Raw genomic sequence first — 242838 nt, 5'->3', positions numbered from 1 at the left:
ACGTTCACTTCGTTATATACATACATGTATACTGTAATATTATTTGGATAAAAAGAGAAGAAAAGTTGAAGTGATAATAAAACAAGGAAATAATCGCGTAGACTATAAAAGTATCTCGATTATGGTATAATAGTTATACATATACTGATTCACAGACGCACGTAGGCACTCACCCTTTTTCTTTCCGCCCTTTATCCCTTTAATCAGTCGGCTTTTTCACGATCTCGAATATACCACGGTTTATTTTAAAGACCTCCGCGCAAGTGGCATATAATCCTCGAGCAAGATAATTACACGTATACTGTGCGGTAAGAAATTATTCGCACGATCCCGTAATGCCAGCTTATAAACAAGAGCGGCTCGCGAGCGCGTGGTACTTCATATTTTGATGCGTCAACGAAAGATAATATGATTTTACGTCTGTCAGTAGGAGCCTTCGAAATGAGTGGATTAACGCCGGGTGAAGGTGAAGAACGACGATGAGAGAACGTGGAAGAGACGGAAATAGAGAGAGAGAGAGAGAGAAAGAGAAAGAAAGAAAAAAAGAGAGAAAAAGAGAGATAGATAGAGAGGGTGGTGGGAGGACGAGGAGAGAAAGCAAAGCCTTTTACGATACGAATATAAAGAGGCGAGGCAACGCAGGAATTGAATTGAAAACAAAATAGGAATACGATGAGGTTTGGATTTTCAATTCAACACGCAAGAAAAAGTGTCGAGATTCTACAAAGGTGTTTACGAGAGAAGAGGGGCACCCTTTCGTAGCCTTTTCCTCCCTTGTTTTTCCTTTATCCCGCAAAAGGGGCTCTTCGCCCCGAGTAGTGGTCGATTCGCGCGACGTAATGCGATGCGTGCGTGCATTAGCGAACGCGCTCCCGCGAACACGCGTTTATATCTTAGCTCTCGCCAGTCACGCCCTTTAATTATCGCGTCCACCATCGCGCCATTACACTTCCGCATACAATTACTTAGCCATATTTCGCGAGTGAGCTCCTTTTTTGCCGCGACCTTGTATATGCGTAGGTATATACTTATGCGTACGGATATATGGATATATGTATGTATTATAAGCTCGTAACCGTTTACTATGTGTCTTATCGCTTTCCTTTCTCCCTTTTACTTCTATTCCATTTTGTTTCGTTCTTCGAAAAAGATGAGTCTAATAATCTCGTTCGGTGTTAAAGCGGGTATCGTGGGAAGTAATCAATTGCTAATTGTTTTTCATTTTCTCTTTTCACAATATATATTTTATTTCATTTTGTAATGAGTAAAAGTGATCACGTTATACGGTTCATTCTCTGTGGTGAAAAACAATAATGGGTTCTAATAAAATAAATATATACGATACATATATACGCGTATACAAATGAATTTGTAAAATCAAACGTTCTCTTTCGCGTTCGATTGCTTTTCACTTTCATGACGTTCAAAGTCTACTCGTAATTCCGCCTACATATGTATATGTAATATACGTACATACATATATTTACGTACACGTGTGAACAGTCGCGTGTAGCGGCGCATAATGAGGGAGTGACTCGTTGGAACTGCTCTCGCGGTCTCCCTCGAAATGTATAGATAAAAACGGGACAACAACAAGCCGATACTTTTCCGTGGATATCGATTACATTATAAATCCCATACGCGGGCTCGCGTTGCACACCTATTACCATAAATAATTATCGCATAACCGTTCAAGCGAGTGAGCGAGCGAGAAAGCTAGCAAGTTGAAAATGTTGTTCAGATAATGTTTAAACTGTGCGCTTTAATTACATCGCTGCCTACTACCTGTTGCTGCTTGATCGCAAAATAAATATTTATTTCTCTGAATATTAATCTCACATCGATACGCACGCTTCATTATAGCCGGAGAAGGAAAAATTATCTTTAGTGCCGACGGCACGTTTCTTTTTAGCCAAATTGCATGAATATTGACGAACATCTCAGTTAAAAAAGGAAGAAAACCATTACCAAGTTCGACGATTGATATAAAAAGAGAGAGAGAGAAGACAAATCGATATCGTGTATTTCAGTTCGACCTAATTTTTTGCTTCTTAATGAAGCAATTATAAGATATTCCTTAAACACTCCAATCGAATAATGTACGAGTTATTTCAAAAGAATTAAATTTCAACGGAACATCCATATGCGTCCGTTAAAAAGTTCGTTGGAAAGAAAGTTGAACACGACAGTTGTAATGTCCTGAAAGATAAAGAACTCGCGTGGAGGCGAAAGAGAATCGGTTAAGAAAGAGCAGCGATGTGTTAAAGGCGAGCCACAAGGGGCGAAACACAGGATGCGTATAAGTTAGCCTTGCCGATCCGTTGGCTCGCACCTGTAGGGGGCCAAACTTGAGACAACGAGCTAAGGGAGCATGGTTACGCATCGGAACGCGACGTAATCTTCGAAGACGCCCAACATCGTGAAGAAAATAAGTTCGTTCGTTTAAAAGGCCGGATGTCCTTTCGTGTTGTTCGTAATTGCTAGCCCATTAAGAAATGTCCAACCGACACTCATATCATTCTCGTTGCGTATTCATTAATCTCATTTTCTTCCGAGTACGTCTTGAAAAGGCATACCTTGCACCTTTCTTGTTCGAGATTGTTTTATACCGAAGGAAGTCCTTTAGAAACTTATTGGTGGCTAAGTCAACGGGTGGTCCTCTCTTAGTGGTTTTTCAGACAATAGCTTCCTGTTCTCTTTTGTTCATCACTTTAATTGAAAAGACAGTACTCTGGCACCTTTTTCTTTTACACCTAATGAATAGAAATAAATACCGATTAAAAGTATTAAATGAGCATGTATAAACGTGTACGTAGGTATGAACATATTTACGTTCTCTCAATGTACGTGCTCATGCCTGGTGGAACGTGTTGCAGATCCGCATCACAGAATCATTCGGAGAATGTGTTTACCTACGATTTGATAGGAGAATAGGAGATAACTATACCAAATTCTATTTGAAAGAAATTACATATATGAATCTTATTTCTAATATATTCATTCTTAAGATAAAATATTAACAAAATGGTGTGCTTTTAAATAGTATTATTTACAAATTACGAAAAAAATGTTTAAGTAAACGGTTTCTACAAAGTTCTTCAAATAAAAAAAGGAAAGGCGATCGAGCGTATAGAATAAGGGACACAGGACATGGTTCCACCTAAAATGCACGGTCGGAGCAGGCATGGAAAACAATTTCGCGGGATAAAATGAGCCATCAAAAACAATACGACAGTTAAAAGCTTTAATTCGGCCCGGTCAAAGGTTGAGCGGATTCCGTTTGACTGCAGTCTGAGTAGAAGAGGAGAGAAAGAGAGAGAAAGAAAGAAAAGAGAAAGATATGAATAGGAAGAAAGAGAGAAAAGGAGAAAAGTAGGGAGAACGAGAGAAGGCATAAAGGAAAGAGATGAAAGGAGAAAAAGAGAGAGTGAGAGAGAGAGAGAGAGTGTGGGAGTGGGGTTTACGGGAGGAGGGTAAATGAGGTAGTAGAGAGAAACGAAGTTGAACTGGTAGCTTTAGACCGATGTAGCTGGACCTTCTCACAAATGTGTGTGTGCACGCGTGTGCGTCATTCTACGTTGAGGGATTATTATGGGAAACGAGTACGAAAGCACCCCCGATAACCCACCGTGGAGACGTTCTTCGCTGTGTGACTATATGGGTGAATGTATTCGTCTCACGAACACGAGTTACAAGTGATATTCGCATAAGGGTTATCGTGTCTGTATTCTTGAGTCTCTATAAACACGCGTATATGTGCATATTTGTGGCACATCATCGAGCTCGAAGTTTCTGTTCAGAATAGGAATGTTAATACCGTGGCTGTCACCAGCAGCTAACGACCCAACCGTTCTGTTCATTTTCACATTGGTCCACAACTTTTCGGACCCATAGACCGAAACATTTCGTTACAGCTCGAAGGAATCCCTTGCGCGATGCTTATCTTGCAAGATCTTATCGTAGGTACTGATATATCGAAATCCCTGTGGTCTGATAAGAAAACAACTGTGAACAATGTGTCCGATAATCGATCCGATCTCGAATTTCATAATTATCTATGTAGAATGACAAATAATATAGCATTTAGTATCAACATTTAAAGAGTCTGGTATATCTTTAATTAGAAATCTTAGTGTATTTAATAATGTGTAGAAATAAATTAGCGAATATAACTGAGCGAATGCTTATTCATTATCGTTAAGAGAATTTTAATCATTACTTATCTAACAGAAATGGAAAAACTATAGAGGATCGACAAGAAAATGTCTTGTAATAGAATGAGCAATCACGCAAATGGTAGCAAAGATTCGAGATATGAGTGGAAACATAGCTATTGCTAAGTATGTATCCCAGATGAAGCTGATACAAGTGCGTCCAATTATCGTTCTCTCTTATCGTCGCGGAGAAATCAACGAGCATTGCCGTACTTCCTATTGATCGTCGATGCATAACGCTCGACCTCGAGATTGCCAGATTTACACGTTTATGAAACTCGGTCATCATAACTTCTATATTAGAAAATATATGTAAATATGTGTACAAAATATTATCGCAAGATTTTTAAATAAACTTTTATCTTCCAAAATTTATCGTTTGACTATAAATAGAAAAATGTTGATATAAGTAACGTAATAATAATAAGAAGAAAGTCAATTTCCTCAGGGAAAAAGTTATTGTATCTTCAACTCAAAACTTTCAACATCGATTGCTAAAGTGATATTTTAAAAGTTTAAAAAAGGCCATGTGTTTCCGACGAGCCTCGGGATCGAGATCAGCACGTAGGTTTGGGTCACATAGCGCGTACAGATCACATACATTCCAACTTGATTGAGTAGGAAGGCGGAAAAGACTGACTCTAGGGAGTCGACGATATCGATCTACTCGATCTATGGAACTGGACGCTCGCAAATCAAGCGTCCCGCAAGTGTGCGACCATACTCGGTTCTGCCGGTGTATCTATGTTACTATATCTATCGATGTTTCCTTCTCGTTACTTAAACACGTCTATTTGCCCAAATACGAACGAGAATGTTGGAAATCAACATACCAAGGAAAGAAAATTTACGCGTTTCTCATTACATTCGTCCAATTCCTATTGTTTTGCTTTATAAAATTATTGAATTTATTAGAACGATCGTTTTAATTGCTAATTACACTTGTTGAAGTAAACATTATTTTTGAAATTAATTAGAGAATAACAAAGAGAGTTAATTGATGCTTGAATATTTTCTAGAGAACGTCTAATTACGATGAGTGTCCTTGACGGATAACGGAAGATCCGGTGCAACATTCGTAACAAACGTATCCGATTCGCTTTCGAACACGTAAAGAGAAGTTCGCGGTAAAGTGTGAAAAAGGAGTAAAAAGAATGGAGAAAAGAAAGAAAATCGGTGTAGGCGCGTGCGAACATCGAGAAGGAAAGTCGAATACGTGGATAGATAGTAAAAGAAGCAAGGATATAGTGAAGAGAATCCCGGAGTAGCGAAAGCTGACCGAAAAAAACCACAACGAGAAACACGAACACCCTTGGATAAAAGGAATAAAAAAACCGGAAAAAACAGTGGAACGTTCCACTCCCCTCTCTTTTTCCCTACTCTTCTGTGGGTCGTTTCGGAGGGAGGAAATGAAATCGACAGGCCGTCCACCTATCGGTTCGATGCCACATCTATATACGTATGCAAGTAGGTGTGTGAACGCGTGCGCGCGTGTACCTACTCTCGATGCACCACACACATCTTCGCAACTCGCTTTGTCCCCACGTGTACGGCATGCACGTTACGAGAGTGAGGAAGCGAGAGAGGGAGAGAGAGAAAGAGATTCAGAGGGAGCATCCCGGCGCACCGCTCGCGCCCACGTATCTACCAATACCGTGGTGGGGCCAGCAGCGTGTATACGATCCGACATAACTAAACAAGCAACAAGTGACCTTAAAATCTGCGAATAAAAATACTGGCCACTGATCGGGTATCGCGCGCAGCTGCGTCCAAACGTTAGGGAGCGAGGACGCTGCACTTCTCTCTGTATGCCAAGGAACGACCACCTTACACCAGTAGACCGGATGCCCTTACTGCCTCCAATGTAAACACTTTGATTAGTCTCAAAAAGAGGAAGGACAGATAATTGATTTGTACGTGACAGCGAATGATCATTAAGGATAATCTCAAATTGATCAAGTTTAAATTGGCAATAATCACTATCGATATTTGTAAAAGATTTTTAATCGGAACTATACGTACTGTCAGTTAAACAGCATTAGTATAGCGTGCAATATTCTATGTCGAATATATATAGATACGTGTACGAAAAAACGATCGATACTTGAAGAAGGATATGATTCTAAAGCATCAGAGAACTAGGAGGAGATGAGAATAAGAGGAAAAGAGAAGACAGAGCCCAAGCAGCTTAGTTCCAATAGCGACCACCTAAGCAAGAGCTCGCCACTGTCCAGTAACCCTTTCTCACCAACATATAAACGAATTTGTAAACCTTAGGACGCAAAGACGTATTACTACAGATGAATGAATTTTTCTTTGCAATACATCTATACACGATCTCGTAGAGAGACTCACTACTTTACCATCGAGGCGATAGATTCGTCTGTCAGCTTCAATAGTAAGAAGCATTGGTAGGGATTGCGTATGTCCTCTTTTTGTGCATTTCTTTTTCTCTGTTTTGTTTTCCCCCTCTGTTTTCGACTATCGCGCATGACCGTGAAGTTATTTTTTCTACTTATTTCGGAAAACAAAATATATGAAACATTTTAACGAAGATATTCGAATTTATTAATATTTTGTGAGACGATAATTGGATAGATCAGTGATGTTCCTATTTGAATTATGACACGATTTATTTCTTCATTGCCATGATCTCTTATAAATTCTCTTAATTACAATTAAGCCGATTGTGAAGGAGAAAGGTTAAATTCATTCATCGATAAGAAATAGTAGTATTTCCTTGAAAAAAAGAAGAAAAATAAAAGATTTCCCATGAACGTTTTCTCGGGGAAAATAGTAAAAAAGGAAGGGGAAGACCTTGCCGAAGAAAAAGTGGCGGCAAGGTGGTAGGGGAAAAAAGGCGCGAAAGAAGTTTAAGTCGATGTGTCTCTATCTCTGTCATTGTCGTTCCTTCGGAACGATTTCATCTCGTAGCAGGTTCAACTACGTAGCGGCGTGGAGTCGCGAAGAGGAAGAAGAAGAGTTGAGAAAGGTTTGCGGAACGTACGTCGAAGGCGCCACCGTCCGGGCTATCGGAGATGTTGGAGCTTTGAGGGGTGGTGAGGAGTCAGGAGGAGGAGGAGGGAACGGTGGCGGTGGCGGCGACGGTCTGCGCGGCGCGTGCTTCTCTCCCTTTGGCTTACAGCATCCGCCGACGGAGAGAGCTTCTCTCCTCTCTCCGCCTACGCCGCGGCCGGCTCGTGTGCGCGAGAGAGCGGTGCGAGAGAGTGGTGAGCGCCGTGTGTGCGCCAGTGCGCCCGCAAGCCCGCAAGTTCGCGCTCTGCCACGCAGCCCAAGCTCTCTCTAGCCGCGCGCTCGCTCATCGGCCACGTTCATCAGCCGGGCCCCACGCGAAAAGAGACGAGCACCCCGGGGGCCGCCCTCGTTGTTCCTTCTTATCCTTGTCCACCAACGTCGTTTATCGTAATCGTACACGTCGCGCGGAATAAGAAATTTTTAAATTATACAAAAAAAGAAAAAAAAACAACAACAAAAATTCTATTTGTACATATTGTTTCGGGGAAAAATTATTCAAAGCAAAATTAATATACAACAACAACGGAAAGCAACGACGACTTCGTAAAAGGAAGAAAGTCTTTAATAAAAGAAGAAGAAGAAGAAGAAGTTTAAATACGATTATATGCATACGATTAGTTGTCAACGGGAAAATTTAATATAGAAGAAATTGGAAAAAAAGAAAGAAGAAGGGGAAAAGAAGTCAAAACAAAATAACGTATCGATGTACACAAGTTTAGGCCCTAAATTGTTAAAAAAAGAATATTTATATTAAAGAGATAACTCATTTAGAAAAGAAGGATAAAAGGAAAATAGCGACGAACGGATAGCGGTAACACTTCTTTTTACGGACGAGAAAGAAAAACGAGATATAGGGGTGATTCTTTGGAAAAAGACGTCGTCTCCGGGGGAGAAATACTCGACCAACAAGCGCGCGCGCGCCACTTATACGAAATACTTTTTTCTTTGGCCGTCTATCGGAAGCGGACAAGAATTGCTTCCGCTGCATCTCTTCTAATACGCCTAACCTGTTCTCATTATCTTTGGCGTACTGAAAGACGACTATACTTCCCGATGAAAGAGGATAGAGAGAGAGGAAATCCCGACACGTTGTGCACCGATCTGTGATTTTCATATATTCGTGACAGCCTCGATACCAGCTCGTCTTCTTTGGTTCGACGCGAAAGACAGGTGAGTTCTTGAGGGATATAAAGTTTCAATTTTATGGATTATCTCCTACTTCACTATTTTATTTTATATCTTTTATTATGTTCCACGTGAAGGTTTGATCTCAGAACGAGCTTTCGAGGATATTTTTCGATCAATGAATAGTCGAAAATTGAAAAAGTTTTTGCGAACATTTCTAAAACTTTTTTTTTTCTTGAAAGTAGTGTAGTCCGTCAATATTTAAATGAACGATATCGTCGAAATATTTCGAATCCACGTTCTGAGACAATAGCACGAAGGTTCAGCATAGAAGTAGCTTATTTTCTCTTGTGATTTTTCCTTCATTTTTTTAAGCTTTTTTTATTTTGTCATTTAATTTACCTTACAGAAGAAAAAGTGTAACGATTCATTAAACCGCCGTCACGATGATATTTATTTCAATCATCCCTTCCTTGCACGATATATTGCTTCCAATGATTATAGCTAATAATACTTTTCTTGTGAAAAAGTATCTATATTATTGGTTTACATTTTATATTAGTAAAAGAAAAAGGAAGTGATATATAAATTCGTCGATGATCAAGGGATCGCTTTATTGCGTTCTCCTTTGTCGGCCCATTGCGGATATTTTCTCCTTAAAAGGGCTACTCCTTGAACGAAGGGAAAAGTCTCTAGAGGTGATGGTGATGGTGAAGTGTGTGTATAGTGATGATTAAAATAACGGTTTTCATATGCGTTAAACGGATCTGTATAAAAATATCGTAAGAAAAGCGGGTCGTCGTGTGTGGCAGTGTGATCTTCATAAATCTGATATTTAACACTATCGTAAATATCATATATCGTTAAATACTCGTCTGAGTACGTTAAGTGAATAGATCGGTGCAGTAGAAATTAGAAAACAGTCTAATGTCAAAATTATGATCGTCAGAAATTTTGTGAATGAGTTTAAGTTATTCTAAATTTACATGGATATTAATAAATAAATATTGGTAGACAATTTACGATAGATATTCGTATTAACTGTTAGTTAAAAATGTTTGTTCAAAGAATGGTTAAATTCATTACATATGAAATAACAAATACGTTGATTAATTTATCAAATAAATCTGATTTTAATGGTGTATATATTACAGTAATTGACAATTAGCCGTGTGTGATAATAACATATGTAAAAACGTGTATTATTCTAATTTTATTGAAGCTTAAATTTTAATAACAATTCAAAAGATATTAGTTAAACGTCTTAATCGGTTAAATTCTTAAATATGAGCTTCTAAGTAGATACGGGTAAGTTTTAGTCAGACGAAGAAGCAGTCGCGTCACGCACTGTGCCGACGGTACCGAACTATAGACCCGAAGAGTTCGAAATAAATCACAATATTTATCGTGCCAATATTCGTGTACAAAAAATTATTCTCTACATTAATAATTAAAATTTTATCCATATAATGATTCATCCTCAGAAACGGAAAATCAAGAATACGAGATATTAGGAAACATCAAGTGCGCGTTATCGCACTGCACTAAGTTATTTCCGCACTATAACTGCGGCATTCTGTTGACAAATGTAATTACGATATATTGTTATTTAGTATTTATACGCATGTAGAAAGAAATATGTTACATGAATTTTGATATTGGAAATGCTGAGAATGATATTTAAATGAATCGAAAAAAAAATAATAATGTCTTATTTCGAAGCAAGAAAAACGTATTTTTATCAAAATAAGTGTTTCTTTAAAGCAAATTATAAAGCTAACAGTACGAATAAGAAGTTTGTAGTAAGAACATTCAAAGAGAACTGAAAGAGTTCAGCGAATCGTACAAGTTCGTAGAGAAGATCCGGTAAAACCAGTCTTACGAGATACGCAAAAGAAGGGTTGGAAAAGGGTAGAAGCGTATGTTCGTGGAAGAGGCTTTATCAAAATGCAAACCGGTACTGTTTTGTTGGCGCAATGTCGCATGGCAGTTAGCGGTTCGATCGATGGTCGAGTATAAACAGCTAATAATCAAACGAATCGTGTCATAAACAATCCCCACGATGGGCCGGAGGGAACGGAGAGGTGGTAAAAGTATAAATGAGTGTCGATCGGTAGTGGGGTATGGTGCTGTATGGGTGGGGACGGAGGATGGGGGAGTTGCCTACTTCGAAAAGCGCAGACAAGCTTGACCCACGTAAAAATTTGTTTCGATACATACCCCACCACAATAGTATAATATCTATACTCACTCGTATGAAAATGATTTTCTCTTATGGACCGATAGGCGAGATCGACCTTATTTCGTTTAGTTTTTCTTTTTTTATCGTACATTAACACATTTCCTATATAACGATAACGAGAATTCAGAGAAAGTTAATTTTATATCGAGAATAATTCATCAATTTCGATTTCATTCGAAAATATTTGGAATATAATTAAACGAACGAGCGATAGCTTTGCCGAGAGGTGTTTGACAGGTTTAGACTTTGCACGAGCCTCGGTTTATCGCGTCATTTATTTTAATGCTCATTTCGTGTATTGCCGTTTATCCGCGTTGGAATTTTTTATTGGAATTTGAATTAACGTATGTTTTTCGAATTCATCTAATTTATACGTTGATAATATATAAAAAATATTTCGATAAAGATATTTTTGATAATAAATTTTACATATTTCATAATTAAATTCAAAATAATATTATTACAAGATCATTAAAAGACTAGTCTTCGAACGTTTACGTATTTGTAAAAACAGTTCGGTGCTACTTCGTCGTCTTGTTTCAGTAATTTCCGCTTTGCCATTAATATATTATATTAAATCATTGATTCTATTTTATGCTGTAACGTGGCAACTTGGAGAAATCTATTGTCGTGAAAATAATCGTTTCGATTGAAACGTTTAACTCATTAACGACCGATATATTCCGAGCATTCTGATACTGTGGATCGGGCTTATGCCAGTAAACTGGTACATCTATACGTGCGAAATATGAAGATTTCCCTATAAATATATTCGTAATCATTGGTGTGAAAGCTGCTATTCATTAATAACATAAAACTCTTGGAAATATAAAATAGAAATTTAGTGTCTTCGATAAAAATAAATATAATAATGATTCGTAGTTTTATATATCGTACGCGTTAAACATTTACGTATACAGTATAAAGATTTGAAATAATCTTCTACAGAGTCATGAAAATATTATTATTATTAAGATTCGATCCTTTAAAAAACGTTCGACGTGTAGAAAAGACGCGCGGTTGTCCGGCGAGAGCGTACAAGGTCGCATCCGTTGTTATCCTTCACAGCGGGAGTTCAGTACGGTGAAGGGTGAAGTTGTTGTTGGTGAGTTAGCCTATAGGAACGAGAACGCGTATTCGTGTAGGTTCGAGGGGTGAACGGTACGATAAAGACGACGAACGAGTCGGCATGCGACTACTCGTCGTATCGATGCTCGAAGAGAGGAAAAAATATGCGGGAGGACGGGTGAAACTTGCATCCGCTCTCCTATCTCCCCCGATAGAATCGAAAGTCTCGACGAGCTGACGAGAGAGAAAACGAAGGGGGTGGGAAAGCTGGAAGTTGGAAGAGAGACGAAAGAAGAGAATAGAGAAAGAGAAAGATGTTCGGGGTGAGCCGAGGTTGGCTGCTTGCAAGGGACAACTGGACGAAGAAGTGGGGGGTTGGTGTGTAGATCAGGATAGGTAGACGAGATAGAACGAGAAGGAGAGTGGGATGAAAAGGAACGCAGGCCGCGATGAGAGAAAGGGGTATGGGGGGTGTGACGAGTAGCGAGGGTGAGTGAGTTAACTGCAAAACCCGATCGTCCGTGTTTTTATCTTAAGACGACTCTGCGCGTCGGCTAGAGGACCGAGAGGGAGATAGAGAGAAATGGATGGAGGAAGAATGAGAAAACGAGGAGAAACGCGAGAAACGAAGAAAGATATATGTCTATAGATATATATCTGTATATACATATATACATAGAGAAAGAGAGAAAGAGATAGAGATGCAGAGAAGAAGGGGTTGGAAACGAAACTGGAAGGGGTTTCCTCGTCGACGTTAGAGTCGAGACTAGTAGAGGGGTGGTAGTGACGGCGGCGGTGGCGATGTCGGTGGTATGCGGAGGGGTAGTCCGACCGGAGGTGGACGAGGGGGTGGCAGTTTCGCTCTCCTACGGAAGAATTGGTGGGGATAAGACTACCCTCGGAGGCAGGAGTGCGTTTGCGCCGCCGCCGTGGAGGTGGCATCGGGTGCTAAGGGTTGCTTATTCGCTCCGGTCCCTGTACACGGGAGGAGGAGGGTGATATCGTCTCTTCTCTCTCTTTCTCTATCTCTATCTATCTATCTCTCTCTCTCTCTCTTTCTCTTTCTCTCTCTTTCTCTCTCTTTCGCTCTCTAACTCTATCGTGCGCTTGCTCACCCTCACTGGAATACACATTCTCTTTCCATCTCCCTTGCTCTTACTCTTTCACCCTCACGGCGCGGGATACCTCTCTCTTGCTCTTTCTCTTTCTCACTCACACGAGTTATCGCTATATCGTTCTCGCTCCCTCTCTTTCTCATTCTCTTTCTTTCTCGCTTTCTCCTATCTCGCTCGCGACTGCTTCTCTCCGACACGCTTACACACGAACGTACATATACAGGGACACATACATAGACACGGACGAACGAAGAGACAGTGTGAGAAGGAGAAAGAGAGGGAGAGAGAGAGAAGAGTACACGTAGACACACGTATATAGAAAGTACGGGGGTGGGGAACCCCTCATCGTCCCCGACTGCAGGGTAAGGGTGGTCTTTAGGTCTGTCAGTAGCAAAGCGGCGGCCTCATCATACGGAGCTGCCGGGCTGACCAGCCAGGCCGAAATCACTTAAGACGCGTACACCTTGTAATAGAAGGACCGGCACGGGGGCGCGCGCGCGTCCACCGCATATCCACATACATACAAACACACGTCCACACACTAACGCGTCATATACTTACAAAAGCATGAATACATTTATAGATACAAAAGTACATATATACACAAGCATACACGCATACATATATATATATACAGATTCAAAAACATGTACTCGTGTATGAAAGGACATGCATAGTACAAACGATCGGACACGGGGTGCAGATTATTAAGGGATCTTATCACGAAGGGATCAAGCGATTGGGAAGGAAGCGAATTAACGACAGTCGCAGCGGCAGCAGTAAAACACGCGTATCTATCACCGCGAATCGTCGTTTTCGCAAAAGGCAATAACATCTAAGATTTCGAGCGTCATTACGCACGCATACACAAAGAAGAAGAAACGTCGACATTATGAAGGAGAGAAATCGTCGAATGTGGACGTACTATTCGCGAGAAGGTGTCTAGTTATCCGAAGGAAGCGGGACCAAGTCGTTTGAGACGTTTAGACGTACGGTGTTGCGACGGGAAGACGTTCATTGCCGGTGGTGTTGGTAGTGGTGGTGGTTCTGGTGGTGGTGCTGCTGGTGGTGGTGGTAGTGCTGCTGCTCGTGGAGGTGGTGGTAGTGGTGGTGCTCCTGGTGATAGTAGTCGCTGGCCGCCCTTACAGAAAGACGCTGCTAGCTGCGGCTCGGAAGAGGGCTCCTTAGACCTTCTCGGACATGATGCCGAGCAAAATGATAAGATTCTCGCGAAGGACAATATGACGATACGGGATAGCATCGTGTTTTATACCGCGTTGACTGATCGTAGACATTTAACTTAATCAATTTATCTTACGCGAGTGATTATACGGGACAAGTTAATGAAACGAAACGATTAAAAGACAGAAGAGTTAAAACAAAAAATTAATTGGACTCGGCCAAAGCTGCGAGAAACTTAAGAAAATTTTACGATTACGGGTATACCAATAGGGACATCCTTTCCCAGTGTGATATTCGTGACATTCGTCTTTTGTTCGTGTCTTCGATGCCTCTAAGATCACAACGTTTAAAACGACACTTTTTCTCTTTTTTAATATTTCAAGTTGAAAGATTTTGTGCGCGTTATCGTACGCTCGCGTGTCAGTGTGCACGTGTGTCGTTCCATCGAGATAACGCGGCTAATTGCGAAAACAAGGTAAAGTTTCGTGCCGCGTACACTTCTGGAGCTACTTCTCTGCGAAAGTGATCTTACACATTTTGGGAAGCTTGTTAAGTTATCTGCCAAATCTACGAAATATTAACCGATCGTAATTCAACAGAGTCTTCGAAACTTGGTCGCGTTTGTGATCGAAGATGATTTGTTCTAAAAGTTTTTAAATTTTTCATGTGATTTCAATCAGTGGATGATTATTTTCTATTAAAAAGAATTTATGGCGTCGCCAAGTTTTGTCGTCTCTAATGACTTACAATAAAAAAGATGCGTAAATATTTGTTATTTATGAAAAAAAAGCAGTAACATTAAATTATTTGCAAAACATAATTTAAATTAATCGAAATGATTCAACGATTCTTTGTCTTTCAAGTGATGAACGTATATAAATTCAAGGAAAGACCGACGGTTTGGTTGTCGAATTCAGTGAAACGTGATCGCAATGATAAAAGAAAAAAAAGAGAGAAGGGAAAAAAGCGATTTGATGGTAAAGCGAGAGCGACATCGAAAAGAGCCGCGCTTCGTATTATTCGGTGGTGTTTAATTGAGATTTAATTGACCCCTCCATTATTCATCGCGATTGTCAATGCGCAGCTAATACGGTCTATACGTGTATCTCTCTTCTCTCTCTCTCTCTCTCTCTCTCTCTCTCTCTTTCTCTCTCTATCTCTGCGTGCGCCTGTGTGCTATTTGTGTACGTGAGCAGTGTTGTTTCACTTTCGTTATCTCACATCCTTGTTACGAAATATAGTTTATATTTTTTTCTGCCTTGTGTTGTGGTATTATTTTTTTCTCTCCCACATTCCTGACATTCCTATCTTGCGATGCGTTCGCGATTACAAGTTTTTATCAGCTTCTCGTAACTGGCTGTGCAATATTACAGAATTATTGTTCCTTATTGTTTTATATTCACGGAATAATAAATTTTTGTAATTCTTGTGCCAGTAAAACAATGATAAAAACTTGTGCGACGCTCGCATCTTGATTTTCTCACATTGGTTTGTATTATTTTATTATTATATTATTTTATTATTCTTTTTTTTAATTCGATGTTCTCGTAACAAAAAAAAAAGTCGCTAGATCCGCGACAGTTCATCGTCTTGAGACATAGACGATATAACGTGGATGATTTCATAATAGAGAAAGAAAGTTTCGATTTGGATTACTCCGACTTGTGCTTTTATCTGCCGAGAATACAGCTATCAAAATGCGAACTCGCTTATTGATATTGCATTTACTTTACTTACTCGGTTTTAGTCCGTCGCGATGTGATGTCTTTTCAGCCAACGATAATATTACGAAATTCCATTTAACTAATACGAAATAGTTATTTTCTGCATTTTTATTTTTAGTTTTCAAAATTTTCCTTAAACCTAATCCTTACTATGTATTTCTTTTAAAACAATTATTTTGCAATTAAATGAAGATAATATTTGTTAGGTGTTAAAATTTGTGAACCTATTATGTGTAGAAAAGTTTTCAATTCGTTTATGCAAAATTCATCCTTGAAATCGCTTTTCGTATTACAATCGGCTTACCGCAAAGTCTGACAGCTAAGTCAGTAGTAAGAGCCCTTGGTGGTTAGACAGCAAGTCTTTACCTACTGACTGTAATACACTGATAATAAGTGTAGTACAAATATAAACAGTGAACGTCGAAATATTGCATATGTATTTATCTTTACTCTAACGATATCTATATCTTGTTATGAGTAGAAATCAACATAAAACGATCATTTAGCTGAATGATCTATAAAAGTTACCGAAAAACTGTTTCGCAAGGAAATGAGAAGAAATATTAAAAATCATTAGTGTTAGTTTATAATAATTACAAAATTATTTAAAAGACCAGGTTTCCGTCGATTCCTTATTTCGGTAGGACGAACAAATTCAATAAAAACAAAGATCTGATTATCTATCGACGATTCTTTAAACATCATAAAAGGCCTTTGACCCATAATCAGGAAATGCGTCGAACAATACGGGGCAGCTGTCACTGTCCCTAAGTTTGTCGTTGCTGTGGCCCCTTATCAACATCTGCCTCGTAAAGCGTATTGTTCGATGTACATATATATATTAATATATACAATTATACATATATTTGATATTATATAAACAGTCAATAAAACCAGCCACATATTCGCAGACGCGTATAATATACGACAGTTTCAAGTTTAGAGTTCCTCCCTTATCATTAACTTTTTCGTTTTATTTTTGTTCGCGCACAAAAGAAAAATGATAACTCTATGATTTTAATCCAGAATTGGTCCTTTCTATGTTAAAAAAGAATACCAACTTTGTAATAAGTTTCGCGAAGCGCGATAGATTCGTTCAACATCAGATTTCGTAGAGAAAAAGATATTTCGAATTCCTAACCCTAATTCGGTCTTATATTGCGGTTAGGGATTTTAAAGCACAAACAAGGTGGAAAGGGAAGTAGGGATTTGACGAAGGGTCGATCGACCGGAATTAAACTTTCTGTCTCCGTTAAGCGCGATCTTAGCTTCCATGCTCCGCGTAACATTCCGGTTCTTAATTAATTTTCTCAAACCTAATTTGCCGTAAGGATAAAGTCAAATCTCGGAAAGCGTCGCTGCCATTCCTGTGCAGAGACTAAAGTTTTTCCGAAACTGAAGACATGCAGAAAGCGAGCTTTTCGCTCATGACGAGATAACTCATGGATATTTGGCTTAATGTAATCACGAGTAGTATCTTGGTGTTAGTCATCGCGACGACGAATTCTGTGCTGTCCCGACGGATCAGCGAAGTTCTCTTTTCGTATATATTCTCCGTCTTCCTTCCGAACTTCCACGAACATCTCATTTCTCCAGACAATCTTCTAATTCGAATCTACAAACGTCGTAAGTGAATTTCTAACGAAATAAGTGTAAAGAGACTATGACAAGTATTAATGCATATTTAAATAGATTGATTGATAACGCGTATAAAAGGTTTAAACTTTCGATAAATAATAAATAAAATGGTAAGATATATTGCAACAAAAATGTATCATACAAAACAATTGTATAATATGATCATTTCATTGGGCGATTTCATTTATATTTTTCGTAAACGTTGATAGTAATTTGAATAGTTCTCTAACCAACGCGATATCGGTTTACCCTAAGAGAAATAGGCATGCCAACGTGAGTCTCTCACCCTCATTCGCGGGCGATAAAAGCGAGAAAAAGCTGGCGACAGCAATTTTTCCAACTACCACCTCGACTACCATCACATGCGTTCTCTCTCTCTCTCTCTTTCTCTTTTCTCGTAGTATATTTCACAAGAGGAGAGGAGAAAGCAGAGAAAAAATGCTACTCACTTTTCCAGTGAACCTTGATTGTCATTGTAGAGGCTTAATCGTTTGGGTCGTTAGCAAAGTTCGCGTGTACACTCACTCGCGTACCGCGCTCTGATTACGCAGCGATTCTCATCGGAATTTCAGGGACAACGAGTGCGAGTAGATAGAATACGATACATAGACGTGTGGGAGGGAGAGAGAGATTGGACCTGGGAAATTAAGTGCAAATCGTTTTTTCCTTCGTCGTATATGAAAGCTATGGTTTAAACGGGAAAAAAAAATTCTTTTGATTATCGGAAATTATTGTAAAATGTGTGAAAAGTCGGTTAAAAATGTTTATCAAATTAATGTGAATTGCTTGGGTACAAGTGTGTTCATTTTCTGAAGGATGCTGATTAAACATCACTTACGGAGTTTAATGAGTAGGTAGTACCGAAGTACCGACGACCGAAATATGAATCATTTCTTTTAACACCCTTTATAAGTAGACATAGATGGGAAAGGTCTGGGCTGTAGTCCAAACGAGCGCATCCGAAAATGTCTTTTCCAAGAGGCCTTTCTCGCTAACATCCAAGCTCGTTATATGCCAGGAGTATCGCGTAATATCTTGGCAAAGTGTCGAGGGTGAATCGCGAATCTACTCTCCCAAATGGCCACTGTTGTGCGTTAGAGAATCCTCTGGGAAGTTTTCGACGGCCCCGTCGTCGTGACGCGTCTTATCCTCCTTCACATCGCCACCTTCACGTCGTCGTCGTCGTCGTCGTCGTCGTCTAGAAACGCACGAAGAACTTTCCCGTCACGATCCTCGAGCATAATCTCATGGGACAGCCTTGCGATTTCGAAGGTACCGCGAAAATTTTGCGAAAATTTCGAGTCCGCGAATTGTGTCAAAACAGTTCACGTTCAAACTTAGACTTTCAAATGTTCCTTCCTACGTCGTAGTTTCAACGTGCATTGGAAAAAGTAAAAGAGAGTGCAAAAGAAAGAGAGAGAAAGAAAGAAAGAAAGAAAAATCCAAACGTTCTCTCTCATTTTTTTTACTGCACGGTTGGGCAAAATGCTCGTCAATGTTTGCCCGGTATTTCTAAAAATAAATATATTGTTTTGTACCGAGCGAACTATAAATGTACGTTAAGAATAAATCCAGAAAAAAAGTCTTCTCTACTAAATATAATATCGATTTTATGATCATTTCGTATAAAAAAAAAAAGGAAATAGGAAAATTCGACGCTGTTAACTCGTCGGTTTCTAGTTGAAATTGGATAGTTAGCTGTATTATGCGTCTCTTTTTTTTTAATCGAGAAAAATTCGACACACCCATACACGTTAACGATCGATCCGCGCAATAAATTTCCAACGTTTCCCATCGTGGCGAAGAGAAAAGAAACGGAGATTCACAGTTGACGGAGGAGTTGTGGTGGTACTTTAAAGAACGATTCTATGGTTGCCGTGAAAATGAATATGGGGTAATAAAAGAGGGTAAAGGGCGCGGCCTTCCCTTGTTTTTGAAAGATTTGGGAGTAACGCGGTATACTTTTATGACCCTTGTCAAGAAGCAACTTCTTCGTCGAAAAAGAGAAAAAGAGAAAAAGAGAACGAAAGAGAGAGAGAGAGAGAGAGAGAGAGAGAGAGAAAGAGAAGAACGCGTACTCCTAAACTCACCGAAACAAATGTAGTCGAATGTCTGCCTATTTGCATACTCATTGTACCGTAAGTGCTTCACCCTAACGGCGTGCGGTCGCGCGCTCATAACAGGATACGTTTCGATGACGTAGACAAAAGTGGAGTGAAAATCGGGAACAAGTAGACTGTCGCAAATATTTCTGAAATCGTTAGCTACTTTCCTGCTTTTGTAGTAATAATAGTAGTAGTAGTAGTAGTAGTAGTAGTAGTAGTAGTAGTAGTAGTAGTAGTAGTAGTAGTAGTAGTAATTGTAGTAGTAGTAGTAATTGTAGTAGTAGTAGTAGTAGTAGTAATTGTAGTAATAGTAGTAGTAGTAGTAGTAGTAGCAGTAACAATAATAATAGTATTAATAAAAATACGATTATTTTAGACTCGCTACTAATGATCCCGTTAAATTTAATTTCTTTTATTATTCATTTTTAAATATCCCTAATTTTACCCTCACTTACAGTATCCTTCGAATCTTTACTCGTTTAATTATTTGAAAAAACTCTTTCATGTAACAAAATTTTTGACATGTAACTGACACGTCTATAGAAACGCGAAGATAAAAGTTTCAAAAATAGGAAAATTAAATTTTAAGTCACTTCTTCCAATTCTTGATCAATAGTATTTTAAGGTAAAATACGTAAAACTCGAAAGCTAGAAAAAAAAAGAAATACCAGTTATGTTTTCCGTTTTAGTTTGCATATACTTATTTAATTTGTCCTCGATGTACGATATGTCGCATGACAAACGAGAAGATATTTTTACAATCCCCTCTCTTATTGCGTTTCCGCATTCGAGTTTATCGAGAGTTAAACGAGAAAGTAATTCCCGGTAGACCAACTTTTCTTGCATCATCGGATAAAACCTTCACCGCAAAATATATAATATCTCTGCGGTAAGATAAGTTTTTAGTAAATTTTTCTTATTTCGTTGAAACGTCTTCTCTTAGATCACTGATAATATAGAACAAGAATTATATTGAATCGCAAATAAATATTAATATTTGATTCGATGGAATAAAAAAAGATCGAAAGGGAAAAAATTTGAAAAAATAATTTAATGAATTCTTCGAGGTGAAAAGTAGTAGTTACATTGTAAGAAGATAGAAAGGGAAAAACGTAAAAGGAAGCTTGACGAACAAAAACGTGGTAGGTGCGTCGCAAATGGCGAATTCGAAAATGGGGAACTCGTTGCAATTAATAATATCGGTAATTGGTGTACGCACGGCGCGTGATGCTGAACTTCAAAGGTCATTGCCTGGTAGCGAGTTTAATTAACGCAATCGAATGAAAATATTCGTGCCGGTACGAGGGTGTGCGCAAAATATGCACACGAACAAAAGTATCTGTGTATATTACGGCCGATAATCTGCGTTAGTACGCGCGGTGTCTACGAGTGTGTTGGTTTACGTGTCTGCGCGGAGAAGAACGGGGAGAGGTGTGCGATCGCGGCTAGTCGCCAACTCATTATGCAAAAGTTCGTTGCATTCCCGCAATTTCAATATTCGTTCAATCCCCGAAAGGTTCGAAGCGTTAAATCGTGGCATTGACCCAGATGCACTTTTCGTTTGCAAATGTATAAATCGCGATCTCGTTGTTTAAATTCACGGCTGGTTGTTAAACGAATAAAGGAGAGGGAGAAAAAGATAGAAAAAGATAGAGAGAGAGAGAGAGAGTGATAAAGAGAACTTTTGTGATAAATATTGCGATTAAGAATATACGTATCTATATATGTAAAATATCGATTATCATTTCCTTTTTCTCGTCATCTCCAGTATCATCGCACTATATAGCATAACACTTTCGAAGCGATTGAAATAGAAAAGGAAATAATAAAAGTTGCCTATTCTCTTAATCAATTCGTCAATAATGTCTCTTTTCCTGTTACCGAGCTCGTTACAAAACACGCAAACCTCTCCTGTTATATATTTCCTTCTTTTTTTTTCCTTCCTTTTACCTCTCATTACGTTGCGATACAACCCCGCCTTCGTTTGTTCCGTCCCTTACATAAATGGTCAGGATCATTTGATTTCGATGGAAAGCAAATCCGTCTTTTTCTCTTAGTCGGCATTTATTATTATCAGAGAAGGACGGGTCCGAATACGAAACTAACGTCGTCCCGGAAGTCAGTGATGCTTTCTGTCAGCGACTGCGAATCGTGATTACCAGCGATACCTATTTTCCTCCATAACCCCTTCCCTCTTCCTCCTTCTCTTGTCCAATAGTAATCTCTCTCTCTCTCTCTCTCTCTCTCATCTCTATCTCTTACCCTACAATTGTCTCCTCGAGGATAGCAGTGGATGCTCGCACGGTAATTGCGAATCGAGGTAGAGTCGTTAATGCGTCATAGCGTGCGCGTGCGATCTCCAACTCGCTGACGTCTGACGATAAAGCGCAGTCACTACTAAGGCGTGGGAACGAGATGAAGTTATGCGCGCGAGTTTATTTAACCTTCTCCTTCTAACTTTGACGTTTCAGTACTTACAATTAGAAATGATTTTTGACGATATAATATTTTGAATGACGAAGAGAAAAGTAAGCGTTATCGTATTAATTATAAATTCTATATTTCATTCTAAAAAATAAATAATCTTAATTAGGTGTCAACATCAAGAAAAACCATTTATCGGCTTATCGACGCGTCACTAATCGCAAAAGGAATGCGGAACAACGAAGATCGGCAATGATGCGTAAGGGACGCGCTTAACTGTAGAATTTCTAACGGTCATGCTTCGGTAAAAAGGCAGTAAACGCTGAGTGTTACGAGAGCATAGACGAAGATAGGTGCGAATTCATGCGTGTCACTCACATCGATAGGTATAACGCTTCTCGTGCGTTGCGAGAGTCTTCGAACGTGGTGCGTTAACAACGACGTCGCATAAGCCTTGCGTATCGAAGTGAGTCAATGAGCCATAGAAAGATAGAGAAAAAGATAAAAAAATTGAAGATGAAAATGAGAATGATACAAAGAACGAGAGAAATCTACATAGAAATACATATCTATATGTAAATATGTTATATGCGGAGATATAGAGAGCAAAAAACAGAATGAAAAATAGACGGTAAGACAAGGAAAATAGAAAGAGAAGGAATGGGGAGAAACGTTCCTAACACGCAAAGATGCTTCGTGTACGAGACACGTGGACTACATATCCCTACCTATTGGAGATAGGAGGATGAGGAAAGGATAAAAGGATGACATGTGACTTGTCATCGACGTCACGAACGTCGTCATCGAGTCGAATGGAAGGAAGCAAGCAGTCTTCTCGTTCCCACAGAGAAATGTATACTAATTAAGGCATGCATTGTCAGGATCAATGTGCAAAGAAGACATGCTAATTACATCTCGAAGATGTCTTTTTTTAAGCCGCGTCCCTTCTTTTCGACAGGGTAGCCCGTTCCACCTTTCCTCTTCTTTTCTCCTTCCTCAACACTCGCCTCCACAGACTTCGAGGTGAATGAAGCGCGAATCTCGCGCCCGCTTTCTTTTCCGCGTATGAAAGGGAGTCGTCTCTTTCTTTCTCTTTCTACGTTCCTATCTTTCTGTCTCTCCCTTTCGTACGCACGACACACGGTTGCTGTCTCACACGTGTGTATCTTATGCGAATCGACGTCGACTCGTTGCACATACTCTCAGACCTTCCACGCTACATTCTCGGCATTGTGCGCGTCACACACGTGATGCTACGACGTTTCACTCCGTCGCTTTATTCAATCCTTTATATCTGCGAGTGACTTTAATAGTCCTTCTATTACGTCGCCAACTTTTTTACCCCTTTTTTCTTTTATTTTCTTTTTTCCTTCTTTTCTTCTTTTTTTTTTATTATTCCTTCTTCTTCTCTTTCCTTGAAAAGGGCGGAGTTGTTTCACATTAACATCACGCTTTTCTGCGTAATAAAGAGCCTCACTTTTATTCCATTCGAATTGATCGTAAGCGTACGCGGAAACGTTTAGAATCGCCGTCTCGACACATTAAATCAAAGTCGTTCGCAAGAAATAAATATTAAGGTCGGAAGAGTTTGTTGCTTCCATCGCGAACGTAGATCACGTTGTGTTTATCGGCGAATATGAATCATCTACGTTTACCTTGGAGCATGCGTACCGTCAGAGATCGTTGTTTCAGTTAAATCAAACCATATAACTAAACGCTCTTGCGGCATAGGTCGTAGAAAGTTCTACGACGTTACCCGTATCTTATCTTGACTTGATTGTTTCTTGTAACTACGTATGTATGTACAACGATATTATGAATAATAAAACGCACAATTACAGCTTGGGTTACTTCGAAAGAATAAAAATTCTCATAGGTATTAATTGGGGACCGTTCACCAATGTGAAATTTGTGTTATAGATTGACGAATGACGCCGTAACCGTGGGCTGGTTGGTGCTCGGATATCAAAACACGGAAGGTAAGTCGAGAAAATCCTAATTTTCGAGATTTTAACGCAGTAATAATAATCGCATTATGAAATTAATAAGTTTGATCGATTGTAAGGGTAGTACTTGTTATAATTTATCTAATAAAAAGGTATTATTTAGAAATATTATTTTTCAAAAGTTTTTGAAGTAAATAATTTTGAAAACATCGCTCCAAAATACATTAAAAGAATTTGTATTTATTCTTTCCTTTATTCGGCATGCACAAACACGAGCGTTCGTGCGCACACACATCCAAGATCATAGTTACTAAAGGAAAAAAGTAATAGGAAAGATGTAAGACGACAGACACGATCAAAAGACCGGGTCAAGTTGCATATCTACACCTTCACGCTTCGTTAGGCATTCCTTTGAGGCAAATACATTTCCTCCGTACGTCCGCAAAAAAAGGAAATAAGAAGAGTGCGAGAAAGGGTGAAGGGAAAGAGTCGACGATCTCATAGACAAAAAACTAAGCGACCGCGTAACGTCGCACTTTGATTCCATCCCTTTTCTTTCGTCTTCTTTTAAAAAGTTTTGTACGCCGTCCTCCCTATATGATTGCTCGGGCAAAGAGCTGAGGTCTTTCGACTCGGCTATATCGTGTAGAGTAAGAGGAGTTGGAATGTGGAGGAGACGTAGAAGGACGAATAGAAGGAGGAAGGGGTGAATGCTTAGAATTTAAAATGCATTTCATATCGTTACGTAGTACCGACTTGCTCGTCGTTCTTCTCTCTTTCTATCTCTCTCTCTCTCTTTCTACCATTTCGAAGATTCTCGTTTCTCTTGGCCTCTCTGCTCGAACAGACGGCATATATATCTTTATGAACGCATCTGGAGTAGACAAGTGCATTAAAACCTCGGGCGTTAGTTCAAGCTTGAAGAGGGAGGAGGAGAAGGAGGAGGAGGTGGAGGAGGAGGAGGGTTGGGTTGGGTTGTAGGAGGGTAGATGGAGGGCCAGGAGGACACACAAAGGAATGCAAAGTAAGAACCACCGGGATCCCTTCCTCTCTTTCTCTTTCTCTTCTCTCTCTTCTCAACGTCGCTCCCTTCGTCCCTCCACACCAACTCGTCTCCATCCGAGCTGGTATCACCGTCGCCTCTTCCTCCAACTCCATCCATCTCCACCTCCTCCGCAGAACGCGCCGGCTCCTCTTCCTTTACCGTATCGTTTCTCCCGTGGCGGAGGTTACAACGCATTATCATACAAGGCAGCCCTTTCCTCCCCTTCCCTTAATTGTTTTCCGCCAAGCTACGTCGCGAGCGAATTCTACCACCACCATCACTACCAACCTTCCCGCTACTACTACCATCTTCTCCTTTTTCTCTTCTCCAAACCCTCTCCTGACCTCTTCTTCTTCATCATCATCTTCTTCTTCTTCTTCTTCTTCTTCTTTTCCTTCTTCTTCTAACACCACCGTGATCACCTGCTGAGAGAATCAAACAACGCGACAAATATATTTTTGTTCCCTTTGCGAGCAAATGTTACTCTGCCTCACAACCATCTTCTCTCCCCACCTCATCCCTTTCTTCCTTGTTTTAAAACAAAAGGTAAGGCAACGAGCGTGGGTGGTCACTCTCGGAGGGTGCCGAATTTCGCTCTTTCAACACCAATCGACGGTTCCGTAATAGTCGACATCAAAGGATCGCGAAGCTTTGTGCATTGATAATGGCGAGACTTTTCTCTCGAATCGGTGCGAGAGACGTCTACTCTTTTTCTTTCTCATTCTATATATATATCTTTCTGTCTTCTTCTCTCTCGAGAACGTTCTCTCGTATTCCTTTCGATATTTCGACCACAAGTCTACTCCGTTTCTTACTTAATTTATTCTCCGCAAGTTTTCGCGCCTTTTACTGATCGCACCGGCACACTCTTCCGTGATAATTCCTTCCTTTGGGTGGCTGAGGGTTCTTCAACATTACGAATATTTCTTTCCCCCTTCTTTCTCCCTACCTCTCCCTCTCCCTCTCCCTCTCCCTCTCTCTCTCTCTCTGTTTCTTTTTCTTTTTTTTTCTCTTTCGATCATTCTCATACCCTTCTTCACCCTCTCATCTTTCTCTCACCTCGTAATAACGATCGTACTTTATCTCGGCGCAAAACACTCTCGATATCTTTTATACTACTTCTCCCATTTCTCACGTTTTTTTTTCCACCGCTATGGGAAGCTTTCGAATATCGCTGATAAGAAAATCGATCGAGAGCCAATGATAATGGCGATAAGGCTACAAAGAGGAAACCTTATCGCCTGTGAAATTACTGAACGCAAGCGCGACGTTCCGCGCAACTAATGTTCGTTTTCCTTCAAGTTCCATATCGACATATGTTTAAGATGGTACCAATTCAAGCGCGATTAACCCCAGGAGAAACGTTGTAACATTTCTCAAACTCTCGTTAAGGGACTTCGATTAGACTGGATTTTAGTCCGCCCTATTTTCGGACACTTCAATAGGCCAATTTACAAAACCTATTCTTCCTACACAAACATGAGAATTTCGACTAATTATCCCGTTAATCGGCTAATCTTTCGATTTTTATCAACGTAATTTATTTGCTGTTAAATATTATAGATAAATTAATTAATCGTTGAAACTGAAATAATTGTAAAAACTAACGTTGTAGTTTCGTCACGAAAGAGAAAAAATATCGTTTTCATTAATCAGTTCACTGATATTATTCGGGTCTCATTCGAAAGCCGACAGAATCGGGATATGTCAGTGTTAAATTGTATTCTTCAGTTAAGTCGTAGAAATCTTAAGTCTTATACATAATAATTAGGTGTTTTTAAGAAAGTATATAAAAAAAATTTGATTATCTATCAAAACTAATTGTTTGAGGAAATAATGATGTTATACAGTGAGTGTCCTTTAAAATGGTATATATTGGTATATTATAACAGATAAAAACAGGAGGAATATCCAATTTTTTCATGTTTACTAATTGATCTTTCTTTGTTTTTATAGTTAATTCAAAATTAGCTTAATACTAATTAAAGTAAAAATAATACGCACAAAGTACATTTGTTTAAAAATTATGTATCTATTAATATACTTTGAATATCATACAATTTCAATCTGATATTTTATAAGATGAAAATTTTCAACCCAAAGTTATCACTGATCGGGAACGTTAAAACAAATGTAATTTAGTTTAAATAATTACATTAAAATTTCACGAATTAACGGATATGACAAAGTAATTTCAACAGATACATTATTTCCTGTTTTGTCGTTCAACGTTTCTTCTGTATTTTACGTACCGTGTCGAAACATTATACAGCCTGCATGTACTGTACACAACATTGTACAGTAAAAAATTAATTAATTCTCTCTATCGCTTCGTAAGTTCTTAGGCCCTGTTATTTAATTAATAAACTTAAATATATTAATAACCGTAATATCAGAATTACGCATCATTCGTTACGATTTATCCAAATGTCGTGCTAATCGCTAATAGATTGTTTTTAAATCTTTTTTCTTTTTATTCGAGTACAACACGTTGAAAAAGTACCAGACTGATTACAACTGAGTACAACTTGATTAGCTTAAACACATTTCATAGATCATTTATTTTACGAACGATATAAAGATATACCTAAGCAGATCTGTACAGATGTAAATTTGTTGTCAATTGTCAAGCGTAATTAACTCGATCGAATATTCTCGTCGTAGCAAAAGGAACGAATAATTGAGATAAAATTATAAGAGGTGCGCCGCTTATGTCACGATTTCGAAGAGAGGAGGAAACAAGTAAGTCTCGAGCGAAAAGAGGCGCATAAGTGCGCGAACGCGTGACCAGCTTTTGTCGAATGCGAGACGAGGCGAATCGAGGAGAATAAAAGAGGAAAAAGAGAGAGAGAGAGAGAGAGAAAGAGAGAGATCGAATAGTCGGCAAGCAAGAGGAGAATAGTGAAGGACAATGCATCACATCGGCACGTTCTTCCGGAACGATCCTTCTTTTTTTTCCACCTACGCTTACATTTTACGTGCAGACACAAAGTATACACATATATAGACACATATTTTATAATGCTATGCAAGTACCTCACCCACGAGATTAGTTAAGTGAATGGGGCTGGATCTTCGCTGGCTGGGCCTCTCCTAACGTGATTGGACCCCGACCGATTAGTTAGCATGGCCAATCGTATACGAGATAACCTCTCCGCAAGTTAAAAAAAAAAAGGAAATAAAGGACTCGCTCGCTGAAGTTGCGCATTGGATACGTTGCGACACGATTCGCACGCGATCCGTGCGATAAATCATAGGACGGAAGTCTTTCGAAACGGGAAATGTTGTTCGGTCGACGCGCGATATTGTCTTTTTCTCGTTTCTCTTTTGTTTCTTTTTGATTTTTTTCTTTTGTTTTCGTTTCTCTCTCTTTTTTTTGTCATTCGGTGGCGGGGGAGGGAGGTTAGAGGATTAAGGACAAAGTTTGTCGTAGAGTCGCTCGATATCGCGTTTATTTTCTCTTTTTAGTATGGATGCCTCGCTAGGATTTGACAAATCGTTGCAGTCCGTGTGAGCGGACGTAAGTGATTTCTATCGGTAGGTTTTCTAAGAAAAAAAAAATCCACCAAAGAAAGGAAGATAAAAAGAGATATTAATCGTTAAAGCTTAGACGGCTTCGCGTGTTAATCGTTCCAATACTACGTTATTTTTCTGATCGCGAGGTTGTTTACGTAAAAAGTGCAAACTGTTTCCGCCGCGAATAGATTTCCACCGTCCTTGGTCGTGTTCTCCCGCTAAAGGAAAATAAATACTGTACGGAGTAAATGGAGTTTCCATGCGACTTTGCACGCGATTTCCAACCGATAATTAACGCAAAGTAGGACTCACTTTCTCTCTATATCTCTACGTTGCGAACAACGTTTGAAAATCATCGTATGGCGATGGTCATTTTCCTAATCGCGGAAAACTACGTGTTGGGAATGATAGGGGAGGATCTTTCGGTCATAGTAGGATAAAAAAGAACGAGTGTAGCGGTAATGAAAATTAAACAAAAGAAATACAAATGAACGTATGAAAGAAACACGCAAACAATTCTTCGAGCGGATAATGCAACACGTTAAACGAGTATATATCGATTTGTAAAAACTTAAAAAGTATTATAAAGATTTCATTATTCAATTGAATTGAGAAGAAAAACTTTACTCGTGAAAATGAAAAACTACAAAAAATTATCTTTTATTACAAAAGATTCTACTTCAAAAAAAGATCGAAATACTCATAGGTTAATGATATGGTGTGTGTTTATGTGTGCATGTGTATGAAGAGACACAGGATTATCCTTGCACATGCGTAAAGACGCGTATGTACATGTGTACGTGAAATTACGTGATGTGCGTGCCTCGTGAGAGAATGCTTGCTAGACCCGATCAACCCCTCGACATGTGAGAGAAAGAAAGAGAAAGAAAGAAAGATAGTCCTTAAATCCGCTCATTTTGCGGACTCATTCAAAATCAAGTTGATCATAATCAAGAATTGACTATATCTAATGGAAATACATAGTAATGTTAGTAGATGAACAAATATCTTGCTTTTATAAAGATCATTAGTTTTCGTAATATACGCGTTACTGTTCTAGTTATTAATAATATTTAATAAGAAGAGAGATGACTCACAAGAGAGATAAATATTCCGACTTGGCGATCTAGGAAAGAATACCGAAGTCCGAAAAGAATAATAAAGGCACGAAGAATGCGACGGTTCTTTCGAGATATCGACATTATCGTCCGGGCAATATTTCCGGTTCCTGCCTAAGAAGCGTGCTTTCGAAGATAATTTCGTTATCGCACTGCACCGCTAGACCCCGTCTGTCCGTTATATGCTCCATCTTTCTCACTTTTTTCTCTTATTCTCTTTTTCTCTCGAAAAGAGAGAAGACGATGATGACGTCGACGACGTCGACGACTGCTAAACGAAGGGCTGAAGAGAAGGACGGAGAGAGAAAGAGGCAGGATAATTAAAGAGGGAGAGTAATCCTGAATCAGCGTCATCGAGCGAGCGAAACGTATCCTCCCCCTCCAACTTCTATCTCTTGCTCACTCTTCTCTTTTCCTCTCCTTCGTCACTACCAACCTCCCCCTCATCCTACCCCTCATCCTCCCCCTTATCCTCGTCCTCTTCGTCATCCTTGTCCTCCTCTTTCTCCTCTTTCTCCTCTTACTCCACCACCATCGTCGACATCCTCCTCCTCCTCCTCGTTGGGCGAACCAAGCGGATGCACATTGTGCGTCGTTCTTGCGCGTCCTCTTGTCATCGTGCAAAGAAAATCTTGCCTCTCAACCGGGAGCGTCGACGCAGAAAACTCGGTGTTAGTTATTACCTCTCCGTCTTCTCTCGGTTCTATCTTCTAGGGAATAATGAATAAACGTCGCAGAGAGACAGTAGATTTCTTAAAGTGACGACGTCCTCAATATTTCCTCTATGTAAATAGTTCCAGTTAATTCTTATTCTAATAATAAGTCAGTATTTAAAAGGATTTGATCAGATAATTTAGTTGAAATGGTTAAAAAATAATTGAAAATTGAATAAATTTATGAATAAGATAATCGAACTTAAGGATATGTTCTCAAGCCTAATAAGAAAATATAAAAAGAAATAAAAAGAAATTCAGAGAGCGGGGAGAAAAAGAAAACAATAAATGATCAAAAGCATTGGATTCTTGAGCAAGGAAAAATAAGGAGGAGAGACGTAGTAGAAGGAGAGGTAGCAAAAAGGAAAGAATTTAAGCCGGAGGCGATCGGAGATGAGGAAGATGGAAAGGTAGAAAGGAAAGAGTGCAACGGCTGCTGCAACAGCGGTTGCAAGCGAGCCGAGCATCGAGCGGTTGAAGCCATCGGGCCGGCTCGTCTCACGACTCGCGGTATAAAACAATATTGATTGGTCGTACAATGCGGGTGGAGATCGTGGGGTGGGTCGCTCCGCTGTTGGGCTAGCTGGAGGGAGGATACGAGGGGCCGAGAGGGGGTGAGAGAAAGGCGAGGAGGGTGGACCGCGATGCATTGTGCTCGCTGCGTCCGGTCAAACTTTTCATCGTCCCTCGTACCCTCTCCGTCGGCTGGTGCTCTGGCGGTTGGAGGGACGCCATCTCTCCTACCATCCTACCATCCCTCCATCCCTCCGTCCCTCCTTTCCTCTGCCCCCGCCGTTCCTCATCCTTGCCACCCTCCTTCCGTCTCTCTCCTTTTTCCTCCTCCTATTCGCCGATAATTATTGCAGTCCGTCTCTCTGTTACCAGCTTTCCCGATTCTTTCCAACGGCCATGTCAAGCTTAAAAGCCGCGAACTGCGAGCAACTTCCATGAACCTTCTGTTTTTCGCACAAAATGACGTTTCTCCGTCGATGCGTTCTGTGCGTTTCTATCATCTTTATCCCTCATTCTATTTCTCTTCCTCTTTTGCATTCATAGGGTCACATTCAAGAGATTCTTTTATCTATGAATATTATTTCATTTTTTGTTAATATTAAATCAGTTATTTATTTCTTTATCCACCTACCGATAGAACCTTCCATTTTCTCTTTCAATAGATGCGTTTCTCTCCTTTTCTTGCTCTTTATACTCGATGCTTTTTCGCGTACCGAAGAGTCTTTATTAAACGACGTTGGCCGTCGATGCGATCGAGCTTGCCTAGACGAGACTCCTGAGTCTCTCTCCTTCTACCTTTCTCTCTTTTCCTCACTAATGAACACGGTATGCTAGCGCTGATGCATCCCGATGCATCCGATGGACGATGTGTGTGCTCCGAAGTGAGCAGAGAGAAAGAGGAAGAAGTCTGGAAGAGAAAGAGTAAGAGAAACTAGACAGAGATAGATAGAACTCACTTTGAAAAGCTACGATACAAGCTGCTCTCTTGCAACGCGCGAGGCCAGGCTTGTCTACCTACTACTTTTCAGCATCCTCTGGAAGCTACTGTAAGCTTCGCTTTCCAGACTGAGAACGTCCGAAGTATCGTGTAGTTACGCGATAACTTTCCCGCCACCGACTCGGCCTCGCCAAAACAGCGATACTTTTTCACGATACACACGTTAGTTCGATGTTACCGACTCACGTTTTCCATCTTCATCCTAGATACACACCCGAGCGTTCGACCGAGTGAGCTCTTCACGACTTCGCGATTGCTTCGACCGTACTCAGCCGAAAAAAGTCCCTCTGATTTACATCGCGCGAAACGCCAACTTGGCCTGAAAACCATGCCGCGTTTCTGACCCACCCCCGTCAGACGAAAATAAATATCTTCGATAATCCGAAATATCTTCTTCCTCTATCTTTTTTTCCTTTTTTGTTCCTCTCTTTCTATGAAAGAAAACAGACTGCCAATCGTCTACCTAGTTTCTATTAGTCATATTCGAATTAAATCTACTAGAGTGATTATTTTCAACAAATTCGTATAATCTCGATCGATTATTTATTGAAATTATTAGGTAAGTTAAATGATTTCTATTTAGATGTAGAAATTTGGTTGTTTCTTTATGCGATAAAGAAGAAAGAAAAATTAATTGTTATAAATTTATTAGATATATGTAACCAACTTCGATACTTCGTTTACATATTTCTGACACTTAACAACAACACACGAGGTTTGATTAAAACCGATATACCTTACATTATTTGAAGAGAAAGGGATGACATTTCTCAAGGTTTTTTTTCTTGTGTCTACTCGATGCTTGGAATTCCGAGAGTAGGAAGAACGAGGACGAAAGCGAGGATCGAAGTTCGTTCTTAGGTTCGTCCCTAAATCGAAAGACCGACGGAAACGAGGGAAAGAAAGAGGGGATGGGTGGAGAGAAAGACGTGTTCGATTTGTTTCGAGATTGTTTCGCGAACGATTTCGTCGGGTAAGCTTTTGGGGGATGAGAAAGAACGATGGGAAGAAGGGTGGACATTCTTCGAGCTTGGAGAAGAGCCTCGGTGTAATTTATTTCTTGTCGGATCTGTTCGATGGCCGGTGACCACAGGATGCCTGACGAGGGTTACGTTAGTCTTCGAGAGTATCATTTTATACTCTTACATTTCGCGAGAACAACTATTTCGGAATCAATTAAACTATCGGCTGGCGAGCGTAGTAAGCGATTGAATCGTTAATTAGCTGCTGTTTCGTCTTCTCCCACTTTCTCCACTACATATACTCGAGTCTTGTCTTTAGGTATCTTCACAAAAATGTATTATTTTACGTAAAACATCATAAAAACGATAACTTCTCACGATATTAGAAACGAAACACAAAGGTCGACGGTAACCCATGAAGAAGAGAGGTTAAATCGACTAACCGTGCAAATCTTTCTCTATAGTTTATATATTTCTATTTCTCTCTCTCTCTTTCTCTCTTTCTCTTATTTCTCCCGTTTTTCTCTTTGATTCTACGTAAAATTGTGGAAAGTTAATCTCTCGCCGTCTGACGTATTTTCAATACGCGCGTCACACGAGGGAAGATCGTTGTCCTATGGCAATAAAGTGGAGATATCTGTGACCGGGGAAAAAATAATAGTCGTCGAAGTAAAATACCTATCGTATGGAAACGTGTAACGAAAATTACGTGAAAGATTAAAATACTTTAAATCTTTCGAATAATTTCGCTTAATCCGAAATAGATAAATCTTTTTTTCCGATCTTGTTTTTTTTTAAACCAATAAAGGGAAAGAGAAAACAGCTCGATATTAGAAAGATTACTCTTTTGTTTCAAATCGACGCGATAGTACTTCAATAATATCTCGATATCGTCACTCACAGCCGTTTTTTCCCTTAGGACGTGATCTAATCTTGTCCACCTTTGAGTAAAACTTACGTGTAAAATGAACGCACCTTTCGACGTTTCGCACTCAGGATACGCTGTCGACGTTGTTGTTCGTGGTTTCAAATAAAATACAAAAATACAAAAAAAAGAGAGAGAGGAATGGAAAGAAAACAACGGTGACGATTCCACGAATTTTCCAAAAAGAGTGAGAGAGAGTTTCAGAGGGAAAGAAAAAATAAACAAAAAATGGTCGGTGAAAGAGGATGAAAATAGGGGAAAAAGGGAGGGAAGGAGAGGGGGAAACAAAAATCGCTGGAGACTCATGGAACGAGTGCGGTCCGTCAAACGAACTGCTTCATAAAAAATAATTGTGCCCTTGCCATTCGTACGCGCGTCAGTACGCGATGACGGAAACAAGAGAGCAGATTAAAACAAAAAATTCATCGGCGTATGTTTTCTAAGCTGCGGGCCTCGATCAAGCCCTTCGGAGGGTCATGAATAAAGCATGAGTGTCTTTCTTTCTCTCTCTTTCTCACATATATTCTCTCTATTTCTCACTCTCTCTTTCCTATACGCGCGCGCGCGCACATGTGTATTACGACGGGATACACAACTTGGTAGAAACCATAACAGCGCGGGCGCAAGGAAGTTTCAAGCTCGATTTTATGCGACCAGTTAAACGAATAAATGTGCAAATTTGACGAGGCGTAACTGCCATTTGAGACACACGTTTATATACACCTATATACGTATAAACGAGCGCTTATGTACAAACGTGTGTGTTAGATGCCAACTCTGTTAGGGATGTGTTGTTTGCGCGCAAGCGCGCCATTGTATGTACTTTTTGCGCCTAAGTAATAAAATCACTGTGACGAAGAGCAGAACTAGGTGTGTTTTTCTGCGCGCAGGACCGTGAATAAAAAAAATAATTAATTGCCGGAATATAGAAATCTATATATATATATATATATACCGATCATCATACATATATCATATACCGATTCATATATATCCGTTCACGCATACGTTTATATTCATATATATATGTATATGCAAATTTTGAAGCGTCGATTGATTTACGAAAGTGCGCAAATCTCCGAGGTAGGAGTCGTAATTTCATGAATAGAAGAATAAAAAACATAAAAAAATAGATATAAAAAATGCGTTTATCGACGGACTCGATTTTTGTTTTTACCTACAAGCCAACGGCTGATCGGAATGCGCGCGTGCACGGCCGTACTTTTACGCGTCTGTGGGGCATTGTATTTTTTTTTGTTTTTTTATTCACATTTTTTATTGTTGTTCTCTCTCTCTCTCTTTCTCTCATTCTCTCTCATTCGTTTTCTTTCTCAAACCGTTACCAATTCGATGGTCCATTATATCCGGTTACAACGGATATTACGGATAATTAAGCACTGGATGTTGGCGTTTAATCAAGTGCATACGTTGTATGTGTGTACGTACGATATATTTACTTTGTTGGAACAGCGAGATGCGTTCGTTTAACGATCTCGTCATAGTATCTAGATCTAGAATAGTTGTACTCACTGTATTTTTGTTAAGAATTTGTTGGGATGAAGATGAAGATTATGGTTTTCTCTGTTACATTGAATTATAAGGATGAACAAATCTATAGGATATATAAAATATAGATCGAAGCTCTTTCTTTTGGACCATCTAAATGATTTTTAAACAATAGAACATTTATTTGATTTATATCAATCGTTCGATCATACAGCTTATTATTAGGTATAATTCAACGAGGAATGAATATTCTCTCGAGAACTCGAATTTATAAAACCTTAAAAGCCACGAGCATCGAATTATCCCACTCGGAATGTCTTTATCGGCGAGTCTATTAAGAAAAGCCTAAATTCTAAAGCTATTAATGATGAGTAAAGTTGAAAGTACAATTTGATCTTGACGATATTTAAAAACGAAAATAATGTTCTGAGCTGTAAATAATATAAAATAGAATATTACAAAAATAAAAGAGAGATCCTTTTCGATAAAAATCTAGGATTTTTATCGAAAAAAAGGATGCTAAGAGATTTGTCTCATGCGAGAATAAAAGAGAGAAAGCACGTAGAAATATAGACTATGGACCAAGAATTGAAGAAAAGTACAAGAGAATAAGAGTGAGAGAGAGAGAGAGAGAGAAAGAAAGAAAAAGAGAAAGAGAGTGACAAAGAGAGTGACAGAGAGTGAGCTTTTTCTGTACTCGAAAGTAAGTGGCTGCCGGAGCATCGTATGTGGCTCACAAGTCCACAGGTGTCCGTGGACAATAGCTCGTGTGTCCCCCTTCTCAACACACTTACGTACAAGCTCTTGGTAATGTGCGCGCTCGCGCACGCCAAAGCTCGTCTCCAACAGCAGCAGCAGCAGCAGCAGCTCTTCCTCTCATTTCTTCTACTACTCTTACATATGCGTGTGTGTACTTCGAAAAGGGTGGACGAGAAAAGTCTCTTAATTTCCGTGGCTGCGTGACAAAGGGAGGAAAAAACGAGCGCTCGAGGAAAGAAGCAAAGGTAGAAGAAAAGGACGATGTCTCACCCTCTCTTTCTCCCTTACATTTTTTTCTTTCTCTTGTATCTTCTATCGCGAACTCACGGGAGGTAAACAGAAAGAAATAACCGACGACAAGCGGAGGGTGCACAGTCTCTACCTCTTCGATATAAACTTACACATACGTACACTTACAGATGTGTTGTTCATGTATCGGACAACTATGATTCTTTTTTTTTCGTCTTTCTCTCTCAACGTGACTTTAGCCCTCAAACGAATACACAATCTCCTTACATGACGACGATGATTATGTAAAGTTCTTCATACTGTAATACGTTTCTTTTCTAAAAGCAGGGATAATTTCTTCTTTCTTTTTTTATTATAATGGTTGACATTGAATATGTAGTTAAGTTGAAATTATAATTAGTTTTTCATGAGTTAATGCGCATGGTAGTATATTCTTTTTGTTTACAATTGCTAAATGAATATTTTGTTCTAAAATCGGAGATGATAAAAAAATTAAAAAAATTATGAAAGGGGAAATATAATAGAACGATAATCGAAAAATTAGTTCAGAACGTTAAAAGAATAAAAAGCAAAAAAAGAAGTAGGATGGATTCAAAAAAGTAAAGAAATGGTATCTAAGGAAATCTGGGCCATTCTCAATCGTTTCTTCTATTAAATCCATTATCCGTCGTAGTACGTCCATTATCTCTGTGGGCGCATCGATTTCGGCATCTGCCAAACGAATGACTGGCAAGCGAACATTGGTTATGTCGAGCTGCAGCTGAAGAATAGGAAGAGGTCAAAAAGAAGATGAAGAAACGTCTCGAATTACTTCATCCCAACGCGAAACGTTGTTCCGAACCAAACACTCGCCATAATCCGTGGAATCCTAAAGAAAAAGGTTCATCATCTGCTTGTCTCCTTCTCGTTATGAATATCCGTTTACGAAAATCGTATAATAGTGTTTTGGGTTCGTTTCTTCAAGCCTCGTGTTTTCGCCGTTTTGTGGTAGAAAACAGAATCGACGAGTCGATCTCTTTCCTCGAAAAGACCCTTTATCTCGAGAAACTCCTTTGTCGGTGCTCGGCCGTGCGTCGCGACTCTGCATATATTTTGAATCTCGTAAAGGATCGGTCGTATATGAATATGAGTCTGTATGCGTGAGCGTGTATATGCATCTATGTATATACGTACGAACGCAGTCTCCCGTTTGTGAGATATGATCGAGAGCATCCTGCACTCGCCGGAAGAACAAGAGCGTTTCTCGTCTACTCCACCTCCTCCTCGATGCTGACGGATGTTGACGGATGTCGACATAACAGTCTCTTCCTACCTTCCACCCGTTAAATATTTATCCCGACAACGCGACAGCCCATTTAGGAAGAAGAAGTCAAACCCACAATGGTCTACCCTTACAAAAAGCAGACTCGTGAGCAAAAAGTCACGCGTCTTGGTAAAACGGTGCTCTCCCTCACATTAGCTTTTCTAAACGTAATCGAGATTCAACTGGGACAATAATACTTCCGGAAATACCAGCTGAATATGTTGGAAGAATATCTTTTCAGTTAGTTCGTCCTTAATGCATAGAAAAATGTGCACTTTTATTCGAGGACTCCTTTAAAGGTCACTAGCTTTTCTAACAATATCATCAGAATTTTCTAAGGAAGCAAAGATTTTAAAGTCGAACGAACGTACTGATGAGCTTATGGCAACGCACTTGCACGTACGGTCTAATAGCGGAGAAGTATCGTGCGAATGCGCATCGCCGAGCTCGAGGGTTTTGTCTCCTGCTTCCGAGTAATTTCCTCGTAACGTCAATTTTCCTCGAGACTACTAACCCTTCGCGGCTCGTTCGAGCGCCCTCTGGGAAAACAAAGGTGTCACTTCTTCAAAGAGCTCTCGGCTCTACTCTCTCTCTCTCTCTCTCTCTTCCTCTCTTTCTCTCTCTCTTTTTCTCTCTTCAGGGACTCGTTCACCCGCGTCTTCTCGCCCGGAAAGATCTCGACGCGCTCTTCTTTCCCTCTCTTTCACTCTCTTTCTCTATCTCTTCTTATCTCCCTTAGTTTCCCAGAGCGAACCATCCATCCGTCTCCTTCTATAGACTTTATCCCAAGTATCCCAAGATTCTCGCCTCTTACCCTAGCAAATTTCCCCGGTCCCCATCCTCGTCTCCGGCCAAGAAAACACTTTATCTCTCTAGGGGTAGCTTCAACAGGTTAGAGAGAAGACGTTGGAGAATGAGAGGGTGTGAGTGGATCGTCTTGGAGTCATCCCTAAGGAAAACACCCTCAAACTCTAACATCCGGGAGCTTCCTCAGGCCCTAAGAAAGAAAGTCTACCAATTCTCTTCTTCCTTCTTCCCACACCATCATTTCTCTTCTTCTTCTTCTTCAAGGCAAGTTTTCTTAGCCCCTTTATGGACGAGAGAAACTTCCCTTCAAGATTTTCCAGACCAAAGCTCGCCACTCGGGTAACCTGTTGATGAAAAGAAGAAACGTTCCGAGTTGAAAGATGATAGGAAAGAAGGAGTGTTTTCTTACGATAACAACAGAAAAGACATCTCTGAGTCTCTTCCCTCTTTTCGCTAAACCCTTTTAAGGGAACAAGATATCAACTTGTTGCTGCTCAAGAGTTCTATTCTCTGAATGAGTGTTTGAACCTCCAATAATGTTTTCTCCTATTTCTCTTATTTCTCATTTTTATATAGAATATAATATATCGATAATAATTGTCCAGAAAATATGAAAAAATATTATTTACGCTATCAGTTACCAAGAATGATATTTTTTTTTCTTTATATCTAAATCGTTATCGTTCAAATTACTCGTTAATATTTATGATTAGAAATCTCGGCATGCTAAATCGTTTCTCATTTATATCTTGACTCAAAGTGCGAATCTTCTTGTAATTATTTACATATTTAATCACTTGCACCGTAATAACAGCTCTAACGAGTCTCATTAGTAGGGAACTTAATTAAAGATACCTACCTTGTTCGTGATAATCTTTTCTATCTCGCGAACTTAATTTGTAACATATCATCTATGTGATAAGTCCATACGTCATTTATTTTTCTGGGCGTTACAAACTTCTGTCACATCTTCGTCGATACCCAGGCAGAACCATTAAATTTCTAGCAATTTGCAACTTGGAATATGTTTTTTCCGCGCTACTTCGAATTAATCTGACGAAACGGTGTAATTAAAATCTGAAGGATATAAATTATGCTCAGTTGAATTTATGACGTAGTCATTAAGTGGAATAAAGACAACGTGTCACTCTTTTGAAAGATCAAAAGATATAGATAGATAGAGAGAAAAATTAAAACCATAGGTATCCTTATATGGTAGATGCGTTCAATAACATCATATTTGAGAATTCGATATTAAAAATATAAATATTCTAAAGGAAAATTATAAATATCTTTAATAGTTTAGAAAATAGTTATTGTAATATTTTTTGTTATGTCAAAAGTATAAGAAATTATGTGAAATAGTATTTCTGTTAGAAAATAAATAAGCAAACGAAGAAGAGAAGAGGATCGAGAAATATATACGACACAATGCGATAAGGAAAGTGGACGTTTCTTGATATTTCCTGTGAGAAATGTTCAAGGGTATTCATTCGGAAAACACTTGTTGAGCATCGAGCTAAGATTGTTCGAGCTAAGAAGCCACTTGTTGCTTCCTCCTTTCTGCAAGGAATCCACTGTCCCGTTCCAGAATACTTGTCTTTTCTATATATCTAATATGTATATCACATATATCAATTATTTTCGTCTAATTATTTTCAAATATAAACGAACTTAAACATGGATGAAAGCTTTTCCTTTTGCACGTCTTAAACGTAAGATAAAATCTATTTATTCTCGACATAAATAAAACACTTTGAAATATAAAATTATAATGACGATTTAACAAATGTAAATGTACAAACATATATATAGTCTGTAACAAGCAACTTTGGAAGCTAGCATTTTCCTCATTTAATTGCAATTATAAGTTCCTGGTAATTATCAGAGAATCGATAGGCATTTCCAGACTACAATTCATTATCGTTGTAGAACGCGTGCACAGAGAGTCCGTGTATACTATCCTTCCGTTTGCCGTCCGAGAATATTCCATAACTACTCTCGCGATTAGATGCAGGGGGCGTCTCCTCTGGAGCTACGGAGCCACGTGTTCCTATCTCAATTTCAGCAGCCGTTGTAACTTTTACGTACACGATATAAGCCCCCCTGCGCGATCGAATATGCAGCGAGCCGTCGAATAAACGACTTTAGACATGGAAATGCAGTTGCTAACCGTCACCGTAAAAATAGGACCGCATACGTTGAACTTTCGATCAGTGAATACTAATACCAAAGTGCGATCGTTATCTATAGGCCGAAACGGTTGAGAGTATATAGCTGGCCTCGCCGATTGTAGTTACCATGAAATCATTCTCTCTGTGCCTTGAAAGAATACTTCCTAAAGCTCTTTCTCATCGTCCACCTCGTTGAAATAGTTTGCGTTAAAGCCACTTTTCCAATACAATTAGAAAAGTTATTTATTATGTGATGAGTGCCAGCATACATAAGCCTATTCATATAAATACATGTTCTTTGATCTTCAAATGATATATGAAAGTACAATTTGATTTATAAAATAATTTGTTGTATTTTTCCAGAACTAGAAAATGTCTTTAAACGTTTGTCCGATAATATGCGTTATCGAATTCGAAGGAGATAAAAAGGAAAACGTTAGTCATGCGCTCATGGCAGTCCGCTTTTAATGAATTTCCAGTGAGTTAACTCAATGAATGGCAAAGCTTAAAGAAAAAAACAGCTCTAGCCCCGGGTTTTCTGCGATGATTAGATTCTGGCACGTGTCTATTGTATATCCGTTGACGTGCCACCCTCTCCTCTTTTGCGCACATGCGCCTATCACGCCTGCTTCTGCCTTGATCGTTCTAAGACGATGCTCCTAACTGCGTTCCAACAAATTTATTATTGCTAATTGTGAAGATATTTCGACTTATTTTCCAAATTAATCTCATGCATACAATGAAAATGTTACATACTTACAACATTAGAAGAATGTTTTATGATCAACAAGTTTTCAATAATATCATATAAACAATTAAAACTATGTATTTATTAATTAAAAAAGAAAAACAATATATGAATTCTTAATCGATATGATGTATACGATGTTAAAAGAAAAAAAAATCTTATACGCTTAAATGAAACAAGAAGATATCTTGTTGTACTGGTATTAAAGCTAATTCTATATCCAAGAGCCGGCACGAACGTGCGATTAGAGGGGAACTCTTAATCGTCTAATCATCGTGGAACACTAACCAAGTACCCTTCGATCGTGTTCGACGTGGTTTGACGTTATATCAGAGAGGGAATATTTGATTGATGATGGAAAGTTAGGAAATGGTGGGGAGACTAAAATAGAGAAGGAGGGAGAAATAAAGAAGTAGAGAGAAGATGGAGAATAAGAGAAAGAGAGAAAGAAAAAGGGAGAATAAGAGAAAGATGAGATCTTCTCCGGAGGAAGATTTCCATCGATGCGACGGGATTTGATTTTCAACCCCATCGTCCTTTTGATACCGCTGCGGGGGTGGCCCTTCTACTACGACGACATCGTCGTTCTTGTCGTAGTCGACGTCGAGTAGAAACGATTGACTCGCGTTCCTGGTTATTGAGTTACGCAACAGCACGAAAAGCAGTCGACCAAGTTCTTTGTCTACCGGTCTGCCATCTGTCACCCTGAGAAGGCTCGCGAACAAGCGAGCAAACTATGACATGGTAGAAGGGTGTGGGCGGTTACTGCAACGCTTCCTCGTATGTAAACGCTTTCTCGTTCACCAACGCTCGAGAGCGATGGAAACGTTCGCGACGCACGCCAATATGTAAGATACGATCGAGATAAAAGCGAGATAGCACGACGAGTATAAGCGGACCTTCGGGAACGCTCCTATCGGGTATTGATTTTCTTCTGGCGAACGACGTCGCGTCGTGAACTGGTCGAGCCATGAGAGAGAGCTTTATTAATTCTCAGTTGGAACGTGCTAAAAGAGAAAAAAAATAAAGGTAAATAAATAGATTAATAAATAAAGAGATATATAAGATTATTATGAAAATGTTTTATGAGTACTACTATACGCATACTATAATATATACAAGGATTGGTTGAAAAGTTTTGAGCCTAGACAAAATAAAATTCTTCTTTTTTTATTTTTAAATAAAAGTTAGCTTGACCGATAAAAATGGTTTCTATTTTGAGCTTAAAACTTTTCAACCTAGCCACGTATATAGAATGAATTTTTTAATGTTTGACTACGTGTACCTAATGACTTTCAAATTAAACATACGTTTATTTTTATTATTATATATACTTTCCTTGTTACGGGTTCAAGTCACTCTCCTTCGAATACCTTCTCACACTTACTCCACGTAACTAAAAAGGTCGTATCTTTGATCGCCTCTCTGAAGTCAACAGCTTATTTTTCTTTTTTATTCTTTTCGAACGGGTCACCTATCCATATTACTAACCGCACCCAAGTTGCTTGATTTTAGTAATCTGACGGAAACTAATATTTCAATGTGGATAGGCTTTTGATTAATTACTAAATACGTTTATTATGTGTATATATTTGTCATGTAAAATGTAATTAATAAATGAATATTTTCAAATAACTTATTTTTTCTTAATCAATCACATTTAACTGCTTATTTATTCCTTCATATACTTACATAATATTTAAAAAAGAAAAGTAGTTGTAAAGTAGTAGTATAAGTTTAAAGTATAAAATAAACTTCATTTAACAAAAAGTAGTTTAGCCTCTAATAATATATGAGATAAGTACCGCTAGAAGATCAAGAATTTCTTTCTTGGTTAAATGTCTATAACTACTAGCTATATAGTTAGCTATATAAAATTCCTGCTCACGCCACTGTACAATAATATATATATATATATATATAAACTTATTTCTTTTTAATATTTACAATAATAATTTATCTGTTAATAATTCAATATTATGAAATTAGGCAAATATAGAGCCAGGCAGTGTAACGTTGATAATTGTAGCGTATAAAGTATTGAAATCATATATTAATTAGTTAATTATTTAACACCACAAATGAATATTCCTTAATTAGAGACCTAGGAAAATTTTTGTATCCGGAAATAGTCGATTCATCCCAATACATATAAATTCCTAAACCTTTTTTTTTAAATTAAACTGGTTAATATATTACACAAAATCTGCTTGCTTAATATTATATGATAATTAAAGAGCGAATGAAAAGAATAAAGGGATGGAAAGAGAGAGAGAGAGAGAGAGGGAGAGAGAGAAAGAAAAAGAGAGAAAAAAGATTGGAAAAAAATAGAAGGTATTCTGTGAATCACTAGACACCAGCCGTAAACGTTTGATGTCCGTTACGCACGTTACGAGCTCCAAGTACTCTCTAGATCTCGTTACAGTTCTGTAACGCGCGTATTCTGTTACGTTCAGCGTGTCCGAAATTCTGTGCGTTTTTCCGACGAATAATCGAACGAACATATCCGGGGAAAACGGTTAAAGCTGAAATAATTTTTCTTGCTTGATGGTAAATCGAAATTTCGTGCGCGTTTTCACGTTTATTCGTTTTCCATGTTGACTACATTTTTTTAAAAGAAGATTGTTTCACGTGAATAACGTAATACGTGTTACCGCATTTAAACGAATCGCATAAATACCGCATTACATTTGCTATTCTTTTCAAAATTATCTTATTCCTTTAAAACGAGAAAATTGCGTTAAATGACATTAATAAGTAATATTGATGATTAAAATACATCGATTATATTTTTAATTCGTTTCAAATGTAATTTACCTCTAATAACAATTTAATGTAGTAATAAGTACATTACGACACAAATATACGTATAATATAATTGTAGATAGCCGATATACATAATTTATTCTGTATTCAAGGGACTTAACAGGATCCACTTTGCAACAGTATCTTCCCAGAACGCAAGGTCACGCTCCCCACGCTTTAATCACTCCTGTTACGAGAACGTTACGTCGTTAATTCGCTCGGATGGTCGTTGTATCTTAAAGCTACGTCGCGTATAAATTGGTCAACTCAAAAGCGCGAGACAAATGCGTTCTCTAAGATAGAAGGATAGAGAGAAAGAGAGAAAGAGAGATAGAGATAGAGAAAGAAAGAGGGAGAGAGAGGATGAAAGGGATAGAGAGAAAGGAAAAGAGAGAGAGAGAGAGACAATGCTGGATGTGAGAGACGAAGAAAGGAGGGAACGAGAGAGATGGAGCACGGCTAATACATCATAAACTTAGAAACAAAGAGGAGAGAGAGGAGAGAGAGAGAGAGAGAGAGAGAGAGGATGTCGTTGCCGCAGTAGCGGAGAATCCACTGGCTCCGGCATCCAAAACTTTGCCTATTTGTTAAGTCTTGCCGGCCAAAACTGTCTGAGATACTGGCGTCGAAGCGTAGCACCTAGCACCTCCGACCTCCTTCGCTAGCTAGCGCCGTACTGTCCCTTTCGGCAGCCCTATATCGCTACTTCGTGCATCCTTAATCGAGACAATATAGCTTCGAGTAGATTTAGAATTGTTCTTGAGACGCGTCTCACCAAATTTCCAGTTGCCAACCGTATTCCATTGTTCGATATTCCTACTATCTGATATTATCTTTTGGAATCTCCCCTTTTCTTGAGAATGAATTTGCTTCTCTATTACTAATAAATATTTCAAATATCTACTTAGATACATCTTATTTACATTTCTATAGCTATTATATATTCATAAGATGTATCGTTGATCGAAAAAGTTTTGTTTTTCTTTGAAATATTCATTTCTATAGAAACGTAAACCGCTTATAAGTGAATTTCTTTTTCGGAAAATCATATAAATTCGTGATCTTAACTCTGTTCGATAATTACGAGTTCATTAACATCAATATCGGTGCTGATTTAATTTATTAATGAGATAGTTCGTACACTAGTTCTCCAATAGAACGCGATAAAAGACGGTTTATAAAAGGATTTTAAGTAATCGATAATCGATACGGCATACGATTCTTTCTTGTTTATTTCATGAACGATTCGGTGATATCCTCCGTGATATAAATTTACGTCGTTACGTTTTTATCGGATATCGATTAATGTGAAATGAAACGAACATTAGTAATATTCGTGATATTATACAATAATTTGCACGTTTCATTGTATCCTTGTATATCGTGCATGCAATTTAATGTTAAAACATTAACGTGTATAAAATTATTTGAAAGAAAAAAAATCGTTCAAAATTTGGCAACGTTCGTTCACCTTAGGTTATTCCTCTTCGATCGTGCGAAACGAGTCTTCGGAATTCACCGTTTCTCCTCAACCGTGATGAAGAAGGAAAAGATTCTTCTTTTTTATTTTTTTATTTTTTTTTTTTTCGTTCTTTTTGTATCTCCCAATACAATTGCACGATAGATTCGCGAAGTTTTGTGCGTATCTGGTTCGAGGCGAAAGTTCGAACGCGACACGCGTCTGTTGCATGTGCGTTGTCTGAGGGAGAATGTGTCGGGGGTGGTGGAAAGCTTTGGGGGGTGGTTTCATTGTGAACGACAATATCGCCTTGAGCGGCATTGGCGAGGAAGAGATGCAAATTTCGCGGCGGACGTCTCTCTTCCACCTTCGCTTCTCATTTTCAAAATTTTTGCCCAGCGAAGACGAATTTTTCGTCGAAGAAAAGAACGTCACTTTCTATTCTACCGTTCAATCTTTACGATTACAACCATCGCTATGAGTACTTTTTTAATCTATACGACAAAAAAAATCGTATCTTGCAATCAAAACGACTCTAATAATATTCTCAAAGAAAATAAATCAACAATATTTTATTATCAAATGCCCGAAATGATAAAAATTTCATTATAATGTTTCAGGGAACATCTTTCGCACCGCCACGACAACGTTCTCCGTAAGTAATAAACCCACTTTTTAATCATGTGATTATCATTTACGAACGATCGAACTTATTTTCCATAACTTTCGACCTTCGTCGAAGTTTCGACAAAAGTAATTGTGCGCAGAAAGAACATAACTCTCGTTTAAACAAAACAAAACCAAACAACAAATTGAAGAAGTATGAAAATATCGGACTATCGAAAATCGCACGTAAGATGAAATATTTACGTAAGTAGAAATCTCGTGAGAAGGCCGCCATTATAGACAGTCGTCGATTTCTCAGGAAGCTACGCCAATGCATGCATATATGCGCGGTAAAAGGGGAAGGAAGGAGGCTGACAATGCAGCTCGAGGGGCGGGAGGAGAGTGGGTCTGAGCTTGGTAGAAGGAGGATGAGGAGGAGAATGAGAAGGATGACTGTTGCCGTCGTCGTCGTCGTCGTCGTCGTCGTCGTCGTCATCGTCGTCGTCGTCGTCATCGTCGTCGTCGTTCTCGTCAATCGTAGAGGGTAGTAGTAGTCAGTTTGCGATGGTAGTGAAGGGTGATTGGCGAGGTGGAGATGCTCTAAGGTACATAATCATGCTTGCTGATTCCTTCCCTAATAAAAGTCTCACTGTCACTCCTCGTCCCCCCACGAGACCTCGAGCGAGTCGACCTCCCTTTCTATTTATCTATCTATCTTTATCTCTCTCTCTTTTTCGCATTTATACAACTCGTCGGAAACTCCCTGTATTCCTCGTCTCGTACCTTCGATCGAGAGAAGCACCTCAACACCGAGATTCTCCTTCTCTTCTCAACGATTCTTCGTTGCTGCTGTGCTACTACTGCTATTGAATACGTGTGACGTAGGACAAAAGTGCACGTACGCATAGTAGCCGGAAAGTTTACGCGATACATACACGCTTGCTCGCTTACTTCGGTGTATTGCACTTCTTCTCGCACTCTCTCTCTCTCTCTCTCTCTCTCTGTCTTTTTTTCTTCTTTTCGTTGTGTGTAAGAAGACAAAAGTGGCGTTGAGCGGGGAGAGTCTGAGAATCGCGGGAGAAATACGGGTCAAAAATGCTTGACGCTGCACCATCCAGAGTTGCAGTTTTTTTTAATCTCTCGATATGCATTCGAAGACAGTGTTTCCTGTCCTCGTCTTTCTCCTACCGGCACTTTCTCCTACCTACTCCGATTTCTTCTCTTCTTTTCTTCCCTTCCACGTGGTACGAGTGTACGTACGAGCGGATAAAGCAGGCTTAGTATACGAATGTAGATGTGTGTGTGTGTGTGTGTGCGCTTGTTTACGTGTATGCATGTACCTAAGTACTCGTTGGGGATGTTCACGAGAAAGAGAGAGAGAGAAGATCAGTAGGAGAAGGACAGGCAAACCCTTCGAACGTCGTCGAACCGCGAACGATTTGCAAATTAATTTGGCTTTGTCGGTCGATCGTCAACAATACGTTGATCTCCCGTGCAAACACACCGGGAACGCGCTCACGTTACATTTGCCGATATAACGTTAATAGATACCCCTACGCGACGAACATGCCATTGCAACGTTAGAGAGAAAGAGAAAGACTGAGATAAGAAGTGGAAGATACTTAACAGAACCGATTTTTGTCTATTAGATTTTCTATTCTTTAAATCATTCTTCTTTCTTATTTACTACAACGATCTTGTCATAATTGAAAAGAAGCATTGCCACTTTAGCTTATAAACTTAAACTCAATTACCAAGATACAGAAAGAATACGAAAATAGAGGCATTGTTTTAAATCAGATTACTTTTTAGAAAAAAATACTTAAATGAGTCGAGATTATTAATTTCGCTATCTCTCTTTTATAAAAAGTTGTAACTATCCTGAAATTTGTATAAGTGTTTCTAGGTATATAGGTTCGAAAAATTTGTAATTAATCGATATTAACGACAGTATATAAAATATTCTTAGCAATACAAGAATGAACATAATAGTTTTAAATATAAAGGAACCGCCTTCATTGGTTATCCCCAAGGACGATAGTTAGGGCCAAGAGGGTTGTAAGGTGAGGTCCGTAGATCGTTTTCGGTGTCTTCGTTTTACAGGGTCGATTTTTAAAGGGCCCCTTAGACTTGAGGGTCCTTGGCCTAGACAGGTCTCAAGGTGCATGTCTCTGGTGGATTTAAAAGACCCTCGACCAAGAAAGAAGAACGAAAAGAGAACCAGATGGTCCGACCTACCTTACTTTTTCCTTTTCTATCTTACACCCACGTGTCTTACCTTACGAATTACTTTTCTGAAAACGAATTCCCTCTTTATCTCTTTCTCTTTATCTTTCTCTTTCTTTTTCCTTTTCTCTTTCATTCTTACTCTTTCTTACTCTTACTTTTTATCATTCTCTTTCTTTTTCTCTCTTTTTTACACTTCCTCGTCTATCTTGAAGAATTTCTCTCTCTGAAGATCCGTTAATAACGCATCACGATGCGAAGCGTCGAAATAGAGCGAATGTAGGAGGAGAGAAAGAAAGAAGAAAGAGAAAAAAAGGGAAAATAGGCGAGCACGTTCGTTCGACATATGTTTCGAAGTCATTGTACCGGATCGGTCGAAAGGCGATGTTAATGCCGCTCTTTTTCGCTCCTCAACGGTTCTTAAACTCCGACCGTTTGTTATTAATACTATTAATCTCCCGTTAGACACGAGACTCTCGAAATTGGGGCCGGATATATCATGGATAGAGAGCCGCAATCTGCTTGCTCTATTTGATCTCAAATTGGAAACTGTTGTCAGAGGAAAAGGCTCGTCTTTTTCAATTTGATCACACAAAAGAGAGAGAGAGAGGAAGAGATAAAGAATAGGATTCGAGTAAATTGCTCGATAATATTTTCCCGTTAGAAGAAGACATACACGATGAATTCTTAACATAGACCCAATTACCGGTAAAGAGGGCTCATCCAGGTGTAAAATGAAAGTTCCGCAAAAGTTCAGCTGGCTGCCAAGGAGCAATGCGAAAACAAGAATGTCTATGCATTAGAACGTAGACGTAAACTCGAGGAAAACTGGTTTTACGGTTGAGATATTGTGTTTACAACACGAAACGCCCCCGCAAACCCCTAGGCGGAAAAACCGGATGACCCATGCTGAGAATTAACAAAATAGGTTTACGAGACTCGACAAATAGCTCTTTCGAGTCGTTTACTATAGAAAAAAGACGACCGTCCACTCATTATCGGAATGCATAGAAGACGTTTACAAGGCCTTGACCACTTTGTGTCAAATAACATGTCGGACAATGTGGTCGAACCACGAGGCTCTTTTATCACCTTGTAAATCTTCAGAAAACATTTTATCCGCAATCAGACAAATCCCTCCTCTCCTGTTCAAAATTGATCATTCCTAATTTATGATCGTTATCACCATTATAACATCCGTTATTATAACGATCGAATTGCTATTTTATTGGTGCAATTTGATGCAACTTTACGATCATACAACTTTCGCACCTTGCAAATCCATCATCGTTCCTATCGATTGTAGATTAAATAAAGTTTCTCTCCATTCTTTTTTCTATTTGCTAAAAGCCGTTTTGATTGTATGATTTTTTGTGGTTTAACGTATGAAGAAAAGAAAAAACAAAGAAAACACATCAAAATAGATATTTTAGTTGAAAAAATATAAACAATTACTTTAGGTCGTTTTTTATTTATATAACCGAGAATGATATCACGATAACTTTGTTAAAAATATTTTACTGAAAAAAGTTAGAAATAAAATCGATCTAAAAGTGTAGAAGAGAGTATAATTAGTTTTGAGTTAACGCATTAATCGTCTATCGTAGATCGTGTTTGTTTATTGGAGATACAAATTTTCACCGCTCGTAACGTGAAAAAGCTAAACCCACTTTTAATATTATTACTTATAATTAACAATAGATCTACCATGATGGCTAAAATTACTAGTCTTGACATGTGTTACAATCATTACTCATACAATTTTTTATAACTTTTATTCAAAATATTTAAATTAATATTTCTAATAAATAGTTTATTTTTCTCATTGCTTGTTTTGTACAATTCGTATATAATATATCTATTTTTACCTAGATGAGTCATTTTGACCCTCTTCTTTTTTAATTTCAACAATTTTCCATACTATTTTTTATTTTTATAATTCAAATCGATTTTTAAAAAAATTGTTACAAGATCTATAATATTTCTTACGGAAGATATTCAACCTGAATCTTTTTGTAATTATAAAATATTCAATAAAAATCAATTTATTCAAACTTTTTTATTTATTCCTTTCGATAAAAGTGCATAGAATGAAATATTTTTTTTTAAATAATTCCTTTTTTTCAAAACCAAGTAATTCATGTTTCTTTGAAAGAAATATATAGTTGCATATTAATCGTCGTTAGCAACGGTGTAGCAATTAATTCAATACTTTGATAATAAATTCATTGCATCAATTTTTTTTTAGTCAAGAAATAACAGATATACGATTACTTTATGAAGAGATACTAAATTTGTTAAAAAATCATCGAATTAATTGCTACAACTAATATATATGATATAATTATTAATACTAAATATTTGCGTTTGAAACGTATAAACTATTCAAAGTTACTAGCAAACGCTATATATAAATTGAACTAAGAGAAGTGTCATTCAATTTTTGTTAACGGGGCCTTCACGAAAAGATAGTCGTCACTTAGATCTGGATGACGTATCCCTGAATGTGTTAAGGCGATATTCTTGCTCGCGTTCGTGTGCACGCACTATCGAAGGAACTCTCGAAGCGTGTTAGTCAGTCCATGTTGGTTGGATTTTCAATGGGGGCCTTCGTAGCACCCCACGATACTCTTAAACGAGTTCCATCGTCGTAAATGTGGAAGTAGCTCGTGCTACCTGAGCAGCTGCGGCTGTGTGCTAGTAAAAAGGAGAGAAAGAGAAAAAGAGAGAAGAAAAGAAAGAGAGCAAAGAAGTAGCAGAAGGAGGGGACAGGGTAATGGAGGGAAAGAAGCATATTGCTAGACGCTGCCAGGTACCCCATCGTAGGGGCCTAACGTCACGCTTGAGAGAGGGGGCCATCTGCACCCTAACTAGTATGTGACGTCAGGTGTGACGACGTGTGCTACGATGAAGAAGCGTCTGCCTCTCTTCGTTCATTCATCGTCCCTTGCTTCTCGCACACTTATCTTTCTTTCCGATATGCATATACACAGTATCGTTTTATTTTTATTTTCTTTCTTTTGTTTTCTTTTTTTTTATTTGATCGTATAATAAATTTGTAGTTGCGATAGCGTAGCAAAAATATTACTATTGTTCAAAAAATAACAATAAATATTATCTTGAATGTAAAGTTTATTATTTAATATTTCACAGGCTACATTACGTTGTCGCAAAATTGTTTCGTCAATTCTATTTTTCGTTACGATATTAAATAACACTAACAGAGTTTATTAAGTATATAAGTAGATATCTGGCAGAACGTTCTTGAATTTCGTCCGTTCAATCTTTCATCTCTAAGGCCTGGCAATGCCGCCATACTGCGCCTCACTTTTATCGCGGTAGGCGTGTTTCGTATCTTTAACAAGACCGTTAAATTATTCTTTATCATACAGCTCGGTGTTATCGTACGGGGCGGCTTCTAGAGATACATACATAGACGTGCACGTATTAACGCTCACACGGGTGTGATGTTTTACACGTCCATGCATCTTCCTTCGTTCGTTCGATGAATATGCATATAAATAATGAAATAGTATAAAATAACATATAAGAATACTCAATAATACTATAATATCAAGTAATTATCCTAATCGTAAAGAGTTTGAAGGGAAAATTGAATCTAATCAAAGAATTTGATTAAAACTCAATCGATCGAATGAAATATAATGAAATCGGAGACTCGATAGATGAAACGAGTTGCTTGTCCCGTGGTTTCTAAACGGCGCGTAACGAACGTAAGTCCAAGTATAAGTGCGTATTAGACGGAGAAGGCAAGGGGGCCGTTCGTCATGAAACATCTGCCACGGGCGCGTGGCTCTGTTTTCTACCCCCAAAGAGCACCGACCGAAGAGAAGAGAAAAGAAGAGAAAAGAAGAGAAGAGAAGAGAAGAGAAGAGAAAGAAAGAAAGAAAGAAAGAGAAAGAAGGGTCCTTTGAGACAAAGAAAAAATATGACGTACTGGCAGCTGCCAACAGACGCCAAGCCTACGGTGACGTAGGGCCCCCTTCGTTTCATTTCGTTTCGTTATCGGGGACTTACTTACTATCGAAGGTGAAAATGCTTGGCCGACCCCGCATCAAAATTCGAAGATTTATTATCCGTGATCGCGCAAAAGTTCGCGCATGTTACCAATCCTCCCTTTTTTCTTCTTTAACTAATTGACAACTATCACGTGAACGACCGTCTTTGTCACGAAGATCGATTAAAATGAATTTGATTTATTTCTTTTTTCTTTTCAAAATCGAATCAATCCTCTTTCAATAATAATCAATCTTTTTTTATTTGATTTCTCTGTAATTCACATTATTCAATTTCATTGGATATAAGAGAAAAGATACATAAGATATTTGTTTTAAGAAATGAAACAGAATAAAAGAGAAGAATTCCAATTAGTCTACAGAGACCTTTAGCATTCTCTTTTTCCATTATTACCGTTCTTATAGTCTTGGTCGTCTTTGCTTTCTTTGAATCTCTTACGTACATTTTTCGTTTTCGTCGTCTTTAATTTTTATTTTATTTGCTTCTGTATTCCTTTCGTCGAATCATTCTCCCTTATCTTTTCTCTTTATCTCCCTCGAGTCGAACTGAAATATCGCACAATTCTTACTATTATGGAGTCCAAACGATTTCAAAGTGAAAATCTGAATATTCTTAATAACGAGCACCATCATATTAGAATGTATCCGCAATCTTTGAAGTCCTATCATTGGATTAAGAATAGGGATAAAGTTTCACTATTACTTGCGTTTGACAGACTTTTTCTGATAACTTCTTTCTGTAACTTATCGAACCGTCGTTTTTCCTTCTTTTCTATCTTTATTTATCTCTCAGTTGGAATCGCAGACGGTATCTCTTTCGTCCTCAGCAAACCCGCCACAATTTATGCTTTCCATTCTCCATGAGAAAGAAATAAAACTCGGGAGTCCATCTTCAAAGCTACGCGCCGTTGGGCGCGCGTTCCTCTTCTCGAAAGAAGAGCGAAAGGAGGAGGAGAAGGAGGAGGAGGAAAAGAGAGAAATAGAAAGAGAGAAGGGAAAAAGATGCAGTAAAGCACGTTGATACCACGAACGGGACACTAATGATGAAAGTCCAGGTCTTACTGTCTTTTACAGTTTTTCTCTTTTTCCCTTTTTTTTTTCTCGTAGACTGCACTTTTCTGTCTCCATTGTTGTCGTTCGGGAAAAGTACCTACCATGGATGGCTTACGCGGATCTTTACTTTTTTCGACGAGACACCGTACCTGCTTAATCAATAATTCGAGAAAGAAAAGTAAAAGGAGCACTTCGATTCTGAAACTAAAGTCATGAATTTAAATAAGTCACCGAGTGCGAGAATTCGCGTGCGTCCTGAAGAATGGTTTTTAGAACCTCCTTATTATTACCTGATGGTTCTTCTCAGTCCCCCCTTTTACCGTAGGCACCCTACGTACCTTTACCCTTAACCTTCTCACATCTGCCACGGCACGCAATTCTTTCCTCCTTTCCCGCCCCTGCATATCTAAGGTTGACGTCCTGAAGGAAAACAAACCACGCCACACAAGCTTCGCTTTCGTTCGAAAATAATTGAATCGGAGTGTTTGGGTTAATAGAAATTTGTTGGACACTTTCAATACATTTATTTTGAAAGAGGATAAATACACAATGAATATATTTACTGATACCAAATTATTGAAATAATCAGAGTAATTATATTTAATGACTAATAAACACAAATATAATAAATTCAACCTTCCTAATGTAGGAAATCGAGAGAACACATCGTTCTTGCACGAGCTAGCGTTACAAAACTAAAATATGATGGTTGTAGGTTCAAGAGAGGAGTACGCAGCATCCGCGAGGAAGGAGATTCGGTTAGGCGTACGCGAGGGGAGAAGACAATATCGAGCGTAGGAGGAGGATTTCGGGGAAAAATGTAGGCAGGAATGACCTCGCCGAATCGCGAGTGAATTTGAGAGGAATCGTAGGATATTGTGTGCGCGGAGCAGATGCATCATACGTCAAGAGAATGCGAGGCATCCCGCTGAAAAGAGAGAACTCGCAAAAGGGTTCTGCCCGAGTAAAGCCGCGATTTCTTTTGCATTCTTGCATCCAAGGGGAACCCTTTCATTTGCATCTGTCTCCGAAATGCAAAAAGGGGTTTCCCAAAATACAGATGTTCATGTTCGTCGAGATAGAGAGAAAGAAAAAGCGAGAAAGAGAGAGAGAGAGAGAGAGAGAGAAAGAGAGAGAAAGATGGAGCATGGCCCGAGGTCGCTCGTCTGGAACGAAAAACGGGTATTGTGAGAATTTTTAACTCCTTCAAGACACTCGTCGGTTTTGCACCATTCGAAGTATCCTTGGATTTGTCGAAAACCAGTAAGGAACTACTTCCTAACCAGGTGTATCCTATCACCTGCTTCCTTCCTTTGCATCGATTTTTCCTTATAACTTTAGATATCTTTCCTTCCTTCCTTCCTTCCTTCCTTCCTTCCTATATTTTCTCCCCCGTAACTTATAGTTTCCTATTACATTTTTCGAGTTTCGAGGAATCTTCTTATTATGCCTACCTTAACAACCACAAAGAAAATTTATAAAGATATACGTTCCTATTAATAATCTTCGATTCGCACAAGATCGGTATCGGCTGGCAAATATTCTTTCTTTTTAACGCGCTTCATTACGCTTTTGTACGCTTCTAAAGTATAGCGAAAAGGTTCATCTTCCGGCGGGAGTACAGTGCATCGATTATCGAGAATCGACTGACAAGTGCCGACGAGATAAAGAAAAAGAGAAAAAGTAAAAAAGACATTATAAATTGATTTTACGTTTTTTAAACTTCGCTATTTCGTTTTGCGTTTCGATACGGATGTGAGAAAGAAAAAATATCGAAGTTAGAAGAAGTAGGAAAAGAAAACGTCGACGTACTTAGTGGACTGGAAAAAAGATCGTGCGAGTTTGACTTTGATGATTTTCTATCGTTCGTAAATTCGTCTTCTCATTTCTCTCTCTCTCTCTCTCTCTCTCCCTCTCTCTCTTTCTTGTTTTTTCTCGGTGCCTTTTCCCTTCCGTGCGCACTTTTTGCGCGGAGATTTTTCGCAACGCCCTCCGTTTCGTTCTCCTCCACCTCCCTTCCTCTTCCTCTTCCACTACTCTCCAGCGCCCTCTTCAGCGTTTTTTTTTTTTTATTTTAACCCGCGCGTCGTCGCTCGGACCGCTGGGCGATCAATGAATTGAAGCGTCTGTCCTTTTTTTTGGTCAGCCTCTGACTCTCCTCGTTCGACGCATTGCCGCCTGCATCTCGGTCTCCTTTTCACTACCCCTCGACTCTTTCCATCCCCACTATGCTCCCGTCAACTCGCCCTCTCTCCTCTCTCTCTCTTTCTCCCTACATTCACATTTCATCCTTCTCTCTTTCTCTAACGTTTTGACCACCCTCTAGCCGTCGCTCAGGCCTCTCTCTATCTGCGTACCTCATTCTACCAACCTTCTCTCTCTCTCTACCTCTCTACCTCTTCCTCCTCCATGTCCTCCTCATCCTCCTCTATCTCCGTTCAACTCGCTCTTCCACGAGAGAAACGGATTGGAAGCTGTTCTGCTCCCTCCCTACTTCTCTCTTTCTCTCTCTCTTTCTTTCTCTTACTCTCTCGGACTCCCTTTCGCGCTTGTCCTTCATTTCCCTCCTATAGCCTATCTGACCCTCCTCTTTCCTTCTCTTTCTCATTACTGGACACATAGATTCTCTCTCACTCTTTCTCTCTCCCTTTCTCTCGTTCTCTTTTTCCCTCGAACGAAACTTGCATTCGTGTATCGGAACACGCAGAATCACGTACGTGCATAGCACATGCACCTGCACTCATGCAGCCCTCGTGTTTCCCGATCTCGCATCGCCGGATAAATCTCACTGATGCTTATGTGCGCGAAAGCCGAAGAAGGAAAGTGTAAGAGAGAGAGAGAGAGAGAGAGAAAATGAAGCGCATGCGCTTTTGGTTACTACTACGGACTACTACTGTATCTATATATATATATATATATATATATATGATATGTGAATATATATACATATGTATATACGTACCTGTATCTATATATGTACATATGCATATACGCGGACACGTTCTGTCTTTTTTTAATCGCATCTGGCGCGTCGTTTTTCTTTCCTTTTCTCTCTTTCTCCCTCTTTCTCTCTCTCTTTCTATCTCTTTTTTCTTTCCTACTCGTCTTCTCTCTTCCTTTCCTCATTGCCCTTTTATTTCGACAAACGGCTTCGGGGCTAATACGAATTTTCCTGTAAAGTGACAACCACGCCTTGAAACTATATCACAGAACAATGTTACTTGAATGCACCATGTGCGAATGCATCTATGTGTGTATATATATATATATACGAATGTGTGCGTGTATTTGTTGTAACATACTTGTTGTCCCATTCGAGAACATTTTGAGATCATCGAATGACATGGCTCGCCCTTTTAGTGATTTTGACGGAATGTACTAGTTTAACAAAAAAACCGTCAGGTTATCATTGTTCTGCGAATCATGAAAGATAGTAGCAGAAAATATAAAGTTTAATATAATAATAGGATTTTTAAAAATGTTTTTTTTTTATTTTTTTTTTTTTATTTATCTTTTATTATTCGTCCGATATAATTTTTGCTGTTATCGATAAGATTCAAAGATCCGTAATGATCCCCGTTGATTGCGACATGATGTGTAAAATGATCATCTAGGAAAAAAAGTAAATTATTCTTTTCTCTCTGACCCTATCCATTCCCTTTTTTTAGAATCTGGCGACTCTTTCTCTTTCCAACATGTCGTAAGTTTATTCATTATCCCGCGTTGGACGGTGGTATCGGACAGTACCCGTGCCGGACAGTTGGACTGCAAACCCCATCAAGGACGGCTCAGAATCCCCAGCGGCAAATAAAATCGTATATCATCCCTTTGCCAGCGAAAATTTTGTCTCTTCCACTCGTTTCGTTCTACCCTCTCTCTCTTTCTATCTTCCTCTCTTCCTCTCTCTTTATCCGTCCCTCCTATTCTCTTCCACTGCCTCTTTCTCTCTTTTCGCGGCGCAAGCTCGTACATCAAAGCTCGCCTGCGTCTATCTTCTTCCTCGAATACTACAGCTCTGTGCCCTCTTCCTCCTCTCTTCTCCTCTCTTCTTCTCGCCAGTTTCCCGGGCTCTACCGTACTGCCTAGTCTCTCATTTCAATCCCCTACTCTTCTCTCTCTTTCTCCTTCATACACGTACGCCCACGCAAACGCACACGCACAAGCACACGCATACGCACTTACAAACACTGCGAACCACCACATTGCCCAACTACCCCCTTTTGCCGCTCTTCCGAGCGCCACCCATTCAACCCATCCCGTGTACAATTCATAAACTTTTGTACGGTGGCTTTAGTAGCTGCGAGCTAACTTCCGGTTTGGCGACGCACGTTTGTTTTTCTACCGGTTAGACCTACTAAAATTGTTTTTATCTTAAAACTAATCGTTCTAATCAAATAATCAATCCTTCTGATAATATCGAAGAAGTATTAGATTTTCAAAATTGCTCGTCTGAAAACGAGTGCGCGCGCATTTTGAAATTTTTACTCACGACCAGTTGAATTTTATTGCTGCGTTCACTTTTTTCCCCTACAGCAACGTTTCTGCTGCCTGGTCTGCCTGGTCTCACTCACCCCCACTTTTCCACCTGCGCCTGCCATCGCGATGAATTTTTATTATTTCATAGCGACGCACCGGAGGGGGGAGAAAACGAAAAGTCTATTGAAGCATGTGGTGAAATAGGAGTGATGTTACAAGAGCTATGATAGAGTTTATACCTGTTTCTAGGATTGTTGGGAAAACATAACGAAGCCTCTTAAGACACTAATTTAATTAGTGGGATAGAGAATGATTCGAATGCATATATGTTGTAAACGAGAATTGTATCATTTCCTGAAAATGAAGAAAAATAATAGGGAGAAACAAAAATATAGGAGAGAATTATCGCTTTAATTATGCAAAAGTTTTTATCGCGCGTTCCTCTACTCAAGAGCCAAATACGAACTTTCGTGGATATTACCAGAAGGTATTGATCGTTTTCGCTTAATCCCTTTTTCCCACTTAAAAATTACAAATGTGTTTATTCCGCACGAATTTGTCGATTTTCTTTACGAATGTGCTCCCTCGAAGATTCGAAACTCGCCCATCGATCGGTAAATGCTTTCTATCCTGGTGCATACAGAGCGAGAGAGAAAGCAAAAGAGACAGAGAGGGAGAGAGAGAAAAAGGGAGTTATTTCGAACATACTACTGCGATTTATTTCAACCCTTCCACAACACATGAGACTGGCTTTGGGATTCAGAATGCAAACCCTGGTGGTAAACTAGCTGACCGCCAGTGGTTTTCATCATATAACTCGATTAGCCCTGGATTCTCTCTTTTTTGATATAATTCACAGGCAATGCAATTTTCAGTAATTGCAACGGCGGTAGAAAACACTGAGTGGAAAGAACGATAGGAAGAGAGAGAGAGAGAGAGAGAAAGAGAAGTGGAGCGATTGCTGTTAAAATTCTGAAAATGTATGAAAATCACAAAGAAAATGGACGTAGCTTCGATTGATCGTAACGGAAGCTATTTTTATAGATTAATAAAACGATTCGTAAGGAATGATTCGATACCGAATGACTTTCTAGATGAAACGAAAAAATAAAGAGGAGGCTGATCTTTTATTTCTTATATCTTCTATCTATTTCGATCGATATTTTGGACGACGTAACATCGACGATCGTATAAATGATTTAAAAAGAGAGAAGAATTTTATTTTATTACCTTTCGATATGTGATCAAGTAAATATTAGTAGAAAATACCAGTAGAAACAAGATTTCAAGAGTCGACCACTTTTTATCTTGTTTTTCATAAGATAACGTTCTTACATTTACAAACATCATCATCGATTAAGTTTCGTTTATTTCCTAATAAAGGAAATAATTAAATTTTTGAGAGATTTCGATTGCCACCAGCTGCGTATAAAAAATATATTTATCATTTAGGAAAATTTTTTTTGAAAAGTTGGAAATCCTTCCAAACGCAGGTATAAGTCAAATAGCCACACAAGATGCATTTCGAGTTTTTATTTGGAAGAAAAAAGGAAAAAAAATAAGAAAAAATAGACGAGAACGGTTATAAGTTTTAATTGTAGAACACAACTGGCTACCAATATATTGGACCATTTGGCACGTGGCAGCCACGCGAGAATCCCCGTTAAACATCCAATATAGCCAGGAGCTTAAGGTCAAGTTAGGCTTTCCTTCTAGAACTGTAATGACAGGTGTTATGTATAATAATTAAGGAGTAGGTTTAACGTGGCTTATAGGATCGACGTCAAGAGAAGGAAAGATTATGAAAGGAAGATAACCATGCTCTTCCTCCTTCCAATAGTTTAACTTCTTCAATGATAAGACTTCACAACTTCTAGACTTTTGACGTGATATGCGAAAAGAACACTGAACAAAATTACTTTTCAAGGTAGAACGAGTAAAGAGATAAAGAAAAGCAGATGTTACTAAATCGAGTCGTTGATAAGTATGAACAAATATATATGTGTGTGTGTGCGAGTGCGTAAGCGCCAGCGTGTAAAACGTATCCCTCTCATGACTTTCTATTTAAGAGGACGGAAAAAAAGGGGTAAAGCGATAGTTAGGACGAGACGGGACGACTTATCGCGGTCATATCATAATTTCGATGAAATCATGGCGTCGGCGTAAAACGAAATCGTTTAATACCACGGCCGAGCCGGTATCCAGTTAATCCTACGCGACTAAAAGAGCTGATAATGCACTTTCCCACCCCCTCCCGTTTTCCCTCTCCTCACTGGTAGCTCCTATCTCATGGCCGCCACCTAATTTCTGTTGAATTTTTCTAGGCATCGTTCGAAAGCGTATGATGCTAGCTCGCTCAACAAATGCCTTTCCTCTTTCCTCCTCTTCTGCTACCTTCCTCACCATCCATCCTCCTGCCGTTTTCTATCGAACGGCCGATGCACGCGTCGATGCGCGTCCTTCCGAGCGGATCCGACAGCATGTCGTGAATTTTACATATCAATGGGTGTACGCCCGTCGTATCCAACGTCGCAACGATTCCCTAAAAGCGTATCCTCCTTTCTCGAAATAACGATGGCCAGAAACACTTTTCTACTGGATCGTGTTCGTGAATTACTTAAGTGAATTTTTTTTTTTTTTATTTTCACTATTACGAAATAATTATTACATTTCATAATCGATAAAGTTTATCGCATCTAAAATCTTGATAATTTGACACAAAAGTATAGTTTAGATAAAACAACTGGAACATATGTAATATTGATTTACTTCATTGCAAAATAATATCTTATCGGGACAAACTAAATTTATCTGTTTATCCTTCTTCTTGTAGTTATAACACATATATCTATAATGTTTTGCAAAGACGAGTGGAAATGATATGCATGAATATGTGAAAATTGTTTACACATGCTCACGCTCGACCGAGCATTCCGAATAAAATAATCTTTTTTAATGATCGCGGTATTCGCAAATTTTTGCCGGCCAAGTAAAAAAATATTAAACGCCACGTTTCCGTAAGTTTTCAAACTTATCACCTCACCCTTGCCTATTTTCCTTATTTCTTTTCTTATGCATCGTTCCTCTTGTTAACAGAGAAAAAAAAGAGAGAAATATATAACCAGATACAAATGAAGTTTACTCCTTCCATTATGAAAACGTATGGAACGTATACGTATGCGCGTGCATGAGAGTAGGAAAGAGAAACAGAAAAAGAAGAAGAGAGAGAAAGAGAGAGAGGAAGGGAGAGAGAGAGAGAAAAAGAAGTGAATGAAGAGGAAGAAAGATATACAGTGTGTATTACTGGGGAAATAAACAGAAAGAGGGAAAGGAAAAATTCGAAAGTAACAATGAAAAATCATTTGCAGCGTAAAACACCGAACCTTCATCAGAACGAATATTATTATATATATATATACATATAGTTATTATTATTATTATAATATTATTTTCATCATCATTATCATCATCATCATCATTATCATCATCATCATCATCATCATCATTATCATCATCATCATCATAATTATCATCATCATCATTATAGCTCATATTGTGAATTACCCTCGAATGAAAAAGAAAAAGAAATAGAATCTTTTTCTTGCATACAAAAGAACGATGAACGAAAGCAAGTGATACCTGTAACGTTTCTATAGATTTTATGCTATGCTTTCTTTGTGTTGATTTGAATTCGCTTTTGCATCGAAAATAATAATCAATTATAATTAGCTCATACGTGTTATCGTTTAAATGAAAATTCATTTTCTTTGTGGTCGGTATGTAACAAGCGTCTTTCCATAATGAATTTAACAGTAACATTGAATACTAATTTTGGAATTTAAATTGATTAAAAGCGTGATACATGGAAAAGAAATAAGATGCAACAAATTTAATTTTCTATATAGAGCATCGATAAACTAAGATTAAATTAGATGAAGATAGAAGAAAAAAAAGAAAAATCTATATGTTTTACGCGCTACGCAGAAAATAAAAAACCTGGAAAATAAAAAGAGAGAGATTTAGGGATGAGAAAAAAAGAGAAAGAGAGAGAGGGAGAAAGAGAGAGAGACTGGTAAAACAGTCACGAATATTCGCCGGTAATGAGACTGGTACGAATAGGACGCAGGACATAGGACGGGCGGCGCGGACGAGAAGAACAGGTAGATGACAGGAGACGAATTAGCCCCACGGATTAGCGTCCGCATATTTTTGCGAAAACGAGATAATGCAAAAAAGCGTGTGCTGGCCGGTCCGGGCTCGCACGGACGTCAGGCTGCCGATGGTGGTGGGTGAAAAGGAGGAGGAAGAGGAGGAGGAGGAGGAAAAGAGGGGTGGACGGTGGCCGCCGGATGAAAGAGGGAAAGGAGGTGCTACACGTTGAGGGTGGAGGGCGTGGCCAGGCGGCCTCTGCCAGCTTTCAAGCGAGAAAGAGAAAGAGGAGACGCGTTTCCGTGGTACCAGAATCCACGAGAGAACGAAGAGAAAGAGATAGAGAATGTGTGTGAGAGTACGAGAAAGAGAGAGAAAGAAAGCAGGATAGAGAAAAAGAGAAAGAGGAGGAAAGAGATAAAGGGAGAGAGAGAGAAAGCCAGAGAGAGAGAGAGAGAGAGATGCTAATATGGAGAACGAGAGAGACGGAGAGAAAAAGTTATAGATGCACGTAGGTACGTAGGTAGTTCGTCCGTACGTACTCGCATATACAGACAGGTACACGTAAGTGTAGGTGCACCGGTGTTAGCACGCGTGTGCCGACAATACATGCGCGCGCGTGTGCTCGTGTGCACGCGTACGGTGCGCGCGGCGCTTAACTATAGCTGACGGTGGCCCGTGGGGCAACTAAGGGGGGTAGGGTGGGACAAAGGGGTAAAAATCATTGCGCGGTCCAGCCTCGAGGCTGATCGATGGTTGCTGCACACTCACCCCTTCACTCACCCTTGCACTCGGCCCTGCAACCATCAGCCACCTCGCGGCCTCCTCCTCCTCCTCCTCTTGCCAACCGGCAACCTCCTCCTCCGCCTCCTCACCTCCTCCTCACCATCACCCTCTTTCACCCCCCGCGGACACAGTCACTGATCCCTGGGTCTCACTGACTGGCCAGACAAAAAATGGCCGGTTCGAAGCCCATTCGCCGCCTCTACCCAGGCTGACGTCGGGTGTTTGATGACCTCTGGGGTGGCGGCTGTGAGAGAAAGAGAGCAAGAGAGAGGTCGAAAGGGAGAGAGAGGCGGGCGAGCACCGACGTCCGGAAAACCACCCTCGCCAGCACCCACCCTACCTACCACCCTACGAAGGGTGGACCACGGGAGGGAATCGATGACGGTGGATGATTTTACGTATAACGCTCCCGCGTCGCTAGGCTCTGCCCTCTTTTCACGATTTTGGGAAAATCGTGACTCGCGTTTTTACACTCGCCTGCGTCCGACTATCTCGCGGAAATTAGATTCTAATTTAATCCCTTTTTATTATCGGAGAATATTCTTGTATAATGCGCCGTGCATTTTTTTGCGCTAACAATTTCGATCGATCCTCGGATTTAAGGAGAACGTGTTACGAGAATAATTTGCATTTCTTCTCTGTTCTACGTTGATATATATCAATTTCAAGCTTAGATCAAACAACGTCAGAGGAGGATCGATGGATGATCGACGTTCGAAGGTAAGACCGACAATCTTTCGCTGTTCGTTTATTGGTTTTAAATCAATGAATGAAAACGATCGTAAGCGAACGATGGAAACAATTTTCGTTTTTTCTCTCTTTCTATCATTCGTCGTCGAATGTTTATTTACGTTTAAATTATAATATTTTGGTGTTATAATGGACAACACGAATACAAATCGTTTCATCGTACTCAGCGATGAATTCCCAGGCAATATATCAACCACAACTGATAAATTATCGCGACAAATTATCTCTCTCTCTCTCTTTCTTTTTCTCTTTACCTCTTTCTCTTTCTCTCTCTCCCGCTCTCTCTCTCTCTCTCTCTCACACACTCTTTATCTCTCGTGTCCATTATTCGAACACAGAACGATCGCGTAATTATATAATTGTGTACTTATCGTTCATCATAGAGTTCAATGCCACAAATACATTCGATATTTTGTTATTAATCTGTATTTTGAAATTTGTTATTTTTTTAATATTAAAAAGAACTTCTCGATAGATGTATCAAATGTTATTGAATAATAATCGTGTATTAGTAAAAAATAAGGAAGTTTCAAAATCCTTGTTTAAAGATGACGAAGTAGTGATTGGGCAGCAAAAGGATTGATTCAACTGGGTAGATACCGAGCCGATCGCGAGCTTTTAAGCTCTAACGTGGTCGGTAACTCTGAGAGTAGGTGGAGGTATAAGTGTTGGTTGGAGGTGGAGGAAAAGAAGGTAGAGGAGGATGAGGACGGTTTCCATGCTCGAACCAGAGAAGTTCAACGCCAATGACACGTCGTCGTGCCGCGTTAATGATCCACCCGGCTCGGCCCCGTCGTCGCTCGAGTCGATCCTTAGATTTCACATCCCCAGGGACAAAACAGGCCATCTCCCCGCTCACCGAGGCGTCCTAAACGGATGCGTATATGATAGAATTTCTTCCGTCATTAAGAATGCTAGAACAAAGCTTATCCTTACAATGTCTAGCAATGCTCGGCAACGACGACGACGACGACGACGTCGTTCCCGAGCTATTGCTTCTTCTTCTTCTCGGGAATGTAATTTACGCCATTTTCCCTCTCTTTCTCTTTCTCTTTCTCTTCCTCCATCTCGCTTGCTCGCGGAAGAACCTTTCTCAATAGACACGAATCTCTTGCGCGTCTACGTGGACTCTCCGGATGGTAGGGAAACTCGTATACCATCGTCGTCGTTATGCACTGACTTCTATAGAGATAAAGGTAAATTTTTCGATTTTTTAGTAAAACCAGCATCTACCCTTCTACCTTCGCCTGCATTTCCTTGTTCTATGTCTTCCGTTTCTTCTTCGGAACGAATTTTCTATACTTTTCGCTTGGGTCATTCGAATAGCACTATTATTCAAAACAATTACCACATTCTCCTATCCATCTAACATTTACAACGTAACGTCTTGTCGACAAAATGAAAAAAAAAAAAAAGAAAAGAAAAATCCTCCTACGAATTCTCGCAACATGAAACTTGAAAGTGTGGAGCATCAATCTTTCTAAATGGTCGAGAATCGTTACGCTTAGGCGACGCTCATCTCGTCGACTACTCTGGATCCTACGATTTATCGTTTGAAGACCAATTTCTATCGTGGGTAGATAGTAAGAGATAAAAAGAGAACGAAAACGAGAAAGAGAGAAAAGGAGAGAAAGAGGGTGAGAGAGAGAGAAGTATAAGAGAAAAATAGGGAGGAGAAGTAGCATACCCAGGCACACTAGTACGAATACACGATAAAAGAGAACGAAAGAGATAGAAAGAGAAAAAAGAAAAAGATAGACGGAGAAAGGGAGAGATGGACGGGCAACTCCATCCCTGCCTAACCTACCCCAATCGAGGGCTTACGTTGGAAAGCTTGCACGACAACGTAGGTAGTAGCAGGAGAATCATCGAAAAGCCTGGCGCTTTGCTAGCTGCTTCTGCTGCTGCTGTTGCTGCCGTTGCCGTTGCCGTTGCCGCTGTTGCTAGCGGTGCAGGGAGAACGAGCTACTAGTGGGTGGTCATTGAATAGACGGAAAAGGGAGTAAAAATCATTGAAAAGCGATGACTGCGGCCCGACGCCGGCAGAGTGGATCATCGAATGACCAGAGCCACCCCTGTGCCTACTTCTACCGCCCGCCCTCGTGTGGACTTCGCTTTCATGATATCTACTGGAAATTAGCCAACTGGCTAACGACCAAATAGGAGTCTCGTGCCACTCCTCTACCTCCCCGGCCTTCGCCCTTTCCATCCTCACCCTTTTGCCCTCTTGTGTCTTTCTTCCTCTCTCTCTCTCTCTCTCTCTTTCTCTCTGCCATCCTCCCATCCTCTTTCTCTTCTTTTCTCTCTCTTTCTCTCACTCTATCTCCCTTTTTCACTGTCCATCTTTTGCCCTCGCTCGCTCCCAGTATATCTCTCGAAAGCTCGCTCGAGGCTACAATCGGCCGATCGTTCGTTCGCTCCTCGCTTCCACATATTTATTTCCCAGCTTTCCTCCAGCTGAGTGGTATTCGATGATTCGAGTCCTGGACGCAATGGATTTCGAGTCATCGGTTCCGAATCGGTCGTGAATGCGTTGTCCTCTCCGGAGAAGGCGATTTTAAGAGATCGATCACCGATGGATCAACAATTGTCGATTTGCCAAGAAATACGGTTTAGTTTTATTTTTCATCGTTCATTTAGAGTATACATATACGTGTAAACTCGTAAATTCGCACGAAGAACTCGACTCCTCGATGCTCGGAGGTACTCCTAATGCACAGACTACTATCTTACGAGCTCGGAAGGAAACGTCCGACGATAGAGGCCATTCCACGCAAAGCCGGAAGGTAGGACGAGACACGAGAACAAAAGTTTCGCGGTTCGTGATAGAATGATAGACGTTTGTTCGGGAAAGAAAAATGCAAGATTCGCTGCAGTCACGAAATGGCAAATTGGAGTTGAAACTTCCCTTGTACGGGTTTGGGGTAGGTTGGGTTAAGGCGGGATTGTACTAGGGAAGAGCTAAAAGAGAGAGAGAGAGAGAGGGAGAGAGAGAGAGAGAGAGTCGTATTCTCTTATGGAAAATACTATATGAGGGTGAAACCGGTGGGCAAACGGGCTTCGTCTCCACGAGAATTCCAAATAAACGCTTAATTACTTCTATCGTAGCAAGTATAGGGTACGTGTTACTAGTTTTTATTAAAAAAACTCTGAATATCTCAAGGAGCTTCTGTTTTCGATCATCCAATAAATCTATATATTATGAAGATAGAATGATTCAAATGGATTCGTGGCCCAAGTACGAACTTTCTCGCGTAACCTTAAAAATTCTTAATGCGGTTTTCGGCTTCCTGTCGGAGGCAAAGTTTAAATTACACACGGTTAAGAGGGAAAGAGGGTAGGACAAAAGTGTATATATAGTATGTGTATGTAGAGAGAGAGAGAAAGAGAGAGAGAAAGAAAGAGAGAGAGAGAGAGAGAGAGAGAGAGAGGGTAAGACCAGGGCTTTGGAAGATACACGAACCGTGGGTTCACGTGGCTCGAATAGGGTGTGGGCCGTGCGTGCGAACGCCCGAATGGAACACATGCAAGCTTTGATAAGCTTTAGGAATATGTATACGTAGTACTGAGCCATTCGAACCTCGGGCTTCACGGTTCACATAATATTACGTAACGCGCGCGATTCACTGCTTTCCTTTTCAACCGTTTTCCAGGACCCACGCAAGCCAACCTGGGAATCGAATTTTGCGTTATGGAAAAAGTAAAAATAAAAAAAAATAATATTCGGTTAGTCGTCCAAAATTATCAGATCCTGTTTGAGAAAGTATCGTGGCTCAAAACATTCGGAAGTCTCATTGTCAGATCATGTCATTTTTCCTTTCGTCTAACAAAATTTATCAAATTTATTTAATGAACATATTTATAAGTTTATTTTCTCATCGTGCAATAATATAGTTTTACGATATTGGAAAGTAAGAAACTATCGATTCGACATCAATAAGAAAAAATCTTTCCCCGTGTAGAATATCTCAGATCACCGACATCTCTCTTGAAATAAGGGTTGTACCAAGCGACTAAGGCGCACCAAAAGGGGAAGATTTAGAGAGTGAGCAAGAGACAGAAAGAGAAGATATGATTCCAAAGGCAACGAATGAAGCCTCCCTCGAAGAGATGGTCCTTAAAGAAGGGATCCCACTGCTTATTTATTTCTCTATTTGAATTTTATTATCTTGTTCCGCCGTCATGGTTCCCGGTTTACCTCCTGATTTCTTTAACGCATACGATAAGAACGCCTCCGCAACATATCATTCAAAAGAAAATCTTCTTTCCTGCCATTTTTTTCTCTTCTTCTCGTTTTATTATAATTTTGCAATAGCGAAAAAATAGAAAGAGATCATCGGTCCTTATGTTTTATTCAATAATAAAATTACGAAAAGATAATACCATTTATTTAACTCGATCAGAATAGCATGCTTCTATTATTAAAGATATTAAATGTCTGTTCTCGTATTTAATTTAATGAGATCATAAGTAAAACAGTTTATAAGAACGAAATATATATATATATATATATATATCATTCAGAAGTCAAATAAAATAAAGCGAATAGTACAGGGTTACCTGATAAAGTTACGAAGTATGGAACGTTAGCGGAGATGCGAAATCTAATAAAGATAATCTCACAATAAAAGAGTTCTATAAGAGAGACAAAGAGAAAGAGAATAGAGGGAGAGAGAGAAAGAGAGAGCGCGAGGAGAGGGGTATAGGACAGGGACACGCACGTCGTAGTTCGACGAGAGAAATAAAAGTGCGCTTGACGCAGTATGGATATAAGTTTCGAAGGTCCTCGAAAACGGCGTTCGCGCATACATGAGGTTTGCCAAATTGCCGTGTAGAAAAAGTTCTCTTTAAACGTCCCGCGCTCTCCATTCGCTACTTCCCCCTTGCCTCCTCCTTTACATTCATCTCATCCTCCCTCCTTTATCTCCTCCATCCTTTTCCTCGACGATCTACCTGCCACCGACCGACGTGTTCTCCTCGTCGTCAAGCTTTTACCGTTTTTTGAACATGGAAAACGTGTGTGGTAACGCGCATACGGTTATCAACGTACAGGTAGAATCTACCCGAAAGGTACCTCGAACACAGTCTTCTACGTGCTCGTACTCATTGACGTACGTTCGATTCATTTCACCTGACCCTTCGACCATTTTTCTTTCTCTTTCTCGCTTTATATATATATATATATGTCTTTTTATCATGGAATCGGGCTTATCGATTGCCGATTCTACTGACTCTTTCCTGCTTTTTCATCGTTGGAGAAAGGAACTTATGTTTATTGGTCAAATAATTTTTGTAAACAAATGTAAAAAAACCGCGAGATGTTTTTAAAGATTTTTATCTTTTCTCAAAGATATTTTCTTTTTCAAAGCCAGTTGGTGTACCTTACGTCTTTTTTGCTCGAGAAACAATCGTACGTAAGTTTCTCTTAGTGTACTTCTTAATTACACAGTACGACAGAATACACGAAGCTTAACCTCGTCTCAGATTTATGGGTGCTTTAACCTTCTTCGTTCGTTCAAACCGAATTTCATCCTACTTAGCCACGTCGCTGGCTCGGGCACTCGTAAAAAATGCGAGCGAAAAGAAGGGTTCCAGTCTTTTTTTCCCTCTCTCGAATCCTTCCGCTTATTCCTCTTTCTCTTTACTACCCCTCTCTCTACCTCCCTCCTTTGCCTCAGCCGCAGTCCCAACTCTCCATACTTTGCCTTCCTTGCGAACATGACTTAAAGCGTATCGTCCTTCAGTCGAATGGAGTTTCGATGGGGGTGATTTCGACGAATCGTTCGTTCGTTCGTTCGTTCGTTCGTTCGTTCGTTCGTTCGTTCGTTCGTTCGCAGACCGCTTGCGAGTCTTCGAACTTCGTCTCGATTCGATGCATGTGCTGTTCGGAAGAGAGAGAAAGAGAGAAATCTGAAAAGCGAAGATCTGTCTCTCTCTCTCTTTCTCTTTCTCTCATTCCCCCTCCTTTCCTAGTCTCTTTTTGCCGTAATCGAACCGTGCTCGTTTTATCGAATTTCATTAATACCGTTGATTCGTCCATGGTAGTGAGAGAAAAAAAAGAACTTTACAAATTAAACGTCCAGTCAAATTTGTGGTATATCGAGGAACGATTCGTTAATCAATTAATAGGGAAACAGTTCGAGACAAAGAGAATCTATATAACGATAAGACGATAAAAACATTATAATTGCATCGATAAGTGAAAGATAGAATGAAGGAGAGAAGAAGATGAAATAGGTTTTCTTCGAACGATCATAATTTCCATGTAATTGTAAGTAGAGATTGTAAATCGATATCAGGTAGAAAACGAAAAACGTCTTGTACCTACGATAAAAATAAAGCACTCAAGGAAAAACGTTAAAGCGGATCATCATCTTGGTATACTTGTTGAAAGCAAGAAACAAACGAATTCTCGATTAGAAGTAATGCAAAGAGAAGGAGAAACGATCGGAGAATAAGGGAAAAAGAAAAAGGGAAAGAAAAGAAAAATAAAGCAAAAAGAGAAAGAGATGAGAGAAAGAGAAAGAAGAGTTCTTAGGAGTCGGTTGCCGACTCGACAACCTCAGCCAGCAGCCGAGAAGCGGTATAAGAAGGACAGAGAAGGAAAGAGTTAAGAGTCGGCTTGATGACGAGCGCTGTTGCGGAGCAGGAAACGAAAAGGGAGAAGAGAGGAGTGGTGGTGAAGAAAGTGGTAGAGGTGGAGGAATAAGAGAAGGAGGAGGTGGAGGTGGAAGAAGAGGAAAAAGAGGGTGGAGGGGGTGGAGTAGACTGGATGGAGGAGCCCACGTTGCAATGATATCGATTCCAATGCTTCTTACTAGACGTGGTTGGTTAGGGTGGGCAACCCCTTACTTTTTATCCCTTTTCCTCCACCTTGCCTCCCTTCACCACCCTCCAACCGCGGTTCTCGTCTTTCTCTCCCGGCCTCGCCAACTCCTTCGATCCTCTCGCGATATTTTACTCGGTTATTTCTACTGGTCCCTTTCTCTCTCTTTTTCTCTCTTGATATATTTCTATCTTCATCCTTCCTATCCATATCTTCTTTCCTCTGCTTCGAATAGGCTCGTCATTCGAAGACGAAGGAAAATTATTCTTGTCGATCAGTCAGCCGGCTGGAACTAGTCGGAAATTGGAGCCTCGTTATACGCGGACCAAACTTCTTATCCATTGTAACAGGCATCTACTTTTAATCGACGATAATCGTGGAATTTTTATTTTAACGTAAATCTCAGTGCACTCGACGAATCACGGGCATCGAACGAAAAATGGAAAGAAATAGGGGGCAGGTAGGTAGTAAAAAGTAAGGAAGAGAAATAAGGAGAAAAATAGGATGAGTTGAGAGGAAAAAAAAAGGGGGGGGGAGGAGAAAAAAGAAGAGAAAAGAAAATTGGAAGGAGGCAAGAGAGTGCAATACATACATACACCTACACGAAAACACAGAAATGCTACACATATTCAGAAGATCCTCTGATTACTGCGAGTTCCGTCTTTCGCCGTCTGTCTTTTCGTCTTTCCCCGCTTCATCCACTTGACGAAACGGCTCTTCTCCATCCCTAACTGTCTCTTTCTTTCTCTTTTTCTTTCTTCTCGTCGTCCTCCCTCTAGAGTAGTATAGTAGTAGGAGAGAAGATAGAGGCGGAGAAAAAGGAGGAGGTTGGACCCTGAGGGAGGGAGATGCAAGATATTGCAGCCCCGCGGGACACAGGGACGTAATCTCCACGACGATGCCGGAGACGTATTACAATCTCGCGGTTCTCCAACTACGAAGTCACTCGGTTCCCGTGCATGAATGGCCCATTCTCCTTGGCCTGTCTCTAGGAAAGTCTCTATCTATTCCGATTACTGCTCCACCTCCACCTCCATCTACCTATCTCTCTCTCTTTCTTTCTTTCTTTCTTTCTTTCTTTCTCTCGTATCCTCGAAAGCTTGGAACATCAGCCGAGTTTTACCCCGCTTTTTTACCTACCAACCTACGCCGTCGTCGACTCTACAGCCGGCGGCCTCGGAGAACAAAGATTTCATTTTTCACTGGCACCAGGGACCAAGGCGAGAGCTCGGGCTCAGGACAGCGTGGTGGAGGAACTCGTCTTGCGTTGCAGATTTCTTTCATTACTACTCTTAATCACGGTAACGTTCACTAGCGGTCTCTCTGTCTTTCTTTCGCAGATTTCTTGCAATGTCTTCTTTCTCAAATTGGGCTGGATGATCTTTTGAAGGAATCCTTTCTCGGCGTTATTACTCTGCTATAATACTACTTTTGCATCGAGGTCAAAGCCGTTTGCTAGTGGAGCAAAAAAGAAAAGAAAAGAAAGAAAAAAATGGAGAAGGAAAGATAGAAAGAAAGAAAAAACGAGAGAAATAGGAAATTTATTGGAAAGAACATGATTTGGCTTGAGTCTGCGTTCGAATTACGTGATTATCGATCGAGTTTCACACTAGCTCGTAAGAGCCTTCCTTAAAAACATCCTCGCGGCACCCTTAGAGCCGAGAGACTGTTAAAAAGTCTTTCTCGTCCTCAAGGATCAACGACGACTCCCTCAGCTCATCTCTTCTTCCCTTCTTCTTGTCGCCATCGTCGCCGCCGCCGCCGTCGTCGTCGTCATCGTCGTCGTCGTCGTCGTCGTCGTCGTCGTCGTAGACGTATAGACGATGAAGGGGTGCGAAATCGTACGAGCATGTATACTGAGGAGGAATTCGAAGAGGACGAGGGCCAGGACGAGGGCCACAGCAAGCTAGAGAGAATCAGAACGAGAGAAAGAGGGTCAGGACGAGGGGGATCGGGAAAAGAGAACAAAGAGTGCAAGTATAAGGCGGACGGGGTTGGTGGAGGGGGATGTAGCCTCGGCGTTCGTTCGGGGGTGGCGTTCGGGTGGGTGGTGCATATAAGATGGACGACGTACAATGCACGCACCCTCGGCGCACTCGAGGCTCCTCAAGCAATACTCCTGAAGGGTGGAGTACGGAGGGAAGATTCCGAAAACTCGGCCGCTCAATACATGCCTGTGTCGAGCCGGCTCACCCTTCGTATTTTCTTTCCTTATCCTTCTCGTCTGCCCTCTTTCCTTATACCAACTCTCGTCATTTCCTTTTTTTCTTCTTCTCCTACTTTATTCTTTCTTTCTGTCTTTATCGGTCGTGTAGTTCCACGTTTAAACGAGTTGAAGAAACATTCTTCTTATCGATCAGAGGATCTAAGATAAGAAAGACAAGATGTAATAGTCAAGACGATCGAATGGTAGATTCTCTCTACGTGTGATTTTCTTCTTCCTCAGGGATTTGAGCACCCCTTGTAAGGTGGATACACCGGCGACACTCCAATGTTCCTTGTGCGTTCTCCGTAGCGGCTGGTTGAAGCTCAAGTAGAGTCATCGCTTGTGAGAGTGCTTACCAGCTCAACGTCGTCGAGATCGTCGTCGTTCTCCTCCTTCTTTTACTCCTCCTCTTTCTCCTCTACCTTCTTCTCTTTCTCTTCTTCTTTCTCCTCCTCCCTCCACCTTCCCGAGCTCCACATCCGTTCTTCTTTATGAAGGAGAAAACTCGAAGGTGAATCCTCGAGCAGCGAGGCATCGTCTACAACATTTGAGAGCGACATAAACCTTATTCTTACGCCACTTTACCACAAGATGCAGTCACGGGGGTAGGGTGCACCCTTGCTTCTAGCGCTGTGATAATCCCTTCGTTCTAACGACGATGCCAACGAGCTTTCAACATTACATATAGACCGGGTAGTATTCCCTATACTCTTCTTACGTTGCATTGTTTCTCACGTCTTGTCTTAAATTTACTCCATCTCTCTTCTTTTACTTTTTCTCTCTCTCTCTCTCTCTTTCTCTTTTTCTTTCTCTTACTAAAGAACATCTACGCATATAGGCGGTACTCCTCGCGAGTCGACTTTTTCAACGTCTTTGACCTACTTCCACTCTTAATCATCGCTCACCGAACAGTTCTATTCTTCTGTTCTCCGTCGAGGAAAAACGAGGAGACGTTTCCATTCCTTGCGTTATCTTCGAAAGAAACAATCGCTTCTACTCAAGAGAATTCTAAAGCAATGCAGCGGTATCTTGTCTTCTATTATTTCTAGGTATATACGTTTATCGATAATTATTTTTTTAACGAATTAAAAAATAGGTCTACCCCTAAAGGATATAAGCAAGATTCAACTTTACTCGATAACTATTTATTTAAGGAATTTAACATTTATAAACATTAAATCTCGACAAATGGAAACAAAACAATATGCATTCTCCAATCTTTTTCTTTAAGATTTGCATGCGATCAAAATTAACCTTTGCGAACGACTTAGCCCAGAAAAAGATCAAAAGAGTAGAGTAATTTGTGTATTTCGTTTGTACAGGTTTGCAAATGTTTAGTGAGTTTCTTTAACCGTAGCAAGAAAGAAATCATTCTTCTATATAGTTGTCTCTTTCATTCGCTCACGTCTTTTGTGTAATCTCAATTCGTAATGCAAGACTTGTATTACGACTGAAAGGCGAAAAGCAAACGGTTTCTTTTCCTCTCTCTCTCTCTCTCTCTCTCTTTCTTTCCATTTGTGTGTGTTTTTTTTTTCTTTTTTCCTTCTTTAGGTTCAAACAAACCGTTCGTTCCGTCGTGCTCGTCTCCAATGCAAAAAGAAATTTACTCGGTAGTAAGTACACTGTATGGAAAACGAAAAGAATAAGAAGAAGAAGAAGAAGGAGAAGAGGAGGAGGAGGAGGAGGAGGAGGAGCAAGTAGAGGAGAAATTCGTCCTCCATCGGCGGAGTGCTACTTAGAGAAATCAGAGCGACGTACCATGATAGTGGCGGTACGTTGTCGTCGTCGTCCTCGTCCTCGTAGTCGTGCTACTTACGTCGTACGTAGAAAAAGAAGAAAAGGGAAGGGAGGAAAAAGAGATGGTGAAAAGAGGTAGAAAGGAGTAAGAAGAGGGGTAATGTCGACGGTACACTCGTGCTCGTCATCAGAAGAGCTTTCCTTGTTCTTGATGCGCGTTGGACAATGGCGAGAAAACGTTCTCTCCCTCCCTTACGGTGCGCTACCTCATTCTGCGTCTTTTGCCATCCACGCCCTCCCCACCCACTGCCATCGCCATCAACCACAGCTCGAGCTACTTGCGACGATGAGAGAAAGAGAGAGAAAGAAAGAAAGAAAGATAGAAAGAGAAAACGAGTCGGAAGAGGCTCGAGGAAAGAGGATGAGACCTTTTCAATGTCCTCTTCTCCCTCGCTTCTCCTTAGACGCCTCATTCCTTCGCCTCTGCGCGATCCCTGAAGAAAAAAGCCGTGCACGGAGAAAAAGGAAAAGAAAAAACGGACAAAAGTAACCGAGCGCGCGCCGAGGCACTCGTCGGAGACGCGGATGACACGCGAGTTCCGGGTGTACTCTCTTTCGCCCTGAGAGTGAGAGGAAAGGAGTTTGACGGCGGCCGTCGTGCTTTCGGGGGTGAAACTAGGGGGTGGTAGTGGGGGGCTTGGAGCGTGCTATATGCCTTCAGGAATTCAAGAAAGCGACGGCTTTCGTTGAATGCGTCGAGAAGGCATGCATTTTACCTCTTCTTCCCTCTCTCTCTCTCTTTTGCTCTTTCTTTCTTTCTTCCTTTCTTTCTTTCTTTCTTTCTCTCTCCTTGCTTTTCTTTTTTAGCTCCTTTCCGGCCGGAGGGCCGAGTGACGACGGCCGTGCTTGAAAAGGAAGAAAGGAGAAGAGAGCGCGAAAGAAAACGACGTAATATGCTCGAGTGGTGCGAAGTGACGATTGTCCCTTTCTTCGCGCACGAGGCGCGTCTTCCGACACCCCCAACCCCTTCGCTATTCGTCTCTTTCTCCTTCTCTATTTCTTCTCTCTTTCTCACGGTTCGGCAACTTTATTAGTCACCTTCGCTTCATTCCTTCGTATCTCCTCCTTCCTTCTTTCTTTATTTCCTTTCTTTCTTTCTTTTCAATTTCCCCGAGTAGAAGCCTTCTTCCGACTTAGGTATATCGTGCCGTACTCCCGGAAAGACACGAGAAACGTTCCATCAAGTGTCTCGCGAGATCTGTTCCTTCTCGTTTTAAGTGTACTCGTCAAACCCTTTCTCCTTGTGAGACAACTTATGTTCATGTACATTTCGACTGTGCCAATTTTCTTCTATATCAATATGTTCCATTTAACTTTTTTGTCCTTAACATTTATTTATAAATTTATAATAATATATCTAAAAATTTTAAATATTATAAAAGAGTTCCTCTAAGCGTTAAAGATTTTCTTTTTATTTTAAATTTTCTGATCGAATATCAAATTTATTTATAATAATCAAAGCTCCCTCCTATGAGGTTTTATTATATAAAAATAATCCAGTATACAATATATAATACACTACTATAACTACTATGCATCGAGAAAGATAATCTGTTGATGAAACGAGGTTCGCTCACGCTTCTACGATCGCGAGGTATTCATGTTAGAATAGGAACCTCGACAGGACGACACGCTTCCTCCAAGCGAGCCTATACATCATCTTTCTCTCTCATTCCCTTTTTAGTCTCTTTAAAAACAATATAATTTCTTTTTGTGTCTCCTTTTTTGTTTTCGCGTCACGTAGGTGCTCCGAAGCGCGACAAATAGAGACAGGAAGCGCGTGTCCACTGGACCAGGTATCCTTAGTGGAGGCTTCCACTTTCACGCAGAGGAAATGAGCTCTCGCTTCTTCCGTTCCTATATCTACCTAGGGAAAAATGGTTACAAGGGTGCGTCGCACGACGACGACGCAAACGCACACGCGTGCGCGCACGTGCTACGCGCACTTATACACCTATATGGTATGGATGCACACTAACTACATACACGCATTCTCGCTCTCCCTCTTCCTTTCTCTCTCCCTTTCTCTCTTTCTCTCTCTCTCTCTTTCTTGTCGTAGACGCGAATAAAAAGCGAACGAAAATAGCCGATTCGCCCTGGTACGGCTCGAATTTTTCACTCGACCGGCCATATAAAATTACTTCGCTGCATTAAGCGAACAGACTGACTTTAAAATAACGCGAGCCTTGTATATCGTGTTTCGCGACAGAACGAAGGGAAAGAGATAAAGAATGAGATAGAAAGAGAGAGAGAGAGAGAGAGAAGATGTGGAGGAGTGGTGGCAAAATAGGTTGTTGCTAGAAAACGTAGCGTGCGTATTCAGAAATAAAAAAATCAAATAATAAAACAAAACATGCAATAATATGTTATGCGTTTCGTTCAAGCAAGGACTGTAAAAATGATATTCGCGAGAAGTAAAAACAAAAAATGTAAATAGAACTTTTAAACAACAAATCAAATGTAAAAATGATAGGATTAAAATGAAAAATAAAAATGAAAATGAAAAAATAGGATAAAATAAGACAAAATTTGAATAAAGTTTCTTCTCTTTTCGATTTTTGGTCGAGATGCGAAGATCGATAGGGCTTATCGAGACGTTTACGAAGCGTAGAAGAAAGAGAGAGTAAAAGAGAGGAAAAAAGAGTGGGGAAATGGTGAAGGGACCGAACCGGTGAGTTCGTTGGAGCGAGTAGACTTAACTGGAAGCTTCCACGTTCGCAGAGGAAACGCGTCCATCCTTCCTTCCGTTCTTCCGTATGTTGCAGAGAAAAGGGAGAAAGAGTGCGATGGATATCGAAAAGCATCGATGTGCATGCTGAAAGATCGGAAGAGAGTGGGAGAGATCGAAAGACAAAGGAGGAAGGGTCAGGTTGATGGTGGAGAAAGGGAAGAAGAAGGAAAAAAAGACTGATGGTAGGAGAAACGTGTAAGGGAGAAAGAGAGAAAGAGAGAGGGGATGAGGAACGATACCTGTGCGACTGTCTGTTGTCCGGATGTCCGTTGTTTTGTTACAATCACGTATCCGTATGGTATTACGCGGCCCTACATCGGCACGTTAGCGTCGTCGACACGTTGCTGTCGTCATCGTTATAGTCGTCTAATGTCAGGAACTGATCCAGGATGTGAGCAGTAACTGGGAGGATACCAGAAGAAGGTTGGGAAGAGAGGAGGATGGTAAAGAGGCAATAGCGCAGATCGGAGATGGAAGGACGGTGCAAGCTTGAGTGGCACCCAGGAACGTGTGTACTTTCGAAAGGTGTGGAACAACCTGTATCCGCCTTTGTCAACGCGAGCATCATTGTTTCGTTGAGAAAGGAAATGATATATTAATTGATTCGTTTCGTTTCGTTTCTATATCTCTTTTACCCTCTGCCTATCTTTTTCTCTCTCTCTCTCTCTTTTTTGATGACCACTATGATGGCAACAGGCAGTTCGGTTGGACGTCTACATATATAGGTCTAGTTTTCCCTGATTTTAGAGAACAAACGATTCACGTGGATGTTCTACAATTTGCGAGTTTAGAAACTTCTCTCTTTGTCTATCTCTCTGTCCTTGTCTTTCTTCCCTTTTTCAGTCTCTAGCCCAGCGAATTTCCACCGAAATCGAAAGAATCGAACGTTTATGAGCTTTCATCGCAATGTCCAAATTACGGACCGATGAATGTGGGGATGAATGAGCGACAACGAGAAAATGGAGAAAAACGAGAGAAAATGTTTCTGCGTTACGACAATGAAGGAGGAGGAGGAAGTGAAAGAGAAGGGGGACAACGATGATGACGACATAAGCATACTCCATGAGTGTGCGTGCTTCGGATTCCCGCGTGATTCTCTCTTCGTCTATCTTTCGGAAAATTATACCAAAGCATGCGTTTATGTATACTTTTTACTTTGTCAATATTATTATGTCACTTTCTGTTTTGAGAAAGTTGCGTGACAAAAGCATTTCTCGTACGACGATACGAAAGGAAGAACGTTTTCATAAAGAATATAGAATTTATACAATCGTCAGTCATTCGATCTTTTAATAGAGGAACGTAAGAAAATTTTTCTAACTGCGAAAGCGTGTGACAAGAGAGAGAGAGAGAGAGAGAGAGAGAGAGAGAAAATAGAAAATAAAGAAGAAAACATTTTTCATTGGAAAAAAAACAAAATAAGACATTCGGATTGGCCAAGAAGAAGTTTTACATATATATATGTATAAAAGGGTTTTGATATTTTCAAAAGGATATTATAAAGACCCTTACCTACGATGCATAATCTCGAAGATAAGCCGTTTCGATCAAACGGAAAAGACTCGTTACAATCTGAAGGAAAGATCGAGACACGAATAGACATCGATAGAGGATAAAACTCATCTTACCTTCTTACCAATGAAAAAACGAATTGTCCGCTTCGAGCAGCCTTTTTTCTTCTTTTTTTTTTCACTGCGAGAGTATAACCCGAAAGAAGACCTCCTTGCGAATGATAATCCCTTGCCGAGAGAACAAAAGTATTGACGACGACGACGACGACGACGACGACGAAAGCTACAGACACTATTTTCTCCCCTTCGCTCGACGCAAACTTCCTTCCCTGAGCTTACTTATACTTTCAGACGATTATCGTCGGCGTCTACTTTCACGTCGTCTAATTGATCCGAGAGAGAGAGAGAAAAAAAGAGAGAGAGAGAGAGAGAGAAACGCTAAAGGGGTCGTGAATTGACTCGATGAAATATTTAGTCGTTCACCGCTCGGGAGAGACTTTTTTCTTCGCATAATCGCTTATTCATGCGGTTTCCTTTAAATCTCAATAATCCATTGTTTGACCACGCTTCTCTAAATATTAATTAAAAAATTATAGGACGAAGTTGTCAGCTCATTACAGATCACAGTAAGAAATGCGCTATCTTTTACTGTTTTAAGAACGAAGAAAAGAAAAGAAAGAAAGAAATATCGAGATATTGTATAATCGATTGAAGAGAAATGAAATTTAAATATTCTTATCATTTCCTCAAGATATTATAGATAAAAGATGAGAGATAAACCAAATACAAGATAGGAAGGTTAAAAATGTGCTAAATGAAAAAATAGAATAAGAAATATGCGAGTGGGAGATAATATATTACGAGATTTAGAACGAAAAAGATAACAAAAGTATCGACTAGAGAATACTTCGTTTCCATCGTCGTAAACTGGACTAGAGACAGAACTTAAGGCAGTAAAGGGCGGTCGTAATACACGTGAGCCGGCATAACGAGCCACTGTACCACATAACAAAGTATTATAAAAGCATTTTATTGTTTGCAGGGAAAAGCGCCGCTCGCCTGCAGCTTTTGCATCCGTGAACATTTGAAACGTATTACGCGTTTATGCGTTCCTTCGCGCTTCGAACTTTGTGACGATGTGACGGCAACAATTTTTACCGAGGAGAAGATAGATAGACAGATAGATATAGTTACAGATGAATATATTTATTACTCGAGAAAGAAAGAGGGAGAAAGATAAAAAAAGTAATCGAACTTTTTTACTATTTTCTACGATTTGTTGTTATAATTTATGCATAAGTTGAATGAATTGACTTCAAATTCCTTTTCATTAGTTCACTTAATAGCTTTTAAATGAAAAGACGTAAGCGCAATATTATAGTAATGAAACGCAATCGAGTTAAAAACAACCATTCTTTGCACATCGTATGAGAAAAGGAATACGAGAATCAACTTGGACAGGATGACTACCGATAATTTTCTTCATCTGCGGGAGAGATACGTTGTTAACGGACAACGTTAATCATCATAACGAGAGTAATATCTTCTCCATAGCGTTTCCTTGTAACAATTATAAGGAGAGAGATACAGAGACAAAATGAGATTAAACTAGAATTAAACATAATTACTTCGTTTAAATTTCTTAAAAAATAAATAGTGAAAACACGAAGATTTCTTGAAATGGATCTTTCCGTAGTCGTGGCAACGAGTATATAAAAGAAACATCGGTTAATTAAAAAAGGTAACTTTTCCCTCCTTCTGTCTCTCTCTTTCTCTCTCACTCTCTCTCTTCGGTCAGGAGACGTAATATTAATTATAGCTAAACGCCGTAAAAGTTTCTCGTTGCGGCAGGCGGAAAGCAGGAGCGGCGTGCATCAAGACTTATTAAAGCGATCCTTAAAAAGAATCTCCATAAATTTCAAACGTATCGCGCATTCACGCTGGCAACTCGTCGGTTTCTTTTTAATAATACGACGACGAAGAAAAAGTAAAGTGCATGCGCGCGGGACTCGACGGGTCTCTTTCTCTCTCTCTTTCACTCTTCTTTATCTCTCTTTCTTTCTTTTTCTCTCAGTCTTTTGCTATCTCGTTCTCTCGTTCTCTCTCTCTCGAGACACCAGGAAGATAAAATCCGTATGCAGTCGGCTCACCTATGCAAAAAGCGCGGTATTTAGCGAGACTCGCAAATATATACGCGAATACTCGCTAAAGGGTAAAAGGAGTCGTATCCGCCACGGAAACGTACAATAGCCCGCGCGCGCGCAATTACGAGCGCACACACATGGGCTTGATAAGAGTATAAGTATATACTTACATGCATACGCGTGCGTTCATCCTCCCATCTCTTTCTTTCTCTCCCTCTCTCTCTCCTTCCTTCTCCCTTTCCTTCCTCTCCCTTCCTTTCCTTCGTTCGACCTTTCTCTCTTTCTCTTCGTTCCGTGAATCTGCAACAAGTTTGCCAGCTAGTGCGTATATACGTATGCGTCTATATGTATGCGTATGTGTGTGCATGTGTGCATGTGCGTGTGTGTGTATTTCTGAGTGTAAGTATTTATGCGAGTCACTATATCTATATAACCTAAGCACAGTTACGAACGCAGCTAAGAACCGCTGCGACGGCGCTACTACTAATTAGGTAAATGCTCATTATTAATCAGTCGAGCCTTCGAATACGCACAAACGTTAAAGTTTCTGGCTTGGCCATTTTTCGTGAATAAACCGTACGTATAATATAAATATTATATGTGTTAACGTTATTACTTATATCGATTTGTTCGATCGATCAAATTTAATAATAATTTTAACGAAATATTGACGATTTTATACAAATTTTTATTTACATAAAAAGTCGTCAGAAATAGCTAAGGAAAGAAACTGATCCGCGTTGATCGCTCACATGGGAAAAATCTATACTACGAATTTTGTAAAAAGACACCAAGAGATTTCTTCGTCTTCGTAGCAAGTGTCTTGACCAAGGAAGAAAAGAAAGGCCAAGGAGAAAAGTTCGACAAGTGGATTCTCCTTGAGTTAGAGAAGCGATAGGGGTGAGAGCGGAGGTTGAAAGATATATATATATATATATAGAGAGAGAGAGAGAGACAGATAGAAAGAGAAGATGCATATACTTAGGCGAATGTGTGTGGGATAAAGAGAGTGAGAGAGAGAGAGAGGGAAAAAGGGAAGGCAAGATTATGGCTGCGAGCTTGCTGATAGACGATGGCCAGGGACGAAGAGGGGTAACTCAAGACAAGTCTAAGTGAATCTTCCGGCCGACAGGCAATGATAGCCCTGAGAACTGAGTTGACCCCCGGATATGTGTTGAGCATATATGTGGGGACACAGAGACGCGTACGAGGTCTCAACGTGTCACAACATTTTCTTCGTCACTCTCTGTCTCTCTCTGTCTCTCTCTGTCTCTCTCTCTCTCTCTCTCTTTCTTTCTCCCTCGCCAATGAAATCTCTAATGGTTACTTCGTAAATCGGGGATCGGTCGCTCGTAAGATTCTTGCATATATTTAAAAAGAAATACTGTTTTTAAATCTAAAGTATGTTAATCTCGTATTAAATACTCGAGATAATAGTTTTTATATAAACAGATATTAATTTAATATTTACAATAAATAAGATACAAATCACAAATTAATAATACATACCTACTGTTAATATTTTTAATTTCACGTAGAAAGAAAAGGAACGCAATTTTTTTAACGATTTTCAATAGAATACAGATCAAATAGAAGTATTAATTGTTTAATGTGTAATCGTCACGATGTGTAATAGGATTAAACTAATTATTAAAGGATGATATAATTCTTTCTACGTGTTCTTTATACATACTATCTAATAGTTATACGACGTGCCCACGCGCTAAGACAGGAACATTATACGAGATATACTACTAAGTCACAAAAACGGAATCCTTGAGATTTTTAACTGGTGAGACGATTAAAGTAAAGATAGTCATTAGCCCGTGATTCTCTAACCTTATTTTAATCGGTCTACTTCGTAATTTTAATTTGCGACGACGAGACGTTGACGTGGTTCGTACTTATCATTAATATCCCGTCTCGTAGGTAGGTCTCAACCATTTGCCGCGTCTTACTTACATTCGACTTAAACCTTAATGAGAGTTACAGGATAAGTTTGTACACGAACTCGTTTAATGACGTCGAAGGTATCATATTAAAGAGAAAGAAAGAGGGTTAGGATAGCTTCGAAGAGAAGGTACGAGCGGGCTCTCTTCGAATTATACAGAGTACATGTACCTCAAGAATGGATAGATGGATGGATAGGTAGGTAGATGAACGAGGGTAGGGGGAGGGTGGATGAATGTGAAACGCGCTCTAAAGAAGTCATTTGTCTTCGTAGCCACTTTGCTTGTCAAATTGCCCGACCTATTATTAACAGCGTGGCGAACATTAAACGTTGTCGGCCGCGATTTAAAGGCACCTTGGCGTTTTAAGCCAATATTCTCCACGACAAAAGACATCCTCTTTTGCGGAAGAATACTTCGGTCTTTCCGGTAAACTATAGCTCCTCGTTAGATTTTTATTCTTATCTTTTGAAATATTAAAGAAGAAGTTATACACTTCGGTCGATAATCCGAAAATACGCGCAGGGTATATTAAGACATGTAATTTAAATGAATAATTTGTTCAATTATTTGTTTACAATAATTAGATAGATGAGGAAAAGGGCGTTGGCCTGTCTCTTTCTTATTTATTAATTCGGAAATACAACAAATAATCACACCATCGAGACCGGACGACGATCGTGTCACAAATAGCCCCGGTGCTTATAGTTCTTTTCAGGAGACGAGCTCCACTAACCACGTGGTGTCCCGGTAAAAGTTACGTCGTACATCGAAACGATTCGACGAGAGTTAACTCGGGCCAATAATTCTTCTGTTCCCGCGATCGTCCAGGTGTATCGCCTTCCGTACCATTGTCAACAAGTTCCGGATCTGAGATACCCGCCTATCCCGCTATCTCGGAATATTTTCACTCGTTCTCTCTGCTGACCGATCGAGACCAATTAATTACTTTTTTCCTCCCTCCTCTCTCCCCCACCTTTTTTTCATGCAGTACTAAATAATTCACGATACTCTCGACAAAGCTACTCTCTTTCGGTTTCCCCTACCTCTTCGAATCTCTATTCACGTCTTGTAATTCTTAATTTCTGTAGTCGTTTAACATTGTTCATTCGTATTCCAATCGAATTCTGTATTTTATTTTCGAGAAGAGTCAGCGTTTAATTAACGTGCGCATTCGCCTACAAAGGATTTTGTCTAACGATGAAAGCGTAGCCCGATAAGTCGTAGATAACGAATTAATGTGAGTAACGACGAGACGAAGGTCATCGAGGAATAAACAGACGGAAGGACTATCGGCTGGACCGTTGCCGATGATGCTACGTTAGTGATAGTGGAGGGTAGGTGTAGTAGTGGACGTAAGGGTAGTGGTACTAGTGGTCGTAATGGTGCTGGTAGCGGTGCTGGTAGTGGTGGTGGTGAGTACTTGAGAGAGCTCGCCGTTTCCCTTATTCCTTCAATCAACGTCAGCTGGGGAGGCAAGTCTAGTGTGTACCCTGAGCAAATACTCGTGTGCTCCGCACTAGAGCAGCATAGAGCTCAATGACTACATCATCCACGAAGGTGGTGGTTAGCTAGACGCGCCTTCACTCCGCACCAGACAGTCATTGAAATCGATTCCTCCCGCGATATAAGCGACCGGCCCGTAAACAGTCGTTAAGTCGTCATACGCTCGAATACATCCAAGCTTCCTCCAATTTCATCGTCATTTTTCTCGATGACCGGTGAGACTTCCATTCCTCTTATATCGCCGATATTATTCGATGAGCTGGATGGTACTCGAGGTTTTTTTGATAAAATCCTCGGGAGTATATATAGCAACTATATACGTCTCAATGTAAAAGAAATAAGAACTTATTTTCACGGTTAGGTCGAAATCGATTTTCTTTCTTTCTACTTTTTTCTTAACTATAAACGAAGCAGTCTATAAACTGTAAACTTTACATTTCCACGACGGTAAACATAAAATAAATCTTTTTTATAGATCAACGCGACGTCAAATTTTTCCTTCAAATATACCACGCTGTAAAATCGATCCTATGCATTTAGATATTTTTTAAATATCTATATCAATTTATTTGTATCGAATTGAAACCAAAATCGTAGAATAACTAAATCAATTGAAATGGATAAATGTTGATCAATCGTAACATTACACGTAAAACTTGAGTTCGGCCGGAAGAAGTATCGATCGAATCACTGCAGCTGGAAAGCAAAGCTCTGGACCCTTTCCCTTCTTCCCTTTCCTTCCCTCTCGAAGTTCGTCGAAGGCTCGCGCTTGGAAAGGTCTTGTTAAAGTAGGAAGGAAGAGGACCGGATACGCGGCGGTTACGCATACATCATAGGTCGTCTAAACAAGCTGTTTAGACGACTTCAAGTTAACCCAAATTGACTCAATTGGATTAACCGCTTGCCGTGGCTCACCCGACACTTGGGAACCGGCCCGTACACGCTCGCCGTGTCACCGTATCCGCGAGAGAGATAGTCTTCTGCTTCTCATGCAAATACTCGTTTCGTGCGTTATATGCTCATCTCTCTCTCTCTTGTCTCCTTCGCTACTCATGTTTTTTCTCAATGCCCTTTCCGCTATTTCGCTCTCTTTCTATCTCTCCCTATCTCTTGCTGTCTCTTTTTCTATCTCATTCGCGAATTTAGCTGGTTAGCTGAATTGACTGCGTTTGGGAAAATTGGCTCGTCGCGTTTGCGGAGAAGAGTCTTCGTCTCCCTTTCTCTTTGACGAGTACATGCATATATGTGAAGAGCTAGAGAGCAAACAGAAGAGAGAAAGAGAGAGAGACTTGTCTTTGACTGTCCCGTTACGATGTACGAAGTGAGAGCACCCTCTCTCGCGCGCGTCAATGTGGACCACGAAGAGTCTTCCGCTCCTCGAGCTCGACATACGTGACCCGTTGACGCACGTCGCGTCGTGCCTCCGTGTCCTGTCTCTCATGTCAATTTGTAGCGAGGCGAGGGCCACGGAAGGAAGAGGAGGAGGAAGAGGAGGAAGAGGAGGAGGCAAGAGCCGGAGGCTTACGTCGAAGCGTAGGACATATTGTGGGAGCAAAAGAGAGAGAGAGGGACTGGATTGGAGTGTCCGTTCCTTGGATGGATACTCGCTTGGACCCTACTATACTTGCCATACTTCTACTATACACCATCTCTAGCTCTACTACCTACCATCTCCTCTCTCTCTTTCTCTCTATCTGACTGTCTGTCTGTCTCTCTCTCTCTCTCTTTCTCTCTATTTCTCTTTCTCTTTATCTCTCTCAGTCCCTCTCGATTGGATTCTCTTTATCAGTGCATCCACGAGTAGTATCTGTCTTTCTCTCCTCGTCGCGATATATGGATCGTCGGAAGTCACCTTCCTCATTATCATACCGAGCGACCGTTCGCGTACTCGGACACAGCCTTCATCCTGTGCCCTAGTCACTTACGCCGTGTGGGTGATCAACCCAAGTGCGATTCGACTCCCGATCTAACGATGGAATCACTCAGCCGTAGATCGTTCTGGTTAAACCGAGAACCACTGACCTGGGGGACAAGACGCAAGTCCATTATACTCAATCATGGCGTGATTGGCTCAAACGATCGGACCATCGCTCGCCGCGCGTTGTTCTACGGAGGCTTAACGCGGACATTACTTTGTCCTACCGTTTGATAAGTCAAGAAAGAAGATACCTATGTTTGCCTTCTTACATTTTTCTGAGGTTAATCTTCCATTGGGTAGACTTTGAATTGTATTGGTAAAGACTTATACCATAGCTCACCAGGTGTTTCCCCTTTCCCATGAAATCATTAAAGGTGTATGAGACCTCGTGGTCTCTTTATTGCTGGACACTTCCTATCTAGAACGGCAATCCAGCTGTCTCGAAGATCGCTATCCATTTGTCTATCATGACCATTCGATCTATGTGGTCTTTTTGAGTAGTAAACTTATTGGTTTATCGTTACTGTTCGATCTATGATCTCTTCGGATAGTAAATCGGTTGGTCTATTATGACTATTCGATCTATTATCTCTTCGAGTAATAAATATTTCTCTAGTATAGCCTTGTTTCGTAAAACTGGGATCACTCTGTACGAGTTCGTCATGCCTCTCCGAAGACAGAAAAATCTGTTGGCTAACGGCGCTGAACAGAAGGCTCTCTGGCTCATTGCTCGTTTCTGTTATACTTTTCGAAATGAGAACTTTCGTTCGCTCCCACGGATAGCCTTGCGTATGTACACACAGAGAAAGAACTTTGGCAATTGAATATAATTAAGTAATCTGAGGCGCCCGACGATATCCACGACACGAAAGTCGTCGTAGTCGCAAAAACTGGAAAGCGTGTTGGCCATGTGCCACAAGAAGACTTCGCCTCGAAACGCCAACAATAATAATGCCCGTAATCCTGGACGCTTTTCCTTGCCAATATGCCGCGGACGTATCTACATAACTACCTCGAAAACTAGCCCGTGGCCAATAAATGAGAAGGAAAGCCTTTGGAAATTCGTCGTTAAGCTACCCTATGTCTCTTCTTTCTCGTTTCTACTTGCTCCACTCATCAATCTGGGATTCTTCACGATGCAATCCTTTCTCCATCTCTTTACCGATTCTTTCTTTGCTGAAGAGAAAAAAAAATATGAGTAGGTATATGAATATATATCTACGTACCGGAAAGAATTACTTAGGAGAAAAAAGAAAGAAAAAAGCACAAGAGAAATTAACAACCGTCCTATTATTCATCCTGAGAGACGAAATTCTGTTTTACGTTGCTAACCTTTAATTAAACCGTGTTTTAAAAAAAAGATTTTTTCCTTGATCGCATATCATACTATTACTCTAAGTTGAGGGACGAAGAAGGTAAGAGGAAGGAAACGACGACCGTTACGCCGAGCCAGCACGAGTCAAACAGTGGATATTGGTTGCTTGTGCGACTCTTAAGACGTTGGGTGGGGATTCCAAGTTGGTGAGCCAAGACGTTGGAGGGTACACTCAGTGGGGTTCTAACAATGGCAAGAAGAAGCCGAAACGTCGGTTACGCCTCGAAACGGCAGCTGGCACGCGCGACTTCCAAGTCGTCTAAGGAGTTCTCTAGTTCTCTCTTTACCTTCTTCTCCCTTCTTCTTAGACTCACCTCTCACCCCGAGAGCTCCTTCCAAGGGGAAAACGTAGTCTCGAGAAGTTACCTTGGTAGGAACCATCTAAGGGATACCTGGACATTTAAAGCGGGGGACGGCACCCAGCTGAACCACCTGAATACTACCAAGGGGTCCTTCTTTACTTTGCAATGGCGTCAAACTCATATTGTTACCCTTAAGATATCTATAAAACTTATTTTATACTTTCTCTTACCGCTACGTGCTCATTTCGATTTCTAATTCGATTTTTGTTTTCATTGTTGGATACTATGTTACCAACGTCGACTTATCACATTATCCGACTTATTAATTATATTATACTTCACTAAATATTTTATAAAATATATAAATATATAATTTATTGTTCTCGTTCTATAACTTCATAATAATATTTAATTAATTCACGATCAATATAACATATCCAATGAAATAATTAACTTCATAAATAAAAGATAAACTCCTTTTTTTTTTAAATCTTGAACTATTTGATATTTTTTGAGTTTATTAAAGGGCTACGCCACTGGGATCAAGGACCGTTGTTCCTACTTCCTTTCCTAAGAGAGCACGAAGGGAGTCACAAGATTTTTTGTAGCCTTCAATATTAGACGTTAGCGTTTCCCACAGAAGAAATCATGGGAACATATAGGACTGATCGTGAAAAGTCTTCGAGAAAGATTTGCAAGCTTGCCTTGGAAAGTCATCGACTTTGCCTCCTTTATTTTTTTTTTATATTCTTTTCCTTCTATTATTTTCTTCTTTTCTATTTTATTTTTGTCACGTTCATTTCGCTATGTTAACTTTAATCCGTGAACAAAATGGGAAAACTAAATTTTGATATAATGGTAAGTCTCAAAGCATTTTCTTCTTGTTGAATTCTAAAAATATTCTTAACCTTCTTTGTTTAATCTCTAAAAGAAATTTTGAACGTTTAACGATAGAACGAATTCCTAACGTAAAGCTCGTCATTAAAGTAGAGTTCGATTCGCGCTCCCAGCATACAGGTAGTCGCGTGAATGAATACTGAAATCGAAATGAAAATCGAGGAAAGGTCATGCTCGCGTGCCAGAAATAACACGGCCGTGGCGTTGACCCACATTGTTTTTGAAACGCGATTAAACTCATTGAAAACGACCGAAAGTAAATTAATGGCCATAGGCCGCGTAACCACGAAAAGCGAGGCAAAAAGCGAAACAAATTTAACGAGCTGTGAATTATGAAAATCGGTGACAGGCCGACGCTTTTAAATACTCTCTCTTTCTCTCTCTTTTCTCTCTTTCTCTCTCTCTCTCTATCTCTCTTTCCCGACCTCCTCTCCACCCCGTTCATCGGGCGCCAATCGGCACCCCATTACTCTCTTTCCCACCCTCACCTCCTCATCAGAGTTTGGTTTGGGCGCGTGCCAGTAAATCGAAACGATTCAAATGCAAAATAATAATAAAACAGTAGGTTCTGTCGATGGCCCGTAGTAGGTAGTCGTGATGCTGGTGGTGGTCGGAGGCAAGGGGAGGCGGGGTTGAGAGCGCATTAACGCAATTAACCTCCAATTAATAACACATCAATTGACACCCGGTCAACTTGTTGCATCGGAGCAGCCCGATAATATGCTGAACGCGTGTGAGAACTCAATGTGTACGTACACAAAGGGGGTGGTGTGTGAGTACGCGAACGTGTCTCTCTGCGTATAGAGAGCTGGATACGTAGGCGTTAGGCTCGTAGACACATATACACATATGTACTTATATATATGTACGACGAGTCAATGTACATATGTAAGTGGAGGCGTCGTCCTTCGTAGTCGCGAGTGCATGCCGAGAGCGAGGGTTGCGTTTACCCACATAGAGGATAATAAAGAGACGAATGTTAGAATAATTTCGTAACAAGGGGAAAGAAAAAAGCAACGAAGCATGGCGCCGTCCTATAAGGCAGAATGTGAAAGACGGAAGAGTCCACGAAGTTACCACCGACGGACATGGGCTGATGACCATTGTATAGTTCTCATGCAACCCCCTGCGAACACTCTCACCGCATGATACCAAATAGAGGGAAAGAGACGGAATGAAATTCCGATGCACATGCCGTTGGCTTGTAACCCCAACGACGACGACGACGATGACGACGACGACGACGATGACGACACCATGTGGGGTATGAACGCCATATGATGTTTCGATATGGAAAACACCACCTTGCCCGGCACTTCTGTACCTACTCATGGGAGTAAAAGGAAAGAGAAAAATCGAAAAATATAATCATCTCTTCTCTATTTAACGACGCTTCTTTCCTTCCCTTTCTCTACCCTTCGGTTACACCTACCTCATACCACCCTCTATCGTTCACAATCGCCATTTAAGGATACCGTCGCGCATCGATCGCATTATCTTAATGTCTCCTGATATTAACCGAGCAAATCGGTGATGCATCGCGATCATTAAACGTTTAACAGAAATGTTGCTGCATTCGTACGCTAGAAAGATAAAGCAACAGAGCGTGGTAACGACCGTCAGTCTCTCGCGAGACGGAATACATCAAAATCGGTGATGGAAATTACTAAGAATTTTAGTAACAACCTTTTATGAATATCACCAAATCGATCGAAATTATCGGCGTATCGTATTGTTTAGCGACTGCTAGTCGGAAATTCGCTCCTGCTTTAGCGTCCCGTTGACGGTGTGAGGCGCGTTCTGTGTACGTACCGAAGCCGGTAATGCTTCGGGCATATATAACACGCACACGATATCCGATCACTGTAAAACACGAAGAACGGATTGCATGTGAACCTGTGCTCGGTTTTAGCGATCGATGATAAAGAGATTAATGAACGCCTTCCACGAGTCGGTACTTTTGTTCGACGGGTCTCCTCCTTAATTACCTGAGGTGTTGTACCTAGAACTTATCAGGCTCGATAGTTTCGAACAATAGCTATACTCTACGGGCCAGTCCTGCGAATTTTCCTAAAGCGAATTGTAAAAGCACGTTTATATCTACTCGACACGGTTGCCTCTCACCCAACTTTTAACTTTAACTTCAATGAGCTTGCTTCGATGAATCGCCTCTACCTGCCGCCATTTCTTCCTTTCCTTTTTCCTTTTTTTTTTCGCCTACTATTTTATCGAGGAACCCTACCACCATAGTCGTCGCAATCACCCTTCGAAATCAAGTCACCTGCTTAAACGGTAAATGTCGTATGACGCACAGGAAGTGGTTGTTGGTGGCTCATCGTGTCGTCTCAACGCTGTCTAAAGTTCGTACCAACGAAGGAAATATTTTTAAATACTTAATTGTAGAGGAAATTTCTCGACATTTTGGATCAAAAATGTTTTTTATTTCAGAACATTGTCGAATTCTTAAAAACGAGAAAAACTACTTGTGCACGCCATAAACACGATTCGATTGACGTGCATGAATATCCAAACAAGGTAGACGTAGAATAAATGTAATTAACTCGGCGTATATACTTCGAAATCGACGAAATGTGGGAGAGTTCCTGAAGCCATTTCCGGCCAGGGTACCGGCACCTCTTTTTGTTCAGCTAGTCCCACGCATGGCGGCACACGGGGAAGTAGCGTTTAAAAGTAGGAAGAACAGAAGTTTCTGTGACCCCCCTCGAAGCTCTCCCTTCTTTATGCCATACGCGCCTAGGTACGAGACTCTTGTAGACGTTATCGAGCTCGAGACCATATGTTATCTTTTGAGTAAGCAATTTGCGGATGTCCCTATCTTATCCTCTTTGCATCCTTCTTCCAATAATGACAACGAAACGATCTATGTACATATGTATATACATATATAAATATGTTCCTCGCTTCTCTTCAACTTGCATGCAAAAGTACTGTAACTAGTCGTAATTGAATACTTGCGCAATACCAATTTAAGAGTCTGATGAAAAGAACGCGAAACTATTTACGATATTAAAAGCAGTTTATTTGCATTATCACCAATAATAAGATTAACAAGATTAATTTTACAAATAATTAAATTCATAGAATTGTATCTTAAACTAGAGGTTTAAAATCATTCTCGGTAGATACTTAAAAAAAAATAATGTTTTTTAAAAAAGACCTGTTTGTCTCGCGTTCCTCTATTTATGGGTGAAGAAAAATAGCTTAACCAAGGATTAAGATCTAGTATAAAAAATATAGTAGTGAATCATCTTAAAGTTTTCTATAGACAAAAATGACTCAATACAAAGATCAAAATTTGTTCACGGAGATAAAACACTCCGTTTCGCGTGCTCTGTATTAGTAGAATTTTTTTCTAAGGTTTCCCGTTTGTTGCGGTAGCAGCAATAGGCATGTGTATTATGCACACGCATTCCTATCACCACACCCTGTCGATTTATCGAGACGAGTACTCGCGCATCCTCGAACGAAGGCAGTTGGTACGTGAGCGCGAACTATGGAATATGTCGGCCTATTGAGCGTAGGTGCTTTAAGCTGCTCAGCTGTTGCTTCGAAGCTCACGTACTTGATGCACACGGAGCGCCTACGGCGTTCGTGTTAGTTTCTATACGGAGTTGTCACATTAGACCGTGTGTGTACAAGCCGCTTGCGTTTACGCACTTATACGCATCATCGATTCAACCACGAGAATGATAGAAAGAGAAAGTACTTACACGATGAAATGTTTCAACATCATCATACATGTTGAATGTTTAAAAATGGAAAGTCAAGTGATAAAGAATCATTATTACGAATACTTTCAAAAAAACTCATTCACCTTTTTTTGGGCCAAACATATTTCATAAATTATGTAAAATACCTTTATAAGAAATATATACCTACTTCTTCTTCTTGTCTGACTTATAAGACCCAAAGAAATAGAATTTATTTTTACGATTGTTTACCAACTAGTAGTAAAGACAAAAAATAGATTGTTGTACGTTCATAGAATTGCGAATAGACAAGAAGCTTATGGTCGTGAATGTTGTTGAGGAAAGTTAGAATTGTAAGAATGGGGTTATTAATATAGACACTCCTAGACCGATTCACGATGAGCGTGGCATTAATTATTTTTTTCGTGCCCCTTTCTTCGGGAGCGAGCATCGACCGACGACGACGACGACGAGGACGACGACAAAGACACACGAAGAGTCGACTCAACTAACGTAAGCTACTTATACTACGACGAATAAGATATTCAAAGCAAGCAATTTTCTTATGACCACGACTTCCAGGCGCTTTTTCTCATTATGTTCTCTTCTTCGATGTTCAGAATGTTTCTACGATGCCAAGGGTCGTCTTCTTTTTTTCTTCATTGGTCACCGTATTTTTAAACGATCACTGCCACTGGTTACTCCCTACCCCCTTTTTGTTCGCGATCGTACGTTGAACCGACATAGCATATCGATCGATGACTCGGTTGCGTGAAAAAGAAGAAATATGTTATCTTAAAGTTCGACGACCGGCCCCTTAGCTTTAAAGATTCTTACGAATTCGAAAGAGTGATTGCGAGAATTGTCTATAACTGTGTGTTACTCTTGTCAGACGATGTTTCAGCAAACGCTTTCTTCCGTTAAAAAGAAAGAAAAAGAGGGGAGAAAAAGAGAGAGAGAGAGAAAGGGAAAGAATGAGATGAAAAAAGGGACAGAAAAAGAGATAAAAAGAGAGAGAGAGGGAAGGCAAGAGATCGACCGAAATAAAGTATAGCTATATACGTTTCTATTATGGTACGGTTCGATCGTTCGTAGAAGATCGTATTCGAGTGGAATATACCTACTCTTGGATAGTACGCGTATATAAACTTTCGTACCTTTGATTTTCAGACGGATAGAGGAACCGCAGCAGCAGGGAAAATCGAGACGAGGGAGCGAGGGGCACCCAGCCCTTTGGCGAGTTCGAAGGATGCAGCTCCCAGGCGGGAGCACGAGAATTCCGCCCGCGAGAGCTCCGGCCTCCTCCGTTCGATCGGTGATCATAAACAGCAACAACATTTACAGTATTAGAAGCAGCAGCAAAAACAGCAGCAGCAGCAACAGCAGCAGCAGCATTGAAAGCTGCAACGAAAGCACGACGATACACGACAGCGAGTGCGTATGTGGTAGCATAATCGACAAGAGCAATAGCAGTGATAAAAATAGTAACAATAACGATAAGAAGATTAAGAAGAATAACAAGAAAAACGAGACGTGCAAGGGTAACAGGAAAAGCTTTAGCGATAAAAACTTTAACGGAAGAAGAAGCGGCGTTGCAGGTCATTTTTATCGTCGTACCGAAAGCTCTGATAAAGAAAGGAACGGCATCGTTGGAAACGGACGGACGAGTCGAACAGTGAAGGAAAGACATCATCTCGTGGTGGCTACTACGAGGACGAACCGTCGACATCGAGTCACGAAGCATCCCCTGGTGTTATTGGCGTCGGCCCCACGGCGGAAGGTGCGGGGCGAAGAATAGTGAAAAGAAAACCAAGGAGAATTGAAAAACGACGGAAAAGGAGGAAGACGAAGAAGAAGAGGAAGAAGGTGAAGAAGAAAGAGACGAGGAGGAAGTCAAAGTCGTCCGGCAGGAGAAAACAGAAGGGTGACGGCATCGTCGACGTTGTCGACGACGGTGGCTGTGGAGGTGGAGGAGGAAGAGAAGAAGAAGAAGAAGGAGGAGAAGGAAAAAGCGAAGGAGGAGGAAGAAGAGGCGGCGAGGAAGAGGAGGAGAAGGAGCAAGAGAAGGAGGTGGAGGAGGAGGAAGAAGAAGATAAAGAAGAGGAGGAAGGAGAAAAGGTGGCAACGAAGGCGAAGGCGAAGGTGGTGGAGAGAGAAAGCAGTCGCCGACTCAGCTAGTAGTAGTAATAGAAGCAGAAGTAGGGATCGCGCGCGTCGGAAGGAACGAGAGAAGGAGAAGGAGCAGAGTAGTCGGTGGTGGGGGAAAGCGAGAGTGCAGAGAAGCAGAGGCAGCGCGTTGAGCCACGAGGGGGCTATTCGAGCGAGAAGGGGAGGGGTGGCAAGGAGCCCTGGCGGGGAGGGGACGCGGAGGCCTTCGGGGGGCCGACCAACCAGACGGCCGATGATGTCATCGGAGGAGGAGACCGAGTGTTTCGCCCTCTACGGAGCAACCACGGAAAGCAAGCAACAGCAACTCCTGAAGAAGCAGAAGCGCACTAGGCAGCGCGTGGACGCCGGCGAGCCACGCAACAGCTACTCGAGCATACCGAACTTTAGCTCTCGACCATCCTTCCTCGGTGGTGGTCTGTACGGCTCGATCTTCAGTGGTAGCGGGCCAACGTCGCATCAACAACAACAACAACAACAGCAGCAGCAACAACAACAACAGCAGCAGCAGCAACAACAACAACAACAGCAGCAACAACAGCAACAACAACAGCAACAACAACCTCAGCAACCACAACTTCATCAACATCACCACCAGTCACAGCAGCAACAGCAGGCTGGAGCGGCTGGTAGTCAAGGTCACTTGGGTGCAGCGACGACGGGTCCTACAACCCAAAAGCATTCCGCCCACGCGGCCTTCGGCTTCTTCGGGGGAACGGGCTTCGGCCCCGCCAAGATGCTGAACGAATTACTCGGAAGGCAGGTCAAGCAGGCCAGTGATGCCGGCGGTTCGCCGCCAGAGGGCGGACATGGGATGACCGGTGCCGGCATGGATCCAAACGCGAATCTCCAACCGGGGGCAGTTGTCAATTGTGACGATCCCGCCACGGCTGAGTTAACACAACACATGCTCCGTGATATTCTCCAGGGTCGAAAGTTACCCGCCCTTTCTGTGCAAGAACAACCAAACAATAACAACAATATACATAATAACAATAACAACAACACAACCGCGGATATCCTCAAGTCCCAGCAACAGCACCAGCAAAGTCCCCAACAGCAGCAGCATCAACAAAATAGTGATAGTGCGCGCAGTGGAACAGTGCAGAGTGGCGAAGAAGAAAGTGGTGATGGAAATAACGTCCTTGTGAATAGCACGAACCATAGTGATCGTGATACGGTGATGCCTGCTGACGCGGAAGATAGCGCCGAGGACGCCGCCTCCACGGTACGTGCCATGGAGGAGGCATTCGCCGAGGTAGGAATCGAGCCTGGTACCAATCTCGATGGCTCCGATTGCGATCAGAGTTTGCCACCCAGCCCCACGGCTCCGAGATCGGCCTCGGTGTCGGTCAAGGAAGAAATTCAGGACTCTTTGAACATCAAGCGTAGTCCTAGCCATTCTCCTTGTCCGATCATACCTAAAACCGAAACCAGTTCTCCTACAACGGAATCAAAGCGCGCTCGGGTGGAAAACATTGTTAGTACGATGCGCAGTAGCCCTGCACTTCAGCCTACTCCAGTAAACGGTTGTAAGAAGCGAAAGCTTTATCAACCGCAACAACAAACCGTTCATCACGTTCTCCAACATGGTGTCAATGACACCATGATGGATTACGAAGAAGAAACTGAGGAAGAGGACGATCAATCGACGATAAAACAAAAACGAAAGCAGAAGGCATCTCTAAAGAGTCAGCTCAAGATAATGCACGAGCAGCTCGCGGAGATGCAAGCTAAATATTTGGAATTATCGAGCAAGGTGGAGCATGACACGAGTGAGAGTAGTGACGCACCCGCTAGTCCGCAGCAACTGCCTGAACCACCTCCTAGACCACCGAGACCTCACCCACCGGCGTTTAACGGCCTCCAGACCCTTCCGCCTGACCATCCACATGCCACGGCAGCCGCCATGTATCACATGGGTCACAAATTGTACCTTGGACATCAGCAGTCCGCACTCGAGAGGATGAAGCAGCATCAGGAGGCGACAGTGAGACATCAACAACAGCAACAGCAACAGGTGCAACAACAGCAACAGCAACAGCAGCAGCAACAACAGCAGCAACAGCAGCAGCAGCACCAGCGACAAAGTTCTCCGCAACCGCCTAGTCAAGCGCAGCAACCGAATCAGAGCAATACCGGACCGTCCACGCCGCAAACGCCACAACAGCCGATCAGTAGTAGCACGCCCTTGCAACAAAAGGACTTGAAAGAAAGGTTAAATGTTTGCATTGGTGCAAATGCAGCGACAGCTTCTTCGGGGCCACACATCACCGGCGCTGATCTCGAAATTTTGGCTAACATTCTCAAAACAGAAATCACTTCGTCGTTCACTACTTTAATCGACAGTATAGTCGCGAGGTTCGTTCAGCAAAGGAGGATCGTCGGTAAGCAAAGTGAAGCGGCACAGGCTGTCACTGAGCAAATGAGACAGGAACTTCTAATAGCGACTCAAATGCTCGAAAGGAAATCGCCAAGGACGAAGGTAGTCGATAGAGGAGCTCCACAACCTACCGGTGGCCCAAACGGGCCACGGGGGCCCCTAACCGGTGGGCCCCCTCCAACACAACCAACGGCTTTTTCCCAAATAGGGCCCATGGCTGGTGGGCACCATGGTCCTCACTCTGGTCCCACAGAAAATAATTTAAATCAAATGAATCAGCTACCCCCGCACGTCAGGCCCAACGTTGGAATGTTTCAGACACCGATGCCGCAAAAATTATACGGCATCGGACCGATACAGTCGCAACAGCAGCAGCAACAGCAGCAACAGCAGCAACAACGCGAACAGCAGCAGAGGGAGCAACAACAACGTGAACAATATTGCAACCTGAGGAACGACGAGAGGGAAGTCAGGGATTCGGAACAGAATGAGGCTCTCTCCCTCGTCATGACGCCGAAGAAAAGGCGGCAAAAGGTATTTTCACGCTTTCTTTGGGTTTCAAGTGTCGGTTACGTTAGTTTTGGGCTCATCTAAATCTTGATTCATATCTATCTATGTACCTACAATCTTGCAATACGATGGAATAATTCAGGTATAAATCAACGTTTGGTGGGTTTCATGAGTTAGACATAGAACCAACTATGGTTTTCGGATGTTTAACATAATAAAAGATTTCAATAGGTGTCCGGAGACCTAAAAAATGTAGCTCATTTAGAAATTTAACGTAAGGGAAGATCAATGAGCATCGTTTTTCAGGTAACCGATACGAGAATCACACCAAGGACTGTATCAAGAATTCTTGCGCAGGAGGGCAACGGATCTCAAGGAGGCAGTGAAAGTCCTCCACCAGCTCCACCACCGAGACCTTACCACGCACCACCACCAATGCTGCCAGTGTCCCTGCCAACAAGCGTAGCGATACCAAACCCGAGCCTTCACGAAAGTCAGGTCTTCTCGCCGTACTCGCCGTTCTTCCCGGGAATCAACCCCCCACGCGGGGGCCATGCAGGTCAGGTACCAGCACCGGGATCGCATCAGCTGCCTGCGAGTCCTCCAAGTGGACGCGTAGAACTCAGGGATTCTCCTCCACTCTCGCACGCCCCTGCCATGTTGCATCCTGTTCTACTTGCGGCTGCACAACACAGCAGTCCGGAATATGGTCACCTAAGGATGGACAACAACGACCGGGTCAGTGATTGCAACTCCGGAGACATCAGCTACGACGGAATTCAGCCTACAATATCCTTTTCTAATACTACATTAAAAAAAACAACTCATCTTTTCTTTGGTCTAATATCTAAGTATCAATAATGATTAGAGAATCTATTCCACGCAATCTTATACCGCGAGTATTTTTTCCGAGTAGAAACGTAGAAAACAAACGATAACTCGCGGCAAGTGCGAAGGAAAGTTAAGAATTGAAAATATACGAAATAGGACTAAAAAGCCGTACGACGCTTAGGGATATTTTTTGTGGTGGAGGTAGGAGAGAACTAAAGGGTGAGTTTCGTTGAACGCGAAAACTTTGAAACGCGGCAGCGAGTTTTTGAGAGAAAGAGCTCGTTCGCTCGCAAGAAGAGCAGTCGCCGCGATGCTGGGGTAGGTAGGATAGAGGAAGAGGGAGAGAGAGCGAGATCGGAAAGAACGCGAACTAGCTAGCTAGAAAGTAAGTGAGTGGGGAGAGAGAAAAGAAGAAGAAAAAGCAACAAGAGTGGGAGACGGAGAAGGAGAGAAAGAGAAAGAGAGGAAGAGAGAGAGAGAGATGGAGGAAAGAGGGAGGACTCGGACGAATGTTAGATTAGTTTGCCACGGAGTTAGGCTAATGTTGGATGCATCTACGAGTAGAGTTTGTCCGGCAACAACGCACCAAGCCGAAAGTTCTTTGCCTACTACTCGGTCTGCCCTCAGCCTCGAGTCTCACCCAACTTCGCAAGCCAATAATCTGTCCCGTAATTTCGGAATTCAACCACGGAAACGAGCTGAAGGTGGAAGAGGCGAAGGAGGAGGTTCTCCGCGAACTTCCCATCGCGAACGTCTCCTCAACTTATCGTAGATAATCCTCTTCTCTCTCTCTCTCTCTCTCTCTTCTTCCTTTCTCTCTTACCCTCTCTATTCCTAGAATCGAGATTATGAAAGTCGATCAACTTAGTTTCTCCACGTATCTCGTTTCTTTCGACTTCAATCGAGTTTCCTGCTTCTTCCTTGCTCAGTGTTATCACTATAACGTTCCTACCTAGTAGTCGACAACCTCCGCTCGCGCGTTGAAATCTTCGACGGAAACGTGATAGCCCGTAACAGTTTAGTAAGTATGTATACGTCTTGACTAGTGAGTCTTAGTAACTAAGGGAATATTCAACAATAACTTTGTAGAAAAGATAACTCATGATAGAGATAGAGAAGAAAATTAAAGTGCGTCTGTTTTATAATAAAACGATATAATTATATATATTATCTTTGTTCGACTTTACGCAGTCGAGGTTAGTTCTATGTATAAAAGAAGAAGGAATTTTAAAACAGGCTTCTATTAAAAACTCTATCGGCCAGCACGCATCCGTGATCCCGATGATTTTTCTCGGTGCGAGTTTTTCCGCGTCTCTCTTTCAAAGTCTCAAACGATGCACCGCGGCCACGGGCTGACCCGATGATACGCTTTAACAGCATAAAAATAGCTATCGTATCCGGCTTCGAAGAGAAAGAGAGAGAGATAAGGTATGTTCCTAGTACGATCGTCGGAAAATGATCAACCAGCGCGAAAAGTTCAGCAGCTCGATTATCGCACATGACTCACCTTGCTTGCAGCTTCGCATCGGCTTCTCAGTTTTTGAAAGAGCTTACGGATCCAGAAAGAGAAAACGAGAAGGGCTGGACGTTATAGGTGGGAGGAGGAAAGGCTTGTGTGGGAGCGCGAAAGAACATATACATGTATGTTTCCGTGTGTATGTGTGGGAGACGATGGTGCATCGTCAGAACTGCAACATCGCCGTGTCGATCCGATCGGCAACACGACGTTCTTTGCCACCTTTTTAGTCGGCCTTTGATGTAAAATCAATGGCGCATTTTTTACCTCTCTCTTTCTCTTTCTCTTCTCTACACTCCTTCTCTCTGTGGGGTAGGTCGAGCGCGTCGCATGTATCGTCGTGGCCGTAAGCTTTCTCTCCTCTCTCTCCCCTCTCTCATTTTCTCTCTCTCTCTCTCTCTCTTTCTCATTCTCTCTTTCTCTCTCTCTCAATTCACCCTCGTCTGCAGCGTTTCGCCATGGCCTTCGCGCCAAATATATTCGCGAATTCTTCCTTTCGTTTTTCTTGCGCGGAAATGTTCTCCAACGACTAAACTACCCCCGCATATTCGATATAATATAAAGATTTATGAGAAAATCGAGCTTATTGTGGTCGGGAGTTTTTCGGAGGGCCACATAGCTTTTTAAATTTTTCGTTATAATTTGTTAGTTTTATTCCTTGAATATTCATACTAGAAAATGTGGATTTTTCTTCTTAAAGAAAAGAATTTAATAAAGGATGTTACTTTCCTTCGTTTTAGTTACGACTCTTATTTAACAAATTAGTCAAAAATTTCTGAAGAAAGATATGCATCTCCTGAAAGTTCGAACATAGGAATTAACCGAATAAGAATGCGATGAAACCACACCAAGAGATCCTATTACTGGTAAGGAGTCGGTAAGGCTTCCGTTGAAGATGCGGCCAATCGTAGGTCAACCTCAGCGAGAATGTTAGAGCCCTACTACCGCCTACCATGGGGATATACCCACAGTTTGTACGATTTCTAATCCAATTTTATTCGAAGGAAACACGATTAAGTTTGAGATTTTCTCGTATACGATACAAATTTCTAGAGCTCTATGATCCTTCGACTTACGCGTCTTCGATTATTGATACTTACCTTTTATATTTATGTACACGTCTATTGTAAGAAACAATTGCATATGATATTTCCTTAACCACGGTGTACTCGTCGACGCTGACGCCGATGCATCTGAGGAAAGCGAAGCTGATGTTCTTCTGGGTAAGGTACCCATCTTCGGCCGTCCTCAAGATGTACTTCCCCGATATCAAATTTAATAAGAACAATACAGCGCAGCTGGTCAAGTGGTTCTCCAATTTCCGGTGAGTAAACTCCAATTTATGCAGATCTATAACGTTGTCATATTTTCCTGATAAATTAGAAGGGACCTAGAAACTAAATCTTACATCGATGTTGGTCCAGTTAAAGCATGTAAGACTAAGGCAAATTCAATCGGAACATTTCTCGATGTCAGAGGTCTTGATTGGATTCATCGTAAATTCTAGTTTCTTGTTCGGACGTAATCCAAATTTTCTCTTTTAATCTAGAAGATTCGTTCTTTCGAATAAAATCATGTAAGACGTCTCTCGTTGACGAAAGTTCTGTGTATGCAAACGAGAACAAGGTTTTCGAGGGCTCGACCACTCCCTTTACAGAAACGGTCAGAACCCAAGAGACGAGAGTCACGATGGGTGTGTCCGAATCTTAATTACCATCCCCTAGTAGCAGCTGGGGATAAGTAACGTATCCACACTGCGGCAGGTACGAGAAAGCGTAGGAGTTTGTGGGTACCGACACATACCGACCAGTAGGCATTAGCCTGATTATAATTAGGCTGAGTACAGTACAGATCCAAGATATAAGGCGAACGAAGGCTCACGCGTGATCTCGGTGCTACGTTATTACTATTTTCTTATCGCAAGAATACGCGCCTTTCTACCCTTAAAAAGTTCATAAGTATTCCTCAACTTGAAAATGCTAGTCGTCATGAATTGCTTGCTCACCTTACCGTCTTCTACCTTGACGATTGTCCTTCAAAAAAAAAGTAAAAGAACGAGAAAAAATATGGTACGGTACGTGCCGTAGTAAAAAGTCTAGTCAATTACTAAAATAGATATTATATATAGTAAGCTTGGTAGGCTTATCATAAATACATAAACTGAGAGAGAGAGATTGTAGTTTTTCTTAGGAAATATAAAATTAAGATAGTATACGGGATTTGCGAATAAGCTGTACACTAGAACGTAAACGTCCCGATTAATCAGTCTCATAAACTCTAGCAACGACGGATAAAAAACACAAGTATACTCGTTTTCGTCGTGGTACTATTACTATCATTTGCATTAAACTTAGCGCTGGTAGAAGCATCAAAATACGCGAACAGGATCTTGTCCATCTTGTTACTATACGCCGAGTGGCTTTCTCTTGCATACTCATTCGCTTATCTTTCGGTTCTCTGAAAACATTGTCACAGCCGACATAAAAGAGAGAGACAGAGAGAAGGCAACGGGAACGTGTTGTAGAAGTTAGAAATGCTTGGCAAAAATTGCATCACGCTCAGCTTCCGGGCAAGGAACAAAGCTAATTACTAGCTAATATATTTCAAGTTACATTTTCGTCCTGTCGTTTCGTTGCAGCCTGCGGGGTTCGTTTTTTTCTCGTCCGATTCTCTCTCTTTGCCGTTTCTATCTCCATCCCCATTCTCTCTATCTGTCTGTTTCTCTCTTTCTCTCTCTCTCTCTCTCTCTCTCTCTCTCTCTCTCTCTCTTTCTCTCTTGCACTCTTGTCCGCTTGTTCTCTCGCGTGCAATTTTTTCCTAACATGTTCTTCGTATTCCAACCTCCGAGTATCAAGGGAGACAAGGTCTCTTGGCTAGGCACGAGAAAAACCTTTAAAATTTCCTCTTTCTTTTTATTTTCCTTTTTCTTTTTTAAGAAACAAAGAAACGAATAAAAAGTCTCGATACAAGTAAATTTGTATACTTCAATAATTCACATCATACGACATTGCGTTCGTTTTCTTCTTTGCATAGTTTATTTTCTATTATATTATTGAATAAATTGTTATTAGAAGATCTTCTAAAAATCATCTTTCCAATTTTCTTTTTTTTTCAACTTGTAGAGAAAGAAAAATTACAAAATGTTTTTTTCGTGTCATCCTCAGAGACATTTTTCGAAAAGTTATTGGGCACGAAGTGTTGGGTAGGTAGCTCGTTTCCTTTTGTGGCTAATCACGTAAGAGTTTAGCTGGACTTTTTCTTGCTCGAGTTCTCCAATTGGCGCCGTCGAGCGTGCTCGATCTGATAGCCTAATGCACGGCTTCCTATGCGGAAATACCTCGGCACATTATTCTACGCTCCTACGTATACACCCTAGCCTCTATCAGCTCACCCCTCGACACCCTACCAACCATCGTTGTACTTTTGTCACGAGAACTACTCGAAAGCGGCACCAACGACGAAGACTTTACTTTACGACGCTATGTGTATCCGATTAGTTCTTCGACATTTTACCTTTTTCGTCTCTCTTTCTTTTTATCTGACCAAAACAACATTGATCCACCTTTCGATAAGATTCTCAATCGAAAGTCGATCAATTTTTCTTAATTTAACATTCATCGGTACTTCCGTCAGGTATATACGAAATATTATCGAATAAAAAGTTTCTAAATTCGGAACAAAGAATAATAAGGATCGAAAAATGATTTGATAAGAAAGAAAATGAATATTCGATTGACATTATTTCAAATTAAAAAATCACGTATTTGACAAATAGAATAAAAAACAATTTCTAGAATGATATTGTTGTAACAAAGAGAAAGAGAGAGAGAGAGAGAAAGAAGAAAAAAGAAAGAGAAAACGGAAAGAAAGCAAAAATGCGTTGAGAAGAAAGGAACGAGGCGAGACGATTACAAAGCGATCCTTCGCACCCCATTTTCTCACGCTCGTGTCGGCTCGAAAGCGTATGGATGTCTTACGGCTGGAGAGGGTGAGTCCTCGAATATCACGCGTGCATCATCAGATCTGCTTATGCCAAGGATATATTGACAGCCTTCGTTCGATGAAGCTAGCCGGGGGGTGATTGGGGTCGTGTCGGTGGCGGGGGTTGAAAGAGGGAGAGCGCAAACTCGCCTGTCTTCCTCGTGCCTCCGTCTCCCTATCTTCGGGCATCTCTCTTTGTCTGACGTATTCCTAGTATACGTGGAAAAGAGAGAGAGAAAGACAGACAGACAGACAGACAGAGATCGAGAGACAGACATAGAAAGAGACAGAGAGAATGAAAAGATAGTGAGGCGCGGACTGGGGTTAACTCGTTATCAGATCCCACGTTGGGACACGCGACACTGAGGTAGCAGATCCTATCGCCGGAATGGAAGAAATTTTATGTCGTATAATGGACAACGAACACACACTTGCACACATGCATACACAACACATAGTTCAGTTTCCCTTTAAAATCTACTTCGCACGAGAGTTCTAACGCTATCTCTCTTTCGGTTGTATCATGAAAAAAATCCTTTAACTTTGGACTTATTTCTATTTCCTAATCTAATACTTTGACTTTTTAAATCGCCAAAGTGTGAAAGTTATATATATATATATATATATATATATATATTTGTTTCGTTTTAATCTATAAACTGATAATATAATATCTTCTTTGATAATACGTTCAATTTAATGGTTGGTTGACGGAGTTGTTGTGTATTATATTCAACGAATTAAAAAAAGAATATATATCTATATACAATATTTATACGTTTCCATCTTTAGTTTTAAAGTAAAGTAAAAATAAGCACAAGAGAAAAAAGGGTTGATTACATTGGGATAAAAATAATTCGACGTAATTAATGGATATATAAATGGCACCGATCGGTTAGCGACGAGCCGCGAAAGTTTACGGTTCTTGAAGATTAATAAAAGAAAGTAAGCGCGAGAGATAAATAAAGGAATCGGAAGATCTCTTGAATCTTGTAATAATGATGTGGCCGATCAAATTTACACCGTGACTTTCTCGAGGAGGTTGTTTATCGTAACCAAATACTCGATAATTCCCTCTAAAGAGGACGACCGGTAGTCTAGAGGCCCTTTTCTCTTTTACCTTCTCCTACCTTCAGTTATTTTCTTTCCTATCCTCTTCTAACTTATTATTCGTCTTCTTCGTCATTATCAATTCTTGATCGTACTTTGTGGCTAGCACACAGAAACATCTGTCCTTTTGTAAGAAAATACTTTGAAGGCTATTTGGATAATAACAGAGTAATTTTCTAAGTAGAAATTATTCTTTTCTCTGATTCTAATCTCACTGTCTCGATCGTACAATACATATAATCGATAATCTAGAGAAACGTAGAAACACAGAACACAATATCATTTCACTAAAATTCTAGATGCTAGATATCTTACTTTATTCTACAATAATGAAAAGAAAAAGAAATGAAATAAAAAGAGGTCCCTAATAACGGTCTAATAAACGTCTTTAGCACTATCCTGAATCGCCATAAGAATTCTTTTCACGTAAAGTCTATGAGTTTCTTGATAAAAGTTGGGAGTATAGAAAGAAAACCGACCAATTAAAAAGCCAAATGAGATGTCGGTTTACCGAAATCTTGAGAACAAACGAAGAAAAAAGCACAAGAGAAAAAGAGAGAGAGAGACAGAGAAAGAGACAGAGAAAGAGAGAAAGAAAGAAAGAAAGAAAGAAAGGAAGAAAGAAGGAAAGAAAGAAAAATACAAAGACAAAAGTGGTAGGAAATCTCTCCACATACGGGACCGGGAGGTTTTCTCCGGCTCTTCTCTTCCTTCTCCAAGCTTGTGTTTTAATTCCACAAGATTGTGCATACCAGCTAAAAGTGGGGTGGAGAGAAGCGAGGTCGTCATAGTAGTAATAGTAGTGATGGTAGTAGAAGTAGTGAAAGTAGTAACAGTAGTAGTAGTAATAGGTGAGTCAGGTTAGCTTGGCAGAGGAACGGCGTGCGTGGGTAGTCAGATGGTAAACAGCATACAGACGAGGGCCATTTAGCGAAAAGGCTAGACGCGTGTGAGCGTCACGCGTGTTCTTAGGCCATGCGTGCGCTCGCGTGCACACGCGGCCACCTAGCTACCTTCGCATAGAGTAGAGCTCACAGGTTGGAAGGCTCACACGCAAGGAGGAGTAGGAGGTGAGGAGGAGGAGGAGATGGAGGAGGACGACGAGCCACGGTTTTCTCTCTTATTGTGAGAAACAAGCTGGCTGCGAGCGAGGAAAGAGAAGAAGAGGGAGGGAGGGTGGGAGGGAGGGAGGACGAGGGTTGAAACTGAGGAAAATTTCGAGGCTTGACGTAGAGACGGACTACACGCGTGTATATTACGTAGTCCCACAGGCGTTCGTTTCTCCTCTCCTTTCTCTTCTTCGTTTTTTTTTCTTTCTCTTCTTCCTCTTCCTCCTCCTACTCCTACTCCTACTCCTTTTCCTACATGAGCACGGAGACGTTTACGTAGTTCGCGCATTCTCTCGCGTATTCCGAGAGTATGTGAGATTCCGAAGTAGTGCCGGAAGGACGTAAGTGGAGGCCTTGTAATTATTATGCTCTCATAATCTTTTCTCCGCTTCTCCCTACTTCCTTTTCCCTCGTGGAATTTCTACCCTTCCGTGGCTTACTAGTTCATAATTTCTCCTTCTTTCTTCTCCCGATTTCTGCTATTTTGCGTTTCTCCTGAGAGACGGCTAGTTATTCGTTAAGTAAGTTAAAGAGAAAGATCCTCCAAGAGAGTTCATCCAAAATCGAAAGTACGCAATCGTGGAATAAGAAGAAATCAAGGAGTATCTTTCGGTTTTCTCGTTTTCGTTAGAAACCATCCTTGAAGCTCGTTTTCCATCTTCTTCGTTCTCTCTTTATTTCTCGAGTAAGCAAACGACGGTGAGGCAGCCCTCGAGAAAAAGAAGGGATCCTGGACGAAATGAGCAAGTACGGATCCTTTGAGACAAAAGCGAACGAGAGGTGGTAAGACCAGAGAAGCAGATCGAACGGAGAGGAGAACGTTGACGACTGGTAACTGTAATGAAAGGAGTGGGGGCGGACTCGGGGATAAAGGGGTAGACAGCAGGATGTATCGTAGCAGTTTCGTAGCCCTCTAATGAGAAGAAGGAAACTTTGGTCTTTGACTTTCGGGCCGCGGCCTTGCTGCTGGCTATACCTGCTCCTCCTCGAAAGGAAGAAAGAAGTGAAAAAGAAGCACGGTTGAAGAAAAAGACACGGCCGACTCGTTTGCCATGAGGACTCTCGATCCTTACAAAGAAAATCTCTTGTTTGTTTCTTCTACGTACGCAGGACTCGCTATATACAATTATTATCTATATACGTGTCTATGTATGTATATAATATATCCGTGTAGGTAAGAATGTTCCAGAGAACACTAACTTAAATATCGTCTATGTGCGAGTTACGTATACACATAGATGCGCATGCGAGATCTCGAGAAATTCGCGCCAGCTCCTTAATTAAAACTCAGTACATGGCACAATGGAGTGGCAACTCTTTGGGTACCGCTACTTACTGCCGTTTCTGCTGCTGCTACAGCTACTCCTACTACTAACGGTTGCCTCCCGGTAGGTAGAAACCTACAATACCGACCTACCCCTATCAACAACTTTTACTACCTTTTCTGCTGCGACCAGGGTGCCTCATTCAACGTTGCACCACCAGTATTGTACCTTCGAGAAGACGAAACATTTCCTAAAGCATACGGACGTATTTTAATCATTCGTAATATTTACAATTGTTACTTGATAATAGAAAACAAAATAATAATTATTATCGAAACGGAAAAACATTTTGTTATCTACGAACTTGTAATGTGATTTGTAACAATTGCATAGTATATAAGGATATACTTACATTTAAATGAACACAGTTATGAGAACCAAACGATATATATATATAATATATGTATTTATATGATGGAAAACGTGTTATCGTACACAGCAGGAAATTATAAATTCACTCGAAGGAACTCGTCGATGCATTTTATACGCCCGTGGGGACATGGCCACGATATCGACGAATTATCTGTGCGAAAACGGATTCCTCGTGAAAAGAAAAAGGAAAAAAAAAACGGAAAGAAAAAGAAAGAGAAGAGAGGAAATTCGATTTGCGTCGCGGCAAAAGGGGGATGACGCACCTTGCATCGAGCGAGGCTACTACCTTCGTCGTCCGTAGGTGGTGGTTGTGCGCGTAAACGGCAGTCACTTAATTAAAAATTACTTAATTACGTTCTTGGCACTAATTAGTGGCGCTTGGCTCTCTCTTGGCCGTGTGCCTCGGCTGCCTAGGCACCCCTTCCACCCCATCCTCGTTCGTTCTCTCTCTCTTACTCTCTCCTACTCTCTTACTCCTTCCACCTGCCCCCTCAACCCGCTTCCTACCCCTATCAGAATTTCCTCCACCACCTCTTACACCCTTCTTCGCTTCTCTACGGCTCGTTCAAAAACCCCGCGGCAGCGAAATCTCTGTCTTGGTTACATTATTCCTTTCCTTCTTTCTCTGACGTTTTTAGCCCCACCCCCCTCTTTCTCTTTCTTTTTCTTCTTCTCTCTCCATCTCTCTCTTTTCTGCTCCTTCTTTCATTCTTTTTTTTGTTAACCCTTACGTCACTCTTGCTACGCCAACGTTGCCACCACTCTTTTCTTACCTTTCTTACTTCGCCGACGCAAAACTACCAGAGAGTTGCATGAAACGTTGTGAGTTTTCCGACTGACGTTGTTTTTCTTCTTCCAGCATTTCTGTTCCTATTTACGCACCACCGTTTTCCCCGTTCTTCTCTTGTCCTGACCTAGCCTCCGTCAAGTGAAATTCTCAAGGTTCGGTATAATGCATAGGACGAGTAGTATACTAGTAGTCTAACGTAGCGCCTTCAAAATCATTTCGTACCTCTATCTCCAGGAAAATATACTTTCCTTAATGAGATTAAATTAAAAGGACGAGCGGTGTTTTGTGCATAAAGTTACTTTCCTTCCTCTTTTTACTACTTTACTCGGTCAAATGTAAGAAGAAAAATTATATTATATCAACCGTTTGTTCAATAATCAAAAATTACTGGACTTGATTAAAAAATCTTGAAAAACAATCAATGCTTAAACATATTAAAAGTTTGACGTTTATTAGCATTATCGAGACTATTATCAACATTTATTCTATCATATTAGGACGTCGTAGAGCGATTTAACGTTCGAATGATCAGAAAGAGGAAGTCTTGATCAGACGAGGGTGTACCGGGTCTACCCTCGTAGAATGTCAGTACGGTAACATAAGGGGTTCATGCTCATGGTGCAACGGGTAGGCGGGTAAGCAATGGAAAAGCAGTAGCAGCAGCAGCAGCATCGTCGTTCCTTTTCGAATTTTTTGATAATGAACACAAGTATGAGAAACACGACGGGTATTGGCTGGGCGGCAGACAATGCGGTGGCCGCAGGGCTATCGCGGGAGGAACAACGAAGGAGGCGGGGGTTGGCTGACGGGATTTCGAAGGGGGTCGAGGCGGTGGAGAGGACGGAGGTAGGCAGAGGACGATGGCAGGAGGTGCTTTATAGGGGATGTAAGCATCGCCACTGCAAGGCTAATCCGCCGCTATGAGCTGCTACTTGCAGCATGAGTACGGTACACTCTCTGCTAAAGACTCACTCCCACCACCTTCTCATCTTTCTCGGGTTTCTCCTCCCTTACAGTGAATCTCTTTTCCGCTTCTTGATGCCGGCCTGGCGAAACAGTTCGTTGACCCTACTAGAGGAGAAATATCTGCTGAAAGAACGCGTCTTGCAATCCCTCTCAACTTAATTCTATACGAAACGATCAGATTTAACGCGGTTATTTGATTTCTTTTTTTTTCACGGTAGGTGAACCCCTTCGTCTGAAAACGATTCGTATTTTTCGACAAATCTTACTACTTATATTTTTTGGGTATTTATTAGTGAATACTCTTCAAGAATAGCTAACCTTTGTTCTCTATGTTCTTTCTTGTTATTTTCTCTTCCCTGAGATACGTATTGTAAACAGCACGCCTCTCTCGTTTCCCTAAGAAATATTGGAAATAGTTCGGGTGATCCATGAAGAAAACACTTGGCTGACTGCCCAGTTCTACTTCCTGCAGCTTGTACGTTCGGTGCACTACTTAGGATGCATTACTTGGACAAGAAAAGTAGAGGGTAGGTGGGGTTGACTAGAGAAAAGACAGGACGAGTTGTCGTTTGTTTTGTTTTCACGGTTACATGCCACCCGGCATCAGAGAAAACGCGAGACAAATAAAGATTCTCGTCCTTTCGACGACGACTACGACTACAACAGACGTCTCTATCCAGCCAATATTTACGACATACAAATATTGACTTGCCTCGTCCTGCAAACTTCTTTTCTTTCTTGGACTGATGAATCGCTTGTTATTTGTACTTCTTCTTTGCAACTTGATATTTCATCGTATTCATTTTCCTTAGTAATTTCAAATTTTATCTCATCGTTTCGACGAAATTTACAATTAATTCGGGTTCATTAACTGGACAGACATTTTAAGCGACTGTCAACTTAAGATAATTTCGATATGAAATTAAAAAGAAAAAAAGAAAAATAAGAAACGGATTACGTATCAAGAATACCTAAAAAGAGTAACATGATCCATTGTAAAAACGTGTATTTCTATCAACATTTTTCATAGTTTTGACTTACAGATACGTACACACATACACACATATACACACACACACATAGCAAGGATCCCCAGTGAATTTGTCTAGCTAGGTTCCCAGTTAGAGGCTCGATTTTTCATTCTCGTTAGGAAAATCTCCGGGTGCACGCATGTTGCGCGTGAGATACTGTGCATACGTCCGTTGAGAGAAAAAAAGAGATCGATAGAGAAAGAGAAAGGGAGATAGAAGGCGGATAGGGGGTGAGGGATGCGATCTCGTCCGCTCCGCACGAAAAATGCAAAATGATAATGTTCCCAGTGTCCCATCCTAATCGGCTTTGTATACGCCGCGATGGCTCGTGGGCGAAGGGACCAAAGGGAGAGAAAGAGAAAGAGAGAAATAGGAAGGGAAAAGAGAAAAAGAGAAAGACAGCAGGTGGGTGCGGAGGAAGGACGAATTCTGGGGGCAGCAGGGAGATGTGAGCCTCCGTCGGCCTCCATGGAGGATTTAATTTACATCCACCGGTGAAAAACGCGGAAAACAGTTTATCAAAAAAGCTACCGCGCAGGCTCGGATGAGGGATAAAGGGAAATAGAGATAAAGAGAAATGAAAGTAGGATAGAGAGAGATAAAGAGAAAATGAGAAAGAGAGAAAATGAGAGAGAGAGAGAGAAAGAGAAAGAAAAAAAGAGAAATAGTGAGAGGGAGAGCAAAAGACGGGATTGTGCGGTAGAAATGAAATTGTCCGTGCATGGATTATCGCCGACTTCGTTATGCCCTCGTATTACTCGGCCCTCTACTCTCCCACCCCTTCTTTCCGAGTTCCTCTCTCTCCTTCTCTCTCTCTCTCTCTCTAACTCTCTCTCTCTATCTATCTCTCTCCATCTTTCTCTCTGTATCCTTCTTTTCTTTTCCACCTACGCGACGTTTTATCATATGTCTTGTTTCTTTCTTTATCAAAGTATAGAGAAGGAATATTCGTTCTCGTTCGATGTTTCGAAAAAAGACATCTAAAACTGGAATAATCTTTGACTGAATCGTTTACTTTGTCCTATCTTACGCTAAACAAGCTTTTAATTTCCTCCCGATAATTAGTGCTTTCTTCCAATTTCTTCGTTGCAATAATACAGGTTTTTTTTACCGAAAGCTTACTGTCATATTAGATTTATGATAATAATAATGATAATAATAACAATAATAATAATAATAATAATAATAATAATAATAATAATAATAATAATAATAATAATAATAATAATAATAATAAGTATAATTATCAACGTTACGTTGTTATTCTTGGAGATTATAGAAAGAATCAAACTATAGTCTAATAACTACCATATTTCTACAATCGTGAAAGAGAAGAAAATTGGAGATTTGAAAATGATGAAAATTTCACACGTAGGGTAACTGAACAGGCGATGCAGCGAGACGGTGTATCGTGCACTAAAGCGACAGGATCAGACGTACTGGGGACTGGGCGTGAAATTACTGTTTCGGCCAACATTTATCCCAGCGTTCGCGAGGGTAACGTTCGGCTGGACAGCGACTCTGAATTGATTTCGTTTGAAATCCCACCGCCTCCCACCCTCGTCCCAATTCGTCGTTCTTCCCGGCTCTTCCGCATGCACGATTCATCCGTTTCTCTCTTTCTTTCTCTTTCTCTCTCGGTCTCTGCCATACACCGCGTCTTCCTACTCTTCTCTGCTTTTTGCCCTCTCCACCCTTTCTTTCTTTCTTTCTCTCTTTCTGTTCCGTTTATCTGTCTATCCTTCTATCTATCTACCTATCTCATTTAGTTTTACGTGCCTCCTTCCTCCATTTGTCTCCCTTTCCATCCGTGTTCCTCTCTCTCCATCTCTTTCTCTCTTTCCTTCTCTCATTCCCTTTCCTTCTCTCGTCGTCTCTCTTTTTTTTTTAAATCAGGATCTACGACATCTCGATTCAGACTGGGTAAAATGCATTAAATTTTTGCCATTTTTCCACCGTTCCTCGCTTCTTCGGACAGGAAAAAATGTACAACTCGCGGCAGACGATGATATAAATAATGTCTCTTTTGAAGGAAGGAAGGAGAGAAAGAGAGGAAAGAGAAAAAGAGCTCATGTTAACTTTATCATTTCTCTCTTTCTCTCTCTCTCTCTTCTCCTCCCCTTCTTCCTCCTCCTCCTTCTCATGGATGCGAAGTAACGCGTCACATATTTTTGTGAAATACGTTTCAACGTGTAGGACGTTCGAGACGTTCGCGCTTTTCCGAGTTGAATTAATAAGATTATGTTTCGATAGGTTCGACGTTGAAAGTCAATGATTCACGCGTTCAAACGTGCTAGTTAATTATTATGTCTCGCATTTCAACGTATACGTACGCATAACGTCGTCTCTGCAAAATTGTGAGGAAAAAATGCAATAAATAAACGAAAACGTTAAAACGTTAAATCTTGGAACTATTTGAATTTCGATCATCTCGCAACTTTTCCAATGCGTAATTATCCTGGTCGATCGATCGGACCCTGATGCATTCAGTTGAAATTGCGAGTTTAAAGGAAATTTGGCGAGGGTTGAACGAATGAAAAACGAATTGCAAAGGATGAAAGTAGAAAAAGGGAGGAGGATAGAAAAAGGTGGGACGGTTAACAGAGATCGTCAGCGAGGACGATAGCAGCGTCGTCGGAGTTAATTGAAAAAGCTTGTAAAAAAGATTTTCCGGAAAACCCGTTGGGCCGGACGATAATATCCGTCGTGCTTCTCTCGAAGACGAGCGGAGGTGGGGGTGGGGGCTGAGGTGGAAACGGGGTGGTAGGAGTAGATAGAGGGTGGGTAGGGAGAAGGGACCGTCCGTGTCACGACTCTTGGTGGCGCCACGTCATTCGATATTTTTGTCAGTAAAACGATATCAGGCAAATTGCATCTGTCCTTTACACCATGGCGCAGAGCCAGATCAAACACTATTCGTCACTGGATATTACCCTTCTCCGAGGTATTGCCGGTCTTCTACCCACGTTTCCTCTCTTTCATTCTCTCTTTCTCTCTCTCTTTCTCTTTTTCTCTCATTTCTCTCTTCTTCTCTTCTTTCTGTGTTCGGCACTTCTCAACTGGATCGAGTTCTTTTCGGAGCAAGAGTACGCTCTCGCGTAAAGAAATACGGTAAAATCGAAAGCACTCGAAAATCGATTTAAACGCGCCGTTCCTACCTTTCTCAAACGGCCCTTCGTCAACTCCTCGAATTCTACGAACGTCACCAACAATCTCAGTAATATTACTTTCAAACGGTGCCGCCTCGTTTATCGATATTTATTTAAACGACCTAATAAATTAGTACGAGGGTATTCAAAAAGGGGAAACATAACACATACACTAACACGCGTACATGAATAAAAATACCGATGTGTTTCTACATATTGAATATTTTCACTCTCGCGGATGGAGGTTAAAAAAATACTTAGAATTCTCCTAATCTCGTTCTTTTTAGTACATCTTGTCCAAGATTATTTACGGAACGGCGAACGTAGAACCGTTTGTTCATTGACGTCGTATGCAAATCGCCCATATGCCAAGTCATCTCTTGAGTATGCTAGAAGCATGCGGGCAAACGAGCTAAGCAAAATGACTATCTTACATTATATTACATACGGGCGACAAGTAGGACGTCGAAACGTGTTGTCGTTGAAGAAGTAGTAACCTCGGTTGAATCAGTAAAAAGAAAAATGGAAACTACTTTTTGTATCGATTAGCTTCTCCTGATCGAGAGTCCGTGTTGTCGCGTCTCGTATTTTTATATTGTATTTCACTCATAAAATTAACTCGAAAGTTAAATAATATTACGATTGTACAAAATATTACAATATATTTTTACTTAATTCATTTCTATCATCGACTTAGATTCGAATAAATATCGACGGATTTATGAGATTTGCAAAATATTCCACAGACCGCACACCATTTTTGCTAATCTTTCAATCGAACATTATGCGTGATACAGTCTTAAGAATTTCATTATGGCACCCAAAAAGAGAAGGGCGTTTACCTGAGTTTGCCGAAGCAGGATCGTTTAACAGACATAAATGTAATCTTATCGAATATTTACAGTAGCCTAGGCTGCTTCCCGGTGGCCGACAGTTGTCTAGTAAATCCTATTTACTGTTACCCAACGAACTATACGCACTAGAGATGCTGGGAGGGTAGCTACCGCCCCTAGCTAACCTACTGCCCTACTGCCACGAGTTCCACCCTTAAAACCATCATCCTACCTCTCTCTCTCTCCCTCTCTCTTTCTCTCTACTCACTTTCTCCACTGTCACTTTTCTTTGCTCACCCCATCGAACGTGTAACGGTTTTCCGTAGATCACGCGATGATCTCACAACGCCTCGTACACCAACAGAAAACAAGGGAGCTTCTTTTTTCAAAGTTTTTGGGGTAAATATCGAAATCCCCTTCCTTCCTACGTACACCCCTCTCGATCTCAACATTTAATCTTTCACGATGCACGCGTACGAATAAGAATTATTGATAGGTTTCTTTTATAATAGGTACTACTATTCGAATGAAATACGACGAACACGACCAACGTGCTTGTTCCACGTAGAAAATTGTATGTTCTATTTTTTTTTTTAATATCCATCCGAAACCCTTCAAATGAAGAAATATCGTTTTCCCACTGATAAGATTATTCTTATCAACCGAAATATGTATGTATATCGATTGCCTTAGCCCTTGAAAAGATACTTGGAAGATTGAAACGCCAGGAAGAATCCTTCTAGCTTCCTCCTCTTACACCCTCTCCAACGTTGAACTCGTAATGCGGTTTAGCATGGTATGACAGGAGGTAAACTTGACAACAAAGAATTATTGATTTTTTCTCAGCGGGTTGAACGAGTTGCCGGGCGGTTGAGCGGTCCCGGTGGGGTATTCGACAAAGGATGTTTTCCGAGTCCCTAACCTAGGCAACCCTTCTCCTACGCTCGCTTTCGTATACGCGTTTCCGTGTGTTCTTTTTCTCTTTCTTTCTCTCGCTCGTTCACTCGCCCTCACTCTGGGTGTCTCTCTATTTCACTTCAACGAACGCTCCTGAACGTACGTTTCAGGGGATTGCCCTACTCCATCTCTCTCTGGTCTCTTTTCGTATTCGTACGTCTCCCTTTCCGTCTTTCTCTCTCTCTCTCTCTCTCTCTCTCTCTCTCTCTCTCCTCTCTCTTTCTCTCTCGCTTATTCTTTTACTCTATCTCAGTCTCTCCTTCTTCGTCTCTCACTGTCCGTAACGCTGTGTGTACTCAGCCGATGCGCCAAGGACTTAACTGCCTCATTGTCGTCCCAGCAGGCATTAGAGCTTCAGGACAGATGTGCAAAATGTAGGATCGAGACTCCTCCATAGCATAACTACTAGGTATTCGTGCGAAGGTGGAGAGGCTGAGTAGCTAAGTTGGAACAGTAGTCGCTCGATAAGTACAAGGTCCCAGATTTAACAATAAGTTTTAGGCCAGTCATCATAAGACCCCATATTTTTTAGCAAATGTTAGAAAGTTTTCTACTTTAAATACTGAAAAATTACCTTTCCGTAATATCGAATTCATAAATCATCTTTTTCCCCCTTGTTCTCGTCTTTGTACTGTTTACCTTTCTTCTATCGCATACGTAATAACAAGAACTATCGATCTGTAAATTTCCGTAAAATGTTTTTTGTTGACAAGTAACAGGTTGACATTTTTAAAGCGATTGCTTTGATGTTTTTGATTTGTTTATTTTTTGCTTTTAAAATTCATAGAAAATTTTCCATGTGTATGTAATCAAATATTCTTATTTTCTATATAAAATAAAAAATATCGCATGAAACGTGAATTTTCAAACTTGAACACGATTAAAGAAAAAAAGAAAAATTAAGAAAAAGAGAGAAATAGCCTTCCTACATAGTCGTTCAGGGATTTAATCGTTCGACCTTGACATTTCTTTGGAGCGTCGATGAAGTGGTCATGTTCAGGGACGATTTTCTTGGTGATGCATCGTCGACGTATCCGAATAGTTATATCGTCAACAACGCCTCCGTAACACCCTTCTAAGGCGTGTATTTACACGTATATACGTGAACATATACATAATACACGTAGGGAATGCAGCGGCGGTGTAGACGGTGGTAGTAGCTTTGGTGTTGGTGGTGGCGATGCATCGCCGGGTGGCTTGGTAGAGAAAATCGATCGAATAAAAAAATGCTTGGACGATGCCGAAGTGCGACGAGGACACGAATCGCGGACGAGATGGATGCATGGAAAGAGAGGGGAGGGAAAAGAGGGTCCGATAGGAGAAGGAGGGTTAGTCCGGGTCCATTGAAGAGTGAAACCGCTCAAAGCAGCTGCCCCCGCTCCCTCAAACACCCTCCAACCACCCTCCTACGGCACCAGCCTCTCCGATACCCCTCACCTCATCTAACTCTCTTTCTCTCTTACTCTCTTTTACTCTTCGTAGCTTTGAAAACCACCCCTCTTAGCTCGCGTGGATGGTGCACACTGCCCCTTCGTTCTCTCCGGACTCTATCTCTTTCTCTCTCTTCCTTTTCTTTACTCTCTCTCTCTCTCACTCTCTTTCTTTCTCTTTCGAAAAGGCTAAACCCCACGCCAAAGAGTTTATTCGTGATCCCAAGTGCAAGAAACGAGGTTACGTTCTTTTGATTTATCCTTCAATTCTAAAGATGCGATAGCATATCTCGTTGTTAATTTATTTTGAAGACATTCTTAATACTGTCATTTTCTTCGTTCGAAATATTATTTCTCTTTGTCATTAAAGTTCTTGAATTGTTATTATAACTATTATTAAATGTATTAATACAAAAAAATTAAGAATGTTTAATTATTAAACAATCTAATTTTACGGTCTTGAATCAGTTCGTTCGTAGATGGTAGATCAATATCGCAAGGAATCAACTCTTTTCACGACTCTAATGCTCTTTGCATAATTTCATTCGTGAAGACGATTTGCATAAGATGAATGAAAGATAGGAGGAACGTGCGGCTGGCTGACAAAATTATCTGTCTAACGGTGCTTCCCCTATCGTCCTCTAGTTTCTCGACGATGAACGAGAAAAAGGGGGTCTGTGGGGGAACTTATAGTAAAGAGAATGAAGAAAGGAAAGAACTATAGTAGGGAAAGGGGGAGAAGTAGAGGCAAAAAGAGAGAGAAACAAGCTTTAAGGCAGCCAGATGCAAAAAGAAACGGGGTAGCGAAGGGTGAGAGAAGGAGAGAGACAGAAGGAAGGAGAAAAAGAGAGAGAGAGAGAGAGAGGGTGGCCAGTGAAAAGCAAGGGGCACACGAAAAGTGTGCATTGTAAGATCGGCGCGTGCGGCATGCGGACCCTTCGTGGTCGATGTTGTAGGACCCCCGTGCTTAGTGCCCCCTTCTCTTTTTCTTCGTTAGACTCGTTCGTTCAGTCTTTCTCTTATTTTCTCTTCTTCTCTTTCTCTCGTCTAGTGCCACCGTTTCTCGACATCCCTCTCTTTTATGAAGGGCGAAGGGCCCAGGAGCTCGGTTTATTGTCGACAGCACATCTGCCATACGATCGTCGGCCGATTGTCTCACTGGCTTAGGAAACTTGCTCGTAAAGAGCAAGAGAGAAAGAAAAAGAAAGAGAAAGAAAAAAGGTGGCTTAGTAGCGGATCTACGATAGGGAGGACGATGTCGCGTGTCCTTCTTGCTTACGAGAAGGGTGGCAAGAACGAATCATGCCGCGATCTTCCGAGGACAACCTTCCCTTTGCCCTACTACTTTTTTTCCCTTTTTTTCATTCTATTTCCCAGCTGTCGTATGAGGAGGGATTAGTGTATCTCTAATATTCTTGAAAAAAAAAATATCATTCAATTGATGGTAATTTAAAACAATTTTTAAAAGAAAAAAAAAGATACAAGAAAATCTGAGTTAATCGCTTGTTCAACTCTACGTAATAATGCATTTTTCTTTCGAGACGTCTTATTCTGGAAACATAAAAGACCTTATTATAAATTCCGTTCAGTATTAACCATGCGTTCTCATAAAAGTTGTTTCGGAAAAGGCTTGTAATTCAATTTCCAATAGAACGGTGCGTCAAGCGACCCTTCTAGAATCTCTGATTCTCGATCGCGATGGTGACGGTGATAGGATTCCAACGAGTTGCATCGAACAACGGAAGTGAGGACGGTAGGTGGGTAGAGGCAATGAGTAGGGATCGTAAAGGGCACCGCCGGAGAAATGTACGTGTTTGCTATATCGTAACTGACGGTGCGCGAGGTTTGACGAAACAGAACGATGTAATCACTTGTTAACTTGTATTTTAATTACGAGATTTTCCAGAGCTCGAACGCGCTCAGAGCTCAACCACCATTACTACTACAAATGTGAAACAGTACCAACACAAGTATATCGTCATGTACATCGATATCGTCCACGTCGTCGTTAATATCGCAACGACGTCGCAAACGACAATGTCGACGACGACGGTGACGACGACGACGACGATGACGACGATGACGACGACGACAACGACGACGAAAGCCGACACACTCGGTAGTGCAGCTTGCTTGTCGCCTACGAGTCTGAGTGCAGATGGCGTTAAAGTGTTAATTACTAATTAAGAAGGGTGCACAGGGTGCAACATCAAGACCCCGCGCGACACCTTTTTGAACGCGCCCTCTGAATGGACCCTTACGCCCTGACGGGCAAATGCGCCTACCCACACATCCATCCATCCATCCGTATCCGTCATGGTACCCCCAACTCCTCCAACCAAACCTCCTCCTTCCTCACGACCACCACCCGCAGCCCTCTCCTCTTCTTTTTTCTCCTCCGCCACCTTCTCCTCCTCCTCCTGCTCCTCTCCCTATTCCTTCTCCTACTCCGTTACTTAACGTTCTCTCGTTATACGCACTTTCACGCCTTGTACGGCCGCAAAATAAAGCGGAGTAGTACGAGCAGTACACGAGAAACTTTTTTTCGGAATTTTTTTTCAAGACTCGCTGCTTCTCCGTTATTTTCCTGATCGTTTTTTTTCACAAATTTAAGGAAATAGTTAGTAAAAGAAAAAGTGTACTCTATCGCTTTGCTTCGTACTTCTTACTAATATCGATTTTCTTAAAAGTCAGCTCACCTAAGCGAAACATGATTTATGCGATCATTATTTCTATGGTATACAAATAAATTTGTTACATTGGCATAATAATGGAAATGAGTCAAACGATAAAGTTAGTCAGAATTGACTCAAAAGAAAAAAGCGACCCTATTCCCACCACGAGAGTCTGACATAGGCGAAGTCAGTAGCAAATATCTTATTCTTCAATCTCTCCTCCCCTTTGGCAAAAATTCGTGGGAAAGTTAAGGTAAGAAAGAAGGAAGTTTGGCAGGGGTTCGTTGAGACGTTCACAGGATCAGTTCTGTTCTTAGGGGCCTAGGTGCTTTCTTACTATTGTCGAAGATCAACCGCCTTGGCGTAACCGTTAAGGGGGACTGTCTTAAGAAAAATAAGACCAGGAGAGAACAAAAAAGAAAAAGAAGGAGAGAGAGAGAGAGAGAGAGAGAGAGAGAAAAGAAAGATCCACTGAATGAAAGGAACTCAAAGAAAGGAAAAGGAGGAGGACTCGGTAAGACGAGAAGACGCACTCGTTTCACCCTACCCCATCGTCCTCTCAAAGTCACTTTACGAGATTTTCAAGGCGGTACAAGACAAAACACAGTCGACGACAACGTTTGCGAAATCTTCTACACCCTTTCGTCGTACTTTACCAATGTCATTTTGGCTATCGAAATGCACGACGGCGTTGCTTATTTCGAATCGGTAGACTGTCTACAAAGTGGCAAGAGAATGAGAGAGAGAGAGAGAGAAGGAGGCAGGAAGAGAAAAAAAACAGGCGAGTGCTAGAGCCGCTCCCCCTTTTAATTGGTGCTCTCGCCTATACGGCGTACGCGCCCGCGTTACAAAAGCGGCGCGTCGAAATGGCAACTTGTAGCGATGGAGATCGCTGTTGAAGGTACCGCATCGACAGACATTACCATTAAACGCTCGGATACATCATAACGCTAACGGAAGGTCGTCTAATTAGAAAGAAATCGCGATATCAAGGAAGATTCGTGTTAAAAGATAGAAAAAGAGAGAGAGAGAGAGAGAGAGAAATAATCAAATTTGTGATCTGTTCTCATATTCTTCCTTTCTTTCTTTTTTCTACGCGCTCTCTTTTTATTTATACGTTCAACGATAAGGAAAAAACGATCGAAAGAATTAGAAGTTGTTAATTGTGCTGTTTACTTGTCAATCGCGTTCCTCGTAATTAATAATAATACGCTAAGTATAAAACTCTAATCTCGAATGACGAACATAAAAAGTATGGTCCACGTGGCAGCTTCTTAAATACACTACGCAACCCCTTAGTCAGGAGAAACACGGTGAGGGTTGAAAAAACATGACTCCGGTTTCCAGTGAGAAGACGCTCATTAGGCTCGTCCTTTGTGTCAACCCTGAAAGAATACGACATCTTGAAACGTCCAAGACTACTTCTTCTTCTTCTTCTACTTCTTCTTCTTTTACTTTCGTTGTCGTCGTCTTTTTTTATTTCTTTCGTTCGAGCTCTCTTGTTTCGGTTTAGACGGCAAAGCGTCTCGTAATTAGATGCTAATAATCATCACCCTCGCGAAGACTCCTTCTTTCCTTCCTCACTCTCTCTATCACTCTCTGTTACTCTCTCTTTCTCTTTCTCTTTCTTTTTCTCTCTCTCTTTCTCTCTCTCTCTCTCTCTCTTGTTCTCTGTCTCTTTCTTCTTTCCCATTTTTCTCCATCTATCTTTCTCTGTTTTACTCTATCTCTCTCTGCTGTTCGTTCTCTCGTCGGCGCCCCGTTGCAACGAGGCGCAAGAAAACCCGAGGCTCTGAAGAGCTTATTATTATCCTAATTATACAATACTATAATGAATGACTCCGTAGCTCACCCTCTGGTCCATATTCGCGGTCTTTCTCTCTCGCTCAAGCCACCTCGAGCCCTCCTTCTCGCTCTTTCCTCTCTCTCTCTTCTCTCTCTCTCTTTCTCTCTCTCTCTCTCTCTCTATCTTCTACCTTGCGCTCTCTCTCTCTCTCTCAGTTCGACGGTTGCTCTTCTTCTCTGCACTTGGTGGTCGAAGAGTGGCAATTCTAGCACTCGGGCTTTTTGTCAAACCGACTACGGAACTAGCGCCGTCTCCCTCACGCTCTTACACCCCATTATGCTACCAGTCTCGTCTCTCGTCTCTCGTTCCGTTTTCTCTCTATCTCCGGGTGTCTGTTTTAATTAGGCACTTCGCGGATATATGTATATATATATATATATATATATATAAATCTATATCTATATCTATATGTTCATATATATAAACATGTATTTATATATACATATATATATATATATAGATATAAATCCGAAGATGAAGCAGTGCTATACCACGTGGCACATAACTCCAGATGGATGCGATACGTTAACCAACAAAGCCAGCAAGTCGAGACTCTGCTTACTATATTTTCTACCTATACTCCGCGATACGACGAGTTTGAATGCACTTGATGGGTGGTTGAGTAAGGATTATAGACGCAGGTGACACGTACATCGCCGAGAGAGTGAAGTCGGGGGTGGCGAGCCAACCGATGACGGGTGCCGTCGTCGTTTCGAGAAGGAGAGCGTCGCCGAGAGAAAAAAAAAAGAGAAAGAGAGAAAGAAAAACTCGGTTCGTAGAGTCACGCTCCTCTCTTTCAGTTCTCCTCCTCTCGTGCGCAACCTTCTCTTGGCTGACTGCTGATAAGAGCACGCGAAATTGTCTTAATTGGCGGGAGAGCCAATCTGAAGCGATCGAAAGAAGAGTGCTTCTCGTTTATATTCACCTTTTTTCTTCATCCTGCAGATATCTCTGAGTACACGATATCTGCTGTATCTCAAGTTCCAACCGTCATTGTTCTTCTTCGATTGATACTTGCGTGTTTCATTCGATTCATTTATATAGATCTTACTCTGTTCTTTAAAGACGTTGAATTTACAAATGAAAGAAAAATATATAAAGAAAGAAAAATAAGTTTGAAAGGAATACGCTGGCCCCGATAAATTTCTTTTTTATTTATTTGTTGCCTTCGATCGTGTCTCGTCGGAAGCAATCTTAAAAATTGCTCCCAATGGCAACAACGACGAACGAACGAAGAAGACCAAGGATTCGCGAGTCGGTATCGTATTGTCGAGAGTATTTATGGAAGAGGAGATGGTAGTAGGGGTTGACTCGAATCCAGTCGTGTCGTGTCGATGGGTCGCGTTTTACAAGAACGACTCAACGGATTCTCGGTGAAGCGTGTTTCTTTGCATTCCCTCGAGAGATCCGAATTACAAGATCAACCCGACTGCTACTCTTACCGGCATCGCAACGATACTTCCCGCGAGAATACGACTTCTCTTTTATGGACTTGAGGAAAAGGTGGAGGAAGAGGAGGAAGAGCTTCACGAAAGAATGAAAATGCTCCGTACAAGTTAACGATGCCTAAGCCTAGCACGTTCTCTTACAATGCCAAGTCATTCGTACACTTTTCGCTTCCTCGCTCGACTTATTTCCAAGCAATACTGAAAATATTTGAGCGGAAAAATCACGAGAGATATCTAGAAAACGTACTATCCTTTTTCTTATACTATGATACGATTTTTCTATTGAATGACATAGTTAGACGTACGTATAGGTATGTATTAGTTGTTAATAGTATTATGTTATATAACGCGATAAAATGCATTTAATCAATTACAATGAAAAACTTGCAATAAACGAGCAATTAAACTAATCATCTTACCTAACGCTAAAGTTTGATATTCCATTTGCATAAAGCTAAAGAACAAAATGAAATTCTCTGTCACGTTCTTTTCCGTAATGTGCGAAGCAAGTCGGGCTTTTTCTCTTTGTCCGCGGAAGTAGGCCGGCCCTTAAGAAAACGTCTTTGAAACGATGAAATATTAAAAATATATTCTCGTACGGTTAAGCTTCACGTCGCCGCGGATTTTCTAAAGTGCGCATTACTACCCACGGAAATAATAATGGAGCTCTCGTAGCGCTTAATGAGAAGTACTACGTCGTCGTCGTCGTCGTCGTCGTCGTCGTCGTCGTCGTCGTCGTCATCGTCGTCGTCGTCGTCGTCGTCGTCGCCATCACCGCCACCACCGTCGTCGTTGTCCTCGTCCTCGTAGTCGTCAGAAGCAAGCAGACAAAATTTCTGATCTTTCGGACAAAGAGGAAAGCAAAGTAGGCGCGAATGAGAGAGTGCTTTCGTCGGAGCTTCAAAGATAAATTTTCCCTTAGCACCTATCGTTTTAATTTCTTTCTTTCACCACCGCGAGAGAGAGTCGACTGTGTGATTACAAAATGAGAAAGAGGAAAAGAGAAGGCACCCTTCGCATCCGGACTGTGCATCGCGAGCGAGAGAACGCTCGGGTCACTATTACTATACTAATTACCCACCAATTAGTGACTTATGTTTGTTTAACCGAGTTAATTAATGAACGTAAACATTAAACTTGCCAGCGCTTAATTTTTCTCTTCCATATAAACCCGACGAACTTGGGAAGAAAGAACGGAGAGCTACCACTGAGGAAGGAGTTTTTGAATGTATATGTCATTTGTCTTTGTATATGTGTGCGTGCATGTGTTGTGTATGTCGGTGTATATACGAGAGAGAGAGAGAGAGAGAGAGAGAGAGAGAGAAAGAGAAAGAGAGAGAGAGAGAGTGTCGTGCTTTCTTGGACGATACGCCGTAACGCGTTCTTAATAGTCTCTTTGAACCGTGTCGCTTGCCAGTCGACGAGGAGCTGCGCGCACCGCTTTGCAACTTTTTCCCCTTCTTTTTCTCCTCCTTCTCCTCCTTCTCCACCTTCTCCTCCTCCTCTTCCTCCTCCTCCTTTTCCTCCTCCTTTTCCTTCTCCTCCTTCTCCTCCTCTTCGTTTGTCAACCCATCTTCCACACTTACCTCCATAGCTTGCGTCAGACTACTTTTAGTATCGATCCTTAATTAATTATCGGCGACGTATTAGCATACTCTGTACCACGAAAGTCGAAGTTAAGCGTCGGCAAGATGATCGTCGTCGAATAGAACTCGACATAATTTCGATCCTCTTTCGCATCTCTTCTTCCTCCAATGTAGGCAGTTAATCTTCTTTGCAAATTTATTTGATATTAGCCATTTGACTAGTCAAAATATGTATAACACTTTACCGACCGCCAACGTTTCAACAGAATACGCACGGCCGACCGGCCGCTCAGCTGCAGATACTACTAACATATTACTGTTCACATAATGATAATGATTGTTCATCACCAAAAGCTAATTAATAGGCTTTTGTTCGGTAAGCGTCGGCGACAAAAAGCTTTTTAATAGACTAACGGTCGGTAAAGTGTTAACACTGAGACCAAGACTTAACAACATTCTCACGTTCCGTTCTTCATCGATGTCTTGAATTAATGAATAAGATGAAAATCTAGATCTTGTTATTAAATCGATCCCGTTTACCTTTTGATTTCAGGGAGTTCTACTATATTCAAATGGAGAAGTACGCGAGACAAGCGGTTTCGGAAGGCGTGAAAAACGCTGAAGACCTTCGAGTAGGAGGTGACTCCGAAATTTATCGGGTGCTGAACCTACACTACAACCGTAACAACCACATTGAGGTATGGGAACCCCAGGTGCGCAACACGAACACGCACACGATACATTTTCTTTTCATTTTGTTTATTTTCGAAAACGCGACAAGAAGTAAAAGAAAAATAATTGAAATAGAGGAAAACGAACAACTGATTTTGCTTCTTTTTTTGTTTCATGAAATTTATCATCATCAATGTCGCTTGTTGAAATATTATCGAAACGTATTTTCTCTAATTTAACCAAAAGTGATTTGGATTTCCTCAATTATCCTACTCTTTACTATTGGAGCTTTCTCTTTCGTCTTCGATATGATTTAATTACAATAAATAGTTAAGTTCCGTTTCCCTTTTAAGTATCATATTATAAACGCGATATTGTAATTGTAAACCGATTACATATTAGTATTTCCACGGGTGCTCTGGAACTAGCTATTTTCCGGTCCTTCGATCGCGCCCACCTATTTTACGCGAAATTACTCGCATTCGTTAATAATTGAAAGGCGCTAATTAAAATGCGAACCCTTCACGCGTCAAACAGCAGCATAGACATTCGTGAAATAACATTAACTTTCATCCTAGACTTCGATCCGATAACGCAATCGGTATTCTTTTGGCTATTAAACAAAAAATAAAAATATAATGAATTATAAATAACAAAGTAAAAGTTTTTCACCGTAGGTAATCTAATCGATTCTTCACAAATACTTCAGTATTTGATTAAAAATACAAATATCATACTTAAGATATTGATTAGAAATCGAACATGATGCAATCCCAAGCATGTATTTCTCGGCTTATTTTCAGTTATATTTTTCGATTTCATTGAATTTAACGTAAAAACTCGATTGGTTTGAAACGAAAAGAACTTACTAAGTATTTGGAACATTTTCAGGTGCCGAGCAATTTTAGGTACGTGGTCGAACAGACGTTAAAGGAATTCTTCAAAGCGATTCAGGGTGGTAAAGATTCTGAGCAAAGCTGGAAGAAATCCATTTACAAGGTAATCTCGAGGCTGGACGATCCTGTACCAGAATACTTCAAGAGTCCAAACTTCCTGGAGCAGCTTGAATGAATCAGGAGGTCGCGTGGCTCTTGCTCTTCGTGGTGCTCGGGGCCACCGACGCTAGAAGTTTCCCAGTAATCAAAAGAAGTCAAAGAAAAAGAAGAATTAAAAACGGCCGAGATGAAGAGGAAAGGTTCGCCACCATCACCACCACCAGCAACAGCGTTGTCGTCATCGTCGCCGTTCGAGGGACACTCGACTCCCTCGCACGTACACGTTCAGGTATCCTAAAATAACATATCGCAAAACGAAGCTGAAATGGCGAGGAGTTAGAACGATGCGTTGTTCTGAGAAAAGGAAAGAAGAAGATGAGCGTCGTTAAATCCGTCGAAATCAGGGGGAAAAATATAAATAAATAAAAATAAAAATAACGCGAAACACATGCGTACACGGACGAGATTCGACCGACGAAGGATCAGGCTGTGATCTAATCGCGATATATCGTAAGATCGTACGAGGGAAATTGTTAGGAGAGATTATAAACGAAAATGAACGAAAGACGTATAGAAGAAAAATAAAGAAAGAGAGTACACTAGTCGATTTACTCGACGAATGACGAGAAACCGCGAGTCAACGATCGAGCACGAATTCAATTATGAATTTTTCATCGTGCTCGAGACTTTCTTTCGTAGGGTCTGTTTATTAATGTAAAAAGGGAGATAAAAAGAAACGAATAATGCATTATTATTACCCGCCTAACTTTTAAGTCTCTGATTCATTCGAAATCGATGCGACGAATAGGAAATAAGCTTTCGAGGACGGGACTGTATTCACGGGGAATGGTGAGTTATTCTCGCCATTATTAAAAAAGAAAAATAAATAAATAAATAAAATAAAAAAAGCCAATACTATCGAGGATCGATAAATGCGCGGTGCACGTGGACGAGTATCTCTCGGTGATCTCGAATAACTCGATGGATCGTCTTCTGCTTTTCGAGAAATACCGGAAGAGGATCCTTCGACGATTCACCAGGAAACGATTCACGACAGATGGCTCCTGTTGCCCTTCGTCCTAGATCGTTTTTACGGTGTTAACTAAAAACCAAGAAGAAAAATAAAAGAAGAAGATTAATAATAAAACATTAGTAACAAAAAAAAAACTGTGGTCCAAAACATGTCGATCCACGTGATGCACGCTTTTACGCGATCCTCGGAAAAAATACCTCAAAAAATGAAAGAAAAATCTTTATCTCGATGTAATGTCGATGGACGGAGAACATTTTTGTTGTTTCGAAATTTTATGCTATCTTCGTCGTCCCCGTGAGTGCATGCCCGTTCACGATGCATTATCGAAAAGGGCTAATAAAATGGGTAAAAGATTGCTTATTTTGGGAACTAGAACGTACTTTACTTTGACGTATGTGAAGAAACGTTACGGTGAAATCTTTTTCCTAAATTAAAAAAAGAAAATAAAGAAAACCAAAGACAAAAAATATCAAAAGAAAGATGATCGCACGTGCGTGAGATCAACGACATTATCCTTTTAAGCTCGTCGTTCGCGAAGATCGCGCAAGTTCTAGTTGACCTTAAGGATCAACGACGACGATCTTTCGATGTTTCTTCGCCAACGCACAAGATCAAATTGAATTTAAGTTATCAACAATCGCCCTCTGCGGCGACAATTAAATCGACGTGAAAATGCTTGGTCAGCTGATGACAAAGTTTTCCTAAAAATAAATAAAAACAAGAAAATTCAATTTTCTAAGAAATTTACTTCTTCGTTTCTCGTGCTTCTTGCAATCGATCAAATGATGCACGATATTTTATCCCGATAATAAGTTAATACATATAAATATATGGTATATATAATAATCAGATTAGGCTAGTCGCGATAACGAGAGTACGAGTATTAAGAGCAAAAATAAAGAAAGAAAGAGAAAGAGAGGAGCTATTTAACGTGGAAGAAACGAGCGTGTGCCGGCGATGTTGTCTTAAATATAGATATGAAACTAAAGATAATTAATTAATTAATTAAATGATTTTAATAATGCCGGTGCGTGCTAAAAGTATATATAAATATAATAGTAGAGTTATATTGAACATTTATATAAGGTATATATATATATATACATATAAGAAGATAAAGATATATATGTATATGTATATTCATACACATACACATGCATATGAAGTAATAGATTTTTAATTCGAGAAAGGAATGCTGGCGTGACTGTTAGCGTTTAACAAGTGAGGAGAATGCACGACGAAAGGGTCTCAACTTGTCGCGGACCCCTCTATCTGTTCGTAGAATAGGCTGCGTTCAAAAATGCGAACAACGTCGCTTCTGCGTTCTCGTCGCTGCCTTTTTTCGCTAAAGAAAAACCTGTAGATACGGTACAACGTTAATATTAAAAATATTTCGGGTAGTAGCGAGTCCTGATATAATATAAGTACATTTCCCGCCCCTCCTCACCACTTATTCCCCTATATCTTTATTACTGTCGCTATCACGTGCACCATTATTATTATTATTATTATAATTATTATTATTATTATTATTATTATTATTATTATTATTATTATTATTATTATTATTATTATTGTCTTCATTATCATCACCCATACAAACACGCAGTGCGATTATTATTATTATTTTCCTTTATCAGTCAATGTACGTGAGGATTTTATTATAATCATAAGTATTATAATAAGTATAATATAATAATAATAATAATAATAATAATAATAATAATATTATTAAAATATTAATAAAAATATAATAATAATAATATTATTATTATTATTATTATTATTATTATTATTATTACTATTATTATTATTATTATTATTACTATTATTATTATTATTATTATTATCCTGAATATCGCGGTCGATTTAGTTAACTTAAAATTAAACCCGTTAGTTCGTCTCCACACACATGCCAACGGTTCTTAATGATTTTGTTTCTTGAACTCGATTGCTTATTCTCTCTTTATACCTCCAACGCTTCTTCAAAAAAATTGTACATCCCTAATTCCAATATTATGCTGTGTTTGTTTTTTAACTACACGTCTAGTTATTGCATTATTATTATTATTATTATTATTATTATTATTATTATTATTATTATTATTATTATTATTATATTAGTACTATTACCATTGAAAATTATACCGGTAGCATGTGACGTGCAGTACACATACACAATTTTTGCAAGCGGTGAGTCTTAACCTAGTCACATATCAATATTTTTTAATTAATCGACGATCGATTTATTAATTATTTTATTTATTATTCACGATAATAAAATGAAGAAAAAAGAAAATTGAATTTAATTGGAATTTTGTTTTGTCAATCACACAAGAATGTTATTTGTTGTATTATTTCTATTTTTGTTGCGTTTATTTCTTATGTCCCGAATCCCTTCGAAAGTGCCGGCTGAAAAAAAAAGGAAAAATGATTCCTAGTTTCCGAAAGTTCCATATAAGTTATTATCGACTGCCAACCCGGCCTACCTTTATGCGAAGTCGGCAAAAATTTGGTCCACCGAAACCGACGAAGATGTCATCGAGATTCCACCCAAAAGATTTAGAGATCACAGATCACGAACAAAAAGAAGCTTGTATTAAAGTCAAATGAAAAGAAGGAACAAAAAACTATACGTTAATGACGAAAGAGGATTTAGAAAAGATCGAATTAAAAATGGGGGTAAAAACGAAAATTTCGATTTGTAAATACTCAACTTTGGCCTAAACTAAGTGGCTACTTATTTTCTCGGCGTTGGCCTAAGATTTTGGTCTAACTATTTATGATGAATATGAAGAATAGTGAGTGGTAATATCGCTTGATTTTCAGAAATGAAAGTTGTTTGAAATCTCGATCGATTATCTATTTCGATCTCTTATAAATCAAGGGTGGCTCGATACGTTCCGTTAGTTTCAAAGAAAAAAAAATTTTAAACAAAAATAATAATAAAACATGTCCATGCTTCGCATATTATTGCGACAGCTTCCTTGTTCCTCTTTTTATTGTCCTATTTAACAGATGCTCTGCCAGCGTATTTGAGAAAACAAATTATTCGTTGTACAAGGATTACGTTTAAATGCTTCTACGTTGCACTCGTCTTTCTACGATACTCGAACCTCGTTGAAAAATCGTCCTAAAGGATATGAAAATGAAATCATCAGAACAAATTATTCGTGTGTAATAATAACATTTACCTTATATGATATATTCAATTGTTAAACATTTTTAAATTTAATAATATATTTTTCTTTTCAAGTTATTTCGTAACAATTCGAGCTGCTTTGCACTTTCACGTCGATAATCGTCCATATATGATTATCCTTGAGTATCTTATCATCGATAAGAACTTGACTTTAGAAAATTTCGGTATCAATATTTATTCTGCTAAATAGTTTTGAGGTATTTCAGGACAAAGAACACAAAAATATACTTAACCATTAACCCCTATTATAATCTTCAAATATTATTCCTAACGGCTTGTCGAATACCACGATACACGTATACACACATACACACTGACACGATCGACAGATCGCTTTTTTCATTCAACTAATATATACTTGAAGAAACCTTGACAATCATAAAATTTTCTCTTATTCATTTCTTTAACAACAATCTTTAAATGAACAATAAAAGAAAATATAATTTTTCGTGGTTCGATCTCGTTAATGAAAAGAAAAAAGAAAGAAAAAAACAAACATAAATGATAATAACATTTAACCTAAACCGAATCGTTACTTTCCTTAAACCTTTAGAGCTAAAAGAATTACAGATTAATATAAACAAAATTAAATTAAAACACAGCCATAATGGTATTAGAAAAAATTTCAATAAATAATAAAAAAAATCTCTTTGTCCTGATAATATTTAAATGACAGACCTTCAAATCGTAAGATCGGCTTGACTCGATCGAAGAAACAACAAAAAAACAAACAAATAATAATAACAATCATTCGATCTGAAAATAACGGGCTTACTCTTTTTCGCAAGATTCTTCGAGGTGGTCGTCCATCGATCGAGAATCGAGAAAAATTATTTGTGAAAAACACGAAAATTTCAAAAGTAATGAAAGAAAAAGAGAGGGAAAACTCTAAGAGACGGAAACATACAAAAAAAATGAAAATGAAGAGAGAAAGAGAGGAAGAGAAAAGGTACAAAACGAATAACAAGGAAAGAAAGAAAGACAGAAAGAAAAAGCCTTTCGCTGAGACGATATCATTCGAGTCTTCTCTTTCGAAGAGTCGTCGAAGGGAGAGAGAAAAGAGAGAAAGAGAAGGAGAGAGAGAAAGAGAGAGAGAGAGAGTGAGAGAGAGAGAGAGAGAGAGAAGGGGACCGTAAACTCTTTGTCATCCGATCGACGCTGTCAATTTTATCGACGAGTTGTCGTCCTTCGATGATCGAGAGTTACGGAAAAAGGACGTGGAAAAGTTCGCGTACTGTATACGCCACGAGAAAGGGAAAAAAAAGCGAAGGAAAATCATGGAAAAGCAACGATCGGACTCTCTCGACGATTTTACGGATGCGCGACGTCTACTACACCGACACATATAATACACAAATACATATACATGCTCATCTATGTACGAATGGACGAGAGAAAGAGACGATGAAAAAAGAAAGCGTTAGAACTAAAGAGAGATAAGAGAGAGAAAGAGAGAGAGAGAGAGACATCGAACGGCGCAAAGGAACGCTTGTATTTCCTCGGTAGGTGGCGGAAAATTCAGAGATCCCTATATGTAAATTTAATTAAGAAGAAGAATAAATTTAACTAGAGGTCGATCGAGACTCGCCGTTAATTAAAAATTTTTTGGCGCGACTGGGCCACAGCGTTGAGAACGAGCACACGAAACAAGACGAAACGCGATAATAAACATTATACTAAAAGCAAAGATAAACGAGTGATAGTGAGAGAGAGAGAGAGAGAGAGAGCGAGAGAGAGAGAGAGAGAGAGAGAAAGAAAGAAAGAAAGATACGAAAAAAGAAAATAACAAAGAATAATGTGTAAGAAGGTGAAAAGAATAATAAGCATACGTACATACATAAACACGTAAGTTTTAAGAAGGCGTAAGCAGAATTAAGTAATAGTATCTAACGTTAACACTTGTAAGCTATTAATTATTATATTATCGATAAATTAAAGATATAAAGAAAAAAAAAACAAACCGAGCGGAAGGTCGTATCACGCTGCAGATGAAGAATACCTACTTAAGATTAATAAATAAAGAAAAAAAAGACACACACACACTAATAAACTAATTATTATTGTGTACGATTATATTATATTATTATTACGAATATGACTATCGAGTTCGAGATTTAGTCGTGATAAAGAAATAAACTGAGAGAAAGGAAGTGAGAGAATAGAAAGAAAGTGATAGATCCACAAGAGAACGAACGAACGAACGAATGAACGAACGAATGTACAAAAAAGGGGAGAAAGATGGAGTGAAAGCGGGAATGAATGAAATTATTAAAGAAAAAAAAGGGAGAGAGAGAGAAAATATGTCGTGTTTTCGTATGAGTGCGAACGAAGGTGAAGAAACGAATGAAAGAGTGAGAGAATGATAGAATGATAAGACAGCGCGCGCGCGTAAATTCTTTGTAAGTTCATTGAGAATAATAATTCCTCAAACTATTAGGATCATAATTAGGGTTAACTTAATCGGTGAATGCGCGATAGCGGAAGCGACGAGGCTATATGCAAATATAAAAAGGAGGAGGATGCGGCAAAGGGATGAAACTTTTTCTCCGTAGAATTGCAACGACTCGTTAATCGCGTCTTTCGGTTTGTTCGCGTATGCGCGCGTGATACACACATTGAGAATTAAAATATAACAAAAAAAAAAGAATAAAATAAAATAAAATAAAATAAAATAAAATAAAATAAAACTAACCAATAATAATAAATAAGAAAAAGAAAAATAAAAACTTGCAAATCGAGGAGGGAAACGCGTGAATAGGACAAGGGGTGTCTGCGAGAGAAATAAAGATAGTCGAAGAATTAAAAGAGGAGGAAGAAAGAGAAAGAGAAAGAGAGTAAGGGAGAAAGGGAAATATATATAATATATATATCGCGTGCGTACGCCAAATTAAAAAAAAAGAAAAAAATTAAAAAAACGGAGAAAGGAAATAAAAACTAATTGTTAGCACCGAGTGAGCAAAACTTTTCTGTGTGATAATCTCGTAGTACACGTAGCGCGTTAAGTCTACTATACGTTTTCAGTAAGAGAACTAAGGGTGTGAATTGGAATTATTATTTCTTCGATAAATTTGGAATAGTGAAAGAAGAGCAGGGAGCTTCCGAGTATTCGTTTACCTTTTGTGGATTTTTTTTCTACTTTCTCTTTCTTTTCATTTATTTTATTCCGAGAGGCCACGAAAAAAAAGGGGAGAATAATTTTTAATTGAGATTTAAAACTCGTAAAGTCTCTTGGACGTTTTGACATAATACGACATATCATTGTTAAATATTTTTATCGCAAGCGACTGTTATCGAATATTTCGTTGCAGATAGAACGAGGAATTCGTCGACTACTCCGATTTCTCTGAAATTATATCGTCTAATTAATTAATCGTCTATTCTAATAAAAATCAGTCTTACGTTCCTTCGACCCGTTGTTCGTCTTCGACTTTGGTTTCCAAGGAAAAAAAAAAAGAATCAAGATATGATTTTCCGTGGAAAAGTTTTCCTATAAATAATATTTTACAGAATGACGAGTTGCAGTCGATACTCCTGCCTCGTCTATCCACTTTTCTTTCGCGTTAATGCCCGACGTGTTTACATGTGAACATAATTGATATGAAAATGAACGAGTAGAAAAAGACAGAATAATTGTTTCTTAGACCGACTATACGTACATTCGATCAATTCTTCAAATGCTTTGATTTGCAGGCCACCCGACGAGAGGCTGTTGATACTCCAGCTCTCGATTTACTCGCAATCATAGTATATACTATACATACTCCTATGCATAGATAATATTAACGAATAATTTATGTGCCTTGGAACCATAGTCGATGCATAGCGAACGGATCACTTTTTTCCTCTTAACTCAATATCGGAAGCCTCTCGGGATAGCGACGTACGTTGGAGAATCCACGCGAGTAAGCTGAATTGCGATATTGGACGAGTGGGTGAGAGGGAGGGTGGGATGGGTCGAAGGTTATTTAGGGAGAAAGAAAGAAAGAGAGAAAGAGAGAGAGAGAGAAAGAGAGAGAGAGAGAAAGAGAGAGAGAGAGAGAGAAAGAGAGAGAGAGAGAGAGAAAGAGAATGAGCGAGAGTGTGAAAGAGAGAGAGAGAGAGAGGAAAAGTAGGAGAATGCGTGTGTGTTGAGGATGTGAGATATATAGAAGCATAGAAGGGAGCCAAGTGTCCTTGATGCGACCGTCGTTGAAGCCACGAAATCTCGCGATCTCAACAGGTGATTTTTTTTATTCGAACGGATGATACATTTAAATGAAATGGATATTATATATATATAAAGAAGAAAAAAAAAAGGAGATGAGAAGAAAAAATGAAAAGAGATAAGTTAAGAGAGTAAAAGGGAAAAAGTCACGACTGATAAGAAATCCGTGTTAAATTGTGATTTCGGAACTGAGTTCGGAGCCACGGGCGAGACACGTTCGGCGCAAACCGATCCTATAGAATGAGAGAAAAAGGGAGAGAGAGAAAGAGAGTGAGTAAATGGATCAGAGAGAAAGAAATAATGTGAATGTATGACTACGTATGCTCGCATGGTCGAGAATAACGAGAAAAAGATGCGAAACTGTGAATGAAAGTGTACGAGTTTATAAGTGTTGTGAGATGAAATTAATGGAGAAAAAAAAAGAAAAATCGTAAAAATTATACAGAGAGAGAGCCGGTCTCCTTGACTACCGGGAGGCTCGCGATATATGTATTGTAGAGATCGTCTAGGAAAAAAATGATAAACTAGGAAGAAACTTGAAAACTAGGAGAAAATTATTAGGCCAGTTGTGTAAGTATAATAAGGTTATCGCGGAGTTCTTACTCCACCCCATCCTTTACGTGCACGATACTTTTTCGGCAATTCTTTCGGACTTGAGAGAAAGTGTATATGAGTGAGAGAGTAAAAGAGAAAAAGAGTAATGAATCGTATGTGAGCGATACAAAGAACGTACGAATGAACGAAAAGAGAGAAAGAGAAAGAAAGAGAGAGAGAAAGAGAGAGAGAGAGAGTGAGAGAGAGAGAAAGAGAGAGAAAGAGAAAAGAAAGATTGGAGAAAAGAAATTTCATTGAGAGAAGGAGACACAAGATCGAAGGATTCATCATGGTCCGTCATCCGACTCAGTGGCGCTATCAGGGATAGAAAGAAAGATGCGAATGAGTTAGAATGATAGAGTAAGAAAGAGAGAGAAAGAGGAAGAGTTGATTGCACAGAAGCAAGGAAACGCATGTGCATATACGGAATGGCAGATACATAAAGTGTCAATATATCCATCCATCTATCCAACCCTTCAATCACCTCGAGTAAAACGGCAGGAACGAAAATCATAAAGCACGCATGAGAGCAAGAATGTAGAAAATGTTATCGAAGAGATAAGCCAGGTAAATTCCGTTTCTAAACGGAATTTCTGTCATGGCTGTTACAGTCTTCCTTCACCATCATGCTCTAACGTGTTTTTTTCTCTATTTTCTTTGCGTTTTCTTTTTAATTTTATTACTCTTTCTCGACTCTAAAGTTCGATAGAAAATATTTTACAATCTTGTCCTACGTTATTATTCGAGATTTCCTGTTAACCCTTCTATGAGAGATCATTCAGAACATTTACTTTGTCAATAAATTCCTTCCGTAATTTCTAATACGATTCTATTCTACGTTATAAATAAGATGAGAAAAATAGAATATTATTTATCTATAGAAAGAACGAAAGAAAGAAAGAGTGAGAGAGAAAGAAAAAATAGAAAGCGAATGCACGCGTGTACCGAGAAGAGCACACACGAGACGAAAAATGTGAATAATGTTAAATGTCGATATTCCTGGAGTGTGTTACTCGCACATAACGTCTCAGCCAGTAGTCGTGTTAGGTTATATACGTATTATCGTTGTAGGGAATTGTAGGTCTATTTAACGAAAGAAGAAAGAACAAAAAAAAAAGAAAATTAAGAGAGAAAGAAATAAATAAGGGACAAAAATTATTAAAAAAAGAAAAAAAAAAAAAACACTTATTTAGTAAAAAAACGAAGGAAACAAGGATGAGCACTGGGGAAGTCACAGAAAAGAAAACAACAAGCAAATAACCCTACGTCGATGTGTGAGGATGTGAGCTAGATCGCCGCGTTGAGTCCAATGAAGTCCTCAGTAATATGCAATGGAGACCCTTCGGAATAAAGGAAGAAAGAGCATCCGACCGACAGTCTCGTCCACCATATTCGTCTCTTAGAGAAAATCGAACAACGTCATCGATAGATGACGCGAATAATTAACGATCGATGTGTATATATATTTATACCTATCGGAGCGATTAGTATATATGAATATATGTATAAGCTCGTATATGTATATTTATATATATACCTATATTATATTCTATAATATATTATATATCGGATGCAGAACATGCACTCGAAGCCCAATCGTTCCTGTTACATCGGCAATCGTACCGACAAACGCTAATTTTTTCCGCTCAACTTAAAAAAATTTTCATTAATGAGAAGCGTTTAGTATAACCTATCGATGGACGAATTTGACGACTTGCTCGGTCGGCTGGAACGTCTTGTGGGAATTGTTTTTCTGCGCTCCGGTTGTTGTGGTCGACTTTCGGTCCACATCTGGAGCACCATTGTGACACTAGCAAGTACATTTTACAATCCGGAGCTCTGTCTTTTAATATCTGTAAAACTCGTCTATCACAACGATTAAAACAACTCACCCTACTATATCCTGATACATTTTATCATCAATTTTCTTTTTCTTTATGATCTACGTAAAAGGAGCCAATTAGAACAATTAATATTCACATAAACGCATTTTAGTAACGATGATTCATTTTACTCTATATTTCAAAAATAAACTGTTATAATCGAAGAATAAAACCACAATTCAAGTGAGATCTGAAATATTGGCCTTTTTATCGTAAAGGAGTACATATACAAATAAATTTCTCCTTACGTAGTTCATGAATCGTGTTAAAACCGGATTGAGTTTTCGACAAAAAAAATACAGTGACGACGTTCTTGTTTTCACAATCGTCGTCGAGCAGCAGTCAAAATAACGAGACAGAGTCCCGGATAAGAAACCTATCTATTTTCATGAATGCATTACGATATTTAACGAGGAAGTATACTTACACATTTATTGGAAATACATATATGAAGTACTCATATATGTATAGCATATATTTGTGTACGTATACGAATATGTATGTATGTATGTATGGATACCACTTTCAACACGACGATTATGTTGAGATACAATTTTTCCGGCGTTTTACCCTTTTATTGGACTTTCGACAAGGGAGAAAAGTTTAACGATCTGTCGATATCTTTGGTTTGCGCGCAAGACGATACACAGTGATGTGAAGGGGGTGCGAGCCTCGCTCGTATCAAGGAATGAAAAAAAGAAAGAAAGAGAGAGAGAGAGAAAGAGAGAAAAGGAAAAAGAGAGAAAGAAAGAAAAAAAATTAAATTTTTTGGCAGACAACAAAAAGGCAGCTCTTAGAAAACGAGTTCGTACACCGAACCACACAACAAAAGGAAAGTGCTCAGCAAAAGTAATCGGCGAGCGAACGTCATCAGCCGCGAAGCAGCACACCCACACACACGCGTACATACCCACACTCGACCGAAATACACGCGCACGCACGCAAGCACGCACGCAAGCAAGAGAGTACACGGAGATACAAATGTACACGTACAGTTACACACAACACGTAGAGACACGCAGTTCTTTCGGCCAGAACCTAAAAGACACATCAAGGAAAAAAGTACAAGTTTATCACGTTGCGCCTTAACGTTAAAATTAAAAGTTGATCAAAAGAGAGGAAAAAAGTGAAAGCGTATTCTTAACCAAAATCGGCCTTAGTATATACTTTTCCAGGATACGTGAAAGATGCGAGATGGGCGGTCTTCCATATTTCCTACTTCCTATTCCCTTCTCTCCTCTCTACCTTATCACCTTTTGTGCCAACCTACATTTTCTCACCCCTCGTCTAGATAATATATAAAGAAATATATTATATAAAAATATTATATCTCCAACACTGGCGGCGGGAAGTTTCGAAACCTCGCAGCTAACTCAGCAAACCACAGAACCATCGAAAAAAATAGATTTTCCGTTCTCGCCGCGTCAGGTTGGAATTAAAATTTTTGGGATTCGCGTCCACGTTGAAAACAAAAAGAATCGCCGTGGACGCTTAACCTTCGTTATCCTGTTCGAACCTTTTCCTCTATTTCCTCGATCCCTATGCTCTAATAAATATACACTCTATCCTGCTTTTACCTCACCGAAAACCGCCCGTCGAGCTTTTCACTTTCCGACATACCCTCACAAACCCCCTTCCTATCACTCCTGCATAATATCCTTTCCAAAACAATAAAGACAAACGATGGAAAACACACGATTCACAACCCATCCGTGCGAGAGAGACGAGATACGTTCGTTTAACTCTCGCGTAAAATAAAAAATAAAAGAAAAACACTTCCTGCATGTAACTAAGTAAGCAACAACGCGAGTGGACGGGTCACCCGGAAAAAATTAAAAAAAAATAAAAATAAGAGATAGTAATTAAAGGGATAGATGCTTGTTATCAAAAAGAAAAGGTATTGAAAAGAAATGAATAGAATCGAGATAAAAATCGTAATTAAAGAACTAAAGGAGAGATATGGAGAGAGGGAGAGAAAGAGAGAGAGAAAGAGAGAGAGAGAGAGAGAGAGAGAGAAAGAGAAGGGAAAAGAAAATATTAGAATGGAAAGGATAATGCGAAAGGGCGGAAAAGGACGACTCTCGACTCGCCGTTCCCTGCGGCCGGGACAAGGAAAAAATTCGCCGAAAATCCGGGAAAATCGAAAAGAGCAAATAGCCTGCACGAAAAGACATGCACATTCTATATATATATATATATATATATATATATATACCTATACGTATTACATGTATATGTATATAAAACCAAGGAGGTTTCGACCACGTATTATCTCGTCGCGCAGATCCGCGAAATTTTTAAACATCAGTCGTATTGCGATCGCATCTTTAATGTTTAAAGGATAGAAAATAAAGGAAAAAGGAAAGGAAAAATAAATAGTGATATGTATGATTGTCGTTATTCGCGTACGTTGCACGTTTTGGGATTCAATTCTGTTTATATGTGGTCGAATAAATTCAAGAGTTAAATATAGATTATTGCATAAAAAAGAAAAAGAAAAATGGTTCGAACAACTAAAGATATTTAAAACAAAACTTTTCTTACAATTTTAACGAAAAATGCATTTCGATCGACGTGAGTTGCAAAGATAAAAAATGAAAATTAGAAAATCTAAATTGAAATCAAAATAAGAAGAAAAATAGAATCTTAATCGCATTTGTAATTTATTAAAAAAGTTTTCCAAAGCTACGAATTGAACAATATTATTTAAATAATTCAATTGAATCCTATATAGTCCTTAAATGTTAATGTTTAACTCGTCAAAGTTCAGCTATGTGATAAGAATTGATGTCCCATCGGTGACGTCCGCGCGATCGGGCCAGCTCGTCTAACTCACATAGATAGAAATCTAAGTAAATTAGATCGCGATCGTTCAGAGCAGAAATCGAGAGCAGCGTGATGTAACCATCGACGAACTACCGGATAGTATTTCGGCAGCAATCTTCAATTCGTCATCATCGTTCTTTTCATTCTTAAAGAAAACACAGATATGCATTATATTCATGCTATAGAGATACGCACAGGAATCAGTTAGATATATTCATACCGAAGAAAATCAAACGCCAAAAAAGGTAGTGTGATTATTTTCGTTTGATATATATATATATATAACGCACACGAGAACCTACCCTTAACTTTCCGAAGAACTCACGATGATCCAACCGACCCGGTCCAATCCGACAGTTAATAAAAACCGATGTTAACTATTAAAACTGGACATACGACGCAATAACGCTATACGATGCAGGGACAACAAGCAGTAAGAAATCACAATAATATGTATAATCACTACTTAGAAATAATTATTTCTTACGAACACCGTAGCACATCGCTCGTATTCTCTCGAAATCGAGATACAGAGAATTAGAGAGAAATGAATCATTTCTATCGAATCTCGATGCGATCTCATTTTAAAAGAGGAAACAACGTTGCTTTTATCGGTGCTGGATTAACATTTTCGTCTTAGATGATATAACCGAAACGACAAAAAAAATGATTGACGCTATGAACGTGTCGTTTCTTTTTGTTCGTTTTGGTAATCCAATTCACCGAGAAGAGAGCGTTTGCGAAACGACGCGATGAGCAATGCTCCTCCGATGATCGATCTGTGAAGAAGCCGAACGTATGCAAATACGAAAGGGAGTAAGGAACAATGAGATAAGATAGAAGGAGAAACTTGAATAAGGATAATAACGATGAAGAGAAGGCCACTAGCGACGAACGATAGTCGCTGGCCCATGAGCGTGGGTAGAGCCGATCGATGTAACGTCAAACCCAAAAAAACGTAACTCTAAATAAATAATAATCAATGGAAACCGAGCACGCCGCTATATATATATCTAATATATAAAAACAGAACAGTAAATAAAACCAAAAAAAAACCTACATTATTGGGATGAATAAAATATAAAAAAAAGGACAGAAAAAATGTAACCTAAGTACTAAATAAAACACAAATCGCATAAATAACAAAAAAAAAGAAATAGTTAAAAACAAAATAAATTAATAATAAATCGGAAACCTTGCCACTTGCAATTTGTTTTTAAGACGCGACGCGTTCAAAGCAATTCGCACGACGTAAATATACTGTATGTATATACGAACATTCTTTGTAGAAGAAACGAAAAAAGAGAGATAGAGAGAGAAAGAGAGAGAGCTTGAGCGAGAGAAAGTAAAATAAGGAAGGAGTATGAAGCGAGAGAAAGAGAGAGAAAGAGAGAGACAGAATGAACGAGAGAGAGCGAGCGAGGGTGAGAGAGAGAGAGAGAGAGAAAGAGAGAGAGTGAACGAGCTGGGAGTAAGAGTGCTAAAAGAGAAAAAGAGAGAATGCGTAAATCGTAATAAAAGATAAAACAAAAAGAGAGAATGAGCGAGAGAATCGGTGAAGCTGATCCGCTAATCGACATTCTGATTTTTCGCAGATTTTCGCGCGGGACAAAAGGTGCGTCCCCTCCGAGAACCTTACGACACCCGGTCCCCACTCCTGTAACTACTATTCCCCACTCCCCCTTCTCCTTAACACCCATAATCCTTTCCACGAGGTAAAAGGTTTTGCTTCCAAGATCCGTAAGAAAAAAAAAACGCGTTATCGAAACCTAATAAAACTATAAACTACCTAAACAATAATTATTAAACGATAAAGAAGGGTTAAGAGTATTTGATTAATTGAATTATACCTAACGATTAATTAAAAATAACTAATGACTAATGATACTTAACGATAATACGATTAATGATATATAGTATAAACAGTACGAAACAACCCGATATATGGCGGCTAACAAACCACCCACCGTGACCAGACGGTTCTTCCTGATCGATTCTCCGACGACGATATTATAAGAGAAGAAGTGATAAGAGATAAACTGAAAGAAATAAAATAGAGAAAGAAAGAGAGAAAGAAAGAGAAAGAATAAATAAATAAATATTAAAGGACGTCGCGCGAGGATCAGGCCGCGAGATAGCGATCGTCCTAAAAACAGAGTTCCTTCGTTTCTCCTGCGAGTGAGAGCGAAGTGTCCAATAGGAGACGCTTTTTTCCAGGATACGAATCGGTAGAAGAACTGTCGCGCGTCCGAGTGGTCGTTTCTTACCCATCATTTATACGCTAGCTTGTAACTTGAAACTTAAGTGTAATAATGATGAAAATGATAAATAGGGAAAAAAAGAAACACGTATGTACGTACACGAGTATACACAAAGTGAGAGCGCGAAAGGATACGCGAAATGTGAAAAAAAAGAGAGAGAGAAAAAGAAAATAACACTAATTACACACACAAAACGTACACGGAGAATATACATACGACACAAGCATTAATGATACCTAATAATATAATTATATTATTGATATAAACTTACGATTATGAGCTATCCTAGTGGTATTATAACGACGACATAGTTGATTGATCTGTTTAATATTGAATGTCTGTAGATCACGGAGCGTTTGGAACTCTATGCTACATCCCTTCGATCATCAATCGAATAAACCCACCCCCTATTTCCTCCTCCATTTTCCTCCCAGCCCCGGAATTTCGAACTCACCTACCCTAAAACAGCGCCCCAAATTATTCACAAGACATTATTTCTAAACGATCGTCGAACATCGATTGGTACGTAACCGTGATTGGTCAAACTTAACCCCTGTAAAAAAAAAAGAAACGTGAGTAAAAAAAAAAAGAAAAAAACCGCGAAATTCGTTAATAAATAACATGATCGACGATAACAATAATAAGCACTAAGAAATAAAGCCCTTCGTTTTTTTTTTTTTTTTAAGAAAAAGGAAAGGCTAAAGCTACCTCGAAAGTATCGCGTGAAGGATTCTTCTTCTTCTTTTGATTTTTTTGTTGGCTTTTAAATTATCTGTTATGCGTATGCACGTGCAATAAATTCGTACTACGAGCTGATTTTTACGAGACGTAACTTTTCCGACGAACTGGTTTTCCGTTCGAAATTTTCACCGTATTTGCGCGAACTATTCGCGACAATTAAACCGTTCTCAATCAACCGGTTTTAGGTTCACGTGATTACTTATGACTGACAGAAAGCTCAACTTAGCTTTCCTTCGCTACTCATATCTACTGAAACAAGCTCGTACGAATACTTGCCGAACATACATCAAACCATCGGTCATTAACTTCAAAAAATATTAGCTTGACGATAATCACGTAACATTTAAAAATTGATGCTATTCAAATAAACATGATCAAGGCCTTATAATTTAATGCCAAAATCAATGAATAATCAATGAATAATCAATGAATAAAATAATAATAAGGATTACCAATTAGTGGTGTCGAAAATAATTCAAAGAAAAGAAAACGATTAATAATGTAACAACCTTCGCGCGTGAACGAACAATAATATCTAGAGGAAGCTAAAGCATGATCGATATTAAAAGATAAAAATAATTAAAAGGTATGGAAAAAAGAGAAGCGCGAGGCCTAGAAAATGAAAATTCTGTGTGAAGAAATTCCTCCAAACCCTCTGCCTCTGTTTTTAGGCATTCGTGTCGCGTGACGTCCATCGATAAGATTTAATCAAGAAGAAAAAACTAAAAAAGCAGAGAAGGAAAGAGAAAAAGATCGATCAAACAGATCTATTGTTTATTATAATAGTATATCCAATTATTAGAGAAACAAATGTCCCGTTTGACACGGGATCAAACTTTGTTCTTCTCGATCGACGTCTCCGCCTATAGGTTCGCCTTTCTAATTGTTGAGTTTAAGTTTTATATATCAAGAACTTCATCGCACAGATCGAGGACTCGATTGTTTGATATCCTCGATTTCGCGTGTTGTATCTTTGTACATTTTCGCAGAACGTTCGTCATCTCAAGGTGAGAGAATCGAACGACACTCTGTTTTTCCGTATTAACAATAAGTTTAATCGCTAGTCAATCTTTTTAACAGAATCGTGTTCAGTGTCACTCCTTCCTCTGTCCGAGTGGCCGGAGCACGGTAATTCGTCAAGATCTGTGCGAGAAAAAGTCAAATTGTTTTTGTTTGATCTATCAGTTAGATACTTTGACTTTACCGCTGTTAACTCGTTTATCCAAGTTATGGAAACGAAAAGATAAAGAGAAAAAAAACGAGGCTGGTCCATCGTAAGTTGAACAAAATGAAACGATTGTTTACCGTTTTGTTTTTGCTTAGATTTTGCTTTTCTATTTAATTTAGCGAGGTGGAAGCGGCACTGTCACGACTCTGATTACCGTTCGGTGATGTCCACGTTAAAAAACGGTTTATCTCCGGATGGACTATTGTACAGACTTCGCCGTTATCAGAGGGTAACACGGACAGTAGGGGAAAACAGTATTAATGAATTAATTAGGGACGACCTTTAAGAGCCACGCATATTTAATAGAATGCTCGTACGAACGTTCTTTATTCATCGGAGACGGTGTATTAGTTTTTATTGAATCAAAGCAATAATAGACAATTTAAATAAAACAATATTGCGAATCGAACTATGATAAAATTTAATTAAATGTTTGTTAATTATTGTTAAACCTTTGAAAGACCAATGATTTAATGTAACGATCGTACGAGCTTCACTTCCTTCCACAACCATAAGCAATGTTTCCTCTCCGACGAAATTCTTCAAAACTCAAGAAGAAATATAAGACACGACACTTTCTAACACGCATTTTACACATGCACACACACGCACTGATACACGCAGATTCTTCGCGTTTTTGTCCTGGATTTAGTGTACGTACGAGACGGCCAATCTCTATGATCCATGACGAAGGATCGCGACAACCTCAAACCATTACTATTTCTCGTATAAATGATGCAGACAACGAGAGGCCACGTAGTGCACTCGTACAGCCTTTCTCATCATTTAAACCGGATTTATGTTTTATGTAATAAACGCAACGTCAACGAAAGCTCGTGTTTTGACCGTGTCTTGATGATGACGTAATAAAAATAATCGTACAGTATCGTGATCGCCGTTGATACTCCGGTGAATTACAAATAGTAAAAAAATAAAAAAGGACTGGTTCGCTTTTGGTCCGTACAACATACGATCTTGACCTTTATTATTATCATCATCGTTAGTCAGTCAGTCATAACGCGATTTCGTCGAAAATCCGACTATCTTTCGATTTTTCCACATTTAACAGAGATCAACGATCTAACAGATCAAACGTTTAGACCCAACCGGTTTTCATTTACCCAAATTCCAGATCGACCATGTCCGATCGAATTTATTGGATCCTGACCATCTAATACGTACATTAATATCCAATAGCTATCCTAAACCCTGAACCTGATCCCAGCAAAATGATCGTTCAGTTTGACCTGGGCAAAGTCAGGCGAGCGTCGGGCCGGCTCTCAATTTTGAAATAGCCATTTCGACTAAAAGCGAAAAAATGACAGACCCCCAAAACCCGATGCAATAGAGGAAGGCAACCGGATCAAAATAACCGCCACACGAATCAACAGTTTCTCGCGCGGGGCCCGGCCGTGGCTGCCATTAGATAACTTCGCTTAAGAAGAGGAAGAAATAAGATTATCCTTGTCCACCCTACGTCCTTTTATATCCTAAATCCTTCGACCTTGATATCTCCTGTTCCCGAAACCTCGATCTTTTCCTTCTTACCTAGCCCATCCAGGCTGTTAAAAGGCCAAAACCTCAAAGGATATCTAAATATCTTTATTAGTTGCGGAAGCCCGTTAGCGCCGGGGGTGCATAAGTCCCCCGTGGGTCCGCAAAAAAGAATGTCGTCAGGTTAGCCGCGGCCACGCAAGCTGCGTGGATTCGGGTACCGCGCCCACTCTCACTCACAGCACACACTGGGCCGACTCGTCCGATAGAATGTGCCTTCAGTGTTGATTTTATACGAAAAAAAATACTAAAATTATACAAAGGGGCCCGACATAGACCGAACGCCCACCCAAAGCCTGACTGGTGCTCGCCCGCTGCCCATTTTTTCATCCTAGACTGGTGAAACGCAAATGCACACACGTACAAAACAGGCACATGCACATAAATACACGTACATAAAGTCACTCTCTAAATTCGATGGACTTTGCTTTTTGGTATAGCTTACATTTCATGAAGATCTTAACAGTACCCATCGAAAATTACAGTGAAACCACACATCCGGATATGTAATTCGTAAGAAAATCGAAGAGATAGAAAAGCAAACAGTATCGCGTTGTCTCTACTCCTATCTTTGGATATGAAGCGAGGTAACAGGTAATCCCTTGAGAGTTTCCATCCTCGCGTTACAGGAGCTCTTAATGGGATACCCTCGGAGAGTAACAGCACGACCTATAACAACTCGTTGACTTCCACGGAATATCCGCAACTTGACATATGAAATATTCAGACTCGTACCTCGCTCGGTGCCCACTGAGTAAACACAACATTTTCCTCGAAGTGTCGGCTTTTCCGCTAAGCAAAGAGTCTATCGAGAAAAAGAGAGAGAAAATGAAGAGAGAAAAAGATAAAGATAATAAAAGTGCTTAAAATAAGACATCGAACACATTACATGAACGCACACACGCACATGCACACGCACGTACACTCATTCTCCAAACCCACCATCCCCAGCATGAAAGAAGTTTTGGTTATCGCAAGGAGTTCGGAACGCTGCTATGCACCGATAACACACACGTATATTAATTAAATGCAATTACTATGCGATAAGTATACTTACAATAATATATATGTGTACTATGGTCTCTCCCACTTCCCATCGAAAATGCCCGATCTTGCTACGATCGCGCGGCGAACTCGGTGCACCTCCAAGAGATCCATTAGAGTTTTGCCGCGATCGATCCTAACTCGACGGTGCCTCACACACAGCACACGTAACACCGATAAATCCCCATAACACCCATAACCCTTCAAACTAACCGCCCTTCCCCCCGAAAACATTCCCCACAACTATGCCCCCAAAACTACAAGCGTAGAATTAACCGCATTAACTATGAATGACAAGAGCTACGTAAGAGCTAACTAACTACAATTAAACTTACTTAATTATTAACAATTAACAAGCAGTAAAGCAGTATAAACAGTAAACGCCCAGTAATCATTGAATTGTGTGTCGACAACTACATACTAACTACCTACCGTATATCGAAGTAATAGCCGTATGTAAAACGAATGAAAAAAAAAAATAACTTGTATTCTACCAGTTGTATCAGCCAGTCCAGTTCTAATAAGCAAGCGATTAAAAATAACCCAATGCCCGATTTTAAGCCCAAACCGTTTAGTCCTTCTCCTCAGCTCCTTCTCAGCTCCACAGTCCTTCCTTCCTTATCAGATACCTGACCCGGTGGATTAACCAAATCGCGAGTGCCGCGAATGTCGTCCTTCTATTCCTTCCGAATAATCCGATATACCACTACCACTACTAAAATCTGATAAAAAAAAAAACTCCCGATCACTGAAAAAATCCACGGAACGATAAAACTCCCTTGGTATTTAAAAAATGCAATGAGTAATAATATATAAAAAAAGAAAATAAACGTTACATCCCGTTGAATAAAAATATTAAACAGTTAGTGTTTTTTCCGTAAACAGCTTTACGAAGGACGAAGCAACCAAACGAGAGCATTCAAAAAAAAAGAAGAAAAAAAAATTAACAATTGAAAAAAAAAGAATTCAAGAAACAGAAGACTTTGTATCGTATTACGATTGTATGCACATGTGTGGGGAGACCATGTAACTTTTAACTCCGCCGCTCACGATCGCCGTCTCGGCACTCGCGATCAGTGCTTCGGGGAAAATCTTTTCCCTTAAAAAAAGGGAGAAGGAGATTTTTTCGTGAGGACCGATCGCGAGTACAAACGCGCGAGATTAGCCCTCGAACCCACCTTTACCCACCCTCCACGAACCAGCTATTATTAGCAGCTACGTCCCAAAACATCCAATCTAACCCCCGAATTCCATCCACGAAAGATTAGTCACCACCACTATCGCAGCCACCACCGTCACAAACCACTACCACCATCGCCATCACCATCGTCCCATCCCAGCCCTCTCTTTATCTACCCGCAACCCTCGATTCCCTACGTGTTGTATTATCCGTTATTTTCGATATAATATTATATATAGTATACTAATTATATTTAAAGATAATACGACGACGATAAGGTATGGGAGACGTTTGGTCACACACAGATAGGACATCACACGGATTACGCCATCCTCACATGACCATTTTGATCGACACACATACATACCTACATAGTACATACTCACACACATACTACATAGTTTACACACGCGCGCAGACACTGAGGAGAGGTATATTAGTAAGGAAGAAGAAAGAGAGCGAGAAAGAGAAAGAGAGAGAGAGAGGGAGGGAGGGAGAGAGAGAGAGAGAGAGAGAGAGAGGAAGAAATAGAGGCATACATACGTACACGTACACATACACGCACAGCAACATACGCGCACGCACACGAAACAGGTACCAGCTGTAATAGACAGATGTAAAACAGGAAAAGTAAAACAAAAAACATAAAAAAAGATAAACCATGAATAACAGAACACTAGTTGCCGTGCAGTTTGTGAAGAAATAATAATACAGAAAAAAAAACATAAAATAAAATAAAACATACACGTAATGATAACCACCGACCTACCCGCGGGTCCGCTTCGTTCTTAAATAGCCCCGCGAGGCCAGTAGTCGGCACACGCCCCCTTTACTTTACCATCGAGATCGCTCGAGGAAGCACGACGAGGACGATCCGCAGGGATTCCGCAGAGGAAGATGCGATTATATATATCCCGTCCTCCTCCTCCTCCTCCTCCGCTAAACAAGCTCCTCCTCGTAGGTGCAGAATCCTCGAGCGAATCGGTTAGCGGGGCAAGTTAGTCGCCGGCACGGACTCAACGAGATCGGGGCGTGAGAATAATATCTGCCTCAGCGTAGCTAAACGTTTTTGTACAGAGGACTCTAAATGGAGATTGCATTTAACTTGATGTAAAATCTTGAGTTTACAGAGCAGCACTATACATACCACACAGATGAATGTATATATTTTTACGTTACAGAATATGCCTGAGCTTTAACAGACAGGCGCCATAAGACTGGTTCTCATTTCCCACGAAACAATGCGTATATAAATGCCACATAACTTTAAACGAAGAGATTGAGAGAGAGAGAGAGAAAGAGAGAGAGAGAGAGCGAGCGATAGAAAGGTATTGAAAAAAAAAGAGGATCCTATATTATAATGTAAAACCTAATGATATTTGTATACAGTAATGCGACCCTCCTGGTACCATCGAAACGAGACACAAGGGGGTTGGAATAAAAAAAAAAAGAAAAACAAACAAACACACACGTACACGCCAACGGTCAATGAGACTTAGGGCTGCCCGCTAGCAACACCAAGGTACCCCGAAAATCGTCCGGACGATTCGAGAGGTCGATTCGTGCGATCTGTCGATCGAGGAAAAATCAAAAAAATGATTAAAGCGCGAGAGGGTGGGATAGGGAGAGGTGGCGAAAGCAAACAATGTGACGAATCGATTCGACTCTCGAATTGATCCGAACGGATGACGGGTACTAAACTCGATATTAACCGTCGACGAATAGACCGAGGGGGTGTGAAAGAGAAAGAGACAGATGGATAGAAATTAAAATGAGAGATATAGCTGAACGGACGCTAATAATTGGCATTCGAATTCGCGACGCAACCCGTGAACGTTTTTTACACACCGTGCTAAATTAACATCCTGATTTTTACATTAGGCCGTTATCTCCGCCGAACCTTATCGAAAACTTCCAACGAAAAACTTCAAAAGAAAGAAAAAAGAAAAAAAATAATAAATAGGGCTAAAATAGCGAGATAGAGGGAAAAAGTTAGAGAATAAGTCGTCGTCGTCGAGACGGTATTGTTTGTCAAGACGGTCGAGCTATACAGAGAAAAAGAAAGATAAAAAAAAAAAGAAAGATAGGAATGAAGAAAAGAAAGATGGCGGCGCACGAAAAGAACCCAGGGTGTGTTGCCTGCGGGTACCCCGACAGAAGCATAACGCGGGTAGGAGTTTCTAAACATGAATTCCCGATGCACTCGAGTTCCCCTGCGACTCGAGTCGAGCGGGAAGGTCCTAATTTTCAAAATAAAAAAATTAATAATAATGATAATAAGAAAAAAAATAAAACACTAAATCCGTGCTCGCGGCTTCGTCAGTCGGAGCTTAACGCGATACGATCATCTCTCGATATTGACTCTTTGGAATAGATTAGTAAGCATTTTTTGATAACGAGATTCTGGCATGGTGCAAACAAGAGAGATGGATCAATGGAGACAATATCGAAGATGACTGATAGATCGCGTTAAAGCAAAGATTGACGGACCGAGAGGCTATTCATGACACACGTTTGAGTTGCAGTGCAAGCGAACATCTGTAGAGCCATATACGTATAGTATGTTATTGTATCTTTAAAGAAAGCCGAAGATTATAACAAGATAATGAAAAGAAAAGATAAACATTGTGGACAAAAAATTAACTTCAAGGCAATTAAGCGTAGTAAGTGTACATTTTTATAAAGGTCGCGATTGCATTTCGACTAAACCAAAAAAGAAACGTTCGATGCAGCAAAAACGAAATAGACAAGGAGAGAAAGAAATGGAATTAAGGGGTGACAGAATTTGAAGCGAGGAATCTTGATAATAATATTAATTCGAAACAGACGGGAGAAAGAGAACAAGAGATTCGAGCGAGATGTGAAATGAATATACGAACAAAAGGAATGTATGTGAGCGAGTAAGACATGAGTGCATGAGAAAATGAAAGGATGAGAGAGAGAGAGAGAGCGAAACAACGGAACGAATGGTACAGAGTATGGAATGATAATGAGTATGTATACGAGTGAAAGATAATAGAATAATAGAAAGCAGGAAACGATGAGAGGAAAAGATAGGAAAAGAGAAAAAGAAAAACTGGAAAGAGAAAGAATATGGGAAAACGTAAAAAAGGATCGCTAAGACCCATCATCGTGATAGCGGCTTGGTCACCGGCGGCCCCGTCCGAAACGGGTGCAAGTAACTTTAGGTGTATAAAAGAAAAAAAAGAAAAAAATTTTATCTATCCTCTCGTGGTTTTTAGACATTATTGTAAAAAAAAAAGATAGAGAGAGAAAGAAATAGAAAAGGAGAAAAAGAGAAAGAGGAAGAGAAAGAATGCAAAAAAATAAAAAAAAATAGGAAGAAATGAAAGAGCTATTACAAGAGATGACTGTTTTATTAGCCGAAAGTAAAGAAATGTATGAGAAAAAAAAGGAAGCCTCATGACAAGCGTGAATGAACGATTGAATGAGAGAGAATAAGATAAAGGGAGAGAAAGACAAAGAACTAGAGTGAATGAAACGATAAGCCGAAGAAACATTTATTGTAAATTTTTCGAGGTGATTTGGTCGCCCGGTGACTGTGCCACGATCTCGATAAGATCCTCAAAGTTTAGTGCAAAGATTCGAGCGGAGAGGAACGTAAAGATCTCGAATTGTCGACATTGTATCGATCGATCGATCATCAAGCTTCATTTTGATGACGAAGTACCGACAGTTATTGTAAGCGTTTCTCTTCGTTTGCTCGACAACGTATTTCCTTTTTCTTTCTCGCTCGTTACATGGAGAATAGGAAGAATAATATTTCGCGACTTTTTTCAAACAAAATGGAGATATTAGAAAAAAGACAAAAAAATACGAGGAGAAAATAGAAAGAGAGAAAGAGAAAAACAAGAAAAAAATGGAAACAAGATAGTCATTTCGCGATCGAAAGAGATCTGACTTGCTGAGCCGGTGCTCACTCTCGATTTGAGCACATTTGTTTCGATTTTGAAATCACGTTTCTGGGGCTTTTTATATATTTTTGGCAATGATATCTCTTGATAAACTTAAGGTATATAAGCGCAACAAAATAATACGTGACGATTTGGGGAAAGCTGACGGTAAGGGCGTGCGTTATTAGACGAAAGCACTTCGTTGTCGTCTATTGTTAAAAAGTGAGATTTCGATTGACACGAACGGATGCAAAAGAAAAAGAGAGTGCACGACGAATGATAAATTCAAAGAAAATAATAAAAATTAATCGATAGGTGAAAAGGAAGAAGATAAAATGCATAGGCGAACTTGAAAGTGAGACAAAGAGAGAAATTGAGTATATGTGAACGTTTGTAGTATGTGTGTGTGAGAGAGAAAGAAGAGGAGAAAGAGAAGAGGAAATAATGGGGAAAAGCGGTGGTAAAATAATATTTAAATATTCGTATCAAAACAAGAAAAAAAATGTGTAGGGCCTCGATATACTGGTGTACGAAAATGAGTGGAACGACATGAAAGCATTGTGAAATGATAATTGTGAGAAAGAGTGAGCAAACGAGCGAGCGAGTGAGAAAGCGAGAGAGAAAGAGAGAGAGAGCAAGAGAGAGTGATCGAGAAAGAAAGAGAGCGTGAGAGAGGGGCCGAAACTACTAAAAATATTTATAATATATGGCTACAAGTACAAATTACTTCGACTACTGAGCGTAGGTGTATTGATGTGTGAACAAAATTTGGTTGGCCGATGACCGTTTTTGAAAACCATCATACTGCGTATCAAAGTATGTAAAATTTATTGAATAAACGCTAGCGTATTATGATATAATGTAATCTAATAATGTAATATTGTAATGACGAGTCTAAATGATGATGTTAATTTGAAGTTTAGGAGCGCGCGTGAGAGTGCACATGAATGAAAAATAAGAGAGAGGACAAAAAAAGGTTATTGTGCATACGAAAACAAAAAAAATAAGAAAAAGAAGATAATGACAAATTACACCTTTATAACGATTATCAGTACGATTAACGATTATTGTATTGCGATTTAAAAGAGAAAAAAAAGAGAAGAAAGAAACGATTGTCAATCACTCGCCACATTTCGTTAATGCCGCCACGCGTTTTTAAACGATTTTTCGCTCTTTGGTATCACCCTTGGTTCTATCTGATATTTATATATGATTCTGTTCGTAACGATGTTCGTGATTATAGCGGCGATCACTGATAAAAAAAAATAATAATAATTATCATTATTATACGTGTATTGTATATGACAGCGAGAAAAAAGGTATGAGTTGTTCACAATTTCGAGACACATATATACGTTCTTGGCAAACTATACAAAAAGAAAATAAAACGAAGAGACGATCGACTCGAGCGCTTAAAAATGGGGAAAATGATTGACGAGTACGATAGAGAGAGAAAAAGGGAAAAATTGAAATAATGAGAGAGAGCGAGTGAGAGAGAGTGTATGCGTGTGATACTTACAAGTATGTATGTTAGTAGAAACGAAAGAGTGAGAGAGAAAAGGAGAGAGGAAGAGTGAGCAAGAGATAGAGAGTAAGAGAGAAAATTAGAGAACGAAAGAATGCGAAAACTAGCAAGGGAGAAAATTCACACGCTGAATTACTCGCATGGGAACAAAATGCTCGACGGCCCGCGCGACTTAGAGAAACAAGAATAGGAGAAACGCGCACAAATGATATAAAAATTTTCAGTCTCGCGAAAACTCGATCCTCGGCGACGTTCGGCATGGATCGGCCGAGGAATAAAGCGATTAAAAAAATTCAAGAGGGCAACGGCTAACTAGCCGCTTTTCGGCATAAGCTAATTCCATATCCGAGAAAAGATGGATATGAAAAACTCATGGTAAGCTTGCCCGCACCCGGCAGCGACGCACTCTCGGCGCCTCGCTAAATTCTATTTTTGTAAGCATATTTCTATAAAGGTATACTAACGATACGGCAAAATTTATTATTCCTAGTGTGGTGAAAATGAAAATTGAACGTTTAGATTTCGTTAGTATAGTGTAAAGATGATGAAATAAAAAAAATTAACGATGTCTAGGTCCTATTCGTGTACTTAAAGGTGAAGTATAAGAAAAAATAATAATAATAAAATTATATCGTCGGCGGCGTCGTAGGTTGTAAAATTGTACATAAATTATTGCAAGAGGAGGAGCAGTGGGTTGCCTCGCTGACGTTTGGGTGCGTGGCTAGCTTTCTCTATTGATCTTTCGGCCCAGAAGAATTATTATTAATGCCCTTCGTAGATGGGTTAAGCAAGCTTTTCGGCCAAGGAATCAAAATTCGTTTCCTCCGTAAGTCGTGCGAGCCGTTGATCTAACCCCGTTCCTAACAACGTGTCACAACCGCGAGAACGAATAAATTTTAATGAAAAGAAAGAAAAAATAGATAAGGGGGAAAAACAAAACACAAAAAAGAGAACAAAGACGGAATAAGTATGAGTTTCAACTGTCTCGTAGAATGAGAGATAGTCACAAAATGTATGCTTGCGTGTCTGGTGTATGCGAATGTGAGAAAACGATAGAGAGAGCGAGAGAGAGAAAGAGAGAGAGAGAGAGATGAACAAACAACACGAAGGCTCTCCCTTCTCGATGACCCAGGGTGAATTCGACGACGATGCACTGCCGTTTTTTGAAGCAAGAAAACAAAATGATATATATAAATATAAAAATATTATATTATATATATATATATAAATAAATAAATAAATAAATAAATAAATAAATAAATAAATAAATAAATAAATAAATAGATAGATAGATAGAAGCACCAAAAATGGCAGACAGATATCATGCGAAACTCTTTAGTGTGACTAGGATGAATCGATAGAGTGGCCTCCTCAAGTAACAAAATGTTTCCTTTTCTATTCTAAAGATGAAATTAGAATAACTTTTATCAAAATTGACTACATTAATAGTATTACGTAAAATTTTGACAAAAAATATAAAACCTCTATCGAGACGATTCCCTATAATGAGTGCGAATGTAAGTGCGTGTGCATGTATGTGTGACTATGATGAATTCTTGTTCTTTTTGTTTATAATGACTCGAGTCTCTACAATCACGCGGATATTTCTCAAGGAGAGGCCACCTCGTCGAGACACCAATGAAGCGTCGATACATCGGTAGAAGGGAGTGCAATAGGCACGCGAGAAAGGGCAAGAAAGGAAGGGAGAGATAGGATGAAAGGTGAGATAGTAGCGAAAGTGAGAGTGAGAGAACAAATGATAGGGAGAAAGAGAGAGTGCTAGAGTGAAACAGTGTGTGCGAGTAGAAGAGAGAGAGAGAGAGAGAGAATGAGAGAGTGAGAGTGATAGAGAGAGAGAGAGAGAGAGAGAGAGAGAGAGAGAGCAAGAAAGAGACGAGAGAGGAGATACAAGAGTATCGTAGTACACGGAGACACGAATCCCATACACGTTTACATTCACACCACACGCGCGGACTTACACGAAGGATATAACACGCAGGATACATCCACGCGAATAAAACAATACTACTGACACACAGGGACACGTAATATTATATATATACGACTCCATAGATGATGGCGCGGCACACTCACATAGTGTCTCTCGGATTGTTCCACAAAACTTTTCATTCGAGTTTGCTTCAAGAAACCTTCTGTTTTCTAATGTATGACGTGTTGTTGTCGATATATAAAATAAACTTAATAAAAAAAAATACATAAATCCTGCGTTTATACTTATTGATCTACCTTTCATTCAGACTGCCCATGTAGGTATCATATATTTCAATCTCACATCGAGCACAAAGGTAAGATTTTATAATATATACATATTTGTGAAAAGTAATAATCAAATTTATTATTAAAATTGATAAAATATTCATTTGTTTGATCTGACGGTATTGAAAATGTAAGTCGTGAATTAAAAGAATAATTTTTGTACAATCATATATTATTATACATTTTTATAAATTTCGTTAAGGATGAACATATAAAACTAAATGCTAAACCTAATATAGAGGATGCAGAAACTCTTATTAGTATATTTAAAAAAGAATGTACGCACTTACGTATGTTCTACATATAGATATATGCATACATATTAGATTCGTATAATACGGTCAGATTGAAAAGCGCAGTCGCTTAGTTTAGTAGTCTAAGTCAGCGCATTTATACGTCGAATAGGAAGGTTTCGCGTCTTAGATCGTTATTTAAAAGAAACGCTAATGACGAAGACTCGGTGAAAGGACTGAATGGAGTCTCATGGACATAGGAAAAGGCATTTTAGCTGAAAAGCTCGAGTACTGTTCCGTTCTTCTGTGCGACGAAGTATAGAAGAACCGCCCTGAAGCATGTAAATTCGCTTACGCGTCTCTAAGGGCCATCCACCCTTCGAACAAACATTCCATGTGAGAGAGACCTTACACGGCGCGCTTCATTAGACCCTTAATGAAATTTCAACACTTTAACGCCCCGATGCCCCGTGAAATACATAACCAATGAACTCGTTTTCACGCACGACTGCCCCATATCTTCAACGTGGCCTCTCGGGTTCTTCTTCCACCCTCTTCGAGATCTCGTCTCGGAAGGAAAACAAGGGTAGAAATCACCCTCTGAAGAACATTCAAGTATCCAAGACGCCAAAGTGTTGCTTTTACACTGGCGATCCTAGAGTGATGCTTTTAAAACTACTGTCTAAAGTGTGTGTAGTCGATAAAATAAATTTCTTTCTTACCGATAGATGTAGTCTTGTTTTTCTTATCTTACTCTATAGATTTATATATTTAAGGTAACTCTCGAATGAGTATACCTTATCCCTTGATTCTATTGAATGTAAGTTAAAATTGATGAATTATTAAAATTTTGTTTATTTTATTTTAAGATAATATTCCTAATATTGGTAAATGTTTTGTTAAGAGATTACTGAAGTACCGATAGAAATCTACAATAGATAATATGCTACCTCGTGTTACTGTTGAAAGATTACTAACAACTGGTCAATCAGTCAATAATGCATTAATTAACAGTACTTAAAGCTTACTAAGAAAATAATTATTAAAATTAAAAATTGATGCTATTTGAAATATTACCACTTAAAAATCTGTTTTTACTTAAATTAACCTATTTCTAACTATAGGAGTTTATAATTACCCGAAAAAATTCTACTTGAACTTAAAATTGTAGGTACAAACCTCGAGTTTAAATACAATATGGCCTCGAATAATAGATTTTCATTTATTCAATGTTTTAATTAATCTTATGTTTGGTAAAAATATTCGAAATGCACAATAGAACCTTGATTTATCTGTGTCGTTTGTCCTCCAATCACGCTGGTTAAAATCAGTCTTATTGTAAATGAATTTTAATTCTATATTAAAATCGTAAAACATATTTAAAGTATAATATTTATAAATCTGTTATAATTATATTATTATTATATTATATATTAATAAATAAAAGTAAAAAACAAAATTTTTCTAATGTACCATATCAATGAAGTCTAACGAGAAAAGATTATATTATACTGTTTTACATCATTAATAAAAAGAATTTCTGCATAAATTTAAGCTAAAAAAATGATAAACATAAATAATGTTTTATCTACGATAAAAACTGTTAATGCATAAAAAATGTCAACGACGAAACAAGATTATAAATGTTCTATCAATCAAGTTGTTTACTCAATTTTTATCGTAAATAAATTTAATTTAATTTAATCTTTGTTAAATGCATTGTGTAAATCAATATATATATATATATAGAGAGATATGTTATAAATTCGCTTTGAAATTTATTGAAACGAGAAAACCATATTAAAATTGGATAGTCTTATAATCAGCCACAGAGAAGATAATCCATTATTAAATATAACCGGTTTCTTCGGTATAAATTATAAACGTGTCATTCGTTTTGTACATGGTCGATATCGAAATCTCTTTTTGACCGATCCTTGATTTGCTTCTTATCTTTTAGCCGTGAGATGAAAAATAAGAAATAAAAAGAAAGAACAACGAACAATCAAACACCTTGCTACCATCCCAAGCAAGCACCTTGCCATCATCCCAAGCAAATTGACGATGTTCGATATCCTCAATTATGAAGTTTTTTATTCTCTCCATTGTTCTCTTCCCTTTTTATCTTCTTTTTTACAACAGGAAAAAACCCTTATTTCTATGTTTGATTTTTATATATTAACTTTTTTTTATCACACATGCTAAATATTATATTAAAATATTTTTCATTCATTGTAAGTTTAAAAATATTTAAAAGTAAATTGTAATATTTAACAAAATGAAAATATTTTTAGAACAAAGAAAATATATGTATTACTTTAGAGTATAATTCAGTTCTAATATTTTCGTGTTGCACTTTGTGGTGACTAGTCAAATAATTTCCACTGTAATCACATATACATATATCTGCGCATATATGTATATGCACGAGAACACACATAAATACATACATTGATACTTGTTGGTATGTGTTGATTAAAAAAGCAACTGAACCACGAGAAGGTAAGGTGATAGAATAAGGCTCAAAATAACTACCGGTATGTTTGTCCCTTTAATGCTGGTATAACGCATGACGAATATGAGAACTTTTGGATTATTAAAGTACTTAAAATATATTAACAGGATGCATATTTTCGAACATTGAAGGAGAAAATTTTGAGAATCGAAAATGTTGAACCATATCGTAATCTTATTATAAAACATGTTTATCTAATTTATCTAATTGAAAGAAAAAATTACGTTACTCCTACTATCGTTACAGTTGAAGTCTTAGGATTTATAACAGTTGTCATATTTGTATATTATAACGTGAACTTTTACAATATTTCGTAAGACTCGCTGTTCAATTTGCAACGCAAATTACTACTTTTGATAAATATTTAAATTTTTCTAGTTGATATATTCGACTTTAGTAAAAACTCTGAAATAAAACGAATTTATCTTATGTTAAATAAAATGAGTAGTTATTAAAATTATGTAGAATACCCATATGACTTTATAAATATGTTACTTACAATATTATTGATTGGGCACAGAAATAAGATATATAAAAATTGTAATTTTAAAAAGCAACGTAAGAAGGAGAAAAGCAAGAAAAAAAGAAAAAACATGCTTAATAACTGGTATAACGCGTCAGCTTTTACAGGAGCTCATCGTACTACGGGTGTATCGAGCTCCGAAGTTCGCGATCAAAAGATATGGATCATTCTTCTTCGTATATTATCGATGATCATTCAGCTGGCGGCAAGGCTATCGACTATCGAGCTGAATGTCGACCGTATGCACTTTCCTTTTTTTATAGTCGATCACGTCGTGTCGTGAGATATATGACACTAGTTTTCAAATCATAAAATGACAATTTTATTGCAGTTAAATAATTTTTTAGTCGTAAATGTAAAAATTATATATTCGTTGAAAATCAACATTACAATATGCAAAGGAGAGAATATATATATATATATACTTACACATAATGCAAACTTTACATTTTATGGAGACGTACCTATAGAAATATACGATCAACGTTATATATTCTATTTCATATGTGAATTTTTTTGTCCAAAAACATTTACTTATTATTATATATTCTAATAATACGACTTTCCAAATCACACGAGATCAGAATGGAAACGCTTACGAATCCACCTACAACAAACTGCTTCAAAGAAGTAGCCAGAAGACTAAAGCGAAAGCACCCATTAGACTTATTAAATTTATCAACTACAATGCAATAAATAACCTATCCATAACCCGTATATATCATAAAGATATCCTATGCATCCTAAATTAATTACCGTTAAATGTAACGGAAGACAAACGCTATTTTTTATAATAAAACTATTTGTAAATATTTGCATCAATAGGAACATATAAAACAAAATTTAATTATATCCTGAAAAAATGTTACTATTTTCACATCCAACCAATCCAATCGCGTATAATAATGTATTAGTTTTTTAATATAACTTTCTCTGGTTCCCTGTTAATTTACCGATATATTATATTATCGATCATATTTTTGTTAGTAGCAGGATGAAATTACTGCATATGCTACCTCACCCTATAATTTTCACATCGAAGATAAGTTATTAAGATCTCATAGATATAATATCGTGAGCGATTCGTCATGCTCAGCAAGCTTAATGTTAAATTTCGTATTATTAATCTTACAACTATTTTTCTTCGTATTTCCTCTCGTTACGAGTCATATAAATAAAAATATTAAATTAAATACAAAGCAGCTCTCTCTCTCTCTCTCTCTCTCTCTCTCTCTCTTTCTCTTATTTTTTTAGAAACTTACAATTTATTCTTGTTGCTAATGTCGAATACCTTTCAATTTGTTTTACATAAGAACAATATGTTGATTGACATCCAATTAACCTGCATTCATTGTATTATTGGAAAGTATGAGAGGAAATAAATGATTCTACAGATTATTTAGCAAAAAAATATGATGAAATAACTTGAGATACGAATATATATACTAATTAATAGTTTGCACTTTTATCAAAAACATGATATTTATCTCTTGATAAATTAAGAGATTAAATACTAAACAATAAGTAATTTAATAGAATTCAATAGTAATTCATGATCGATATTAAAAGTGTTATTCCACTTGTCAACTAAGATAAATGGAATAAGTGAAAATAAAAAATTCGAAATCCTTGCTCTCTACTCGATTTAATGATTATTTTTATTTATTTAACTTTATCGACGGATATGTGAAAAAGTCAGCACTGCAAGACAACAATATATCTTAATTAACAGGCAGAATTTGCAAGAAAGATATATTTGTTTGAACTTTTTCTACTTCTACCTTCAGAAATGCATTTATACATGAATTTTCAATAATAGCCATTTAAGGTATTCTAATTCAAGAAAACTGAAGATGATTAAAGTTAAATCCAACTATGATTACCTGTAACAGAAATAAAACCGTATTAATCATACAATCAATAAACACAAGCCTAAAATACAAGTCGCCAAATTAACAGATGCACTTTTATATAAATTTAATTCCGTATTAATTTTTATCAAATCTCTATTTCAAGTTGCATAAAATTAAATTTAAACTCGTGATTTTATACTATAATATATAAAAAACTGGTGAGTGTACTTATGTACGCACGTAAGAAGTTATACTTCTTTGGCGTACCAAAACGAATATAACCTCAATAACCTCAAAAATAACTTCAAAGAAAAAAAATAACCTAAAAAAAAAATTTATTATTATTATTATTATTATTCACTTTTCCTATAACTTTTTTATTTTCCTTGTTTATTTTTTAATTAATGTTATTATTATTATATTTTTATTATTATTATCATTATAAATTTTCTTTTTACATAGAATATAGTTGATAAAGAAACCTGTTCCCTCCTCCCTACTTGATGATCGATAATATTCGCTAATGTAAGCAGATTATTTTTTTTTTATTATTATATTTTTATTCATTTATTTATTTATTTAATTTTATAAATATATATAGCGTGACCAGGTAAAAAGGGGGAAGATTGGAAGTATGAGAAGATAAGCTACTAATTATTATTTATTTATTTAACAAAAAAAGAAAGGAAACATATTTTCAATCGATCGATATATTATATATATGTAAAGAAATATTCTTTAATTAATTTACCGGGTTAGTCAAAATCGTCGGTACATACAACTGACATACAAGTCAGCTGTTGTAAAAGAGAGGAGGATAGATAAGAGTTGCGAGATCAGTCGCGAGAGTTTACTTGAGCAGTAGGGACGATACGGTTTATAACGAACACTAAATGTCGTGATCGGACGAGAACTAGTACTTTCATCGCGGTATGGCCGTTGACGTGTCAACAGCACACGGTGTTTCCAAGCGGTCACCCATCCAAGTACTAACCGTGCCCAGCGATGCTTGACTTTAGTAACTTTAGTAACTCGTAACTCCGCCTGTATGATCGCTGGGCGGATCGAGATCAGCGATCATGTTGCCGGTCCTAAGCCCGGGAAAAGGAGGAAGGTTGTTGGATCAGGTTAGCTCCCTACCCAACGTAAAAAAAAAAAATTGCTCATAGAAACGATACTCTGCCTCGGAATAGGACTGATCTACAGATGACGACCCATGCAAGGAAAAGGACAACGAAAAAGACAACGAATTGGAAAAAAAAACACATAATACGTTTGGCTACCTGGAACATCAAATCATTCAATAATAAAGATCAAGAAACCCTAAAAGAACTGAAAGATAATAAAATTGATAAATGCGCCTTACAAGAAACCAAAAAGAAAGGCAAAGGTCAATTGCAATACGATGACTATTTAGTAATCTATAGTGGGGTAGAAAAAAAAGTCGGAGCAAAGGAAGGGGTAGCCATCGCAGTATCTAAGAAATACAAAAACAACATACAAGAGTGTAACTACATATCTTCACGAATATTGGTGGTAAAAATGAAAGCGGAAGACCAAAAATTAAATATAGTGTCAATTTATGCACCCGAAGATAATAAACCAAAAGAAGAAAGAGAAGCCTTCTACGACCAACTACAAAATATAGTCGGATCATTACCAAATAACCAACAAATAATAATCCTTGGAGACTTTAACGCCCGCATCGGAAATGAAATAATACCTGGAATTAAACAAAGGTTCAACGAAAATGTGTTAAATGATAATGGAGAACTTATGACACAATTGTGCACATTTAACGAGCTTAGGATTAACAATACATTTTATAACCACAAAGAGCAATACAAATTCACATACAGCAACACTAGAGGCTTCAGGTCCACAATTGATTATATTGTTACCAATAGATACGTCCAACCACACCAAATACTAGATATCAGGACGTTAAATTCCGCGAATGTAGGAAGCGATCATAGCCTGCTACTAGCAAAAATAAGAATGAAGTTTAAGCCCCAAAGCAATCTTGCCCGAGCAACCCAAGAACCGAAAATAAACATCGAGTCACTGTGGAACTTACCAACTAAACAACTATATGAGAACAGGTTGAAAGATAAAATCGAAATAAACCCAATAAAAGAAGAGGATAATATAAACACAGCCTGGAAGAAACTGAAAACTAACATTTTAGAAGCTGCATATGAAGCCCTGGGAACACGAGCTGTAAAAAACCGGGCTAGAATGATCCAAACTCCTTGGTTCCGCCCAGAGATTAAGGAAATATGCAAAAATAAGAAAATAGCATACCTTAACTATAGAACATTACGAACACCTGAATCATACGAAATGTACAGACGAATCCGGAATCAAACAGCGACATTAGTAAGGCAAACAAAACACCATCATTGGGAGATTTTTTCGAAGAGAATGGAGAGTGACTTTTATGGACTCCAAAAACAAATCTGGCGATTTATTAGAAATCAAAGAAAGGAGGTCAACGAAATGGTCGAAACAAATCAGATCACAAGAGAAACCTGGATTAGTTACTTAACAGAACTCTATAAATCAGAAGAACCTCAAGTGGAACTAAATACGCCAGAAATAGTAACTAAAAACGACATACAAATTGAGTCCAGTGATGTAGAAACAGCTATCCGAAAACTAAAAAATAGGAAGAGCCCAGGGCAAGATGGCATCCCAAACGAACTACTAAAATATGGTGGCCAACGTCTCACACAATAGTTAACATTTCTAATCCAAAAAATACTATACCAACACAGAATACCTGATGAATGGCGAACTAGTACGACTATAGTTATGTTTAAAAAAGGAGACAAAAAACTGCCTACAAACTACAGGGGAATAAATCTTTTAAACACTTCACTGAAACTAACAACAAAGGTTATAACGAATAAAATTAACAGCTTAACGAATCTAGAAGACGAACAACAGGGATTCAGATCAGGCAGATCGTGCACAGACGCGGTTTTCATCATAAGACAGATAACAGAAAAATCAATTGAATACAACAGACCAGCATACGTGTGTTTCATTGATTTGGAAAAGGCATTCGACCGTGTGCAGTTAAAGGATGTTATACACCTCCTTTATAATCGGCAAATTCCGAATAATCTTATCAAGACCATAGAGAACATCTATAGAAACAATAAGATCCAAGCAAAGATAAATGGTGCCTTGACTGAACCGATTGATGCAGGTCGTGGTATCCGACAATGGGATTCCCTAAGCCCCCTGCTTTTTAACATCATTATGGACGAAATAATAAGAAATGTAAGATTACTAAAAGGATATAAAATGGGCAACAAAGAAATAACCATCCTATGCTACGCTGATGACGCTGTATTAGTGGCCGAAAATGAGGATGATCTACAACGTCTACTACACCGATTTAACTGCATAGCCAAATCATTCAATATGAAGATATCGGCCCAGAAAACTAAATGCATGACAACGTCAAAGACACCGTTAAGGTGCAAACTGAAAATTGAAGGGAAGGTTATTCAGCAGGAAATGAGATTTAAGTACCTAGGAATAGAAATCTCAGGGTATGGTGATGTTGAAGCAGAGGTAAGAGAACAGACAATGAAGGCATCCAGAATAGCGGGTTGTTTGAATGACACAATATGGCGAAACAAAAACATTGACATAGAGACCAAAGCAAGAATTTACAAGGCAATGGTAAGACCTATTATGTCACATACCGCAGAAACTCGACCAGACACGGCGAAAACGAAACAGTTACTAGAGACAACCGAAATGAGAGTGCTTCGCAGAATAGTTGGAAAAACACTACTGGACCGAGAGAGAAGTGAAAATATAAGAAGAACATGCAAAGTGGAGAACGTTAACGAATGGATACTAAGAATGGAACGAACATATTAGCAGAATGGACAACAGAAGAATCGTCAGAATTGCACGGGATAAGTCACCGGTTGGCCGCAGAAGTACGGGGCGCCCACGAAAACGATGGTGCAAAAATTTAACAGTGCAATAGACAGAAAAACGTCGTTACGAAACAGGCAACTTGCCTAAACTAAAGAATGAAGAAGAAGAAGACTAAATGTCGTTTCTTCTCGTTACAGAAACACAATTTTGTTTTTAACTGTATTCGATCTACACCATAAATAGTTTTATAAAACGACATTTTTGTCCGTTAAAATTTAAAAAGAGAAACTGAAGAAAAATGGAGAAATTACGTTTCGAATTTATTATGTATGCAGCCACAGACAAGAAGTCGAACGCGCTATTAGTGACTTCCATTACAACACCAGACGGCGAAACTTTTGACCTGCCAGAAGAATTGCAGGATGTGAACTTACACACGGAATTAATGAAGACTGATACTTTTAGGAAAGTTAAAACATAAACTTAAAAAGGAATCAGAAGAGAAACGCGTGGATTACATTGAACTCTGAATTGCGGGCTGAATACATTGATGAAGGGGGTAATATCCAGTTCGGGGAAATTTTATTAGAAGAAAGATGGGAAGAACCGAAGGCTAATAATTCAAACGGCCTATCAAAAGAAGATCTGAAATAAACTTTAAGTAGTGGTCCCCAAACAACGACTGAACAAAAGAGGACAATTAAGTCATCTTCAGAAAGGTTCATTCTAGAAAAATTCACCAACAAAAAGAGCAATGTTACCCAATGGATAGATCTATTCGAAAGAGAATGCGAACGCCTGGATGTGCAACGAGATGAGGAAAAAATAGAAATTCTGAGATTGTTCTTAGAAGGTTCTTGCGTTGACTGGTACAGTTCGATGTTAATGAAACACTCCATAAATTCGAGTTGGGCAGATTGGAAAGAAGATTTCGTTGATATTTACTCAGATAAGGGATGGTCAACAGCAAAATATGCTATAAATTTTAAATATATAAGTGGCTCATTACTGGACTATGCATTAAAAAAAGAAAAAATACTTCTGGAAGTAGATAAAAATATGAATGCGGAAATGATGGTATTATTGATCGCCACTAGTCTGCCAGACTACATCACGGATAGAATCGACCGAAACGAAATCAAAGGAACGAAAGATCTGTTAAACAGGATCAAAAGTCTGGAATACTTGGTAGAAAAAGGAGGCTTCAGTGGAAAAAAAAATCAACCTCAAACTTACAAAAATAAAGTAGAAAAAGAAAATCCCTGTAAAGTATGCGAATTAATGGGTAAAAAAAATAGATACCACCCCGAAAGCGTTTGCTGGTTCAGAACAAAAACGGATAAAGAGGAAGAAAAAAATCCAATAAAATTAGTTAATAACTCACAACTGGAAGTTGAAGAGCCAAAAAAACTAGTATTGCTGCCATTGATAAAAGTAATGGTAAACTTGGACAATAAAATGGAGGTTAATGGAATTTATGACTCTGGTGCGAATGTTTCGTTAATCAGTTCAAAGCTGTTAAAAATCAAAAATGGAAAATCCAATGTGTTTGGGAATAAGCATTCAAATCAAACGACGCCACGTGACAGTTGTGGCGTGATGAAGACACACTTTTCCCAGCATTCTCTAGAAGAATCTTCGTAACACCGGCTTTTCCGGCAGCCATCACAGTACATTCAAAATTCTCATACGGTTACGACGTGCTCAAAAAGTCATCTCAGTTTCTCATCATCGAGCTCGTTCCGTTACTCAGAACACTCAAGAGATTAATATAATCTCTAAAAGTTTTCTCACAGGATTAATATAATCCATACGTCTCATAAGTCTTCTCAATCTACAACAGACTTCTCACAAAACTCACTACGGTAACACGTGACCATCACCTATTTTGTAACGTAATTATTTAAAATCTGACCACGGCAATTGTAAGGTGCTCGGTGTTCTTCTCATTTTATTTTTTAATTTATTTCCTCAATACAATGAGTCCAAAAAATACAAGATTAAAACGATCAATGGCATAAGAAGAGCTAGTGGTTTCATCACTTTAAGTATAAAAATTTTTAATATGGAAAAAAAAATGAAGGTTTATATAGTAGACGAAGAAAAGTTCGACAATGAATTTCTTATCGGACTCGATTGCATCAAAGAATTCCGTTTGATGCAAGATGAAAATTTAACAGTCAGTCAAGTGGAGGAAAAAAAAACCAAAAGATTAGCGAAGATATCGACATTTATGAAGACTTGCCTAGTTACAATGATGAAACAGATTTTAAAGATAATGAAAATATTTTTGAAAAATGTGAAAAATTGATAAAAGAAGTTAGCGAACTTAAATTACAACTAGAAAACGCCCAAAAAGTTAAAGGAAACTTTAGAGGTTAACTTATCTTCTCTGCTTAAAACAGCAAAGGCTGAAATTTCACGTAAAGATAGAATGATAGCCGAGCTTAGGAAGCAAGTTGATGATATGACTTTTAGGAGGGGTCATTTTAATAAAAATGTGAAAGATTGTAACAAATCAGTGCAGCAATTATCTGAAAAAAATGTACACGAATATAATCATGCAAAAACGTACACTGAGAATGAGAAAACTTTGATGCCGAAGTTAGCAAATTTTAATTCAAATAACGATAAATATGATCCGGTTGCCAGTAATTCTTCTGAAACAAATTTTCAACATTTTGAAAGCGTTAATTTTAATCAATTCAATGAGGATCAAACAGAAGATTACGAGCATTTAAATAATCAATTTTCTAATACAAAGTATCATTCTAAAAAGTTACCAGTACCTCATATTGCTAGTACTACTGTTTATACAGAACGTTGCCGTAAGAAGATAATGGAAGAAGAAGAAGAAGAAGAAGAAAAGAAACAAAATACACATATTAATATCTATAACAAAGAAAATCATTCATACCCTAGTATACTGAATTCAAATGTGGATGATACAATTTCAGAAAATAAAGAAGTTGTATGTAATTTTACTGATAAAACTAATATTTCTGATGAAGATGTATGTTTTGGATTTAAAATGGCGAGTACAAAAAATAAATTAAATAGGAATTCTTATACAGAAAGAAATGTTAGGAGTAATAAGAAGTATGATAAAGATTCAAGATCACATAGCACATCTTATAGAAAAGAAAAAGAATATTATAAAAAAATCTAGCAATGATCATAACAATTATTCCAAAGATAGTATCGAACATTATCGTGAAAAAGATAAATATAGTCATAAACGAAATAGATCGCCTGTTTTTAAACACTCTGACAGAAAATATAAACATTATGATGATCGATACAACAAGGATTACAGAAATAAATACAGAGATAAAGACAGAAGACGAAGTTCTCAGGATAAAGAAGACAATATTTCAATAATTTCCGATAGATCTTATAAAGATAAAAGTAGACCTAATGAAAAATATGGTACTACGGATTTTCATTCGTCGAAAAGTAGAGGAAACAAATATTCTAGTTTACATGACACTAAATCTGTATTACATGAAAGAAGTAGAAGTAAAATTAAGATAAGGACGAATTATAAAACTGATGATAGAAAATATTCCAAACATAAAACGTATGATAGGAACTCGGAAGATCGTGAAAGTACTCCTTGCGAAAGGAAAGGTAAAATAAACGAATTCAAAGCTATAAATGTTGTGAAAAAAACAAATGATTTTTAAATGAATCAATTAAAATACATAGTAATGATTCTTTGGAAGAAGGTGAAATTATATCTCCCATTAAATCTAATTTCAATAACGAAACAGATGATACAAAATTTATCTCGGAGAAAAATGTTAACGTAGAAACTCGTAAAGATTCTTTTAAGATTACTTTCAATCAATTCGAAGATAAGTTAAAGCACGCTAACAAAGTGGATATGCGTAGTGTTTAACAAGAAAAGATAGGGAAATGTAGGAGATAAAGAAAATATGCATCAGATTGGGAAAATTTTCGAACTCAATATTTGAAATTAATATGGGACGGAAAAGACAAAGGTTAAATTTATTCCATATATCAAAATTAATACCAGCAATAACGGGAAATCCAAAAAAAAAAAAAAAAAAAGGTAAAAAAAAGAGGGTTTGTTAATTGCTGATTTGGTTATAAAATAGTTATATTATTTGTACATTATTCATAAGAAAAATGTAAACATTTTCTCCTTCGGGAGGGAAAGGGAAGGGAAATTAATTTACCAGCAAAACGGTCCAAAAAGAAAAAAAAAAAGGTAAAAAAGAGGGTTTTGTAATTGCTGATTTGGTTATAAATAGTTATATTATTTGTACATTATCAATAAGAAAATGTAAACTTTCTCCTTCGGAGGAAGATGTAAAGAAATATTCTTTATTAATTTACCGTGTTAGTCAAAATCGTCGGTACATACAACTGACATACGTCAGCTGTTGTAAAAGAGGGGGATAGATAGAGTTGCGAGATCAGTCGCGAGCGTTTACTTGAGCAGTAGGGACGATACGGTTTATAACGAACACTAATGTCGTTTTTTCTCGTTACAGAAACACAATTTTGTTTTAACTGTATTCGACCTACACCATAAATAGTCTTATATATAGGAAGAATAAAAAAAAAAAAAGAAAATATCAAAATATAGATATTATCCACACTAAATATAAGGGAGATAGATCGAATTACTTATGCGTCAACGGCCATGGTGCAGTGATAGAACTACTTAGATAAGTACGATTAGTACTTGGATGGGTGACCCGCTTGAGAAAAAAAAGAGGAAGAAGAAGAAGAAAGACGACTTCATGCCAAAATTTGAAATCGTTTTAAACCGCGCATCGTAACCCAACACAACTTCGTCGTGTCGCTCGGAAAAAATCACTCATCACATTTTCTTCACATTTCTTGAAAAGTTCGAACTTGCTGTTAAACGTTTGAAAATAACTTAATAGTCTGTTGTAGTTGCTCTCTTCAGCCACAATTAAGTGGGGACCTCTTCGACATGGTCCACGAGCACAATTAATCAATGTCCAAGCAGATAATTATAATCGATGACCTAGTAATACGTTGCACTTTTACTATTCAGTAATAAAATTGAATTGAAACAAAAATAATACTATAAATGTAATGCATATTTTGACTTGCAATATTTTTATTCTATTTATTCTTTATGCTGAATTATATTAAATATTTCAAAAACTAAATCGCGATAGTGCGAAGTGCTAGTTATAATACTTGAAACTAAGTATCAAATTCATCAAAGAATTTGCGAATTTGTTCGACTCTATCTTGTTCGAGATAGAATCGAAATAGAAATGAATCTTTCAAATCGTTGCAAATCTCTTTGAATCATGATACATACTAAAGATTACAGAAGAATCACAAAATAAATTTACAGAGCAAGCATAATAGAATAAAATGATATAATTTTGTAACAATTCTGTATAAACCAGGAGGCTGAATTTCCACTCAGGAGTGGAAGCAAGCCTAGTACCTTTCCTGGATCCTACCTATTTAAAATTAAAGTTTTCACAATCGCTCAAAAAAGTATGCTACCTGCCTGCCAATTAACAATATTTAAAAAGAGTAAACATACATATCCACCCAATAACTCCACGGTTCTCACACATACTTAATATATTAATATTAACATAGTTAATAATTGCATTCTTAATTAAATGAATTTAACCGATGAGACAAGAAAACCTATCCTGAACTAATATAAAATATACAATACAATATACAATTTTCATGAGTAACTCCTAGAAAGGAATTACTCATGTGCTCGTCACTAATTTATTGGAATAATTACAACCAGTAACTCGTGCCGATTAGAACCTTTCATCCTCGACATGATTGAGCACTGGAAGGATTTTAAATTTTTTGACTCACTGCGTAAGAAGTTCTACAATGGCTCCAAAACACTCCTACTTCGCAGAAAGTATTGTAGTCTGACGATTGAAGAGTTCCTCGATTTGGTATTGAAGAAGATCCATCGAAGATCCACCAAAAATCCGTCGAAGATCCATCTAAAATCCATCGACGAATTCATTCCACATCTTTGAAAAGTAAGGAAATCCATCGTCTTATTTGTAATATAAAATAGAACATAACAATAAATTATCTGCAATATAATCCAAAATCATATAAAATAAAATCGAATAAAATGTAAATTAAAGTAGATACTTACAATACATTCCAATGTGATGAAACTCAATTGCACCATGGCGATGCACCTCACGTGAATCTAAAAACGTTGTATAAACGAAAATAAGAAACTATAGATGAGTTTCTTATCGCGAAACCGAAATTTTATTATACGGCGAACAACACTGACTCTAATTCGCGTATGATTTTAATTTATTATGCGCCCGATCAGTGACTCTACAATTGCTTCCAAAGACTGCTTTGCACGTAGTCAATGCAAGTACAAAAATTACACACACTTTACTTTAAATCTTCATTAATGCACTGACTCTAATACGCGAGCAGTCTATGCGACTGTTTAAAGATAAAAATACAACTTTACTTGAACAAACTCTAATGCAATTACTGCCTTGGTTGCAGTTAATTTTATATATAAATTTCAAAAATAGTTCGCAAACGCGACGAAATTGAAATGAATGAACGACGTGCTTTTATTCCGTGATTTTAATTATATTTAAACGATATAACACTCTCGTATATTGCTTCGCGCACGTTTGCAATAGTCATCTGAAACAGAAGAAAAAAACAGAACTATTAATATCGCTTTTATAACAAACAAATATTAAAAGAATTGAGAAAATGTTTAATACAAAAATATACTTACTTTGAGTCTTCATTGATGAATGCGCGATGGTTCTCCTACCCTTAGGATGACGATGATAATGCACTGACTCTAGAACTGTATTACTTGCAGTTAATTCAATTAACACTAGATTTATGGATTAAGCCAATTTGACTCATTTCAAATTTTGTAGCTATATATGCTACATATATATAAAACTTAAGTATTATTTTTTTAAAATATATGTTGATTTTTAATGCCATAATGAAATATACGTAAATATTAATTCTTCCTTTCTATCTACTTCTTCATTCAAAAAATGTTTGTAAGCTTTTAAAAAATAGTAAACAAAACAATAATGAACAAATCTAGTGTTAAACGAATTTCCAAATGAATTTAATTAATAAAATGTGAACACTGCACTATTCTAACGATGATCTGAAACAGAAATAAAAACAAGATTATATACATCATTGTTATAAAAACATGTTATAAAATGCATGATGGGTATCCTACCCTTAGGATGACGATGAGCACACGTTTAAACCGAATATAAGAAACTTACGTAGTTTGTTTATCGGAAAAAACGACACTTTTACATACGGCGTACAACACTGACTCTACTATCTGATTCTTTTGTATTTTATTTTAACGATGCAACACACGAGTACTTCATTGCCTACGCGCTCGATTGCAATGATGTTTTGAAACAGAAAAAGAAAAAGAATGATTAATATCATCGTTATAATAAAAAACCATTAAAGTTATCATAGAAATGTTTGATACAAAAATATACTTACTTCTAGTCTTCATTGATGATTGCAGAATTGGTATCTTACCCTTAGGATAACGATGAATAAAATAAAATAAAACAAAAAATCTGAAAAGTTGAAACATACTAAAGATTATATTATAATACAATATTCCCTGTGAATCATTCCTGAAGGCATAGCACACTTTAAAAAATATTCTATCATAAAGAATAGAAATTATTAAAAGTAACAGTTAAACAATATTTGTGGAATTTGTCAAAATATGCAACTATTTGTTTGATAGTGCTGGCTTTGTATTTTAATATACAAACCCAGGCAATATCAGTTGCCTAAATCTCATTACTTGTATACAATTGCATATAAAATATAAAATATTGTAAACGCTTATGCAGGTTCGTGCGCGTTGGCGCCTGCACTAGTGTGAGTGCGTGCGGATGTTTGATTAGGCATCGATATTCTTAAGATTGAATGTGAGGAGCATGGGCTGTATGCGTCACCCATGGAGGGGGGCCGATGCTCCGTTGTTCGACGGAAAAGTATAAAAGGGCAATCGGAATACGGAGTGAGTAGTAGGAAGTAGCAGTTAGTTAATCTTATGTTCTTATGTGCTGAGTAGTAGAAAGTAGCAGTTAGTTAATCTTATGTTCTTATGTGCTGAAGGAGTAGGAAGTAGCAGTTAGTTAGTCTTATGTTCTTATGTGTTGGGGAGTTTACAATATTGTTAATAATTGTTAATAAAAATCTTTAAAGAAGTCTAAAGAAGACAATAACTGTAGTAGTAAACTCAATAAAGAATAACATAATAAGTGTATCAATTGTTATACTGTCCACACACACGATACTATAGAAAACTTTTTAAACGATTAATTCAATAATGATGAGATTAGAAATAAAATTATTAAATTGTTTATATATATATATATATATATATATATATATATATATAATAAGTCACGTTCGTTAGATCTTAATTCGTCGAAGGACAGAAAGGGAATGATGATCTCACACTGCTTATCCTTTAGAGTGTCTAACATACGGTTACTTTGTTTTGACCTCGGCTCGAGGGTATTCTGAAAGTGTACGTAACTCTCGTTATTGTCTATACGCAAAATGTATTGTCATTTTTTCTGTCCCATTTTCTGACTCACTCTCTTTTTCTTGTTCTCCTTCTTCCTCTTCCTACACACATTCTCTTTCTCTCTCACTATTTCTATTATATTTCTCTATATTTTAAAAGGAAGAAGATAGCCTTACCTCGCGAATATGAAATAGATAAAAATATTTAAACAACATTGAGGTTAGGTTTTTATATTCGTGATGTATTTTCTCAATGCTTGGAAACCTGAAAAAAGTAAAAAAAAAATAAGATTACATTAGTACAGTATAAAGAAAATCAAATATATAATAATCAAAATATATAATCAAATATATAACGCGTGTCGTCGTTGTATATGTGTGTATATATGTGAGTGTGTATATTCGACGAAAATCGCATTTAATGTGAATAATGTGTTAAAAATAGGACATAGGAACATAATAATTGTCGAAATATATACTTTATTAACCCAAGCAATAAAAATTGACCATTATAAGTCGATTTCTATAGAAATTATACTGTAAAAAAAGAAAATAATTGTGTAAAAAAAGTATGCCAATGTACATGGAATTTTTTCTACGCAAATATTTTTTATCCTCGACATTACCATAATCTTATATATCTATATATCATTTGGAAATCATTTGTTAGAAGAATCGGTTAGTAAATAGGAAAATTATTTATTTTAGAAAATATTTTTTAATTACCTGAGATTAACGAGACGACAATGCTACATTGCGATCTCCACGACGGCCAAAAAGAAAAGAACGCTGATTCGCTGATCATCATTGGTCTTATATTTCGGACGTGAAGTGACCAATTAGAAATTCCCGATAACCATTTAGATTATATTGCTATATATTTCCTCGATGTTAGAATCCATAGAAATGGATTTCACGCACACAAGCTTACGTACGTACACACGTACGTAACTCAATTTTCTTCATGACCACGCTAGTCAAACGCTTGATATAATAATTTATTTATTAAATAAATCAAAAATTTTGTCTATTTTTCTATTTAAGGTACACGTATCTTGTTAATATTTAAAAAATAACGAAAAGAATAAAGACAATATACACTATAAACCTTATCACACAGAACAGAAAAACATACATAATTTATTTATTACATAAATTAAATATATATTTTATTATTAATTATAATTATCTAATTATTAATCCAATAATTAATTATCATTATCCAATCTATTTTTCTATTAGGTGTATACGTTCCTATTTAATATTTACAAAATAACGAGTAAAATAAAGACAATATAGATTAAAAGCTTAATCACGTTGCAACGTTCTGATTTAAACATTCCTTCAATTTTTATGAAATTGTTTAAACTAATATACATTTGTTTTAACGTCCCTGTGCAATGATGATTTTGGATAATATAATTTTTATCTAGAAAAATATTACATTAAAATTATTTTATATTCAAAGTATGTTAATAAGTATGCAATGTTTGAACCAGTACATATGTGCTTAAACAATCTGAAATATAAGTAGAGTGTATTAGAATATTATAATAATTGTTAATTAATCGATAGAAATATCTATTGTTGTTTAAAAGATCGGAATATATGATCTATGTACCGTCCCCTTCGAAATCCACCGTTGAAATGAGACGTTGTCCTCTATGAAAGTACTTTTATTAAATGTTGTTTATAAGACCTTCCAAACGTTGCGCATGTGTATAAAGGGTATCATACACCTAATACATAATCTTTAAGATTGTAACGCTCTCATTTTAGTAATCTTTTAATTGTTATGTAATTGTTTAAACTAATGTACATTTGTTTTAACGTTCCTGTGCAGTGGTGACTTCGGGTAATAAAATTTTCATTCAGACAAATATCCCATTAAAATTATTTTATATTCAAAGTATGTTAATAGGTATGTAATGTTTAAGCCAATGCATACGTGTTTAAAAAATCTACAATATTAATAGAGTGAATTAAAGAATTTAAATAATTATTAATTAATCGATAATTATATTTTAGATTTTTTAAACACATATGCATTGGTTTTAACATTACATACCTATTAACGTACTCTGAATATTAAATAACTTCGACCTGATGTTTTATTAGATGAAAATTTTAGCCCAGCTCCTCGAAATCATCACTGCGCAAGAACATTAAAACAAATATATCTTTGTTGAAAGAATTACATAAAAATGATAAAAATACTAAAATCAGAACGTTATATATAATCTTAAATTCTGTTAATTAGGTGGATTATTCCCTTTATACACATTCGCAATATTCGGAAAGTCATATAAATAATATTTAATAAAAGTACTTTCATAGAGGACTAAATTCATAGAGGACTTAATTTCTATTTTTGATATACGTATCTTGTTAATATTTAAAAAATAAAGAATATAATAAACACAATATACACTAAAAACTTTATCACATCGCACAGAAAAACTCGATCGATCTATTTTATTTTACAGATATGACTACAGATTGTCTTTCTTTTCAAAGACGTAGAATGAGTTCTTCGATGGATCTTCGATGGATCTCCGATGGATCTTCGATGAATCTTCGACGGATCTTCGATGGATTTTTGATGGGTCTTCTTTACTGGCAAATCGAGGAACTCTTTGGTCGTTAGACTACAATACTTGCTGCAAAGTAGGAGTGTTTTGGAGACATCGTAGAACTTTTTACGCAGTGAGTCAAAAAATTTAAAATCCTTCCAGTGCTCAATCATGTCGAGGATGAAAGGTCCTAATCGGCACGAGTTACTGGTTGTAATTATTCCAATAAATTAGTGACGAGCACATGAGTAATTCCTTTCTAGGAGTTACTCATGAAAATTGTATATTGTATTGTATATTTATATTAGTTCAGGATAGGTTTTCTTGTTTCACCGGTTAAATTCATTTAATTAATAATGCAATTAATTAATGCACTTTCTTTTTTATTACGTGTTTTGTTCGAGGTTAGTAGTGGTGAAATCGGGCATTAATTTACTCGTTTTCGTCCAGAAAAATATTTAATAAATGTCTTACATGCATTGCTTCGTACTTAGTTTATCTAATCGCGATTAATTTTGATATATCAATACTTCGATATTTTAAATAAATAAGCAAGAAGACAAACTCATTCGCGACGGATAGATTCTAGCAGTTAAGTGGTGGCTCAAAGCCCAGTTTTTTCATTAGAACAGCTAACTTATTGGAAGGAGTCGTCTGATGTTTTCTATATACACACATATATGTTTTTCTCTTTTTAAATTCTTAAACTCTTACAAACAAAAAGTGAAAACTAATCGGCTTGTAGAGTCTTTGCCCGGCTTTTAGTGAAATTTTTTATTGAATTTTCAGATCAGGATTATCATATCTTCTAATATAATAATCTCCTGTTTCTCCTTCTATGCTTTGTGTTCTCATTTATGCGGGTGCCCAGGTGTTACACGTATGAGTGAGAAACGGTTAGTATTAGTTTAGTTGTAATTGTTTCCCATATTGGCAGCTGTAATTGTATTAGTGGTTGCACGTTGTACCTTGCACCTGTGTGTACGTATTAGGTAGTGTTTATTGTACATCGTTTAGGGATAAATATTCCGCGCATTTTTAAAAGTTTTTAATTAAGAGTCATATACATAAATTTTTAATTGTAGAGTCATATATATAAATACGAAATTTTTTATATTTAATAATGTTTATTGCTAGTATGCATATATACTAGTATGTACCTGTATTTTGGAATTAGTCATTTTTGCAATAATCACTAGCCTTGGCAGCCGATTACAGCACTCTGTACGCATTCCCATTAGCATATAAGTTTAGAAAACACGCGATTGAACTAGGGTGTCGGAGGTGCACCCGAGGGTTGGTGTATGCTCTCTAGTTCAGGCTTTTGCACCCTGGTGGTATATAAGAGAATCGTGGTGTGAACGTGTTGACATGTTTGTTTGCTCTTTCTAAATATATAAGATAGACAGAAAGCATACTTTTCTGAACGAATGTGATAACTTTAATTTTAAGCAGGTAGGTCTCGGGAAAGGTACGTGATAAGCTTCCACTAAGGAGTGGAAGTTTTACTACAAGATTCATACAGAATTGCCACAAAATTATATCTTTTTATTCTATCATGCTTGGTATTTAAATTTATTCTGTGACTATTCTGTAATTTTTATTATGTATCATGAGAGAGAGAGAGAGAGAGAGATTCAATAGGAGTTGCAACCATTTAAAACATTCATTTCTGTTTCGATTAAATCTCGAATGAGATAGAAGCAAAGATCTTTGATGAATTTGATATTTTTAGTTTTAAGTATTATAAGATTAGCACTTTGCATAATCGCGATTTTGTTTTACAAGGCAAAATACCACAATCATGTGCAACTTCTAATTTTTTTCAAACTTTACACACTCGTAGTGGTACACGAGGAATATACATTGCACCCTTTAAAAATTGATTGTGGCTTACTATTTTCGAAAAAACGGGAGCAGAAATTTTATAAAAGTTCCTATATTCAATGGTTTTTTGCTTCGGTAGCGTAAAGGGTAGTGGATCTCGTGTCCCTGATGTCGTTGAATCAAATCCTCGACGAGGAGAATATTTTTTCTTTGATTCTTTTTTATTTCCTTATTGCTTATTTAATTATAAAATTTTTCTTTTCAGCTTTGTAAGGGTTGTCTTAGGTTGATTTCCTTTTATAATTTAGAATCAGAAACAATTCTAATTCTATATTATTAACTGTTGTAATATGCCAAATTCTGAGAGTACTTTTTTGAACGAATGACGTTTTTAATCGGAGACTCTTTTCATGCTCATACGTAGAAAATGTCCGAATACAGAAGATCACGAAGCAAAAAAGAGGCCCCCATTTAACTATGGCTCAAGAGAGCAACTAAAGGCTACTGACATGAGTTATTTTCTAAGATTTAACAGCATTTTCGAATTTTTTGAGAATGGCTTTTCAGTCATTTTATATTAATTTATTGTATTATTTTTTTGCTCTGCAATAATTTGTAGTACGTATTGCGAATAGAAGAGATTTATTTCTTTTCATCAATCAACTTAAATAATTGTTTCTAAAGATTTATCGAGTATTTAAAGAATTTTATTTTGCATGATATTTAATTTAAAAAAACAACAGAATACTTTAAAATTATGATACAGTACAATTTATCCCTATTTTGAATTCCCATTCTAATATCATACCATTTTATAATTTTAAATCACTCACGTGTTCATATTTTGATTCTCTATTTCATTCATAAAAACTAATAACTTTATAATGTTTTTAATAACGTTTATATTTTTACATGTCCTTTCATTTCCATATACACTTGTCAGATATGTCATAAACGGAGTCTTTCAACCTATGTTTATTAAGACTTTTTATCTCAGTATTGTGTTCTATGCACTGTATAAATATTGAATGGTTTTTTCTGAACACTCAGTATATGTTGCATATTATATTACATAATTTATAGCATATATTTATGTTGTGCTGAGATTAAAAGCAACGAGTAGGAAATTACAAAGTCATATATTCAACAAAATGAATTGTTCAAGCAAATGCGTGATTCAATTAGTATCGTTCATATCGTTTTCATTACTATATTATAGTCAATAAGGGAAATAGAGAAGCATCCTACGCCCATGGCAAATTTGGCCTCGGGAAAGATGGATGATCGAGGAAGAGGAGTCTTTACTTTGTATGAGCTCAGAGAGATGTACGACGCGCGAGATCCAGTGTCGGTGCAACGTCAGAAGACGAAATTATGCGAACGTAAAAATGTTCTCGAGAAGCCTTGCCACACCGTGCTGTGCCGAGAAACTTCCACGAGAATACGCGCACCAGAATCATTCTGCGAGTTGGTTCCATTGGCGTAACCATTTATTATGTCCATGATTATGCATTTTTATACTTTCCTTTGAAAAAGATAAAGTATATGCTATAAATATGTTTTTCTTCCGAAGGCAATGCAAGCAACAAAATCATTCTGCGAGTAGGTTCCATTTTTTCAAAATTTTCCAATATCAAACTTTCTATCTTTTTCGCATATTTACATACGTGTATAATTAAATCAGATTTTAATTATGAATAGAATGATTTATTTTACTAACGGTTTATTTTAGAATATAATAGTGTTTAAGAGATCTAGTATAGCAGGGATAAATTTTGAAACTTTGTTAACAAATGCTTACCAATTTAAAAATCAAGTTATACTGAAGAGAAAATATGTTGCAACAATTTTACAAATTATAAAACTATTATAGGAATCATTGTCTGTAACTAAAGAGAAACAATGAATAAATGATCGTAATACTATTATGCGTCAGAGAAAATAAGTCAATTTAACAAATGTAAAAGAGAATTTATTCGAATTATAAACGATACAGCATAATGATTAAGATAAATCAATATAATTTCTATTGATTTCGTTCAAATTCTTATTACGAAAAACCCGATAAGTTGCCCAAGCCTGTTTTCACAACACACACCGCGTACCTACTTAAAAAAGGTCGATCTCAAGAAGACATGGTCCACCTTAAAAGGGTTGGATCGAGTATATTTCTTTTTTTTTTCAATCTTACTCGACCGAAAAATATTCACTACTTTTTTCTTTTGTTGGGCCGGTCCTGCACACAAAATCTCTGCCCTGTGCTACTGCGTATTTGTTTTATTAAAATCTTTCTATGGAGCTTGACAAGTTGCCCTGTCGTAATGTCATTGATTATTTTCTGCATAAAGTTGACATACAGTAAAATACGTCTCTACAGACTTTGTTTTTCTCATTTCTTTTCTCTTCATTATTTAATTTCGATTAGATACCTAGATAACCAACTTTTCATACTTCTTCTTCCTTCGAGCATCTAACAATGATCATATTCGGAAAAACAAAGAAATTTTCTTCAAATTTATAAAATGCATCTTTTCGAACGTACATGTATGTTTGTATAAAAAAAAATGCGTGTGCGCTTCTTTGCATACGTCAGAAACTGACCGAGTTTTGTGAGGACTAAGAAAACTTGATGTGTATCGGTCGATGGAACGATTGAAATGGTGGGCTGCCTATGGAGAGAAGGAAAGAAAAAAAAGAAAATAAAAAGAGTGAAAGAAAGAAGAGGGAAGAGAAAGAAGGAAGAGAGTTGGTGACCGGTTAGATGTATACGTGAAAGTAAGAGAGAAAAAAATGATTGCTTTATCTGTCTCTCTCTCTCTCCCACCTCTTTCGTGTTCTTGAAAGATGAAAAAAGAAAGACAGAGACAGACAGAGAGAAAGAGAAACAATTGGTAACCTAAGATGTTGTATCGATGCATATGAAAATCCTTGTCCAGCGTTTGTTCTCCATGGAGAAGCACATGAAGTTATAAAGTATTGACTTGGTAACAGTATTTTGCTTTTGTTTCAGTGCGCAAAGCAATTTGCAGTTGACCACTCTCTCTCTCTCTCTCTCTTTCTCTTTCTTTTTCTCTCTTTCCACATTTGCAATCACGAAATCGCAAAAGTGTGGCTTCGTGGTCCCATACCAAGGAGGCGGACGTGTGTTGGCTATCCAACGGCTCCAAGAAACTCGGATAAGTGACGTCTGAACCGATCATGGTGCGTCATCGTTTTCTCATGTGTGAAACACGCATCCTGGCTAAAATACATTTAAGGTATTCTTCTTTACTTTCTTTTAAACCCAACCAACGTTTTGACGTTGCATTTTCGTTTTAAAGATGATAATAAGAGAGTCTCGACGCGAAATTGTTTCTATGTATAATATTTGTGCTGTATGTGCCCCAGAATAATTACCTGTCCTGTAAAACGTTATAGTTGGCACATTATAAGTATCGTAAAATGCTAAAATAACGTTTGACAAGGATATATTTTATATTTCTGCATATTTACCATTTTTAAATACTTCAGCAATGATTTTAAGTAATAAGTATTCGGTATTTTTCACAAATAACGTGAAGTATTTAATTGTAAAGATTTTTGGTTATTTTTGAATATCCCTATCGTAAAGGATATTTAATACAAAGTAATTTATTTAGCGGAATTATACACTTTTGTGAAATGCATATTTAATTTGCACTTAAAATATAATTATCCATTCTATAAAATTAACTATTTACAAAGATAGTGTACAAGAATTCACCAATTGTTCTTTCACACTACATAGCTCAAGATCGTGTATTTCCACGAACCGATCAGCCAAGTAATTTGTTAGCTTCCTCTTCTTCCAATAATTTCATATGGACCCTTACACGCAAACCCGCTGGGGATAGTGCATTAAGTATTTTTTACCCTTCCTTAACCGTTTCATCAATTTTCTTCGATTAGTGAGAAAAAATTAGGAAAGAAAAAGGAAAAATATTGAAGTTTGTTTTAATGATGATGTATAAAACAATGCTGAATATTAACAACAAAGCAGAAGTATTGAGTATTTTTTGATTTTTAAAATTCTATTTGATGTTAACACATTCAATGGCAATTCTACGTTATTGCAGGATACTTTTTTTACAATATGTTAGTATGTTTTAAATGTTGATATATTCTATTTGTCATTGTTTATTTTTTTCTGCGTTTGTCTAACTTCTAATAAAACATAGATAATATTCTGTGCAAAATCAGATCAACAATCACTATGTAAAAATTAATTTAAAAGTTAGTATCCGTTTCTTTATAAGATAAGCAATGTGAGCGCTGCACTGTGTTCAATGTGTTAAACAATATCTCCCTTATTGGACATTGATTAATCTCTAAGAAAATATATTCTATCAGAAATGTTATTATTTGACTTTAATAAGCAAAAAAATATAAAAAGATCTCTTTGAACAAATCATTGTTTCACCTATAAGTAAGACGCAATTTATAGATTGATTCACATCAGATCAGTATATTAATATCAATAACATTAGCTGATGGTAATTATGTAAATTATCATTTTGATTCAATACATATGTCAAACCGAGATAAAACTATGTAGATTATTAAAACGTAATTATTATATATATAATATAGCAATGTATTCTATAAAATGGTCATTGATAATTTATTATCAATATATTTAATAAGCAAAATCGAAAGTTTAATTATTATTAGTATCGATTGCATATATGTTGTATGAAATAATTAAATGAATATTAGAGAAAACTAATTCTTGTCTGCGTAGATAATCTTGAAGATTGTTAGAAATTGTGCAAAGTATCTAAATATATCTTTTACCAGGCTACCGTATAGTATATGAAGCTGGTTTTGCTACTCTTTAAGTTACATTGTGTTAGAATGCACATATTAAACGCATCGGTAAAATGAATATACGTGTGGTATAAGCTACGAGCCTCAGTGGGACGCGATCAGATACGATCCGATCAGCCACCAACTCGCTATTTCTGCCGGTACATTCTACGACAAAATTTTTCTGAGACTGTGCTAACTTCTTTAGGTAGGAGTCAGCTATAAGGCCATTCAGTAAACATTGACCAAAAAATACATTTTACTCGTCTCGATAAAACCGCCACGATTACTGCCATGATTCACTTGACTTATTGAACTTGAATTCTGCTTCTTACCACTCCCACTTTTCCCCTCTATCTTTCTCTCTTTCTCTATTTCTCTCTATCTCTGACATTTAATTAATTTTAGATTCAAGTGGTAGAAACAGTTCGATAATTACATAAAGTATTTATTATTTTTTTTTTCTACTTGATTGCATCAGTAAATTTTATACTTGTGAGTATAAATTGGAAATATAATAAAAAATGTTACTTTGCACAAGTGAAAAATGTGAAATAATACAAGTAGTTATTTTGTTTAGGTCAATGACTGAAAAGAGTTCACAAATTTACTCGTGAGTAATCAATTTTATAATGGACATGTTGATTAACTTTCTTAAATTTTTTCATCTTTTTTCCCTCTCTTCTTTCTTTCTTTCTTTCTTTTTCTGATCTTTATGCCATGGCTTTAAATATTCGAGCAAGTTTTTAAAAGTCGACGTCCATCAGAGAACATGCGTGCATAATTAATAGCGATTCAAGCGATACATTCAAATTCTCGATTTTTCCTTCAAGTAAATCAAGAGAAAAAAGAAAAGAATTTTTAATGTGATTCAAGATTTACAAGGAATTGCGCGATTGATTGTGATAAAAAGATGAAAAAATTATTAACTATAATTTTTTGTTATCTATTTCGAAAATATTATTAAATATTATCATGATTTGTTTCATGAAAATTTGATCTATGTATAATTTATCGATTTATCTCAATTTACTAAAGTCAATATTGAATCGTCTATTGTGATCCTACTGAAGAACTTGAATCATTTAATGCTTATCGTTAAAACCGTCCACAAAATGAAACGCGAAGAAGATTGAGATATACAAACTTAGAGCCATCTATCAAAACAGTATTAAGTCATTATTTTTCTGCCGAGTAGAGTAAAATTGTTGCTTTTATCATCGTTTTCACAACAAAATTCGTAAACAGAACTTCTCATCAAAGGGCTTTCACATTGGTTGAATCCTTTATTCTGAATAATCTCACTTAATATATCATGTATTTATCGTTATGATAGAATTATCGAACGGATCGGCCCGGTTCTCGTAATTCTTAAGCAGATTTTCTTGTATCTATGTACATGTCGAGAAGCAATTTAAATTCTACAAGATAGTTTCTATTTAAATATATAGAAACTTTCAAGTTTAATTTAAGAAAATTAACATTAATATTAGTCGAAGTAATACGTTGGATATAAATGATTTGTTTGTTGTTTTTGATTTCACAGCAACACGGATTTTTACAAAGAATCAAGGAAAACCAGAATATGAGTGAACCGGATACGAATAGTTTTGTTTTATTTTGAGTAATTGAGTTTTCGATCAAGATATAATACATAAGTTCATATTAAATCGACTCGCCGAATTGTTCAACTTACGTGAATTTTTTTCTTTATTAAACATAGATGAACTTAATGTATGAGAAAACGAATATATATGGGGTATTTAACTTGATTACTTTCAAGAGCAAGTTTATTCAAACGAAACGAGCATTAAAAAACACGTTTTATTATACGAAGAATCAATAAAATGTGTGTTCAATGTGGACAATAAATGTTTTATATGTTGTGGAACAGATGTATTAAATTTACGATCGGTTGAACCTCTTTATTTTTCTCTGAATATCTCTGAATTACAACCAACTTCGATTTTCGTCATTTGATGTAATTTTCATTATCGAATTAACGTACAACTAATCGTACAATTAATCAAAAACAACATTTTTTATATTTTACGATCTTCTTTTTTGAAATAATATTTTGCAATTATATCATTGTTTACGACCGATGTTATTCTATCATTGTTATTTATTTTTTTTTTTTTATTAACTCCGTACATCTTTATAATTTGTCCGTAGACATTTGGTAAATTGTTATATAAGTGAAAAAAGATAGCACGTGGACGGTTTCTCCAATGAAATAGCGTCGCTATTGTCATTTATTTCGGTTAGGTTCAATTTTTTACTAGGTCTCTTGGGTGGATTCTTTTGAGCCTTCTAGGGATATATTGGTTGTAGTTATCGTTGGTTAGCGGGTTTATGTGCGTATCAATTCTTCTTTTGTATCTGCAGGTTGTCTTGGTTATTTCTTCTTCTATCGTGGGAATATTTAAGTCCTTCCTTATTTCTTCGTTAGGGACGTACCATGGAGCATTCACGATTGTGCGTATGGTTATGGATTGTTGAGTCTCGAGCTTGGCAATGTGACTTTTACCCATAGCGGTAATCCATAGGTCCAGATTGGTTTTATTATTATTTTGTAGATTATTAGTTTGTTCTCTATGCTAAGTTTAGATTTTTTACCAGTTAGCCAAGCTATTTGTCACTTTTTTAGATGAATTTGTTCAATTTTGGCATTTATATGCTTTTTCCATGTTAGTTTGGAATCTAGATGTACTCTCAAATACTCTTGACCGCCGTTACTTGCGGAATTTCTGTGTATTATGTATATATATATATATAGGAATTTGCTTATTTTTGTTTTATCGGATTAAACAGAAAATTATTGATATTTAGATCAAAATGTGATATGAAGTAATACCAACGATGGTAATAATAATGGCTGGCTTGGGATTATCACATCACGCTGCCCATTATTTATGTTTAAAAATATGTGACACTCCAAAACGTAGGTTATTAACAGATAACTGGAATTTGCTTATTTTTGTTTTATCGGATTAAACAGAGAATTATTAATATATATATTACACTTGGTAGAGTTTACCTTGATTTTCCTATTACGTAACCATTCTTCAAGAGAGTTGATTCGTTTTTGTAAAGATTGAATTGTTTGTTGTGGATCCTCGTTTATGCTAAGCATTGCCGTGTCATCTGCAAATGTTAAGACTGTGCAGTTTGCGTTTATAATTGTATTATACGGTATGTCTGCCGTATAGAAAGTCTAGAGAATTGGTCCGAGGATACTTCTCTGCAGAACTCCAGCTTTGATTAGTTTGATGTTCGAATGAGTGTCTTTTATTTTTACGTAGAATGTTCCGTTAGAAAGGTAAGATTTTAGGAGTTTTTAATACTAGTGTTGAAAGTGTTTATTGATTGTTTGTAATAATCCGTACCTCTTAAACCAATATCATGCGATGACTTAATGTTTTTGACTAATATATTATCTCTCTATAATATTTTTTTCGTTGGCATCTACAAATGAAGTCAATTTTGTTGTTGACTACAGAAATTAAACAGAGAAAGTAGAAAAAGTAAAAGGAAAGGAGAAAGAGAAAGAAAAAGATAGTAAGAACCTCTTCAACCTGCGCATTGATCTACAAGCAAAGTAACTTCCAAAAGAAGTATCAATATTATATATGAGCCTCTATCTCGCAAATTCACTTTTATGACCATTTACGATTTTACTCTTTTCTTGACGAACCAACCCAACTTTGCGATGCTCCCTTATGAAACTCCGCTATTTTCTTGATGTGTCAGGGAAACTTAGCAATTTATGAAAAGAGTCGATATCTGATAAACATGCATAGATTTATTCACAATCAATTAGTTAAGTTTAACATAGGATATAATTATAATTATGTCTTTTTTTACTTTCTCTTTTACGGGCTCCAAGTTAATTGTCTTCGCGTCTTTTTATCGCTTTTCTGGAGTTAATAGTACACGATTTGTGTTTTTCTGAACGGGTCATTCATCTATTTTTCTAACCATTGCTCACGTTGCTTGACTGTAGTGATAAGGATTAGTATTCAAACATGACCTAGATATAGATATTATGTAAATATTGTAATATCTTATAATGATAATAGTAATAATATTTGAAAGCAGTATTCAGAATCAAATTTTGAATAAAATTGTAATAATGAATGAAGGAATCTACAATATTTGTTCTTAAATTATTATCGTTTCAATAATTTCGAATATAAGAATTGTTATTTATTGTTGGAATATTAAGAATTCTTATATGTAGTTGTTTTCAAATGACGATATTGACAGATTTTATTTGGAACAATGAAAAATGCTAAAGCGGATTAAACGCGCTTCATGAGCCCTCAGGTAGTTTTCGCATACGCAAGCACGTACGAATAGTATATATTTCTTCGTACAAGTACGAATGTAGAATATTTCTTCCCTTTATCTATACTCCGTTCTATGTTTCTCTTAACGTATCTTTCAACGTTAAGACTAACTTTAACGTACCAATCATCCTTTCGTTCGCATTCTCACGTACGATCATAAAACGACATGTCGCGACAAATGTGTCTACGTTACGCATTTGTCGCGACACAGAACACAACAACTCGGTACATTATAGAAAAGTTCTTCGAAAACGTTTAACTATTGACGTCAAAATAGTTTAAAAAACATCTTGAGAACGATTATCTTTGAATATGATAAGAACTTAAATTATTCAAGAATTCAATCATATAAATGACACGTATATGAATACATTTCAATTTATACAATAATAAGAACAAGTTTAAGTGAAATTAATCGTCTAATTGGTATCAAATATATTGCTATTACCTGTTTTTATGTTTACTACTTTGTAACAATCGTACTATTTGTTGTGTATCAAACAATTACATTGTATTACTGTCTCGTAGATTTGAAGTAAATTAATAGACTGACCATTAAATTCTTTTCAATTTATAATTTGTACTATTAAGTATGTTTACAGATATTTACATATCTATATCTATATATATCTAAATAAGCATTTTTTAGAAGTAAAAATATGATATTATTTACACGATACTGGAATTCGGCGTAAATTTTTTGATTTATTGGATCACATTGTAGAAGCAGTTACAGAAAGCTCCACCCACAAATTAATATAAAATCTCCCTTATCGAGAGAACCAATTAAAGGAACCTTTAGAACCTCAAAACCTGTTCGATCATTTGAATTCATGACATAAAGCTTTTGCAGATTACGATGGGGTTCTTTCACTTTGAATACCAAGTCATTTCTGTTCCGATCGAAAGATTTCTTAGCATTCAAGTATTCAACTGGAACGAATTATTAAGTATTTTGATAATATCTATAGCTACCCAAAAAATTATTCAAACTATTGTAGATGAAACTCGATGACGATCTTTGTTTCATTGATATTATTTATATAACACATTTTATTTAAATATTATTTTATAGAAAACAAGATATATATATACAGACATCAAAAACGAATACTTAAACTCTATTTGTCTGTTTTTCTAACAAGTCAATGCTTAAGTCTCATGGTTTCTCGGCCTATAAATATGTTCCAAGATGAGATAATGACTGGTGATTTTCAAACTTTATCTAGATGACTAGAATGTTAAGGCGGGCACTGACTCTCTAGTCTTAGTTCTTAATAGATCTCTGTCGGATATTATTCTGAATGACTAATGTTTGTAGAATGGATGTCTTATTTAGACTTATATTAATTCGAAAGCTACTCTTACGTCTCAGAATTAGAAAATAAAGTATATTGTTATTATCCTGGTAAATAGATTGTCACCCACTAAAATATGTCAATTCTAAGGAATGAATGTAAGACCTTGAGTTCAAATGAGACTTGAAACACGTAATCAATTTTCTTAAAATATGTATATGTTCCATTAAAGTGTATAATTCAGTTAATTCATGAAATAATTGGATATTACTTGAAATAACTACGCGTTTTAGGAGAAGCACATAGTTATAAAGAATTTTACTATACATTTTAACTAACAATATGTATTTTATAAAATAAATTTTAGTAATATTGTATATGAATTCACGAGAAACTGGTGATTGAAGTATGCAATTGAAATTTGATCTGTCCTTAAAGTCTGTTTTTCTTTCTACAACAATGTTCGTAGTTATCCGTTTATACCATTTCCTGCACTTTGAAAAAAAATGTTTTATTATTCGTGCTGTTTTATTGGATTAAATCTTCGGAGCAAATATGTCAATTTGATATTATAACTTATCTCTCATGAATTTATATACATATTACCTTGTTTAAAATAAATAATTCTGCAATATTTCATACTTCAATTACTCGGTATAATTATTTCATATAACAACTAGTTATTTTATGAATTAATAGTTTCACACTTGTAACATGTTCATTAGATCTTCTATCTAAATACAAATGATTAGTGTATTCTTTAATAATTAATCTTACAATGCAACGTATACTGAGATTATCATTATGCATAATGACTTTTTTGAATAAACATCTATCTATGTATAAAATAAAAAAATCTCTCATAATATCAAAGAAACAGACCACCTCCGGCGAACACCTCCGGCGGTGACACTAGCAACGTTGCTGACGCGCACGCTATGCTACGTTCCCCTTCTCCTTTGTTCATTGAGTTCCCACCACCCGTAGAAGGCTCCCCCACTACTGTTACTCGATCCTCACTCGCTCGTCATGCACTTCGTCGACGTGCCACTGCTACCACTGATTCTTACCAGTAAGTTACGAACCGTGCGAAGACGTGTATCGTTTTGTTAGTATTTGCTCTTTCATATCTTCTTTCTCGCTTACATTTGACCCACAAATATTCTATTCTCGTATTTGTGCCTTCTTCCTTCCTACTCTTCATTTTCCTTACTCTTACATTTGTATAATATTATTTATCGTAATCGATAAATCAATTTTTCTCGCGTACTATAATTGGCTTATCAAATTTTGTTTTTTCTCATTTTGTTTCCCTATTTGCCTGCCTGTTCATGTCTATCTGTCTGTCTGTCTCTCTTTCTATATATATATCTATCTATCTATCTATCTATCTATCTGTTTATCTGTCTATCTGTTTCTCACACACACTCTCTCATTTTTTATCAGTGTTTTATCTATTTTTTAACATGGAGTGTCTCTTACGTGAAACGTGTTTGCGTGAAGCGAATTACTTTTGGGCCCTTACTAGCAGCAAACTGAGGTTTGATTATTGCGGTCTCTCGTCGATTTCTAATCGCAAAAGACAGTCTTGATTCGTATGATCTATCTGTCGGCAAGCGCAGCATAAGACCTGTCGTGTGACAATACAAAAACGTGTCGTGTGTTGTGTTTCCCCACAGTTATAGCAGAACATTTGGTTTACATCGGGAATAAAATCTGGTTTGTGACCCCGACGAACGTTCCCTTGTCTGTCCGTTGTTATTTAATTTAATTGCTTTTTATTTTTTCCAGCAAAACAAGCAAAGTTCTTTTATAGTTTATTTCTAGTCAAAGTTTTAGAATGTTTTGACGAATTCTTAGGCTTCCGCCTTAACGTATTTCCGTCTTCCCTCTCTTTCGTTCGTATTTCATGTTCGTCGCGCGTTTTGTCTCGCATACATCTTAAATCCGTTCTTGGCTGAACTATAGCGTTGCTCCTTTTGAGTTGCCGCCAATTAACAATATAGATAATTTCTTTCATTTAAATAATGTAAAAAATCGTTGTCTTTATGGATCGATAAGTTCAATACTGGTTTTATTAATATTAATTGACTATAAGTTTATTACTATTCTTGTCAAATATAAACGACGTGATTAATCGAAATGCTATAAACTATACGAATTATTATTATAAGCAACCTACTTAGTCGAAATATTAATAAACGATACGAATTAATGATTATACAAACGTAAACGACATTAATAATTGAATTAACACTAATTGCACAAGTTTCAACAAACTAACTGATCGCTAAAACTGTCTTATATAAGTCTAAATATATGAGAGAGATAATTACTGTTTCTAAGTAACAACGCAAACTCAAAGATGACTATCGGTGAAGTGAAGTTTTTTCTTGATATATCAATTAACAATTAGGATTTCAGCGTACGCAAAGCCGCTTTTTCAAATTAGCGAATCAGGAGTCCGCGTTATTCTGCTTTTTCCTCAGGCACGTCAATACATTGCCAGTCTTTGTCGATAATAGAAATCAGCGCCGTCGATAGCTGTAATAGATGTATATATTTTTAAGAATAGCACGAACGATCACAATTAAAATAATACGTGTCCTTCCATAATGGAAATTTTCTACGTTAGCGCTCAAAGTGTTAAGAGAAGAAATAGGTGTAAAACGATGTTTTCATTGTGATTTTCATGGGTTTTTTTAATACATAAGGAATTTATATAATTTATTAATATTGTTAGGTTATTTTACACATATATTTGAGAATATATTCCGAAATTTTCTAAGATTTTCCTCGAAAAGTAATAGAGATATCAGCTGCCGCGCATTGCAGGTCTTCACTTGACTGAGCAGTTTGTGTATATTCTGGAAGCCGCAATTTTTATTAGAACTTAATTACACAGAGAATTTCCTTCTTTTTATATGTGTCTCTTCCATGTGAACTACACTTCCCTCAAAAAAATTGAATATTAGAATTTTTAGATGGGTGTGAACATAAAACATGATTTTTTGCTATTTTTTCGTACCTTTTTTTACAATAAAAAAATACTTTAAACAAAGATATTGTTTAGATTTTAGTTCAAATAGAGCGTGTTTATATGAAGAAGTTATATACCAAATTTCAAAATGATCGGTAGAAAACTTTTTAAGCTAGAGTGTACATAAATCCGAAAAAAATCACTTCGAGAAAAACTCGTTTGAAAAAAACTCCACCGCTCCGTATTACATGCCACGCATACCGACACTTAAACGACGGACGCATACTTAATTGCTTATAATTTTTGAATGATTTGGATTTTTGACTTGAAAGTTTATGAATATATTTTTTAATAGTCTTACAAGCGATTTATAAAAAAAAGAATTGAATTTTTTGAAGCCTCTACACCTATTTCCCCCCTTAAAACGAGCGCGGCGACGTCGAGAAACATTCCATTCCTTATATTTCCCTGTTACAATAGCGAAAGAACTGAAGATGTCGAATGTGCGTATAAAGTAGTTGCTGTCTATTTCCTTTTCTTTCTCTCTCTCTCTCTCTCTCTCCTACTCACATACATATGTAAATATATTTACTTTCCTTTTTTTACTCTTCTTTTATATTCTTCCGATTTATAAAATTAGTTATAGGAGGATATTTTAGTTATACCCAATTTTCCTACTCGCACTACGTATATTGCTACGCAAAATTATGGTAAGTTTAATTACTAATTATTATTGCATATTACTAATTATTGTTGCAGGTAAATAAATTAATCATTTATTCATATCCGTTGTACATCGTCGTATTCGTTCGTATCACGTATCGAGGATTTTTATTTCATTTATTTTTAATCGTGAAACCTTGTACGTGACCATTATCAAGTCGTAGTAGTTTTTTTTTTGTGTCGAGTTTTCTAATGAAATAATGGAATTATACCAAGTGGATTTATGAATCGCGTGAAAGTATATACAACGTTTCATTTTGAATATAAAGTCAGTCGTGTGAACAAGTCAATATAAATAATCGAAGTAACGTGAATAGGAATATATTAAATACGACGTGTTAGTTATTTTCTAACACAAGTTCAATCATTTTTAAATATTTTGTTGGCGTCTTTGGTTGTTGCGTGTGCAATTCATTGGATGCGCGCGCCTAATACTACGAGAATGAAGTTCACGTGTTACATAAATCTTACATTCTTAAAAAAGACATTTGAAACTCACTGAAGGTTAAGAAAATTGTATTGTATGTAAAATGTATTAGCTAAAGTATTCTTCTTCTTCTTCTTCTTTTTCTTTTTTTTTCTGTAATTATCTATGCGTTTCCTTATTTGTCTTGTTCGCAATAAAACTTTTAATTCTTTTTACGAGAAAATTTATTTATACATTTTCATATATTCAAAGTATTAAGATGCGTCTTATTTAAATAATTTGCATTATTATGCATAATATGCATATTTCATTTATAAAAATTTTTTATTATCAAGACTACTTCATTATAATATTGAAACATTAGCATATTTATAACAAAGAAAATCATTTTTATAATTAATTGATGATGTCAATTTATGCTAATGTCCTCACTATTTTTTTGTTCGCTAATAAGTTTACGTACTATTATCACAATCAATTGCTAATACTTTTAACTTTAATATTATTTTGATATAAATATTTTTTCGTTTATTTTTATTTTTGTTGTTATCTCACCGCGTTGCGAAAATCGTACTAGGCATTACTGTAACATAATCTATGTTCAATGTAATCTTACATATCTTCGGGGAGATTACAAATGAATTAAAAGAAAAAAGAATATTTTTGAAAAAACTTATTGCTTACTTATGATAAGGAGAAATGTTGAGTAATGATACTTAGTTACTTTCACGTTGAAATATAAGAACTACATAGAGGATATAATCCAATAAAAGCATAATCAAAGAGTATGTTTCTCTCTCTCTTTCTTTTTATTTTTCTTTTATTAGCGAGAATTTTATAGCAATACTTTAGATCGATCCTATCGCATGGATTTCAAATTCGCGCTTTTAAATTGATTCGTTCATGTCATGGTCTCAAGGACAATGACTCTCTCTTGAACTTTTTCTTTTGATTCGATTCTCTTTCTTTCTTTTTTTTTCTATTTGCTTGAAAAAGTAGGTCGTCCTTCTTTATATTGGAACTTGTTGATCTTTCGAACCTTTGATCTAAATAGCTTGAAAATCAGAATATCTTAAATAATTCAATTTTTGTATTCATTCGACAAAATTTCTGAAGAATTTATCTTTTTATTATTCTTGAATTTCTTCTTGTTCTTTTTTGGCCTTCTTATCTCTGTTGTATTATACATATCTATATGTATTGGTTTCTTCGTTTTTCTTTCTATATCTCGCTTTCTTTCTCTCTGTCTCGTTTCTATCTATTTGGTTACGATTAATTAACATAAACTACAAAACTTTATGGTATAGATTTTTACGCTATAGTTGGTTACGTTTCATCATTGGCGTTACTTTATAATTGAAAAGCTGCCATATCCGAGATTGAGAAAAGTTGTAGTTTCGAGAGTTGTGTTTTAAATGTCTCGTTAAAGTACTACGTAATTACCGGCTTGGTCGAGTTGTATTTTTTAAAGTCCCATGAATAATTGAGAAGTTTTTAACGCGAGCTCAATAGAACAACATCGTCAAGATTTAATGGTTCAAAGCATAAACGGAATTCATTTTTAATAGCAACAAATCATTTACTAGGTATTGCTTAAATTGTCGAATACGATGGTGTAAACATTGTGGAGTTTACTAGAATGAATTTTAACTGATAAAACGTTAATGTATAAAACGGCAGATGAAAAAGTTGACGTTCATCCCAAGTTAATTTCATATTTAATGATCAACGGATATATTATCGAGTTTTACTTTTACCTGCAGATAGTGATGAACCGTTTACATATTTTACATAATATAATGATAAGTAATTTTGGCGAAAGCTCGACACGATTAAATAAAACGATACAATTACTCACAATTGTCTTTTTTTAAGAATAAGAAACATGCGCTTACACTTATTTTATATATTCTCTTTAAACTGATACTTTGTTCATAAATTTTGAAATTTTAAGCTTGATTATTTACAATCTTGTTGTAATTAAATGTAACGTTTCATTGTATTTCGTTTTTTTAATCCTTCAAAGCACAGAACTTAATTACTTGTAAGGTTTAACAAATTTCAAGTATTGCTAAAAGATCGAAATGGAAGATTGTTGACAAAAGAGGTATTATTTAGCGTTTGGCTTATAGGGAAAGATCGATTCTTTACAATGAAGAAACAGAATATTGTTGGGGAGCGATAAAATATGAGAAAAAGGGATTCTTTGATTCGATTAAGATTAAGTAAAAGGATATCCGAAAGACATTTAATCACAATACATCTCCTATTTTTCTTTTTATTATTTACTTAGATTTTCCTTGCAAATTAATTATTCATTCGCTCGTAATATATTCAAAATGTAAGCATAATGTATAAATGTTTGAAATTATTTTATTCATATTTATTGCAAGCTTTGAATAATGTTGTTGATTTTTTTTACGTAAGTAATTAGTGAACTACATGAAATATTTGATTTCATGACCACTAATTGTATCATATTATGTGGTGCATGTAATAATTTCGTAAAATTGATAAGATCTGAGGGATAAGTGTGGTATACTTTTATAGTACACGAAAATAATGAGTGCCAGAACAGCCGTTACTCATAACATCAGCGATATTATTATAGAGGAATTATACGCGCATAATAAATAACGAACAGTAGGGATACGTATTAACGTTAGTTTTTATCAGTTCGACTTTTTTTTTATCTCTATGATATCTACAGAAACGTTTTGTTCTTCGGCAACTTGAAGTATTTCAAATAAATAAAAAATTTACGCTCGAGTAGAAAAAATCTACTAGCCAAATCGAAATAATGTCAATCAATTGCGTAGTAAACTTTTTATTTGAAATTATTATCTACAATTATTTGAGTTATTTAACATTTTTTACTTGCTTGTATTCAACTTTAATAGATTAATTGGCTAGTTTTCTTGATAAATCTCACGGTTGACGTAGTAATTAATGCATTAACATGTTGTAATGTGTCAGATTCAAAAACAGATAATACATCTATACATTGCTTGTAGGTCTAAAGGCCAAGGAAATATAATATTATAATGATTTGAATTGTATGCGAACTGATATAAGAAAATGATAATTTTTCATTAAAATCGATCGACAGTAGCCGAGAGTACAAAGTTCGAAAATTATGCAGTTATTGATGCTGTGTTCATGTAAACGACAATCACAACGTTATTATAATGTTCACCTTTATATTTTCCACGTTGAAAATAGTGGATAAATTTGCAACTAGTATTGCTTAAAAAAAATATATGAGTGCATAAATTACATTTAAATTTATCTATTTAACCTGCACAGATACATTAATTTACTTAGTTTTAATTTATAAAACACATATCATATGCTTACGTTTTATATAATACATGATAGTGAGTTTTAATATAAAACATTATGATATTTATGTAGTTTTATATGAAAAGATCAAGTAGAATACAATCTTGTAATACGTATACATATATGTATAATTTTTATTGGCATACTTTTGTTTGTTTTGTTCGGTCATAATTTTTTATCTCATTCATCGTGTTTTTGAAGGATAAAATAAAATATTCCTTTTAAAAAAAATAGAAAGATACGCTTTACAAGAAAAATCATTTAATCGAAATTCATGTTTTTTTACTTCGGTTTTTTTCTTTTATATTTTTTAATGCAATCACATAAAAATTCCATTGTGTAACATCAACAAAATGTATATTTTTATTCATAAAAATCACATTAAAAATAAAAAATAAAAATTTAATTTATTAAAAACTGGCGTGGCATAATAATTCAAATAATTCAACAATAATAATAAGTAAAGTTTTGATAATAAGAAACATTTAATTCAGGCATTATTATTTGAAAAATATGCTGATTTCTTATTAGCCTGTTTTACTTCTCATTTCTTCGATTTTAATTGTAGATTGATAATACTTTACCTTAATAATACCTTAATTTAACATTCTCGCATCTATTATGTAGTAATATGAAAAGAAAGTAATTATGTGTCGCTGTTCGCTTGTATCGATTCTTAGTGAATAACATGTTACCATGAGAACATTGTACAAAGACGAAGTACGGGTCAATCAATCGATAGCGTTTTGCAGAACGTATGGTGTTGCCGTCTTTTTGCTGTATTTGCATTGTAAGTGAAGTTAATGTAGTGTTTGTGTTGGATAATCACGGTTTACTTGCTACTTTCAGAGAAAGCGTTTAAACCACCCTGACTTTGTGTCGGTTTCTTCGGCTGAGTAATGCATTCTACTTCCCTCTCTCTCTCTCTCTCTCTCTCTCTCTGCTTACGAACAAAATTTATAAATAACTTAGTATGTCTTCCTTCCTTGAATGCTACGCACTTGGAACCCTTTGAATGCCACGCTCTTGTACAAATAATACTTTCATTCTTTTATTTCATTTTCAAATAGAAAAGAAAATTTAAACAAAAACAGATTAATTGTCAAATTCGGTACGTTATTAGGCTAAAAGCAATCCCGGCGTATTCTTATCTTTTTACTTTTATTCTATGTATTTTTTCTTTTTTTTTCCAAATTATTCTCGTTAAATATCAACCATCAAGAAAGAGTGATCGTTCACGGTGAATAAAATGATCGTTACTCAACGTTTCTCGAAATTACAAAGTATCTACTAAGAATAAGGTCAGTTCATTATTTACATCTGAATTGCATAGTACGAAAATCGTTGACGGATACTGTAGCTAATGTATGAATTTAATCTTACGAGGAAAAAAGTCAAACCTTCTGCGGTCATTAAATGGCAATGATTCATTTGAAATGATCTTTCAGAGTAACTATTGTTTCTCTACAACTTTATTATAGTCGATGGAATATCTCTTTTACTTCGGATACTTCATTTAATGCTGCAAATTTGTTTTGATTTGCGTTCCTATTATGAATAATTCAAGGTACAAAAAATGAACGTATGTATGTACTTAACAAATATATTCATAAATCATACTTCTCATTGAGCTCATTTTCAGATGATTATTACTTTTCTTCTCTTTTTGAAATATACTTTTCGAAATAAAATTAACAGTTTGCAAACATATAAATATATAGGTATATGTATGAGTAAATCGATGAATCTTCGGCATGATTCTAGTATCACGTATGCAACAAATGGATCGACAAGATTTATCAGAGTTTCATTTTTTATTATAGAACGGTGATAACAACTTATTGCTTTTCGAGTATGTTTAATACTGATTGACATAACAAATCAGTAATAATAATATCGAATCGCGTCATGTTTTTAAATTCGATAAGATTTGAAAGTAAAATTAATCTATCGAACTAGTTATATGATTTTTACATTGAATAGAATTTAATAAGAATCGGTGATTAGTTACAAGATATCGCCGATAATGGATGGATTATATAAGATTCTTTACGAGTTTGTTTCAGATCTAAAAAAAGATAGCAAGGATTGCTATCGCTGATATTTTGTGAACGTTTGGTAATAGAATATTAATTACACAGTGCTTATGAATGACAATAAAGTTCGTTTAAACATTCTTTGTTAGTTGTCAATTCGGAAATAATCGGTGAAGTTTGGCAGAAGAAGAACTAGAAAAAAAGAAAGTTGTGGAAAAAAGGGAGAAAGAATAAACTAAAAGTGCAACGAGAAAAATAAATACGAATATTGTAAAAAGAATGTGACAGACAAGGGGAATCGATAAGTCCAGGTATTGTCCTGTGATTCACGGTCAGTTTTAAAATGGATCACGCGAACCAAGCTGTAACTAACCTTATGGAAAATAACGCATTTTCGAACAAGTCTACAGGCTCGCGAATAACGAGAAATTGTTCGCGATGTCGAAATCATGGATTAAAAGTTTCTCAGAAGGGCCATAAGAAAGACTGTATGTACCGCAATTGTGTTTGCGAATTTTGTAAACTTTTTTCGGCTCGACGGAGCACGACGTCAAGACGTATTCGACTAAGAACTCCCACTCTAGACAAGGTAAGAAAATAATTTTTATCAACTTCTTTTTATCCTAGGTATTATCGTTGCTATCGTCCTTAAATAATAATTTTCGAATTTCAATATCTGTCAAATCATCCCAAAATAAAATTGTAAAAAGTATTTAATTTACAAGCAGTTGAAACCAACTCGTAAAGATTATTGTTCCTGTTTTACGATTTTATGATCAAATCAGTGAAGAGTTTTTTTTCGCTGACAGGATTCAACGCCACTCTCAATAGACGCGTCCTTTCTCGGCTCGAGGCCACAATCTGTGAAGAATCTCAAGGGAAGTTACGACAGCAACAGCGGCGACTTGTCGGTCAGCAATCACGGAAGCAACGAAACTCAAGACGGGAACAACGATGTTACCAGAATTACTTCCTCAACAAAACCAGTATCTTCAAATCAGTCGCCTTCAGCAACAAAGTCCTGGCCGCAATGGCAGAACGGTGAGTTTAGTTAAAATCTTATCTCAACTATCATTTCATTAAACAATTAAATTCATTTTCAAAATATACAAAGTGAGGAATGATAGAAAATTATGGACTACATTAGATCCCGAACGCAAAGAGCAGGCGGAAAGAAATGTTAAAAATAGTCTTATTATTTAAATGTTTGCTTAAATTGTTTCGCAAATAATGAAGTATCTGCAATGAAATGTCCTCAATACTTAGGTGTTTTATAATAAAATTTAAACGTTTCATTATAGACATCCTTATTTTTAACCGATAATTGAATGAAAACTTGGACATACCTGCAAGAGGTCAAAATTTCGTTCTATTGTGCGAATTGCTACGAAAGATTTTCATCAGACTGTTGTAACATTGTAACAATGTTATATCGTACAACGTATCAGTCGAGTTATACATTTATAATTTTTTTTCTATACATTTTTCCCATTACTTTAACCATGTTTCATCTTTTTTCGAAATAATTATGATTTTAGATTTAACATGCTGATTTGCAATCATGCATGACGCCATGTGTGATTGCAAAATAAATAATTTTTGATGAAAACATTTAGAAGTTAATAAACATAATGAAGATTAAACATTTAGACAAGTTTGAACTGTTGGTTCTCGATTGTTTTAGATTGGCTAACGCATGAACGATTTAGCACTTAATAACATTGTCTACTATTTTGCTACGTTACTTTTCACCCTACTTCTTTATGTTTGTTTATTTGTTTTCGCACGATGAATTATATTGTCATGTTATTTTTTATTTCTTTCGGTTTTGCTTATTAGTCTGGTATTTTTCAAATAATATCACCTTTTTCCAAACCTATTTTTTTTTTCTTTCTCTTTTATATTGGTTATGACTCTTTTCTCGGTAGAAAACAAAATAGTAAGATAGTAGTATAGTAGAAAATAAAGGCTATCTCATATTGGATAATAACACAGCGAACGGCATGTAATAACTCAAAAATTTGCATCCTAATTTCAAACTGTTTTTGAGCGTTACTTCCTTAATTAACTTTTGAATTCATATGCTTATCATAACATGGCAGATCTGTTTAATTTCTCTTCTCATCCGTTTATTACCATGCACCTGCTTATCGATGAATATACATATATAGGTTGCAAAGCAAGTTTACCTACCTGTTGCACGCTCTAATTCATCTATTTGCTCTTCTTCCTCGTTTAGCTTGTTTCTCAGCTTATTTCTCTTTGCTTCGGCTTAAATTTACCTTGAACCAAAGATCTTCTTCTTCTATTTTTTTTTCTTTTATTAGTTTTAATTTTTATTTCAACAAACGTTAATAACCTTTCCATAAAAAATAGGAAAGAAAGAAAAATTCCAATATTCCAAATCCTTAACATCTTGTTTGCCTAAACATATTAGAAACAACTTTGAACATTTTTCCAATGATTGATCGATGATGTATTAAATTAAGAATTAGTAGTTTTTCTTCTAATTGGATACTTTCATACGTTTAAATGGTTGTACTATGATTATTATAATTTATAACACGATCTAATCTTTTAACGATCTACACAGTTTGTACGGCAATCGTTCTGAATTTATCTAGGTTCTATGTAATTAGTTTATTGCAAAGTAAAATTACGGGCAATGCGTACGATAGAAATTTAAAAATACGTCAAAAACATAATTATGAATAAAGAGAATATCTAAGAATACACCTAATTCTGTTTTTATACGATAGATACGTTCCCGAAGAATACGTGTAAAAAATATTGATGTAAAAAAATATATTGCACCTATGGAAAAATAGAAGATTAGTTCCAGTCCCAAGAAATTAGTTAAAATAATACAATAAACCATGAGTTTTTTTTTTCATGTTAGGATCTTAAACATTTTATTTCATAAAGATTGCACATGTATCATACAAAATAAATTATCATTTGAAAAGGAAAATAACATGTCAATAATTCATGAACACAAAAATTAGGCAAGATAATATGAGTTATACGTAAAAAGATTTTATTCGTTGTCAAATTTCAATCCGCGTTTTTTCGCAAATGGCTAAATATTAAAGGCACAATGAATATTCTCATAGATAACTAAAATGAGCAAAATTTGAAAAAAATCTGAGATGTGCCTCACTGACCGACTCCTTGTAAGTCGCTTTTAGCCCGATCAGTCGTAAAACGTCTCTGAGACATTTTGATTACGTTTGGCCCGGCCGACTTACAACGTTTCTGAGACGTTTAAAACAAAGGTTTTGAAACTATAACTTACCATTTATTGACTTTTACGCAAAATTCATTCCTCGTCTTCAATGTCGAAATTATAAAAATAAAAGTAAAACAAAATTGACTTCTTAGAATTTGAGTCAGTCGTGTTAAATCAAAATAAGTCGTGTAAAAAGGGAATTAAATTTTGTTCCTAATTCGTGTTAAATCAAAATCATGTAAAAGAAGTTCGTGTACAAAAAGAATTAGGTGTATTAGCAAATTTATGGCTCATTGAAAAAGTTTACCCGCGCATGCATACTCTGTTACTTATACATTTTTCTTCTTATAATATTTTTATAATTTTCTTTGTCAAATATACGCTTAGAAAAACATATAATAATAACTTACATATAATAATAACTTAATACTTAATAATACATTATAAACAACTTTGTACGATATACTACCTAATTTTTTTTTATGCGGCGGACAGGGACCGCATAAAAAAAGTCGCACTTAGAAAATACATCAATTATTTGCGAAATATAGATGTGAAAATGCTTTCAATCAAATTAAATAATTGTTAGGAGATTGTTTAAATCAGATGAACAGCGTCGCGAAGTCCGGATACATCGTCGTCAAGGAGACCATGTAATCAGAGTCGTCCACACATGTATATGTACATTGAAAGAAAACATAAAACTGGTAGCAACGCTGCTGAAATTTAGATACCGCATAAAAATAAATCGCACAAAACAAATCGCACAAAAAGAGGTTTTACTGTATTTGTAAACGTCTCGTTTGTTGATAAGCAAATTCAAAAGAAATTAGAAAGTTAGAGAAAGATTAAAAGAAAAAGAATTCAACGAGCGTTACGCATATATGTACTTTCGTATCGTTGAGCTGCATAATTCCTTCAGTAAAAACTACGTATTTCATCCGTCTCGTTACAATACAAATTAGGAGCTGTAATTTTTTCTGCAAATCCGGTCATTACTTAGTTTTAAGGCATTCTTACCCCATATATATATTATAGTTTTCTTTTTCTCCTTCTAACGTTCTTCCTTAACCGCTTATTTCTTTTTCTGTCTCTATTTCCTTTTTCTCTATCTTCCTTGTCTTTCTTCATTTCCACTTATTTTTTCAACTTATTTCTCTTTCAACATTTTTATTTTGTCGGTTTCGTTAGCGATTAGAAACGAACGAAGACTTTTCGTTTCAATAATCTTCTGTCCTTTTTTTTCTTATCTTTTTCATATTCTTTCTTATATTCTTTCTTTTACCGTTTTAATCGAAATATCTATTGAAAATCGAATCTATCGAAATATCACTACTTTTAGCAGGTATAGCCGATATCGAAATCAGAAATTATTATTTTCATCCTTGTAACATAAATCCTGCTGATTATGGGAATAATGAGTTCTTATATTTTTCTTATTTTTCTTATTTTTCCTACGACTCTTACATTAGTTATATCATTTTTCTCTTACAGAAGTAATGTCATATATAGTAGTATATCAGATATAAGTTTCTCATCTTTGTTTTTCTTCAATTTCTTGTTTTTTGTTGTTTCTTTTGTTTTTTGTACGTTAATGCTGTATTTCTCAAAAAATAACCAGTGTAGAGACATGCCAGCTATTTATAGGATGCAATTTGTGTTGACGTAAATGAGATATCGCAGCTTAATGATTGTTATCAAGTTTTATATCACTTTAAAAATACTATTTATTTTTTGTAAGATTTTTCAAGTTTAAAATATGATAAAATATATGGCCAGTAAATAGACATAGTTGAAAATGATTTAGGTAAATTGTTGTAACATTATTTGATCGATTGTTATTATTCATCTTTTTGTAAAGATAACAGAGAAAATAAATTTCTTTTCAGATTTAGGTTCATATTAAATAATCGTTAAAATGTGTTTTTCGGAAAAAAATTTGTCTGCAAATCATATCGTTATACTGAAAAGTATAATAATAAAGTTAAATAATTACTGAATTAATTATAATGATGGAGATAGTGACAATTTTTTCATTACAAACCAATCAAGAACAAAGGATAGTATTCAAAGAATCTTTTTTTAGTTAAAAAGATTTCATAACTTGCATACAAATTTATCGTTATATATGATGCTCATAAAATGTTTCACTCAATTTTATCAACTTTTTTATTAATTGTATTGATAAAAGGAATTTTAGATATGTGCGGATGCATAAATTTCATCTCTGTGATATATAACTATTATCGTATAACTCAACATCATAAGATGTAACTCATTCAACTCATAAATCAATATTTGCAAGTTTCAAATAAAACGTGCCTATTTTATAAATACTCATATCTTTAGTGAATTGCTATATACGAAATATCCTGTAATGTTGGACGATCTCAACTGAAAGATCATCATTATTCAATGAACAACGACGTCTTGTTTGTCCTCATTCAAATGTGAACTCGGCTTCGTTTTTTCCTCATTTTCTCCACATACAATCAGCTATTTCCTTAATTTATTTCGATCGTCTTTAAGTCTTAAGAAGGGAAAATATTATGCGTGGTAGTCGTACGATGAATGGTTTAGTTCCTGTAGAATAAAAATGTTACAGTTTTACACTCATATTTGCCGCGTGACGAGAGACCTTTATCGTTTTTTCAATCTTTCGAAATCGTTTTCTCAGATCATAAAAATTAAATAACATATTTTAACGTTCATCGTTATAATTATTATTACTAGTATAATTAAGTTAATCAAGGATCTTTACAACTAAACACACCTAATTTATACAAATTAACATAATTAATAAATTGCATAAAAATATATTATGTACAAAGTAAAACTTTGCAGTAATTCTGTAGAAATTAATTCGGTGTTTTTTTAACAAATTTAATATTTATCTATAAAGTAATATCATATAATATTTCTTTTGTATTATTTAAATTTGTCTTTTAATATTTAAATATATTAAGTAAAAATTATATAATTAGTTGATGTGTTGATAGAAACAAGATCGATTTATATCGATGATATTTAATTCAGGAACGGATTCTAATGTATCTTGGGATGCATCTTCTTCGACTTCGAACAATGGCAACAACTTGCGTGCAATAAAGACATGCTCACTTTGCCGCAATCACAATATTGTCAATATTTATAAGGGTCACAAGAGGTATTGCCGTTTTCTATGTTGTTTATGTCCATCTTGTCGTGAAACCCGTAAGGAACGGAAAAGAATGGCAACACAAACCGCAGTTAACAGGGCACGTATCCAAGACGAGGAACAAATAAAAAAGTTTGGTAAGGTGAGTAACGTATTGATTCGTTTCTTTATCTATCTAATTTTATTCCTATTAAAGTGTACGTTAAAAGTGTATATTGTTTATATTTGTTGATTTAGCTGGTGAAGCCGATAATTCCTCCGCAACAAGTAAATCATGTACCAACTATTTCACAACCAGTGTGGAGCGTCGAAGGCAATTATGGTGGTGATGGCATTAACAATTTAATTAGTACTCCGACTCCGAGAAAGGTGCCTGTTGATCCAATGATGCCTCCTTTGATCGATTTGATTCATTCAGAACCTAGTAAGTTGATTTTTTTAATTCTTTATTATTACTTTTTTGTTCTAAGAAAAAATATTGTTTATTTGACAGTAATATGTTAACACTGTTAATGTGTATACTTTGTGTTAGGAGATAAATTTTAATTTTTGTTATGATGAATATACTTTTCATACGAAAACAAAACTACCTTTTGATATTTTACTGAAATTTGAGGAATATTTATCAATTTAAGAAATTTTGAAGTATTTGCGATAACAACGAATTAAAAAGATTTGTGTTCTGTTCTGTTTTTTCTTGAAATTTCATTCGAAATATTATTAAGTATATGCCAAAAATTACAAAATTGCTGTCTCTTTTCCTGTTGCATTCATTAATAAATATAATTCAATTATACAACAATTGCACACATACATATTATGTGTTTAACAAGTATATTAATCTCTTAATTTTTTACTATAAAACATAAATATATATTTTGAAAATAGAGCTATGAAGTTAACAGGTAAACTCGATACGTTAAATAATCGAGAAGATCAAAAAATTGAAGATATGTATTTATAAATAGAGATCCTGAAAAGTGAACAATCGGTTTTAATTCGTGCAGAAGTTCCAAACCGTGCTCGATTCGTGCGAGTTTGCTGAGGAGGGTGCACACTTATAACGTCGTTCACAGTGATCCCAACGAAATTCAAGCCACTCTTTCACTTGACAACCCGACCGAATGTTAACCCTGCTTTTACGAGCGTCTTCATTGGTTGCGGAGTCGTTCGAAGCCGGCTAATATAATACGAACTTATAACCAAAGCCGAAACCTAGGAGCCTCGATTTTTGCTTTTACGAGCAGGCTCGTTTTTAAAAGTTATCGTTATTTTGCTCGTTCTCGGTTGAAATAGTTTGTTCACGAACATATAAATGACCTCTTGAAGAAGTAGCAAGCGTGGAACCCGTATTCGATAGTGGCTTCGTCACGATGTCACGGAATCTTCATTTCCAAAAAATTCTTTCTGTCGCGTTTATCTAATTCTTTTTATGTTGACGACCGAAAAGACTTTTCATTAAAATTAAGACGTTTCGATGGGTAGGTGTCCTTCCATGAGTATCTTCCTTTCTTCTTAATAATTAGAAATTATCAGGCAAGTTTTGTAAATCTTTATCAAATATTCAAGATTTTATTCAAACTAATACGACCAATTGAACAAACGTGTTAAACAAAGCTTTGTTTAAAAAATGAAAACTTTATATACCCACATTTTAAACTTTAAGTATTTGCGAATGAAAATATCAGTTTATTTCCTTGTATATACTAACGAAGTAAGAAGATCATTTAATGTTATACTTAAGCAGGACATTTTCAGATTTTTTTCCGTCTGGTTTGTTTTTGGTCTTTAAGTTATCTATCGGAAGAGATTTTATGATAGCTGTTCGTAGGAACCCTCGTAAATGGCTAATTGATTTATAGTAGACGCATTTCCACAGATTCACGATGATGGAATTAATGCGAGGTCTCGATATCTCCGTTTCTGACATCGTCAGGCAAATGTACCTGCAGGTGGAATAATAATAGTAGTAGTAGTAGTAATATTAATAGGAAAAGTGCCATGAACGTTGATAATACGTCGAAAGGTAAAACAAAAAAGAAAGGAACACGATTATTTTGAAGTGTGCTGGTTTTATATGTATAATAATTGGATGTATGTGTGTATAGGGTGGAGTTCAACTTGAATGCTTGCTAGTGTTAGAAGGGTGTCGTCGTAGAGGAGATGAGAGGATTTGAGCGCGTGAGGGGTGATTACGAGAAAGTATATGGGACTGTAAAGTTTCCATTTACGAGCTTACATTTCGAGACATCGAGTAGGCGCTTTTAATAATGCAAGAGTCGTTTGTTATTATGCGAGGAATGTCGCTTTCGCGTAAACGTTACTCATGTTTGTGTGTTGGTACTAATCTGTCGAGTGCTCGATAAGTATCGGAGAATTTTTTTTACTTTTCTCACTATTCGCATCGTGGAATAATCGTTTATGCCAAGAAAATTTTTATTTTTTCTTTTTCTTTCTTTTCTAGATTAGATATCTCTTATTTCTTTTTTTATTTGACGCGTTTATACGCAGCTAACAATTGTCTTTTATTACATTGTTTCACACATTGTGCCTATTCGACAAACTCTTTTTATCGTTTTCACTTACCAATGTGTTCATCTCTTATGTGTTTTCTTAGAAATATATACGTATTTCGAAAACGTATCACGTTTAACTTTCTTAAATGAAAGAAATGAAAGTATAAATAACATTTGTTTATTTAATTACATCCGATTGTTTTTTGAGTAATAATGTCGAGGTTATTTAGTAGTTAAATCAGAGAAACGGTTAAATTCGTTTTCTATTTTTTTCCTTTAAACTATCATGAAAATTTGTACAATAACCGAACACTCTTTTCACATTCTTCGGTTTTTAAAAAAGGTTCGCTCGTAAATCACTACAAATCTCATAATCGGCTTCTTTTTCACCCCAGTTTGATTATCGAGGCGATGGCTTCTCGTTGACAGGCGGTTAACTTTCGAAATTTCTAGTTTATTTTATACGATTCTTTCTGTGAATAAAAAGGAAAACGTCTAAAAAGAAATAGAAAGAGAGAGAGAGAGAGTGTAAAAAAAATTAAGTACATTTAGTGCTATACGATACGATAGCCTAACGTTTTTGAAATCACAGGATAACATGGGGTATTATTTATGGTCTTCTTGAATTAGGGACGAACTATACACAAAGAGTTCACGAGTTTGTTCGCGGGTAGGTCAAGATCTTAAAGGATGAAACCCTTAGGTTATCGTTCTGGTCAAATGACTTATATCGCACAATGTAAAAATATTTCATTGGACTGTGATAACATCAAAGCCACTAATAGTAAGTAACATTCGCTTTTACTTCGCGTTAATTATCTAATTGGGATAAACGGTCAAACGAGTTTCTTGATATTTAAATATAATACTTTACTAGTGTCAATTATTTAACGTTGTTTTGGGACTTTTGAAAAATGTAAAAAAGCAAGTGTAACATTTTTTTCAAAAAATACCTACATTCTTTCATGTATCAACATATTTTTCTCAGTTACACAATAAATGAACTGACGTTTGAATCACTAACATAAAATTGAAAAAATATTTTTCGATATAAATTTCTTGTTTTTTTTTTACGATAAATAATGTCAATATATTTTGAAAAATAAAAATCTTCATGAATAAATAATACGTCCCTCTAAATTTATTTTTTGCATTTGTATGATTGCTCGGATAAAATTGTAAAAAAAAGAACTATAAGACTCGTTTATTTCTATATAAGTATATGCATACATTAGTTCGTATGTTTGTGTATAAATATATAAATATGCGGCTTATATGCTCATATGATCGTTCGAATTCTTCGACAAGTTTAGTGCATTACTCTCTTTTCCCTCTTCTCTCGGACTTTGCTCCTCACCAATACGATGGTGAAACGGTTCGGCTTCTCTGACTTGGTTTATCCCAGGAATTCAGTTTATAACCGCTGACTCCACTAAGTTTTATTACATCTTTCTATATCTGTTTCTTTATCCTTTGTGCTCCACCTACTTTTTTACTATTTCTCTCTCTATCTCTCTTTCTCTCTCTCTCTCTCTTTTCAATTCTATCATCTCCGTTCTTTCTCTAATGAATAGTTTTCTACAATTTATCTCTCTTATTTTTGTTCACCGAAACGAAATTGTTTAACCTTAGATTAAAATCAAATAGTGATCTTACCGAGCGCGTTTTCTAAATTTATGTATTTACATTACCATTCAAAAATCGTCGGCTTTCAAACAAAATCGATGCCTCGTTGATAATTTATATCTCATAAAATAGAAACAATGAAGCCTAATAAGTAGATAAAATGAGTAATAAGCTATTTGGAAGAGTATTAATAAATCTATCCTACGTAAAGTAATTATTCAATAAATAATAATATTATTATTATTATTATATTATTATTTATTAAATTTATTCGACTTTTTGTTCATTTAAATCGATCGAAAACGTTTCAATGAGGGTCTACGATTGTAATGGTTATTTAAAAGTAGATATTTTATAGAAGAATGTCATTCGTCTATGAGACATCAATTGGATTCTTTTCGGTCTTTAGAAATATCGTCCGTTTATTTTCAAGACGCGTCGTATCTTCGCTTGGAAGCATAAGATAGTCCAGGATCGTTCAGTCGAGCGTGAGAGACACGATCGTAGCCTGCGTTGAGGTTTCTTTTTCAATTTTACGACGTTGCTTCGAAGTAGTTATGCGAATCCGTAGTGTTAGTCACTTGGCCGGGCCGGGCCTTTCTTCTCCAGCTACTTCTCTCTTCCTCACTCTTTTTGCTTTTCTCTCTCTCTTCTCCTTTTCCGCAAGTCATCCTTTGTCTGGTTCACCATCGGCATCGAGAACGAAGAAGACGACACCGGCGTTGGCATTGATGCGTAAGTTACGATCTTTCAGAGCATCGTGCGATACAATTCGCGAGACGTAAAGAAAATTCACGGCTTTTAACGGAATAACGAATAACACCACGACGACGGTTCGACGACAACGATGACGACGAAAATGATGACGAAGAAAATGATGACGAAAACGATGACGTGATCTTTCCATTTCTCTTTTTTTTTTTTTTATTTACATCCCGATCGGTCGTCAATGGTCCTTACTCTTTATCTACCGCAGCTGCATCATTTTTAACTTCTTTTCTTTTTTTTCTTTTTTCCATTTTGATAAAATTAGAAATATTATCCATGTAAAAAGTATTTATTTATTATAAAGAATTCAAATGTATTTTATTCAAAAATAGTTGCATACGCTTATGTTAACGTGAGCCGTTTTATTGTACTTTTTTTTTTATATATGCCATTATTATCAATTATATTATATTTTTATGTATGTACTATTATATTACATTATATTTAGTTATTCTATACCATACTATAATATTGCAATTCTGTGAATAGCAACAGGACCTCCCTACTAATGGTTTACGTTGAAATTATTCTCAATTGGCAATCCTATCTGCACGAAAGGCAATGAAAAATTGGTTCCAGGGATCATTATTACTTTCGATATAATCTGTTTGAGATTTCTACAAGATGTGTATACATATTTTCTTTTAGTACTTATCACGAGAGATGGACCTTTTTTCTCTACATGTTTTCTTGACACGCAACAAGCAGATCTTCGCGTTAGTCTTCGTTTTTAAGGGAAAAAGAAAGAAAAAAATACAAAGTAAAGAAAAAATAAAATTGCAAATGAACTTCGAGTTGATTTAACAGCAGATAAATTCTCTCGTTGTGTTCGTTGTGAATCGATTCCACGAAAGCAGGTAATCTCAGAGGTGAGTCAACTACGCGACACCGAGTGAGGTCAAATGAGAAAGGAACAAAGGGAGGCCAAATAGAAGGGGTAGAAGTTCTTCGAGGGTTAATAGTAAGATGGCCCCATGGTCTAGCAAATTGCTACTTCCTCTTTTTCTCCTTCTTTCTTTCACTTTTACGATGCACGGGGCTAAATGATGTGTCACTTTTCTTCCCCTCGTTTTATCCTTTTTACTTTGACAAACTTATTACTATTGTTACAAAAATGTCATAAAATATTATGACATATTCGGCATTTTCTCATAATAATCTTCGTTGACGTACTTTTTGTTAACGTAATGTAATATTGTCTCATCTAAATGAATGAATCTTTTATCGGAAAAAATGTGAGTTTTTTTACTCTCCCTTTTACAAACTCGAATAACTCATCTACGAACACCTTCTTACATTTATCTAATAGTATCAAAGAAGTCACGTCTTTTTATCGTCTTTCTGGAGTCAATAGCACACAGTTTTTGTTTTTCCGAACGGGTAACCCATCCATTTTACTAACCTTCCCACGAAAGCTAGTAAATCCAACGTGACCAGGCTGCTGACATTTTATCGGCAACATGATAGCTAAGTTTAATACTAGAAAAGAGGGTAGTAGTAAATAAATGCACTATTTATATTATCGAACAAGTTGAAGAAATTCTTGTTAAATTGAATATCCCTTCCCATGACCACAAAGAGATTTTTTTTCTTTTAATCTCGCGTTTTTGAAAATCTTTACATCTCTTCTTTTTTCTCCCTCGCAATTTCTTTGAGGGCAACGATCTCTTTGGTATCTCGAGTAATCTTCAGGGGTGTTAGTAGTTTTTTTCTTTTTATTTATCTATTTCTTTTTCTCTATCTTTTTCTCTCATCTTACCTCATTATAAAGACACATGAATGCACACGTCCAAGAATACGAAGAATTGTATGGAGAGAGAGAGAGAGGGAGAGTGCGTGACGCCATCGTTTTTCTTTTCTAGACCGGAGATTCATATTACAGAGAGAACACATTTTCAACAAAGTCTTTTCTCGAACATCCAACGTGTTCAACATACTGTACTAACCTTCATGGTGGGTTTCATGATGTTCCTTCGAATCAAATCACATTCCAACCCCTTTCGAACTTTTATCAACGTTTTATGTTACAATCGATGCATGCTTCTGATGACTGGTCCGATAATTCTTGTCTCGTCTCGTTTCTTCTATATTCTTTTTTCGTCCGTTCATTTTATTTCATCTTTTTTTTGAAAAGGATGAAAGTGTTATCGGTTATATAAGCAATCACATTGATAGCAAGTTCGTTATCGGAATAAAATAAGTAAAAAAAATATGTAGTCTTGTACATTGCTGACCACCTACGTAGCATATTTTTCTTTCCATCTTCTTTTTTCACAGACGTACACATATGTAGGCTCGCACGTCGTGTTCCCATGCATGAAACGTCGCTTTGCTTGCTGGCCAGCAAGCAAGCAAGGATTTTATGGGAACGCTTGACAGGATAGAATTTTACTGCTTCCGAAATGTTGTGTCTCATAAAAACCGACCACACTTCACAACCGTTCCTATATTCGTCAGCCACTTCCGTGGAAACATTTAGATTTTACATTGACTATTTTTATGATCGAAAAAGAATTGTTGTTTTAAAATAATCATCATTATTTGCGCGCGCGCGCGCGCACACGCACACGCACACACACACACACACACACACACACAGTTTCTGATACTAACGTAAGTGCTATATATGTATATATATGTGTACTTATTATATATTATATATAGCACTTAGTATATATTATATATAATTTTTCTTATTTCGATGTGTCATATAAAAAAATATCAAAATATTTAAAACGACTTATGATGCATAGGAAAAAGATAAGTATTACATTTTTTCTCTGTCTATGAGTAACTATAATATAATAGTACTGTTTATTTTTTATTAGAATTAATAGTAGTGATAAATATTAACGAAAACTAAAATCGTAAAAATATAATTCAAAAAAACCAAATATTTCCTAATCTGTATTAATTTCGTTGGCCAGCAAATGACGGAACATTCTCTCGGATACTTTTCCCTCCTATCCCTCTTTCTCTGTCATCGAAACGATCCCTCTCCTACGTCCAACCAGGCAAGAAGGCTCCAATTACTCGAGTACACAACAGTATCATTGATACAAAGCACTGCCTCCAAGCACGGTCATCCATCCATCCTCTGTCCTAGCATAACGCAATTCGCAGACTGTTCGAACAGATTCGTAGTAGGTAGGAGAGAGTTGCGAGGGTCAGGGGACACAGTTTCTGGCTACGTTTATCTCGTGCAATACGAGCACCTTCCTCAACGAGCCTCGGAAAATAGTTTTCTCTCTCTCTCTCTCTCTCTCTCTCTCTCTCTCTCTCTCTTTTCTACGAATTTTTTTGCGATCGTCGATGCGTTTCTGCGTTATCAAGAGTGTACATTTCTATATACTAGGAACTGGTTTTCCCCATTTAGTTAGACACGAAAATACTATGATCTTTATATATAAATATACCTATGATTGTCTGATCAAAAATAGAACATCTATTTCATATATAAAACTAATTTTTCATAAGAAAATGTAGTCTCGTGAATTTGACGTATTGTTCATTTGGATGCTCGTAAAATAAAATTATGTTTTGGATAATATCAGATGATTAGCTATCTTAAATTTCTATACTTTATATTCATTTTTCGAGGTCGTAAAATAAATCTTATATTTTTAAACATCTCCTTTTTAACGAGTTGTTCTTAACGTACCGAAGTGTTACGTATCATAAGATCAAAGGTTATGCCATTTAACGAAGATCTGACAAAGTCAAAGTTGTATATCAATCAGGTTGCAAGCGATGCTATCAAGTTAACAAGCAATCTCCATCTTGTGCACTCGGCTGTAGAAATATGCGTGTAAAAGTTCTTTAACCTCCTTTGTACTATCTTTCCCATAAATATGTTTGAAATGTAATATCAAAAGCATTATCAATTTGATTTTCAATGTAATACGATTCGTCTTACCATTATAGATTTTATTCTTTGTAACTTTAATCTCGATAATCGTTGAAAAAACATCATGAAACGTTATCGTAAAATATTGTACACGAAATGAAGTAACAATGAAATTTTCAAGCATATCGATTCCAATTCGTTATTTTTGTCCTCTAATAATCACCTAAATTTATACGAAAGTATTATGTCTAGCTCTTTTGATAATAATGATTTTATTGCAGCCGATAAAAATGTAATTTTTACGTTACGCGTTTAATATACTTTAATAGAAGCAATAGTCGATCTTTAGCACTAGTATATCATATTAAAATTTTGTTTTCTCTAACAGGTCGTGTCCTTTCAAAGTTAATTTTTGTTCGGTTATTATTTTAATTACAAATAAAATCCAACTTCCGGTTTCGCGTGACTTATCGTAGTTTCGGTTATCGGACACCTTCCGTCGAGTAAAACGTTTAACTTGACTCCGTTGTATCGAAAAGACCCACATTGAAGTCGATATACATATTTCGTTTTTTTTGGTCACCGTTAGCGTTTATTCAATGTTAGTCGAATTTCATTTTCTTTTCCTTTTTAAATGGAATGTGTACCATCGAAAAAATGCACAAGTAGCAAGTTTTATGTTAGTAACAAGGGTTATTCGCTATAGCAATTCAGTAACAAAAGTAACACGATGCGATCAGTTTAACCTGTAAATACATATGACTCTAACGCAGGCAGGTGGATGAGCGCATGCGTGTCCGTTCACTTCCGTTATGTTGTATTTATGCAGCATGAACTTTCTAAGAAACTTCTTAACTCGTATAACTCGTGTAGAATATAATTTTATTCTATTGCAATAATTGTATTTCGATACTTTTTTACGTATCTAATACTGCATTTATAAACTAATTCAAAGAGAACTACAAGACTACGTTAACATTTTCTTATTATGAAATGTGAAATAAATTAATCAAACGATAATCAATTTCTAAGAAATTTTGATGAGCAGTTTTATCTACGAATACTGATTGCGAGTTATTTTTATCGCACAAACCTTGGAAACAACTTTTTCTAACTTCGTTAAAATGTATTTCTTTTTTATTGAGTTATTCGAGTTATTATATCATCTGACAATTATAAAGTTTATATCTTAAACGTTATTCGAACAGGACAAATGCACGTTGTCTTTTCATATTTTTTAACTCCTACATATGGTATGTGCTTTCCTTATAATATATGAATTTCCTTGACGCATAGTAATTTAAACGGGTAAAATAATAATTTAAAAGTTATTCTACTGTGTGTGTGTGTGTGTTTATTTTAGAAATAAATGTTGTGTTTGTGTTTATAGTTGCTTATGTTCACATTGCTTATTATAATAATTTTGTAAGCATATATACATACGTGTTTACATAAGTACGTATACCTATGCACATACCGTCTCATTTATTTGTTTATCCACGATTATACTATATGAAATAAGAGGAGCAAGCTCGGATTTTATCTTAACGGATCTTCATATCAGAGATCTTTCGTAAACGAACGAAGAAACGTATGTGATCGATTTATCATAATCTTCTTGGGAAAGTAAGCATCGAATAAATGACACAATTGTATTTTATAAATATTCTCTCACCCTCGCAGTCACAAATATTTATCGTCGAAACTTTTTCCAGCTAATCGTTTCGAGGGTGTCACGCTATTCTTAATTTACCTTCGGAGAAAAGGTATATTTATCGTTCGTCTCTTAAAACTTTTATGACGAGTAATAGAATAAACTTTCCTAAGCCCTCTTTTTTCACGATAGGAAAGAAAATCAATGTTATATTCTGAGATTAATGTGTGCTTGACTAATTAAAGATGTATAGAAGAATTTTCTTTGATAAAGTTGTATCGTTTTGAAATAAAAAAGAAAGAAAGGAAAAATAAACAAAAATAATAATCGCAGAGAGAGAGAGAGAGAGAGAGAAATTATTGCTAGAAAATTTTCCGAGAGTTATCGCGTAGTAGTAGAATATTCTATAGAGATGAATATTTTGGAAAGGGGTTAAAACACGGATTACTATTGTAAGCTAAATGACGGAGGGTTGATTTACGGAGCGCACAAAGAGAAAATAATGTTCGGCCTATGAAACTAATAATGCGAAAAATACGAAAGAAGAAAGAGGCGTGCACGCGAGAGAGACGTAACGTGGTTATAAATAATGAGCGACCAGTATTCAAGTAGGCAACAGCAGCGTGAGCACATCGTGTTGCATGTTTAAGGAAATGTGTAATAAGTATATATATATATATATGGGGTATAAAATTTCTAACACGAAATGCAAAAAGAGGGTAGCGTGTATACTCAAATAATGTGATTGGCTCGTCTTACATATGCATACAAAAATGGTAACATTTTTTTGAAAAGATTTTAATCTTTTGACCTATACAATATATACGAATGGTCATTGGGAAACTAAACTGTATTTTTTCCCATAATATTACACATTATTAAACTAGGTAATCAACGGTTTATTTTCATTAGATTACTAGTTTCTGGCCGATCACCAAAGTTAAAACAAGGTGAGCACGGTTAGTAACATGGATAAGTGACCATTCATAGAAACAAAAGATGAAAATCGCATGCTGTTTGACTCCAGGAGGCGGGAAAAGGATACGACTTCTTTGGTAATATTGAGTAAGCGTAGAGAAATGATTCGACCCCCTAAAATTGACAGTAAAAGAACAATATTATTAAATTAGATCCAATTTTTGTTGTTGTTCGATATATATATCGTTCAAAGAATATATTATTTTTAATTATTATATTATTTGGATTTATATCCTACATTCTAAATTTAGAAAAAAATATTTACTTATCGGTTAAGCGCATCTATGTCATAAAAATCTAAATGCATTTCAAGTTTCATTCTAGCATGGTATTATTAAATTAAATTTTGTTCATAGTATAAAATGTCGACTTATCGATGCAATATGCTCTTACTTTAGTACCGGTAAGGTAATGTTACTTGCTGCGAAATAATGAAAAAGCGGATATATCGGTTCGTATCGGTAAGAGTTAATAACGTGTTCGGCAAGTGACGATCTTATGTACAACAAGTATGATAAAGTCAGCGTGCTGTGTAAACGTGACACAAACGTATTTTCGCAGTTACTTTTTAGCATACTAAGTCGGTGTTTTTAAAAGCATGTCTAATTTAGAAATATATAATAGCAAAAAAAATTAGATAATAACTAAAGAATAAATGGCAGCTAGAAGGACGGAACGAATAAAAATATAGAAAATAAAAGAAACGACTTAAACATTGTTCACGAAAACAAATCGACAAAGTTATTTCAACATTAATTCCAATATACATTCTATATAAATGTATCACTATAAAGGTACAAAATTATCTTTTGAAAAAAATACAGGAGGATGAAACAACAATGCTTGAGCAAAAGTCACGAAATGCTGATAAATGTTTTCTCGTTAGTCGGATTTCGTGACGAAAGGTATCGTTAGCTTACAAGATACTCGCACGCCGTGTCTGCTTAAAAAATGCCTTTTTATATCGGAGAACTGTCAAAATACCGTAATTGCAACACAGAAAGGTGTCAAATAATGCTCCAGGGATTGAAACTCTCTGCAAAGAAGATGACACCGACTTTTGCATCTTTAATTTGAACGATGAATTCCATCGTAAGAATATTGAATATTTTTTAATAACTACTTGTTGTTCATTTTTATATCAAATTTTTTCAGAAAATTAACATACTTATAATAAGATTTGTGACTCTATTGCTAATATTTATTAATATTTATCCAATACTATCCTTTTTGATCAAGTTTGAGAAAGCATTTGTAGAGTCTCATTCTCTCTCTCTCTCTCTCTCTCTCTTTTTCTCTCCTTCATTATTTGACAAATGTTTAATATAAAATAGAGATATACAATAGGAAAACTTTAAAAACAATTGATCGAATATATTTAATGATTATAACAAACAACATCGTCGAATATCAAATATCTCTCGTACATTTATTATTCGGTATCTGTTAATCAATATTGACAGCTAGTTCGATGCCATTGTGATGTCATGTTTAAAAAATATCACCTGGCGTTAAAATAAAACTGCAAAATAAGAAACAGGCCATAGTGCAGAGTGTGTAGAGTGTGCCGTAGTTGGAGATGACGGGGAAGAAACTGGTAATAAGTTGGTAGGAGTAAAAGAAAGAGAAGAAAGTAAGCAAGCAGGTATAGAGGTGGATACTAAAAGAATGGACACACTGGAAACTTGTGTCTTTTCGTTGTCTCCTCCATGTTGTCTTTCTCCCCTCCCCAATCCCTTCTCTACTTGCTCCCTTCTCTGTAAATTCTCTCTCATCTCCCTCCTTTTTACTACGAAGGAAGAGACTGGATCTAAGAAACTTACATTAAAGATAGATAGAGCGGTAAGGTTGGAGGGAGAAGTAGAGAGATTTCCACCTACTAAATGAAAAGGACATGGAGTAGGGGTTTGAAGCCAATAAGAGAGATACATATAAAACGGGGAAAAGAGAGAGAGAGAGGGAGAGAGAGAGAGAAAAGGGCGGGAAAGATCGTTGTAGCGCAACGCCGTCATTTATTCGACGCCCCTCGATGTGGTACCAACGACGAGTAAGTACGGCATTTCCGCCTTTTCAAAAGGTTAGCAAGAGCATGAACGTAGGCGGAGCCACGCCACCACGCTACTTGTTCATTGGTCGACCTAATATTTAATATATCATGTCATAACGATCGGAATACTGTTGCTATCATTCCCTCTCTCTCTTTCTTTCTCTCTCTCTCTCTCTCTCTCTCTGTTTTTATTTTCCTCTCTTATTTTCGATTTTACTTCTTCCTTTTTTTTTTCATTTTCCATTTCCACCTTTCATTTTGGCCTTATCCATTTTTGTTTTCTTTTTTATTTGTATAATTATTCGCAAATAAAATATTTGGCCTTGTAGGTAGGGTGTTTTGTGAGTACTATTTCGGTCAGTATATCTATAGATATTTAAAGAGAGGTAAAAGTTTGAATAATAGAGTTGCGCGCGCAGAGAAGGTTGACTCGTCTGATGAGTACACGCCTTTCTCGTTTTTAATCCACGTGGTATTTGTTCTACGAAGAACTTGGTCTACTGTATAAATTTGTTTCTTTCTTTCTTTTTCTTTGTTTTTGCTGGAAAATATTCAAACTATTGTCTATTGTCAAATTTCGCCTGGTAATGTGACATATACGCTTTGGTTTGGAATAGGTTTAGTTTGGTTTGGTTTGGTTTCGTTTCGTTTCGTTTCATTTCGTTTCGTTTCGTTTCGTTTCGTTTCGTATCGTTTCGTTTCGTTTCGTTTCGTTTCGTTTAACCTTTCTAATCGAGGTCTGATCATTGGAGAATAAAAGTTGCGTTAAACCGAAGTCTAACGATAAGCCATGTAATTATTTTAAGTTCTATTTCTTATCAATTTTCTTTCTATTCAAGTAACGCGGTCTATTCTACTTTTTTTTGAATGTTCATTGCAATTTCGCAAAACCTTGACTAGGGTTTTAATTGTTTAACATTATTTCTACCAAGCGGTGTCAAAAGACACTTTTCAAATTTTAACTTCAAATTATTCTCTAATTGTAAATTTAATTATTTCTCCGCGACTAATTTTTTTATTTTTCGTATAACTTTTGTTAAATTTATTTAGTGGTATCATTTTCCTCCAGCTCATCCTGGGTTTAAAATGACACCTTTTTGTCGAAATAGGTATACATAAAATCGTGATAGAAATAGTATTAAGATACAAATCCAATATCTTTCAATGTATTTGTATTCTTTTTTTTTTTAATGAGAATCAACGAATATAAACAATGTTATTTGTATAGGTAAAAATATTTTCAGAAGATATAAATTTAATAATCTTTGTTTTTGTTTTAAGGCGTCGACGTCGACATTATATTAGCACGCAGCATGACTCTTCTGCAACAATTCCAAAATCCTTGGGATATTCTAACACTCCTGTATGTTACTGTGAAGTATGCCGGTGCAAATCTTTACGAGGCTATCAGACGTATTCATGAAGGTGAGATATACTTTATTTCTCGATTATATTTTGAAAAGTGTGAAACTTCATAAATTAGAATAATTTTAATAACTTTGACAGTTGAACAATGGATACTGGAGATTTACTCTATCCTAGAAAGATATATAAAAGAGTATATTTTATTTGTTTTATATAAAATCCATACTATATATACTAGTCTTAAATTAAGTCAAAATTTAATTAGAACTTGGAACGTGATTTTCCTAACGTTTTAAATAATTTATAAATCATTTTCTAAAAAGAACCATTTATATTTGGTAATTTATTTATATTTAACGTTATAAAAAGTAAATTAACTTTCACTCGAAAAGATAAAATCCAAATAATTATATAAATTTATCAAGAAATCCAGTAATTGAAAATATAAAAAATAATATTTCATTGTCCTATTATCGCATTACTTAAAAGCAGGCAATATTACAATTGTCATTGAAGTTGGCAAAGTCTCGCGTAGAAGTATAAACATTTCTATCATTCGGTTAAATTTACTGATGCACGTTAGTTTATAATAATAAACTATCTTCATGTATGTATATATAATGATACTGTTCTTTCTGAACTCGTATTCGTGCTTCGAGAGAGTAGTTCACTTGGTTTAAACAATCGCGTTTGTCACGTTAAAAATAACATTCAATCATGTACGTTAGCAAGTATGTTGTTATATATGCATATTTATAAAATGTATCAAGGGAGGTATAGTTTAAATCATTGAAACTCATTGTCTTAATAGTCGCATTCCTATTTAGATAAATAAACGCACTTTGAGGTTTTAGTTACAATCTTAACACTTTAACGACCGCTCACACAACATGTGTGTGATGCTACTGCCGAAGGTTTTTGGCAAGTAACACACTCTTTGTGTGATAATTTATAAATGTAAACAATTGTGGATACTGCTATTGGCTTCATATTTCATTGTCACGTCTTTGATTATAGGTAATTATTGCCTATTTTTTTTCTTTCTTTTTTTTCGGTCCCTGACGACGTTTGACTGCGTAGACGAGCGGTCGTTAAAGTGTTAATCGTGATCTTTATTTTTATGATATTCTATCTGTAGTAATTGCAATCAGTAACGTTAATAAATAATAACGCTTTTATACGCTGTTAAAAAAGCGTAATTACTGAACAGCTTGTATAAATTTGATTCATGTAAATGGCATATCTTACGATTATTAAAAGCAATTATCTATAACGTGACGAACAAACATTCATATGCATTTACGTAAAGTATGTTTTTTAATTATTTTTTTCTTCATATTTTTTTATATATTCATGTATCGCTAACAGAAGCAGGAAAGATAAAAACGTAAGCAAACGAATGGAAATATATAAATTCAAAAATTAAAAACTATCGTTAAGATAATATTTTATACGCGTTATGTGAAACGTAATACAAAATATTCAATATCGAATTCCACCGAGGATTTCACGTGGATTTGACGAAAAATAATAATAAGTATTTGAGCCAAATCTATTTCCTTGAAGCGCGAATGATTGATTGACGATGAGTTTACTAAAGTGCACTATTTATTTTATCGTTTAGACTTATGAATTTATGTACATGAAGATATGTAATAGAACATATTCAAAGGTCTTATTTAAACAATAACTATGCATTATGCTCGTTATTTCGCGTATAAAAAATTTATTCCATAAACTATACAATACTATTTTCTATTATTTAAAATAACATGTGTCACTGTAAATGAGTTTTAGATCAATGAAGAATTTATAACGTAAATTCGATTTATAACGTCAATTTCGTTATTTTTCACTACTTGTAGACGAGTGAACAAACGTTGTGAAAGTGTTTATTTTTTATAAACATTTAAATATTGGTTATTGAACGAACGATGATTGAGTTCAGAAAGCGTATCATATTTTGTCATAACCTTTGTCATAAATCTTTGCCATAAATCTTTGCCAACCTCAATACGATTGGGATTTATATGTTACATCAATTTGTAACGTTTTCAACTGAAACGAAACAAGAACGACATTGTCTTTGAATTCGTTTGTCGATCATGCGGATTCGTTTTTTCTTTTTTTTTTAAATTCGACGACGAATCAGTATTTTTGAAGATTCATCTTCTTCTGAAGATCGGCGTTAGTCCAAAATTGATCGAAGATTGATTCAAGATTAATTCACGATCAAGATTGATCGGTTGGGCTTATCATCATTGAAGAGACTCGATTATAAGAAGATTTTCTTTAGGATTGTTTCTATTCTTCTTTTACACATTTTTATAATTAATACTACTCCGTTCATCGTACGGACTTGCATTTCATTAAATCTATTTATAATATACGTCCACAAATCGTTAACTTTCAACACTTGAAGACTGCGAATGCCAAAGAAATAGGATTTTTAACATTGGGATCAAGGTATGATCGCAGTGCCGACATTTATTTTTGAATAAATTTTTATTTTTTGTTTACTTAGCACTTAGATTTTATCAGTATGCTTCGTCCACTTGATCTTCGATGAAGAATCTTGAAAAAAAATAATTTTTTTTATAATTTTAACATTCGTGGTATTCATAACCTATTTCTTTCTCCCCGGCTCGTAATTATATTGTTATAAAAATTTTAACACATTGACATCATGTTCTTATTAATAATTTTACATAAAATCTACCATAATTTTCCATATTCTATAGAAGTTTTCTAACAAAATTTCGATAGAATCATTTCGATCGTTTCATTCATTTTAAATGCTAATATATTTTATTAAGAATAATGTCATTTCATATATATATATATATATTGAATATTTCCAGGAACCCGATTAAAATTGAATAATAACTTTTTCGTAATAGTAGATTGCTCGTAACTTTTTGTTAATCAGTTTATTACAATAATCAAGAAAAGTCTATATACATATTTATGCAAAATTCCAAATAAAAGAAATAATTCCCAATAAAAATTTGGGTTTTATAATTTTGATAATAGGAATAAGAATTTTAATCATCGATTGGAACGATCATATCGCGATATTAATTTTTGTTTTATTGGGTTAAAGTAAATGCACGTGGCAAATCAGAATAATAAAATGTGAAAATTTAATGATGAAATAGAAAAAAAAATAGATTCAAAAGCATGTATGATTTTATTTGATTTATCTATGTTTTTATATTTGTTATGAACTTTTATAACCCATTTACATTTCTAATTATTAACCCCTTGCGCTCCGAATTATATTTCAATTTTGTTTTCAGCAGCTTCTAATGTTTTCAAATATTGTATTTGAAATTTACTTTTACTAAAAAATATGGCAATTTAAATATATAAAGAAAGAAAGAAATTCAATTAAATATTCGTTTTATTTACATTATTATTGTATTTTGTAATTTTCAAGGTTATGATATCTTTTGAGATAAAAACTAATGTCGACTAACACTTGACATAGGAATGCAAAGGGTAGATGTAATGGAAAATTATTAAAATTTTACGTATTTTGTAATTCGTAATTCGTCATTCGTAATTTGTTCATTTTTATTTTTTCCGGGTATCTAACAACTCTAAGTTTTATTTTTCAAGATTGAGATTATGATGTAATAAAGAAAAAAACTAATCATTTCACAAGCAGCGCCGGTTATATCCGGTATCCACCAAATGCTTCAGACTGGTTAGTACCAGTTATATTCAAAATCTACTGATAATAAATATTATGTAGGAGTAGGGCGGACGGAGGCGATGGGATCTGTGATCGGTGAAATAAATAAAATGAATCTTTCTTCTAATTTAATTGTGTTAGTAGATCTTTATTCGTTGCGTATTGGAAACAGACTAACTCTCTTCTCGCTTGACGACAGTCTCTCTGTTGCTTCCGTCTTTTATTTATTTTACTATGACGCAATGTTTTGGTTACCAGGAAACCGACGGTAAGACGTTATCGACAATCTCCCCCGAACAGGGTGGTAAAAGAAAACAAAACAATTTAGGAGGAAAGGTCTGTGATAGCATTCAAAACTATCCCTACTTTATATCTATGGTTACTTATATCTACCTAATACCTAATATCATCTAGCCGTGGTAGTCAACCGCTCTGATCACTACAATTATCACTAAATTAGCTAACATCTTCAGTAACGATACGCGAATTAGACATCACGTCTTTAACTAATGCACAGAAAAAGGTTTTTGATACCAGTAAAGTGTATTAGAAGTTTCAAAAATCCAAGAGACATACCATGTACATTGTATACTGATTGCTCAACGATCAATTTATTAGCTGTGTATTGATGACTAGTTCCTCCGTCGCAACAAAATTAAGGATTAAAAAAAATATGATGCACAAATAAAGAAATTGAAATGTTTCACTATAACTAGTATCTATATAATTTATAAGAAAAGATGATAAAATGTTGATATCGATTATTAAAAAAACATTTGGAACCATCAAGTTAACATGATGATTTATTTTCTTTTGCTGTTTTTATTTTAATTTTAACGACAATCAATCAATTCAATTCGATTTGGTTGAAAGTTTATCGAATTATAATTTAAACTGCTTTAAAATTTTCTTAGCCGTTTTCTCTAGGCTCGTATATCGTTGAATCTTATTTTTAATTTAATTAGTTGTTTATCACGTCCAAAAAATAAAATTATTAATAAAAGTGTCATAAGGAAATTGGACAGGTTAAAAATTTTTTAGAACGTTATTTCGATCTTATTGAACGTTTCGTCCCTTCATCGGGACTTCTTCAGCATTTGAAATTTTATTATGACTTTTTTTGAAAAATACATATTATTTAGCAAAAATTAAAAGAAAGTTATTTAATATTACCTCGATCGTTATTGTTTAGAGTCTTTTACATATTACGAAGACATACATTCTTATAAATAAACTGTATTTAACATTTACAATTCGTTGTCCTAAAACAGTTATATTTAAACACGTAATCAAAACAATACTGATTCAATCTAGACTAGCGTTTAATAGTCTAGATATCCTCACTATTATGATGCTCTCTATTTTATTACTGTGTCCTATTGATGATAATTAAACTTTAATATTTCGTTGTAAATTCTATTTAAATATTTCTGTAATTAATTGTATTATTATTTGCTATGTAGTACATTTCGCTTACATTTCTTTTGTACCAATTGTCTTCTATATCTAAAATAGTTGCTGTGTTAAATTTAAAATTATGTCCTGTTTTAAAATGATGTTCAGCTAACGCAGTGGTATTAGTTTTTTATGCATTAGTAGGTTTACAATCATTCAAATGTTGATCTATTCTTTTTTGAGTTTTTGTTTCGTTTGTTCTATATAACATTTGTCACATTTACATGGTATTTTGTACACTTAATTCGACTGATCTAATTTATCAACCTTATTTTTTAATTTAGTGTAAATGGAATTCACTTTTACTAAATTATAAAAAACTAGTTTAATATTGGTGTTTTTAAAGCATTTACTTATTTTATTTGATAGTGGTTTGATAAAAGGAAACTTAATGAATTTTTTATTTTGTTGATTATTCAGATCTTTCACACAATCTTTGTCTATTTTAAACTTGTTAAACACCTTGTGGATGAGACTAGTGGGATAGTTGTTATTTTTTAAAAGTGACTTAATTCTTCTAATATTTTCAACATGGAATTTCTTACTACTTAATGTTAGTGTTCTAAATAATAAACCTTTTATTATATCCTAATTTTCTTATTTATTGGATGGTTCGAATTTTTATTGATGCATCTACCAGAGCTTGTAGGTTTGACATACCAATTCGTTATGGAACCATCTTCGTTTCTTATGATTGTCGTGTCTAAGAACGGTAAGGCCCCTTACTTATATTTTTAATCATGAATTGAAGATTTACTTTACAATGTATTCATTGTAAGTTTAACGTGAGATTTTACATATCAAATAAAACATCAAAACATGATCTTTATTGATAACTTTAATAAAAATAATATTTCATTCGTAACGTTACGATTATATAATTTCCTCTTTTATAATGAGATACTTATTGCTACTCATAATAATTCTCGTGTTAAGAATAAAATGTACAACATTATTAATATCGATTATATAATTTTGTCTGAAGGAGAAAACAGACTTTGAAACGTATTATCATATTAAGATATTTTAAATAAATTTAAATTAATGATGTAATATTCATCGTCGATGATTCAATGCAGACACTTATTGGTAGTATGATGATGAATTATTAAAAAGCCAAACGTCATTAGTTATTTATCGTCTGAATTAACATGTAAGGAAGAATTTAAAAGAATATAAAGAAGATAGTTAAGTAATTCGTTAGGACAGCTGGGTGAATGTTAGCTACTAACTGATGCTAAAATTTAATCGATCGTTAAATATCGCTCGAGTAGTCGTTCTATTAAACGAAGTTAAAAAAAAAGGGACATTATAGATTATTTTTTGAAAATAATGGCATCCACGTTAAATATTGTTTAATATTACAATTTATAGAGCTCTTTGGTAGTAAAAAATCTAATATATATATTATTATTAATATCTTATACATTATTTTTTAAATGAAAATACTGATTTTATGTAGTACGGTTAATTAACACAATTGATTATATATAATAGAAAATAATACAATATTCTTTTCCTCCTGATAAAAATTATAAAATAATGAGTATATGATAAGCATCTGAATGGTTGTTTTATCAACGCGTCAGAAGTAAAAAATGATTATCTAATATGTATACACTGTTTATTAGTATTTCTGCATGCGCAATACATAAAATAGTGAGAAATTATTGCTAGAAAATAAAATACCTTGAGAGAAAATAGAAGTACGGGGTACAATTGATTTTTAAATGTGGAATGGACAAATACATTTTTTAATCAAATTAATTCACTTCGACGATCAATATTTTTAAGCTTTTCCAATCTTTCATACAAATTTCAATAACATAGAACAAAGGCGACAATTTCAAATGATATCGGGTTGGTAATAATGTTTGAATTAATTAATAGTAATTTATTAATTTTGATTCTATACATTTTTTCGATAAACTAATTCTGTTCATAATAAAATTTAAAATTTATTTAACAAATATTTCATGTCTAACACTTGCAATACACTTCCATGGATTTATGAATAATTTAAAGTGTAAATGCTACGAGGCAGGTAAAGTTATCGATCAAACTGACGAATAATATTGTCATATAAAATTTTGTTTAAATACAAGACATTTATCATCAATTTTTATTAACAAATTCCGAACGAATTTTAAAGCTAATTTAATAAAATATCAACAAAATTGTTCTTTATTTTTACACACGATCGATATTATTGAAAAGTAGTTTGTCAAGTGTATTTAAACCTTTTAAGAATGAATCCTCAATGTATACTAATTCCATTTCGATGCAATTCGATGAAAGTAAAAAAATAAACTTTTACGTGAAGCAAATTGTAGCAAAATTTGTTCGTTAAAAGCTCAAAAACGATGGTCGATATTCTCCCTCGAAATGAATGGCCTCTAAATGCTAAAATACAAATATATATATATAAATAAAATAATATATTAAGATGCACATGGTGGTTCTAGCCACGCGAGATTCACGAACGTGTAAGGTAAACGCGACAAAGTATTCAGACAAAGGCATCAGTTAATAAATTAGGCAAAAGTATACGTTTTTGGGTAACCGAGTCAATGATAGAGAGGCAAAATGATGGAAGAGTTTACGAACAATTTGTGGAAAAAAATAATGATCTTAATAACGAGAATCAGGGTTATGTTGCATGAGATCTAGGAATTTATTGATGCAGCTAAACCACGAAACCATGTTCCCTCAGGCGATGGCTCTAAGGATAATTTGGTCAAATTACTTACATTAGTATCTAAAATGAGACTACTTATCTTTGCTTGTAAGCAACGGAATTTTTTTTAATGAAAATTTTTTTTTTTACAGTTCCCACGTGATTTGGTCGTATATTTCTTACCGTATCTTTTAATTAACGAAATTTTCTTTCTTTTTCTTTTTTTGAAAAATAATTTTTCATATTTAATTTCACATTGTCGAGACAACAAACGTTTCCAGCGATAGAATTAAACCAGTTTTTCAATGTTTCTTTTTGTTAGATATAATTAATCGATCACCTGAGCAACTAGAAAAAAAAACGATCATTTTTGCAAGTAATTTTATAACTTACGTAATAACTCATTTACCTTGGAGAAATACTGTGAATTCAATGAATTAAATAAGGTTTAACTAATGCTTCAATCTTTATCCAAAAAATGCAATTTAAATCAACGTCATGATTTTTCGTTTTATTTATACTTGTTTAAAAAAACTATCACGAAATTTGCCAATGCTTTCTCTCTCGCTGACCAACATGTAGGCAATAAAGTTGTACAATAATTATTTTGAAGAACTTCTTCGTTGCTCCATGTGCTTCTCTTAAACAATTTTAATAGTACTTTACACATGATACGAATACTTTAAATTTTTCTCGTCAGTGTTGTAAATTTTTTACAACAATTTATCTTAATCTTAAAATGTTTTTGCCATCATTCCATGGGTTCGTTAATTAAGGTAAAACTTCTAAACTGTAATTCATATACATGGTGTGTTTGTCAGGAATAACATACAACGGGTTATTGATATTGGTACCGAGAAATAACTTTGTCACGAAACATGAAATTCACGTGAACGTGTTTGAATCAAATAAAAATCGTTCATCGATTTACATATATTTCCCCGTCTTTCTAGAATAAAAATCATGATGCATCGTGTTCGATTAATGTTCGTCAGCATTCTAATTGGCGTTGGTAGTAATGTCTTAGGAGAATGCACGCACAGTCATTGTCCAGTAGATATAATGAAAAGAAACGTGAGTTATCTCAATAGAAAAAATAAGATTAATAAAAAGAGAGTGTGTGAGAGAAAGAGAGAGAGATTGAGAGTGATAGAGAAAGTAATCCTCTGTTTCATCCATTTCCATTCCTTTTTCTCTCTGTTTTTTTTTTGTATTAGCGGGTGTACACAAGTAAAAGAGGTGTTAAAAAAGGGTCTTTAAATGCACGTTAATTAGAAAATATTTAATATCTAATAAATTACTAATTTCGAAAGCAACGATCGGATATTTTCTAAAAAAAAGACTCTTCAGCCAAAATATTAATTATTCATTTAAAAAGTTACTACTAATGGAACTTATACATGGTGAGTTACATAACGTTTGCAACTCAAATATTTTTGTTGTTTTTTAATAAGATATGCCACATGTCTTAAGTATATAATTGAATGGTTCAATGGGGCTCGCACGATGGTAAAAATATTTTTGTTTCTATGCTATATTTTTTAAAAATATCAAGATTACCTTCATTTTTTTAAATAGAATAACCCTTTTTTAAACTCCTACAATAATAATCCCTTTCATTAGGAATTCAGTAACTATAATTATTCAAGGTCATTCAAGATCATGGACAGAAAAAACATATAATATTTAAACACCGTTTATAATATATATATATTATGTAATATAAATACAATATTATATTATAAAAAAATACTTAAATTTAGAAATCATTATTATTAGAGTTTATATAATGCGAATACAATAAATAATATATGTAGGGATTCGTGAAAAAATTGGGCCGTTGGACCGACTGGGACCGAGAGACTCGAACCACGGATCTTTCGCTTTCCGGGCGACTGCTCTTTATCCATTGAGCTATCTAAGGCCCACCCGTCCAATCTCTTCACGAATGCCTATTTAAATATTTGGCATGGAGGCGTTCGTCCCACATATATAAAAAAAAAGAAAATAGTAAGAAAAATGGAAAATAAAATACAATAATTTTCTGCTCATTGAATGACATGTATGTAAATTAAGTGAATTCAAGTAGAAGATCTTTAAATCAAGGTTTCAAAAAATTCTAGGGATATCGAAATGAAACAAGAGTAAAAAGAAGATCAATCGAATCGTGATCACATCAACTATGATCTTCTATGTAGCCTTTTTTGTAACAGGTAAAAACAAATGAACGAATCATTTGATTATCGAGTCAAGTCACTTAAATGGGTTTGTCCTTGAAACAGACTTAAAGACGACTAGTAGTGACCCTCGCGAAACGTGATGTTGCGTAAATTTGTACGTTTTGTTCGTTCTTTTCTCATCGTCGTTGCTCTCTTCTCGCTCTAGAACTTTTTTTATTCTCATTCTTCTTATTCCTTCGTATCGATGAGATATCCAAAGATAGCGGACCACCATTACATCCAGCCATCAACGTGTTTGACGTTTCCAATGAAAAGATCGGCCGTACTGTTTTTTATTTCTTTCTTTCTTACCTGACGTGGGATCTTTCGTGCATGACCGCACGAAAACCTCATTGAACGGAAGTATGCATTAACGTCAAAGCAAGAAACCTGTTTACACCGAGAAAGTGGCTCGTATTGTAAGAAAACGTACCGTATAATCGAAAGCTCTTCGACTAATTTCGCACCTCATATTCTCTTACATTCTTTTTGCTTTTTGTTTCTTCTTCTTTTTTTTTTCTATTTTTATTTCTATCATCCTTCCATTCGTTTTCGTTTTTCTTTTTATTTTTTCGATTTCTTTCATTTATAGCGACGATCCGTTTAAAAATGTATCGCACTTTTTACATGTCCGAATGCTTGCAATAAAATTTTAAGATACTCTAAGAGTCAGACCTTTTTTTGGTGAGTTTTATTTTTCTTTCAAATCCGACAAAATTGATAATCAGCTCTTAATGATTTTCTAATAAAAAAAATCTATTAAACATTTACTTTTATATTTTTCTCGGAATTACTGCATAAGATACAAATTGAATAAAGATAATAATAATAATGATATGAAGTAATTAGCTATTAAGTCGATACTAACTTGGAAAATTACTTGAATTATTTTACTACAGAAAAAAAACTTTGTAGAGGCGATACTTTTTTGTTACTATGGGCTTATGTAATCGTGATAAATAATCCTAACGCAATTAAATGTTTTTACGTTACTAGAAATAATGAGTCAACCAAAGATTTTTCATTATCATAGTTATAGTGCGTAGTTCTTGTTGACAACAAGAAATAAAATGAAGAAATTGCTACGTTATTGGCACAAAGTCAAGATCAAGAGCGTTTAGTAAAATAAAATAATAATGACTACTTTATAATTAATCATAAAAAATCCACGATTAATTATCGCAAAAAGAAATCATCTTACTATGTATTTTACATTTTACACTTTTTATATATACCTCTGTCCAATAAATTATGGTGTAGGAAGGATCTTTCGATCAATAAATACATACTAATCATTCGACATAATTTCCATGTAAACAGTTGAAAGGTAGATAAAGAGAGGAAAGGCAAGTGTTCGCGTAAAGAAAAATTAAATAAACATTAAATGAGATCAATTATTATCAGTGTGGTAAACTGTTTCGCAATAATCATAAATATTCCTTTTCTTCGCCTTCTGCTACTCTTTTTGCTCTTTTCTTTGTATTCTTATGTTTATTTGCGTGTCATGTTTATACGTGCGCATGTAATTAGGTGCACCGTTGACGTATAGAATATTTTATCCGCATTTCGAAATATGTAATCGTACGAGTCATTTAAGTAAACACATTTACAACAGATCAAGTAAATTATTCATTTGATATTACATACCTTAATTAATTTAATATACTTTTATGCGTAGAAGAATTGAATGTATTATAGCCAAATAATTTGATTTTTTTTGCTATTAATATAAAACAAAATTATATGATACGTTTCAATATTTTTTCGTTAGAAAAGATAGTCTCATAACGATTTTACATATTAAAATAAGGACAAATATCAAGTTACGAATAACATTAATCTCGTCAAAAATAAATTATAAATCAAAAATGTATGCAAGGTTACTTAATCATATGAGATAAAAATCTTGAAGCATTGAAATTTGCATAAAAATATGTACTTTCGTCATAAATCAAAAACTTTCTCCTTTAAATGATATGTAATTAAAGTACATGTAAGATATATTTTTCATTTCCAATTTCTATTTGAGGGATAACATAACCTTTTTTTCCCTTCGAACGTGTTCCTTAGCGATTCTCATTTATCTTGAGATCAGTCTCGTAAAGAATTATACTTGCTCGTGACTTTCTCAGTGGACTGTACTCCGTTATTCGCTATCCGAATCCTATTCTCGTATTTTATACTGTACCATCTGACGAGTGGCACTTGCAACTTGTGCACAATGTTGTAAGCCGCCGGAGCGCCGCGTGGCCATTTGTGCTATAAACGGTCAAAGATGTGGTAGGATAGTCCGACTGATGAAGATTGCAAGAATATAGGAGCGCAGCCATCGTTTAAAAAAAATTTCAATTTACATTTTATTTTTACATTACATCTATTTAACTTTCAAAAAAAAAACATTTAAGTTTTAAGTAGAAAATTTAGTATTTTCTTATTTTCATACTTGGAATTTCAATGTTTCCTTAGGACGATTGTTGAAATGACACAAAATGTACGTACTAAATTATTCAATTGAGATTATTTTTCGTTTGATTCATTAATAATTCAGTTTAACAAAACCTCTTATTGCTTTAATTAAAGCAATTAATTTTACGATAAAATTATATTGACTCGTTAGTAATCGTTCTAAATGCAGTAAAATCTTTTGTATCCGATCTTCCATTATTCGAAAATATTTTGATACCCGAACAGAATGTCTCTTAGCAACAGTTGCCTTCTTATGTAGCAATTACATTTTTAAATTAGATCGGTGTTAAATTGTACACTTCAGTTCAATCGTGGAAATTCTAGATCTTACCTAAAATGACTAAGTATTTGTAGAAAAGTATTATATATTAAAAGAATTTTATTATATATAGAAACTAATAGTTTGAGAAAATAGCAAGATTGTGTGTATGTATTTGAATTCACAAGAGATGAGTAATTAAAGTACAGGTACATTCAAAGTTAATAGAACATCATGATTATTAAAATAATAATATAAATATAAAAAGAATATATTTTTCTCTTATTCGGAATCAAATCTTATACCTTAATTACCCGCCTTTTATCAATCTATATATTATTTACAATTAATTGAAGTACGTAATAGTTTAGATGCTTAATATTTTAAGCAAAATTCTACACTAATATTCTTTAATTGCCACGTACAAAATATCATGCAGTTTATCAGCAATAAGAGCATTTACCTTAATGCTTCCCTGCAAGAGGTCAAGAGTGAGAGTAGGAGAATAGAGGAAAAGAGAGAAAAAGTGAGCGAGAGGGAGAGAAAGAGATAAAAAAGTAAGAAAAGGAATGAGGTAAAAACGTACCAGTAAATTCTCAAATAAAGACAAATGGAATGTGGTTGTATAGAAACGTAAGTAAATGTTGTTAAGAGAGAACATCTTGAAGGCGGTTAGTAGAAAAAGAAGTAGAAAAAAACGAGTCGAGTGGAATAAATGAAAAAAAGTTGTTGACTGAAAAAAGATAGAAAGTAAACAGTCGACTCGTAAGTTAATGCAATTACGCGTTACAGGAACGAAGGCGATAGATTGATCCATCAATAATAATATACATACATGTTATAGCTAAAAATTTATGGATAGTTTGCATTCTTATCTTTTCTTTGAAAAAGAAATAAAATAAAATACACTCACATATTTTTCAATTTCCGCGTTTACATTTAAACGATTCACGTGTTACTGTAGATTCCAATTTTTTAATCTGATCATTTATCTTTTCTTTCATCTTTAAATTTAATTATCATTTCTTCTCACGTTCGATTTCCAATCGAAATCCAAACGACTTCGAGGGAGAGGGAGAGAAAGGGGAAAGAATTAGAGAAGATGCAGTACAGAAACTTGGCAAATTTATTTGAAATGATTTACATGCTAGATGTTTCAAATTTTTGCATTATTGTATAGCAACTGCTTTAAATATTTTAAGTACGACATTCGTGAGGCTAGTTTCATTTCGTTTCTTCATTTCTACTTGTTTCTATTTTCCTGTCTATCTGTCTGCTTTTCTCTCTCTCTCTCTCTCTCTCTCTCTCTCTCTCTCTTTCTCTCTCTCTCTCTTTCTCTCTCTCTCTCTCTTTCTCTCTCTCTCTCTCTCTTCCTTTTGTCTTCTTTCTATTCCGTTAATAAACATCAAGATCATCTTGACATCCGTGTTTCCATCGTTAGTCAGGGATGTCGCGGTTTTGTAACTACGCCAGGAGAAGTTAAAACAACTTACGATGCTAATACAACTGGCGTAAGATACACATACAAGCACAAAAATACACACTCATTTTGTTTCCTCATTCCAACTCTCCTACGTTTCATCATACATAAATCGTGAAAGTTCTATAGCAACAATATATTTTTCGATGCTGCGGCCCTGCACACACACGATGCAGACAGTTCTCTCGATCGTGCAACAAGTAAGACTGTTTAATATATAGATAGAGATCGATGGTGCACACCGACAACAATACATCATGGTTTAACATGCAATATCGCGATGAAGATTGTAAAGGCAGGAACAGAGAGAAGAGAGACGGGCAAAAAAATGGGGTGATAAAAAATGACAAGAAGGAAAATTTTATATGGGTAGGGACGGGTGGAATGCATTCGATGTAGGAATGTATTCGTATCGATCATAATTTAAAACAAAATTCGTTCGGAGATATAAAAGAATCTTTCTTATTCAATCAAATTTATTTAATGAAATATTATTTTAAACTTCGATACGTAAATTGAATACTTCTAAATTTAGTTTTTCATAATTTTAGTTATTATCTTAAATTTATTAGCAATAATGAAAGAAGTTTATAAGAGCACAGCATTAAATTTTAATACAAAATCGAATGTTTATATTTATAAAATGTTTATTCAATAATACAATTACTTGTCGAATAATTTTGATAATTTGATTATTTTACTCTTCTATCGAGATACCGCAAATGATTAGCAAGCATAGTGATAGGAATATAATCTAGCGAGAGAGTGACTACTACTTTGTTATACGAGCCCCATGGCATATTCATTACAGGTTAAAAACCGGTTTTTCCTCAATCGATGCATTGGCTTTTGAGATGAATAGCAAGAAATCTACTGCATTGATTATCTTTGAATTTCTTTCCATTCATTATTATTTAAAGATATTATCCTGTTTCGGAAAGTTTTATAATTAGTTTAAAGTTCATTAAATTTAGTTATAACATCATCTGCATAATGATCTATATTATTATCAATACAACAGATAATTATGTTGACCATAATGAAATTAAATAGCATGTTAAGTGACTCATAAGCTTGATAAAACACATATTATATTTTTATCGGTTTAAAGAGAAATGGATTAGACATTAAATATTCAAGAAAAGACATTCTAATATAAATTACTTAGAAATGATAATTACAAATTTAGAAAAAAGATTTTTAATACAAAGTTCGAGATAATTTCATTGGGTAACTTTAGCTTAAACATTCTTTAATAGAATATTTTGTTAATCTACTCTCTAATTTTTTGTGCTATCAGAGAGAACATGTATTTCTGGTTGACTTAGTTTCTAATACTTTTTCCTTGTGCTACATTCTGCACTCTAATAAATAGTTAAAGGTTTATTTTTGAATAATATAAAATACATTTACATTTGTATTACATTTAACCACCTTAGTTTTCTTTTCTTTTTTTTTAAATTGAATAACATCGAAAAAAAATGTAATAAGTTTATGCAATATATTTTATATTCCTCGTAATTTTGTACAATATGAATAATTATTGTACAATAAATAATTATTTGTAATTTGCAATTGTATCGTGACAAATGATTATATCGGAATCACATATAAACAGTCATTTATTGTATATGTTTCAAAAGAGAATTCTTTCACCGTTCACTTTTTAAACTTATCTTGATCTGTCCTTTTGTACTTATTAAATGGACCGATAAGTAGAAAAAGTTTAGATCTTATCGATGTCTGACGTTAACACGAAAAAAGTTGTTCTTTTCATTAAATTTCATACAAAAAACTCATTGATCTATTTTCACAATATCTGTTGCAATCTACTCAATTTAAGCTGCATAATTTTGAATTACATTTGAGAAGAAATTTTGAACAAAAAAATAAAAAGTTTTTCCAAACTTATACTGCATATTAGAATTATGCATGGTATGTAGTTAGTAAATAAATCAAAAAATTCATATGAATCAAATATAATAATATATAATAAAATTTAAGATCTTATTTATTCACTATTACCAACGAAATCTATACTTCATGAGTAATTAATAAAAAAACACAATTAAAAGATCGATACTGACAGAACAAGTTGGTTTGCGTTCCATTAGGCTCTCCAAAGAAGAATCAAGGGTTCCTAAAGTTCTTTTTTCAAGGTCTTGCAAAGAAAGAAAATAATAAATATAAGTAGACAGGTAGAAAGCAGAAAAGAGAGAAAAAGAAAAAGAAGGACGTTGTGAGGAAGAGAAGGGTCAGAAGAGAACCGAAGCTTGAAGGCCCCACGAGCATAAAATGGTAAACGGATCTTTGCACGCAGGAGACATAACAGCAGGGCAACCGATTTATATTCGCTCCTTAGCTCGTACATAAGCTTTACGATATGTATAACCACTGGTGCTATAGCCATTGTTCGTTTTAGGTTAGTTTCCTATTGCTGATTTGCCGTCGTAAAATGTTCGACCGTTCGACATTTACTTTGAAAGACTCCCGAATGTAATAATGCAAGATTGTCTTCACATTTATTGTTTCTTTTATTTGCGAAAAAACAAATAGAAACATATTGGAAAAGCAAAAGTTATATACGTAAACAAACTCTTGTTAAACATACCACGTACTCATCAGTATCCTTATAAGTAAGTAGATAATTTCTAATGTCATTAAAAAAGCCAGGTTGACTTTCCATGCATCAAGGAGTGAGATGTACATTAAGAAAGATGTGAATGTGGAATGCGTAAATTATTGTTTATTTAAAACTTACCTAAATACACGTTACTAATAAGATTAGTGACGAGAAAACATTTGAAAATAACAAATATATTTATTGTATTTGTACATGCTTAAAAATACGATCTATTTATGGAAGAATCAAATTTATTTACTAAAAAAAAATTCCATCTTCTGTTAATAGGAAAACAATTTGTAGGCTTTAAGAGAAATAACATTTAATAAATATTCTGCTCTTATTGAATAATTTTAGCTTACATAGAAAATAAATGTTTGCACGTAAAAAATATTGATAAAACTAAATTTATTCACTAATAAATTGATAATAAAATACTATTTCTAAGAGAGTTTCTCGTTTCAAAGCCAATTCAAATAGATATGTAATATATAAAATGTATATAAAATAGAACAATTTGATATCTATTTATTGCATTATACTAATAAAAATTTTTTGCGTTGAAAAAACTGGACGTAACTTTATACTTTTGTAAAAGGAACGGATGTTGCGGTAATTGAAGAAAGTCGTACACTAGGGAGGACGTTATACAGCTGCAAATACTATTTCTGTAATCGTTTAGTCGATTTTAATCCTCTTTTTGCGATTAATTATAATATTCGCAATATAAAGTGCTCTGTTCGAATCGATAAACGAGAAAATATTTTGATTTTTGTTTCCTATAATTCTATATTGCCCATTTCCTATAATAGGATTAATTATTCAGCTAATATTAAAAATAATTATAAAATAAAATTTACAAATTTCAAGTAAAAAGAAAAATTAAAAATCGTTAACTATTACTATTACTATTCCTAACAACCATTAACGGAGAAAAAAAATTTTTATCATATTTATTGACTTAATATTATAGATTATATAAGGAAGTAATGAACTTAAAAATTTAAAATTTTGAAGGATTTTTCTAAATAGTATAATCTATACCAAATTTCAAACAGATTCATTAATTTTTACCAGAGCTATGATTTTTATAAGCGTTATGAAAAAAAATTGCATGTATTTTCTATTTAAGACTTTGGTGACTCTAGGGAGTGTATTAATATTAAAATTAAGAGATCAAAATTTACAGGAATTTCTTTTTATGTATTTAGAAGATATTTAAAGGACCACCCTATTCTGCGTATATGTTACCGTCAAAGCCGGAAATCCACCATTGCTAGCAGTTCCTAGGCATTGTCAACAATGCAAAGCGCCTTTAGACAAAGTCGGAAATAAGACTTCTTACAGACTTTTCCTAAGCATTGAACATAATACTTTGAATAGAATGCAGGTATAAAACATTTCGTTCTAAATCCGCTTATCTTCTGATACGATAGGGAACAAAAGATACATATTTTCCGTGGACATCTCTACGAATATTTGTCTAAACATAATATAATCTTCTCCTACGATAAGTAACAGTGGGTCCTACATAATAACACACCAACATTAACTAAGTTTCAGTTTATAGAGGTACGCATAGTATAGCGACATGCACAGTCTCAACAACCTTCACCATGCTCGCTTTTGTGTGTGTGTATGAGAGCGGGGTATGGGTGGTTTGTGGGAGGGGGGAGGGTTGCGTATGTTGTGTGTACCTGTACCCGATAATGTATTCTTTTCAACATTACTTAAATAGTAATTTGATATTCTATAGGATACCAAAGTATTATATTCAATGCTGAGGAAAAGCTGTAAGAATTCTTTTGTTTCCGACTTTGTCTAAAGGCGCTTTGCATTGTTGACAATACCTAGGAACTGCTTGCAATGACGGATTTCCGGCTTTGACAGTAACATATATACTTTTTTTCTACGGAAAAAATATCCAAATTTATTAGTAAGCACAAGCAATTAAACATATCAATCTATTTTACTGCTTAATTACAAAGTTTCAAGCAATAGATTACATATAAATTAAGTGAAGGATAAGTTGTATTTTACTGAAGAAAATCCTCTTAAAAATGTTTTTGATTTCTTTAATGTATAAATAAGGAACCACACTAGTTTACTATCGTTCGAGTAAAAGAGTAGGAATTCATAAACACGCAAGACTTTAACATTTTAAATATAACTTACGAATGAATCTATATTTTTGCGTTTAATTTTTGAAGCATTTCTTGTGAAAAACCTTTTTTTATTTTTCCTTCTTTCTTTCTTTCTTAGGCTTCATGACATATAAATCATGAAACTACCCGAGTCAACGAAATTGAACAAATTCTTTCTCACGGAAAGGGAATATTAATGTATAGGTTCTGTTTTTGTCATTTTTATCAGCTATTATTTAATTAAAAAGATCAATTTATTTATTTGCTACTTTATAATTTGACGTTATAAAGAATAACGTAATAACAAAGAAACTTCAAGTTTTTAATTCTTAATTAATATTATTGATTTTTATCTACAAAATTTATATTATTTAAATGTCGACGAGCATACAGATATAAATAAATCGGAAAATATTAATAATAACTATTCGTGTAAATGCGAGAGAATCGTTAACAAGAAGATTGTTCCATTCATGACAGCCGGTAAAATCATCAGAGGTCTAAATGCGAGACGGTGCTTTGAATCGAGACAACAGAATACTGACGTTAATGCGTTTCAGAGAAACGGGTATGCCTGTCGCGACGAATCATACCTGAAATACTTGAAGAGGGAATTTTCACCAATATTTTTATTTTCTAAAACTTGTTATTCAAGTTAAATACAATCCAAGATAAACTTTAGACTTTGTATGAAACTTTCAATATAATATTACTTGTTCTAGAAAAGAACGTAAACAATATCTAAAGAAAATAATCATCAATAATAACGTCTTGATATCGAATTGTAACAAAAATATTTAAATAAAGTTATAGATAGATTTACAGTTGATACACAACAAAAATAACACGATGACAAATATGTATAAAAGTAAGCTAGTATACTATATTTACTTGCATACTTACGTTCCTCTGTGACACGCCGACGAGAAAACACGAACTGTTGAAATTTTAAGTCAAACTGGGGAGAGTAAATATATCTGCATGCAATTACACCTACGTAAAATGCAAAAGAAAAGAAAAGAAAATTTCAGGAAATGCTGTAAAGATTATTCGACTTTATAAAATGCATTACTTACGGTAGAAGCTAATTTATTTAAAATTAAAACGCATTTTAATTATCGATTATTCTGATATGGAATTCGCAAATCATTCCAAACTCCACTTAGTTACTTCCCCCACGATGAAACCACACTTTTATTTTAAGACTTTCACCTCCACGTATACAGACTATAATCGAATCAATAAAAAACGAATAAATCATTTCGAACTGTTCCAAAGCGTTTTTATTAGGCTTAATATTCATAATTATAAGGGAACTTATAGATACGCATATCTAGAGACTGGATAGAAATACGTTTCGGACAAAAGTTATTTGTTTGGTGCTAAAAATAATCTGCAAATCGAAAAAAATATAGATTTCTATTTCAAAGAATTAAAACAACTTTTGTCTCTTTAATCAATAGAAAAATTCTTCCTTAAAATTGGATAAGCTTCGCTTAAAGGTTTTAAAACAAAAAACCACAAATTTTTTTGTCGCCGAATTTATAACAGTGCAGTATAGGCGGCAGGTATTGAAATGAAATCGAAAAATATTTTTCTTATATTTGGGATTAAATTACAATTTCATATTTTAAATATTCGACTTTCGCAAGTTATTATATTATCTAGTTATTTCGTAAAACAACTAGATAAGGTACTTAATAATATTCTTTTTATATATTTTTCCAAATACGCCTAGTTATTTCGTGTAAAACTTAATTATTTCAAAATAATATATACTATACTATAAGTATATTATATATATACTTATTAATTATTAATATATATATATATATATATATATATATATATATACTTATATATACTTATAGTATAGTATATATACTTCTAAAATAAATTGCAAACTTATTGGTTTATAAAAACTAATTATGAAGCACATCACATTAATAAACAAGAAGAATAATAAAATAGATTATAAATAAAGTACAAAAATATATTATTATTATACGTAAGGTTCAACTCTAATTATGTAAGAATTAATTCTTACAATTTATAACGAAAATAATATTTAATATTGTATATTCAAATACAATGTTTTGAAAAGATGAATATGAGAACGTTTAGAAACGAAATATATCAGCAATTTATGGTCGATGAAAGAGCAAGAAAATCGCACTTACGAGCGAACAACGCTAAATATAAACACCGGGAAGACTTCTCTTTTCTTCTCCCTGTCGTGCTAGTTCCATTTAATGAGCTTGTATAAACCTGTTCGGAGGTGCAAGGAAGAAATAATTGCTTTGCTCGTTGCTTATGATCGAAAGAACATATTCTCGATGACAACGCGGCTTTAAAATTTTCTAATCGTAAATATCGTAAACTTCGGTAATAAAAAGTACTCTTAGGTAGAGAATTCACAAACTATGCAGCAATCTTTTATTATTTCTTATGGAGATTTACAACAATCTTCGTTAAAGAAATATTTTTTTATTGGTGTTTGCTAATCTGACAACTTTTCTGAATTCTCGAATACGACAAATGATTATATTGTAAATGAAAAATCAAAAATAAAATATTAATGTACTGATATAGAAAAGGCAGGGCTAACTAGAAAAGAAAATAAGGTATTCAAATCGTACCACTGCTAAAATCTTACCTTTAACATTTTTATTTTACTAACGTATCAAAATCGTATCAAAAGCGAATTTTATTAAAATAAATGAAATCAATGTTAAATGAAGTTATGAAAAATATAGAAATTTCTTCTTTATATATAAAGTTATACACTTTATATACTTTTTTCATATGAAATACGATTTAGCAACCTTACAATATGTTATCAATTTTTAGTAAAATAACGAATATTTTGTACATCTAATTCTAATTTAATTTATGACAAAAAAGATCTTTAATATTAAGGATTTTAAAACTTTGTATATTATCAAGATAATATGGATATTTTACTCGCTGTTTACCATATTTATAATGTGTTTCTTATTTTTCCTACAGGTATGTTAAAGGGGTAACACCTATGTAAATCCCTTTGTGACGAAAAATTCCAATAAAATCAGCTGCAACTAAAAAAATATTTAACTTATAAAAAGGATCCTACATATTTACTTCAAAAATTTAGTTTCCAGAATACTGTTTGAATTTAAAGTGAATGAATCAAAAATTATTTTAGTTACACTTTGCAAATTTGAGAAATATAGTTTTGAGATAAACGCGTATAAAGTTTCGACTAGTAATATGTATATGTGAGAAACAATTGGCGCAGAAGCCTATTTATCTTAAAAATAATCAATTTTTGATTATTCTGTTAATAGCATTTTATTTTTGAGACCTTAAAGTGTCTTTTAACAAAAGAAAGAAACGATTTTTTCGAAAAATTTACACAGGTGTTATCCCTTAATGCCTGCGATAATGAATTTATAGTTAAATCAAATGTTACTATATTTCATGATTAATTCGTAATTTTTATTTATGTATTATTCATAAATATTATTTTACAGTATCAGGTATCTATTTTTCTGCTGAGGTAATAGATCTAGTAGGATGTTACCTTCGATTTGAATGAGAGTTTTGTTATCATAATGGATAAAAGAATCTTCGAGAATTTATTCATGAAATGTAACAAAAACTTTTTTTCTTATCAAAATAGTACACATATTTAATTAGAAAAGAAGAAGGTATCAACGACAATGACAATGCATGAGTTAAACAGTAGCAACGAAAATTTAATTAACCGACAATTAAAAAAGAAAAAAACTGAATTGACTCTATTTGCAATTGAGTGGTAATCGAATAAGTTTAAAGAGTTGCTCTGAGGACACGCGGTCGACTTTCGTTTGTATGCTAGTCATGTGAAAACCACGCCTTAAGAGGTCGGCCATTTTGATTTGAGAACGGACGAATTCCCATTGGCTATATCTTCGCGCGAATTCAGGCTATTTCCCTTGCCCAACTCACGAGGATTCTCTCCTTGAACAGCAGCAGGTTAACAAGTATATACAAATTTACTATTTTCGTCTTATTAGAGTTAAACATTTTTTTACAATACGTAGAATACGTATTTTTTTGTTTGTTTAAATCGAAGTAAATAGAAAACCGGAGCACCTTTCAGTAGTGATTTTTCTCGATTTATCTCGTTAAATCCTTGAAAAAAATTGAATAACTCAAACCTATCGTAAAATACTTAACTACTTATTCAATGTTTGAATAATTAATATTTAATTCTTCTGCTTTTCAATTGAATACGTAGATACTTTATATAATTAATCTGACTGTATAACAAGTACGCTATGAAAATGTTCAAATTTGTAAGTTATATTATTTTATTTTATTAACAGCTATATATATATATTCAGAACATTTTGGAGATATATGAAATATAATTTGTTTGAAACAGCAAGCAACGATATAAAAAGCTGGGAACTTAACATGATGAAAAACATTTGGAACGACAATAGGTTTTACTTTCCTGAATTCATACGGAAGACAGATATCACAGATGCGCCAACTTACGAAGGTGAAGCACCGTTCATTGGAGATCCGACCTCTCAAGTTTCTGAACACTTCACGTCACTACCGCACCTCAGAAACACCCACATACCGACAAACAACAGCTCTTCGGAACATTATACCGAGTAGTCCTGGTGAGTTTATCTAATTTTCTCATTTCTCATTTTTTCCCTTATTTAATACCTATCAAACTTATCTCCCATAATAATAGCCTACGTAACTAACATTTTTTCTTATTATTTTAATGGATCTTAGATATTCTATGATTATTTGCGTGAAAACTTGACAGGTTGAAATGAACATTCATGAATTACATATTTATATTCTTTTTCTCTCTTCTATATAAATTATGAAAATATCTATCCTGTTATTTGCATCAATACGCAAAGCTTATTTTATTTTTTTAGAAAGTAATCAAGGAAATGTAAAATATAATTTCTCTTCTTACGGCTTAAGTTCATTTTTTTTAGCTCGCAATTCGTTATTACATTCATATACGTATAAATCAGATAAATATTTATTTATTTTTAATATTAAATTAATATACATTAATGATTTTATGATCTCGCAAAAACGATGTTTTTCTTTAGCATTC

General features: G+C 36.5%; 4 protein-coding genes and 1 long non-coding RNA gene across 17 annotated transcripts; all 5 read left to right on the top strand.

Annotated features, from left to right (window-relative positions):
• The first annotated feature begins 8379 nt into the window (after positions 1-8379).
• Positions 8380-94200, top strand: LOC122523434 (probable serine/threonine-protein kinase dyrk1). Its single transcript, XM_043645176.1, has 3 exons — positions 8380-8420; positions 46039-46073; positions 93544-94200. The coding sequence occupies exon 3, from the start codon at positions 93623-93625 to the stop codon at positions 94169-94171; it is 549 nt and encodes a 182-aa protein (XP_043501111.1). The 5' UTR covers positions 8380-8420; positions 46039-46073; positions 93544-93622; the 3' UTR covers positions 94172-94200.
• On the top strand, positions 21707-23439 carry LOC122523435. Its single transcript, XR_006305297.1, has 2 exons — positions 21707-21977; positions 22043-23439. It is a non-coding gene; the product is annotated as an uncharacterized LOC122523435 (long non-coding RNA).
• A 348-nt stretch (positions 94201-94548) lies between the features above and the next one.
• LOC122523433 (homeobox protein prospero-like) lies at positions 94549-127554 on the top strand. 3 transcript variants are annotated; one of them, XM_043645175.1, is made up of 5 exons: positions 94549-97456; positions 97790-98221; positions 100949-101103; positions 124941-125100; positions 125951-127554. In XM_043645175.1, exons 1-5 carry the CDS (start codon positions 94775-94777, stop codon positions 126128-126130), a joined length of 3609 nt encoding a protein of 1202 aa, XP_043501110.1. In that variant the 5' UTR covers positions 94549-94774; the 3' UTR covers positions 126131-127554. The 3 variants fall into 3 exon arrangements, with proteins under 3 accessions (XP_043501110.1, XP_043501109.1, XP_043501107.1); XM_043645174.1 differs by having other exon boundaries at positions 97739-98221; positions 124941-125085; XM_043645172.1 differs by having other exon boundaries at positions 97739-98221.
• A 39070-nt stretch (positions 127555-166624) lies between these two features.
• LOC122523333 (myb-like protein F) lies at positions 166625-168448 on the top strand. The gene is made up of 5 exons (XM_043645008.1): positions 166625-166726; positions 166907-167375; positions 167505-167518; positions 167622-168177; positions 168321-168448. Exons 1-5 carry the CDS (start codon positions 166625-166627, stop codon positions 168446-168448), a joined length of 1269 nt encoding a protein of 422 aa, XP_043500943.1.
• Positions 168449-189014: 20566 nt separating this feature from the next.
• LOC122523701 lies at positions 189015-219019 on the top strand. 11 transcript variants are annotated; one of them, XM_043645620.1, is made up of 8 exons: positions 189032-189079; positions 191628-191697; positions 197546-198104; positions 198325-198556; positions 203781-204043; positions 204139-204325; positions 218619-218762; positions 218844-219019. In XM_043645620.1, the coding sequence occupies exons 3-8, from the start codon at positions 197859-197861 to the stop codon at positions 218996-218998; spliced, it is 1227 nt and encodes a 408-aa protein (XP_043501555.1). In that variant the 5' UTR covers positions 189032-189079; positions 191628-191697; positions 197546-197858; the 3' UTR covers positions 218999-219019. The 11 variants fall into 11 exon arrangements, with proteins under 11 accessions (XP_043501564.1, XP_043501560.1, XP_043501555.1 ...); XM_043645621.1 differs by having other exon boundaries at positions 189035-189115; positions 197665-198104; XM_043645619.1 differs by having other exon boundaries at positions 189035-189115.
• The last annotated feature ends 23819 nt before the right edge of the window (positions 219020-242838 follow it).

Source organism: Polistes fuscatus, unplaced genomic scaffold, assembly GCF_010416935.1.
Source record: "Polistes fuscatus isolate 324 unplaced genomic scaffold, CU_Pfus_HIC Scaffold6, whole genome shotgun sequence".
Classification (NCBI taxonomy): domain Eukaryota; kingdom Metazoa; phylum Arthropoda; class Insecta; order Hymenoptera; family Vespidae; genus Polistes; species Polistes fuscatus.
Note: the sequence above shows the minus strand (reverse complement) of the source record. Positions and strands in the feature narration are given on the sequence as shown.

Bases quoted from the DNA above. Each gene is read 5' to 3' on its own strand.
- LOC122523333 (XM_043645008.1), top strand. From the start codon at position 166,625: ATGAAGGTTTATATAGTAGACGAAGAAAAGTTCGACAATGAATTTCTT. The intron at 166,727-166,906 runs GTCAGTCAAGTG...ACGCCCAAAAAG, and splicing joins TGCAAGATGAAAATTTAACA to TTAAAGGAAACTTTAGAGGT. The intron at 168,178-168,320 runs GTAAAATAAACG...ATAACGAAACAG, and splicing joins TACTCCTTGCGAAAGGAAAG to ATGATACAAAATTTATCTCG.
- LOC122523433 (XM_043645172.1), top strand. From the start codon at position 94,775: ATGATGTCATCGGAGGAGGAGACCGAGTGTTTCGCCCTCTACGGAGCA. The intron at 97,457-97,738 runs GTATTTTCACGC...ATCGTTTTTCAG, and splicing joins CGAAGAAAAGGCGGCAAAAG to GTAACCGATACGAGAATCAC. The intron at 125,101-125,950 runs GTGCGCAACACG...GAACATTTTCAG, and splicing joins TTGAGGTATGGGAACCCCAG to GTGCCGAGCAATTTTAGGTA.
- LOC122523701 (XM_043645629.1), top strand. From the start codon at position 197,859: ATGGATCACGCGAACCAAGCTGTAACTAACCTTATGGAAAATAACGCA. The intron at 198,557-203,780 runs GTGAGTTTAGTT...TATTTAATTCAG, and splicing joins CTGGCCGCAATGGCAGAACG to GAACGGATTCTAATGTATCT. The intron at 204,044-204,138 runs GTGAGTAACGTA...TTGTTGATTTAG, and splicing joins AAATAAAAAAGTTTGGTAAG to CTGGTGAAGCCGATAATTCC.
- LOC122523434 (XM_043645176.1), top strand. From the start codon at position 93,623: ATGCAGCTCCCAGGCGGGAGCACGAGAATTCCGCCCGCGAGAGCTCCG.